Consider the following 288358-nt stretch of genomic DNA (forward strand, 5'->3'; position numbering starts at 1 on the left):
TTTTTTTCTTTAACGGTTTTTATCAACACGTGGCCATCGCACTGAATATGAATGGCGCACACATTATAAATTCTGGATATCATGACAACATACAATTCGAAAAAAAAGGCCACCAATCTTTTTCTTTTCACTATCTTATTTATTCCGATAAATTCTATAACCTAAACACACAAATTCTATAACCTACAACAATAACACACGAGAAATTCCGCGCAGTGGGCATGGCTTTACATTGGTGATTCTCTACCTTATGGTCTCGTAATTATTTAACGCTACAGTGCACTTTCTGGATAGGATGGTGGATCTTTTATTATATCTCACACTTCGGCTCTCACAATCATCATCACGAAAGTTTCCTCCAGACCGAGCAGTACAAAAGGAACACGCATAACCCACTAATCTTTTGAAACTACTTCGCTAGTCTCCCATGTAAACCACACATACCCAAATTATATGACATACACCACACTACATTCATTCATTTCGCACATCTCACCAAACTGGATGTATGGATTTATTTTGTGGGAGTGCACATGTGATCAATTAAATAAATAAACTGTCATTCTTTCCCACACTGGTATCCGGCTTCGCTGTATTAATTGAAATTGAGTTATTTTTACAAAACATATGTTGTACTGACAAGAATAACGAAGAATGTTGTACCTATTTTCAATGTCGGGCGGTACTGTACCATTTCAAGATGATATGTGAAAAAAAGGGCGAGTTGCGTTTCGCAGGAGCGATGATTTCTGCAGCCGTGCTGATGCATGGACAGCAACTTCTCTGTCTCAAGGAAATTCATTATATTCGAACTGAGAATATGTTCGAGAATCCTGCAACAAACCGATGTTAAGGATATTGGTCTGTAATTTTGAGGATCCGTCCTTCTACCCGTCTTATATACTGGCGTCACCTTTGCTTTTTTCCAGTCGCTCGGGACTTTACGTTGGGCAAGAGATTCTCGATAAATGCAAGCTAAGTAAGGAGCCAATGCAGTAGAGTACTCTCTGTAAAACCGAATTGGAATCCCATCAGGACCTGGCGATTTATTTATTTTCACTATGTCCTCCATACGAGAATCTGTACGAGAGTCAAACGGCGGTATGTTTGTACGATCCCCCTGTGCGAAAGATTCCTCAAATGCTAAATTTAAAATTTCAGCTTTCGTTTTGCTGTCTTCCGTTGCCAGGCCAGACTGATCAGTGAGTGACTGGATGGAAGCCTTCGACCCGCTTACCGATTTTACGTAAGACCAGAATTTCCTTGGGTTTTCAGCAAGATCTTCACTACAAACACACTTAATTTTTTTGTTTTCGTTTCTAATAGAAAATTGGCACATTAAATATCCGGGAAGTGACGGGTTTGTCAGTTAATCTAATATAAATTCAGGTGTTCGGAAGTATTTCCTGAAGATATTTGTCGTGAATGTTGCCTTTTACGGAAGTGAAACGTAGACGATACGCAGTTCAGACAAGAAGAGAATAGTGGTGTTATAGAAGAATGCAGAAGTTTAGAAGGGTAGATCGAATACCAAAAGATGAAATACTGAATCGAATCGACGAAAAAAGAAATTTATGGCAAAGTTGACTAAACGAAAGGGATCGGTTGAAGAGACACATCACGAGGCATCAAGGAATTATCAGTTTGGTAATGGACAGAAGTGTAGGAGGTAAAAATTGCAGAGGGAGCCCAAGGTTCGACTGCAGTAAGAATATTAAAATCGATGGAGGTTGCTACCTTTATGCCGAGATGAAGAGGTTCGGGCAGGATAGACTAGCAAGGATGGCTACATGAAACAAGTGTTCAGATTGAAAGCCACATCAATAACAACGAATATTTCCGTCAACATAGTGAGCACCTCGTAGTGTCCAGCACGATTACTGATACTCCATTCTGAACAACATTTTCGAGACAATTACCTGTGTGAATGTTTGACAGTGCATCTGAGTAATAAGCTTACAATGTTTCCTTGAAGCAAATAATGACAGGACTAGTCCGCTGAAAATCTGCAAGATGTGCTAGGAAGCTTTTTAATTGCCGTACATATTTCAACGTATTATCTCCATTAAGTAGCACCATTCGCATGTATGCAGCTCTTCTCAACACAAAGGCCCTTTCGCCGGGAAGAGAAAAGTAGGCCACTGTTCTCACACTCTCACAGTTTTCTTCCGTGAACGACGCAGATTCCAACACAGACTATATGCATAGTCTGTTGCACGGAGCGCTAGAACACTCGCTTTCACAGTGAAGTGAAAAACGAAATAAATTTCATGCAAGCAACGAAATGTCTCGGTAAGAGTCTATTAATGCTAAGGATATGCTCAGGACAACATTCTAAGGAAAGTGGTTTTCTTTTTCTTCCCACGAATTTTGTGTCTAATGTGCTAGATTTGTACATGATAATGTGGTTGACAGTAATGAACGTCTATAGTGTTTGAAGTTGTACTATGCCATATGGATTAATATGGGATAAACATTATTGGATTAAGGGGAAATGCTGTTGGCACAGAACCTACTTCTCCCTGGGAGCATCAAGTAGACTAACGAGCTGGCGCACGCATCATCATCATCATCATCATCATCATCATCATCAAGTACCATACACCCTGATCTGCAAGGCAATCTAGTTTGCTTCATACACTGTCGCTCGTGAACTACATGCCACGGTCATCTTCTGTCCTGAGTGTCTAATCGAAGGTTTAAACTTCGCCAGTATCATTAAAGCAAGGTGCAGTGTTGCCCACTCTGAGGAAATTTAGGAGCAACTTACTCCAAGATAAGAATAACGTAGAGAAATTTCAGAAATGAGACCGAACTGTATACAAGAAAGGAACGCAATACTCGATGCATTGCCGTTAGTAACCGTCGGATTTTTCTTTTGCTTTTCAGAGCACGCTAATGTATGTTATCAGTCGATTCCGTAACTGATCTGGGCAAAACTCGCTCACAACAAACTCCCTTCGCCCAAAAATTCTAATAAAGGTACGGGATAATAATATTCGCAGTTCATATTTCAGACTAAAGAAGAGAGCAACTAAGTGACACACGTACTCGTTATTTACGAGCGACATGATTTGCCATGTGATCTGTGCGTTCCAGATAAATTGTACGAGGTGCATTCAAGTTCTAAGGCCTCCGATTTTTTTTCTAATTAACTACTCACCCGAAATCGATGAAACTGGCGTTACTTCTCGACGTAATCGCCCTGCAGACGTACACATTTTTCACAACGCTGACGCCATGATTCCATGGCAGCGGCGAAGGCTTCTTGAGGAGTCTGTTTTGACCACTGGAAAATCGCTGAGGCAATAGCAGCACGGCTGGTGAATGCGCGGCCACGGAGAGTGTCTTTCATTGTTGGAAAAAGCCAAAAGTCACTAGGAACCAGGTCAGGTGAGTAGGGAGCATGAGGAATCACTTCAAAGTTGTTATCACGAAGAAACTGTTGCGTAACGTTAGCTCGATGTGCGGGTGCGTTGTCTTGGTGAAACAGCACACGCGCAGCCCTTCCCGGACGTTTTTGTTGCAGTGCAGGAAGGAATTTGTTCTTCAAAACATTTTAGTAGGATGCACCTGTTACCGTAGTGCCCTTTCGAACGCAATGGGTAAGGATTACGCCGTCGCTGTCCCAGAACATGGACACCATCATTTTATCAGCACTGGCGGTTACCCGAAATTTTTTTGGTGGCGGTGAATCTGTGTGCTTCCATTGAGCTGACTGGCGCTTTGTTTCTGGATTGAAAAATGGCATCCACGTCTCATCCATTGTCACAACCGACGAAAAGAAAGTCCCATTCGTGCTGCCGTTGCGCGTCAACATTGCTTGGCAACATCCCACATGGGCAGCCATGTGGTCGTCCGTCAGCATTCGTGGCACCCACCTGGATGACACTTTTCGCATTTTCAGGTCGTCATGCAGGATTTTGTGCACAGAACCCACAGAAATGCCAACTCTGCAGGCGATCTGTTCAACAGTCATTCGGCGATCCCCCAAAACAATTCTCTCCACTTTCTCGATCATGTCGTCAGACCGGCTTGAGCGAGCCCGAGGTTGTTTCGGTTTGTTGTCACACGATGTTCTGCCTTCATTAAACTGTCGCACCCACGAACGCACTTTCGACACATCCATAACTCCATCACCACATGTCTCCTTCAACTGTCGATGAATTTCAATTGGTTTCACACCACGCAAATTCAGAAAACGAATGATTGCACGCTGTTCAAGTAAGGAAAATGTCGCCATTTTAAGTATTTAAAACAGTTGTCATTCTCGCCGCTGGCGGTAAAATTCCATCTGCCGTACGGTGCTGACATCTCTGGGACGTATTGACAATGAACGCGGCATCATTTTAAAACAATGCGCATGTTTCTATCTCTTTCTAGTCCGGAGAAAAAAAATCGGAGGCCTTAGAACTTGAATGCACCTCGTAGTAAGTGTTATGAAAGCCTTCCCAAAGTTATTGCTGTATTAATAACGTCTGAACTTTGTAAGAGCACGAACTGCCACGTCGAGTTGCATTACGACAGTGTTACAATTCGTTTACTCAAACCCCCCCTCCCCCTCTCCCCCCCCCCCCCCCCCTCCGGCTCCACGCTCCACTTCCGCCCGCCCCCGCAACTACCGATCAAGAGGTCAGAGCACTTACTGTCTGACGTCACGTGTCCAGTAGGTGTTCTCCCCGCCGCTAATAAATCTCCATTGGAACATCCGGGAACAGCCCTCTGGGGAGCTGCTGAAAATTTGAGATGTAGCATCGCGGAGCTATTGCTCTCTTGTCTGTAATCTCCTGTTAACATTAAACTTCCTTACAGACATAAGGGGAGCCTGTAAGTCTTTGTTTACCTACGGTCCCTCTTCCCGAGAACTACAAGAATAGACAGAAGACTAATGAAACGGGGCCAAAGCAGAAAGAGCGCTATCCACAAATCAGTTTCGAAAAGACATAAATAGACATTAAGTTCTTATTCAGCACTCGTTGCGTACACACACACACACACACACACACACACACACAATCGCAGATTTCAGAATTTAGGAATATCTTCAGTGATGTTAAACGGATCAAAGGAACAACGCATCTGCGGCTACATAATGAAGTGCCGTGTTGCATTTATCAAAGTTGCGTCATGCGTTATCACTGAAGCACACTTGCTTTACTGTTTTGATGCGTCAGTATGATGCTACATAAAATGTTATTTTGTGCGCAGGAAGATTACCATTTTAATAAATCTAGCTGCCCTTTAGTTAACTGAATGCGTTTAAGCTCATCTAAGGTATTTCGAAAAGTCTTAAAAACAACGACTTCCGATTTGGAGTATGAAGAATTAGAACTGTGGTAACACCCGTGCTCTCAACGTTCCGCCAGAACAACTCGACAGCTACGGAAATGCATCTACTAGCACTACAAGAAACTAGTTACCAGGAACAGGAAAACTGGGAACTTATAAACACGTTCTCTACTACAGTGGATCGGAAGATGGAAATTTCCAAAAACGGGAGTAACTGATTTCCAATTAATTACTAACAGGGTAGCTGTTATGAGACTAAGACATAGATTCACAGATATATTTTTTGCTTAATTATTTATTTCGCTTTGGTCCTATGACTTCTTGTGCAATTGTACATTGCGTGCCTCTATGACTTTTGCGAGATGCATTGGAGTTGTCTAAACATTCTCTTGTGAAGACTAATATTTCAAATATGTGCAGGTCTGGAAGGTTCAGTATCTTTAATGTCCGGAAAAGAGCGTGACAAGAATCTGGCCTCTTTATGTTGCATATGATTCTGATAGCTCGTCTTTGGGCTTTAAGTACCGATCAACAACAATGTGTATTACACCAGAATATTGTTCCATATCTGATTGCTGACTAGAAATGTGCGTATGATTCCTGAATTCCGTTTCTCTGTTACAGCTTGTGTGTAGCATCCATAGCATATAACAGATGGGTGACAGTTTAGCTGTAAGAACTTTCACATGTTTTCCATTTTAGATCGTTCTGCACATGTATTCCCAGGAATTTCACATCATCAACCAATTTTAAACTTTTGTTATTTATTTTCAGTGAGTAGTCATGTTGTTGCTTAGGGTGGGCTATATAACAAATTCATGGCTACCGTTTCGTTCAGCCCATCTGTATAGCAAAGAAGAGGATTAGCCCTAATGTCCACCCTTGTAGCACACTCTATTTCACTGTAGCATTTTCTGATGAGTATGTTGTTCTTGTTGTTGTTGTTGTTGTTGTTGTTGTTGTACTTATAACGTTTACAGTGATTTCATCTTTTTTAAGAATAATCCATTCATTTGGAATATTTCTAATTCCTCCTCTTTCCAACCTTCGTGATAGCATAGCATGGTCTATAATGTCAAATGCTTTGAACAGATCCAAAAATATTCCAGTAGCCATTTCTCAAACGCTAAATTTAAAATTTAAGCTTTCGTTTTGCTGCCTTCCGTTGCCAGACCAGACTGATCAGTGAGTGACTGGATGGAAGCCTTCGACCCGCTTACCGATTTTACGTAAGACCAGAATTTCCTTGGGTTCTCAGCAAGATCTTCACTACAAACACACTTAATTTTTTGTTTTCGTTTCTAATAGAAAATTGGCACATTGAATATCCGGGAAGTGACGGGTTTGTCAGTTAGTCTAATATAAATTCAGGTGTTCGGAAGTATTTCCTGAAGATATTTGTCTTGAATGTTGCCTTTTCTTCCCACTCCCGGGTTCGATTCCCGGCGGGGTCAGGGATTTTCTCTGCCTCGTGATGGCTGCAGGATAGCAAGCAGAAATTCATAGACTGCTGTCATTGTGGATCTTGCTTGCTTGAAACTATGCTGGTGATTTGACAGCGACTAGTTTTTGTTAATAAACTCTAGTATTCTATTACAAAAGAGCTTCTCTGAGATATTTGAGAAGCCACTGTGCTGAGCTACAGGTCTGTAATTGTTAAAATTGTTTGTGGCTCCCTTTTTGTGTGAGGAGGTTACCTTCGCAACCTTTAGAAGATTTGGAAATGTGGCTACGGAGAAGGAATGATTAAAAATATGTTTCAGTGGTTCTACAATCTAAAGTCCGGTTCGGTCTATGACTCAATCCGGAATATCATTAGAACCACTTGAAAGTTTCTTTAACGATCTGGTTGCCAGTATGAGCTCGTAACAATAGTCACGCTAAATGCTCCAACTGTCGTAGCGGGGGATAAGAAGAAAGACTGTTTCTATGAAATGCTTAAAAATGGTTCAAATGGCTCTGAGCACTACGGGACTTAACAGCTGAGGTCATCAGTCCCTAGAACTTAGAACTACTTAAACCTAACTAACCTAAGGACATCAGACACATCCATGCCTGAGGCAGGATTCGAACCTGCGACCGTAGCGGTCGCGCGGTTCCAGACTGAAGCGCCTCGAACCGCTCGGCCACCATGGCCAGCAAATGCTTAAAGAGATAATTAGTAAGATACCACGATATGATATGAAGCCTACTGCTGGAAAGGCCGCTGCTGAATTTGGAAAGGAGACCATAGCAAGGGAATAGCAGTTAGTTGGGATATCGCCCAGCGATATATCGAAATATCGGAATCAGTTGCGAAATTTTTAATCTATATTTAGCCAGCCTACATAACAGTAACATCGATATTTTCTGGCAACGTAATCGAAAATAATATTATTTTCATCGTTATCTAACTCACAATAGAGAACACTAATCCTACTTTCTTCTTAATATTGAAATATTTCCAACATTAGAACGGTACCTACGGTGTTTTACTTAGAAATTTTTGGAAATATTCTGACTGTTGTCAACTATGTATTTTCGTAATCTCTTCTCACTTGACAGTAAGGGTAGTAGAAATGTCTGAAATGTACTACTCGAAATCTCTTCTGTTTGTGTTGTTCATGGATTGTTGTGTATCTATATCAGTGATTTTGTAGTATGAAGACAAAAAAAAAAGACAGTCGGTCTCAAAAGTTATGCATGGATCAATTTAAATCAAATGATAAAAGTGTGAAGCACAGTTATTGTGGGAAGCTATTCCATGCCTGGATTTTGCATTAATACATTTATCTGTTATTGAAAAATAATGTATAATCACATTCGGCTTTCCTTAATTTTTTATTAATTTATAAAACCCACTTCTTACAGTTTTAAATAACACATGCAGTTATAATCAAATTTTTAAAACCTAATTTTTGACATTGAATTATCAGAATATTGAAGTTTTTCATTCGATTAATCAATGACATGGATATTTACTACAGCAACATTCGTTTATATCGAATATCGATATTTATCGTCCGATGCCCGATTCCTAAATAGTATGGATTGAAAGCCTACATGCTGAAAGTGATGTTAGTGGAGTGAAACTACTTAGCTGTGCAAGCGCAGCCATCCTAAGGTTTATGAGCACATATTTTCCTCGGAAGGATGTTCACAAGGTAACTTCGGTATCACCAGATGGTAGAACAAGAAACCAAATAGACCATGCTGTGGTAGACCAAAGGCATGAAAGCAGTGTAATGAATGAATGAATGAATGAATGAATGAATGTGAAAACCGACAGGGTAGCCGAAACATGCACAGACCATTATTTATTTATGACAGAGGAACGGCAACGAATAGCTACAGAAAAGCCAAGGAAAGGAAAGAGCGTGAGCCAAATTGGAGAATACTGACAAGGCACAGTAGTTTGCCCTTCAGCTTCAAAGTATACAGGGTGTTACAAAAAGGTACAGCCAAACTTTCAGGAAACATTCCTCACACACAAAGAAAGAAAATATGTTATGTGGACATGTGTCCGGAAACGCTTACATTCCATGTTAGAGCTCATTTTATTACCTCTCTTCAAATCACATTTATCATGGAATGGAAACACACAGTAACAGAACGTACCAGCGTGACTTCAAACACTTTGTTACAGGAAATGTTCAAAATGTCCTCCGTTAGCGAGGATAAATGCATCCACCCTCCGTCGCATGGAATCCCTGATGCGCTGATGCAGCCCTGGAGAACGGGGTATTGTATCACAGCCGTCCACAATACGAGCACGAAGAATCTCTACATTTGGTACCGGGGTTGCGTAGACAAGAGCTTTCAAATGCCCCCATAAATGAAAGTCAAGAGGGTTGAGGTCAGGAGAGCGTGGAGGCCATGGAATTGGTCCGCCTTTACCAATCCATCAGCCACCGAATCTGTTGTTGAGAGCCGGCCGAAGTGGCCGTGCGGTTAAAGGCGCTGCAGTCTGGAACGGCAAGACCGCTACGGTCGCAGGTTCGAATCCTGCCTCGGGCATGGATGTTTGTGATGTCCTTAGGTTAGTTAGGTTTAACTAGTTCTAAGTTCTAGGGGACTAATGACCTCAGCAGTTGAGTCCCATAGTGCTCAGAGCCATTTGAACCATTTTTGTTGTTGAGAAGCGCACGAACACTTCGACTGAAATGTGCAGGAGCTCCATCGTGCATGAACCACATGTTGTGTCGTACTTGTAAAGGCACATGTTCTAGCAGCACAGGTAGAATATCCCGTATGAAATCATGATAACATGCTCCATTGAGCGTAGGTGGAAGGACATGGGGCCCAATCAAGACATCACCAACAATGCCTGCCCAAACGTTCACAGAAAATCTGTGTTGATGACGTGATTGCACAATTGCGTGCGGATTATCGTCAGCCCACACCTGTTGATTGTGAAAATTTACAATTTGATCACGTTGGAATGAAGTCTCATCCGTAAAGAGAACATTTACACTGAAATGAGGATTGACACATTGTTGGATGAACCATTCGCAGAAGTGTACCCGTGGAGGCCAATCAGCTGCTGATAGTGCCTGCACACGCTGTACATGGTACGGAAACAACTGGTTCTCCCATAGCACTCTCCATACAGTGACGTGGTCAACGTTACCTTGTACAGCAGCTACTTCTCTGACGCTGACATTAGGGTTACCGTCAACTGCAAAAAGAATTGCCCCGTCCATTGCAGGTGTCCTCGTCGTTCTAAGTCTTCCCCAGTCGCGAGTCGTAGGATGGAATGTTCCGTGCTCTCTCAGAAGCCGATCAATTGCTTCGAACGTCTTCCTGTCGCGACACCTTCGTTCTGGAAATCTGTCTCGGTGCAAACGTACCGCGCCACGGCTATTGCCCCGTGCTAATCCATACGTCAAATGGGCATCTGCCAACTCCGCATTTGTAAACATTGCACTGACTGCAAAACCACGTTCGTGATGAAAACTAACCTGTCGATGCTACGTACTGATGTGCTTGATGCTAGTATTGTAGAGCAATGAGTCGCATGTCAACACAAGCACCGAAGTCAACATTACCTTCCTTCAATTGGGCCAACTGGCGGTGAATCGAGGAAGTACAGTACATACTGACGAAACTAAAATGAGCTCTAACATGGAAATTAAGCGTTTCCGGACACATGTCCACATAACATCTTTTCTTTACTTGTGTGTGAGGAATGTTTCCTGAAAGTTTGGCCGTACCTTTTAGTAACACCCTGTATTCAAGTTCTAACAATGGGAGACAACCTCAGCATCGGAGACTAATGGTAAATGATAAAAACAAATGTGCAAGAAGTAGCCGTAGAAGTATGTGGAAAAAGAAGAAGAAGGAAGAAAAATCCACGGTTCTCAGAATAATGTGAGCAAAATGAGAAAGACAGGAGAGTAACAAAGGAAAAACATCTGCACAACGATTCCAATGAAACCAAAGAAGCATTCAAAAACGCTAATAGAGAAACCAAAAATCTTATCAGAAGGACAAAGGGAGAACATGAGGACAGTCTAATTAAAATAGAAGAAGAAGATAAAACTTCAGGGAATCCAAGAGATTTTTATAGGACAATTAGGTTCTTCAGAAGAGGATGTATAATACAGATGTGTGGAAATTTGGAAGAAATATTTTGAGGAGCTTCTAAATGTTCAAGATGGAAGTACAGATATGGAGGAACAACATAAATATCAGAAAGTAGATCCTTAGTTGCACTGCCAATAATGAAAGAGAAAGTATATTTGTAATTTTTTGCCCCATGATGGGACACAGGTAATGTGTAGTAACTACACAGTTATGTAGGGTCTATAACATGCAATTAATTCCGTATTCCGTACAGAATAAATACACGTCTACATTCACGGCAGGCGTAAAGCACATTGAATCACAGTTCCTCAGAATCCACACCACGCCGCTGTTGCTAGTCATAGAGTTTCCTCTCATAAGCAGCAGCTGTCGCTGGCGCAGTCCCCACACACTAAAAAACAATAAAGCTGCAGGGAGAGATAGAATAACTTAACTAAACAAACAGTGTTTTTCGCCTTGCTTAGTTAATTTGCAAAATTTGACCAAAAACCCACAGCTGATTCAGTTACGATGGTAAAAACAGCTGGTTGCTTAACCCTTCAAGTGGGCATGATTGATAATCCGTCCACGATCTGCTATTTCGCAGTGGGTTCGACGGATGTATCCGTCCACTGCGTTCTGTCTGTGTCTATAGCTCGTCGCTAGCCGGAATGACAAGTTACCGGCCTGCCGTTGACACTGTAGTATTAGTTGAGCTTCGTCCAGTAGATGGCAGCTCCCGTCAGGCAACACAGCGTGTCCTAGGCTAGTTATAACATTGGCCACTCGAGCGCGCGTCGACAGTATGCGTCAGTGAAGCAGCCGCAAAAGCGCGCCTTTTTCGTCTGTGTTTACCGCCGCATTAGCGAGTGATCCCTCGCAATGACGAAAAGAAGTCGTTTATTAGATTCGGAGATTGAGCAGCTGCTATTAGACTGTGACGATAATTTCAGCGACAGTTCTGAAAGTTTTCAAGATACGGATGTTGAGACTAGTAAAAGTGACTTCGATTCAGAAACATCTGACGACGAGACACTACTGCAGCAGACGGTACATGGTGCAGTTGTGCGTGCTAGTTCAGTTCGTAATCAATACTTGTTCAGTGGTAGTAGTGGTACAGTTGTGCCTCTAAAACAATATGATGTGATGACTTTTTTATGTGTTTTGTGGATGATGCTTTGTGCACAATAATAGCTGAACAGACGAACTTACATGCAGAACAGTCCCAAGCTTCTTATCCCATCTTAGCAGACCGCTCCAGGGCGCCACGGAAAAAAACACTTATTGGAATGCTTATACTTCAAGGAATTCTTCACAAACCAGACCACAAGATGTACTTTTCAAAGAGAGAATCAGTTGACAGACCTCTCTTCAGGAAACTGATGAGTGAAAAGCGGTTTCATCTTTTATTGAAATTCCTCCATTTTGCTGACAGTACCTCGTATGACCCACTAGGTACTATCAGCAGAAAACTATTCAAAATTCACCCCATTATGGAGCATCTGCCGCGTAAATTCAGTTCAGTATACGTGCCAGAAAGTAACATCACCGTTGACGAATCGTTGTTGCTCTGGAAAGGACGGCTTGGATGGAGGCAATACAGGCTCTTCTATCAAAGCGTAGCGGATTTGGCATCAAATTGTACGAACTCTGTGAAAGCAGCTCCGTGTGTGTATGGGACTTTTTTGTTTACATTCGAAAGGGCACTAAGTATGGTAGCCACTATCCAGACGAAAAAATAATCTCTCGAATTGTTTTGGAGCTTGCACACGATCTACTCGGGACAGGCCACTGCGTTTATCTTGACAACTGGCACACCAGTCCAGATTTGGTGGACAAACTAACCAGCAATAACACCGAAGTTGTCGGCACAGTGCGGCAAGACAGGAAAGGGTTCCCTGATTTCGTAAAAAAGGAGAAACTGAAGAAAAGGGAATACATAACAGGGTACAGAGGAAAGCAAATGGTAATGAAATGGAAGGACAAAGGAGATGTTGTTATGGTCAGCACCTTCCTTGACGACACTTTTTTAAATGTAAGGTCGAAGAAGGGAATCGTTCAAAAGCCACACGTTGTGATTGACTACAACAACAATATGGTGGGCGTGGATAGGTGCGATTCTCATTTACAAAGCTACCAGATGGCCAGGAGCAGGCTGAAAAAATATTATCAGAAGCTTTTCCGACACTTGTTGGACACTGCATGCTTCAATGCACAGTCCTGTACAAGAAGCACGGTGACGAACGAAGTAGAATGAGCTTCATGATTAGTGTTGGCAAACAGTTGACCATATCTTCACCACAACACGGGACATCAGAAGGACGCCCACCTGGAACACCAGAAGCAACACGCCTTACAGCCAGGTATTTTCCAGACCTTCTGCCGCCCACAACAAAGAAAACATCAACATGGAGGTGTGTGGTGTGCACGAGAAAAGGCCTCCGCTAAGAGACTTCATACTGGTGCGCAGAATGCGAAGTTTCCTTGTGTGCAGCACCTCGTTTTAAAATGTTTCACCCTGAAAGCTACGTGTAATATCGTGAAAATACGGTTTTGTTAACTTCTACAATATATTTTACTTATTTCCACGCAATACGAATTTAAATTCAACAACGAAAACATGAAGGAAAACTTTTATGCGTGATGATAGTATGCAGCACCAGCGCGCTGGCGCATATTACCTGCTGCGGAAGAGGCGCACGTGCGTAAATTACTCACTTAACCGGTTAAGAATGAAGGAGATGCAATTGCGGAACAAATCAAAAACTCGTGACCCACATTTGGAAAGAAGAAAGAATGCCAGATGCGTGGGTGGAAGTGATCATAGTACCAGACCATACAAAGGGCGATACAGTAGAATGCAGGAATTACAGAGGCATCTCATTAAATGGCACACCCTACAAAGCTATCTCCAAGATTCTCCAGAAAAACGTTGGAATTATACCAAAGAGGTAATAGATGAGAAACATGTGGAATTTATGAAGAATCGATCCATTACTGACTAGATATCTGTACAAAAAGAAGCCATATCAAAACATTGGGACTACAACAAAACAATGACAATATCGATGGTTGATTTTAAGTACACCTGAGATAGTACACGCAGAGAAGTTGTGGAAGAAAACGCAGAAGTCTGGAATACCGAAGAACATTACAAATATTGTGAAAGTTACACTGGAAGGGTCGATAGGGAGAGTGAAAATGGATGGAGAATATTCTATGGCTTTTGCATTAAAAACAGGAGTCAGGAAAGGAGACCCTCCTGTTCATCATAACGCAGGAAGCAGTGGATGCAGCAAGCAAAGCAGCAGAGAGAACTCGTGTAAGAATAAAAATGAGTGTACTAGGTTTTGCAAATGGTGTAGCATTAATCGCTGGAAATTTGGATAACCTGAAAATACTTGCAAGAAAGTTATTTAAAAAAACGAAAAAAAAGCTTTGTAAGAGGTAAATGACGAGGAAACAAATTCTTGAGGTTACAATGAAATGACAAGAAAAAATGAGAAATTCTGCTATTGATAACCGAGTGTTTGGAGAAATAGATAAGTTTAAATATCTGGGGCTAGTAGTAAACAACAAAAACGATGAGGAAACAGAAATATAAGCGAGGATCAAAGGGGATCCAGAGAGTCATATTAGCTCAACAAATTACTACTACCCAAATTTTTTGCAAGAGGAATCATAATAAGGGTATGAGGCGGAATCAGAAAGTCTTTGCCCCTATTTTTTTAGCCTAATTATGGTGGCCCAGCCTTATCTGCCAGCAGTTCCGCAGCTCTGCACTGCTGTCAGTCGTTGAAGATGGCAGTTGTACCTCACACGTCCAGGGCATACTACCAATGTAGTGTGATTCAGAGGAAGGGACGAAGGCCCATCGAAATCCACTGGGAAATGCAGCCCATGTATGGGGAAAAGTGACTTGCTTTAAGAAGTGTGAGGTGATAGTGTTGTGAGCTTCCAAGAGCCTATAAAGACATGCATGACAATCAGCGTTCGGGGAAGCCACATTCGTCAATGACTAACGACAACATTTTCCGCATGCTTGCAATAGTGAAAGCTGATTGGCATGTGCATTTCAAGGACATTTCCTGGGATCTTGTCATTTCTTACGTGAGCGTTTATGACATTGCTCATGGGTCCTTAGGGTACTGGAAGGTTTCATTCCAGTGCATGCCTTGGCAGTTATGAAAGTCAAGCGAATGATAGTTCACTGAATTTTCGCCATTGGTATACCGAGGAGGATCGCATTGTTACTGGCGATGAAAATTGGATACCGCATTTCATGCAGAAATCCAAGCAGCAGAGTATTGTGTGGAAACATCCGGGTTTGCCCGTGGCACGAAAATTCCGTTCAGTGCCTCCTGTTGGGAAAGTGATGTTAATGGCCTTCTGAGATTGCCGTGAACCACTTCTGCTGGATTTCATGCCAGTAGGTGGAACTATCAGTGCCGGCAATTGTTGTTCCACGTTCCGTGTGTGCGGGCTACAGTAGAGAAGCAGCTACAAGACATTCTGGATGTGGACAAAGTGTTTATCTTCCACAACAATGCAAGGTCACACGTAGCAATCAGAACCACTGACAAGCTCCAATGATTTCACAGGGAGAATCTGGACCATACATCATACAGCTCAAACTTCGCCCCTACTAATTTCCATGTTCCGGGTTCACTGAGCAAGTTCCTGGCAGAACAGCGATTCACATGCAATGAAACCAAGACAGCAGTCCAATGGTGGTTCTACAATCGGCCAGAGGAATTCTACCACAGGAGCGTATCAAATTTAGTGGCGTAACGTGTCAAATCTCTGAACCAGCGTGAGCACTAGCCCATGTGGAAAAATAGTGTAAAATACGTAGAATAATATGTGTCTTTGTAATTACCTACATTTATCTTACTTTGGCTACTAAAAATGTGGGTCAAGACTTTCTGATTCACCCTCATACACATAACTGCAATCAGAACAGTATTACTATGAGGGCATATATATGGAGAATAGGTAAGTATACAGAGATAAAGGTTTACGAAAATAAAATCCTGTGAAAGACATGTGGACCAGTCTGTGAGGGAAAGACTGGTGAAGGATAAAGAACAGGGAGCTGATGGAGATATATAATGAGCGAGACGTTGGAGAAGACAAGACAAGCAGGCTGGGATGGGCGGCCACAGTTATAGAAGAGAGGAGGGATCAGTACCGAGAGAAATATCAGAGAAGAAGCACATAGGACAAAAACCTTTAGACAGACCAAAAATAAGATGGATAGACCAGGCGACCATGGACCTCCAGATACTTGGAGCAAGGGAAGTAGATGTCACGGGCAGAATTCTGAGGAGACGGCTATCTAATGAGGCCAAAAGCTGACTGTGGCTTGCGGGGCCAGGAGAGTAATTATATACGCATGTGGATCTTTGTAAAAGATTTTTAATTATCTTTGTAAATGCGTAAACTTGTTTTACAGTACGCATTTATTATCCATTATGTCATGACCATACGTAATGCCATATGTAATGTATGCACCTTGTTTATGAGGCTCAGAGCTTCAAATGTCTGAACCTCGCCTCTTGAAAACTTAAAATCTTGACATGAAAAAACTGTTTTTCATTCCGATGTTCACTTGGAAGAGACTTAAATCATTAACCAATAATACCATTAGGTAACTGACAAGCAGGAATGTAGATGATGACTATATGACATGAACAATGGAGAGGCTTTGAATGATATTCAGATACATTGTTACTGTCATTTTATATGACGCCCATACAAGAAATTTCAAATTATTTTAGAGGTTCAGTGGATGAACTGTGTAAAGTTAGAACTGATTGCAGAGAATATAGTTCGTCATGCTGTGAATAAGTCTCCAAGCTCTGGTGTCACTGCGATAAATTTCGCTATAGTGTAGCTGTAGGCGTTCAGATGAAACCGAAGCATCGCCACACTGCTGCCACAAGGGTTTACGCCATGTTGTCATATCCAGTTTGCAGAAAATCTCCGCTTAGGGACTGGTGGTTTAAAAAATATCAGCGAGAAAAGGACCTAAAAGTCGGGACAGCAAAATAAATAAATAAAGGTGTATTTTTTCAGTCATTAGATAAGTACATAGTGACACAGAAAAACGGGAACATTTCGACAATCCAATAGAACTAGAAGTGATGAAGGAAAGAAATTGCATTCATAGTAATACAAACCTTACAACTTTGCCATTTACGAAACATTGATGGCATTTGTCATTTAAAAAAAAAAAACTTCCTTTAGATGGTGTCCTCCTGTACGAATACATTCGTGAAATCTGCTGTTGAGATTCCTCATTGACCACTGCAACATCTCAGCTGGGATACTGTGAACTGCATCCCGAATTCTCTGTTTTATGTCATCCAGGGTTCTTCGTCCGGTCATGTAGACTTTGCTCTTGAGGTAGCCCCACAAGAAAAAAAAAAATCACAAACGGATAAATATGGCGACCTATGGGGCCAGGGAATGTTACCGAAACGTGAGATCACACGTTTGCCAAACAATTCTCGCACATATGTCATTGATTGTTGTGCAGTATGTGAAGTCGCTCCGTCCATTCAAACCAGGCTTCTTGAACGTTTGAAAAGTTGTTCAATGCAGGTGTAACGAAAGTTCGTAACATCTGCACGTAACGATCGGCATTGACAGTTATTGTGTTTCCCTGTTCATTTGCGAAAAAATATGGTCCGATAATCCCATGTGATGAAACACCACATCATACTGTCACTTTACTAGCGTGTAAAGGGCGCTCATGAACGTCATTAGAATTTGTGTTTGTCCAGTAACAGTAGTTCTTTTTATTTACATAACCTGTGAGATGAAAATGTGCCTCATCTGACATCCAAAACTTGTTTAGAAATTCATCGTCATTGTTTATTTTTGTTGTCATTTGTTGACAGAATCCCAATCGTATCCGGTAACTGATGTCCTTCAATTGTTCCACCATCTGTAGTTCGTAGAGATGAAATTTTAAATCAAGATGAAGAATTCTGCGAACTCTCTCCTGCGACATTCCAACCATTGCTGCTTGCTTACGAACTGAACGCCGTGGGCTCCTTAAGACAGACTCGCATACAACATCAATGATCGCTGGAGAATGCACTCTTCTTGGTCGTCTTGTTGGTTTCTTCAGTCTCTTTAAAGTTATTAATCCAACATTTTATCACAGACCTGTATCAAGAAGTCCTAAATTATAAAAATGTCGAAACTCCCTCTACCCACTACCAACCTATCATTGCTTTTATAAAACATTTTTGTGGCTAACGCATGCTGTTGTCCGTTCCACTGATCCATGATTACTGAAATGGCGGACTGTTTACTCGCTATCTGTCACGAACCCGCAGTGCTGCCACCTGCCCATGGCTGCGACTCCTCATTCCAAACATTCCTGTCCGCAGCTCGTGGTCGTGCGGTAGCGTTCTCGCTTCCCGCGCCCGGGTTCGATTCCCGGCGGGATCAGGGATTTTCTCTGCCTCGTGATGACTGGGTGTTGTGTGCTGTCCTTAGGTTAGTTAGGTTTAAGTAGTTCTAAGTTCTAGGGGACTGATGACCATAGATGTTAAGTCCCATAGTGCTCAGAGCCATTTGAACCATTTAGCCAAACATTCCTGTTATTCTGTGTCGCTCTGTATTTCCTCATATTATGAACAAAATTGGTACATTGGTACAGCTGTAGCTGAAAGTACTGTTCTGTGCACCTAAAGCACCCACTTGAGGCTGGTAATAAAAAACTTCTAGCACCCTTTGTCACAAGAAAACAAAGTAATAACTGACGACACAAGTGAGGAGAGGGGGATGGAGGAAGCAGAAGTTGAAATGCTGTTCAGAAAGCACTGGAAGCCATGTGGTTAACTGTTTTCAAAATGTACAGTTCAAGCTTGTACTGAGGTGTCCCCATAGTTCATTGACTGATAGCGATCTCCTGGCGCATCGTATTCTAACTTTTTTTGTACTGCCATCGATGTGTTCAGAATGAAGGACAGTAGAAAGCAAGATTAGGTTTTAACTTCCTGGGCATCACGTCATTAGAGACGGTGCCCAAGATCAAGATTTTTTCAAGAATTGGGAAGAAAATCAGCAGTGCCCTTTCAAAGAGCCATCCCGCCATTTCCCTGAAGTGATTTAGGGAAGCCACAGAAAACCGAAGTCAGGATGGTCAGGCACGAATTTGAACAGTTAGCCTCCCAAAGGCAAGTGCAGTGTGCTAACCACTGTGCAATTTCATTTGGTACATGATCAGAAACTCATTTCAGTACTTCCATGTTTTCGACCACTTTTGAAGTGAGTACGCATTATATTTCGAATTTTCAGCAGTGCCCAAAAGCCAGGACAATTGGCTTATGACTGAGCGAGGTGGCGCAGTGGTTAGCGCACTGGACTCGCATTCGGGGGGGCGACGGTTCAATCTCGCGTCCGGCCACCCTGATTTAGGTATTCCGTGATTTCCCTAAATCCCTCCAGGCAAATGCAGCGATGGTTCCTTTGAAAGGGCACGGCCGATTTCCTTCCCCGTCCTTCCCTAGTCCGATGACCTCGCTGCCTGGTCTCCTTCCCCAAAACAACCCAGCCCAATTGGCTTATGACACCCCCCCCCCCCCCCCCCCTCCTAAAACTCTCGACATCCTGCGAAAATCGGGAATCTGCCATTACTAGGTATACCTGTCAGGCATGTTGGTTTAGTGGTGGAGTGCTTGTCTGGAAACCGAAAGGTTACAGGATTGAATCCCAGTCGAACATGAAAATTTTTCTGTCCGTCTTTAACCTAGCCTTTACCTCTCAATTATGTCAGTATTAGAAAGGAACAATGTGTGTTTTAGATTCCATGTTCAACTGTAGGCAATACTACTGGGGTAGATTAGGAACACACCAGTAGCCAAAGTACCACCCAATTGAAAAACCTGCACCAGGCTGTTGGGCCACAGAAAATTACAAACAACTACAGATTACAAAATTTCTAGTTGGTGAGATAAATGGCAGCTAGCTCTAAATTTGGAAAAATGTAAGTTAATGTGAATGAGTAGAAAAAACAAACCTGTGCCGTAAATTAATGTGGGTGAGTAGGGAAAAAACCACTAATGTTCAGCTACAGCTTTAGTAGTGTCCTGCATGACACAGTCACATTATTTAAGTATTTGAGTGCATCGTTTTAAAGCGATATGAAACGGAACGAGTACATGACGATTTTTGTAGCGGAGATGAATGGTTGACTACGGTTAAATTGGAGAATTTTGAGAAAGTGTGGCTGATCTGTAAGGAAGACAGCATATAGGATGCTAGTGCAAGGTATTCTTGAATACTGCTTGAGTGTTTTGGATCTGTACGAGGTCGGATTAAAGAAAGACATCGAACCAATTCAGATGTGGCCTGCTAGATTTTTTACTGGTAAGTTCAAACAACACACAAGTGTTACGGAGATTCTTCAGGAACTCAAATGAAAATCCCTGGCGGGAAGGCAACATTCTTTTTGAGGAACACTACTGAGGAAATTTAGGGAATGGGCATTTGAAGCGGACTACAGAATGACTCTACTGCCATTAACGTACATTTTGCATAGGGAACATGGAGATAAGTTATGCGAAATTAGAGCTCACCCAGTGACACAACATGCTTGAGTTCAACAACTGCTTCACATTCCAGGTCTTCTATATCCTTCTCTCCAGCACCACATTTTCTGAACTAAGCAGATGGGAGTTATCGTCATAGCACATCCTTAGCTCCCATGAGAGAGAGAGAGAGAGAGAGAGAGAGAGAGAGAGAGAGAGAGAGAGAGAGAGAGAGGAGGGGGGTATGTCTATTTTATACCCTAGCTTGGGAAGTATTTGTTCCAAAAGCTAGCAAGTTTTCTTTCTCTTATGTGTGTGCCCACCAACAACTCAAACACTTTTGCTATTGAATGAGGGGTCTCCTTTACTCCTAAATTATTTACATTCTACCAGAATTTCCTTTACTATATTTAGTTTCACTGTGATTTTCCAATAACTTAAGGCAAACGCCAGCATGGTACGTTTGATAATGATTTCCCTGTTATGTTGTTCACGTATTTGTAATCACCAGCGTTGTACAAGTGCGTTTACATGAGTAGACAAATGTGTGATGAGTGTGTGGCAATTCCGTTCTAAAGTGTTTCCCAAAAATAATGGCAAAACTAAACATATAAAAAAAACAGAAATCTACCACTTCAAGTGCAGCATGTGTCAGAATATCTAAGGATCATTCTAGCAGAATATTTTACATATAGAGAGAACTCAACATGGAAAAAATCATTACTTTTACCAAACTAACCACAAAACTGCTATAAAACACACAGACATGTAAATCATAAGGGTAAGTAACGAGAAAGATCTCACCACTCACAACAAATACACTATATCTGAGACGGAATAACAGATAATTAACACTTCTCAAATAAGCAGATAAAAGCAATCCATAAATGTTTTGCATAAAGTTCATCTATGCTAAAAAAATTAGATACAATAACAGAATGCTACCCTTCTGTCCTTGATAAACACCACTGCAGGATCCATTCCAGTGACCCATATTCAACCAATGGCAGTTCAGGACTGGTATGGTACGTCCCCAATTATATAGAGAACCAGCCATACATGAGTGCAGGCTGTAATTATAATGAAGTCACCACTCCCAAAGCCATTTTAAAGCTATGTCAGTACCACATGGGAGGGTCTCAGTACATCGTGTGATAAAATATGATAACTGTGCTGTGAATTATAGCCCATTCAAATTCCTGCCCACTTGCTGGCTGTCTTGAATTATACGTGATGTTGTGGTCACCCAAAGGGCAGAGCTTGAGCATTGCCTCTGCGGACAGTGCCGCTGTTTAGTATCATAGAATGGATGATCTGACAGCCAGCTGTACCACTTAATTTTGTTGTTGTAGTTGTTGTTGTTGTTGTTGTTGTGGTCTTCAGTCCTGAGACTCGTTTGATGCAGCTCTCCATACTCCTCTATCCTGTGCAAGCTCCTTCATCTCCCAGTACCTACTGCAACCTACATCCCTCTGAATCTGCTTAGAGCATTCATCTCTTGGCCTCCCTCTACGAATTTTACCCGCCACGCTGCCCTCCAATACTAAATTGGTGATCCCTTGATACCTCAGAACATGTCCTACCAACCGATCCCTTCTTCTAGTCAAGTTGTGCCACAAACTCCTCTTCTCCCCAATTCTATTCAATACCTCCTCATTAGTTATGTGATCTACCCATCTAATCTTCAGCATTCTTCTGTAGCACCACATTTCGAAAGCTTCTATTCTCTTCTTGTCCAAACTATTTATCGTCCATGTTTCACTTCCATACATGGCTACACTACATACAAATACTTTCAGAAACGACTTCCTGACACTTAAATCAATACTCGATGGAACAAATTTCTCTTCTTCAGAAACGCTTCCTTTGCCATTGCCAGTCTAATTTTAAAGAAGTTTATATCCATAGACTGAACATGAATTGGCAGTTTATTGAACATTTTGAGTGGATTTACTTTGTGGGAATTTCCTGTTATTGCTAGTGTGTGGTATGTCTAAATTACCCTTACCCCTGGTGTTGCGTTCATATATATCCCCTCGGTATAAGTCGCAGAAAGGAAAAACCATGGATGTAATGGAAGAAATCGAAATTTACATACATCTACAGGATCAATCACACAGAGTTTTAAATGAGCAAAAAGACCTGTAAAATTGAAAATTCCTAGACTACTACTTCTTACAAGTTCTACGACGAAGTATTACAGAACCATAGAAAGTAAAATTATCGCTACACTCATTAATAAATATGACTGTAGTGCGAAACATCAACCAACCATAAAGTAGTTTTTACTCGACTATCACAGTTTTTCAGTACTGTTTCGCTAGAGCAGTGATAGATTCCACAAATGAGATCTTTGTACCAAGTATTCAAAAATGACGTGCTCCTACAGTGAAAGTACAAATATGTACAAGTTATTTTAAAGAAGTTACATATAATCATATTTACACCAATGATGAACAACAATTAAATCTAATAAAGAACAAAAGCATATGCACGTTAATTCGCAAATTTTTGTAAAATAATTATAATCTTCCTAGTGTTGCGTACCTTAATACATCGGATAAATTCTATTACCTGTTCATCATAAAAATGAACCTGATGTTAACATTGCACTATGTATTCTCCCGCGTTTGCTGGAACCTCATTGGATTTCCGTTTCACGTGGGATTGCAGCCAAGCTGTCTCGAGTACTGTCAAGTTTTGTTCAGTGCGTTATGCGCACATCGACTTGGTGATAATACGGGACAATAGCTTTACCGACCGAGCGAGGTGGCGCAGTGGTTAGCACACTGGACTCGCATTCGGGAGGACGACGGTTCAATCCCGCGTCCGGCGGTCCTGATTTAGGTTTTCCGTAATTTCCCTAAATCGCCTCAGGGAAATGCCAGGATTGTTCTTTTGAAAGGGCACGGCCGACTTCCTTCCCCATCCTTCCCTATCCGATGAGACCGATGACCTCGCAGTTTGGTCTCCTTCCCCCAAATCAACCCAACCCAGCTTTACCAGCGCATTTCACTTGGACAGCACTGACCGGTCAGCTGGTACAGCAAGCCTGCAGTGACGTGGCCAGCTGCATTTCACACGTAAAAAGAGACGAGCGGCGGAATAATACAACTTCGAATGACATTTACTTTTTAAGCAGAATGAAGTAATACACTGCCGATCTCCCACAATACGCTCCTTAGACAACTAGATGAAAACCGCAAGACGTTTTCTTCTTAGCTAACGTACTATTGTAACTAAAAACAAGAATGATGAAAACTCCTGACTTAACCACAGGGTAATTTTTCTGAATAAGCCATGTGTAACCTAAGAGAGTATTGAAGGATTTCACCGTACAGTTAAATATTGAAGCCACCGAAAGTATTACTTACAGTCAGTCGTCTGGTAATCTCTTAGCTCCTTCCTTATCCGAATCCGAGAAACAATTTCAGTTCTGGAAGTGTCTCCTGCTACGTTGATAACGAGTCTATCAAAAACACAATCCACAAAGCCAATCGGGCGCAGCATTTTCTCTTCTTCTTTTATGACACGCCGTTCTACATCTCGCCAGCATTCAGCATTGACGTGTGAAAAAGCTGCGTGCGTTAGTTCCAGTGCGTCTGGCAGCTTAATTGTCTTGTGATGTTGCAGTTCTTATTATTATGTCCGTGCTTGCTCCGAAAATAGGACGAGGAATTCTGCCTTACTCAATACACCATTTTCCTGTATTGTTTCACCTGTACATGTTTCAACCCTTTTTTGTGCTTCTTCATTTGGTTATTTTTCGTTTTATAACTTACATGATGCCATTGGAAATTTATTTTGGTTCATTATTCAGAAAAAATGATGATGAGTTTTATAAGTACCAGATGTAGCTATTTCAAATTGAACGAGAAAAAAAAATGATATTAGGGAGATTTGAACTAACGCACTAACAACCCCAGTCCATTACGCTGTCCATTACTGCTGTGTCCGCACACGTTAGTTTCGTTCGCGGCATCCGTAGATACAGTTGTGTCGCGAATTCAATGACTGCACGGCAACAAATGAATGGCGAAAACCGCCAAGTTTGAATCCGCCGCTTGGAGCGCTGAATAATGTTGTTGCCTACTCCTTGGAGTTATAACTTTCGTTTTTATGTTTATTCTGTTCCTTGGTTACTGTTTTTGTTATTTACAAGTTACATATAGCAACTGTGTTTCTTCTTCTGTAATACCAAGCAATAAGCCGTTCAAGTATTTCTCAGTGCGTGTTTGAATATTTATTAAGCAAGGGTAGCTCCACACGACGAAAATATACCCGTCAACGCTATCGACTGCGCTACGGGTTTAATGTGTGCTTGATAATCAACTGCATGACATATAACGATGGGAAAACTTCAGAGCCCATAGTCTCTGTAAATTTATGAAAAACATTTAAAACAGCCTATTTCTCGGCACTTTTTAACCGTGTTCTACGCACATGTTTCACTACGGAACACCAAAGCAAAAAATGGCTCCGAGCACTATGGGACTTAACATCTGTGGTCATCAGTCCCCTAGAACTTAGAACTACTTAAACCTAACTAACCTAAGGACATCACACACATCCATGCCCGAGGCAGGATTCGAACCTGCGACCGTAGCGGTCACGCGGTTCCAGACTGAAGCGCCTAGAACAGCACGACACCAAAGCAGCCTCAGCCATTTTTATATTGCGCATTAAAAGCACGAAAATCAGAGCACACTGCTCCAGAGGCTGTGACTGTACACAATTTTTGAAATAAAGGATACGTAGCTGAACCGTGACTAAGAAAAACGTTGATGGCTGTTAATACATTTGAATATCTTAACGTTTCATTTAACGTAACTTAGTAATAAGATATCTAATACATAAGCAGGACCTACTGCCAAGAGTGTAACAACACCAGTGTACGTGTGCTACGGCTTGTGACCAATCACCGCGTTTGTGTTTGTTTCATCAGGTTTATTCTTATGATGATAATGTCGTGTGACTAGGGCCTCCCGTCGGGTAGACCTTTAGCCGGGTGCAAGTCTTTCGACGCCACTTCGGTGACTTGCGCGTTGCGGGCTTTCAAAATGAAGAATGCATGTGTGGATGTGGCCCTCAACTACGTACCCTCCGACTCAACGTTGAAATATCAAAAGTTTTGGCTGGTTTCGTTGTCTACGGGCTGGGATACGTAGTTGCCGCATTACAGGCCAAATACTGCTGAGTCTACAGTATACGCTAAGAATACACATATGTATCGAATGGTCGAAGGTTTCTATCACTCAGCAATTGCGAATTATGAGAGTAACAAATTTATAAATGAAAGATTGCAATTAAATAAAATCTGCAGGTACTATCTTAACGACTTTAAATGATGAGTACAATAGTAGAAGCACTTTTGACAATGCAGTATATTTCTGCAAAACGCGTATTGGTGTCGATGGTCCAGAAATTGAATAAAATATAAGTTGAATGACAAGGAAACAATAGATTCCTACTTCACGTAATTAGTTATGAACAACAACATAGCTCACGAGATATTAACTTCTACAAGTCGGCACTCCGAAGTATTTCTATGTGCCGCGACCACGGGCAAACCACTCCACACTCCAAGTCTCTCTCGCGACCGTGCGTCGCTCGCGCCGCCGCGTCCAGCGCTCACCCCCGTGTCCAGTGCTGTACTCCCCCGCGCCGCACTGTTCCGAACTGCCACATGTCCTCTCCGGAAACCATGCTCCTCCCCAACCCCCATACCTCTCTCTTAGTAACGAGTGCTGTGATTGGCTACAGCGCTCGTGCCATTTCTTCAAGCCAACGCATCCACACAAATGTAATGAAACACATTCGAAATATTGGATATACATTTAAATAACATGAAATTAAATAAATATTCCTACGGCTGGACGATAAACACGCGCTAACACACATTATTAGATACATAAACAAATTAAATAAGCATATAAAAGGAATAGAACAAAAGGTAGGCCTAATGTCTCTGTGCTTTCTAAAACACAGTAAATATTTAACCAATTTCTTCATGAATAACTATACCGGATATTAGTAAAGACATAGACGAATAAATATATTTACAAGCATGCTGCGACCGTTTTTTCGTGTAACTGTGGTGTACTTATGGCCTGACGCGATTAGTCGTAATCAGCCACTTTGACCTCCAATAACTCATCTACTATACAAGTTACATGCCTGTAATTCGTACCAATTTAGGTTTACACTAATAGCTTTCTAAAGATACGTAGATCGAAGAAATCGGATTAACTGTTTAGATTTTGGAAATTCTTTGCTGTGTGTTACTTATATAATTTACAGTCAGATACTAAACTTTAAACTAATAAAGATATTGAAAATCTGATTACACCATCAGAATCGTCCCGTGCAAATAATGCTAAGGTACGTGTTTCTTTTCGAGGTATCATGATTCACCTGGCTACTGTTAAGTTCTATACAAACTGTGAAATGTCTGCCATTAAGGTTTCACAAAGTCCGCCGTCTTTGGCACTCCCGGCGTGTTTCCTTCATCAACACAGCGTCACAATGGAATTCCCAGTCACGCGGCTGGACCATGCGCTGGGGCTACCCCTCTCGTCCGGCTAACACTCCCCATCATGTGTTTGCTGCCTGGCCCGGCTGGCCGAGCGGCGACGCCCACTTAGAATATTTTCAGGGCGCCACATCTCGCCCATTACCTCACAGCGTGCTGGCTGCAAGTCTTTCGATTTGACACCACTTCGGCGACTTGCGCGTCGTTGGGGTGAACGGATTATAGTCTCAGAGTCCACTCGTCGGCTTTTTGCAACGAGGTCACATCTAGGGCAAAGATGCAATGTATGAAGGAATCTATGAAAGCAATGGATCGTACACATAAGCAAACGAATTTAGCATACGATAACATTACAATCACAGTTCACACAGCTATTTAATTAGTCATGAATTATATCTATACGGATTGAAGATAATGGAAATAACAGAGTACAAGAATTAAAAACAAATTTTCATGTCTGATAAGAAGTACCCTCGTAATTTATGCGAGTAGAAAGGCACAGAGAACCTTTAAATTACATTACAAAAGAGCGCATGTTGAAGTCATACTTTTATAAAATAGCGCTAATTTTACTATTAATCATTGAATCTAATGGGAGAAGACAGGAAAATTGGGATTTTGGGCGGAGAGGAACTAAAATGTAACAGGGAAAATGAAATGAGTGACACCAAATAAGAAACAATAGCATGAAATGTGGAGGACCCGAGACCCTAAATTCTAAAAGGAACGCCAATACACAACTAATGAATACCAACAAAAAGTAATGAATATTGTGATCGATAACTAGAATGAACTAAAAGACTCCGCTATCCAAACAACGAACAGTGTAGAACAGTCGTTCAGCTACAACAAGCTAATTATAAACAAAGAAAAGGCAGTAGCACTGAACTTCTATAATGTAAAAGGAAGACACCACCCAAACATAGAAATAGAACTTAGGGACAGAGTTCTTGAAAGTGTTGACAGTACTAAATTTCTGGGACCCTGGCTCCAGAACAACACAAAATGGGAGGTACATATTGAATATTTGCAAAGAAAACTAAGCAAAACCTGTTACATGATACAGATCTTAAAAACGTGTTGCAGCAAAGCCAGCCTGTTAAATGTATACTACTCCTATGTGCATTCTGTAACTAATACGGCATAATCTTCTGGGGCAATACAACAACAAATATTAAACTTTTCAGGATGCAAAAGAGAATACTAAGAATTATTGAAGGGGTAAACAATACGAAATCGTGCAGACCCATATTCAAAAAACTGTCAGTTCTTCCTCTTCCTTGCATTTTCATCTACGAAACATCAGTTTTCATCAAACAATATATCGATAGACACCCGGATATCTTATTAAAAAATGAAGATATACATGCACACAATACAAGGCAAAAATCTGACATTCATCTGAAACAGGTCAGAACATCATTGTGCCAAAAAGGCACACTACATACTGGGATAAAGATTTTCAATAATCTACCTAAACATATTAAATCAATAGGTAAACTCTGTAGTTTCAAGGCTGAAGTAAAGGCATATTTAATTGTTCATTGCTTTTACAGTCTAACAGAATATATAAAAGCCAAACAACAAAAATAAAGATGCATTATTAATATTCTACTTTGTATGTTGCCTGTAATGTTTGTTGTATATATGAATCTATGCTTAATTACCTCAATATCTGTCCTTAGGATTGCAATACAAACTGTATTTTATCTTGTAAATACCTAACCGTGTCCAATATCCTTGTATATATTCTATACATATAGGATTTGAAGGACTAAATAAATAAATAAACCTGTTGTTGTTGTTATTGTGGTCTTCAGTCCTCAGACTGGTTTGATGCAGCTCTCCATGCTACTCTATCCTGTGCAAGCTTCTTCATCTCCCAGTACCTACTGCAACCTACATCCTTCTGAATCTGCTTAGTGTATTCATCTCTTGGTCTCCCTCTATGACTTTTACCCTCCACGCTGCCCTCCAATACTAAATTGGTGATCCCTTGATGCCTCAGAACATGTCCTACCAACCGATCCCTTCTTCTGGTCAAGTTGTGCCACAAACTTCTCTTCTCCCCAATCCTATTCAATACCTCCTCATTAGTTATGTGATCTACCCATCTAGTCTTCAGCATTCTTCTGTAGCACCACATTTCGAAAGCTTCTATTCTCTTCTTGTCCAAACTATTTATCGTCCATGTTTCACTTCCATACATGGCTACACTCCATACAAATACTTTCAGAAATGACTTCCTGACACTTAAATCTTTCCTCGATGCTAACAAATTTCTCTTCTTCAGAAACGCTTTCCTTGCCATTGCCAGTCTACATTTTGTATCCTCTCTACTTCGACCATCATCAGTTATTTTGCTCCCCAAATAGCAAAACTCCTTTACTACTTTAAGTGTCTCATTTCCTAATCTAATTCCCTCAGCAACACCCGACTTAATTCGACTACATTCCATTATTCTTGTTTTGCTTTTGTTGATGTTCATCTTATATCCTCCTTTCAAGACGCTATCCATTCCATTCAACTGCTCTTCCAAGTCCTTTGCTGTCTCTGACAGAATTACAATGTCATCGGCGAACCCCAAAGTTTTTATTTCTTCTCCATGGATTTTAATACCTACTCCGAATTTTTCTTTTGTTTCCTTTACTGCTTGCTCAATATACAGATTGAATAACATCAGGGAGAGGCTACAACCCTGTCTTACTCCCTTGCCAACAACTGCTTCCCTTTCATGTCCCTCGACTCTTATAACTGCTATCTGGTTTCTGTACAAATTGTAAATAGCCTTTTGCTCCCTGCATTTTACCCCTGCCACCTTCAGAATTTGAAAGAGAGTGTTCCAGTCAACACTGTCAAAAGCTTTCTCTAAGTCTACAAATGCTAGAAACGTAGGTTTGCCTTTTCTTAATCTTTCTTCTAAGATAAGTCGTAAGGTCAGTATTTCCTCACGTGTTCCAGTATTTCTATGGAATCCAAACTGATCTTCCCCGAGGTCCGCTTCTACTAGTTTTTCCATTCGTCTGTAAAGAATTCGTGTTAGTATTTTGCAGCTGTGGCTTATTAAACTGATTGTTCAGTAATTTTTACATGTGTCAACACCTGCTTTCTTTGGGATTGGAATTATTATATTCTTCTTGAAGTCTGAGGGAATTTTGTCTGTTTGATACATCTTGCTCACCAGATGGTAGAGTTTTGTCAGGACTGGCTATCCCAAGGCCATCAGTAGTTCCAATGGAATGTTGTCTAGTCCCAGGGCCTTGTTTCGACGGTCTTTCAGTGCTCTGTCAAACTCTTCACGCAGTATCGTATCTCTCATTTCATCTTCATCTACATCCTCTTCCATTTCCATAATATTGTCCTCAAGTACATCGCCCTTGTATAGACCCTCTATATACTCCTTCCACCTTTTTGCTTTCCCTTCTTTGCTTAGAACTGGGTTTCCATCTGAGCTCTTGATGTTCATACAAGTGGTTCTCTTATCTCCAAAGGTCTCTTTAATTTTCCTGTAGGCAGTATCTATGTTACCCCTAGTGAGATAAGCCTCTACATCCTTACATTTGTCCTCTAGCCATCCCTGCATAGCCATTTTGCACTTCCTGTCGATCTCATTTTTGAGACGTTTGTATTCCTTTTTGCCTGCTTCATTTACTGCATTTTTATATTTTCTCCTTTCATCAATTAAATTCAATATTTCTTCTGTTACCCAAGGATTTCTACTAGCCCTCATCTTTTTACCTACTTGATCCTCTGCTGCCTTCACTACTTCATCCCTCAAAGCTACCCATTCTTCTTCTACTGTATTTCTTTCCCCCATTCCTGTCAATTGTTCCCTTATGCTCTCCCTGAAACTCTGAACAAACTCTCATTCTTTCAGTTTACCCAGGTCCCATCTCCTTAAATTCCCACCTTTACGCAGTTTCTTCATTTTTAATCTACAGGTCATAACCAATAGATTGTGGTCAGAGTCCTCATCTGCCCCAGGAAATGTCTTACAATTTAAAACCTGGTTCCTAAATCTCTGTCTTACCATTATATAATCCATCTGATACCTTTTAGTATCTCCAGGGTCCTTCCATGTATACAACCTTCTTTCATGATTCTTAAACCAAGTGTTAGCTATGATTAAGTTGTGCTCTGTGCAAAATTCTACCAGGCGGCTTCCTCTTTCATTTCTTAGCCCCAATCCATATTCACCTACTATGTTTCCTTCTCTCCCTTTTCCTACTGTCAAGTTCCAGTCACCCATGACTATTACATTTTCGTCACCCTTCACTATCTGAATTATTTCTTTTATTTCATCATACATCTCTTCAATTTCTTTGTCATCTGCAGAGCTAGTTGGCATATAATCTTGTACTACTGTAGTAGGTGTGGGCTTCATATCTATCTTGGCCACAATAATGCGTTCACTATGCTGTTTGTAGTAGCTTACCCGCATTCCTATTTTCCTATTCATTATTAAACCTACTCCTGCATTACCCCTATTTGATTTTGTGTTTATAAGCCTGTAGTCACCTGGCCATAAGTCTTGTTCCTCCTGCCACCGAACTTTACTAATTCCCACTATATCTAACTTTAACCTATCCATTTCTCTTTTTAAATTTTCTAACCTACCTGCCCGATTAAGTGATCTGACATTCCACGCTCCGATCCGTAGAATGCCAGTTTTCTTTCTCCTGATAACGACATCCTCTTGAGTAGGCCCCACCCGGAGATCCGAATGGGGGACTATTTTACCTCCAGAATATTTTACCCAAGAGGACGCCATCATCAATTAATCATACAGCAAAGCTGGATGCCCTCGGGAAAAATTACGGCCATAGTTTCCCCTTGCTTTCAGCCATTCGCAGTGCCAGCACAGCAAGGCCATTTTGGTAGGTAAATTCCAGTTACCGATTCCAACCGCTCCGTGATTCATATGTAAATTAATTTTGCAGGAGCTGTATGCACTGACATGTAATAGCATTTCCACATTTATAATTGCTCTCTAAAACTACTGTGGTGTATAACATAAACTGGAATCGGTAACTAGAACGAGCTTCTATGTACGTCAATTCTAGTTACCGATTCCAATATTGGCGACATTTTTGCAGTACTTCAGGGAGCAATTACAAGTGCAGAAATCCTGTTAGCCTTCAGTTCAGTGGGCACCGCTGCTGCAAAAATTACCTAATTAACGAATCATAGAATTGCTGGAATCAGTAACTAGAATTGAGCTATATAGGAGGTCAGTTCTAGTTACCGATTCCAACTATTCGATGGTTCATAATTTTGAACATTTTTGCAGTAAATCTTTGGACTATGTTTTTGTAGGATTTATAGACTTCTTATTGATCTCAGAACTAATATGAAAAGATAACAAATATTGTAGGTACAGATTCCAAATTTTTCTCTTTTCCATAACAGTGAAGAGAGTAATATCAATCGTAGAAATACTTTAACACTTTAGTGCACACATTTGTTGTTAAAACGGTCTAAATAACGAACCGTGGGATGGCTGGAATCACTTACTAGACTTAACCTATACAGGTCAATTTTACTTATCGATTCCAGTATTTGTTAGACACAACTTTTTTAGAATTTGTTACTTGTGCACTAGTCGTGTCAGATTTAATAATCATTTTTAAAAGTTAAAATTATTTCACAGTATTATGACTTCATCATGCACTATGTGCCAGTGGTCATAGGTGTTGGAGCAGCATCTTTTTTAGGATAGGTAGGACAGAATGAAGTCAAGTTCTGAGAAAAGTAAAGATTGAAACAAACCTTCAGTTTGAAAAAGAAGCCAAACAGCCTAATCCTGGCACATTGGATCAGCGAACACAGCTGTTGGTTAAAAACTTACAGCAATCAGCAGAAATTATATTTTCATCCGATTTCATCTCAGTAAAGGTAAATCGCCAATTATCTTCAGTGCATCAAAATATTCAAGGGCCTAGAACGTTTGTTTCAATCTTTACTTTTCTCAGAATTTGACTTCATTCTGTCCTGCCTATCCTAAAAAAGATGCTACTCCAACACCTATGACCACTGGTACATAGTGCATGATGAAGTCATAATACTGTGAAATAATTTTAACTTTTAATAATGATTATTAAATCTGACAGGACTAGTGCACAAGTAACAAATTCTAAAAAAGTTGCGTCTAACAAATACTGGAATTGATAAGTAAAATTGACCTGTATAGGTTAAGTCTAGTAAGTGATTCCAGCCATCCCACGGTTCGTTATTTAGACCGTTTTAACAACAAGTATATGCACTAAAGTGTTAAAGTATTTCTACGATTGATATTACTCTCTTCACTGCTATGAAAAAGAGAAAAATTTGTAAGCTGTACCTACAATATTTGTTATTTAGCCTCTTACTTCTGTAGACGAAATATGTAGAAAGGAGGAGTTGCCACATTTGTTAAAAACAGTTTTAATTTTAAGAATACTGACATTAATAAATTTTGCTTAGAGCAGCACTTAGAAGCATGTACAACAGAGATAGAATTTCATAATAAGTCCTTTATAATAGTAGCCATATACAGAGGACCTTCAAGAAATTTGAACCTGTTTATAAACAGTCTTGAAGATTTATTACCTCATCTAAAATTAAAAAACAAAGAACTAGTAGTCGCTGGTGATTTTTAATATAGATGTCCTGAAAAACACTGTCAGTGAACAGTTACTGAAATCAGTTACACTGTCTTTCAACTTAATTTCTACTGTAAATTTCCCAACTAGGGTATACAAATGTACTAAGACTGCCATTGATAATATCTTTATAGACAATACTAGGCAACTAAGCCACATTACAAAACCAGTAGTAAATGGGCTATCTGGCCATGACATGCAACATCTAACATTAAATTTTGAAAATTGTCAGGGTGAAACATCTATCAGAACTGAGTACAAAAGGCCAATAAAACAGTCAAAAACTGAGAAATTTTGGAGAATGCTCAAAGAAATTAATTGGATGGATGTTTACAACATCAAGATATAAACGGAAAATACAAAACATCCATTAATAAAGTTAGCACCTTATTTGAAAATTGTTTTCCCCTGAAGGTAACTCAAATTACACAGAAGTCTAATAAGAAACCATGGATCACACAAGGGATAAAGATATCATGTGAGACAAAAAGGAAACTCACTCTGATATGTAGGGACACCTTTGATACTAGCATTATAGTTCATTACAAAAATTACTGCAAAATATTGAAGAAGGTTATCCAGAAATCTAAACAGCTGCATTATGAGAAGAAGATTAATACATCCAGCAACAAAATAAAAACAATATGGGATATAGTTAAGTCAGAGACAGGTAGGACCAGAAATGAGGAGGAACAAATAGCTCTAAAAATAAATGAAACCCTGGTAACAAACACATGTTGTGTTGCAAACCATTTAAATAGGTATTTTGTCTCTGTTACTGATAGCATGGGGTTGTAAGGTTCAGTAAATAATGCAATGGAATATCTGAGACCTGTGCACACAATCAATCTCAGTAAAATGGAATTGACACTTACTTCATCCAAAGAAATAGAATCCATCATAAAGTCCTTGAAATTGAAACATTCTAGTGGTAATGATAACATATCAACAAAGTTAATAAAAGAGTGTTCATGTTAGCTTAGTCATATCCTAAGTTATTTGTATAATCAATCACTTATCACAGGAACATTTCTGGACTGGCTTAATATGCTGAAGTTATACCTCTCCACAAGAAAGGGGACAAGGAAATGCCATCAAATTACCAACTGATCTCACTTTTGCCAGCTTTTTCAAAAATCTTTGAAAAGATTATGTTCAAGCATCTACTTAAGCACCTTAGTGAAAATAACATACTGCCAAAGTCACAGTTTGGGTTTCTTAAGGGTTCTGATATTGAGAAGGCTATTTACACTTACAGTGAAAATGTCCAAAATTCATTTGACAACAAATTAGAGGCAACTGGCATATTCTGTGACCTATCAAAGGCTTTTGACTGTGTGAATCATAGCATTCTTTTAAGTAAATGAAAATATTATGGCATCACTGGTGCTGCTGCAAAGTGGTTTCAGCCATATCTTACTAATAGAAAAGAAAGGGTGTGATTACATAACACTTCAGCAGTAGGCAATCAGACATCATCTGACTGGGAAGAAATTACATGTGGTGTTCCCCAAGGTTCCATACTAGGTCCACTACTTTTTCTTGTGTATATTAATGACCTGTCATCTGTTACATTACCAGATGCCAAGTTTGTCTTATTTGCAAATGATACAAACACTGCAATAAATAGTAAATCAAATATAAAATTAGAAAGGGCAGTTAATCAAATTTTTACTGGCATTAATAAGTGGTTAATAGCCAAGTCACTGTCATTAAACTTTGAAATGACCCACTATATGCAGTTCAGAACTTGCAAGAGATTTCCTTCTAGTGTGTGTATAAAATATGACGACATGAAAATAGGAGAAGTTGAGAGTGTAAATTTTTGGGATTACAATTTGATAATAAATTCAGTTGGGAGCGACATACTAACAAACTGCTAAAGCGCCTAAACAAGCCTGTGTTTGCAATGCGAATGATGTCAGACATACAAGATATAAATATAAAAAAACTGGCATATTTTGCGTATTTTCACTCCATTATGCCACACGGTATAATATTTTGGGGCAACTCCACAAACCTAGAAAAAATTTTTAAAGTACAGAAGCATATAATAAGAGTAACGTGTAGTGTAAATCCTAGAACATCACGTCGAAACCAATTCAAAGATTTGGGCATACTAAGCACAGCTTCTCAGTATATTTATTCCTTAATGAGGTTTGTTGTAAATAATACATATCTTTTTCCAACTAACTGCTTAGTACACAGTATCAATACTAGGAATAAGAACAACATACATAAAGATTTAAAATCCCTTACTCTTGCCCAGAAAGGAGTCCAGTATTCAGCAACACGCAACCATTAAGAGTTTAGTTTCAGATAAGGCACAATTTAAACATAATTTAAAAGAATTTTTGGTGGCCAGTTCCTCCTATTCCATCCACGAATTTCTCAACAAGTGCAGTAGACCATTTTAATGAAAATTTATTATACTTTAATTTTTGACAATACTTGGTTGTAACAGCCGAGTAACTAGTTACTGTGTGAATGATGGATTTATTGAAAGCAGATGTAAGTATTAAACCTGTAAATATTAGAAGTTTAATTTTAATTCATGTACATAATTTCACTGTTTATTGACTGAGGATCATTAAAATTAATGAAACTAAAGTTTTTCTAATTACATTTTCGTAATGTGTTTATCTGACATGTTCCACACCCAGGAGGATCCCCTCGTTTGTGGGTCTGTGGAATGAATAATCTAATCTAATCTATGCTGTAAAGGATTTGAAGGTTCTCCATGCTTTTCTTACTCTAAATTACGATAATAATTTATTTAAGACATGTATACACCTCTTTTTCTATTCTTATTTATCTTTGTTACCTTTAATGCTTGTCGATGTAATTTTTGGCTAATTAATTAAATACGTGAACTGTGATTGTAATTTTATCCTATGTTACATTCGTTTGCTTATGATTATGATCAGTTGCTTGAGTGGAATCTGACAAGAGAATTGCCCAAAACATCGACCTTGTATGTAAGAGCCTTGCAACAAATGCCCAAAAGTAACGTGCTCCTAAAATAGTGTGAAACCTCTCTAATTTATTTTATGAGCAATACATGGAGTCATTGGACCGTCAACAGATATAGCATAATTTACTGCTAAAAATCATATTAAAAATAATAATTCAGAATTTATTGGCAAAGGGGAAATACATGAACACAACACCAGGGCTAAGGGTAATTTAGGGATACCATGCCACAGACTAGCAAGAACAGGAAATTTCCATAAAGTAAACTCACTCAAAATGTTGAATAAACTGGCAACTCATGTTTGGTCTATGGGTATAAACTTTCTTTTTTTAATTAAGTGGTACAGATGGCTGTCATATCATCCATTCTATGACATTTTTAGAATTCTTTGACATGCCTGAGGAGGATATATAAAAGTTGTCTGTAGTTAAAGATATTATTGCGTGCTGTGGTTAATCGTGTGTAATTACAGTGTATACAATACACAATACAATACTATATTATATTAGACTATAGTATAGCTTATTGCATTAACTTTTGGATACCATCCTGGTGTAAGTTGGTACACTGCCATGCTTAAAATATATTCTGTAGTTTACTGACACTAATCTATTTTATTATTATGTATGTACTACTACATCCTGTATGATGAAGCCAATATCATTGTAAAATGATCTATGGTGAATAAAATTCTTGATTATCCACATTGTAAGTTATAATGCGCCTAGTATATTTACAGGTATGACTTGTTCCTAAATCAAAGTATCCAAAGTATAATGCTTCCATTTAGATACTTGAAAATGGCTTAAGGCCGACACTGAACAATCGTACATTAAATAAAGAGAATGGCAGCTGAAGGCATCATGAAATCATTCAAAAAATTCATCGCACCTGCAGACCCTATCACATTGAAAATTATGTACTGTTGTTTTCTGCAAACTTGTAAATTGCTTTGGAATTAAGAATGAACATGAATAGTCACAACCACAGGTTACTGGTTTTGGTCTGTTATAAACTATCTTCAGGCCTACCACCATGATGGTAAACGGTGGTGGTGAAAGAACAAGCGGTATGTCTCCACAAACGCTGGGTTTTCAAAAATTATTTCTGAATTCTTTGTGAAATTATGTCTGCGTGCATGAAAAATTGTACAGTATTATTTTCCTATGTATATGGATTAATTTTGTTACACAATTTAATTGTTATTTCTTAAAATTTGTAATTTCTGATTGTCAATGATTGTTGTAAATCATATAAATACCCCCAGATACTGTACAGAAGAGGGAGGGGCAGTTTGTTAACAACCATCAACAGCACAGTATGTAGAAATTTGTTTACGTATTTTTCGCTGCCGAACATCTTGCGTGCGAATAAAGACAATTTTGTGGAAAATCTGTACCTGTAAGAGCTCAAGAGTATTTGAAGCAAAGTAACATCTCAAGAATTAAAATCTACAAACTATGCAAATTTCATGAACATTTTTGGTAACAACATTTCATCTCTTAAATTAATTAACAGTTCTGCATTTTTCAGTTCAATTAATTTGTTGATGTAGTTGCATCTCAGCTGGTGGAGGTCCATTTTGCAGTTCTTGTGGTTAACATTGTAAGCTTGCAAATATTTGAATTATTAGCAATCCATATATACATCCCTCACCACACCGACTTCTTCGCCATCAGCAATTTCATTTTAGAGACAGCAAGCCTTTTTATTATTATTGTTCTATACAGTTGTGTATCAATTATTTCTAGGTTGTTCCAATTCATTCAGCATGCTCTCTTTCTTGTGAGGCAACATTCTTAGTGTTTATCAAGTTCTTACCCCGAGGGTATTTAGTGCAAAATCTCTCTTCTCTTTGTAAACGAATACTTGGTTTATGATTTTGACAAGTGATGTTTGGAGAATTTGAGCACAAGCAATTTCCTTTCTGCCTCCTTTTGCTGTTGCAGGGATTGTGAACAGATACATACCAGAGATAGTGTGGCTTCAGAAGGATGAATTAGCCTCTGCAGTCACAATCTGCAGACTGTCGTAAATACAGAGCCCGACTTGACCTAACAGTTTTGTCAAGTGCTGGGGTAGCCTGTCCAGTTATTAGGGGAGTGGCAGGATGTAAGTAGTGCAAGTGCTACAGTACATCTAGTATTCACTGTAATTGATCCATTCATTACATTTTTGGAATTGGGGGTGCCCTCTCAGTCACAGTTGAAGGAGTTAAAAGCCAGGGAAGCACATTACTTAAATCTAGTGCATGACTTAATGTTCCTAAGTAAGAAAGGGGTGAATAATGATGTCCTAGGGGAACTACAAGCAACAGCTGTCCAAATAGAATTGATGTTAAATGTCAGCATCTTCAACACAGGATGCAGTTGATGTTTTAACCTACAGATATTGTATCCATACAATAGGGGGAGCTTGGTGGAAGGTGTAGTCAGGGCACTAATATCACATGAAAGTGTGAAATACTTTCATCAACAGTTGTGTCTACAATCGAGCAGTTGAGATATTTGGTAGATATTCATCATGGGCATGATAAAGTTGTAGTAGAGCCCTATGTGGAATATTTTAGTTAGATGGGAGTGGCAGTGGAGGCATTGTGTCTTCCATACATTGAACTGGTGCTGGTGCTAGGCCTGGAGGAGGAAGTCTTGGTGATGCTCGGCAGGCAACAAGCTGTTGGGCACTTCTTACTGCTGTTTCTTGCCCTCTCAGTTTTGTTACTCCTATCACAGTGGTGCTAATTGTATTTGCAACAGCAAAAGAATTGTAATTGCAACAGCAAAAGTGTGTTGCACCCCATGTGTTACAGCTTAAGACGGCAGAGGATTGACTGTTATTATGTGTTGTATTCCATGCCCTGGCTAGGGGCAGCCCTGTATCTATCTTCTAATTGTAAATGTGAGACTGTTTGATAATGTTTATTGTGCTTGCAGTGGTATTTGCTTCTCTCACATTACAATGGGACAGTAAGGGGTTGCGGTGGGGAGGGAGGAGACTGTGCAACGAATCACAGAAAATGCAAATTTACACCCACATTCTGGTCATCTCAAAAGGTATGTTGTGCCACAGTCACCTAGAGAGTGTGGTAAGACAGTATGAACTGTGGACAGCTTCAAAGCAGGTCAAGGTGGTTGGTTGCCTGAGGTGGCAATGGACGTATTGTGGTGACCAGCAAATGCGTCAGATGGGTCTTTGATTGACTAGCAGGTGAGCCATAGAGACACTCACACCTCAGACAGCAGTACTGACATGTGGTGTACTTCATTCAGGTGCCGGACATCCAGAGTTGTCTTGTGGAAAGCAGGGGCTGTTTGTAGTGCTGTGTGTCCCATAGACAGGGGCAATCATGCAGTCTGGTTTTTGGCCATGGAGTAGCTGGAGCAACTCGTCAGTCAGTGGAGAGTCAGGGAGCAGGGAAAGCAGTGAATGTGATTGGACAGCATAGGCAGAACTCCAAGTTGCGTGGTAAGCAGTGTGACAGCCTTAAATGGACACCGAGCCCAAACCAGCAACTGACAAAAACTTGTTATCAACACGCTGATATCAGTTCCTGAGCCAAGCGGTGTTGTTGTTGTTATTCCTGTCTTAATATTGTTTTTGAATGTATTTTCAGAGCTGTAATTGGAGGCGAAGGACGACACTGATGTTACTGATATAGTGATGCTACTGATCAGGAGCCATTGTTGTCGCCATAAATACATATTGCATGATCAATAAAAGAAACTGTGTCTCTTCTGAATTTGGTTTTTGAAGTCTGATCCAGAATCTGATTTTTGAAGTCCAGTCCATTTAAAGAAGTAGTGCTCTTCTACGCTAATGCTGTACCTACATTGTGTGTATTAAACTGGGGACCTAGAAGCGACAGAGAAACTTCGTCCAGGCGTAGCTCTCCTCAGTGGTTCACAACCCCACAATAGGCCACAGTAGTCCACCCAACCACCTAACCACCCATCCACCCCATCACTGCCCCACACCAAACTCAGGGTTATTGTGCAGTTCGGCGCCCAATGGACACCCCACCCCCCCCCCCCACCCCCCCCCCCCACCCCTGCGAGAACATCACATACCGGATGAGTGTCACCCCAATGTTTGAGTGGTAGAGTAATTATGGTGCATACATATGTGGAGACAATTTTTGCGCAGCAATCTCTGACATAACGTAGCTGAGGCGGAATAAGGGGAACCAGCCCGCATTCACCGAGGCAGATGGAAAACTGCCTTAAAAACCATCCACAGGCTGGCTGGCCTACTGGACCTTGACACTAATCTGCCAGGTGTATTCATGCCTGGGACCAGCACGTCTTCCTCTTCGGAAAGCAGCACGTTAGACTGCACGGCTAGCTGGTCGGACTGTACCTACATTACTTTCCATGGTTATGCATCATTTTATTAGTAGCAATTAGTGCTGAAGTCAAGAACATTTGTCCCTATCATTAACATAATTCCTTCTTCTCTCCTTTTTTGCTAATCATATGGAACAAACAACATTTAATCATCTACTAAAGAGGAAGGATGAATTACAATGGCATGACCATGACATGACTTGTGAATGTCTTACACTGTTTCTTTCCATTTGATGTACCATATGTGAACAGGTCAGTAAATTTGAGTATGATTGAAATGAGGGGAACTGTTCCACGAGTGGAATATAAGAGGATCTTCTTGAGAAAACTTTAACAGGAACCATGATAAAGAAATACAGCATACCACAACTTAAGGTACGGACGTCAGAATTCTTTTTTATATTAAAGTGCATACAACTTTTGATATTAAGATGTTCATGCATTACATGTAAGAAATTTCAACTATATGCAAAGTAAATTGTATTATGAAACAATTTTCTGGTCACAGCTTGGCCATTCTTGTAATATGTTTAATGTAATGGCGAGCTCACAGCACACTGCTTTGTACGCATATTTCTTCATTCTGTCCGAGATAAAAGGAGTATATGTTGAGCACTGTTACCAGGCATATACTTTTTCAATTCATAATTTACTCAAAATTCTTTTACATGTTTGTTGCTTAAATTTTGTGTTATGATCAAAATAGGAAAGAAAACAAAAATGGCAACGGAAAAAAATAGTACTACAGAATTTAATGCTGGGCAAAGCAAATTCACTGACACAGAACCTGAAAGTTCAGAACACGATATAGAATCATGCTCTGAAAGTGGCAACATGTTTCAACTGACAATCTTTTCTGTGAAATTGATGCTGACCTACACAACTATTTACATAATGTACCTGTTTAGCATGAAGACGCTTTACAAGAACTGAATGTTCAAATGGACAATATTTCATGTGAAATGAAAGTACAAATAAGTAATCAACCAGCTGATACAATGGCACCATCGTTACAAAATTTTAACACAATGGAGAACAACATAACAGTGCAATTACAAAAACAATCCAATGAATCAGAAAAACAATCCCATGATTTAGAAAAATCGAATACTAATTTTAACAAATTGTTAGTGCACTATAATACTTTAGCAGATGATGTTTCACAGTTAAATAAGGCTTATCATGGTCTCTCAGAAGACTCTGTTCCAAGAACACAAACATCTAAAAGGAACAAGATGCTAAAGTACAAAAGCAATTTAATGATCAGTGTAAACACATTGTTGATGATTTTTCAGAATGGCTTACATGCCTCCAAAGATTTAAAAATAAATGATCGATTAAACAGTGCTACACGGGATTAGCCGAGCGATCTAAGGCGCTGCAGTCATGGACTGTGCAGCTGGTCCCAGCGGAGGTTCGAGTCCACCCTCAGGCATTTTTTTTTTTTTTTTTATTAAACGGTGACAATATTAGGAAAAGGGCAGTGACTACTCACCATATAGCGGAAATTCTGAACAGATAGATACAACAAAGAAAAAAAATGCACACAAACATGAAAATGCAACTCATACACATGTGAGTTGTGTTTGTGTGAGTATGTTGTCTATTTTTTATGAAGGCCTTGTTGACCAAAAGCTCACTTTCTGACAGGCATAAAGAAAAGACTATGTGTGACTCAGTTTCTCCACTATATGGTGAGTAGCAACTATCCTTTTCATATTATTGTTACATTCCATTCTGGATTTTACAGTGTTCAAATTAAACTGTGAATTAGAGCAAGTTGTAAGTGAAATGGTTACAGCCACTGTATCTGAGAAAGACAATTCTGATGAGTGAGTCATGTCCAAACTGGCAAAAATAAACACTTTAAGCAGAGATTTGCCAGAATGGCGTGCAAAAGGAACTGCACACATTACAACAGTGCAACATGAATTGTCTGCAGTTAGGGGCAGTTCAGGGAACCTCATCATTTACTCATGAAGTATGTGATAATCACAGAAGTCGCACTGTATATCACACAATGTACAGTAACAGAATGGATTCTGGTGATTTATTGCCAAACTGTCTACCATACAAAGTCAGAGTAATGCCTACACCATCCTCAGTACCACTAGAAGAAAGTCTAGAAGAATGTCTCTCCACCAGGTATACTTACACTGCATCCTGTTGTGTCCATAAAGGTTTTCAAGGGTGTGCTACACCAGTCCTGCACTGAACAACAGAAGATCCATTTCACCATAGTGTACATACAAGGTAATGGAGCCCTTCAGGCTATGGACAAGGCAGAACTTTGTCAGACCTACGAACAATTTGAAAGAGCATTTTTACCTAAGTACTAGTCATGATGCGAGCAGGAAAGACTTAGAAACAGGTACTCCATCAGTAGCCTTTCATATTAAACAGGACAGTCTCTATACATATATTGAAAAGTATTCAGGCAAAACTCATTATTGGGACAATAAAGACGTGTTAAGAGCCCTGGAGGTGAAGTTGCCTCTAGATATTCTTGAGTAACTAGTGCTTGTACTAGATGACATCAGTACTAGAATCAACAGACCTGATATGAGAGGGCATAAAGGCTACTAATGATAGTAGTAATGGCCACAACAACTCATCAGCAGACAGAATCAGCTGTGCGTACAGACACACAGCTTACCTTGGCATGACATCACTTGCAAACATATGTTTTTCCATGTAACTAGATAAACATGACAGTAGAAAACTCCAACTATTGTAAAATGGCATAGTATTTGTTGTTCGCAAATAAAAATATTTTCTCTGTGTCTTTGTTTGTTTGTAATTACATTTTGAAATACAAAAACAAGTGCAGACTCTACATTAATCATTAAGATATTCTTTGAGTAATTGTTGGCTGGTTGAACAGGTCAGTAAACAACTGAAAGTAATAATATCTCTCAAGCAGAGGACAAAATGTAAATTTTTATGATTTAGTTAATGTTTTGGTATAACAGTACTAATCTCTAATGGCTTGCATTTGTAAAATGAAAACTCATGAGCCTGAATGAGGCAAATTTCTAGTTCTTTAACTGTAATAGATACATAGCTGTAGTTGAGTGATGGATGAATATTTTAGTGTGGAACTTAAGATATGATGCTTCTCTGATTGAGAATTCTGATCAAGTTTCTCGGATTTTTTGCACACACATATGTGATTTTTCTGCTTTGAGCAGATGAGTCACATTCAAGAATAAGTAATGATCTGTTGTCCAAATGTTATGTTGTGCTGAGTCCGTATAGAGGTAAATCTATAAAAAAGGAATCAGCTCAATCTAATCAGTAGTTCACCATAAAGAAAAGATACTTTATAATTGTAAATACTTTTGTAAATAATGACAAGAGAATGTGGAATTAATTACCTTCTTGTAAATATAGTGAAATGGCTCTTGGTTACAAGAAGACTAATATGACCTGCGAGCACTCGTTTGAAGTACATTCATGTAAGACACTAAAGTGAAAACCGATGTTGGGGTTGTTGTGAAATCTGCTCATACATTTAAAAAAAAATAATGCTTGTGACTGAAATAAAGGGGTTAATATCCTAGAAAGTGTGCGAGTGACATCCAGTATCTGGTGAATGCTGTGTAGTGCAAGCAGACAGTTTTGCTGACATCGTTGCTGTAAGGTGGTGAAAGCATCACTTACCTGAGTTCAGACCATGAGCTGCTCATTGCCTGTAGTTTGGTGTGTAGAAAATGATGTCCTCATGTTTCTTATGGGGAATCCTAAACAAGAACGCACACGAGCACAGTAGCCACCACACTGTATTGCCAGCTGACTGTGAGCTCTAGCTGCACACACACACACACACACACACACACACACACACACCTGGCAACAATCCCAGTCTTGCAAGAGTAATTTGATTATTGGTGCAGTCAGCATCATTAAAACATGTTCAAAGGATATGAGCAGAATCGATATGAAAACAGGTTTATTGGGGACACATATTGTGCCTATTATGAACCCTAGTGATCTGTGAGACTGACTGAATGCATGCTGTGATGCGTAGTAAATAAGGAACCAATGACTTCCACTACGAAACAAAACAATTAGACTCTTACAGCAGACAGACTCTAAACACCAGTTTATGTGCTGACCACAAATTGGCCATGTTGATTGCATCTGGTGTCACCCTCATCTCTCGCTGTGCATATGGTGATTGGTTGCATGGTGTCATCAAATCAGCTATCCCAAACTATTCCTGCACCATTCAACAGGCCATTAAAAAACTGAGAAGATAAATCCACAGCCTCTTACAGTATCGGATTCTATGGACATTTAGACATTACATTCTCTGTAATTTTTTTTTTTTTTTTTGTATGAAAACATTTGAGACTCCTGGCTGCTTCCTTACACTTCTCATCTCTTAGTGGCTTATTTGTCTGTATGGATGGCAGATGGTAATACTGTTGTGCCAGTTGGACTAATTGTTATTACCCTTTGTCCTAACCTTGACTTTCAATATATGTTCAGAATAGTAATCAGGGGCAAAGGAGGACATTGGTGCTACTATAATACAGTAATGCTATTGAACAGTAGCTGTGCATAATGCATGACCCAAAAAAAAAAAAAAAAAAAAAAAAAAAAAAAAAAAAAAAAAAAAAAAAAAAAAAAAAAAAAAAAATTCTACACTAATACCACCATTGCAATACCTATATTACTTTCCACGGTCATGCATCACTTTATTAGTAACAGACCAAAAATTATAGATTGTGCTGACGCTGACGCTGAGAAAATTCATATTTGTCATCAATATAATTCCTTCTTTATTCCTTTTTTGCAAATAATATAGAATAAACAACCTTTAATCATTTACTAAGGAGGGAGGAGAAAGATAATTTCCGACCTGGAGTGCACTAAATTGAAGTAGACCCCCTTCAGAATGTTGTCATATCGTTGCTAAGCTTGTATTAGGTGGTTTGATTTCTCCTGTTTAGTCCATGATCTAGTGTTTCTGCAGCTATCGAACCCTTTTCATTGTCCCCATATTCCAGCATCATGTGGTCTGTCTCTGAACTACTTGAAATTAAAATTGTTGCAATGTTAAATTTGGACTGCAGAATTAATGTAAGCTTCTGAGGGATTTTTTGTTCTTCTTGGTTTATTTTATAAATAATGTACCTGAGCATGGGCATAGCAGGATTTTTTAAATTATTACAGTCCTTTACAGTAATATATTAATTAGTTATACTTTGCTCTGATTGATTCTTTGTGCTCATTTTATTGTGAGGAACATTCGTAGATTTATCCATTTCTCACCAAGAAGGCATTTACTGTAAGTTATCCTGTCTCTTTCTAAAGCAATATTTGGTTTATGATTATGTCGAGTGATGCTTGCAAAATTTGAGCACAAATAATTTTGTGTGTCATCGATTCTGAGCACTCTGATTAAAGGTTGTGTCATTAATAAATAATAATAATAATAATAATAATAATAGTGTCTGTAAGTATTTATGCCCCCACACCTCCCAGCTATTTACCACTTCCATCATTTTCTATGCCTCATAACGCTGTACAAAGTGTCTGAAAATCGTGTGTTTAATGCAGAACTTGGGAACCAGTCCAGTATTTACCTCAGTGGTTGTAGAAAACCACCTAAAAACAAGACCAAGGATGGCTTACACAGCAGCCGCCATTGTCCATCTTCCAGGTGTATTTTACTTGGGAATTCCATGCCTCCCATGTCCTAGAAGTGGATGTTTTAACATGCTCAGCTATCTATTACTGAGAAAAACAAATAAACGAAAAATAACAAAACACATGGTGCAGGATACTGAAATCCATTTGAAATTTTGTATTCTGTTTAAGTCCTTTAGGAAATAGCGAAGTGTGCATAGAAAATGGATGCAATTATGAAAGAAAAAGAAAAACTAGATGTCATTACAGCATACTAAAGGAAGGAAGGAAGATTAGGGTTTAACATCCCATCAACAATAATGTCACTGAAAATTGAGCACAAGTTCAGATTGGGTAGGAAATCAGCTATGTGATTTCAAAGGAACCATTCTGGCATTTATCTTAAGGGATTTATGAAATCACAGAAAACTTAAATCAGAATGCCTAGATGGGAATTTGAACTGGCATCCTTCCAAACATGAGGCCAGTGTCCACCATGAAACACACTCACACATAACATATGGAAAGGAACATTAATACTTTTAAATAATCCGTATAAAAATATTTCATACTTCAGCAAAACTATTTTAATGTCTGCAATAATACGATCAAAGAAGTACGTATAATGTTTTCATAAAGTTTATATTAGCACTACTCAGGGGGGTTTGCCAATAAAGTGAAACCAAAACAGAAATTATTATTATAGCAACTGTGAAAGATGACCACCCATGTTGCTGTTGTGGTCTTCAGTCCTGAGACTGGTTTGATGCAGTTCTCCATGCTACTCTATCCTGTGCAAGCTTCTTCATATCCCAGTACCTACTGCAACCTACATCCTTCTGAATCTGCTTAGTGCATTCATCTCTTGGTCTCCCTCTACGATTTTTACCCTCCACGCTGCCCTCCAATGCTAAATTTGTGATCCCTTGATGCCTCAAAACATATCCTACCAACCGGTCCCTTCTTTTTGTCAAGTTGTGCCACAAACTCCTCTTCTCCCCAATTCTATTCAATACCTCCTCATTAGTTATGTGATCTACCCATCTAATCTTCAGCATTCTTCTGTAGCACCACATTTCGAAAGCTTCTATTCTCTTCTTGTCCGAACTATTTATCGTCCATGTTTCACTTCCATACATGGCTACACTCCATACAAATACTTTCAGAAACGACTTCCTGACACTTAAATCTATACTCGATGTTAACAAATTTCTCTTCTTCAGAAATGATTTCCTTGCCATTGCCAGTCTACATTTTATATCCTCTCTACTTCGACCATCATCAGTTATTTTGCTCCCCAAATAGCAAGACTCCTTTACTACTTTAAGTGTCTCATTTCCTAATCTAATTCCCTCAGCATCACCCGACTTAATTCGACTACATTCCATTATCCTCGTTTTCCTTTTGTTGATGATCATCTTATATCCTCCTTTCAAGACACTGTCCATTCCGTTCAACTGCTCTTCCAAGTCCTTTGCTGTCTCTGACAGAATTACAATGTCATCGGCGAACCTCAAAGTTTTTATTTCTTCTCCATGAATTTTAATACCTACTCCGAATTTTTCTTTTGTTTCCTTTACTGCTTGCTCAATATACAGATTGAATAATATCGGGGAGAGGCTGCAACCCTGTCTCACTCCCTTCCCAACCACTGCTTTCCTTTCATACCTCTCGACTCTTATAATTGCCATCTGGTTTCTGTACAAATTGTAAACAGCCTTACGCTCCCTGTATTTTACCCCTGCCACCTTCAGAATTTGAAAGAGAGTATTCCAGTTAACATTGTCAAAAGCTTTCTCTAAGTCTACAAATGCTAGAAACGTAGGTTTGCCTTTTCTTAATCTTTCTTCTAAGATAAGTCGTAAGGTTAGTATTGCCTCACGTGTTCCAACATTTCTAAGGAATCCAAACTGATCTTCCCCGAGGTCCGCTTCTACCAGTTTTTCCATTCGTCTGTAAAGAATTCGCGTTAGTATTTTGCAGCTGTGACTTGACCACCCATATAAACATCTAATTAATCTAACTCTTTGAATATGTTTTGCATCCTGGATGATTTCTGATGTTCAGATGCACATGGTTCAGTTTATCACTGAAATATTGACATATGGTTTGTGTTGACAAAAATCTATATTTGGTGCCATAGTCTGCTGCACATGAAAAATTCTCCTACAGTGTGATTGGTAATATCAGTATCTAATTTACTGTATATGATGTATTAGGTGAGGGTACACATTCTGCATTCATGATGTCATAGGAATCACTTGACATGATCAGTGAGATTGGTTATACATGCACACAATGAAAGAAAAGAGAAAAAGGGGGGGGGGGGGCAGATAATTTTGTTCTGTGCTACATCACAGTATAAAGTAACTGATTTTCTGGTCTCAGCTCTCTGAGACTGCAGACGTGTGTGCAACTTGCATTTATGTGAGTGTGTGTGTGTGCGCACGCGCGTGTATGTGTGTCTACTGCTGACAAAGGCCTTAATGGCCGAAAGCTTTAATTGTGTGAATCTTTTTATTGTGCCTATCGCGACTCAGCATCTCCGATATATGGTGAGTAGCAACTTTCCTTCTCTGGTATTATTGATTTTCTACTTTTATGTGATAATTGCTATCTCAATCTTAACCTTCACTGGCTTTTTCTTCTGTTGTGCATCCTTTTACACCATATTACTTTTGAATTAAGATTTCCAAGAAATGTTACTGTAATGATTCTATATCTACATGTGACACTAGTAATCTGTGTACCATATCTATCTACACTAATAATAAATCTGTAAAACTGTCGTGGCCGTGTGTTTGAACACACTTTTTCAAAACTACTAGGCAAATTTTCATGGGGTTTTTGCTGGTACCTTAAACATAGCTTGGGGCACCATGTAGGCTTTATTTACATCAAAACCAAATCACAGAGAAAAATATATTACAATCGAAAATTTTCTGCATGCTAATATTATAAATGTGAAAGTAACTGCCTGTTAAATTTTGCTGCTGAACTGATTTCCATGAAATTTGATATGAAGATCGCTTAAACCCTGAGATAGAACACAGGCTACTTTAGAAATTGTGAATTACAAGATATATATTGATTTGAAGAAAATTATGTGAATTAGGGAAAATATTTACTCTTTTGAAAAGCTAGTTACTCTCTGACTTTTTATCTTTATCACATTTGTGAAAATGTCTTAATTGTTGATATGTGCTACATTATATAATTTAAAGCAATTAATACAATGCTTATACAGTCTTCAGTGTGTTTGATCAACACTTCCACACTATTTATTGCAAAATATACATGTTGTATAATGTACAGCAACTTCAATAGCATGATGCATATTCCTGCTCATGTTTCTCTGTATGCACTGCTCAGCTGCGACACTTTGCATGATGATGCATCATGTGTTGGGACAGCTTGGAAGGGAGGGGAGAGACAGTGAGGCACACAACATGAGCTATGTTTACCCAAACAGGCAGTTAGGTGAGGGCACATACAGTACCTAACTTACTCTCTATCACTCATCATAACAAAAATAGCCACCGATAACAGGTGTTGTTGTGGTCATCAGTCCAAAGACTGTTTCGATGCATCTCACCATGCTATGCTATCCTGTGCAAGCCTCTTCATTTCCAAGTAACTCCTGCAACATACATCCTTCTCAATCTGCTTACTATAGTCATCTCGTGGTCTCCCTTATGATTTTTATCCCCCCCCCCCCCCCCCAAGTACCAAACTGGTGTTCCCTTGATGCCTGAGAATGTGTACTACCAACTGATCCCTTCTTCTAGTCAGGTTGTACCACAAATTTCTCTTCTCCACAATTCTATTCAGTACTTCCTCATTAGTTACACGATCTACCCATCTAATCTTCAGCATTCTTTTGCAGCACCACATTTCAAATTCTTCTATTCTCTTCTTGTCTAAACCATTTATGGTCCATGTTTCACTTCTATACATGGCGACACTCCATACAAATACTTTCAGAAAAGACTTCCTGACCGTTAAATATATTCTTGATGTTAACAAATTTCTCTTCTTCAGAAACACTTTCCTTCCCATAGCCAGTCTACATTTTATATCTTCTCTACCTTGACCATCATCAGTTATTTTGCTCCCCAAATAGCAAAACTCATATACTACTTTAAGTGCCTCATTTCCTAATCTAATTCATTCAGCGTCACCTGATTTAATTCGACCACATTCAATTATCTTCATTTTGCTTTTGTTGATGATCATCTTACATCCTTCTTTCAAGACACTGTCCATTCCGTTCAACTGCTCTTCCAAGCCCTTTGCTGTCTCTGACAGAATTACAATGCTGTTGGCAAACCTCAACATTTTTATTTCTTCTCCATAGATTTTAATTCCTACTCCAAATTTTTCTTTTGTTTCCTTTACTGCTTGCTCAATATACAGATTGAACAATATCGGGGAGAGGCAACAACCCAGTCTCACTCCCTTCCCAACCACTGCTTCCCTATCATGTCCCTCGACTCTTACAACTGCACTCTGGTTTCTGTACAAATTGTAAATAGCCTTTCGCTCCCTGTATTTTACCCCTGCCACCTTCGTAACTGATAGAGAATATTCCAGTCAACATTGTCAAAAGCTTCCTCTATGTCAACAAATACTAGAAACATAGGTTTTCCTTTCCTTAATCTATCTTCTAAGATAAGTCATGGGGCCAGTATTGCCTCGCATGTTCCAATATTTCAATGGAATCCAAAATGATCTTCCCTGAGGCTGGCTTCTGCCAGTTTTTCCACTCATCTGTAAAGATTCATGTTAGTATTTTGCAGCCATGACTTGAATTGATAGTTCAGTAATTTTCACATCAGTCAACACCTGCTTTCTTTGGGACGGAATTACTACATCCTTCTTAAGTCTGAGGGAATTTCGCCTGTCTCATACATCTTCCTCACCAGATGGAAGAGTTTTGTCATGGCTGGCTGTCCCAAGGCTGTCAGAATTCTAATGGAATGTTGTCTACTCCCAGGGCCTTGTTTAAACTTAGGTCTTTCAGTACCCTGTCAAATTCTTCACGCAGTATCGTATCTCCCATTTCATCTTCACCTAAGTCCTCTTCTATTTCTGTAATATTGCCCTCAAGTACGTCTCCCTTGTACAGACCCTCCATATTCTCCTTCCACCTTTCTGCTATGCCTTCTTTGCTCAGGACTAGTTTTCCATCTGAGCTCTTGATATTCATACAGGTGGTTCTCTATTCTCCAAAGGTCTCTTTAATTTTCCTGTAGGCAGTACCTATCTTACCCCTAGTGATATATGCTTGTACATCCTTACATTTGTCCTCTAGTCATCCCTGCTTAGCCATTTCGCACTTCCTGTCGATCTCATTTTTGAGACCTTTGTATTTCTTTTCGCCTGCTTCATTTGTTGAATTTTTATGTTTTCTTCTTTCATCAATTAAATTCAATATCTCTTCTGTTATCCAAGGGCTTCTACTAGCCCTCGTCTTGTTACCTACTTGATCCTCTGCTGCATTGACTATTTCATCTCTCAAAACTACCCATTCCTCTTCTACTGTATTCCTTTCCCCTGTTCTTGTCAGTTGTTCCATAATATTTCCTCTGAAACTCTCTAGAACCTCTGGTTATTTCAGTTTATCCAAGTCCCATCTCCTTAAATTCCTACTTTTTTTGCAGTTTCTTCAGTTTTAATCCGCAGTTCATAACCAATAAATTGTGGCGAGAGTCCACATCTGCCCCTGGAAATATCTTACAATATAAAACCTGGATTCCAAAAAGTCTGTCATACCAGGATATAATCAATCTGAAAACTTCCCATGTATCCAGGTCTCTTCCACATATACAGCCTTCTTTCATGATTCTTAAACCAAGTGTTAGCTATGATTAAATTATGCTCCGTGCAAAATTCTACCAGGCAGCTTCCTCTTTCATTCCTTACCCCCAGTTTATATTCACCTACCACTTTTCCTTCTCTTACTTTTCCTATTATCGAATTCCAGTCCCCCATGACTATTAAATTTTTGTCTCTCTTAACTTTCTGAATAATTTCGTTTATCTCATCATACATTTCTTCTATCTGCTCCTCATCTGCGGAGCTAGTTGGCATATAAACTTGAACTACTGTGGTGAGTGTGGGCTTCGTGTCTATCTTGGAGGAAACAAGTAGTCTATACTAATAATAAAACTGATGTGCCTGTCTGTCTGAACACACTAACCTTCAAAACTACTCAATGAATTTTCATGGGGGTTTTCACAGGTAACATGAGCACAACTTGGAGCAATGTATAGCCTTCATTTCATCAAATTGGATCACAGAACAGAAAATATTGTAATTTAAAGTGTTAAGAAATTAAAAACATCAACCTCTAAAAGGGTGAAGTAAGGAGAGGAACATCCTTCTTTTTTACAACAGAGAACATAAACCATGTTAAAAATTATTAAATTTGTTGCATGATGCACACATTGTATAATGCACAACTCTTTCCATAGCAGGATGCATAGACATGCACTCCTGGCTGTACACCTCTGCACACACCACCCAGAAGTGCTGCTGTGTTGTGCATTGGGTGGGGAGAGAGGGGGGGAGTATCACAGGCTATGCTTACCCGAACAGGCAGACACATGCAGGCAGCTGACATTATTGCACATACAAATGGCTTACCTACTTGACATCACAAAACTACTGATATATGAGAACAGCTGTGGGTAAAAGGTAGTATGTTACTAGATGTGGTTTCTCATTCACTAAGATTGATGGTACAATATGAGCCTGTTTCCAGAAGAGTGTACATGAAGTGAATCTGATTTACCCACTTGTTTTATTGTTATTGTTAGTTATTATTCCTTCTTCTTCTTCTTCTTCTTCTTCTTCTTCCTCTCCCCCTTACCATTCTTGTTCGCTTCACTCTTGTAGTTACCTCTTATGTATACTGTTATGGTAATACAAATGTTTTTAGAGTCACAGTTACTCTCAAATTTCATGGCCACTTAGAATGTTTATTTTATGTTTTGCACAAAAGAGTCTTCATGCAAGAGAAACATAAAGAAGAAAACTTCTTAAAAACCTTATGCGAAGAAACATATGTGAGAAAGCTGTGTTCACTATCAGTTAAAAATGTTAAAGTGCAGTGCCGACTAACACATGTAACAACGCATGTGGAAATGCAATCTTTCCATATAAAAAATTAAGCATATATTGGAGATGTTGAGTGGCAGACAGGCACAACAAAAAACTGCTAAACAAGTAAGCTATCGGCCAAAAAGCCTCCTCCTGAATTAGACATCATACAAACACACATTCATGCAAACACAACTCATACACACATGAGCACTGTCTCTGGCTGCCGAGACCAGTTGGCAACTTAACGTCTCCTCTATATTGTGGATAGCAATCTATCCTTTTCAAGATATTAGTTACTCCATCTTGGATTTTCTATTTTTTAATATCAAAACTATGTGAGCTACAAAGAAAAGTGGGAGAGAAATTTAGGTGAAAATTAATATGGTACAACAAGAAATACTAAGAAGGTGCTGAAGAAATGTATTGTTGTGATTCTTGTTCTTCATAATCATAAACTCACTCACATCAATTGGCTGAACAGCAAAAATTTGTACATCAAATATATCAACTCTATAAAATATCACTTACACTTGCATAGGCTCAGGCAATGTGAAATAAGCAATGACCTCAAAAGAGTGGTTATATACTATGAAACTTCTGCATCTTTATAAAGAGAAAGGATGTGTTTACACAATGAATGCAAAGGTAGTCCCATAACCGTATAATAATCTCCTTCTATTTTTTCAATTAAACTTCCTCCCAGACCTTGAATCCCATAGCCTCCAGCTTTATCCCTGAAATTAGGAGGAAAAAAATTAAAGAAATAACACAATTCACATACTTATTTAAAACACATATCTATTAGATTGAAATATTGTAAGAAAGTTACTTTCTGAAAAGAGACAAAGGCCATGAAAGAGCATGATTACGTCAGTTACTCTCAAACCTGTTCCTTTTAATTTTCTCTATCTTTAATATCTATCCATAAAAAAATATTTCCCTTATTCTCAATGCTATAATGAACAGTTCACAATCTCATTAAGTTTGTTTAAAGTCATTCACAAAATACCAGGTGGAGGGATGTAGTACAGAACATGGAGGAACAAAATTTTGGTCAGACTCTTTCTTGCCATAGACTCCTGAACAGTCCATTGCTTTTCACCTCAATCTCTCTTTACCTCACTTGCTGCAAAAAGAAAACACTGATATTATAATAATTTCATTTAGCTCAATTACCTGGTCCAAGTATTTCAATTGGACATGACTTTGGTGACTTGTGTGTCCCTAACGTTCCCCAGCTGTCCAACCGAGGAAAGGAGACCTACAGTTTAACACTGAATCCAAACTAAATGTCATTTCTGGTTACTCCTCACATCAATCAGACATGAAGACTGAAAAATCCATGGTTAGACCAAGATTCGATCCCATGGCCTTTGTGTTTCCAGGCTTACCCGTTACCGCTACACCATCAGGATTGATGTACACTGATTATGAAGAACTGTACAGCAATCACCTGCTGCACAAAACTTTTATTTTTCTCCTATTCTTTTTACCTAAGTATCAATATTCTGTATTTACAAAAAAAAATTTATTTTGTCAATAACTGCCATATCAAATATTACATTACACATAAAAAGAAGACAATTTTAAAATAGGATTTTAATTTATGATGAACTCAATGTCCAATAAAAGTAAAGTGCTTTACAGGTAATTTTATACTGTCAAAATTGAATTGTCATATTGAAAATTATGAAGTACTGTGATGATACTGTCTTTCATTCTTCTCTCTCACACTATGCACTCTGCGCTCTCTCTCTCTCTCTCTCTCTCTCTCTCTCTCTCTCTCTCTCTCTCTCTCTCTCTCACACACACACACACACACACACACACAAAGAGAGAGAGAGATGTTGTCCAACAAAACCAAAACTTAGTATTTATGAGTAGTTTTGTGGGCAGATGGTATAGGGGAGTGGGGCAAAGGTATTTTAACAACTGTGAGGGGGAAGATGTATGGGACAAAGAAAAGGTACAATAGTAATAAGAGCTCTCAGTGGTAAAATGCAGGTCAGAAGAATTAACTGACTGCAGCTGTTACATGGGGGCGGGCAGTTGGAAAGGGAAGTACAATGCCACGACATGGAAGAATGGGGTTAAAAAAAGACAGCAGAAGAAAAAGTAAGTGCAAAAGAGAGGGAAGGTGACACATGACAATTGCGACTAGCGGAACTTTAGGCCATGGGGATGAAAGAATGGAGAATGTGCTAAAAGTATAGTTCCTACCTTCGTAGTTCAGTTCAGTTCGAAGGATCAGGAGGGGGGGGGGGGGGCGCTTTGTAGTTACCCATGCATTACTATGCCTCCACCACCACTACTAGCACTAGCATGCAGCTTGCCACACATTTGAGTAGTACACTGTTCGGCTGCTCCCAGCCCCCACCAGAGGTTGGCAACCAAGGTCCAGCATCTCAATTGCCTGCAGCCGATAGCCAGCAGTTTCTGATGGGCAAACATTCTTTATATTGTAATGCACTGGCTCTTTCTGGCAGTCTTGTACATGTCTATAATCTGTGTTATACTACTTATGTTTATGCTATCATGCCATGATGTAATAAACAGTGGATTTCTTATAACTGTGTCTTTTATTGTGTTTTTAATTAGAACAGCAGTGACAATGAGTGCACATTCCATGTGCCCAACTTCAGTTATTGTTTTTTCATGTAACTTCAATCCCCTCTCCGGCAGCAACAACTTACTACAGCCACACTGGAAAAATTCGTGGCTACACTGACTGTTTCAGCTGCACTGTATCAGGTGCACCCACCAGTATGATGACTGAGCTGAAGACTGGGAAGCTTATAAAAATGTCTCCACAAAGCACTTCATTACATTTAGGATGATGGATGTGGATACTTGGAAAGCTTTGTTTCTGCCTCACATGCACTAACTATTGTGTCAATTAGCCCTTTTGCAGGAACTGGGCTCACTTTCTTTTGATGTCATTTGTAGTCTGTTATCTTCTTATCATTGTGAGTGCACACATGTCATTGCTGCTCATGTAGAATTTTACCAGTGCTGAAAGCAGCCAATCAGGGTTTGGTAGCACAGCTGCAGGGTTTGAGCTGTAATAGTCACTTTATTACTATACTTCCAAGGAATCCTATGCAGACGCTGTGATCAGAGATGTGATCATCTGCCTAACACCCGATAAGGAAGTTCATCACTGAGCCCTTCAGTGTGAGCATCCATCCTCAGATTAAGTTTTAAACATTACTCATTCCTTTGCAGTTTCCTGTGGTGCAAAGTACGGGGGGGATGTCACCTTCATCAACAATGAACCACATCAATGCGTAGAAACAGACTCACCAAGCAAAAAGGAAGTTGATGTAATTCAAATCACCAAACCTAGCCGCAACGGGCAACCCCATCAGCAACAACAGCCACAGCACTGTGCTGCAATTCTGTCATACCCGTCTTGCTATGTGCAGCATGAGGAAGCAGCATGCTCCAGGTGGTGGGTGTCATGCTACATGCATTAAAAGAAAGGCCACGTTGCTCCAGTTTTTCATGCTCAGTTTTCCTCAGAAAAAATGGATGTTGACATTCATTATATTTCATCATTGTCTGCTTCATTCTATTCCCTCATTGTCTGCAGGTCAGAGTAACCTCTTTAATAGTGTCTGTGCTGAACATATAATTGTTATTTCGAGTGGGCACTGGAGTGGTTGTTTCGCTCCTCAACTATCAAATATATGCAAGGCTGGGCTTCCCACTTTTGGCTCCCATCAAACATCATTTGGCACATTACAGTAAACAGCATATTCCAGTTCTTTGTCGATTTAGTGCCACCATGACTTACAAATTTGTAATCCATCCTATCACATATTTGGTTGTTAATGATACTGATACTGAAACTTTATTTGGATTACACACTTCTGTTGCTTTTGAATTTTATTTTACTGACAATGAACATCTTGTATTGGACCAAGTTCGCTATCAAGACCTAGATTCATTGTGTAGCGGTTCGCCTACTTTGTTTCTTCATTTGTTGTCCTCCGTGTCAACGTACACTTAAGACCTGTGGTTTGCAAGACTATTGATGGCTTCCCCATTAACAGCACCAGGATTGCATCTGCAGTAGCTGTAGACCCAGAGTTTAAACAAGTGGTGCACATGATACGACACAGGTGGCCTGATCACCCTTCGGGCCAGGTGTCCCACCCAAGCATAATTTCTACACTTTCAGTCATCATCTTTCCCTTGTCGACCGAAGGGGGTACACTCCCCATATTATGATTCCAGCAATGTTGTGTAGGGGCTAGGAAGGTCTCAACCTGTTACATCAAAGTCACTGAGGAGCCTCCCACACTAAACAGTTGGCACATTGTCATGTGTTCTGGTCTGGTACTAATCACGAGGTGGAGTGCCTGGTTGTCAACTTCCACAAATAATCAGATCAACAGACAGCACTGTGCTAGTATCCATGCTACCTCAAGAAAGAATTCATATCAACTCTGTGGGAGCATTTAGACACTTTCTGTTTGTTGGCTGTAGGTGCCTTTTCCAAGTTTCCTTGTGCTTTTCACTGCCCATCTACCACAGAAGATGCAATGGTCAAGGCACCATCAGCCATTTTCTCTATTGAAGTCCTACCTAGTACAGTGGTTTCGTGGACAATGGTCATGAAGTTTTGGCTCAATCCTTTCAGTATTTTTGTTCACGCAATGGCATCTGTCATGTCATGGCACCTCCCTTTCATCTACAAGCCAAAGGCAAGGCAGAATGTCTCATGCAGACTTTCAAACCACAAATACACAAGTACACCACAGAATTTCCAGTGGAAGAGGCCCTTACATTCTTTCTCAGTTCTTACAGAATGACTCCAATCAGGCACAAGAGCCCAGCCAAACTCTTGCTTGGCCGCCAGCCGTGGATGCTGCTCCATCTCCTGCTGCTGAACAGGCATCCTGCAGAGGTACTGACATCACTGTAGTCTGCACCCGAAACACTATTCTGGGCCTGAGGGTTCAGAAGACACCAGCATTGGACTCCAGGCATCATCCACAGCCAATGCAGGAACCATGTGTTGATGGTGTGTATAGACAAGTGCCTTGTGGCATGCCACTACAATCAGGTGGGAGCTGATGCCTCCGGGCAGACTGTCATGCCAGTATCTCTTCCATCAGCATTCCTATTCACTGTGGGCAGCATGCCGGCTTGACCATCCCCACCCCCAGTCTTACCGTGGTCTCAGGCTACTCCACCAGTGGCGCGGCCCCGTATGGACAATGTGGCTCTGCCTCTCAATGCCCTTGCAGAGTCTTCACACAAGGAGAGATGTGAGGGGGATGCTAGAGCTTTATCGGCACACCCGCAAGTACCTCCTACAGCAATGCAGGTGCCTCCTACGCTGATGCAGATGATGCCAGCACTGACATCAACACACACTGCCCTCCTGTCGATGCCACCTACTTTACCTCCAGACACCACAGCTCCCCTGCTCACAACACCTAATGATGAGCCTGCCCTGCCTACAGGGTCACTTACTCTCCTCCAGGTGGAGGGGGGGGGGGGGGGAGGGGTACATGTCTGTGTTCATACTGCTTACACCCCTACTCACTGGTTTGCATGGACCAGGAACTGTTCATGCTCAGGACAACCACTTCATACAATAAGAATGTGTCTAATCACCAGTGCATCGTGGAGGAGAAGACATCTAATGGTCACTCCCCCACCCCCAGGAAGGAGGGGTGTATAACCTGGACATTACTATACCTCTGCCACTGTATCATGGTGCATTTCACACATTTGAGTAGTGTGCTGTTCAGCTGCTTCTGGCTCCCACCAAAGGCTGGTGACCATGATCCAGAAGCATGATCATTGGTAGCCGATAGTGAGCAGTCCTTGGTGGGCAAATGCTCTTTATATTATCTTGTACTGACTCTGGCCGGCAGTCTTGTACATGTTTCTAAACTTTATTATACTACTTACGTTTATGCTGTCATGTAGTGACCTAATAAACAGTGGATTTCTTATAACCATGTCTTTTATTATGCTCAGAGTTAGACCACGGGCAGGAGTTAAGACCTAAGTGATACTTAGTGATAGAGAAAACTGGCCAATCGGTGGCACAAAATGGCCATGCTTTGTTGATGTCAGGAAATAAATATAGCAAGAAATCTGATTTTTGACTAGCTGTCTTGTAAAGACTATGAAAAGGATATCAACATATTTGATAACTCCTATTTCTCATTGCAGATGCAGCACCCACAGATGTCAAGGCTGTAGGGGACGGATTTCTAAATATGGAACAGGTGACAGTTGTCAAAATGGAGGTACTGTTCATGGGTAGAGCTTTTGATAAGGACAAAAATGTTCATGAAGCCACTTTCATCTATTCTATTACCAAAGTGTATAGATGAAGGAAGTATTATATCCTTTTTCTTTTTTGGCACTTACAAGACGACTGTCAAACCATTTTGATATCTAAACTACTGTTTATTTCATGCTATTTCCCACTCACAAATTCAGGAGGAAGTTCAGTTTTATTTTTATGAACAGTTCCAATCAAGTTGAGTTTCTTCTTGCTTTTTTAGATATTTGTATTCCCTGTCACCTGCTTCATTTGCTGAACTTTTATATTTTCTCCTTTCATCAATTACATTCAACAATGTCCAAGGATTTTTACAGTGCTTTGTCTTTTTTAGTTGGAAATTAACAGTGTGAATATCTCCCACTCGAGCAGTGTAAAACTAGTAAACTGCTATTGTATTATGGTTAGTCCCTTCAGTTGTCTTCCTCAGGTGAATTACCACATATTGCAGTGAAACTTTGTAGGGCTCATCTGGCTGTTTTCCAATGTAGATTTCCTTGGCAAGGGCATACCAAGTCTTGGCATCAAAGAGCATTAGATTTTTCAGCTCATACTTCAACGGTTTGCTTGACTTATATTGGTGAAAACTACACTTTCAGAAGAAAATAACTAACCATTCATCCACTGTAGTATATTCGGACACTATATAGTTCTTGTTGCATTTTGTCTCTAACAGTTCAAGTATTTACTTAATAGGTACAAGTTTATGTACTTTCCTTCTCTCTTGACAGTTTTGATGGCAACAAACCACATGTATCTGAACAACCAGTACTCATCGTAGTGTGAAATCTCTCCATTCCTAAACCATCCATATCCCAAAGGTAATTTAGATTCATATTTCCAGAGCAATAAAAAAGGCCTGGTTAAGTAGTAGTAATATTAGTAGTAGTAGTAGTTGTTGTTGTTGTTGTTGTTGTTGTGTTTGATGCAGCTCTCCATGCTACTCTATCCTGTGCAAGCTTCTTCATCTCCAAGTAACTACCGCACCCTATGTCCTTCTGAATCTGCTTAGTGTATTCATCTCTTGATCGCCCTCTACAATTTTTACCCTCCATGCTGCCCTCTAATACTAAATTGGTGATCCCTTGATGCCTCAGAACATGTCCTACCAACCGATCCCTTCTTCTAGTCAGGTTGTGCCACAAATTCCTCTTCTCCACAATTCTATCCACTAACTCCTCATTAGTTACGTGATCTACCCATCTAATCTTCAGCATTCTTCTGTAGCATGGCAATTCGAAAGTTTCTATTCTCTTCTTGTCTAAACTATTTATTGTCTATGTTTCACATCCATACAGGGCTACAGTCCGTACAAATACTTTCAGAAAAAGACTTCCTGACACTTAAATCTACACTTCATGTTAACAAATTTCCTCTTCAGAAATGCTTTTCTTGCCATTGCCAGTCAACATTTTATATCCTCTCTACTTCTATCAACATCAGTTATTTTGCTACCCAAACAGCAAAACTCATCTAGTACTTCAAGTGTTTCATTTCCTAATATAATTCCCTCAGCATCAACTGATTTAATTAGACTACATTCCATTATCCTCATTTTGCTTTTGTTGGCTTTCATCTTATATCCTCCTTTCAAAACACTGTCCATTCCGTTCAACTGTTCTTCCAGACCCTTTGCTGTCTCTGACAGAGTTACAATGTCTTCAGCAAACCTCAAAGTTTTTACTTCTTCTCCATGGATTTTAATTCCTACTCCAAATTTTTCTTTTGTTTCCTTTACTGCTTACTCGGTATACAGATTAAATAACATCAGGGATACGCTACACCCCTGTCTCACTCCTTTCCCAACTACTGCTTCCCTTTCATGTCCCTCGACACTTATAACTGCCATCTGGTTTCTGTACAAATTGTAAATGGCCTTTTGCTCTCCGTATCTGCCACCTTCAGAATTTGAATGAGAGTATTCCAGTCAACATTGTCAAAAGCTTTCTCTAAGTCTATAAATGTTAGAAAGGTAGATTTGCCTTTCCTTAATCTGCCTTCTAAGGTTAAGTCCTGAATAAGTAAAGCAGCAAAAGCCTCAATTTCAGCCACATCTGTCTCTTCGGCTTTTTCTTTCTGGGCAAAATTCCCCAAAATGGATTTTGTTCACATATTAGATCAATTTCACACACCTGGCTAAACCTCTTACACCTGTCAAGTGGATAACAGCATTCTGAAGTTGTGTCTTTACATTTCTTGGCGGAGAGTCCTTTGTAGGTAGTGGGGGCAGGCATGGGAATTACAAGGATAAATAATCACTCAAACTCCCGTCACTTACTATGAATACTTTTATTCTTGCAATGTATACACAATGCATTTAGCATAGAGCTCGTACTACAGATAACTGATCTGGCAAAGGTACAGTTGTTCTTGCTGTGGTAGGCCAGCGATGTTATTGGGGGGTGTATGATGATGATGATGATGATGATGATGATGATGATGATCTTTTACACAGTCCAGTTTTTTTACTCAATCCAATCTTGCCACTGTTATGAATGATGATGATGCAATGATGAGTACAACATAAACACTCAGTCCCCGGGCAGAGAAAATCCCCAACCTGGCCAGGAATCGAACCTGGGACCCGGTGATGAGAGGTAGCAATGCTCGCCACTAGACACTGGGTAGGGGGATGGGGGGGTGGGGGGGGGGGTAGAGCCAGCGGTTCTACATCCCCACACCATCAATTTCATTGATTTTTCTTTTCCCAGTTGAAATTGTTATAGTCAAGAATTATTTCATTCTCATCACCATTCATCTCTATATCAGTTACATGCTCCAACTTTCAAATCATGAGATGACTCTGAAACTGATTTATCATTTTCCATTGTTTGATTTACAATACATTTTTTCTGCTTCACCTTCTTCAAGTAATCTGTATTCATCTTTCATTTTCCTCATATGTGCACACATGTAGATTGAGTTGTTATCATACACCAAGAGAAAGCAAACTAACTTCAGGACTTTCTCACTCGAAAAGCAGAATTGTAGTACTAGACAACAATAAGTTCATGTAACATAACATGAAATGTGACAACAATGAAACAGTTGCAAAATTTTAAAAACTTACAATTGGTGTTATTTTGATTTTTGTTACAATAGGACAGGAATTGAGTGTCCTGAACACCCCAGGGTATGTTTTTGGCAACTCAATAAGAATGAAAACTGAAACTTAGTGTATTCTCATGTTGTTACTTACATAACTGTTAGACAGAAATCAACTGGCAGAACTTTTACAGAATTATGAAAATTTAAACTAATAATACAAGTAGCTTTTAATGTGCGTGGTGTCCACAGCACCTTATGACAGCACTTAACAGTTAAGGAGGAGAAGATGATGAAAATTTATGTTCTGTGTAATTACATGAGCTATTACTTATGTCTATGCTTCACTCATCAAGGTGACTGGTTCCTTAATTTTTGTTTATCGAAAATCATGAAGTATGTACTCACATTGGCTCTCCTGTTTTTACGTAGCCACTGATTATCTCAGGTGTAAGTTGACCAAAGTAAACTTTGGTGCTTTCACAAAATTTCACAACTATATCCTTTTTGACTAGAATTATTCCTGTGTACACAGTGTGTGGTCTTCCACTAAGCCTACAAATAGAAAAATAGTCTATATGACAAGGACTCAAATTAAGTAATTTGTAATGAGAAAACAAAAATCACTAATGAAGATGTTTGTTGTTATTTTTACCTTCACGTTTTTGAAAGTTAAATCCTACTCTTCATTATCCTCTAAATTGTAGGACTTGCTTAGTTTTCAAATTATTATTTCAATTATTCTAATCACAATCTTGTTTCATTTATTCCTAATTTTTCTGGAAGATCGTTCAACATTCTTGTAGTAATGTTTTACTAAATTTCTTCTACCATTCATTTAAGTTCCTTTCATTCAGTAATAATTATTATAGAGATATGTCTTCGGCATCACCTTCACACAGTGTCATATACCAAATATACAAATTATTTGCAGATGTGATTTAAAGGTTGAAACAAAAACTGAACAAAACTTTTCAGGCTCTATCATTATCCATGTTTCATCACTATTAAATATTGTGCTGGAAGAATACGAGAAAATCCTACTTTTAAACTGGCATTTAACATTAAACAACATCTTTATCTTAAGCTCAAGAAATTCTTCAAATATTCACCATTTCCCAGATCAAACATTAAAATATTAAAATGAAAAAAATTTTGTCTGCGGGAATGTTTTACTAGTTGTCAAACGTATTTTACTCTGTCAATCAGAATAAATTTTTGGAGGAACTTAGGTTTATGGATTTCAAGATACGATGCATAATTAGTTCATTTCATATTTAACTGACAGGAAGCAGACAGTCACATTCGACAGCTCTAACAGCTTCCATCATGAATCATCTCTGCCTCTACACAGATAACTATTGGTATTCCTCAAGGATCAGTACAGGACACACACACACACACACACACACACACACACACACACACACACATTGTCCAGCCTGATTGCACTACAACTTTGCAGGGATGAAGGAGAATGTGTTGGGTGATGGGACACAAGTGGGTGAGGGCATAAAGGAGGCAGAGTGTGGAAAGGAGGGCTGGAAAAGTGTGGCTGCTGGCTGGGAACAAGAGGTTTCCAGTAGTTTGGTCCCATAAGCCCTGGGAAGGAGGGAGAGGGGGAGATAGAACAGGGGAAGGGGAGATGGGGTGGAGGTGGCGGGGGGGGGGGGGGGGGGGGGAAGGTGAGGGTGCAATGTGAGTGAATTTAAGGAGAGGGACAGGTGCTAGTGGAGACTGAAACAAGGAAAATTACGGGACTGAACAATGTGTTGCGAGAACAGCTCCCATCTCTGCAATTCAGGGAAGCTGATACTAGAGCAAAATATCCAGGCCATATAGGTTGTGAAATAGCCACCGACTCGAGCATGTTGTGCTCAACAGTGTGTTCTGCTATTGGCTATACTACTTTGCAGGTGTCCAATCAGTTGAATGGAGAATTTGTTGGAGGTCATGGAAATTTCTGGTAACGGCTTATGTGACCAAACTGCTGAGGTCATCGGTCCCTAAGCTTACACACTACTTAACCTAACTTACACTAAGGACAACACGCATACACACCCATGCCGAAGGAGGACTCGAGCCTCTGACGCGGGGAGCCGCGCGGATTGTGACAAGATGCCTCAGACCACACAGCTACCCCGCGCAGCTTTGGAGGCCATGCCCACATAAAATGCTGTACAGGAAGTGCAGCTGAGCTGGTATATGATGTGGTTGCTTGCACAGATGGCCCTCCCTCTAACAGGATAGGATGAGTTGGATGTCATGGGTAGTTTACTGGACAGCTGCTAGGACTTCCCACATGGGTATGACTCATGTGGCAAGACGTTAGGAGGGGGTGTGATGTAAGAACTGATGATAATGTAGCATAGACTGGGTGGATGGCTTCACTCCAGACCCCAGTGTCCAACACCGCGAGACCACAAGCTGCGGACACTATGTGGGTAGTTTTCTTCATTTCTTAATTTATTTATAAAGCTGACCTAGTTCTCTTTGCTTATGATGCAAGTATCCCAACCAAGTCCTGCAGAGTGTCTGCACCAAAATCACTGAATGGTTTTCAGTAGTTAGTCTGTACCTCAGTGCCATATAGAATATATCATGAATAATAATAAAGCATGGAAGAAAGAAAATCATTATCAGTATCAGTCTACAGTGATGAACAAGTTAACAGTTCACTATTGGACAGAGAAACAGACATTGGATTCAATGTCCCACTCAGAAATTATCTCACTATCCAAGTCTTAGCTACACACCCAGTAGAACACTAATTATGATCAAGCCAAGCACTTGTGGCAGAGAAAAGTCGAGGAATGTTTCCATGAGAATAACATACACAGAATCGCCAAAGAAACTGGTATAGGCATGTGTGTTCAAATACAGAGATATGTAAACAGCTGAATATGGCACTGCGGTTGGCAACACCTACATAAGACAAGTGTCTGGTGCAATTGTTAGATCAGTTACTGTTGCTACAATGGAAGGTTATCAAGATTTAAGTGAGTCTGAGCACAGTGTTATAGTCAGTGCAAGAGCAACGGGACACAGCACTTCCAAGGTAGTGATAAAGTGGGGATTTTCCTGTTTGAGTGTACCGTTGAATACCAGGAATCCGGTAAAACATCAAATTATCGACATCACAGTGGCCGGAAAAAGATACTGCAAGAAAGGGACCAACGACAACTGAAGAGAATCATTCACCGTGACAGAAGTGAAACCCTTCCACAAATTGCTGCAGATTTCAATGCTGGGCCATCAACAAGTGGCAGTGTGTGAACCATTCAATGAAACATCATCGATAGGGCTTTTGGAGCTGAAGGTCCCCCTTGATGACCGCACGACACAAAGATTTACACCTCACCTGGGCCCATCACCTGTTGATGACTGCAAACGTGTTGCCTGGTCAGACTAGTCTCGTTTCAAATTGTATCGAGTGGATGGAAGTGTACAAGTATGGAGACAACATCATGAATCCATGGATCCTACATGTCAGCAGGGGACTGTTCAAGCTGGTGTAAGCTCTGTAATGGTGTGGGGCTTGTGCAGCTGGAATGATATGGGACCCTTATTCATCTACATATGACTCTGACAGGTGACGTGCGTAAGCATCCTGTCTGATCGCCAACATCCATTCGTATCCATTGTACATTCCAATTAACTTGGTCAATTCCAGCAGGACAATGCAACATCCCCCCCATGTCCAGACTTGCTGCAGAGTGGCTCCAGGAACCCTTTTCTGAGTTTAAAAACTTCTGCCAGCCACCAAACTCCCCAGACATGAACATTATTGAGCATATCTGGGATGCCTTTCAACGTGCTGTTAAGAAGAGATCTCTACCCCCTCCTACTCTTACGGATTTATGGACAGCCCTGCAGGGTTCATGGTTGTCAGTTCCCTCCAGCACTACTTCAGACATTAGTCGAGTCCATGCCACATCATGTTATGGCGCTTCTGTGTGCTTGTGGGTGCCCTACACGATATTAGGCAGCTGTACCAGTTTCTTTGGCTCTTCAGTGTACTTGCACCATTAGTGAAATTCCTGCGACTTTGACAAAGTAAGTTGTGATACAGTCATCAAATCTGCATGCCACATATGGAACCAACCAGTAGACCACACACAGATGGATTTTTGTAATGTTTGATGTTAATAATATTTTCTTCAGAAAATCAACTTTGGAGTTTTCCAAACGTCTATAATAGCCTAAAGGATGTTGATATTTCAACAGGCAGCATGGCTCTATGCTTGCCTGCCGTGCGAGTGATCCAGGTTTGATTTCTTGCCACACAGCATGTCGAATAAAAGACGTTTCTCTAAGGTATTAAAGACCCTCATAAAAATGGAAAGTCCATTTTCTCACGAATTTTCGAGAGTTGCATCATACTGCTTAGGGAACTTATGAACTTTACGTACCATAAAATAAAAAAAAAATACAAAAATCCGATTGCCATTTGGTCTCCTTGTAAGACAAACTGAAGACGAAGTAATTCCCTATATAGACCGAAGAAATACAGAGAGAGAAGTGCATGTGTTTACTGGGGGTAATAATTCGTGAACAAATCAGTCTACCAGAGGCAACTTGGAGCAGTTAGTCAATGGGTAGTGCTTCTTCCTCTGCTCTCTTTGTGTGACAGCACATGTTCTAAAAAAAACTACACAGTTACATGGAGACAGAATGGCTGGCTCACACTGCTGATAGATACATAAAACTATCGATCTCCCAGAAATAGTAGTTCCTTCCTCAAGGAAGAAAGAGGACAGGTACAGGTAGGTTAGAAAGGAAGGACAAGTCACTCAGACCCCAAATTATTAGTGACCAACGTCTTGTGAGGATGACTACAAGAGTACAATCAGCAACAAAGCAAAAACGTAAGACTAAACTTGTAACCAAAAACTTCAGAAACTAATGCAGGTCATCATATTTGCCTTTTAATATGTCTGCTTGTGTCTGTATATATGTGTGTGTGTGTGTGTGTGTGTGTGTGTGTGTGTGCGCGCGCGCTTGAGCGCGCGCGCGCGCTCAAGCGCGAGGGTATACCCGTCCTTTTTTCCCCCTACGGTAAGTCTTTCCGCTCGCGGGACTGGAATGACTCCTTACCTTCTCCTTTAAAACCCACATCCTTTCGTCTTTCCCTCTCCTTCCCTCTTTCCTGACGAAGCAACCGTTGGTTGCGAAAGCTAGAATTTTGTGTGTATATTTGTGTTTGTTTGTGTGTCTATCGACGTGCCAGCGCTTTCGTTTGATAAGTCACATCATCTTTGTTTTTAGATATATTTTTCCCACGTGGAATGTTTCCCTCTCATCATATTATCTGTTTGATTTCAGTGTGTTGAAAGGAAGCTGAAATTATATATTTCCAAAAAACAAGCAAGGGCGCATCAGACTTCTGCAAATTGCACTATGTCTGAAGAAAATTCATATAATGCAGCATTAGGAAAATATTATAATATAAATAATAAAAATATTTTAACAGTTGTTGGCTTTTTCTAGAACTCTAATGTGATGCTGAAAAGCTTTTCAGTGTCTGTCAAGCTATTAATCTTCTTAAATTTCAATAACACTGAAATAAGAGAGCAATCATACCCATTGTAAGGAGGAAAAGTAAGTGTCTCTAAAGAAACATTAAGATTATGGAAACAGTTTCTAGAAGAACTATGAAAGATTTTAAAATTTTGAACTTTGCTCACATGTGAACCACGATGGAAACTCAGCAGCTTATATTTTCTCAGCCAGATATCAAGACTAATTTTCTATGACACATTTATATAATCTTGGACTACTGTCTCATTAATTAATTTTGTGACTAAATTACGATCATGTCCATAAATTAAGAGATTTTTGAGATCTATGAAGCAACTTGTAGCACCGTGATAGTGAGTGCCAACATTTCGATATGAGACATAGTGATACCGGCCGTCGTCCATGGGTAACATTAAATGTGACTCCAGTGACTTTTGGCAACTGTGTCAGTTCTATAAAGAGTTTTCAGATGAGTTAGCTACCATTTTAACTGTAATAGGGCACAGATCTCTGGAACAAAAAACTGTAACCAGTGATTGGAAAAATGCACACGTCACACTCACCTCGAGAAGGGAAAAATATTTATCCACAAAACCACAATCCAAACTTATTGACAATCATCTGCTATAGAATCCTAGAATATATTCTAAGCTTAAACATAATGACCCGCTCCATGCCAGTCAGCATGGAATCTGAAAACTTGTATCATGCAAATCACAGCTTGCACTTTTTACACATGTCATCCTGAAATCCTTGGGTCAAGGAAACCAGGTAGAGGCAGTATTTCTTGACATTTGAAAAATCTTTTACTCAGCACCAACACAAGAAGTATGCTTATGTGGGATATCAAACAAAACTTGTAACAGGGTTGAGGATTTGTAAGTAGGCAGGACACAGCATGTTATCTTGTTTGGAGAGTCCTGTCAAGTGTGTTGGGATCTTTGCTGTTCATGTTATGTATTATTAACTTGGCAGACAATATTACAGTGCATATGTAAAAATAGATGGTGTCTTTTTCTGTGTCTAAAGTGTTTAATAATGTAGATGTACAGAGAATTCTTACTCATAACATTATGTATAAGAATAAGTGAGTAACGTTCCCTTGCCACTGTCATTGTAACTGCTTAACTTCAGCATTTTGAATTATAGTTTCCAGAGACTGTGTCACATTTTATTTTATTTGTACAAATAACCAGGTTCACCATACAGAGGAGATGTTGAATCACTGACAAGTATAACAAAAAGACTCTGCACATGTGAGCTTTCAGCCAAAAACCCTTCTTCCGAATTAGGTGACACACACACACACACACACACACACACCTCTGGCAACTGAGACTGCACTGCAAGCAACTGCACATGATGGGAGAAGTAATCTGCACTGAAGTGGTGAGGAGGAGGCTGGGATTAGGAGGGGGAGGCACAGTAGGGTAGGGTTGGGGGATGGTAAATAACTGGTTGTGGGAGCATGCAGGGACATGGAAGTAGAGATGGTATAGGGCTGCTATGTGCAGTTGTTTGAGGATGGAATGGGGAGGGGAGGGGGGGACGAGAGTGGAAAAGGAGAGAAATAGAAAAGAGGAAAAAGACTAGTGGGTGCATTGGTGGAATTGAAATCGGTGTAATGTTGGAGTGAGAGCAAGGAAGGGATACATGGGGAAGGACAGGTAGTAACAAAGGTTGAGAACAGGAGGGTTAGAGGAATGTAGGATATACACTCCTGGAAATTGAAATAAGAACACCGTGAATTCATTGTCCCAGGAAGGGGAAACTTTATTGACACATTCCTGGGGTCAGATACATCACATGATCACACTGACAGAACCACAGGCACATAGACACAGGCAACAGAGCATGCACAATGTCGGCACTAGTACAGTGTATATCCACCTTTCGCAGCAATGCAGGCTGCTATTCTCCCATGGAGACGATCGTAAAGATGCTGGATGTAGTCCTGTGGAACGGCTTGCCATGCCATTTCCACCTGGCGCCTCAGTTGGACCAGCGTTCGTGCTGGACGTGCAGACCGCGTGAGACGATGCTTCATCCAGTCCCAAACATGCTCAATGGGGGACAGATCCGGAGATCTTGCTGGCCAGGGTAGTTGACTTACACCTTCTAGATCACGTTGGGTGGCACGGGATACATGCGGACGTTCATTGTCCTGTTGGAACAGCAAGTTCCCTTGCCGGTCTAGGAATGGTAGAACGATGGGTTCGATGACGGTTTAGATGTACCGTGCACTATTCAGTGTCCCCTCGACGACCACCAGTGGTGTACGGCCAGTGTAGGAGATCGCTCCCCACACCATGATGCCGGGTGTTGGCCCTGTGTGCCTCGGTCGTATGCAGTCCTGATTGTGGCGCTCACCTGCACAGCGCCAAACACGCGTACGACCATCATTGGCACCAAGGCAGAAACGACTCTCATCGCTGAAGACGACACGTCTCCATTCGTCCCTCCATTCACGCCTGTCGCAACACCACTGGAGGCGGGCTACACGATGTTGGGGCGTGAGCGGAAGACGGCCTAACGGTGTGCGGGACCGTAGCCCAGCTTCATGGAGACGGTTGCGAATGGCCCTCGCCGATACCCCAGGAGCAACAGTGTCCCTAATTTGCTGGGAAGTGGCGGTGCGGTCCCCTACGGCACTGCGTAGGATCCTACGGTCTTGGCGTGCATCCGTGCATCGCTGCGGTCCGGTCCCAGGTCGACGGGCACGTGCACCTTCCGCCGACCACTGGCGACAACATCGATGTACTGTGGAGACCTCACGCCCCACGTGTTGAGCAGTTCGGCGGTACGTCCACCCGGCCTCCCGCATGCCCACTATACGCCCTCGCTCAAAGTCCGTCAACTGCACATACGGTTCACGTCCACGCTGTCGCGGCATGCTACCAGTGTTAAAGACTGCGATGGAGCCCCGTATGCCACGGAAAACTGGCTGACACTGACGGCGGCGGTGCACAAATGCTGCGCAGCTAGCGCCATTCGACGGCCAACACCGCGATTCCTGGTGTGTCCGCTGTGCCGTGCGTGTGATCATTGCTTGTACAGCCCTCTCGCAGTGTCCAGAGCAAGTATGGTGGGTCTGACACACCGGTGTCAATGTGTTCTTTTTTCCATTTCCAGGAGTGTATTATAAGGAGAGTTCCCACCTATGCACTTTAGAATAGCTGGTGTTGGTAGGAAGGAATTTTGAAGGTAGATCTGGATTTTCCAGATGGTGCAGACTGTGAAGCAGTCACTGAAGTGTAGAATGTTATGTTAGGCAGCATGCTTAGCAACTGGGTGGTCCATCTGTCTCTTTTGTCAGTGGCCACTCACACAGACAAGACAGCTTGCTGGCTGTCATGCTCACATAGAAACATAAAATGCAGCACAGTGGTTGCAATTTAGTTTGTGGATTATGTGACTGTTTTCACAGGTAGCTCTGCTTGATTTGGTAGATGATTCTTGAGCTCAGACTGGAGTAGATGGTGGTGGGAGAGTGTATAGAACAGGTCTTGCACCTAAGTCTATTACAGGAATATGACCCATGAGGCATGGGTTAGGAGCAGGGGTGGAGTAGGGAAAGCTCTCCACCATCCATCATGTGCAGTTGCTTGCAGTGTGGCCTCAGTGGCCAGACACAGTGGTGTGTGTGTGTGTGTGTGTGTGGGGCGGGGAGGGGGGTGGCGGCGGCAGAGGGGGGGGGGGGGGGGAGAGAGAACGAGCTTGTGTGAATGTGGGTGTATGTTGTATACTTTAGAAGAAGGCCTTTTGGCCAAAACCTTACATGTTTAGCAGTCTCTTTTCCTTTTGCCAATCCGCAACTCAACGTCTCCTTTATATGGTGAGTAGCAATCTATGCTTTTCATAATACTGTTATTATTCCATCCTGGATTTTTCATTGTTTGGTTTTTATAATCAGGTTCAGCATTACAGCCATTGTCAGGTCTTACAAGGCAACAAAACGAGTATGCTCAGTTGTTATTGGCTATATGTCCTTGGTATCACTGCCTTATAAGCTAATAGGCTTATTCATTTTTCTGTTTGCTGTAATAGGTTCATGTTCATATTTCCCAAATACTGAAATAGCTTCATTTTTATTCCCTCTTGCAGATCTGATGATGGCTGTAAAGCTGAAGCCAGTTACCTGTTCAAATATAGTAAAATGTGGCCAAACTATGAATTCTACAGTGACTGTACTTTTGCTAGAAATGGAACAAGAGCTCGAAAGCTAGTGTGAATACTGTTTCCTTTTATGTGTGTCTGTGTGTGACAAATCAATCTGCTATACAGTAAGTGGCTGGCCTTTCCCTTATTTTAAGTATAATTCTACAATTAATTGCTTCAAAAAGAAAATTGTCTAGGGTAAAGCACAAAGTTATGAGACAGAATTTCTGGCCAGAACTTACCTATAGGAGATAAAATATTTACTGCTAACAGATACATATTAAAGTACATGACAGTCTCCTACCTTTCTTGGAAAGGAGGGAAGGATATGTTAGAGAACATTAACAGGAAGGATAGGTCACTCAGACACCCGATGTAAGGGACCCCACCCATGGAAAACACAAGAGGAGACAAAAAAAAGGGGGGTTGAGGAGAGCAAAATATTTGTTCCTCTTCTCCCCTCAACACATTTAGTCCCTCTCATCCTTGAATTTGATGACCTGCCCTTCCTTTACACCTTCCCCAATCTATTCCACACGCCTCTCCAAGTGCAGAACTAACAATTCTACAATTTATCTGGATATCAGGGTTGCAGGTCTCCTCAAAATGTCAAAGCTACCTTATTTTCTTTTCCAATCATTTCATATTCAGTTTGTATAGAGACTTTTTTTGCAGGCTTTTGGTTTACATATGATGTGGCTAGCAAAAGTACAGCTCAACTGGTATCTCCCAAATATTTCACTCAACACAGCATTGCTCTGTAAACCTCATAGGGATTTTTCAGTGGATAATACAGTGCTCTCACAGCCAGTTAAAATTGCAATGATTCTCGTATGTCACACCGTTAAATTAAACAAAAAACAGAAGAAGAAGGATGAACTCACTTTTCAAGAGTTTGAAATGCATTTTCTTTGGTTTTTGGTTTACCAAAAATTTTTCCATCTAGTGAAACAACTGTATCTGCACCTATTATTAAATCAGGTGGCCTAGTCTCTGTTTTCAATCGGTCTACTACTTCCATAACTTTATTGTAAGCTGTTTCCAAAACAAAATGTGAAGGGTCAGGAAACTGTGATGGGTCTAAATTTTCCTCATACCTGGAGCCACAAATTTCAAAATTTAAACCCTGAAAAATAGGAAAAGAAAAAAAAAAACATCTAGAAAACTTCATCAGACTTAAGCAGAAATCACAAATGTAAATGTAATAAATAAATTTTTTTAAACTGGTACCTATATGTTCAATCATTATAGAACCAGAGTTGGTTGAAGACTGCACACATTCATGAATGATGATGAAGACAAGTGTGGGTATTACTTACCAAAATGCTGTGCAGGCACTGTGCAGGACAGAATAATGGTGGGACTGATGACTGACTCATCCCATAAGAAGTGTTCAATAAACCCCCACCCATCTCAATGCAGTTAACGCGTTAATGGGCGTGTGGTATTGCACATTAATCGTCATCTCAGCAGGCTTTAATGCAGACAACAGCATCCGTGATGTGAGCCACAAGTTCTTCATGTGTATCCACCTTCATAGGGTACATATTCTGTGTTAAACCAGCCCGGTCTGCAATGGCCAATCCACTACTGAGGTGATGTGTTATTCAGATACTAGGATACTTGTTTGGTACAGTGAATCAGTGATCCATCATGATGCAGATATATTTGCCATCATTGGTCTAATGCTACATCTTCCAAAAGTGCAGGTAGGTCTTCCCTCAGAAAATTTGTGTTTGCTGTGGCTGTCAGGCAATTTGGCAGGAACACAAGCCCTATCACTAGGTCACCAATCATACCACACCAGGTGTTTACTGAGAACCTAACTCGATATCTTGTTTCCCTAGCATCATGCAGATTATCCTTATGTAGCCTCATCTGTAAATAAAGTGTATTGCACAATGTCTCTATGTACAGCTAACCATTCTCAAAATTATTGTCTGCTTACTGAGTCATGTGGATGCAGATGTTACATGGGCAGTGCATGGAATGGGTACAAGCCTTCAGAATATAATGTATGATACACTTCCGTTGTGGAATATTGAGCTGACTGCTAATGTGCTGTGTACTGGTGGTGGTACTCCGGTGTATCACTGAAATAATGTATTACCTTTCCTCAGCTGACTGCATGGCTTCATGTTCTGATGTTATGTGTACAATGGGTAGTGTTCCAGATTCACATAATTTTTGCAAAACCCTGGGAAAAACCCTGGCACAGGGTATTTGTCAATCAGGGAAACATCTCTGATATTCTGCCACAGCTGCATGGGCATTGCCATTACAGTATCCGTACACAAACACCATGTCTGCATAATGGATAAAGGTATGAGTCATATTGGTATTCACAGACACAATGGACTTGCTCAATTACACAACACTCAAGCACGTCACACATACAGCCTCACAACTGCTCACTGATCCAACCTACGACTGCACACTGGTTACGATTGCAGCTGTTGGCCTTGGTGCAACATCACACTGCTGCCATCTGTTGGAGAACCCCATATCTCTTGTAGGATGGACCAGTCATCTGTCCCACCATGATTCTGTCTACCACAGCACCTACACAGCATTTCAGTACATAATATTCACATTTGTCTTCATAATCATTCATGGACGTGTGTAGTCTTCAACCCACTCCAGTTCTGTAACAATCAGAAACTGGACACTTGTTCATACGATGGTTTTGGTTTATTTTCGTATGTAGAATCATCTCACAAATTACATGACTTTTTCCTCCTGAATCTCTCTCTCTCTCTCTCTCTCTCTCTCTCTCTCTCTCTCTCTCTCTCTCTCTCTCTCTCTCTCTCGCTCACACAAGCACACATGCGCACACGCACTTGCAAATTCAAGCAGCCTGCCAGATAAAATTAGTGTCGGTTGTTGTCATAATGCAGATGATAGTGCACGAGACTTCTCAGCCTTTGGCTTGGATTCAACCCTTACTCCCGTCTCATGTCCAATTTTTGTATTGCTCTCTTGTTCGGTTTTCGGAATGCGTTTGGTGACACCACATTTGGTTGGCTGCTTGAATTTGTGTGCACAATGGCCTGATTGTCTAAATTCAATGCTAATTAATTTGGAAACAGTATGACATATCATATTTTTTTTCTTAGCAGTTGTTTATCAGCACAACCTACCCTTCAAAACCCTTACAAGCTTTACAGTGTGTTTCTGACCACCTTGTATACAAGAGAAAAAAGTAAATTTTTCAATTTGAAGAATATGCAGCAGCAACAGTCTTTGAAACCATCAAAATAAGAAATCCTTGATAATAAGAAATCAGTCTGCACATGAGTACAGAAATAATTATCATACACAGCATTAGATAACAAAGATTAAAAACACACGCTACAAGGCTACAAGTTGCATCTAAGAAGAATGTCTTACTGTATGAAGTCGAAAGTCTATCTTTAAAAAAAGAGTGCCATTGTTTTTGATCTATTGTAATTTATGGCTTGCATATTTTTCAGTTGGTATATAAACTCTCTTTCCTACTTGGTTTTCTCTGCTCCTATTCACTAAGCTTGTCACTTTTACATCACAAAGCAATCCCACAAACATTATATCAAAAATTCCACATGAATAATAACAAAGAATAAGAATGTGGGTATGAAGTCTTTCACAATGGAATCCTTGGATAAAAAATTCTTGGTAAACATGCCAAAACAAATTTGGATAACAATCCAAGTTTTTGATGATGATCACCATTATCATGGTCAGGGAATATGTCTCACTGTTGAGAACTGGCGAGGCTCCCACTTTTATGCTCAAAAGGTGGCACCTGATTGGCTTGATTACACTATGGCAGCAGCACAGAAATGGCATTTATTGATGTGGTACCAACTATGTTCACAGATTACATCTGCGCACTATTCAGTGTCGCTTACAGCACCATCACTTGCATCGGGTGGTAAGCTACAAGAAGTCTTCCACTGTGCTCTTTCTTCATTAAGTGCACACTTCCATGCACTGCTAAGTGCTTAACCAGTGTTTCTACTGAAGTTTGTATCACAGAGTCTAATTTCCACTATGTCTCTAATCACACAGTCCCAGTAGTATGAAGTGTGGACCAGAATTCTCTTAGTTCAAACACAATCTTGTGTTTATTTAACAGGCTGCCCCAGCCATCAATGAATTTTTGTACTTCAAGTGATACTGATATTCAACACAGCCAGCAGTGTCAGTCTGTACAGACTGAGCCACGTAACAGCTTCCACACTCCCAAGGAATATTATAAATCCATGGAACTCCCTAGCTGACATAATCTTTCACAAGTCATAACATTTCCTTAATTTTACTGGGTGGGCAACATACTGGTCTGATTCTTTGCCTGTTTAGGGTTCCACCTATCTTACTAGTTTTTGCACCAAGGAACGGAAGCTGCGCTATGTGTTGGTATGACTAACTTTGTTGAATGGTATTGGTTCTAGGTATTCTCAGTAGCATTGACCTGACATCACATCATCAAATGATTCATCTCAGAGTCAAAGTGCTCCTTGACCAAAATACACCTGGGTCAGTGAATTAGGGTGCTCAGCATATATCTCTTCTGTGTTGGAAGATGAAAGCTGTGTCTACTGAGAGACATGTCTGGATGTGTCAGTTTTTGATATACAGAATGTACTGTGTGTATCAAAAACAAATTCTTACAGATCTGTATCTCAGTGATAGTAAGACAGTTTAAATTCCTAAAAGAGGATAGGAATTGGAATGATGTTTTTCCCACACAAAGAATTTTAAGGAAAAGTTGTGACGTGCTAAAGATAATCTCCGTGCGAGAGTGAGGACAAGTTGTGACATGTTAAAGATAATCTCAGTGCGAGAGTGCCAGGGATTCACAATATTCCTTGCAAGTGTGCCAGCAGTTACATGGGTCAGCCTATACAGACTGTTACTGATTGCTTTGATGAACATCAGTGTTATCTGAAGTAAATAATCTATGGACACAGAGGGCACCACCTCCGTATGCTGCATTTCCGTGATGCCACCATCATGTAACCTAGCCAATCATGGTGATGATGACGACGACTACGACGACGATAGAGGTAGCCATCAAAAGCTTGGGATTTAGTCTGCACTTGACAGAGAAAGTTTACAGAAATTTTTATCCAAAGCATGAAAATGGTCCATAACATCAGTGGAAATTGGCAGCAGCATGCAGCTATTTGGTAAGACGTAATCACAGATACAATAGTATCTCCAGGTATACCAGTTCCTTCCCTCTTATTGAAACACTTTTTTGGAGGGGAAGCTGTAATACATGGCAGTTCACTATGTAAACCTACGTAAAACATGTATGGTTGGGGAATTGCATCAATGGAAAAATAATGGAGGTAACCAAAGTGTATACAGCAAGAGGCAAAATTATACTCTCTGTTTATTTGAAAGACACCTCTGCAGCTAAAGAAGCATGAGACAAGATAAAAACCAACTCTATGAAGAGTATGGCCTCTTCCAACTAAGAGGATTACTAAATATGCTGCTAACAACAAGCTGTGAAAATTCTTCATCAGTAAAGAATATGTCTCAAAGATGATTTCTATATCACAAATATTAAATGGCTTAAAATGTGAAGTTAAATAAGAACTGCCTGGGTGTATTCTACTTGCAGAGTTACCAGACAAATATAAACCTATGGCTATTGGCTTACAAAATTCAAACTTTATAACCACAGGAGACTGAAACAGTAACTTGCCTCAAGAAATAAACAATGACATCTGTAATAAACCAGCAACACTGCTCTGTAAGTTAACAGGAAAAAGTGTGATGCCAATGCATTATGAAAAGACCCAGGTGCTTTCATTACAACAAGCATGGACATCTGTCAGAAAGACCAACACTGATGAAAAATATTCAGCCAAAAAAATTAACTAGAATACATTGAAAACAATCACAGCATCAGGTAAACATACATAGATGGAATAGTATATAGACTCTGTCACTTTAGAGCACATGTTCCAATATCTGTGTGATGAAAATAATGTTACACCTGTGATTAGCTCACAAGTAGTAGTAGAATATAATGGCAACCACCTGCAAAAGGAATAGGATCTTTACATTCAGATGTTATCATGGTCAGCACAAAAGATATTCTGTACATACCTCAATGAAGCACAAGTCTACTATCTTTCAGCAAAATATTAGAAAAAGACCATTTGATTTTATCTGGCAGGCAGGACTGTCATTAGACACATCGAAAAATGTGCTTGCTAGTACATCACTAGCAAATGGAATGCATCACCTCAATCAACCACATGATCAGATGTTTGAAGCAAAATCAGCGGTGCAGTCAATCAGCACAGTTTTGTGGTGTAAGACCTATGTAATTGCATTAGGATGCAATGCATGCAATGTGCAAGTCTGACTAGTAGAATTTCATCTGAAGGAGCAGTTAATTTTCCAAGCGCAATTCCCTTCAAATGCAATCAAATAAAGACTTCCTTTTCCATGATCTAGCTCTAGAACCAAGGAAATCTCATACTTGTACATTCACTTTATTTTACAGGTCCATCTTGATCGCACAAACTTTTACAATTCAGTAATATTAGTATTAGAACTATTCGTGTGTGTGTGTGTGTGTGTGTGTGTGTGTGTGTGTGTGTGTGTGTATATATATATATATATATATAAAATGGAAGGAAACATTCCACGTAGGAAAAATTATATATAAAAACAAAGATGAGGTGACTTACCGAACAAAAGCGCTGGCAGGTCGATAGATACACAAACATACACACAAAATTCAAGCTTTCGCAACAAACTGTTGCCTCATCAGGAAAGAGGGAAGGAGAGGGGAAGACGAAAGGAAGTGGGTTCTAAGGGAGAGGGTAAGGAGTCATTCCAATCCCGGGAGCGGAAAGACTTACCTTAGGGGGAAAAAAGGACAGGTATACACTAGCACACACGCACATATCCATCCACACATACAGACACAAGCTTGTGTGTGTATATATATATATATATATATATATATATATATATATATATATATATATATATATACACACACAAGCTTGTGTCTGTATGTGTGGATGGATATATACATATACATACAGGGTGGTCCACTGATCGTGACCGGGCCAAATATCTCACGAATTAAGCGTCAAACAAAAAAACTACAAAAAATGAAACTTGTCTATCTTGAAGGGGGAAACCAGATGGCGCTATGGTTGGCCTGCTAGATGGCGCTGCCATAGATCAAACAGAAATTAACTGCATTTTTTAAATAGGAACCCCGATTTTTATTACATATTCGTGTAGTACGTAAAGAAATATGAATGTTTTAGTTGGACCACTTTTTTCGCTTTGTGATATATGGCGCTGTAATAGTCACAAACATATGGCTCACAATTTTAGATGCACAGTTGGTAACAGGTAGGTTTATTAAATTAAAATACGGAATGTCCGTATGTTTGAACATTTTATTTCGGTTGTTCCAATGTGATACATGTACCTTTGTGAACTTATCATTTCTGAGAATGCATGCTGTTACAGCATGATTACCTGTAAATACCACATTAATGCAATAAATGCTCAAAATGATGTCTGTCTACCTCAATGCATTTGGCAATATGTGTAACAACATTCATCTCAACAGCGAGTAGTTTGCCTTTCGTAATGTTCGCACATGCATTGACAATGTACTGACGCATGTTGTCAGGCATTGTCAGTGGATCACAATAGCAAATATCCTTCAACTTTGCCCACAGAAAGAAATCCGGGGACATCAGATCTGGTGAATGTGCGGGCCATGGTATGGTGCTTCGACGACCAATCCACCTGTCATGAAATATGCTATTCAATACCGCTTCAACCGCATGTGAGCTATGAGCTGGACATCCATCATGTTGGAAGTACATCGCCATTCTGTCATGCAGTGAAACATCTCACAGTGACATCGGTAGAACATTACGTAGGAAAGCAGCATACACTGCACCATTTAGATTGCCATTGATAAAATGGGGGCCAATTATCCTTCCTCCCATAATGCCGCACCTTACATTAACCCGCCAAGGTAACTGATGTTCCACTTGTCGCAGCCACCGTGGATTTTCCGTTGCCCAATAGTGCATATTATGCCGGTTTACATTACCGCTGTTGGTGAATGACGCTTCGTCGCTAAATAGAACGCATGCAATAAATCTGTCATCGTCCCATAATTTCTCTTGTGCCCAGTGGCAGAACTGTACAGGATGTTCATAGTCGTCACCATGCAATTCCTGGTGCATAGAAATATGGTATGGGTGTAATCAATGTTGATGTAGCATTCTCAACACCGACATTTTTGAGATTCCCGATTCTCGCGCAACTTGTCTGCTACTGATGTGCGGATTAGCTGCGGCAGCAGCTAAAGCACCTACTAGGGCGTCATCATTTGTTCCAGGTCATGCTTGACGTTTCATATGTGGCTGAACACTTCCTGTTTCCTTAAATAACGTAACTATCTGGCGAATGGTCCCGAACACTTGGATGATGTCGTCCAAGATACTGAGCAGCATACATAGCACACGCCCGTTGGGCATTTTGATCACAATAGCCATACATCAACACGATATCGACCTTTTCCTCAACTGGTTCACAGTCAATTTTAACACGGGTAATGTATCATGAAGCAAATACCGTCCGCACTGGCGGAATGTTACGTGATACCACATACTTATATGTTTGTGACTATTACAGCACTATCTATCACAAAGCGAAAAAAGTCGTCCAACTAAAACATTCATATTTCTTTACGTAGTACACAAATATGTAATAAAAAATGGGGCTCCCTATTTAAAAAAACACAGTTGATATCCGTTTGACCTATGGCAGCGCCATCTAGCGGGTCAACTGTAGTGCCATCTGTCATTTCTGTGTTAGAAAAGCAGCTGGGAAAAAAAAAGAGAATGCTGATATTGTTGCAAAGTCTGTACAAGGTGTTCAACAAGAAATGGCACTCTAGTACAAAGATCTTCCTGATGGACAAGGGCCTGGACAGTTGGCAATTTTGATGACCCAGAAGGCTATGAAGCTTGGCCTGCACCTGCAAGGAGGAAGGCATACATTCCCAAATAGGAGACGTGCCACTCTGAGAAATTCTCCTTACTGTGCTTAATTATATAGCAAGTCTAAGCACACACTTGCTTAAAAGTGAGGAGGGTGATCTGTGAGGGATGCTGCTCGGGATGTTGCAGGGCCTCATAATGATCCAGAACAGCTTTTGGAACATCTTTGTCCAACCTTGGGGCTGACTGGTGGTGCCACATGCCTGTAGAAAGAGGAATAACATTTCCAGCAGTACAGCTGATTGCATCAGGGACATCTTCTATAACCTCATCAATGCAATCTGACAGAGAAGACATGAAGGTGACAGTGTAAGCATACAACTCCCAGATGGCTCTTCAAAGAGCCCATCATGGTAACGTCTATTGGGTGATGATAAGGAAGTGACAAAATCACCAGGAAGTGGTCACTGTCACAAAGATCATTGTGGAGTGACCAACATGGCATTGTTGTAACAATGTCAGCCACAGGACCAACTGCTCCTAGTTCAGTCATGATCATCTTATTCTGAGAATGGAATTAATAATTCACTCGATTCCTGTGACTCAGGTTTTTCTTTCTACCATTTAAAAGTACCTTCGTCAAAAGTAGCACCCCTTAGTTTTACAATTCTCCAGAAATTTGGTTCAAAAAGCCTCTACCGTTTTGATTCTTCACAGCATCCTACCAAGATGCACTCAATACATTTTCAGCCTACTTTCATCTGATGGCCCATTGAATGCAGGCATAGGCCTTGCTTCCAAATAATTTGAGATACCAAAGATCTGGCATCTTGTTTGTCCAAGTCTGGTAAGGGGTGTTGTGTTTTACTTCCTTAGTTGGAGATCGATTAATTATTTGTAGATCTCAATAGAGAATGCTTCTGCCTAGATCTATTTGACAAATTCACTTCAGAGGGAAAATATCTTGCTCTTTCTACTATTGCACAATTTTAGTGTTCAGCTACTCTATTTTTTCTGTCATATATGCTGCTGTAGTCTAATGTTAGAACTATTCTTCTCTGAAGGAGTTAATAAGATTATTGTCCACATATTCTTTGGCATCATCTGTGAATAGCATGGAAATCCTTTTTGTTGTCTGCCTTTCAGTTAAGTTTTCCTCCTCAGGGGTCTCATGTCTCTTTCGTAGTTGTGTGTGGTGGGCCAGGGCCCACAAGTGCAACACTCACTTCCTTTATTGTGCTGCAATCTCCCATCTCTTACTATCCTTACTTCTCTTTCTTGCTCATATCCCGAATTCGAGTCTCAGTCTGGCACACAGTTTTATCTGCCAGGAAGTTTCATATCAGTGCACACACTGCTGCAGGGTGAAAATTCTGGAAACATCCCCCAGGCTGTGACAAAGCCATGTCTCTGCAATATCTTTTCTTCCAGGAGTGCTAGCTCTACAAGTTTCGCAGGAGAGCTTCTGTTAAGTTTGGAAGGTAGGAGACGAGGTGCTGATGGAAGTAAAGCTGTGAGGACGGGTCATGAGTCGTGCTTGGTAGCTCAGTTGGTAGAGCACTTGCCTGTGAAAGGCAAAGGTTCTGAAAATTTCATTCTTTATACAAATTAATTTTATGCTTGAAAAAACCTGTGTCAATTAAAGGGTTAAAAGATTAGAAAAGGCAGTATATGGATTGACGCAAGGTGGTCACTGCCAGAACTTGACATTAGACAGTATCTTGTTGAATCTAACTTAGACCAGTCAACAGCTGATCCATGCCTTTACTGCAAAATTCAAGCTCCATATATTTTGACAGTTTACATTTATGTAGATGATGTGCTAATTTTCAGTAAAGTACATGACAGAAAGATGTCTTCAGAAACAAACTAAACGATAAATTCAAGCAGGATGATCTAGGTGAAGCCACCAGATTTTTAATAATATTATGAAAATGATTGATTGCTTCTAACCATAAAGATTAAGAGTTGGGTTGCAGACAGGCACAACAAAAAGACTGTTACACACTGAGCTTTAGCCCTAAGCCTTCTTCAGAAAAGAAAAATGCGCATGTGTGCGCACACGCGCACACACACACACACACACACACACACACACACACACACACACACACACACACACAGACTGTGTGACTGCTCACATTGGCCACTATGGCCAGAATGCGTTGGTGTCCTGTTTAGCAGAAGCAGCAAACTGGAATGGGCAGGGAATGGCAAGTGAGTAGAGTACAGATGGGAGGAAAGGAGTCAGTGTTGCTTGACTGAATTGCAGGGACAAGATTGTGACCAGACAAAGCTGTCTGGTGTGGCATTGGGAGGCTGTGGGGGAGAGGTAACCTACTATCCCCACATCCTCCACCCAACAGTTTCCATTCACTCTGTCTTATCAGCTCTTCCCATTTCATGTCTCCCATCCTCACTGTGCTCCTCTCTATACCAATGCCACCAGTCTTTTCCCTTGTCTGCTGACCCCCCACTCGAGATTGTAGTTTCCACACAGCATAACATTTCTGCATTCTAGCCACAGCAGCTGGAGGGAGCAGTCATGTATGTGTGACGTGTGCTTGCTTGTATGAATTTGTGTGTGTGTGTGTGTGTGTGTGTGAGTGTGTGTGTGTGTGTGTGTGTGTGTGTTCTTTTCTATTCTGAAGAAAGTTTTGGCCCAAAGCTCAGTGCGTAACAGTCTTTTCTTTGCACCTGTGCCTGTGTGCAGCTCAACATGTCATTTTTATAGTGGGCGATCTATCCTATTCATGATATTGTTGATATTTCAATCTGGAGTTCACATTGATTTTTCTACTAGATTTTTAGGTATCCAAATAACTGGGAACTATAAAAAAGGTTGTCTATGTATAGGCCAAAAACCGTCTGGAGAAAATTCTCATCAGATTCAATATGAAAGACTGTAATCCAATATTTATGCTACTCAATAATAACCAAGTGCTTACTCATGATAAGAGCATGCCCCTTCCCCCACACCCCCTCAAAAAATATGAGAGAAAGAATCTGTGAGGAACATACCCTGTCATTAACGTATGTTCCACCAGAAATTAGGCCAGAACTAACTTGCTCAAAAGGAAATGTCAGTCACTTTTGTAATAATCCAGGGATACTCCACTGGCAGGTAGTCAAAAGGTTCTCTAGGTGTCCAAAAGGTACCAAGAATATGAAACTACTGTCTTCTAAAGCGGAGGACTGTCACACAATAGGTTCCTGTGCTGCAGGCCGGGTCAGAGATTCTGAAGATAGACAGTCAACAACTGTATATCTACGATATAGCAGTGCCTGTGCCGATACCAGGCAAGTGACTTTCAAGTACAGGAAGATACATAATGGATGTACGAGTTCAGATCATAGACGCATGGTTGATGTCATATGGAAGTTTGGATCTGGCCATCCATGGGAGATCCGAAATGTGAAATAATTTGGGTGAAGGTTACGGTTAAAGCAGGCTCAGACATGGTAACTGGATGTCTCTATAGGCCCCCCGGCTCAGCAGCTGTTGTGGCTGAGCACCTGAAGGATAATTTGGAAAATATTTTGAGTAGATTTCTACACCATGTTATAATTCTGGGGGGAGATTTTAATTTGCCGGATATAGACTGGGAGACTCAAATGTTCATAACGGGTGGCAGGGACAAAGAATCCAGTGAAATTTTTTTAAGTGCTTTATCTGAAAACTACCTTGAGCAGTTAAACAGAGAACCAACTCGTGGCGATAACATATTAGACCTTCTGGTGACAAACAGATCCGAACTATTTGAAACAGTTAATGCAGAACAGGGAATCAGTGATCATAAAGCGGTTATGGCATCGATGATTTCAGCCGTAAATAGAAATATTAGAAAAAGTAGGAAGATTTTTCTGTTTAGCAAAAGTGACAAAAAGCAGATTACAGAGTACCTGACAGCTCAACACAAAAGTTTTGTCTCAAGCACAGACAGTGTTGAGGATCAGTGGACAAAGTTCAAAACCATCGTACAATATGCGTTAGATGAGTATGTGCCAAACAAGGTCGTAAGAGATGGAAAAGAGCCACCGTGGTACAACAACCGAGTTAGAAAACTGCTGCAGAAGCAAAGGGAACTTCACAGCAAACATAAACATAGCCAAAGCCTTGCAGACAAACAAAAATTACGTGAAGTGAAATGTAGTGTGAGGAGGGCTATGCGAGAGGCGTTCAATGAATTCGAAAGTAAAGTTCTATGTACTGACTTGGCAGAAAATCCTAAGAAATTTTGGTCTTATGTCAAAGCGGTAAGTGGATCAAAACAAAATGTCCAGACACTCTGTAACCAAAATGGTACTGAAACAGAGGATGACAGACTAAAGGCCGAAATACTAAATGTCTTTTTCCAAAGCTGTTTCACAGAGGAAGACTGCACTGCAGTTCCTTCTCTAGGTTGTCGCACAGATGACAAAATGGTAGATATCGAAATAGACGACAGAGGGATAGAGAAACAATTAAAATCGCTCGAAAGAGGAAAGGCCGCTGGACCTGATGGGATACCAGTTCGATTTTACACAGAGTACGTGAAGGAACTTGCCCCCCTTCTTGCAGCGGTGTACCGTAGGTCTCTAGAAGAGTGTAGCGTTCCAAAGGATTGGAAAAGGGCACAGGTCATCCCCGTTTTCAAGAAGGGACGTCGAACAGATGTGCAGAACTATAGACCTATATCTCTAACGTCGATCAGTTGTAGAATTTTGGAACACGTATTATGTTCGAGCATAATGACTTTTCTGGAGACCAGAAATCTACTCTGTAGGAATCAGCATGGGTTTCGAAAAAGACGGTCGTATGAAACCCAGCTCGCGCTATTCGTCCACGAGACTCAGAGGGCCATAGACACGGGTTCACAGGTAGATGCCGTGTTTCTTGACTTCCGCAAGGCGTTCGATACAGTTCCCCACAGTCGTTTAATGAACAAAGTATGAGCATATGGACTATCAGACCAATTGTGTGATTGGATTGAAGAGTTCCTAGATAATAAATGACCTTGTGGATGACATCGGAAGTTCACTGAGGCTTTTTGCAGATGATGCTGTGGTGTATCGAGAGGTTGTAACAATGGAAAATTGTACTGAAATGCAGGAGGATCTGCAGCGAATTGACGCATGGTGCACGGAATGGCAATTGAATCTCAATGTAGACAAGTGTGATGTGCTGCGAATACATAGAAAGATAGATCCCTTATCATTTAGCTACAAAATAGCAGGTCAGCAACTGGAAGCAGTTAATTCCATAAATTATCTGGGAGTACGCATTAGGAGTGATTTAAAATGGAATGATCATATAAAGTTGATCGTCGATAAAGCAGCTGCCAGACTGAGATTCATTGGAAGAATCCTAAGGAAATGGAATCTGAAAACCAAGGAAGTAGGTTACAGTACGCTTGTTCGCCCACTGCTTGAATACTGCTCAGCAGTGTGGGATCCGTACCAGATAGGGTTGATAGAAGAGATAGAGGAGATCCAACGGAGAGCAGCGCACTTCGTTACAGGATCATTTAGTAACCGTGAAAGCGTTACGGAGATGATAGATGAACTCCAGTGGAAGATTCTGCAAGAGAGACGCTCAGTAGCTCGGTACGGGATTTTGTTAAAGTTTCGAGAACATACCTTCACCGAAGAGTCAAGCAGTATATTGCTCCCTCCTACGTATATCTCGCGAAGAGACCATGTGGATAAAATCAGAGCGGTTAGAGCCCACACAGAAGCATACCGACAATCCTTCTTTCTACGAACAATACGAGACTGGAATAGAAGGGAGAACCGATAGACGTACTAAGGGTACCCTCCGCCACACACCGTCAGGTGGCTTGCGGAGTATGGATGTAGATGTAGATGTAGATGTACGGATAGCCAAATGGTAAGGCAATTGCTTACCATAAGTTGGAAATCAGGATTTGAGTCCCAGCCCGGCACAAATTTCCTTGTCGTCATTCCATTCTACAACTAATGGTAGTCCTTAATCGCAATTGTGAATTCATTTGAACTGGATGTCTGTTTAAATCCCAAGACGCAATTACATCCTGGCATAGTAAGTAAGCAGCATTCTCAACAACAGAGGATTGACATGCTCAGACCTCAATATGTCAGGAGGGTCTATGATTTCAAAGATTAGGTACCAAAATATGTCTGACCACAAGAAGGATCCTTCAGACTACTGTATGACAATAAGGCAGTAATTGAATTGTCTAAAGCTAGTGACTATAAGAGTTAAATCAAAAATGTAGACGTAAGAAAAAATAGCTAGCCCACACCTCTGTGGAGCGCACATATCCAGCTGAATGCTGGCAGACATGACAAAAACTCAGGCAAAGCCTCCTCATCATCTGTTGTAACAAGATTTAAGACCACAAGCATAGGTTTTTTTCCGTATATTTTCGCATGTATAATTTTATTTGTTAAAATCAAATATTGGAATATCTAGGATGGAATAGGACAATATATAAATAGAATCAAACAATGGAAAATCCAGGATGGACTTCAACAATATTATGAAAAAGAAAGCTGCTACTCACTATATGACAGAGATGATGAGTCACAGATAGGCCAGACTGCGAGCAGCAGTGCACAATAGGAGAAGTGACGAGGTGGTGGCAGTAAGGAGGAGGGTGGGGCAAAGAGGAGGAGGGACAGCAGGGTAGGGATGGGGGATGGTGAAGTACTGCTTGTGCTAGCACACAGGGATGAGGTGGAGAGAGGGTAGGGCAGCTAGGTGTAGTGGGAGGTTACACAGAGGGGAGGGGTAGCAGAAAAGGAGAGAATTAAAAAGACTGTGGGTGCAATGGTGGAATAGAGGGCTGTGTAGAGCAGGAATGGGAACTGGGAAGGGGCTAAATGACTAATGAATGCATTACGAACACATTTAATGTATCACTAATGAAGGCTGAGGCCAGCAGGATTACAGGAACATAGGATGTATGGCATGGAGAGTTCCCACCCTGGCATGGAGAGTTCCCACCCGTGCAATTCAGGAAAGCTGGTGTTGGTGGGAAGGATCCAGATGGCACAGGCTGTGAAGCAAGTAACTGAAATAAAGAACATCATGTTGGGCAGTGTGCTCAACAAATGGTTGGTCCAGCTATTTCTTGGTCACAGTTTGTCGGTGGCCATTCATATACAGACAGCTTTTTGGTTGTCTTGCTCACATAGAATGCAGCACAGTGATTGCAGCTTAGCTTGTAGATTACACGACTGGCTTCAGAGTAGTAGTAGAGGGGTTTTGTGGGCGCACGACAGCAAAGTCTTCAGCGCCCGTTCAGTATCATAGTGAGACACTGGTTTCAGAAGTAGCCCTTCCTTTGATGGGATAGATGATGCTTGTGAATGGACTGCCATAATTGGTGGTGGGAGGAAGTATGGGAGAGGTCTTGCGTCTATGTCTATTTCAGGGATATGAGCCATGAGGCAAGGGGCTGGGAGCAGGGTTGTATAGGTACGGACGAGGATATTGTGCAGGTTCAGTCGGTGGCAGAATACCACTGCTGGAGAGGTTGGGAGGATGGTGGATAGGACAGCCCTCACTTCAGGGCATGACGAGAGGTAGTCGAAACCACTGGTAGAGAATGTGATTGAGTTGCTCCAGTCTGGGGTATGGCTACGGGCACCCACATGGCACCAACCTATTCATGGGCCATCTAGAGGAGTCATTCCTAAACACCCAGCATCCCAAACCCCTTACCTGAAAGATTCACTGATACCTTTGTGATTTGGGCTGAGGATGAGGACACATTATCCACATTCCTCCAGAATCTCAACATCATCTTCCCCATACACTTCAATTGGTCCTACTACCTTTCACGATGTTGATCTCCAACTCAAAGAGGGCTACATCAGTACCCCCATCTATATTAAACCTACCAACCACCAGCAATAACTTCACTTAGAAAGCTCCCACCAATTCCTTACCAAGAAGTTCCTTCCATACAGCCTAGCCACCCATGGCCGTCACATCTGTAGTGATAAGCAGTCCCTCTCAAAATATACCAAGGCTCTCACTGAGGCCTTCACAGATATGTTTTCCCCCTCCCCCCCCCCCCCCCCCAAATCTTGTACAGAAACAGATCCCTCGTGCCTTATCTCTCCAGTCACCTACCACCTCCTAAAGTCCCACCATCCAATGACAGAGGAGCATTCCTCTTGTGACTCAGTACCACCCAGGACTGGAGCAACTGAATCATATTCTCTGCCACGGTTTCGACTATCTGTTGTCATGCCATGAAATGAGAAATGTCCTACCTACTATCCTTCCCAACCCTTCCACAGTGGTGTTCTGTTACTCATTGTTACCCCTTGTCTCAAGGCTCATATGCCTGAAACAGACCTAGATGCAAGACCTGTCCCATATGTCCTCCAACGACCATCTACTCCAGTCCGGTTACAAGCATTACTTATCTCATCAAAGACAGGGCTACCTGCGGAACCAGTCATTTGATCTACAAGCTAGGCTGCAATCACTGTGCTGCATTCTATGTGGGGATAACAATCAACATGCTGTCTGTCCACATCAATGGCCACTGACAAACTGTATCCAAGAAACAGCTGGACTACCCAGTTGCAAAGCATGCTGCTCAACATGACATTCTTCATTTCCATGACTGCTTCACAGCCTGTGGCATCCACACCCTTCCCAACAACACTATCTTTTCTGAATTGCGCAGGTGGGAACTCTCCCTACAGCATATCCTACATTCCCGTAACCCTCTGGCCTCACCCTTCATTTGTCATACATTAAATGTGTTCGTATCATATTCGTTAGCCATCTAGCCCCTTCCCAGTTCCCTTTCCTGCACTACACAGCCCTCTGTTCTACCAATGCACCTGCAGTCTTTCTACTTCTCTCCTTTTCTGCTACCCCTCCCTTCTCTGCCCTCTTTCTATCGTCCCGACTGCAACTAGCTGCCCTACCCTCTCTCCACCTTCTTCATGTATGCTCTCACAAGCTGCACTTTACCATCCCCCACCCCTACCCTGCTATCCCTCCCCCTAACCGCACCACCCTCCTTACTGCCAACACCCGGTTCCTCCTCTCATCATGCTTTGCTGCTCGCAGTCTGGCCTCGGCAGCCGGAGACTGCAGTCATTTGTGTGCGAGTTGCATTTGTGTGAGTGTATGTTGTGTATTTCTAATAAAGGCCTTTGTGGTCAAAAGCTTACTTTCTATCAGTCTTTTTGTTGTGCCTATATGCGGCTCAGCATCTCTGCCCTATGATTTTATTTGTTTATTTAGTTAACCTGATTTTACTGAGCCTGTGATAATTTTAAAGCTATGCCTCACTAACAGGGCGTCTTTTGCATTGCTTTGGTGTAGTTATGGACAAAATATGTTTTTTAGACTGTATTATACCTTGTACTGTAAGTTCATGTTACAGTTTTAGCTTGTTAATGTGCGTTCAATAAACGGACATGTTCCAGTCGGATACCATCTACAAAATTTGCCGGCTAAAAACACCAACTTTAAAAAATCAAGTTACATGTGGACTACATTATCATGCAGCGTGTACCATCATAAAAATCCTTAATTTCACTGATACCAATGCCCTGATAATGTTCCACCCATATTGATCCTGACCACATGTCCAACAAACATGGCCTTTTTTGTCTTATTTCTTCTGTTATTATCCTCATGCTCTGGTACAGTTCTTCCCTAGGTCATCCATCTCTCACTATCTCTTTAATGGCCTAGAATTTTCTTCATTATTTTTCTCTACTTGTTCAGCACCATTCACCATTTCTTCCTAGTGTTATCTTCCTAGGCTCTATGTTCAACCAGTTGCTTCAGTGTCAAAATTATTCTATGCATCATGTTCACTTCCTAAATTTCACTTGATAGTCTCCAACTGTGCTTTCTATCTATTCTTCTAATCTCTTCAGTAGTAGTTTGAACAGCACCTTGCTAGTAGCAAAATTTCTCTGCAATTGCCTGCATCTCTCTTGTTCCTCTTCTTATGTACTGGCAATATGATCACATTCTTCAATCCTTCTCATAACTTCTTTACCCTGCAGATAATTTTGGCAATGCTGTCTACTGCCTTGTCACCTCCCCACTTTATCATTTCGGCTGCTATCCCATTTTTTCCAATTGCCTTATTAGTCTTTAGACTGCTTATCAGCTGTCCAAACTCATACCTCTCATACCTTGCTCCCTCTCTCTCTCTCTCTCTCTCTCTCTCTCTCTCTCTCACACACACACACACACACACACACAATTTGCGTTTGTCTTCAGCAGGTCATAAAAGTGCTCTGTAAGTATGTACAGTTATTTTGTATAAACAGTTCTCTTCTCCAGTCAGATTCTAATTCAATTTCTCAAAAAGTCTCAACTGTTGTTTTTCCTAAAATTGTTATCAAACTCATCCACTCCATGTTTCATCCTCTGTCTTCCGGTCCATTTAATTGTTCTGGCTGCTTCCTTTTCAATTGTTTGGGCTGGTTTCTTCTTTTTTCCTTGAAAAAATTCCCATTTTTTTGGGTCCTTCTTGCCATTCCATTCTCTCTAGGCTTTCCTGCTAGCAATTTGCTAGTTGATGCCCCAATTAGACATATGTTTTTAATGCTGTCACTGAACCTTGCTTTGCAAGTTCTACAATTTTTTGATATCTGATTACAGTAGAAGCCAAAACAGCATAACTAAAGAAATTTATGACGCAATCTAGACAGTTTTATTCACAAAACAAAGATTGTTGACAAGCATAGTTATCCTCTTTTGCAGCAATATTTGAGCTCACACACGAAATATTACAAAATAGATTCTCACAAACTTTCAGCATTCAGTCCACATGCTGCAAGCCATTTCTGTGCCTAGTGGAGCATCTAATGAGTCAACAAATTCACAAAATTATTATTATTAAAAGAAGACTTTCAACGAGTTTCCACTTTAGTTTTGTACTCCATCCACCTCCACATTTCTGACACTTCAGAAATAAGCAGAAAAATGAGCAACTAGCTGTGTTTGCGTAAGTACGCCACACAAAATTATTCAACATACTCTGGAAACTATAACATCATGTCTAATAGTGCAATTCAATTTCAGTGCAAATAGTCTATAAACAGTATCACTCGTTCCTTGAGCAATCTTTTACAGCAATAGGAATGAATTTCTCGAGAGGTCTTGGAGTTGGAATGTTCTGTTGTTACAATATAAAACAAGTAATTCATAAATATTGGTTATAGATTCTGCCATCTATAAAACACCAAATGATTCTCTGTTCTTTATTTTCTCAGACTCATTAAAACATCCATGTGCCACCAACAGTCTTCTTCTTCATCTTCATCATTGCTTTGTCCAGTTTGATTATGGGCTGAACTGTTATATGGGCTGAAACAATGTTAGTGACAGATGTCCTTGATGCCACCCCTTCCCCTCAGGATGGAATTCGTGCGCCCCATCTGTCTGTGTCTAGAGCAAAGCACATGTTTGAGTGCGAGATCATTTTCAAAATGTATGAATGTTTGTGTATCATCAGAGTGGGTGCACAAACTTGGACAAAAAAAAAAAAAAAAATCCCTCAAAATTCCAGGTTTGTGAGGAGCAAGATGGTGCCAAGAAGCTCCTGATAAATTAATAGTTGTTTTTCCTAAAATTGTTATCAGCTAAGATATACTACCTATAAGCAGTAGATCAACTGGAGTTTTTAAACATCAATAATTTATATGGAATAATATTCACGTAACTAACACCACTCTAAAATATTAAGTAACTAGAACTTTGAGATTTATAAAACTCAATAAAACTAAATTTCAAACCAAGGCTAAAAACACAGAATTCCCTGAATCCCAGTCATGTTATGTTAACGTGCTCACCTATCTAGACAGGTTGGCACCAACAGTAGGTCTCACTTATTTCTAAACATGAATCTTTTATGACTTAGGTTTAACAAGGTGGAATATATTGATGAAACACATATGTGATTAAACTTAGCTGGATAAATGAAGAAAAGGGAAACAGTTGGTGTCCTGCTGTATAAGTCCACAACCCATATTTATTCCACAAATTGTGGGAGAAAAATAATGTAACAAAAGCTCCAAAAATTCAGTAAGATGATTAAACAATTTATATTATACAAAATTGTTTTCAGTGACCATGGCATCCTGTAAGTCAAGAAAAGAAGAAGAATACTGTCAACTGTAAAAAGAACACAAAATAGAAACATCCATTAAAGTCAAGGAATTGAAAGTGCATTAAATCTAAATTTATGTTTCATTGTGCCCCTGTAAGCAAGGATATAAATGGGAAAGAAAATTTCTTTTGATTGCTTTATAAAAAGACAGTCTTACAAGCGGAACAATCACACAGTTTGGGAAAACAGATTATTGATTTTACTTACTATACTGCTTAGTATCTCTTGACGTCTTGGTGACGTACTTGCCAACACAATCCTTTGACTGTTGAGGACATGTTTAATAGGTTCTAGCATTTTTATCTGCTAACCTACAGAAAAGAAAGAATCCTTTATTAATTTCTTACTTATAATTGGAAATAAAATTCAAAGCATAGTCACCAGAGATGTAATTAAATTTGTGATAGGTGTAACAGTAGTACAACCGCACATATGTTGGTTCTGTACCTTTATGCTTCTCTGACATTTCTTTGCTTGTTTTCCAATTGGACCTGCTTCTTCCATTTTCGGGATCCACACATGATGTACACTCATCCATCCTAAATTTAGCTATTATTATTTACTGTAGCTAGTCACCATCCATATTACTACATTATGATTTACATTAAGAATGGAGGGAAAGCCATTGACTGTGAAACATGGATAGTATGTTCCTTTGTTTTAGCATGTCACTGTTTGTATTTAGAGGTGAAGATATGGAAACAGCTCAAGCATTTGCATAAGAAATGTGAGAAGCCACCTAAAATCACATTAAAGCTGGATGGTATACAGATTCAGTCTGCCTCACCTTCTTGTTTATGAAGCTAAAGCACTATTTGTTAATCTATGCAAGTAGTCATTTTTTTATATTTCAAATTATTTATTTTCACACTGCCCACAATATGTAACTCACATGATGGGAGAAGCTGTTGGAGCTACTGTATGTGTATGATTTATAATTATTCTGTGCAACTTTCTCAAAATGCAAATTTTTATCACTGTATACTTTTGTTCTGTTGATATAAAACATCATCAATGGTGTCATTTTATGTCTGAATTTTGTTTACACCAGGAAGAGTCAATTGCTTGCACATTTTGAGCTATTCCTTCATTTGGCATTGATGTTTTTGCACAATTTCACACTGCTTTGCAACACTATATATTTTCTGGCATGAAATGCAACACAATGCAGCAACACTAGATTTGCTTGGATACTCCTGGCTAACATGAATAAACATGCTAAAGCTGGATGGTTACAGTACAGCAACCCACTACAGTAGAAAATGTTTGTTGATAGATGGAGTTAAATGTCAGAGAAAATATAGTGTACAGATTGGCAATTTTAAGCAAATACTGCATACAGTAACACAATGAAGCTTGTGTCTTTGTCATAAATGCAAATGCAGTAATCAATATGCTCACAAATATATAGCGCTGCTGTAGGGAAACAACATTTTCTTGAAGAAATAGAACATCTTCTAAATTACTAGCTGAAAATAGCAAATAGAATGATCTCACACAGTTCATCTCATTGCTATTGTAAACAGGAGTCACGGATTAGTAAAGTCTTTTCTTGACAACATTTTCACTGACAGGACCAGAAGCCAAAAAAATAATAATAAAGCAAATTTTAAACAGTCTTTCTGGTCAATATGCCCAATTGCTTTATTATCAGAGGTGTTATTCCACATATCAAAATTTATTTCTGTATTACAACTTCCAGATGAAAATCTTATAAGTTTCATAAGTGCTTTACAGTATATGGACTGGGGTTCAATCTATAAAGTTGAAAACATAGATGATGAGTTTAATCAAATTTTAAGACATAAACAGTTCAAAACCTTGTATAACAGAAAGTGAGGCCTGTTTGCTTCACTCAGAAAATGCAGTCTGCCTGAAAGACACACACAGTAAAAGTTCCTTCTCCTCCAATGTGCTAAGCCTTTTGGGGTTACAGTATCATCAAAAAGTTCTCCTGCCATCTTTCCACTGATCGATCCTGCGCTCTCCAGCAATTGGAGTGGTAGTGTGGAATGAATTTTGGGATCCTCTTTTGAGCTCATTTGTTTTAGATATTTCCTCCAGCTGTTTTGTTAATTTTTATATAGTATGTGACGGGCTCTATTTTAAGTCTCTTCAACACATCTTCATTCTCTGAGCGAGCTCATTTGGTGAACCAGCTGCACATCTCAAGAATATTATTTATCTTTTCACATGTATTGTCCATACTTCCATAGCACAACACAGAACTTGCTAAGATCTTATAAAGGTCTATTCTCATGTGCTTCTGGAACTGGAATGGTTTCATTACATTATCAATGAGAACAATTCTTTTTGTACATCTTGTGGCTTTTGCAGCTAGCCTGTTTCTTCCAGAAAGCATAGTTTATAGTCTAAATATATTAATGTGTTCACTCTTTCCACAATTTTATTTTCCAAACAAATCTTACTTTGTACTGAGTATTTTCCACTGAAGGTCATAGTCTTTGCATTTTTTGTATTGATGTCCAGGGTTTTTTTTTTTTGCATACAGGCTGCAGGGTCATTCTCTGAAGATGCTGCAATAACTACACCACCTGCAAAAAGTAAGGCATCTGACGTTGTCTTAATGTTGATCTGAATGAAGCTATGTGGCATTTGACTTCATTATAGGGTGGTGAAAGGCCATGTCCCTAACTTGTATTATGCCTCAGGTTTGTCCCTTTCTTAGCACAGATTCAATTTGTTCTGTACATTTTGTGCATATTTTTGATAAGTTTCTGGGGTACATGATCATCTGCAAGAATTTGTAATTTGTTATCAACATCATTTTTTTAGTCAGCAAAAGCAATGTGTGTGCTTCTCGATTCAATTCTCTCTTTTTCTTTTAGTAATTACAGGGAAAAATAAAGATAACAGCATGATCTTCCTTTTGGAAAGCCATTTTGTACCTCATGGAGATGGGTTCATAGTGTGTGTGGAATTTATTTTTGATGATGGTGGCAAAAAATTTTATATATGAAGTTCAACGAGCTTATTCCTTGGTAGTTTTCACAATGTTTCCAGCTTTCTATTTTGAGGATAGGGATGAAAATTGACTTCGCTCAGCTCCCATGTATATCTCCCCCTGACAAGAACATATTTAAGATTGGGTTGTTTGGGGGAGGAGACCAGACAGCGAGGTCATCGGTCAACATATTTTAAAAGTTTACGAATATTTCTATAAATGACTCCTAGCATATGTAAACAGCTTGACCAAGTCTTCTCCTGGGGCTTTATTATTTTTTATTTTGTTTAATACTTCTTTACGTTCACACTGTGAGATATCATTCCAAAGATGTTTGGGCTCACGTGTGGCTCCTCTTCGTTAAAATGTCTGGGCTCAAACTCGTCTATGGGTTGAACTGCACATGTCGCATTACATGCCCTAAATTGGACTCTTGTGACCCTTTGGTTAAATTGTCTGGCTGATAGCAAATTTGGGAAATACAAAGTTAACATAGCATGTAATAACAGTAATAATAATATCGGGGACTAAATTAACGACCCATAAATGATGTAGGCCAGACAGTTGCAATTTGATTAGAATAATGCTTATTCAGAAAGCAAACTAATAGCGAAAGTGGATGTATTTAGAATTACTGTTACACTTGAGCACATATCCACTTGACACAGTTTGATCATTCACAACCTCATTGCAGAATACAAGTTATCTAAGCGAAAAGTTACAATTCACACCAGGCGCGTGGTTGCTCACCACTCAGAGACTAAGTCCCACGATACCACACAATGCGAAATTTTCTAAGTCATTCCTCTTCCTAGCTGCCTAAAGACTGACCACCCGCTTTCGTGTTTGCATCAGAACTGTACCCTTTGGTCTCTCCAGACAAACTATCCATTTTCCTATCTCCATCCGAACTGTCCCCTTTGGTGGCTTGACCAGAACTGTTTGCTTTTGCATCTGCACCAGCACTCCTTCCGCCTGTCCCTGTCTGTGTTTCCCACGCGCCAAATATCCTCGCTCAACTGACTAGGGCAGTTCCCTTTCCTGAAACTGTCCATCTGATTGGCTACAGCTTATTCTACATTATTTCACATTTTAACATAGTTAAATAATCAAAGCCAGACCACTTTCATGTTCTAAATAAAGTAACAATAATATCCATTACATAGTAAACGTTAAATTCTTTTACATAAAACCAATACAATTTCCTTCTCGTCGGTAGCTTTGCACCAATGTGCTTTCTAATAAATAAATAAAGAACAAAAGAAACTATTATGCACTAAACTTTACAACAAATATTCTACTACCTAATGATTCAATAAGGTGTCATGCTGTCATCGTTACATGTGTTTTGTGTGGACGAAATGATGATCTGATGCTTAAATAAAAATACTGATAATTTAAATTTACTATATCTTTTAAACAAATAATGTTACAGAGTTGATATTTACAACATTTGTCATTTTAATGATGTGCTTCTATACAAAATATTGGTCACTGAGATCAACCAAACAGTTTAGATTTTAGCATTCAGGTCTTTGTTACACAACTTGTTAATTTCAGTTTAACAGTAAATCCTAAACTATTATAGATATGATCAATATTCAACTTTTATTAGGATCACCATGAAACTTTATGGAGGATGGTAGATTAAAATTACTATGGCTCGATTCCCTGCATCACTACAGAATTAAATATTTTTCATAAATGTTTCCCTTTATGGCTGATCTTAGGTCCACCATATTTAACACTGCTATGTCTCCTTGGCCACAAAAGCCTTCTACTGAGTTCCCTATGACGTAGGTTCTCATCTGTCTCACTCGCACACCATAGTGCTTACGCCTCAATAGACAATACACACCTGTGAGTTTCCCCATCTCGTGGTGAATCTGCGCTCTTTGTGGCTTGCGGTCCTGAACAACAGGGTTCGTTTCACAATTCTTGTAGGCGGACTCTTTCGACCATATATTTAAATAGGAGTGCAATGCTCATTATCTCACAACACTTGGAGTTGGTTTCTCTTGAACTGTTTCCTGAGAGCTGGATTTGTATGAGGTTCTGATGTTTGAGACCATAGATTCTGAAATTACTGCAGTCATTTGTTTGAGACCATAGATTCTGAAAGTACTGCCATCATTCAAGTAAAGTGATGAGATTCACTTTCATGTGCTTTTTTATGTTTACTACAACTAATACTGAAATATTGTAAAAGTCATTCTGAAAAAGGCACATAGTTTGTCTGCTCAGTCTGAAGTTGATGCTTCCAACAATAAAATAAATAAAACATGAGTACGACAAAAAGACAAACAGGAAAATTTCAGAGGATACCAAAAGTCAGTTAAGTTGAACATAATGGGATTATTTTTAATTAAAGCTAAGAAGACGCAAAAATTTTCAATGATTGTTTCCTGTCAGCTGCACCCTAAAATGTAAGTGCTTTTTTGATGAAAATGGGTCTCTCGAATTTTATTCAAACGTCTTGGTCACTGTAAATGAAACTGAGAAGGTAATTAACAGAAACAAAAAATAAAAACCTCCACTGGTATTGATAAAATATCAATCAAAATACTTAAATTCTGCTGTTATCCTATAAATGGGATACTTTGCCATATCTTTAATGAATCACTGCAACAAGAAACTGTCCCAGATAGACTTAAGTATGCCATCATTAAACCTCTTTATATGCGAGGACATCAGAACGTAAGTTGCTGACTATTTAGGCTGGCCAAGAAACTTATTGGATGCTGTGTTATACTTTAACATGACACACATACATGGCACTATTTTCTAACGAAATCACCAAGTCTCTGTAATGATGACAGAAATTTTTGGTCACCGAATGATTGGAGAACTGCTGTGTGGACATCCTCACCACTGGTAAATCTCTTTCTCCTGCATATATTATTTTAGCTCACTGTAAAGACAAAACCTGCATAATGCAAGATATGAACTCTGTGGTGGATGCTTCCAAACCTCCCTCTGAAAACTTTGAAGCAAAGTCTGTGCTGTGCATGCCCTGTGGTGTGTTGCATTCTCATGCAGAATAACAAACCTTTTGCTTAATTTTCCATCCCTTTTGTTCCTTATGGCCTTGCTCAGAAACATCAGTGTTGCACAGTACAAAACAGCAACAATGGTCATGCCCTTTGCTATAAACTCTGTGTACACAACTTCTTCACAGTTGAAGAAAACATTTCCCCCTACCTTCCCTGCTTATGATGCAACTTCACATTTCTTCTCAGAGGCAAGGAGGTGTGTCTTAAATCCAAAGAGACCCCCTTTGGTGCTGGTGAGAAATGATGGACTGATGTTTCACTGTCCATAATTATGCAGCTCAGGAAATCATTTCCACCCACAGAGTAATGCACAAGAAAGTCCATAGATGCCACAAATCTTGTGACTTTGTGTGCAGATGATGGTGGTCATGGATTTTAGCACAAGTAAAATTTCCAATACTCCAGATGATCTCAGATGTTGGAATGAGCAATGGTTCAAATGGCTCTGAGCACTATGGGACTCAACTGCTGAGGTCATTAGTCCCCTAGAACTTAGAACTAGTTAAACCTAACTAACCTAAGGACACCACAAACATCCATGCCCGAGGCAGGATTCGAACCTGCGACCGTAGCGGTCTTGCGGTTCCAGACTGCAGCGCCTTTAACCGCACGGCCACTTCGGCCGGCTGAATGAGCAATGCCTATTGCCTTGAGCAATGAGCAATTTACACAATATGACATTCTGCAAATACTGTGGATCAGTTCCTAGATTGCCTCAACATTTTTGTCTGTCCTCAATGTGAATAGCCTTCCTCCCCAATCAGTATCACCCATGTCTGTATGGCCTTGGACAAATTGTTGGCATCATTTTACTGTGGCTGGACACAACACTATGTTGGGTCCATATACGACCACAATTTCATGGTGAATCTGGTGCAATTTAAATTTTTAGCCCACAAGAACCATACTTTGGAGATGGCACGTCATTTCATGCACTTGTTATCCATATCACAGCAGAACTGTGTGTGTGCACGAAACCTAGAACATATACTCTCTTCCAACAATGTGCCAATCTTGTTGTACTATAGTCTTAGCATTGGAAGAAACATTTAACTTGCTTTCTTAAGCTCCAATGTAAAACGGGTAATATTGTGGAAGTAATTATTCAGGTTCCCTTCTTAGATGCTTCAAAAACTTCTGGGAAGGTTGTTTGTATAGGGTTAGTTAGCCACCTCAAACAACTGAAACTTACTGGACAATAAAGAATTTGGTTTCCAGCACAGTATATCAAGTGAACAGGTTTTATTATCTTTTATCGACCGAATATTAGAATCTGCTAATAGAAAAAGTTCACAATCCCACCAAAAGCACAGTCATTAGAGTCAGAGCACAAGCCATATTATGAAAGGGGTGTTCAATGCTCTTCCTCCTCAAATCTTCTATAAATGAAATGACAAAATTTAAACATTTTTTCAAGCAGTTTCTAATGGAAAAACCATATATATTTCAGATTAATATCTAAACCAATAGGAAAAATGTTTATCAACTGTTGTTAAATCTGCAGCTCTCTGCCATCTGCAGTGAGACCATGCCCAAGAATTTTGTTTCCTGATTTGAGAGACAGAGGGCGGCAAACAAAAAAGGTGGAAGATGAGAATGGGGAGGAGGTGAGGTGGGGTGGGATTTGTTGTTGGGTGGAAGGTATGGGGACAGTATGTTACCGTAGGTTGAGGCCAGGGTAAGTACAAGAGCAGAAATGTGTTTTAAGGATAACTCCCACCTGCACAGTTCAGAAAAGCTGGTGGTGAAGGGGAGAATCCAGCTGGCTTGGGTAGTGAAGCAGCCACTGAAATCTGGCATGCTATGTTCAGCTGCATGTTGTGCCACAGGGTGGTCTACTTTGCTCTTGGCACAGTTTGGTGGTGGCCATTCATCCTGGCGAGCAGCTAGTTGGTAGTCATACCAATACAAAAAGCTGTGCTATGATTGCAGCAGAGCTGGTAAATGACATGGCTGCTTGCACGGGTGGACCGGCCCCTGATGGGGTAGGATAAATCTGTAACAGGACTCGAATAGAAAGAGCTGGGTGGGTGGATTGGGCAGGTCTTGCACCTGGGTCTCCCACAGGGGTAAGCCCTTGTGGCCAGGGGTTTGGAATTGGGAGTGTCATAGGGATGGACTAGAATGTTGAGGAGGTTAGGTAGCTGACAAACATCACTTTAGTGGAGGTGGGAGAACATCAGGTACAATGTCACTCATTTCAGGGCATGATGATGGGTAATCAAAGCTCTGGCAAAGGTTGTGGTTCAGTTGTTCCAGTTTGGGGTGGAATTTGGTGATGAAGGGGCACACCTTTGTGGCTGATTTTTGGTAGTAGTGGGAGGTTTGGGGATGAGAGGGGAAACTGCATGGCAAACCTGTTTGTAGACTAGGTCTGGAGGAAAGTGCCTGTCTCTGAAGACCTTCGTGAAACCTTCACCATATTGGGCAAGGGAGTACTTGTCTCTACAGATATGCCATCCCTGGGAGGCCAGGGTGTATAGGAGGGACTTTTTGGTGTGAAAGGGATGACGATTAAATGCAGGCACTGTTAGTGTTTGGTGGGTTGAATGTGGACAGAGGTACAAATGAAGGCATTATGGAAGGTGGCACACTGGGTTGAAAAGGACCAGTTGAAGCAGATGGGTCAGAAAGTGCATAGGTTGTGAAGGAATGAAGGTAGGGTGCCTTGGCCCTGAGTCCAGATCAGAAGATATCGTCAATGAACCCGAACAAGACTAGGGCTTTAGCATTTTGGAAGGCTAGGAAGGTCTCCTCTAGATGGCCCATAAGCTGGTTGGCATAGGAGGATGCCATGCAGGTGCCCATGGCTGTGCCACAGATTTGTCTGTATGCCTTCTATTCAAAGGAGAAGTAGTTCTAAGGATGAAGTTAGTAACTCGTGTGAGGAATGAGGTACTGGGTTTGGAGACTGAAGGACGTTGGGAGAGGTAGTGTTCAATAGTCATAAGCCCATGGGCTTCAGGGATGTTGGTGTATAGGGAGGTGGCATCAGCAGTAATGATTAGGGATCCAGAAGGTCATGGCATGGGGACAATGGAGCATTGATGCTGGAAGTGGGTGGTATCTCTGACATGGGAGGCTAGATTATGGGCAATTAGTTGAAGTTGTTAGTCAATGAGGGATGAAATTCTTTCTGTGAGGGCACAATAACCAGTCACAATGGGGCATCCAAGGTTGTTGGGTTTATGGATTTTGGGGGAGCATTTAGAAGAGGTGTGCTTGAGGTGACACAGGGATAAGAAGGGAAATGGATGCAGGGGAGGGGTTCTGGGAAGGGCCTAAGGCTTTAAGCAGGAATTGGATATTGCTGGACTACTGGGATGGGATCACACTGGCAGAGATTATGACTGGAGGAGACAGATAATTGGCAGTGGCCCTCAGCCAGGTAGTCATGTGATTCATTATGACAGTGGTGGAACCTTTGTCTGTAGGCTAGAGGACTAGGCCAGCATTTGTTTCAAGGTTGTGTATGGTTGTCCTTTCTTATGCTGAAAGGTTAGTATGCTGAGGAAGGGACTTGGGGAAGAATGGTGAAGCTAAGTTGGAGATAAGGAATTCCCGGAAGTTAACCAGAAGGTGGTTAGGAGTGGATCACACTTGGATGCTGGTATGAACTAGGAAAGGCAGGGTTTAATTTTGGAATTAGATTGGTTTTGGTTGGAGGAACTGGCCGCAAAGAAGTGTTTCCATTGCAGGGATCCAGAGAAGGAGAGTAGAAGTTTGACAGATCCAACATGGTTAAATTTGGATGTAGGGCCATAGGTGAGGCCTTTGGATAGGACTGAAACTTCTGTGGTGTTGAGGGTTTGGTGGATAGGTTAACACCAGTGTTACGAGAGTGTTCCAGCTCTTGAGTTGGTGGCGTGCTGGTAAGGGGTTTAAGGAGATGTGGCAAGTTGAAAAGGTCAGTTAGAGTTCAGGTGCAATGAGGATTGGGCAAGCAAAGTATACAAACAAATCCGTGGCACAGCCATAGGCACCCACATGGCACCCTCCTATGAGACATGTTTATGAGCAATCTAAAGGAGACCTTCCTAGCCTTCCAAAATCCAAAACCCCTACTCTGGTTCAGGTTCATTGATAAAATCTTAATGTTCTTGTCTCAGGGCCATGACAACCTGTCTTCATTCCTTCACAACATCAATACCTTCTCTCCCATCCACTTCACCTGATCCTTCTCAACCCAACAGGTCACTTTCCTAAACGTTGACCACCACCTCTCTGATGGCTCCATCTACATCTACATCCTCATTACACACACCACCCACCAACAGTACCTGTATTCCACAGCTGTCACCCCTTTCACACCAGAGAGAACACGAACTTGGTTGCCCAGTATGCTGAGGGTCTCACAAAGGCTTTCACAGACAGGTACCAACTCACACCTAGTCTACAAACTGATCTCCCACATGCCATTTCTCCTCATGTCCTTGATCCTCCCACGACCCCAAAGAACAAGCCACAAAGGAGTGTACCCTTCATCATCCAATACCACCTTGCACTGTAAAAACTAAACCACATCCTTTTACAGGAATCTGATAACCTATCATCACCCTTTGAAATGAGATCTTTACTACCACTCATAAAGTCATGTTCCATCGCCCATCCAACCTCCTCAACATTCTAGTCCATCCCTTTGACACTCCCAAACCCAACCCCTTGCCATAAGAATCACATCCCTCTGGAAGACCCAGGTGCAAGACCTGCCCATTCCATCCATCCAGCACTTCCTGTTCCAGTCTTGTCACAGATTTATCCTACCCCTTCAGGGCCAGTCCACCTGTGAAAACAGCCATGGCATTTACCAGCTCTGCTGCAATAATCACACAACTTTTTATATTGATTTGACCACTAACTAGCTGTCCACCAGGTTGAACAGCCACTGCCAAACTGTAGCCAAGAGCAAAGCAGACCACCCTGTGGCACAACATGCAGCTGAACATAACATGCTTGATTTCAATGGCCGCTTCACTACCCAAGCCATCTGGATCCTCCTGTCCACCATCAGCTTTTCTGAACTGTGAAGTTGGGAGTTATCCTTACAACACATTGTCTGCTCCTGTAATTACCCCAGCTTCAACCTAAGGTAACATACTGCCCCCACACAACAGTGTTTCTGTGTGTCATTGTGACAATTTCCACCTGCTCTGTCTTATCACCTGCCCCCCATTCTTGACTTCCACCCTCATTGTTTGTCGCCCCCTGCCAATGCACCCGCCCATGTTTTCCCACTTTTTCACTATTTTCCCCACCTCCCTGACCCACAATCTTCTGACTCTATGCCGGTTGTCATTCTAGTCCCTGCACGCTAACCAGAGAGTGTTCCTCTCTTCCCCCACCCATATACAGCTATCCTCTTTGCCTTCCCCGCACCCCTCCAGTTGCTGCTTCCATCCCACGTGACAGATGGATTCTTGTCCACGCTGCTGGACTTGGCAATCATATGTTCATGAATGGTGCTTGCTTGTGTGAATTAATGTTGTCTGTTTCTCTTTTTCTGACGAAAGCTGTGGCCGAAAGCTTTGTGTAAGTGTCTTAACTGTACCTATCTGCAACTTAATGTGTCATCTTTGTGATAAACAGCAATCTATCTTTTCTTACAGCGTTAACTAAATATACAAGATTTGAAATAAATACAACTGTTCTTGTTTTGAAGTTGGCTGGTTTGTAGGGCTGAAGGGACCAGACTTCAAAGGTCATCGGTCCCTTTTTCCACAACCATGAAACATCCACAATGAATAAAAACAAGCAACGAAGAGGACAAGGGATGACACAGAACAAGAAAGACACAGACAAAGACCAGAAAAGGGGAATTAAAAAGCACACAGAGTTTTAAAGTGGTTAGCCGATCGTGGAAACAAGAAAAGGAAAAGCCACCCACCAAGAGACACACACAAAGAACCCCAATCAAAAACTGTAGTCCAAAGGCCAGACTCAACACACAAAAGAGACAAATCCTCAGATTGAGTGATAAAAGCCCCCTGCTCAAATAAAACTCAAAACTAAGTCTGCCATTGCAGCATGATCCATGAAAAGTGCACGAAGCGTATCAGGCAATGCAAACGTCTGCCTGAGTGCGGCTAAGAGCAGACAGTCCAACAAGATGTGGACCACTGTCAACGCTGATCCTCAGTGACATAGAAGTGGGTTCTAGCAGCGCAATAAATGGCTGTGCGTCAACCAGGTGTGGCCAATGCGTAGCCAACAGAGAACAACTGAGTTCTTGCGAAAGGCTCGCATGGAGGAGCGCCACACACCTGTAGTCTCCTTGATGACCCGAAGTTTACTGGGTGAAGGCAGGGTGCGCTGTTCATCACCCCAGGTACGAAGTAATTTCTGCCGCAAGACTGACTGGAGATCATGTTCCGGAAGGCCAATCTCCAGGACCAGTTCACTGATAGCCTCTTTGGCCAGCCTGTCAAAACGTTCATTACCCGGAATGCTGACATGACCCGGCGTACACAAAAGACAAAAGCCACGGAGCGGCCGCAACGGGCAAGAGTATGGATGGACTCCAGGATAGCCATCACCAAATGAGGGTGAGGAAAACACTGATCGATAGCTCATAAACCACTCAGGGAGTCACTACAGATGATGAAGGACTCACCCGAGCAGGAGCAGATATACTGTAGGGCACGAGAGATGGATAACAGCTCTGCAGTGAAAACACCGCAGCCATCCAGCAATGAGCATTGTTCAGACTGATCCCCAAGAGTAAAAGTAAGAGGGCCTCAGGAGGGACTGAGTCTTTTGGGTCTTGCACCAAATCCAGCTGAAGGCATGGGCAGGGCACACATCGTGGGGGTATACATATATGAGCCCGGAAAAGAGGCGGGAGAGGAAGAAACTCGAGACCAGAGAGAAGAGGCCAGATGAGAACCGCAATCGTACACCCTGACCAGGAAGACGGACAATCGAACTGGGGAACAGGAGACAGTAATTTGGATGCCCTGGCAAGCTACAAACATGTGCAGCATAAGCGGCCAGCAGTCAGCACCAGATCCGCAATGGAGGGACACCAGCCTCCACAAGTAGGCTGTTTACAGGGCTCGTGCGGAAAGTTGCGAGTCGGATCCCGCAGTGAAGTGCGGGGTCAAGTAACCGCAACCCGGAAAGCGATGCCGAACCGTAAGCCAGGCTCCCATAATCGAGACGGGACTGAATCAATGCCTGATACAGTCATAGAAGGGTAGACCAATTGGCACCCCAGCTGGTGTGACACAAGCAACAAAGAGCATTAAGATGCCACTAAAATGTTTGTTTAAGTTGCTGAATATGAGGGAGCCAAGTCAACCAGGTATCAAACAGGAATCCCAAAAACTGGTGTGTTTCAACCACTGTACGAGGTTCACCGTCAAGATAAAGCCATGGCTGAGGGTAAACAGTGCGACATCGGCAGAAATGCTTGATGAAAGTCTTGGCAGCCGAAAACTGGAAGCCGTGTGTTACAGCCCAGACTGTGCCTTGTGGATAGTGCCCTGCAGCTGCCATTCAGCAACTGCAATTCCAGTGGAGCTGTAGTACAGGCAAAAGTCATCAGCATACAAAGAAGCTGATATGGACGTTCCCACAGCTGCAGCTAGCCCACTGATAGCAATTAAAAAGAAGCAGACACTCAAGACAGAGCCTTGCGGGACCCATTCTCATGGACTCAGGAGGAACCAACTTTCATGCCAAAGGAACTAAGCGACAGAAAATTTTGAATAAAAATCAGGAGCGGCCCCATAAGACCCCATCCATGAATCATGGTGAGGATGTGGTGTCGCCATGTTGTATCAAATGCCTTCCGCATGTCAAAAAAGATGGCAACCAGATGCTGATGGCGGGCAAATGCCATACAGATGGCAGACTCCAGGCTGACCAGATTATCGGTGGCACAGCGGCCCTTACAGAACCCACCCTGAGATGGAGCCAGAAGGCTCAGAGACTCAAGTAGCCAACTCAACCTCTGGCTCACCAAGCATTTGAGCAACTTGCACAGAATGTTCGTGAGGCTAATCGGGCAGCAGCTGTCCACCTCCAATGGGATCTTGCCAGGCTTCAACACCAGCATGACAATGCTTTCCCACCATTCTGATGGGAACTCACCCTCAACCCAGATACAGTTGAAAATGTCTAGGAGGTGTCACTGGCAGTCCACCAAGAGGTGTTTGAGCATCCGATAGTGGATTCGATCCGGCCCGGGAGCCGTATAAGGGCAAGCGGCTAGGGCACTTTGGAATTCCCATTCAGTGAATGGAACATTGTACAATTCGAGGGGGTGTGATGTCTCCTGGCAAGACATTTACAAAATTATTATAATATTAATAAAAAAAATAATAAAAATAAACATTGATCTGTATTATTATTATTATTATTATTATTATTTTATTATTATTATTATTATTATTATTATTATTATTATTATTATTATTATTATTATTATTATTTCATTACTGTATGAATGGTTGTAGATTATGTATAGAAGGAAATAACAAATTTTCATTTTTTATGTTTGTGCAATATTTATGTATCTATTTTTCACAAATAACGTCTGTGGTCGGCGAATGTAAGTATCAAAACAGATAATGGAAAATAATTACAATTGTATGCTTAGGTAGGCTTCATTTGTCCTTTGGTCGAGAAAGACGACATTGGAGGTTGATATTTGTAAAAGGTGTGTACTTTCAATTTATGTTGATTTTTTGAATATAGAAATTGTTAAAATTATTACCTGTAATAATTTATTGCTAGCTTGCCCAAGATTTCATTCCACATTCTTAGCCATTTTCAGCATATTAGGAATTTTTCATGATGCAGAGCCGTGCGGCGATCGTGGGAACCTCTGCCACGGCAAATTCAAATTAAATGAATGAAAGCAGTTTTCCCACAATATAGCAGACAGGTAACGGTACATTAAAATTATCTCTTTCAGCTTCCTGGAGACTTCAGAAGGAAATTGTGGATTTGGTTATGTCATTTTCAGGTGGACATGGGCAGCTGCTATTATGTTATCAGTTACGTAAATAATTCATGAGTGATAAAATTTAACTTGTGTGTGATCAAAGACTGCTGTGCAAATCCTGTTCTGGCTGATAACATAAAAATCAATTTTTCTTTTTTTTTGTTTCATGCCCACTGCAGCTTTTCAAAATACTGTAACTTCCTTACAGGTAATAGGAGTAATTTTCAGTGCATTCAAGAGATGAAAGTAGTGAAGGGTATTTTTTTTCCATAATTAGTTACAGTAATGATACCATGTTCCATATCTAACAAGCCAGATCAGTGTTATATAAAAATAGTTTGCAAATTAAAGATCATACGTCCACAGCAGGAAATCTTACAGTGTTGTGCATATCCCCACATAATAGGTCAAAGTGCATAAAGTTAAAATATTTTCAACTGCAGAAACTAATAGTGAAAATCGTATTTTATCTGTCATGCTTGCAACAATAAGAAATATAAAATTAATTAAAATACTATGCCATATAAACTGCACATAAAGTAAAAACGGGGTGCGATGGGGATTACGCGACAGTGGCGTGTATGGAATGAATGGCTACGACGTTCCAACCGCTCTTTCAGGGAGCGGAAGGCCAGCGGGTAATTCGGAGAAGTGGAACTCTGAGCATAATGCTCTGCTAAGATTTCTGCAATTGTGTCTGATTCAGTGCAGACTGCTCCATTCAGGGAAAGCCCAGGTATGCTGACGGGGGTCTGATATCCAAACCTGCGATGGAGAGGTACAGATGCCAATGGTGGAGACGTATCTTTCCCTGCACTCCCGCTTCCGTCAGCAAATAAGGCGGCAGGTCTGGCACGGAGCAGCTTAAAGGCAATGAAATGTTCCAGTGATGGGTGTCGCTTATGATGTTGGAGGGCCCGCCTGCAATCTTTAATCACTTCAGCGATCTCAGGGAACCACCAAGGCACAGTCCTCCACCGAGGGCATCTGGAAGAACTGGGAATTGCAGATTCCACTGCACAAACGATGCCGGTGGTTATCGTGTGAATCAATGGCATTGTGAGAAAGAGGCTCAATAGTAGCAAGGGAGGCGAACGAGTCCCATTCAGCCTTATTCAAGGCCCATCCGGGAGAGGGGGGGGGGGGGGGGGCGCAAAAGAACGATGCTGTGGCAATGACAGAAAGATCAGAAAGTGGTCACTACCGCACAAGTCGTCATGCACACTCCATGGCTGAGTACGTGCCATGCGCCACACTGAAAGGTGTGGAGGCACCATTATTTAAGACAGTGCCTTGGCCTGTTGCCACCAATCCACCCCACAAAGGGTTATGGGCATAAAAGTCCCCCAGTAACAGAATAGGTGGTGGCAGTTGGGCTGTCAGTGCAGCCAATACATGCTGTGGGACATCACCATCTGGTGGAAGATAGTGACTGCAGACAGTAACAGCCAGAGGCATCCACCCCGTAACAGTGACAGCCTCTAAAGCTGTGTGAAGAGGTACACACTCGCTGTAAAGAGAGTTAAGGACATAGACGCAGACTCAACCAGGCACACTTGCATAAGCTGCCTGATTCTTATAATAACCCCGATAGCCATGGAGGGCACATGTTCACATAACCAGAAACCAAGTTTCCTGGAGAGCAATGCAGAAGAAAGGGTGAAGGCTGATAAGTTGTCGGAGCTCAGCAAGGTGGTGGAAAAAACCACTGCAATTCCACTGGAGAATGACATTGTCCACAGCTGAAAAAGGCGTGAAGGGGTGGAGGAGGCAGATTACACCACTGGGTCATCTACTGCCACCCAAGGAGAGTCAGAATCGAGAGCCACTGCGTCTGAGGTAGGGGCCAGATTGAGGTCGTTGGGGGACACCAAAATCTGCAAATCGTCCTCAGACACAGAGCTGGTAGTAACAGATGGCACAGAGGCAACCTGAACCTCTTCCTTCTTACCCAGCTTCTTCTTCTTCTTCTTCTTCTTCCCCTCCTCCCACTGCTGCTTAGGAGCAACCTGGCAGGGAGTCGCAGAAGAACGGTCAGGGACAGACGAAGATTGGGAAGCTCTTCGATCTGCCGCTCGTGACTCCTTGAACCACTGACTGATGTCAGCTGTTGCGCAGGAGGATGCCTCAGAAGGTAGACTTCCAAGGGACCCTTTCTGTGCGAGAGAAGCCGGAGGAGGCTGGTGTACCGCCAGATGGGTGGGGGGTGGTGGGGGGGGGGGGGGGGCTTCCGACATCCTTGTCAATTTGGGGGGTTGGTCTCCCAAAGGAGGAACCTTGGGAGCACCAGATGAAGCAGTGTCCCCCATCATGAACATGGGGGCAGCCCTGAGGGCCCACATGCTGGGACAGCTGTCGCCAACGGGAGCAGTGAAGTTTCAGTCGCAGCACATGATGTAGCCATCAGAACAGGATGAAGTCTTTCGTATTTCCTCTTTGCATCTAGATAGGTAAGCCTGTCCAGGGTTTTTATTTCCATTATTCGCCGCTCCTTATGGAGAACAGGGCAGTCAGACGAGCAGGGGGGAGTGGTGCTGCCCACAATTGACACAAGTGGGAGGAGGCACACATGGAGCCCCTGTGTGCAGACGATGACTGTAATCCCCGCAGGTGATGCTGGAGTTGCAGCGAGATGACACGTGGCCAAACCTCCAGCACTTGATGCACCACATAGGAGGAGGAACGTATGGTTTCATGTCACAACGGTAAACCATCACCTTGACATTTTCATGTAACGAGTCACCCTCAAAAGCCAAGATCAAGGCACCGGTAGCAACCCTATTGTCTTGGGGACCCCTATGCACACGCCAGACGAAGTGGACACCCTGTTGCTCTCAGTTGGCGCATAGCTCGTTATCCAACTGCAAAAGAAGGTCATGATGGAAAATAATACCCTGGACCATGTTAAGGCTTTTAACCGGTGTAATCGAGACAGGGATGTAACCCAGCTTGTCACAGGCAAGCAATGCCCCTGACTGGGCTGGGGAGATCGTTTGGATTAAAATCGACCCGCTGCGCATTTTGGACAATGCTGCCACTTCCTCAAACCTATCTTCAAGATGATCGACAAAAAACTGGGACTTCATTGCCTGAAAGGTCACTTCGTCCGTCCTGCTGCAAACTAGGTAATGAGGCGAATACAGCTCATGACACCTGGTTGCCCTACGGTCCTCCCAAGGTGTGGCCAGGGAGGGGAACGATTGAGAATCATAGGTCGCAGCATCAAAACCATTCCTTAGATGCTTTGAGATAGCTGGGGCCAAGTGATCACCAGCTTGATTCTATTCAACCCATTTCATTGTGGGTCATCCGCCTTGATGCCATCCAACAAGGGGCTCTCCCCCTGGGCAGCACCCAGCCTTAGCAAGGGCCACCTGGCAGGATGGCCACTGCCGGGATTCCTGGTGCCCCAGGAAGGATGTGCACCTACTCCTTGGCATACGCCAGGAGGTCTCAGCACTGGCATCAGCAGTGCGATTGCTGTGTTGTCAGGGGGCTACCACCAAGAGGGTACATGACAACTCCACTACGATGGACTAGCTACCGCACCGGATTTTGGGTGCTGAAATGGTCCAGAATTGTCGTGGGTGCGAAGGATGGGACAGCGCAGGAGACGAGAAGTAGGCGACCCATAAGACGTTGGGTGCAAAGCCCGCTACATGACAATAAGTAGCATGCAAGATCTTGGTGAATGATGAACAAACAAAAAACACCAAATAGGGCGTCCTTCCACACATGGCACGCACTATCAACAGAAATTTGGAAAAGGTGGAGGTCAAACACAAGAGGGGACCATCACAGAAAAGCCGAATTGTTGGAGATTCCTTTTAGTCACCTAAACGACAGACAGGAATACCGCAGGCCAATTCTAACCCCCGAACCTCCAGGAGGGTTGTTTTGAAGTAGCTTGCAATAATTGTATCCTCAGATCACAGTTTGCATATATAAAGTAATACACAAGCTTCTGTGGGTTTAAAAAATGTAACATATTACTTAAACTTAAGCAGATGGATACCAAAAATGTCTGGAAAAGGTTTACCAACACTGTACAGTATCAAAATACTTGTGGATCAGGTTTTGCTACTGGTATGTGACTTCATCATCATTAAAGCCTACAGCCCTCTTCCTTTGTAAGTTGCACTTCAATGCAATGATTATTTCATCATAATCCCAAAGACACTATGAACATACATTGAAGAAAAGACACTTTTAAATGTTAAATGGCAAAGCTGCTACTTATTTACTGGCTGACTAGTTTTGAGCTTTGCCCATTTTCACAAGCCACATATTTGTATTTAGGAGATGTTTGTTGTAGGCAGTTCTATTTACATCATCACATGTAAATGAATGTCAGATCTTCATTACCCAGTATGATGTTATCCACGTGACAATGATATTTTATTTTATATACAATGCAGAATTTTTTTCTCAATGAATACACTGTGTGTCATGCTAGCGTATTTATTGTACACATTGTCATAATTTTGACAGATCCTGATACAAAGAATCTGTCAAAATTATGACAACGCCTATGATAAAAAGCCAGTGTGACACACAGTGTAATCCAAAAAGAAAAATATTCCATTTTATATCAAATAGAATATCACTATCATGTGGATTATATCATACTGTATAATGAAGATCTGAGACACATTTAACTTTGATGACATAAACAGAGAACTGTACACACAAAACATATTCTAAAGGCAAATACATGGCTTGTGAAAATGGGAAGAGCCTGAAACTAACCAGCCAGTAAATAAATATCAGCATTGGTGTTCAACATTTAAAAATGTCCTTTTTTCAATATCTGAGAGCTGCACATTGCGACAAACTGAAAATATTAATAAACATATGATTCGCTGAGCTTTAGATGCACAGTAGAACTAGGTTCATTTTTGTGGGGCATAGTTTTCATTTAAGCTTATGACTTGGGATTCATTTCCACATACTTAGTATTTGTTAGTTCGATTTCTATAAATATGTTAGTAGTATTTGATGTTTAGCATATGTTTTGCAGCTGTAGCTCACAAAATAAGATTTCCCTATCCATTTGTTTTCTTGATGCAACAGAATACTGTATTTATCTGGATGTTGGAAGAATTACAGCAATATTCAAATGGATGATCAAAAACTGAGTAAATGTCAGTCTCAATCTAACAATGAAAAATTCAGGATGTAGTAATGACAATATTATGAGAAGCATAGATTTGCTACTCACCATATAGTGGAGATGTTGAGTTGCAATCAGACACAACACAAAACATAAAGACTGTTAAACAAGTAAGACTTCTTGGCCAAAAGACCTCCTTCTGAAACAGTCAGAGAAAAAAAAAAAAAAAAAAAACACACACACACACACACACACACACACAGTAGTCGTGTACATGAGGAACAAGACATCTGTGATGTACTGTTTCACTCTGAGGATTCCCTCAATCATTGCCAGCCATGACCTGAAATCTTATGCAATGACTCCACACACCAGGACACAATAGTCCGCCCTCGGTGGCTGAGTGGTCAGTGCGACAGAATGTTATACCTAATGGCCCGGATTCGATTCCCGACTGGGTCGGAGATTTTCTCTGCTGAGGGACTGGGTCTTGTGTTGTCCTTATCATCATCATTTCATCTCCATCAACACGCAAGTCGCTGAAGTGGTGTCAACTCGAAAGACTTGCACCAGGCGAACGGTCTACCCGCCGGTAGGTCCTAGCCACATGGCATTTCCATACCATAACACAATGAGTAACACCATTGTGCCTCTCCAAGACATGGAAGGATAGGACATTTCTCCAGGTCAACATATTTTCTGATGATGGTCATCCAAGGTAGTACAGAACCATGGTTCATTGCTGAACACAATGTGACACCATTCATCAGCAGTCCATACTTCACAGTCAGGATGTCATTCCACATACAGCCATTTTTGTTGTTTTGTTAACAGCAGCCTCTGCATGGGACAGTAATTGCCTTGTCTGGCTACTGATAGTTTCCAACCAATGGTACAGGACGACACAGAATGTTGCAAGCAGTCCATCACTTGTTTCCAGATGGTAGGCACAGATGTGAAGGGGCAGTGGTCAGATGGGATCACTAGAACTTTGGCGATGAGCAGAACTGCCCTACTGTTCCCATGCAGTCCATCAAGTCACTGTCACATCCAAATGCCCAAAAATTTGGATATTGCATGATTCAACCAGCCAGCCAAATGGAAACAACAATAAGGCACCTTTCAAACACAGTCATGTGGTGAAAACACTCACCCACAAGAGTACATGGCATCTCTCTATCCCTCACACCGATAACTCAACATGGTTGGTTGGCTGGTTGGTTTGGGGTATAAAGGGACCAACCTACAGGGTCATCTGTCCCTTTTTCCTCACGCAAACAAGTCTCAAGGTAAAACAATTAGAAACAATGGAGTCGGTGGAAGTAAAAGGGTGTAAAACTAATTGGGAGGCACACTGAAAAAGGAAAAGAAAGAAGTAAACCAGAGGGTGAAACATAAACTAAAACGGTCACTCAACATGCAATGCTGTTATGACCCTTAAATACCCTACCAAGCCTTCTAACAACACTGAGCCAAACAATACTAACACACTCTGGTGGTTGTTCTGTCACAAAAAATTGCAGTTAAAATCATTTACATAATCACCCACAATATGTGTGTGTATGATGGTACATTGATATCTGACCATGTCTTCTGGGTGTTTCACGTTTTTTTCTTTTCTTCCTCTCCTCTGGGAGTGGATGTTCAGAGTGGAGCACATTTACCTTTCTATTATGCTAACATAATGTCGATGAAAATCTTTTGCCAATGAAGTCTAATTTGTCACTGCTGCAGATGTCACATGAACTTTCATAGCCTTTTTAATCCCTAACAATGGAAACTCCAGGTTTAAATACATATAATTTAAGGAAAAGACAGATTGCTGCTTACCATAAAGGTGACATATTAAGTTACAGACAGGCATGATTAAATGACACTTACACATTAGTTTTCTGCCACAGTCTTCATCAGAAAAAGAATGAGACACACAGATGCATTCATCCACACAAGCAAGCACACCTCATGCACATATGACCACCATCTCTGGCAGCTCAGTCCAGATGCAGCTGTCACATGAATGGATGTAGTGATCTGAAGGGGCAGGGAAGGGGAAGCGATAGCAGTTTACAGGTGGGAGAGAGAAGAGTGCTGTCTGGCGGAGTGTGCAGGAACTAGACTGCCAAAAGGCGTAGCATTGGGAGGATGAGAAGCAGGGAGGTGTGGAGGGTGCGGTGGGGAGATCAAAAAAGACATGAGTGGTGAAATAAGGGTGGGTGCATTGGCAGAAGATAACACACACACAGAGGGTGGAAGAAAAGAACAGGGGAGGAGGTGATAAGACAGAGGGGGTGAAAACAGTTGGGTGGAGGGTGTGAGGAGAATATGTTACCATAGGTTGAGCAGAGAATTTTGGGAGCAGAGAATGTGTTGTAAGTCTAACTCCTATCTTTGCAGTTCATAAAATCTGATGGTGCATGGGAGGTTCCAGACGGCTTGGATAGTGAAGCAGCCACTGAGATACAGAATGTTACATTCAGCTGCATGTTGAGCCACAGGGTGATCTACTTTGCTCTTAGCCAAAGTTAGGCAGTAGCCATTCATCTTGGTGGGCAGCTGGTTGGTAGTCATACCAGTGTACAAAGCTGTGCAAAGATTGCACCATAGCTAGTATACGACATGGCTACAGGTAGCCCAGCCTCTGATGAGATGGGACAAGCCTGTGACAGGATTTGAAGAGGAAGTTCTGGGAGGATGGATTGGTCAGGTATTGCACCTGGGTCTCCCAAGGGATATGATCCTTGTGGCAAGGGTTTGGGATTCTCAGTGGCAAAGGGATGGACTAGGATGTTGTGGAGGTTGGGTAGGCAATGGAAAAACACTTTAGGAGGGGTGGGAAGGATCTTGGGTAGAATGTTCCTCAATTCAGAGCATGATGATAGATAATCAACACCCTGGTAAAGGATGTGGTTCAGTTGTTCCAGTCCAGGATGGTATTGGGTGACAATGGGGTGCACTCCTTTGTGGCTGGTTTTTGGGGGTCGCAGGAGGACTGGGGGTGTGAGGGGAAATGGCACGGGAGATCTGTCAGTAGACTAGGTCTGGGACGTTGTGCCCAGACTGTATGGGAGGGACTTTTTGGTGTGGACGGGATGACAGCTGTCAAAATGCAGCTACTGTTGATAGCTGGTGGGTTTAATGTGGACAGAGGTATGGGTGGAGCCATCAGAGAGGAAGACGTCAACATCTAGGAAAGTGGCACACTGGATTAAGAACAAGGTGAAATTGATGGGAGAGAAGGTGTTGAGCTTGTGATGGAATGAGGACAAGATGTCTTAGTCTTAAGGCCAGATCATGAAGATATATCAATTAACCCAAACACCTGAAGCAGACTGGGGGTTTAGCATTTTGGAAGGCTAGAAAGGTCTCCTCTAAATGGCCCACAAACAGATTGGCATAGGAGGGTGCCATGTGGGTGCCCATGACTGTTGCCTGAGACTGTAGTCGCGCACGTGTGTGTGTGTGTGTGTGTGTGTGTGTGTGTGTGTGTGTGTGTTATGATTCAGTAGCAGTAATACTATGGGCATGGGGGATTTTGGGATACAGGGAGGCAACATCAGCAGTAATGAGCAGGGATATTGTTGGTAAAAGGGCGGGGACAGTGGTTGGTTGGTTGGTTTTGGGGTTTGATGGGGGCTAAACATCGAGGTCATCAGTCCCCAGTTCCAAACAGACATACTTGTAAAAGGCCGATACAGTAAAAGCGTAACCTCTGCACCCAGAGGGAGGGAACATCAAGGGGTACAGAGCTAAAATGAACACCGCAGTAACACAAAACAGAGGACACTTAAAAGGAGCAGAGCAAATAGGTGACTAGAGTAAAACAGACTACAGTGGTTGATGGACCAGATAAAAGGTCAACCTCTCAACTACAAATGAAGACCCTCCAGCTGGAAAGCATTGATAGAGGTACCAACACAACTTGTTACCATAAGAGAGACGATTTTGGCATCCACGTCACAAATAAGAGTCGCTGGAGTGGGTGTAGCCTGAGAAATCGTGCGAGATCACCCACACTAGATCGAGTGATAAAACCCAGCTGCACGGATAAAACATAAAACTGAGTCAGCTATAGAGGCATCGTCACCTAGAATTAAAGGAAGTGCAGCTGGTAAATTAAAGGACTGCCGCAATGGGGCTAAAAGGGGGCAGTCCATCAGAAGATGGACCACTGTCAGCCCTGCATCACAGCGACACTTGGGTGGGTTCTCACGATGAAGGAGATAGCTGTGGGTCAACTGCATATGTCCAATTCGGAGATGGCAGAGAACAACTGAGTCCCTACATGTGCCCCTCAAGGATGAGTTCCATACGGCCGTGGACGACTTGACCATGTGGAGCTTATTTGGCGTGTTCAAGACAGACCATTCAGAGCTCCAGACATCATGGACCTTGTGATGAAGGGCTGACCAGAGGTCTCTTTCCAAGAGACCAAGCTCCAAGGGTGGCGAAGTGGTGGCCTGCTTGGCCAACCGATCAACACGTTCATTTCCTAGAATGCCGATGTGGCCCGGGGTCCATACAAACGTCGCTGAACGACCACACTCGGCGAGAGCAAAAACAGTATCTTGAATACCGTGCACCAAAGGGTCCCGAGAAAAACACTGGTTGAGTGCTTGCAACCCACTCAGGGAGTCACTGCATATGACAAATGACTCCCCAGGGCAGGAGGAAAGGTGAGCGAGTGCTCGATAAAGAGCAACCAGCTCTGCAGTGAAAACACTGCTCCCACAAGGCAGGGAATGCTGCTCAACATAGTCACCGTGGATGAAAGCAAACCCAGTGCGTCCATCAACCACAGAACAATCGGTGTAGGCTACATCTGCATCGCGAAACAAGGCGAGAAGAGCCAGGAATTGTTGACGAAGACTAGCAGGTGGAACGGAGGACTTGAGTCGCAGGACAAATCCAAGCAAAGCTGCAAGTGAGGGAGGGACCAAGGAGGGGTAGAAGAAGAGGGCCGGAAGGATGGAGGAAGGGGAAAGGACTCAAGTGACGAGAGAGGGGAACGAACGCAGACCGCGATCGGGAGACCCGACCTAGGCCGCCGTTGTGGGGAGTGCAGAAGATGGAAAAAGGAGCCTGCGGTTTGGGTGGTCAGGCGAGGCATGGACGCAGGCGATGTATGAAACAAGCAACTGTTGTCGGCGGAATCGTAGGGGAGGGATTCCAGCTTCCACAAGAAGGCTAGTCACCGGACTAGTGCGGAAGGCACCTGTCGCCAGTCTGACGTCACAATGGAGAATCGGGTCAAGGATCTGCAACGTTGAAGGTGGTGCTGAGTCGTACACCACGCTCCCGTGGTCAAGATGGGACTCGACTAAGGCCTTACAAAGCTGAAGGAGAGTTGTTCATGCAGCCCCCCAAACGGTATGGCTGAGGCAGCGAAGGATGTTGAGGTGCCGCCAGCATTGTTGTTTAAGCTCGCGAAGATGAGGTGTCCAAGTGAGCTGAGTATCAAACAGCATGCCAAGGAAGCAATCCGTCTCCGCAATACGAAGGAGTTCATCGGCAAGGTAGAGCTCCGGATGGAGATGGACCGTGCGACGACGACAGAAACGCATCACTCGGGTCTTGGAGGCTTAGAACTGAAAACCACGGTTGGATGCCCAAAAATGTGCCTTACGGATAGCTCCCTGCAGCCACTGTTCAGCGACACTGATGCTTGGGGAACTGTAATAAAGACAAAAAAGTCATCGGCATGTAGAGAGGAACAGACCGATGAGCCCACCGCAGCCGCAAGACCATTAACCGCCACCAAAAAGAGGGGAACGCTGAGAACCGAGCCCTGCGGGACACCATTCTCCTGAATATGAGCAGAGCTAAAATATGTGCCTACTCAAACCCGAAAGGAGCGAATGGAGAGGAAATTCCGTAGAAAAATCAGAAGTGGACCCCGTATGCCCCATTCGTGCAGCATAGCAAGGATGTGATGGGGCCAAGTGGTATCGTACGCCTTCCGAAGATCAAAGAAAACAACAACTAGATGTTCTCGCCGAGTAAAAGCTGTGGGAATAGCAGACTCTAGCGAGACTAAATTGTCGATCGCTGAGCGGCCCTGACGGAAGGCCCCCTGTTGCTGGGCCAGGAGGCCCCAAGCTTTGAGGAACCACGTGAGCTGCCGACTCACCATCCGTTCCAGGAGTTTGCACATAACGTTGGTAAGGCCGATGGGGCGCTAGCTATCAACCACCAGCGGATCTGCACCAGGTTTCAGTACTGGGATGGTAATGCTATCCTGCCAATGAGTTGGGAAAATGCCCTCCATCCAGATGCGGTTAAACAGGGTGAGTAATTCACCCTGACAGTGCGCTGAGAGATGGCGAAGAAACTGGTTGTGAATTCGGTCTGGACCTGGAGAGGTATCAGGGCAAGCTGTAAGGGCACTTTGGAACTCCCATTCACTAAACAGGTCATTGTATCGTTCCCAACGATGCGTGCGAAACGACAACTTCGTACGCTCAGCCTGCTCTTTAATGGCGCAGAATTCTGCACTGTAGCCTGCTGTCGCGGAAATGTGAGCGAAGTACTCTGCCAGATGTTCGGCAATGGCGATTGGGTCAGTACAAAGTGTACCCTGAAGAGAAAGGCAAGGGACAGATGCATGGGGGCAAATGCCAAAAATGCGCCGAACCCACGACCACACCTGAGATGGGGAGTTGCGAGAACCTATGGTGGCAACATATTGTTCCCAGCAGTCCTGATTACTCCGCCGGATTAACTGCCGAGCCCGGGCCCGCAGCCGTTTAAAGGCAACCAGATTCTCTAGGGAAGGAGGGGACAATAGTGAATCAGTGAAGAAAGTGATTGGTATCTTTGATGTGGGAGACTAGATTATGTATCACTGTTGTTAACCCTCCCAACTAAACCCCAGCCCCACAGAATATTCACTCCTATCCAAAGGCATCACCTTTAGCTCTAAACCCAAATTTAAGCACGCTGGACTTGTCAAAGACCTACTCTCTTTCTCCCATCCCTGCAATGGGAACACTTCTTTGCCATCAATCCCTACAAACAAAGCCAACATAATTCCAACATTGAAGCATGCCTCTCCCACTTCATACCACCATCTAACCAGCATCCTCCCCCCTCTCACCTAACCACCTTCTGGTCCTTACCTCCAACTTCGCCTCACCATCCTTCCCCAGGCCCCCTTCCTCATATCAACCTTTCAGCAAAAGAAAGAACAATCATATACAACCTTGAAACAAATGTTGACCTGATCATCCAGCCTGCAGACAAAGGTTCCACCACTGTCAATGAATTGCAATGACTACCTGACTGAGAGCCGCTGCCAAGTATCTGGCTCCTCCACTTATAAACTCTGCCAGAGTGATCCCATCCCAGAATCCAACAATCTCCAACTCCTGCTTAAAGCCTTAGGCCCTTCCCAGAACCCCTCCCCTGAATCAATTTCCCTTCTTATCCCTGTGACACCTAAAACACACATCTTCTAAATGCTCTCCAAAAGCCATAAACCCAGTAACTCTGGGCGCCCCATTGTGACTGGTTATCGTGCCCCCATTAAAAGAATTTCATCCCTTATTGACTAACAACTCCAACTAATTGCCCATAATATAGCCTCCCATTTCAAAGATACCAACCACTTCTGTCATCAATTCTCCATCATCCCCATTCCATGACCTTCTGCATCCCTACTCATCACTGCTGACACCATCTCCCTATACACCAAACCTATGGTCTTACTGTCATTGAACATTATTGCCTCCCCCAGTGTCCTTCAGTTTCGAAAGACACTACCTCGTTTCTCATACAACTTACTAATGTTATCCTAACTCATAACTACTTCCTCTTTGAATGGAAGACATACAAACAAATCTGTAGTGCAGCCATAGGCACCTGTATGGCTGCTTCCTGTGCCAATCACCCCCTCAACCAAGTGTGCCACCTTCCTGGGCATTGACCTCCTCCTCTCTGATGGCTGTATCTGCACCTCGGCCCACAATGAACCCACACCACAACAGTATCTGCATTTCAAAAGGTGTCATTCCATACACACCAAAAAAATCCTTCCCATACATCATGGTTACCTGGGGAGAGTGCATCTGCTGTGACAAAAACTCCATTTACCCATTATGGTGAGGGTCTCGCCAAGAACTTCACAGGCAGGCACTATCCCCAGACCTAGTTACAAACTAATCTCCCACGCCATTTCTCCTCACATACCCGATCCTCTCACCACCCCAAAGAACTAGACACAAAGGAGTACTCCTTCATCACACACTACCACCCTGGACTGGTACAACTGAACCACACCCTTTGCCAGGGCTTTTATTACCTGTCATCATGCCCTGAAATGAGGGACATACTACTCAAGATCCTTCCTATCCCTCCTAAAGTGATGTTCCTTCGCTCACCCAATCTCCAGCACATCCTAGCCCATTTCTATGCCACTCCCAACTGCATCCCTTTACCACAGTGATCATATCCCTGGGAAAGACCCTGGTGCAAGACCTGCCCAATCCACCCATCCAGCAGTTTCTACTCCAGTCCAGACACAGGCTTATCCTACCCCAGCAGAGGCTGGGCCACCTGTGAAAGAAACCGTGTCATATTCCACCTCTGCTGCAATCCTTGGGCAGTCTTTTATATTGGTATGACTACAAAGCAGCTGTAAACCAGGATTATGGCCACCATCAAAGTGTGGCCAAGAACAAAGTGGACCACCCTATGGCACAACATGAAGCTGAATAGAGCATGCTCAGTTTCAGTGGCTGCTTCACTACCCAAGTCATCTGGATCCTCCCATCCACCACCAGATTTTCTGAACTGCATAGATGGGAGTTATCCTTACAACACATTCTCTGCTCCTGAAATTACGCTGGCCTCAGCCTACGTACATACTGTCCCCACACCCTCTAGTTAACAGTTCCCATCCCCTCCGTCCTATCACCTCCTCTCTGTACTCTTCTCCCATCCTCTTTGTGTGCCACCCTTTGCAAATGCACCCACCCATCTTTCTTCACTCCTCTCCTTTTTTGCCCTGTTTCCACCCCCCAACCCCCTTGGCCTCCCCTGTATCCCCACTCTACAGCCTTCCAACACTACACCTGTTGGCAGTTATTCTTTGAACACTCCGCCAGACTGCTCTTCTCTCTCCCTATCTGTACACTGCTACCCCTTACCCTTCCCACCCCTTTCAGGTTGTTGCATCCGTTTCACATGACAGCTGCATTCCGGTCCGAGCTGCGACAGATGGTGGTCATTGCGCATGAGGTGTGCTTGCTTGTGTGAATGAATGTGTGTGGGTGTTTCTCCTTCTTTTCTGTTTAAGGCTGTGGCCAGAAGCTAATGTCTCTCTTTTAATTGTGCCTGTTTGCAACTTAATGTGTCATCTTTATGATAACTAGCAATCTATATCTCCCTTTTTAATTTCTGTCGTACAGTATCTGCACCCTCTGATAACCTTATGTGAGGTATTGGAATTTACCTGCAAGGCATTCAGTCTAGCATACGTTTTTAAATGCACAACAAGGAAGCTTATCACACCACTTCTATGGCTGTGAGGGCATACCCCAAATTAATGTACACTGTCTGGATACTTTTGGTCAGATAGCATAAGTAAGTATGCAGTCAAATCGGTGCAGTATTTATGCTTGAAGTTCTGCAGAAAGATCCAGATTCAACAGACTTTACTTACTCAAAAACTCATTGTATTCCAAAGGACACATTAATAATAGCTGTGCTATACAGTCACGTTTCATGGATCAAGTTCCTTGCAGGATAGTAAGCAAAATATAAGGGAAATATATCTGAGCGTTCCCATCAAGTAAATACTCCTACTCACTGATCATTCCTGACTTATAAGTTTGTCAATAGAAAGTCTTTAAAATGATATCTCACACTCACTATTCATCTGCCCACAGTCCCAGCTATTATTGCCAATTTTCTAGAACAAACGAAAGACCGGGGGGAGGAGGAAGACCAGGATTTAATGTACTATCAGTGACATGGATCAAACCCAGGTAGAATAAGGATAGTGGAGGATATCAGCCAAATCCTTTCCAAAAGAACTGTCTTGACATTCTATTTGCTCAATTTACAGATATAAACTTCATTGCTCCAGAATGCAAGTCCAGTGTGTTAACCATCCACGCCATCTACTTGGTAGAGTGCACAACAGATTCTGAGGGACCATCCATGGCAGACATGAGGACATAGCATCTATGGACATGAGGGCATAGCATCTACATTATGTAACTGGTGTTCATGTAGGGACAGACCTTTCTCAGATAATTAGTCACAACAAAGGAGGGGCGGGGGGTGGAGGAATCTGGAAAGAAAGACAATTTCTTTCTTTCAACAAATTTTTGACCATTTAATTCATCTTTTGTAGTTCTATTTTCTCAAACAAATTTAATCTGGAGAACTCAGATTTTCTTTTCCCTCAATCTCAACACAATAGACAGATGGGCATGAAAATTGCTATACCATTAAAGAACTATCATTTATCAAACAGGTCCTTACATACCTCAACAATGAATATAAGTGGATTTCTCTCCTGTTAACAGTACTTTATAACTATGAGATTAGGGACCGTGCTTGATTTCCAGTACCCACCTAAACTATCATCACTCAGTCACTCCCTGTTCTTGTCTTCTTCCTTTTCTGCAAGCAGAAAATTGATTAATATCATTCTTGGTCTTGGCCTGTACTTCTGCCCTGTCCTTCCCTTCCCTCTTATTTAATCCTTGAGAAATCTCATTTCCTCCTACAATTTTCTCTCTTTGGCCTTGTGAAACAATCTCTGATTCTTCTACCTTTTGTTTCTCTCTGTGTGTGTGTGGGTGCATCTAGTGCTACCTTGTAAATTTCTATTCCTTGACAATTGAGAAAGCACAATAATATATCCATATTTGTTACTGTGGTGTCATGATATCTTCACAATGAGTTACTGGTAGAAGACAAGCCTGTGGGCTGAGAATATAGGAGTTAACTGAAGATAAACAAATTAACTGTGGTATCTTCAGGAATATGAATGTGACACTCACTACACCAATAGCAGTATTATCCACTATAAAATCTCTGAAACAAAAAGACTGGAGATTATGGCAAAGTATGAACAACATCATTTTAAAAAGTATCCTGACTTTAAGTTAAATGTGGAACCAGTCACTTATAAGTTGAACATTTCCTGAATGGTTGAAACATGCTGTGGTTAAGCCTCTGTGAACAAGAAAGAAGATAAAGAAATACCACCAAATTTCCATCCAATTTCACTTTTGCAGGTCTCAAAAATTTTAGAAATGGTAATATAAAATCAGTTTTTAAACAATTTGAATATAAACAGTATATATTGTCAAAGTCATAGTTCAGACTACAAAGGGTTCCCAATTAAGAAAGCTATTTACACATACAGCAAAAATGTACTTAATTCATTAGACAGTAAATTAGAGGCTACTGTCATGTTCTGTGTTCTGCTAAAGGCATCTGACTGTTTAAGTCACAATATCCTTTTAAGTACATGAGAATATGACTGGGTAACAGGAAATGCCATAAAACGTTCAGATTGTACCTCTCAAACTGGACGCAAACGTTATCAACAGGAAATAGTCAAATATTGAAGTATCAGTTATCCAACAAGGGAACTAATTACATGGATTGTCTCACAAGATTCCATCTTAGGGCTCTTACTTTTTCATGTTTATATCAGTGAACTTTCATCAGCAACAGTACCACATGTCAATTTTGTTTTGTTCGCAAATGATATAAACGATGTAATAAATAGCACAATAAGTACAGTTTTAGAAATATCAGTTAATAAAATTTTCATGGACATTACCAAATGCTTCCTAGCCAATTCTTTGTCACTAAACTTTGAAAAACACACTACATGCAGTTCAGAACTTGTAAGAGGTCCACCAACCCCCCCCCCCCCCCCCCCCCCAAAAAAAAAAAAAAAGGTAACCAGCAGATATAGCCTGTCAAACTGAAGACCAAGTAGGCAAGTCCTGACACTCTCTACACAACTACGTCACAAGAAGCAACTAAAGCTTCTGGCTCTATGGCAGTACCTTTTAAATGAGTGGCAATGCAGTCTTCAGGCATGCCTACAAGTGTTTATTTTCCACTAAATGTCTTAACAATACACGGAATAAGGAATTAGAAACTAATGTAACTAATGAAAGAAACACATATCTAGAGAATGTATGAAAATCAACACTTGCTACAATGCAATGCAATGTTAGACAGCAAACTGATTCTTGTACTCTGATTAAAATTTATTTGTGATTGACATGTTACAGTGATTTTTTTTTTTTTTGGGGGTGGGGGGGGGTGGGGGGGGTGGGGTGGGGGGGCGGCGGCATGTTGTCAGTGCAGTCAGCCATGCTTCACAGGGCACATGTCAGTATGAACAACACCTGCTGCTTGGATTTTGGGTGCATCCTCAGCTCCTTTCAGCACAGATAGCTGATTTGGTGAAGCATCGCATGCAGGTTGCAGGCTAAGCCATCTATTTGTAGCATTGTACCCAAGTTGATCACAATCCTCTGGTTTGGTGCAGAGTGGAAGGTCTAAACCAGAGTCTCAGATGACTCTGTGATGGTATCGGATGCAAATTTCCCAATTAGCCACAATGTCTCAGAGAATGTTCATTGTTGCAGTTCAGAGTTAGGAAAGGTTAATACAATTTTAGTAAACTGTGGGAAAATCCAAGGAAAGGTCCCAGAATTAGTAACACTGACTGAAGGTTATAATGTACAGATAACAGATAACATTATGAACAAAAATTTGGTTAAGACCAGACACTAATGACAACAAAATCCTGAGTTCAGATTGGAATATTTATCAGAAGGATAGGTTAGTTGCTAATGGTGGTGCTCATTGCAGTAAGGAATTCGATAAAATTTGGCAGTTACCATGATTCCAAATGTGGATTAATCAGGGTGATGTTAAATATCAAAGATCAGTCAATAATGGTAAAATCGGATGCTTTTATAGATCGCCTGGGTCAGGAGCTCTAGCAGTAGAGTGCTTCAGACAGAATTCAGAGAATATTGTTAATAATTTTCCTGAACTTTTCCTTGTAATAGGGGGCAAGTTGAAGTCATTCAACTTGCCAGATATAGATCGGGAGTGTCATGCTACCAAAATAGGTGCCAGAGACAGTGATTCGTGTGACATTATTCTTGATGTCTTGGCCGAAAATTACTTTGAGCAGATAGAGAACCATCTCGTGAGGATAACATCTTAGACCTCCTGGCAACAAACAGACCTGAACTCATTGAATCAATTAACATGGAGGAAGGTATCAGTGATCAAAAGGCTGTGATAATATCTATGAAAATGGGCCTGAAAAAGAATGTTAAGAAAGGTAGGAAGATATTTTTGCTTAGTGAGAGTGATACGATACAAATTTCAGAGTATCTGAGCAGTTAGCATCAAATATTCGGTGATGAGGACAAAGATGTGGAAAACAAATGGAAAAAATTCAAAGGAATCGTGCAATAGGTCCTAGACAAGTATGTTCCAAGTAAGGTATTAAGGGATGGGTAGGGCCCACCACAGTTTAATAACAGTGTTAGAAAACTGCTACATAAACAAAGAGAACCTCATCTCAGATTCAATAGAAGTAAAAAAACTAGCTGACAAACAAATGCTGAATGAGGCAAAAATGAGCATAAGGAGAGCAATGAGAAAACATTCAATGACTTTCAAAGTAAAACTTTGTCACCCAATCTGAGTAAAAACCCTAACAGGTTTCGGTCATGTGTAAAATCAGAAAGTGGGTCAAAAAGACCTATTCACTCACTCAGTGACCATTCTGACACCAAAACAGTAGATAACAGAGAGAAGGCCACAATACTGAATTCGGTCTTCCAAAATTGTTTCACCGTTGAAGTTCGTACCGAGGTCCCTGCTTTTAATCGTCGTGGAAATGTCGAAATCGCAGATATTGAGATAACTGATTGCAGACTAGAAAAAAAAACTATAATCTGTTAGTAGTGGAAAGGTGTCAAGACCAGATGAGATAACTACGAAGAGCCTATAAAGATTATGCAAAAGAACTTGCTTCCTTCTAGGAGTAATTTATCATAGATCACTTGAGCAATGAAGGGTACCTAGCAACTGGAAGGAGGATCAGAGCTACAGCATTGGATGTGACCTGGTGAAAATAGCCTCAGCAATGACCCATACCAATGTTGGGCTGGTGCCTGCTTTCGTGCGGCATGATCAGCCCCAGTTGAACCACTGTGTCAGGAGGGTAAATATGGAGTTGGATCAGTAGCGTAGGGCAGCCACTCTGTCACACATTGGATTGGTTCCTGTCGAGGCTATTGATAGGGGGGATTTCACAAGGCATGGCCTACATCTCAATAGGAAAGGGAAGGGAAGGGTAAACTGGCAGGGTTGTTAGTGAAATCCATAAGGGGGGGGGGGGGGGGGCTGGTACTCATGGATGTACCTCTTTTTTAGACTAATATCAGTGTCCAATGAGAAGTTCAGGCAGGCAGTTGCTAAAGAGGTCCAAACCTCACAAAATTCTCACAACAGGAAAGTAAATAATAATGTTACCATTTTTAACCAAAATATTCCGGGATTGAAGAATAAAGTAGACGAGCTCCTGGTTTGTTTAGATGACATTGAATCTAATTATGTTATAGATATACTATGCCTGTCTGAGCATCACATTGTGTCTGATATGGAAAAGATAAATATCGCTGGTTATAAACTAGCTGCACATATGAGTAGAGAGAATAAGGTGGGAGGAGGAGTTGCCATATATGTCAAAAGTTATCACTGTGTAGAAAGCTTAGATACAAAAAAGTTTTGTCTAGAGCAACATATAGAAGCACATGCCTGTCAACTTAAACTGAAGGAGGGCTCTTTTATAATTGTAACAGTATATAGGTCCCCTTCAGGGTATTTTTCCAGATAGACTGAAGTATGCCATTGTTATACCACTGCACAAAAAAGGGGATACATCTGATGTCATCAACTACCACCCAATCTCTCTTCTGGCTGCCTTATCCAAAATTCTTGAAAAAGTAATGTATTGTAGAGTAGCTTCACACCCTTGTAAAAATAAAGTTTTAACAAAATGTCAGTTTGGTTTCCAGAAGGGTTTTTCTACGGAAAATGCTATATATACTTTCACTAATGAAATATTAAATGCTCTGAGTAGCCGGAAGCCACCCGTTGGGATTTTTTGTGATCTATCAAAGACTTTTGATTGTGTAAATCATGGAATACTTCTAGATAAGCTCGAGTACTGTGGTATGAATGGGACAGTGCTCAAATGGTTTAAATCATACCTAACTGGAAAAGTGCAGAAAGTTGAAATAAACAGTTCATATAATATGCAAAAAACTGGTGATTTCTCAAACTGGGGAACAATCAAGAATGGGGTGCCGCAAGGTTCGGTCTTGGGTCCTCTGCTGTTCTTAATATATATTAATGACTTGCCATTCTATTTTCACGAAGATGCAAAGCTGGTACTTTTTGCCGATGATACACGTATAGCTATCACACCTGACAGACAAGAATTAACTGGTGAAATTGTAAACGATGTTTTTCAGAAAATCATTAAGTGGTTCTCTGCAAATGGGCTCTCATTAAACTTAGACAAAACACAGTATATACAGTTCCACACAGTAAATGGAATGACCCCATTAATAAATATAGACTTCGATCAGGAATTGGTAGCTAAGGTAGAATATTCAAAATTTCTAGGTGTATGCATTGATGAGGGGTTGAACCGGAAAAAACACACTGAGGATCTGCTGAAACATTTGAGTTCAGCTACTTATGCTATTAGGGTCATTGCAAATTTTGGGGATACACATCTGAGTAAATTAGCTTACCATGCCTATTTTCATTCTTTGCTTTCGTATGGCATCATATTCTGGGGTAACTCATCATCGAGTAAAAGAGTGTTTATTGCACAAAAGTGTGTAATCAAAATAATTGCTGGAGCTCACCCAAGATCATCCTGCAGACACTTATTTAATGAGCTAGAAATCTGCACTGTAGCCTCACAATATAAATATTCACTTATGAAATTTGTTATTAACAATCCAAAAGAATTCAAAAGTAATAGCAGTGTACATGGCTACAACACTAGAAGAAAGGATGATCTTCACTACTCAAGGTTAAATCTAACTTTGGCTCAGAAGGGGGTAAATTATGCTGCCACAAAAGTCTTTGGTCACTTACCTAATAGTATCAAAAGTCTGACAGATAGCCATATAGCATTTAAAAGGAAATTAAAAGAATTTCTTAATGGCAACTCCTTCTACTCATTAGATGAATTTTGGATATAGTAAGTGGGTAATTTCCCAACCTCCACAAAAAAAATTAATAATAATAATTTATTGAGTGTCATGTAATATTTTGTCTCATGTAATATCTTGTATAGACACCTTTTATTAACCTGACACGTTCCACATCATTACGAAGTGTCGTATTCATGATCTATGGAACAAGTACTATTCTAATCTAATCTAAATCCAATGCACACAATTGTACTCCTAGATCATTGGCATCAAATCTGTTGTAGAATTATGCAACATGTTTTGTGCTCAAGAACTATGACGTTCTCGAAGGAAAAAAAAAAAAAAAAAAAAAAAAAAAAAAAAAAAAAAAAAAAAAAAAAAAAAAAAAAAAAATCGCCTCTATAAAAATCAACATGGATTCCACAAACAGAGATCCTATGAAACTCCGCTCACTCTGTTCCTCCACGAGATCCACAGTGCCACAGACGATGGCACTCAGGTTGATGGTTGATGCCTTGTTCCTCGAACGTATTTTACACCGCCTCACACTGCCATTTGGTGACAAAAATATGAGCTTATTGAGCATTGAAGCAGATTTGCAACTGGATTCAAGACTTCCTTGCAGACAGAACTCAATACGTCATTCTTTATGAAATAAAATCAGCTGATGTAAAGGTAACTTCCAGAATAACCCAAGGGAGTGTGACAGGACCGTAACTGTTTACTAGAAAGCATCAGATGCTCTTTAAGGCTGTTTGCAGATGATGCAGTTGTCTGTCACTAAGTACCAACACCAGAAGATTGTAACGATTTGCAGAATGACCTCCAGAGAATTGATGAATGGTACAGGCTCTGGCAGTTGACCATGAATGTAAATAAATATAACATATTGCGCATACACAGGAAAAGAAATTCACTGCTATACGGCAACACTACTAATGACAAACCACTAGGAACCCTATCTGCCTTAAAATATCTGTCATTAACTATCCAGAGTGACCTTAAGTGGAATGACCATATAAAACAAATAGTGGGAAAAGTAGATGCCAGACTCAATCGGAAAAATCTTAAGGAAATGCAACTCATCCATGAAAGGAGAGGCTTATAAGGTGTTTGTCTGACCGATTCTTGAGTACTATTCATCTTTCTGGGGTCCCTACCAGATAGGACGCATAGGGGAGGGAGGGGGGGGGGGGAGAGAGGGGGAGAGAGAGAGAGAGAGAGAGAGAGAGAGAGAGAGAGAGAGAGAGAGAGAGAGAGAGAGATCCAACAAAGAGCAGCACGTTTTGTCACAAGATCGTTTAGTCGGCTTGAGAGCATTACGGAGATGCCCCATAAACTCCACTGACAGATGTTAGAAGAGAGGCGTTGCGCACCATGGAGAGAATTACTACCGGAATTTCGAGAGAGCATTTCCTGGGAAGAGTCAGATAACATATTACTTCCCCCCAACATATGTCTCATGTAATGACCATGAGGCAAAAATTCGAGAAATTAGAGCCAATACAGAGGCTTACCGACAATCATTCTTCCCACGCGCTGTTCATAAGTGTAACAGGGTTCGAGGAGTCAGTTAGTGATACAAAAAGTACCCTCCACCACGGACTGTTAGGTGGCTTGCAGAGTATGATGTAGATGCATGGCACTGCATGCCCTACAAAAAAGGCAACATTGCGGGCATGTGGCACTCAAGCAACAAGTATGATTGGCTGGTGGCTGGCCCCTACCACTAGACTTGCTGAAACGTCCACCGCAAAGTAATTTTAATTAGAGTTTAGTCGTCCTGCACGGCAGATAGGGCATTCTTCTGTGAAAAGCGACTTCCCCCCATCACAAGCATTGCTCACTCTTGTGAGGTTCCTCCTGTTTTGGAAGTTATTTTATTTTCTAAATTTTATATTTATCTGAACTCAGCAGATAGCAGAATTAATTCACTGCCTTAAACAGTTCTGCAGTGATGGCAGTGAGTATGAAGTTGGTTCTCGAGAAGGTAGTGGTGACAAGCAGACCATATGGTGTGGCAGTGAATCTTAGGATTGGAGACAAGTATGCAAGCCTTAAGAGGGAATTTCGATTGGCAGTCAATATATAGGTGAATCACAAATGTTCTGGCATGAAACTCAGAATTTTAGTCATTAAAATCCACTTTTGAGATAGCAAATACTAGGAGCAGCTTACGAGTCACCAGGGATTTAAGGGGGGATGTTCCCAAAACAGGTAAAAAATGTCAGTTTTCATTTATTAGAAGAACTCGCGGACAGTAAGTTCCCAAAGTCTGAATGACAAAATCGCATCCAAAGTGGCTGAAAAATAATTAAATGTGTGACATGACCTTCCTGCCACACCCACTCTTTGAAGCAACACTTCAATACTAGCTCGGTGAACAACATTTCCATGGACTACTTTCAAGCAAACTTGTATGGGATACATTTAGAAGGCAGTGATATACATGCTTTGGTTTTACAAATCATCTGTGACTCTTGTCAGTAATATGAAGGGCAAAAAGTTAGAAGATGGAAAGGCCATTGGTGGACACAACAGATTTGTGTAGAAGATGATAGACACTATCCAAGTGTATCATGGCAAGGCTATCAGACAGGATCTACCCAGTGACATGAAAAGCACAGTACGGGCTACATATTCCCACATGGTGTCAACTGATGAACATACCATTCACCATTTGTCCCACATTAGCTGGTGTAAAATCTACAGGCATAGAGGGACAACAACCTCTACACTCACAACGAGAGGCTTCCAAATTGTATACTGGATGTTGTCAAGCCCACTTACAGGTTTCTGGCCAATCCTTAACGTCTAAAAACTGTGTTCATGGAAAAATGCAGAATCTAAATGAGATTCTCAATTCACTCTTAAGAGAATGATACACATTTTCATCTGCTACAGTTGTCGTAATTGTAACTTATCATCCAGTTCTTGTACTTAATCAAGGGAAGAGAGGGAGGATAAAATCATTAGAGATAATAGGATTTAAAACAGGAAATTTCACTAAACACATCTTGACAAAAATAGATTTACAGCATCTCTTTGCAGCTGAAAAATCAGTTGATGACCTGGTAAAGGAAAGAAGACAAGAAACCAGAAGAGAAGCCTTGAAAGGAATAAGGTCTATGGGTAGAAATCAGGGACCTGCAGAAGAGATGACATATGAAAAAATGTGATTTTGTACTTTAAATTGCATTTCCTGAAAATTATGTTTTTTGAAATTTATGTACCTTTTTCTCAGAATCTATGAAGGGTAGAGTTATGAAATTTTGTACATGTTCTTCTGTAAACCCAGTAAATGTTGTCTTAAGAGTAAATTTTGAAATTCTGAGTATCAAGAGTAAATTTTGAAATTCTGAGTATAAGTTGACATATGGAACAAAGTGCTTGGAATTTTGCATGAATTTTATACTATACTTACAGAATTATAATTAAAAAATTATTAAAATTCTCTTATTCAATATATTCAAAAAACCTCATGAGAAAACTTTACTGTATGCAAACAGATTAAACAGAGAAAATTTTGTAGAACCTGTACAACAGTTTCTGAGAAAAAGGTACACATATTTTGAAAATATAATTTTTAAATTCCATAAAATATTAAATATATACAATCCAAGGAACTTAACACTGAATGTGTCAATTCATGTAAAGCATAGTACAACATTTCATTGCCATATCTTCAAAATTGTGGGTTTGGTGCATCATTTAAATAGTGTGTGTTTTTCATGAACATCCCCCCCCCCCCCCCCCCCCCCTCAGTACCATAATGTCACTATGCAGTAAACCAGTTAATACAGCAGACAAATGATGCATGAAGAACTCCAAATTTTGCAATGTAAGCATGAGATTTTGGCCCTGCTTTAATCTCACCAGTCAGTGATAGGACTCAAAACCTTTTCTAATGCAGTAGTCGATTTCAACTTCATCTCAAAATTTATCAAGTTTTTGAGACTATTAAACTGATATTGTTTTACACTAATAAACTAACTGTAATAGCATCTCAAGACTTATTTCAAGTAAATTAGCTATCCGCAGGTCCACTTATAATGACAGGTGGCTTGCTTGCATCTTCTGAAGAAACCAGTGCACTGCAAGAACTGTTTCAAGGGACAACATCTATGATATACTCACACAAACAGGTTGCTGGAAATCCTACACACAGATTCATTAGCTTAACCAACACAGTCTCTACTTGGGAAACACATGATCAGTTATAGTGTACACCACCTACACCATTTTCTATGGACCATGAGAAACCTTTACATTGTTTCACTACATCAAAAGGATTTTGCGCTCTTCAGTTTACCGACAGACTATGGAAGAGGTTGACACCGTTAAATTCTTGGGATTACAACTTGATAACAAATAAACTGACTAAACCACAGGTTGTACAGAGTTTCAGGGAGAGCATAAGGGAACAATTGACAAGAATGGGGGAAAGAAATACAGTAGAAGAAGAATGGGTAGCTTTGAGGGATGAAGAAGTGAAGGCAGGAGAGGATCAGGTAGGTAAAAAGACGAGGGCGAGTAGAAATCCTTGGGTAACAGAAGAAATATTGAATTTAATTGACGAAAGGAGAAAATATAAAAATCCAGTAAATGAAGCAGGCAAAAAGGAATACAAACGTCTCGAAAATGAGATCGACAGGAAGTGCAAAATGGCTAAGCAGGCATGGCTAGAGGACAAATGTAAGGATGTAGAGGCTTATCTCACTAGGGGTAAGATAGATACTGCCTACAGGAAAATTAAAGAGACCTTTGGAGAAAAGAGAACCACTTGTACGAATGTCAAGAGCTCAGATGGAAACCCAGTTCTAAGCAACGAAGGGAAACAGAAAGGTGGAAGGAGTATATAGAGGGTCTATACAAGGGCGATGTACTTTAGGGCAATATTATGGAAATTGAAGAGGAGGTAGATGAAGATGAAATGGGAGATACGATACTGTGTGAAGAGTTCAACAGAGCACTGAAAGACCTGAGTCGAAACAAGGCCCCGGGAGTAGACAACATTCCATTAGAACTACTGACGGCCTTGGGAGAGCCTGTCCTGACAAAACTATAACATCTGGTGTGCAAGATGTATGAGACAGGTGAAATACCCTCAGACTTCAAGAAGAATATAATAATTCCAATCCCAAAGAAACCAGGTGTTGACAGATGTGAAAATTACCAAACAATCAGTTTAATAAGTCACGGCTGCAAAATAATAACGCAAATTCTTTACAGACAAATGGAAAAACTGGTAGAAGCCGACCTCGGGGAAGATCAGTTTGGATTCCACAGAAATATGGGAACACGTGAGGCAATATTGACCATACGACTTATTTTAGAAGCTAGATTTAGAAAAGGCAAACCTATGTTTCTAGCATTTGTAGACTTAGAGAAAGCTTTTGACGATGTTGACTGGAATACTCTCTTTCAAATTCTGAAGGTGGCAGGTGTAAAATACAGGGAGCAAAAGGCTATTTACAATTTGTACAGAAACCAGATGGCAGTTATAAGAGTCGAGGGACACAAAAGGGAAGCAGTGGTTGGGAAGGGAGTGAGACAGGGTTGTAGCCTCTCCCCGATGTTGTTCAATCTGTATATTGAGCAAGCAGTTAAGGAAACAAAAGAAAAATTCGGAGTAGGTATTAAAGTCCATGTAGAAAAAATAAAAACGTTGAGGTTCGCCGATGACATTGTAATTCTGTCAGAGACAGCAAAGGACTTGGAAGAGCAGTTGAACGGAGTGGACAGTGTCTTGAGAGGATATAAGATGAACATCAACAAAAGCAAAACGAGGATAATGGAATGTAGTCAAATTAAGTCGGGTGATGCTGAGGGAATTATATTGGGAAACGAGACACTTAAAGCAGTAAAGGAGTTTTGCTATTTGGGGAGCAAAATAACTGATGATGGTCAAAGTAGAGATGATATAAAATGTAGACTGGCAATGGCAAGGAAAGCGTTTCTGAAGAAGAGAAATTTGTTAACTTCAAGTATAGATTTAAGTGCCAGGAAGGCGTTTCTGAAAGTATTTGTATGGAGTGTAGCCATGTATGGAAGTGAAACATGGACGATAAGTAGTTTGGACAAGAAGAGAATAGAATGTGGTGCTACAGAAGAATGCTGAAGATTAGATGGGTAGATCACATAACTAATGATGAGGTACTGAATAGAATTGGGGAGAAGAGGAGTTTGTGGCACAACTTGACTAGAAGAAGGGATCAGTTGGTAGGACATGTTCTGAGGCATCAAGGGATCGCCAATTTAGTATTGGAGGGCAGGGTGGAGGGTAAAAATTGTAGAGGGTGACCAAGAGATGAATACACTAAGCAGATTCAGAAGGATGTAGGTTGCAGTAGGTACTGGGAGATGAAGAAACTTGCACAGGATACAGTAGCATGGAGAGCGTCTCAGGACTGAAGAACACAACAACAACAACAACAACAACAACAACAACAAATTTAACTGGAAGGAGAATCCACAGAATTGCTGAAGTGCCTACACAAATCTTCATTTGCAATATGTATATTGTTGGAGATAGGTGAAATAAAAATAGAAAAACTAGTACTCTTCCCTTACTTTCATTCCATATAGGTCATATGTGATGATTATGTTTTCGGTAACTGACCTAGCCAAGCTAAAGTTTCCGGAGTCCAAAAACATGTAATAGAAATTATTTGTGGGGTGAACTCAAAATGTTCTCCAGAGGACTGCTCAAGGAACGGGGGATACTAACTGCAGCTTCCCAATATGTTTATTCTTTAATGAAATGTTTCATAAATAACATCTCTTTTTCGATCTAACAGCTCTGTTCATGGAATCAGTACTAAAAGTAAGAATGTGCTTCATAAAGATTTAAAGCACTTACTTTGATCCACAAAGATGTCCATTATTCAGGAACATACATCTTCAATAACTTGCCAGCAGCCATAAAAACTTTAACTACTAAACATAGTTCAGTTAAAGAAGAGGTCAAAGGATTTATTAATGGCCAATTTGCAATGCTTTTGATGAATTTCTTTATAGAACCAACTGGTTTATAAGTATTAACAACATGAAATAATATGTAACATAAAATCTGACTTCGACACTTCTTCAGTGCAGTAATGTCATCAATGTAAATCAGTGTTATAAACTGATGTTCTCTTTGATATTGTGTGGCTATGATAGCCTAAGAAATATTAAATGGACTTCAGTGAATTGTACACTTACGTGTTTTGCGACAAGTTTGTTGTTACCTTTTAAATGGAGGAGAAGTAGAGTCATAAGCAGATTTACCAAAGTCTTTATAAGCAAGTTCAAACATACGGTAGGTACGATAGGCAATTACATCTCTATCATTGAAACTTTCAAGTCCAGGTACACTAGAAACTCCACTACCACCTCTCACTATAGCAACAGTGAACCATCCATTTCCATCAGAGAATGTGTCGTTTATATCCAAGCTAAAATTAAGAGAACATCCAAGAAATACAGACGGTCCATCGACAAGGGCGTGGGCTGCAACACTCTCCACTGGGAAGCAATTCTTCTTGTCTCCTGATGATGTAGTAAGTTCCATGTTTTCTATATTTTTGTAAACTGTTGTGCGACGACGACGTCGATATCTCCTGTAGGGCATGTTGGCGGCGTTCAATGCAGTTGCCTGTGCAGCAGCAAGACACAGAGTGAGTGTAGCGCGAGAACGCGGTCGTTTATATACTGTGCGTGGACTTAGCGTTTTCACAGTGGCCAGCGAGAGCGTTATCCCGGACGCGCATACCGGGTGTTTCAGCACAAAACTGCTACGAACATAAGTGCCCAATCAGTGGCTTAGGGAAGAGTAAAAAACGGAATGTTAAATCAGCAGCAATGAGAGTGAAACTCAAGAAGGAGAGAAACTAAAAATAGAAGGAAACCTTGAAAATTACTATTAAAGGGGAGCGGTTTTTCCCTAAAAAGGAGCTTCAAATGACCAACGTCATCTCACTGACACTGATAAAAATCAAGGACACCATCGGCTGCTAAAAGGGAATACAGATCAGGTGACAGCTGTAAACAGGCACATAGCAGATTAAAATATGGGCACTGAAGTAAAAGGTGTCTCACTGTCCACAGTTGAGAGCAGTGGGGACATGGCGGGGGAGGATTGCCACTTAAAAGATGTCGATGGCTAAAAAGACAGTGCCTTATCTGAAGTCTAGTTAAAATTACCTCCTCTTGACGATGAGGCCGGGAGGAAGAGGTCCAAGCACAGGGAAGAGATTTTACGTCAGATCTGTTGATAGACATTAGTTTATCTCTTTTTCTTTATAAACACATATTGTGTATTGTGCTTTATGACATGTTCTACATCCTTAACACTCTCCTACTAACTCACTATGGAACAATATCTAAACTAATCTAAACAAGGAAAACACCTATCTAGGAAGGAAGATAGTCAAGAAAAAAGATTATTTTTCTTATTGCAACTCAGGCTTCCTACGCAGTCACTCTAACACTGCCAGTGGAGGAGTATTATAATGTAGTGTAAAATCTGCTCTCCCTCAGGAAATGCAACACTTTGGTAGTGGCTGTCTCATCATCCACAAGAATCTGAGGCAGTGAGATACGCAAGCTGAGAGCACGCTGCAGACTGGCCAGCAGGGCATGCTCAACAAGAACTGTGCTATTGTCAGTAGACTACTGCAGATGCAGTGAGGAGGATCCGCCCAATGCAGAAGGAACTCGTGGGTGAGTCTCGTGTGGCCAAAGCATAGTCAACACAACATAAGGGCATTTTTCTGAGAGGCCTGGAAAGCTATATGGCACATCTCAGTGGACCCTCTAATCACACTCAAATTGTTTTTGTCACAGTAGCCTGCTTTTCCAATTTCCAGAGTCTCAAAATATTGTGTTGAAGTTGTAACCATAGGTTGGTGCCTGGTATTACAATGTCAAGTTGACCTCCTGTAGTTGCACTTTTAGTTATATGGATGGTGAATTCATTTCCTGGAATGCCTAGGTGGGTGTCCAGATGAAGGTCACCGTTTTCCAGAACTGTGTTGGTCAACCAGTAGGTCCTGGATGTTAGCCACCAAAAGACTTTTGGAATAACACAGGGATACATCTTTCAAGCAACTCAGGGAATTGCTACAGATCAGAAAGCTTGTTATGGCCTGGAATCACTACAGATCAGAAAGTTTGTTGTGGCCAGGGATTTGGTGTACCATGAAGCCTGAGATATGGCAATCAACTCTGCAGTGTATACACTGCAAGCACTCAGCAGACAGTGCTTCTCATGTCCCCTTGCATGTGCAAAAGCGAAATCAACCCTGTCGTCAACTTTCGATGCATTCATGTAGATGCATACCGAACTAGAATAATCATGGAGGATTGTACGAAACTTGTATCAGAGAAGGGTAGGATCAACATCCTTCTTTGGGCGACAAAAGAGGTAAAGAGGTCCATCTATATCACAGGACATGATACAGACCATGGGGGGTGTCAAGAGGCTGTTCGAGGTCCTTCATTAGATTATCTAGTCAGGTGAGATCCCAGCTGGTCTACCCAGTTTTGGGTAATGCGCAAACAGTCTGAACTGTTGTTGGTGAAACAGAGTTGACTGATGTGGGTGAGTGTGCATCAGACAGATTGTGACTGAGTAATTTGCCAAAAGCTGCTGTTGCCTAACCTGCAGTGTTGGACACAGGCTTCAGCCAGGAGGCTGTCAACAGGGCATGTATGGAAGGCCCCATTGCCAATCCCATGCCAGTGTGGTGAACAGGGTCCAGCAAGCTCAATACAGATGGTGCTGCTGACCCATAGGCAACACATCCGTAGCCCAGGCTGGATAAAATCAGCGCATTTTAAATCTCAGAATAACTAAGTAGTCCACGCCCCACATGGAGTTACTAAGAAACGGGAGAGCATTTTGCTTCTTCATACAAGTTGCCTTGAGCCAGCAGACATGTGGCAGCCAAGTTAGCTTGTTGTCAAATAAAATATCAAAGAAATGAAAAGTTTCAACAACTTCAAGTAACTGGTCACCAAGATAAATTTCTGAGTGTGGGTGCACACTCCAGAGTCGACAATAAAGCACAACTGGTGACTTTGCAGGAGAAAATTTATAACTGTGATTCAAGGCCCAGTCACGTACTCTCCAGATAGCCCCTTTACGTTGGCACTCAGCCATGTGCAGTGATTCAGAGGGGTAGTAGAGGCAAACATCATCTCCATACAGCGATGGAGGGACTGTGGGGTCCACTGCATTTACAACACCATTGATGGCGATAGCGAACAGTGTTATGTTCAGAATCGATCCTTGAAGACTCCAGTTTCCTGTACATATTGGTTGCTGAGATTGGAACCTATCCAGACCAGAAAAAGTCAGAGAGCTAGGCAATTCTGGATAACAATGGGTAAAATGCCCTGGAAACCCCACCTTGCAGTGTAGACAGGACATGATGTCGCGAGGTGGTATTGTATGCCTTTTGTAGGTCAAAAAACACAGCAATCAGATGTTGGCATTGTGCAGAAGCATTACACACTGCAGATTCCAGACAACTCAGATGGTCTGAGGTGGAACAGAAAGCCTAAAAGCCTCTTTGGAATTATGATATATGGCCTCCAGCTTCAAGGCACCAACAAAGACAGCAGTCGACCATTTGTTTGAATAGTTTATACAGCCCATTCATTAGAGGGATCAATCAGTAGTTAGTTAAAATATGTGGGTCCTTTTCCAGTTTCAGAACAGGAATAATTACACCTTCCACCCACTGACAGGGAAATTCTCCTTCCTGTGAAATATGATTAAAAAGCCTGAGGATATATTTCATGCTGTCAAAACAAAGATGTTTGAGCATTTGGTTGTGGATCTTGTCAAATACAGGACCTGTATCTCAACACACTGCCAAAGTGCTGCAAAGTTCCCATTCCTTAAAAGGTACACTGTATGACAGAGAGCTGCGTGCATGGAAGGACAGCAGATGGTGCTCAATAAAGTGCTTCCAGGTCAGGAAATGAGGACAGTAAATATTGCAAGTGGACACATCAGTGAAATGTGCTGCTAAACATTCAGCAAGTTCCACGGGATCAGAGCAGATGTTACCACTGACAAGGAAGCCAGGAACCGCCATAAAAGGTGGATGGCCGCAAATGCGGCAGAGTTTAGTCCATACTTAGGACAATGGGGTGTGGGAGCGCATAGATCATACATATTGCTCCTAACATTCCTGTTACCTCTTCTTTATTAAAAACTGTGCTTTCACCCCGTGCCTCTTGAATGTCATTAAATTATCCATAGGGGGACAGTGCTTGTACTGTTGAAATACCCTGTGACATTCCCTGACAGCTGTGACTATATCTTGAGACCACCATGGCACCAGCAGTCATCAGATGAGCTGGAAGAGAAGGGTATAGTTGCTGCTGCAGCATGAATAATAGCATCAATAGTATCCTGTACCACTTTGTCAATATCTGTCGTGCACCTGGATGCAAAAGTGGCTCTAGATGAGAAAGCCTGCCTATCAGCTTTATGAAGCGACCAACGTGGCGCATGTTCCAGATATCTGTGAGGGGAGAGAACGATCGTCATGGATGCACCACTGACTCAGGGATAATGTACTCGGGCTGCAAACTGTGAGATCAATAGCTGAGTATGTTCTGTGGGCCACAATGAAATGTATTCCAGCTCCAGTGTTGAGTAGGCAAACATCCAATTGTGAAAAGAGGCCTTCTGTTATTCAGCCTCTGTGAGAGAGTGTGTAGCTGCCCCACAGAAGATTATGGGCAATAAGAGAAAGGGGGGAAGTAGCTCCACTAATTCTAACAGCTCATGATATTGGAAAGGTCCATCTGGGAGTAGATAAAATTACATATTGTCATCTGAACTGGCAGGTAGACACTAACAGCCACGGCATCTAGCACAATGGGAAGGTGCACTTGCTCACCAGATGTATTAGAGTATATGAGGATACAGAGCCCACCAGATGCTCTCTTGACATTAATGTGATTGGTACACTATAGTTTGTAGTTTTTCAGAGCAGGGAAGTGTGTTTCCTGAAGTGCTATACCAATTACAGAGCAAGTAGCCATTAAATGCCGGAGTTTAGTCAAATGGAAATAGCAGACATTACAGTTCCACTGAAGATGGACATGATTATTTTGCTACCAGGTCGTAGTCCACCTAACAGTGTGATCTGTCATCAGTGTGCTTAAGCTCGACCTCTGCACAGATAGGGTGATATTTGTGACAGCGACCATTTTCCTATCGTTTTCTCCCTCTCGTCCAACTGTAGGGCAGGGCTTGGAATACGACCAGGGCCAGGAGGTGTCATGTGAGAGACCTTGTCATCGCATGAGGTATGGACTGTGACACAACAGTCGCAAAATTTGAGATCATATCAGTCGGATAAAGTCTTTCAAACTTTTTCTTTGCATCTTTATAAGGCAGGAGGTAAGCGTTTTATACTCTCGTGTTCTCTTCTCCATCTTAAACACTGAGCATTGCGGTGAACAAGAAGGGTGCAGTTCCAGACACCTGACACATTGATGGGATTGGTTACAAGGACTGCCCTCATGGGACACCTGTGCACGTGTCCTATACATAGCATCATTAGAACAGTGGGAGGACATGTGTCATCATAGGAGAAAAATAAAGCCTGATATCACACTTATATACTATGACCTTAACCTTCTCATGAAAAATGTCTTCGAAGACTAGGCTAAAAGCTCCAGTGTTCATTCTATTATCCTTGGGTCCCCTATGGATGTGGCGAACAAAACGGACTCCACACTGTACCAGATGAGTATGCAGCTCTTCACCAGTTTTTAGTGTTAGGTCCCGATGGAATATGATACCTTGAATTCTACTGAGCTTGGTATGATGAAAAATAGTGACTGGTATATCTCCTACCTTGACACAGGCCTGAAGTGCTCAGGATTGGTTGGCATGCGATGTTTTCATCAGCAAAGATCCATTTCTCATCTTCTCTGGTGCAACAACCTCCCCAAACTGATCTTAAATATTTTCAATGAAAAACAGAGGATTTGTTTAGCAAAAGATTCATCATCAGTTTGAGAACAAACCAAGATTTCAGTAAACTGTCCACTTCCATTTCTCCTTATCTGGCTCTTGTCTTGAGGCATGGTCAAAAGCAGAAATTCCATAGGATTGTAAACTTCTGCATTAAAATCACTGTTCCTGGACTGTTGAGATAGCTGTGTTGGCACAGCCACCAATAAGTTTGATCCCTTTCATTGCAGATCATATGCCCCTACTACACTCACTCCAACCAGAGGCTCTCCCCATGGGCATCACTCCGTCAAGGCAAAGGCCACCTGGAACAGTAGCCGTTGCCCAGAGTACTGATACCCTGAAGTGGATAGGTACATATTCCTTAGCTGATGCAGGGAGATTACAGCTCAGGCATCGACAGTGCGATCCCCTCGTTTTCAAAGGGCTACCAGCAAGAGAGTACATGACAACCCAACCACGACAGACTGGCTACCTTGCTCAATTTCAGTTGCAAAGCTACTTGATCGGTAGGTACAAAAGATAACAGTGCTCAGTGAAGAGCTAATGCACCACAGTAAGGTATCCTCCCCCAAATGGCCTGTGCTTCTGCAAAAATTTGTAAAGTGGAGGTCAAACCCAAAATGGGGACCAGAATTTAAAAAGCCAAAAAAGGTTTGGGGAAAAAGCATTTAGAAGGCCAAAAAGAGTGAAAACCTTCACAAATCCAAAGAACAGTCAAAATACGAAGGTAAAAATGTGACCAAATAAACAGGATCTTATTAGCCAGCTCTTATGACAGACAAGGAATGGCCATGGATATATTCTAGCCCCCCAACACTGCAGTGGGCGCAGGGGGGGGGGGGGGGGGGGGGGCGGGGGGGGGGGACCATATTGTGCACTTTCTTGGTATTTTCAAGTGTAATTGCAGTATTGTGTTATCCTTCAGGTGAATCACCTTCAAGAGTCAAGAGAAGTACGATATATTTCAGTTTAGTACCTATTTCTTAACTGTCTCCTAAATCAAATTCAGTTAATGAAAATGAAAATAACAGCAGATGGTCAAAGTGTGCAACTTATGAGAGATGCTTTCAAAGAAGATTGTTGTATAAACACGACAATTTTTTGAGACAATTGTCAGTACTCAGGATTTTGGTAAATGATTGAAACAAAAGAGAAATTTCTGCACAATGGCCATACATTAGCTGACTGCTGAACAGAAGCAGAAATAGGGCATTTGAGGCTTGCTGAAACAAGGTTCTATATTAAAGGTGAATAATTCTATCAAACTGTCACTGATGATGCAACATGAATTAGAAATATTGAGTCAGAGTTGGAATTACAATCCAGTGAGTGGCATGAACCAGCTTCCTCACAACAACAAAAAACTCTAAAAGGTTTAATCAGAGTGTAAAAACTTATTACCCTTGCTTATGATCCTCAAGATTTCAGTATGACGGACAATAATTTATTATTACAGTTTCAGGTAAAAACTGTGCAAAATAATTGCACAAAACCTGAATTCATTTTCCTAAGACTGGGCCATTTATACTCCATGGCAATGCTTGCCCGTAGTGTTACCTTACACTCCTTGAAGTCCAGTCAAAAGTCTAACAAACTTTGATTTATTTTCAAATTTGGAAAAAACTAGGTATGTACACTGTTTACCCTTCCTGGAAGGGATGCAATTATCCATGCCATTCAACATATGAGAAGAGACGGTGTCTTAAACAAAATAGTAAAGCTTCCCAGACACTGGACTTTATCACTGAGTTCCAAGGATACTATTGTGAAGGACAGTAAAGAACTGAAGAGGGCATCAGGCACAGTGCTGAGAGTGCTCCTCATATTAATGTCTCTAAATATAATAAGACATGGCATAGAAATAGGAAATGTGCAGCAGACTTTACCTGTGGGTAGAAAGGAGAGAAAAAAATACAAATGTCAGGAAGAAGAGTACTGCTGCTAGGTAGTAGTTATGTCTGTTGTGGAGGACCCCAATCACAAGAAAAGTTAGGGGAGAAGTCTCAGGTCACACGCATTTTCAAGCTGAGAGCTCAGTCAAATCAGCTTTGGGGAAAGATTTCATGAACGATGATCACTTGATGAAGGTGGGTGAGGCAGGGAACAGTTTGGATATGGACAGTGTGTACAACATAGAAGAGTAAGATAGCATGTGTCAGTGGTAGCACTCCTGTGAGCACAATTTAGCTGTTCCGACAGCATGATCAGTCTTGTCTTGGCAGTGCTGTATGGCAATTCAATGTGGTGGAGACGCTACTGCTGACTGCTGATTGGGCACACATTGCACTGTTGCTGATGGGGTGTAACAGAAGATGGAGCTACACTATGCATGGTCTGCTCCTCATCAGGACTGGGAAAGGGAGATTGGTAGAGGTAATTAGTGAGGGTACAGCAGGTGGGTGAGGGGACGTACATGGTCAAATACCTGTTGCAGCACGTAGGATGACTTGGCCTTTTTTTATATATATACATCGCGACACCAGGCTACCCTCCCCAGTAACTACAGGCATCTCAGCCAGTTTAGAGATTCCTTCAACATGTACACAAAAGATAGGATGTACCACACAAGAGCGCACAAACGCCACAGAAATTTGCTGAGAATGAGCAGTCTATTAGAAATAAAGTGCACCAACTTGAAACTGAATTACAGTACAGCAATAGTGCTAGCATCATATGAATGTGCAAGATGCTACTTTAGAATTACCTTAAAGGATGGGGGATGATGTATTTATGTCAGAGGTGGAACACAATTTAAAGTTAGAGATCTGATCACAGTTAACCCTTGGATGAACAACAGCAGTCTTTGGACCCTGCAAACCTCCTTTAATTAAAACATTATTTGGCCCAAGTCCGCTTAACTATACTTCTTTACTAATTTTGTAGTACTATACATCAAATGCATGGCAGGCATCTTTTAGACACCTTAGCAAACAAGCCATCTTTCAAAAAGTTTGCTTATATTTGGTCTGAATGGTAATTATGTTGCCAAGATTACTAATAACAGTTTGGCACATCTATACTCCACACTGAAAAATCAGAAGTACTGCAAAAGCTACAGCTGCGTATTCCTTAGGAATGTATGTGTATTTCTTTATGCCATAATTGTTTCAGTTGAGCATAAATTTAATTACATAAACAGAAAATCAGGCAAGATACTTTTCTCGTTTACTACTTACAGCATGGATTATACATTATCTGTCAGAAACAAAATATACTATTTTCATTTTATCTTAAGTTTTGTAAATGGCATGGTCCTTTGAAAAACGTATGTGTTGTAAATAACTCATAAAAGAGTAGAGAACAAAAAAATATAACTTACAAACCAAAAGTATTGGAGACCTGACAGATGTTTGCATTAAAGCTCCCTCTTAGTGTGCTGAAATATAGTTGACATCCGCACACTTATGGTCTTCCTTTAACTTACAAAATTTAAGGCTAAAACATGAAATTTAAGTTAATTTTTCCGCCAAATTTTTTTTCTAATTTGGAAAGTCACAGAACACTGCCTTTTCTGTCACATTACCAGATACTACTGATGTAATTATAAACAGTATCTTCTCTGCTCCAGCTATTTGTATTATATAACTATTTATTACTAAAAATGTAAAAAATTGCATTTTTACAAGTTTTTATCAATTATTTACTCGAAAACCCCATCAGAAAACTTTTGAGAATTACACAAATTATTGTTTGGATAATGTGTTGGTAGCCAGTGCAAACACAGTGGGCAATATTTTTGTGTGTAAAGTGTTGAAAATTTTTCAACATTTTGGTATTTTGCATCACTGAATTTCTAGTGTAAAATATGCATGTTGGCAACACTGTTTCCAATGCTCTTCTGTTTATAACAAACGAGGGAGAAGTTGCACATAAATAATTCTGCATCAAGTTTTGTGTTAGAACTTTTTGTTCAATACAATGTCCGTGGGGAAATACAGTAGTGAAAGAGTGAGATGTGTGGACTATGAGAAAAAAACACAAGAAGTGGTGTTTAAGGAAAGTGAAAAAAACACTTCACAGTTGTTGGAAATCAGTCAGAGGTACTGCAGAAATATATTGGTCCTCAAGTAATGTATTAGCATCACATCCATTGTGCAGGAATTGCTACACTCACTACAAGAAGAAATTTAGTGACAACCCATATGAACGATCACCATCACCCGAATGTGAAACTGAAGAAGATAGTGGTGATGTTTATATTCCTGGGTGTGAAACTATTAATGCACTGAATGTTAGCATTTCTGCTGTAGCCCCTACTATATCCCCCCCCCCCCCCCCCCCCAAACATCCAGGAAAGGTAAGAAACACAAGAAGAAAACTGTATGAAAAAAAGTGGGAGAAATTGAAACAAGTTTTAGGCAAGCAACATCTTCAAAATTTTGTAAAGTGTATAATGTAGATGCACTAGGTGCAGAACCTGAAGATAGTAATATGTGCACAAAATATAAGTGTGGTTTCAAAACCTAAATACTGATGTCTCAGCAGCCACCTGTACTGAGAAGGTACATTTAGTGTCACTGACACCAGGAAGCTACTCTAAGCAGCAGATACAGAAATACACACCCACTTTCAAAAGCTTATAAAATAAAGAATGAGAAAGCCACTAGCACATGTCCAGATTCTTACTGTGGGCATCGACTGCAAGATGATACGCTTACAGTTGCTCTGGAATATTACCTAAGTGATGACAAAGATTGCAGAAGGCAAAGTCCTAACCAGGATGATGTTATCTCTTTAGTGAAAATAGTGAAAAAGGTAAAAAGATATACACTATGTGATCAAAAGTATCCAGACACCCTCAAAACATATGTTTTTCACATTAGGTGCATTGAGCTACCACCTATTGCCAGGTACTCCATATCAGCGACCTCACTAGTCATTAGACATCGTGAGAGAGCAGGATGGGGGACTCCGCGGAACTCACGGACTTCGAATGGGATCAGGTGATTGGGTGTCACTTGTGTCATACATCTGTACACGAGATTTCCACACTCCTAAACATCTATGGATCCACTGTTTCTGACTTGATAATGAAGTGGAAACGTTAAGGGACACGTACAATGTAAAAGCGTACAGGCCGACCTCATCTGTTGACTGACAGAAACCGCCGGCAATTGAAGAGGGTCCTAATGTATAATAGCCAGACATCTATCCAGACCATCATACACGAATTGCAAACTACATCAGGATACACTGCAAGTATTATAACAACTAGGCAGGAGGTGAGAATACTTGTATTTCATGGTCGAATAGCTGTTCATAAGCCACACAACATGCCGGTAAATGCCAAACTATGCCTCACTTGGTGTAAGGAGCATAAATATTGGACGATTGAACAGTGGAAAAATGTTGTGTGGAGGGACTATTGAACAGTGGAAAAACATTGTGTAGAGTGATGAATCACGGTACACAATGTGGCGATCTGATGGCAGGGCGTGGGTACAGTGAATACCCGATGAATGTCATCTGCCAGCGTGTGTAGTGGCAACAGTAAAATTCGGAGGCGGAGGTGTTATCCTGTGGTTGAGTTTTTCATGGAGGTGGCTGGCATTCCTTGTTGTTTTGCATGGTACTATCATAGCACAAGCCTACTATGATGTTTTAAGCAGGCGATTCCATCTTTCAACACGATCGAGCACCTGTTCATAATGCACGACCTGTGGTAGAGTGGTTACATGACAATACCATCCCTATAATGGACTGGCCTGCACAGAGTCCTTAACTGTATCCTATAGAACACCTTTGGGATGTTTTGGAACGCCGACTTTGTGCCAGGTCTCACCAACCGACATCGATACCTTTCCCCAGTGCAGCACTCCATGAAGAATGAGCTGGCATTCCCCAAGCACCTGATTGAACGTATGCCTGCAAGAGTGGAAGCTGTCATCAAGGCTATAAGTGGGGGGACAACACCATACTGAATTCCAACATTACCGATGGAGGGCACCACGAACTTCTAAGTCATTTTCAGCCAGGTGTCTGGATACTTTTGGTAACACAGTGTATGATAAGATTAATAGGAAAAGCATATCTTGTAATGAAAAATCAGAAACCAAATTTAAAAATTGGTCTCACAAAATTCTACTCCTTACGACTAAAATGGGTACATTACCAGCCAGTGAAGGAAGTATCCGCATGTATTTACTGCACTAATTTGAAACTTGTATTTTTTCATCATAAGCAGTGACACAGGAAAGAAGTACACAGATATGGACCTGATGCTTTTGTGTATACGTCAAGAGCCGCAAGGTAAATGTTGATTGCAGGAGTGTGCACTGTGTCCTGGTGCTGAAGTGATGATTGACGAAGCATTACACTTTCAGGACTCTGCCAATGATACAACTATGCATTGTAGGAGGGAGGAGGGTTGGTAAAGAAGATAGTACAGCCAGAGAACTTTGTTACAGAGGTTAGGTTTTTCTTCATGAAGGGAATAGCTCACCATCATATCAAGAGGATTCACAGACTGGCCATAGCAGAAGTAAAATCAGCCACATCCCAGAATACTGACACATTAGTTCTTCATTTTGACTTTGCTGAGAACTGGTCTGTTGCTATGCAGAACAAAATTCAAAGTTACCACTGGCACATATCACAGGTATCAATATTCACATGTGTTACTTCCTAGGAACATCACACTGTTTTGCTATTGTCAGTGATGATCTCGTTCATGACAGTACACATGCAGGCTACGCTGTCAGAATGATAATTGATGAAACAGCATCTAGAGGCATTTATTAAACATGTGTGTGTGACTGAGGGTGCAACATCTCATTTTAAGAACCATTTTTAGCTATATGAGCTTTGCCAACACTGCAGTGCAGGGATTAAAACAAAAAATGGTTATTTACAGCAATAGTCCATGGAAAAAGTGCATATGACAGGGCAGAAGGCCTCTGTAAATATCTTGCAACAAAATTTAATCTCCAGCATGAAGCTGATGATGCTATAAGAGATGCTAATGGATTTGTACACACCATATCGACATTAGTAACAAACATGAAACTTAATTCTAAATGAAAGTACTCCTTACGGGAATTCCATTTAAAAAAAAAAAAAAAAAAAAAAAAAGGGGGGGGGGGGGGGGAGAGTGGTCTGCTGTGAAGCCTGTGGTAGAAATTCAATCAAGTAACTACTGGTTTGCATCCCAGAGTGCCACACACATCGCAAGAGTGGTGCAGCCTGTTACTGTGTGTGAAATGCAGAGACCATAGATAATAAGTCTCTCTCATGACCTGCAAGACATAATCATCTCCTTTATGACACCTCATGGTCCTGTTAATAATTTCAAATGGCCATCATCAAAAGATCAGTGTGCAGCTCCCATTTCCCAAGTACTGCTGTTGTTGGATCATCTTCGTCCGTCTACAATTTCAGCTCGGCTATACAAGTTCAATGAGAAGCAGTTGGGGGAAAAATGAACTCTTTTCAACAGTGCAGAGTTGATTGTTACATTGTAGGCAATTTTAATTCATGGAAAGTCATGAAATAGGAAAATCATGACAGAAACTATAATAATTTGTGAATATCATAAAAAAATGGGTATAAGTATTCTATGTCTCATTTTTGTTATAAAATGCTTTCTAATAAAATTATGAATTGTTTTCCCACTCACTTATAATGTTGTAAAGTATTTTGTTTCAGAAATACCAGTTTTGAATGACATTTACTTAAAATCAACGATCTATTTCAACATTTAAGCATCCATGAGATTCTGACCTTGCAAGTAGAGCTAGATCTACCTAAAAAATTTCTCACATATTGTACAGACAAGTATTGCCTAGTCTGATAGCATTCACTAAGTACAACGACCAACTAATGTACCGTGACATTTTTAAAACATTTAGGATGAAGGTTTTGGAGAAAACAATTTCCAAACAATCCAAAAAGTTTCAGTTTATTTCATCTTTATATATGAATACTTTGACAGTTTAAACATGATGACTGTTTTTTCAAAGAATATTCCACTACCCATTTTCTGTGCTATTTCCTGTAGTGAGATTAACTTGCCGTTTGGCTTCCTGAATACTGCCAGGTCATCAACAAATCCAAAACAATTTTAACATAAGTTTAAATGTAAGTATGACATAATTTAAACATAAGTTTAAATTGCCTAGGATTCGCTGATGACCTTACTGTCTTGTCCAGTAGTATTCAGGAAACCAAACAACAAGTTATCTCGCTACAGGAAATAGTACAGAAAATTGGTCTTGGAATATCCTTTGAAAAAACAGTCATTCATGTTAACTGACCCATCACTCATAAACAAAATTGCCACTGCAAACCAAGAAATCAAAATTGTAGATAAATTTAAATATCTGAGAGAAATCATAACATATAACCTCAATGAAAAGCCAACATGGCATAACAGAATATCAAATTGACTATAACAAAATATATCACCAAGAACACCTAAAACAAAAAAGCCTGTCAATAGCAACAAAATTAAAACATTACAAAACAGTCACTCAACCAGAAATAACTTACACTAGTGAAACCATCTTCAAAACAACTGACACTGCACAAATAGACAAAATACTCAAAATAGAGAGAAGAATTATCAGAACGTGCATCAACAAATTGTACCAGAAAGATGGAGACTGGAGAGCGGCTACAAATGAAACAGTCTACAAGCAAATAGAACTGGTAATGAGTGCAATCAGGAAGAAAAGCATTTTATTTTTTTTAGACATCTCATCAGAACACCAGAGAACAGGATCATCAGGAGAATAGTAGAAAAATTGTGGAATAGTAAGTGCAACATTAAGCGGATTACAGAAATTAAGGAAGATATGGATGAGCTACAGGTTACATTGGAAGACCTACGAAACAAAACTCTCAAAATCAGGAAACTCATAGACAAACAAATCAGACTGCAAAAGAGAATCAACAAACAGACAATAGGAAGGGTGATTTCGGATGAAGAAAGAAGGATGAGATCCAAGAGAATGAAGAAGTACTGGGCTGACAGGAAATTGAAAAATTCTTTGTATAAAGTTGGCTATAATGGTCCAATGAAGGCCATAAAATGTAAATAATAATAATAATAATAATAACATTATACCAATTGTACTATCAACTACAGGAGTCATACCACACAATATCCACCAGTACATCAGCGCAATACAGCTACATCCATACAGAAATCTGTAACTATTGATACATGTTCAATTACCCGAAAGTTCCTAAATGCAATGTAACATATACCGTACCGTTAAAAGGAAGTTACGCTTGATCAAGGTCCGCGTCACTTTCCATTTTTAACCAGATGTAACGTCTGAGACAGGAAAGGGAAATAATAATAATAATAATATTCTTCCACATTATCATGTATCAAGACAGTTACTTCCTGTGACTATTCATATTTTCAAAACATAATCTAGAAATCCGCAAAAAAGTTACAAATTTCACAGTTTATTTTTCCAAAAAAATAAAAATGAAAAGCTCAGAACTGTGAAGGTATTAATAATGTCTCATAGTATTGGGAATAAAGTATTGATTGAAAATAAATTCAGATCTCTACAACTTTTGGTTTCTTTATTACAATTTTCCAATTTTCCTTTTGTTACTACATGTTCACGAATACTCTCATTTAGAGAGATGTGTTGCGTTTTAGCAAATGATCAGAAAATCAAAATATTGTCGGCTTTGAGAGGTATCATGTACAACTTCAACATATACTTTTTCAGCAAACTTTGAAATAGTGATGTGACACATTCACTCTTGATCTGTATGGCTTGAGACGAAATCACCTAGATCATCAACTGAAGTAACCAAAGTGATCAGAATTCTGAATCAATAGTTCCTCAATGGCTTGAAGATGAAGATCTTTTTGAGTGGTAAGATGGCAGCAATTCAGATACTGACAGCCTCCAGGATATTGAATCTGTGTCTTCTAGCATTCCAAGTGATTACAAACAACAGAAGTACTGATTTCCGTATTTTTCATGATGGAGCTCAGCAGAATAAAACACCGCCACCACACAGCAGTATTTGAGTCCACAATATCATGACAATTCAACTTGAACCAGTAACTGGTAATGTACCTGTCACTAAGAATGAAGGGACTATTTTATCTCACAAACAATGCTAGAAGAGACCATTCACTATACTAATTTAGAATGTAGACACATTCCATGTATCAAGGAAACAATTGGCAGGATATTGCACCTGAGGAAATGAATGCATTTTTTTGGACTCTGCTCAGAGAACACAAATCACTGTTGCTTCTACTACAGTAAGGACACTATCAAAGTCATTGGGAATAACCTCAACAAACATTAAATCATAATTTCTTCCCCAAGGATTCCATTATTTGAAGAAATATTGGAGCAAAAGATTACAGCAATGTAAACTTAGAGATAAACAACAAGGTAATTCTACCAGAAATGACAACGTTTAAGACCAGAGAAGTTTTATCCTTATCAAATTGTTCTGAAGACAATTTGACAACCGTAGTTTATGTGCAAAATAGATTTTAATAACCATCTGCAAGTTATATACAAAATTATGTCAGCATTCTTCCTCCAAAGAGTTCATGCACACTGTGCTGGCTGTAGTTGCAAACAAATATTCAGTTTAAAAACACTATTAAAATACAAAATGCTCAGGTATAGCCCAATCAAATGCTCCTTTGTGGAATTGAAGAAGGTGTACGAGTCCATCGCTCCCTTTTTATCGGCCTCAAAGAACCCTAAAACACACACAGACACACACAAACACACACACACACACAACCTCTGATTCAGCAGAGTGACATTTTGACGCCTTTCATCTTTAACCTGGTTTTGGACAAAGTCGTCCAGGAGTGGGAGAAAGAACTTAAAAACCGAAACTACCGCGAACCAAACAACCAGCAGGAAAAAAATAAGATCCAAATTTCCTGCCTAACTTTCACAGGTGATCTGGCAATATTAGCAGACAATGAGACAACAGCAACTAAACAGGTACAGGCTCTGAAAGCATGTACTAAATAGCTGGCTTACAAATATACTTACAAAAAAAAAATAAAAAATAAAAAATAAAACATGTAAATCTGCTAAAAACTGATCAAAAAATATGGACAAATCAGAAGAGTTCCATACCTCCAGTATGTAGGTGAAATCCTTGAACCTATAGGGGCAGGGAAAATGACAGAGAAAATTCAGTGCCAAAACTTTAGGAGAGCATAGGGTAAAAATCTGCAACACAAAAATCATGCACTATAAGAAAGTTGCACCTGAAGTCTCATATGCTAGCAAATCACTTACACTTCACAGAAAAGATAACCTAAAGAGATCCTAAAAGAAGAATGCAAATTCCTGTGATACTGATGCTATTCTTCAGCAATTGAGAGAAGAAAACGAATTACTGTGTGAAGAAATTAGACGACTCAAAGAATGCTGTGAGCAGAGCGACCAGGAACTATGTAAAAGGTTGGTTAATAGTGAATCATTAGAAATAGACTATAGGCCTAATATCGACGCCAACTTGCCACCGCTTAGAAACAGGCCTGATACTAGTCAGGTAGAACAGTGGAATATTGTGCCTTTAAAAAGCAGCACAAAATCTGTTAATAACCAGAAAAACCCAACACGTGATCTAACCCTTTCAAATAAGTATGGTATTTTGGAAGCTATCGATGGGGCAGAGAGCATAACCCGAGTCTGCATCCAAACCAATTCAAAGTCTAACCTACAATTGAAGCCAACAACAAAGACTACTAAACAAGTCCCCAGAAAGTTTGTACCTAGGCCTAGAAGATCCGTAAACATTCAAATTCACGCTGATAGCCAAGGTAGGAATGTGTATGCTGGAATAAGGGAGAAAGCAACTTCAATGTTGCTGTGGAAAGTGTCAAGTCAAACCTCGACGTTACTGTACTGCTGGCGGGAACAAACGATGTGGCGAGAAATGAAAGGCAAGTCTTATCTCTTCACTGGAAGACAGGCTGCAAGATCTTCAGAGTGCCAAACTTATGTGTGTTTTTTCTGTTCCAACACGGTATGATCTACCTGTATGGTCAGCCATCAATCAAGAGGTGAAGAAAGCTAACCAGGAAATGTTTAAGATGTGTAAACGCTTTAGGAATGTCACTTTATTTTACCTCAACAACATTGGTAGGAGGTTTCATACATCTCATGGTTTTCACCTAAATAGGTTAGGTAAAAGATTTGCCTCAGATGTTATTGTAGACATAATAGAAAAATTTTGTCTGAATCAAGGTAAGTACCATAATGCAATAGCCTTAGAATACAATGTTAACCACCCTGTACACTCTGCTAATACTTTTTTAGTCTAACCAAGCACATTGATTTAGCAGTGAATAGTAATATCAGTGCTGATTCTAATTCCTCACAAAATAACCACAGTCTCAGAATTTGCTGCCTCAATGTGCAAGGGCTGAGTAGTAAATCCCTAATATTGAATGAATTTTCCTAAGAAAATCAGTTTGATGTGATTTGTGTTAATGAGCACTGGTGTAAATATGGTGAAATTTGATTTATTCAATTTGATGACTTTAAACTGATTAGTAACTTCTGCAGGCAGGGATAAGTGTATACACGGTGGTACTGCAGTCTACGTTAAAAACTTTTTGCTGGGTTATAGTAGCAAGCTAGATGTTAGTTCTCTGTGTAAGGAATTTGATTTTGAGGTATCAGGAATATGTATAAATGACATAAAGTTAGTACTTTTCTCTCTGTACAGATCCCCAGATGATGATCCCTCTTTGTTTGTTGAAAAATTGGAGGAATTATTAGAGTTTTTTAATGGTAACAAGAGGAAAAACTATGAGATACTAATTGGGGTGTGGGGGGGGGGGGGGGGGCTAAATGCTGACTTTGATGTCACGGAAGATAAACCCAGTGTACGAGAATTTAAAAATTTACTTAGGCAATTTAACTTTGTGTACCACAATACCAAATCAACCAGAGGCTTGGCCTGTCTTGATAACATCCTAACAAACTACTTAAGATCAACTTTTTCATGTGGTGTAGTCAACTTTCCCTTTTCTGATCATGATGGTGTATTTGTCACTTTTGAAAATCCTTTTGTAACCCACAATACATCTCATAAGTCCAAATTAGTTGTAACAAGACCTATAGATGACACAAAATTGTTTAATTTTAGATCCCAGCTTAGTTTCTTCAATTGGTTTGGTATGTTAACTAAAATAAAACATTTGTCAGCTGATTGTGTTTTTGAGAAATTGTTTTCAATATTCAATACTTTGTTTGAAATGACTATTCCGCAAAGAAAATGTAAAATTAAAGTGACCGCCAGTGAATCTAAAATCAAAAAGAGAAATAAAGAGTGGCTTACTCCTGAATTAGCCAATTTAAAGAATAAAGTTATGTTGTTTTTCGATCTAAATAAAAAGATTAATATTCAGCAATCCAAATGTTTCTTTGCAGAAGCTAAGAAAAAATATAGGGCAGCTATTATTGAAGCAAAAAAACAACAAAACACTAAGTATCAAGGCATCAAAAAATAAATGTAAAAAATCTTGGAATATAATAAACTCAGTCGCCAAAAATAACAAACCAAAAGAGGTAGCTGTCTCAGCAAATGATTTTAACAATTTCTGTACACAGTCATTTACGGATATTCAGAAAAATATCATTAAACCCACGGAAACTGCTGCTCAAATGATGGAAAATTGTAATTTGGGGTTTAGGAATGACAGACATAATTTTGTGTTCTCTGAAGAGACACAGCAGGAGGTTTTAAATATTGTAATGTAAATTAGTTTAAGTCTTCAAGCAGTGCTGATATATACGGCATATCCTATAAGATATTGAAAAATGTTATTGAATGCATTGTTGGCCCTCTAAGTTATGTTATAAATTAGTGTCTGACACGGGGAATTTTCCCCAATATACTGAAGTTATGTAGAGTTGTTCCTGTGTATAAGAATGGAGATGGGAAATGTCCATCTAGTTACCGCCCCATATCCCTCACACCTGTTTTTTCTAAAGTATTAGAAACTGTTATGTATAACCAAATGTGTAACTTTCTAGATAATAATTCTATTATTTCCAATGAGCAATTTGGTTTTAGGAAAAATGGATCGACCACTCATGCTATTGATTTGCTCGTTAAAAAGTTTCTCCAGGTATTTGAAGATAAGGAGTTTGCTCTGGTCATCTTTTGTGATCTGAGTAAAGCATTTGATTGTGTGAACCACAAGTTACTTCTGCATAAATTAGACATTTTAGGTTTTCAAAACAGTGGCTTGGGTATTCTTTGGTCTTTTTTGGAGCACCGTAAACAGATTGATTGTATTAATGAAGATAGATCCAATGTAGCCGATGTCCTGTGTGGTGTGCCTCAGGGCTCGGTGCTTGGCCCATTTCTTTTTCTGATTATGATTAATGATTTACCATCTAACGTAAGTTCCCATTCAATCTTATATGCTGATGACACAACCTTTATCAACAATGACTCACATTGAATTGTTAAAACATATAACAGAAAATACCATCAGTGAAGCATCAAAATGGTTCAGAGCAAACGGTTTTTTATTAAATGAAAATAAAACACAGTTCATGTTTTTCAGCTTAAGAGATACCTTATTTCTGAATGTTTCAAATAATGTTAAATTTCTTGGTATATATTTAGATAGTAAACTTAATTGGAATTACCATATTAACTATATATCTGCTATGCTTTCTAGAGTAATCTATTTGTTGAGAAAGTTAAAAGGTTGTGTACCAGATCAGTATGTTAGATCAGCATATTTTGCCTTCTTTCAGAGTATTATTTCTTATGGTTTACTATTATGGGGAAACTGTAACCATGTACCTGATGTTCTTCTACTGCAAATAAAAGTTGTAAGAATTATCACTGATTCTGGTAGACTAGATTCCTGCAAGCCACTGTTAGTGAAACTTAAAGTTATGACTGTTGTTAATCTCTATATATATACTGTTGTTCTACATACCATGAACAATTTACCAAACCAGCAATTAAGACAAAATATACATTCACATAATACGAGAAACAGGAAACACATTGACGTACCTTTTCAACGTTTAACAAGTCTTTGAAAAGCTATCATGTAATAGGTTCCAAATGTTGCAATATATTTTCTCTTTGTAAATTCGATTGTCCTATTGAAAAGATCAAGCCAAAACTGTATGAGTGGCTGGTTGAGCATTCTTTTTATTCCCTTGATGAATTTCTTGATTGCAGTCAAAAACAAATAATATTATAAACTTTGGCTGCTCCCGATATACTATATTAATTATTTCATTAGCAGCTCTAGTTACCTATTTGTTAGTAGCTAGTAATAATATTAATTATTTCATTAGCAGTTCTAGTTACCTATTTGTTAGTAGCTAGTAATAAGCATTATTCTGTTTTTCTCTGCACAGTTGCAAAGGGCAGTTATTATAATCTGATGTAATATTTTTTTGTATATAATATGTTTTCCTGTCTTGGTATTCTGACCTTTTCCTGTATTTTGTACTGGTACAATCTGATTGATTTGGTTGTACTACCTCACTTTATATATTTTATCTCCTGTCTATAGACTATTTATAAAAGTATTGTACTATTGTACTTATAACTCCTGCATATAACTTTGTTTATACTTTGTAATTTGACATTGTCTATTGCTTCTGTAAGCTTAACGACAATAAAATCTTACTACCACTACTACTACTACTACTACTACTACTAAAACAAGATCCAAATTTCCTGCCAAACTTTCACAGATGATCTGGCAATACTAGCAGACAATGAGACAACAGCAACTAAACAGGTACAGGCTCTGAAAGCATGTACTAAAAGAGCTGGCTTACAAATCTATTTACAAAAAAAAACATGTAAATCTGCTAAAAACTGATCAAAAAATATGGACAAATCAGAAGAGTTCCATACCTCCAGTATGTAGGTGAAATCCTTGAACCTATAGGGGCAGGGAAAATGACAGAGAAAATTCAGTGCCAAAACTTTAGGAGAGCATAGGGTAAAAATCTGCAACACAAAAATCAGGCACTATAAGAAAGTTGCACCTGAAGTCTCATAAGCTAGCAAATCACTTACACTTCACAGAAAAGATAACCTAAAAGAAGAATGCAAATTTCTGTGATACTTGGCCCCAAATGGACAGACGGTGGGTACACACTACAACCTAAAAAGAAACTATCAAATCTCATGGTAAACATCAGAAAAAGAAGATTAATATTTTAGGGGCATATCCACAGATTCCCAACAACAAGGCTCAGTCACAAAATTGCTGCATAAATAGAAAAACTCCAAACTGTACTGTGGATCCGGCAGGTCAATAAGAATTTAGAAAAGTCCATCAAACATTTTCAACAGAAGCCTATACAGACAAAAAAAAAAACAGCAAATAGGAAGTAAGACCTGGAAAAGAGAGAGAGGTGGGGAGGGGAGGGGGGGGGGGGAGGGAGGGAGGGAGGGAGGGGGAGAGCTGCTAGGAAACTCCAAAAACAGACACCTAATAGCTTTGTGTGATCCAACAGATTCCAGACACACACAATAATAATAATAATAATAATAATAACAATAATAATAAATCAGGAGTTGATACTCTTAACCATAAGGCACATACAGATGCAATACACAGTCAAGAAGGTAGCCTTCTCACTGGTGAACAAATGCGATGGACGGAGAGGCCACATTTTCGAAGGAACTTCTCAACTATGAGGAAAATGGATCTGATTAAAGGAGAATTTTCCTCAAGGAATTAGGACAACAAGTAAAACGTCCTCATATGGAGAAGTCAACAACCCACAGCTCGAAAAGAATGTTCTACAAGTCATGAAAAGTTGTGGAGTTACTCATCAACAGCCGAAGATAACCATACTGGAAGACCATATACTTGTAGACTAGACAGAAAAATGATAAAACATGCAACAAATCTAAATATTTGTAAAAATATAGTGTAATCATTAGTAAAGTGGATATTATGAAAAGGATAAGTTGCTACTTACCAATAGAGGAATGTTGAGCCACAGAATGGCACAATAAAAAAAAAGAGTGACTTCAGCCAAAAGTTCTCTCTCTCTTTGGCCCCCCACTCTCTCATAGGCGTGCACGTGTACACACACAGCCACTGCCTCTGGCTGCTGAGGCCAGCAGACTGTGGACCATAACTGTGCCTTATGCGAGACACAATATGGCATGGATGACGGAGGTAAGGGGAGGCTGGGATGGGGAGGAGGGTAATAGCATTGTAAAGATGGCGAAAGGTGTAGTGCTGCTTGCTGGAGCGTGCAGGGACCTGGTGGGAACAGGGGAGGGCTGCTAAGTGTTTGCCGCAATGTTTGAGGGCAGAGGGGGGGGGGGGGGGGGGCGGGGCAGAAAACCAGAGAACAGAGAAGTAGAGATGAGGAAAATGACTAGTGGGTGCATTGGTGGAATAGAAGGCTATGTAGAGCTGGACCAGGTGCAGGGAAGGGGATAGGTTTGTGAAGGACAGGAGCTAGTGAAGCTTGAGCCTAGAGGGCCTTTGGGAACATAGGGTACATTTCTGGGAGAGTTCCCACCTGAGCAATTCAGAAAAGTTGGTGTTGGTAGGCAGTATCCAGACGGTGCAGCAGTCACTGAACTGAAGCACATTGTGTTGGTCAGCATGATCAGCAACTAGGTGGTCCAGCTGTGTATGGGCCACAGTTTGTCAGTGGTCATTTATGTGGACAGACAGTTTGCTAGTTGTTAGGCCAATGTAGAAAGCAGCACAGAGGTTGCAACTTTGATTGTAGAGCGCATGACTGCTTTCGCAGGTAGCCCTGCCTCTGATGGGATAGGAGATCCCTGTGACTGTATTGGAGTAGATGGTGGTGGGAGGATTTGTGGGACAGGTCTTGGATCTATGTCTATTGCAGGCAAAGGGTTGGAAGCAGGGGTAGAGTAACGATAGACAAAGGATATTGTATAGGTCTGTGGGCAGCACAATATACAGCGGGAGGGGTGGGAAGGACAGTAGGTGGGAAATTCCTCATTTCAGAACAAAATGAGAGGTGATTGAAACCCTGACACAGAATGTGATTCAGTTGATCCTGTCTGGGATGGCATTGAGTCATGATGTGGCTGGATAGTGAATATGCAGGAGTTGGTAGGTGACTGGACAAAGAAGCCACGGGAGATTTGTCACAAGGTCGGGAGGGTAATTTCAGTCTGTGATGTCTTTACAGACTATAAATATTTAGAGGGCGCTATAGAGCAACAAAGCTTAAAATACTGTTACTTCTTTCCAAAAATTTGTTTTAAGTTGTTCATAATATAACACAATCTCATAATTAACTGGCTGAATAAATTTTCATTTAACTGACTGTCAAGCAACAAAAAATGCACTACTGAACACAGATATTAGCTTTTACTTTGCATATTACGGAACACAATTTGTTGAATAGCAAACGGAGAGAAACCCATCATCAGATTTTGACCTATTAAGGAAGCCCAATTGTTTACTGTTGGTCGATTAAACAGACGTTCCAATGGTGCATTTGCTATTGTATTGCAGCTAGCACAAATATTAAATCCTTGAATTTAAAGAATTTCACTTGAAGCAACAAGTTCACTATTAGCCACATTAATTACAATCTAGATATCTTTTGATTTCACAGAAATGCTCAATGTCTTAAATAGGTCTCTACAAAAATTATGGTTTCTCGTTTGCACTGTGTTCTTTTTGCTTGCTTATACTAAATGTGTGTTCAACACTGGAACTGTGTTGTTCCAGATGTTAACTCCACACAACAACATGGAGTGAAAGTATATAAACTCAGCTAGTACCCTGATCTTAATGTTACATCATAAGAGTTTCAAAAAGTGTAAAAAATTCTTACAGAACTTATCTACACATTAATCTGTATGTTGGCATTTTAGTGTGTTATCGAGCTGGGCCCCAAGGAATTTTACACAAAAGTTTCACTTAAGTGTATGAACATCGATGTGTTTCTTGCTGGTAAACAAGTCTAGTGTTAATTGTACATAACTGCATGTTATATCTTTGTGACATGGAGACAGACTGCTTCCAACAAGTTTCAACCTGGTTCATCTATAATTTGGGGTGTGTATTGTATGGTTGAATTTGAACCTTCATTTAGTATCTTCGCATCATCACAAACAATAAAATCTTTGAATGTTCCTTTAAAGACTTAAGAGAATTGTTTTTTTCCCATTTCAAGAACAGACACAGACCCAATGCCAAATCTTGTACAACTCTACATTTTAAATCTCCCGTTCCATGCTCAATTTATCCCCGGGGTGCAGTTTGTCAATGTGATCATCTTCATGTTAGGATGGAAAAATAGTGGTAAAAAGCCAAGTGCTGCAAATGGTATCTAAGGCAGAAGAAGCTGCATATTTATCAGTCACCAAAACTGAAGTATTTATGCAATCATCCCAAAATAAGACCTCTACATTTGAGATGGATAATTACCAGACTAAAATAAAACCAGGTAAAAAATGTGGTATGTGGAAAAAAAATATTCAGAACCATCAGGCAAGCATTATAAAGCATGTGGTACAGGAAAATGAAATAACTTGAAATGTGTCACATGAACATGTGCTTGCCTTTCAAGCTTACTACTGCAGTCTTACCTATTGCAAATGCCTTGTTGTGTGTCTGTTAGCCCAATTTATATTTCTGTAACCAAGTTCACAAGAATACTTTGTTTCTGTAAAAAGTTACACATAGGAAACCCTTACATTTTTCAGTATGGTGCAGACACAAACATTACATTTCACTAGTGGTCTTTTATTACTTATCACAATCTTTATTTGGATTTAACATTCACTGGCCTCCTCAACTTACAACCAAATCGGCAACTTCCAACCTAACCTAGACCTCTGATTGTGCTACAGAGCAATCTGTCACCACAACCAAGATTTCGGTGGTGGTGGTGGTGGTGGTGGTGGTGGTGGGGGGGGGGGGGGGGGGGGGGGGGGGGGTCCTGTACCACAGACAACCCAGTTTTCTCCATGCCGTTTGTATTATACACTGAACTAAAAAGTTAGCTGGATCACATAATGAGGCACTTCACTTATTAAAAGTCTGCATTTTCTTCACGTGTTATAACCAAAATGCTGGTGATAAAGAAAACTACGTATTTGCACAATTCTACATTTTGTCTTTGTTCAAGAAAATAAAATGCAATTTTACACACTGGACGCTAAAATTATGTTTGTATCCTTTAGTAAAATTAATATTATGACGAAACATGTTATACCTCATGGATTTGACTATTTTACTAATATTAGCAAGATCATGTACGGGAAATCAACCAACACAACTATAATGGAAATGGGCAAAGAATAAACGAATTGATAAAGTGGCTATTATACGTGTATTTAAGATAAAATGTCTTCTAGGACATTACAGGATTTTCTCAACAGAAATAGTGGTAGAATAGTAGCAGACAAAGTTTGCTGTAACTATTCAACAGCTTTCATTCAATTATTAACGTTACTGTTGCGTTATTTTCAACATCGCTACAAGTCACCGTAGATATTCACAATACGTGATGTGCCACATGAGCTATTATTACGCATTACTGGCATGTATGTCTCATGTCAATGTTCAACGGCTAGCACGTACTAAAACGCGTAACAGACAACGACCTAGGCTTGATAGGCTAAGTCTTAAGTATCAAACACTTGTTAATCACTTTCGATACTACCTAGGAATTTATCAAGTTACACATACGCTATGAAAAAAACCAATGAAGGTGCTAACCATTGACTTACTTTCCAATTATAGGAACAAGAACTTTCAGAATCCTGTTATCACAGCCACTTTGGACCATGCGCTCTGACATACACCTTATTTGCCATAGTTCATCATCAATCGCTTAACAAATTTTATGACGGATTACATTAGGGCAGAAACGCAAACATGTAACTTTATTCTCATTTATATAGTTTTACGAATTGCAGTGGACTTGATTCATAGAATGTATTTTCTCGCGAATAGCATCCTCTTTCCTGCAGTATCGACTTCGGACGTGTATAGGCCAAAGTTCTTACCTCCAAGTTGCTCGTCGCTGTTCTGCTCAGATAGGTATATCGACAATCATTTATTTCGAGATGGTTACATAGCCAAGTTTTCTGCTAGATACAAGAGTGCGTAGTATGGTTCAACATGAGATAGTGTGAGAGATACTTTTCTTAAAGGACCATAGGTTCTTTGTCAGTTGTACTGAAAATATGGAGCAAATAATAGATCTGACATTGCATATTTACAAACAAATAGACTTCCACATATACATTTTGTCCCAGAGTTAAATTAGTAATGGTACCCAACTCCCAGTTCTGAGTCAGAGGATTTACTTGGTTGTAAGTCAAACGCTGGATAGGGCTCCGTCTGCCCCACTACCAGCTCGCCTGGTATTGGTTGAAAAGTTCCAAACTCTTTTTCTACTTGAACAGCCTGCACTACCTAAAGGAAGAAAAATATTCAAATAAATTCCCTTATAAAACACCTGTCTGACCCAGAAAATGTGAATATAGGCGTCCCACAGGGAAGTGTATTAGGCCCAATATTGTTTCTTATATACATCAACGACTTCCCACAAAGTATCAGACATGGCGAAAAAATACTTTTTGCTGATGATAGCAACATAGTAATAACAGGTGAAAATCCAACACAACTGTCAGAAAGAGCAAACGAGGCTCTCAATGATGTCCACAAATGGTCATTAAAAAATAAAGTAACCCTAAATGTAAAGAAAACTAACTATATTAACTTCCAATTGAACAAAAAACACAATGCCACTAGAATAAAAGTTAATAATAATGAATTAGAATGTGTAACAAGTACCAAATTCTTAGGGATGAATGTAGACAGCCAACTGAAATGGACAAACCATGTCAACATTTTGGCAAAGAAATTATCCACAGCATGCTATGCTCTTAGAATCCTTGCACCGGTATGCAATAATACCTGTCTTAAAATAACATATTACGGATATCTACACTCAGTCCTCAGCTATGGGATCATGTTTTGGGGAACAAGTGCCAGTAACATACAAACTGTGTTCAAAGTACAAAAAAGAGCCATAAGGATAAAAACAAATAGCAACAACAGGGCCCACTGTCTAGAATTATTTAGAAAGCTAGGAATTATAACTGTTTCTTATGAGTATATCTTTCAGAACATAATGTTCATTAAGAAAAATCTTAACATGTACAACACAAACAGCCTAATACATGACCATGAAACAAGAGCTTGTCACCACATCCATCTAGATAGAAAGAACAAGGCAAAGACACAAAAAAGTATATTTTACAATGGGATAAAACTGTACAACAAATTACCACAAGAAATTAAAGAAATAAATGAGCCCCTCACTTTCAGACAAAAGCTTAAAACCTTTTTAGTAAGTAAAAGTTTTTATACTGTAAAAGAATATTTAACATAGATGTAGATTATTAGCAACATATGACATTATCACCAAAATATTATGTAATTATAAATATGTGTATGACTAGTTACAAAAACTACACAAAATATGAGAAACCTGTTTAATTGTAAATGTAAATGTGTGCTCATGTGTTGTAATCTGACGACATCCATACAATATTTATTGTTCCATGGATGAATAAATAAATAAATAAATAAATAAATAAAAATAAATTAACGGCAGTGGACAAGTAACACAGACATACATGGTGATTCAGCTGCCCCTGCATATCTGTTTTATGCAACCCGCAAAGCCTTCAAAACCACGTTCGAGATTTTCATATTCTCTTGCTCTCTAAGTGCCAACTATTAGGCCTATAGAAAAAATGAACATGACCTTTCTGTTGGAAATGTAAGGTACTTAAAATTTGTAACAAGATACGTTCTCGCTGGAGGCCTCGGTTTTCGAGTTATTCAAGAAAAACGCGTTTTGAAGGTCACTTTTGTACGTTTTCCTTGAACAACACGGAAACTACACTCTCTAGAGAAAGCTAATAGTTTGCTCTTAGCGAGCGAGAGTGTATGGAAATATTCCAAATGATATTTGAAGGCATTGTGGGTTGCAGAAAAGCCATAGATAGGGGCAGCTCAATCACCCAGTATAAAATTTTCTTAAATTAGGCCCACACTTTTTAATCTAACATCCCTATTAACTACAGCGAAAAGTGTTAGTTCTTGACAGATGCTATCTAATTCGAAGTTTGTAAAATATTTCCTATTACTGACTTTCGATCTTTAGTTTCAACCTCAACTTCAGTTTGGAATAATTAGTCTCTGATAATAATTCTGATTTCTTTAAATTATGTAAGAAAGTTTCTCTATTGTTGGAGCCAATCACACGTAGTTCAAACAGATTCTGAATCAGTAATAAGATGATATTTGATTAAATAGATACATTTATGCATCATTTGTTCAATGTACAGAAAAGCGCTACACAAATCGTGATAACTAGCAGCAGTAGAGCTCATTGTGCTGAGTTACATAAAATGCTACAAATTCTGTCTGTCCCTTGTCAGTATATTTTTCTGAATTAAATGTATACTAGGAAAAATATTAATCTGTTTGACAAACAGTTGAATACATGACCATGGGGCCTTGTTCAATATTAGCGATTTCAGCTGTTTCTCAATACCACTGACACTAATGCCCTACCACAGTCTAACATAACAGTCGCGACACTCAGTGCTGTAAAAGTTGTTGCCGTTTGACAGATGGAGCGACAGTAGCGCTCCAAGCGGCGGGTAAGGTGAACGTCAGACGCGTCATAAGCATAATGTTTGTTTGCATCCATTTCCTACGTAATTTCCGAATTATTCGACTTAGTTTCTTTCCTCCAAGAGTTTGTGTAGTATCAGAAGGCACATATGTTTCTAAAAACGATTCTAAAATAAGCGCAAGTATGGACAAAAATCATGAATAGAGTGGCAAGCTACAATATAATTGTGAAGAAACACTTGTGACATTGGACTGAATTGAAGGTTACTACGTTGATATCAAAAGAAATTAAACACACAGATTCACATGTAAGAAACACAGGCATGTACCTCTACATACAAAAGCGATCGACAGCTCGTTTATCCTTCGGTAGGCCGACTGTGTTTGTCATTGTCGCCTGTTGCCACAAGTACGTCCTTCGTCTTTATATTATTCTAAGTGGGACAAGCAAATGATAAATAGTGGGAGAAATATGCTGAAAACATTATAATGAGCTGATTACATTACATTTCACGCAAAACCAAATATTTGAATAATTTTCAAACAATCTGTCTGCAGGCGCTTTTCTTGTCCCATAATAGTTTCGCTCGAAGTCTAGCGATCTGCACATTCTGACACTCCACACGCTTTTGTAAGACACGAACAGCTGCACTTAATCTAACCACTTCATCGTCAAAGCAGGTCTGTGTTGATGATTCTCACGAATCTGGCACTAATACATGGAGAGATGAACTGGCTGCCTCTGTGTCATGGGACTGTTTTACAGCTTTAGATTGACTGTCGAAACTTTGTGGCAGTTTCCTCCTCATCGTCAGTTGAGGTGGCTTATTTGGAATGTCAAACAGTGTGGGTACTGCATTCAACACGAGTTTGTTATTGTCTGCGTTCATGAATTGGTTTTGTTCGAAATGTAGCGAACAAAACCTAGTATTATTATACAGGTAAACCGGGTGTTTCTTCATAAGGTCTTCTGGTCTGCTATTAACTACCCATTTTTTGCTCCTAAAACGAAGTATTCATCATTTATACACACACATTTGCAAGTGAATCCTGACGATACAGTTTAGTAACATGATGGTATATACCTCTCAGGATCCTTAGGAAACCTAAAAAAAGACAGCTGTGGTGTCTTCTTCCTATTGCTGCTGCAATTTATTGCGCTACAAACGCTCCCGATGGTAAAAACCATTGTATAAATCAAAATAAACAATCACTATTTGCTTTCACGATCACGCCGAACTCACAGTTCAACCTACCGGCCGCTTGGGGCGCTGCCGGCGCTGAAGGCAACAATATCGAGGCGAAGTGTCGCGACTGTTATGTTAGACTGTGGCCCTACTGTGGTCATCTTAACACTGGTGTGAATCGAACTGAGGCAGTAATCTGTGATCTTACTCAATAAAAGAACATTTGAAAACAGAGCTGAGCATTTATACTTTTGCTTTGATTTCCTCAGTTTCGGTTCATGTGCCTTCTATATGTTCTAGAGCTCACTAACTTCATTACAACTATCAGCCTGTTTGTGAGAGGTCTATCTGTAACATTCTGCTGTGATTGTTGTCGAAAGCTACAAATATTGACCTTTTGACAACCAAACACGTTTCATTTATCATATCTATAAGTAGAGCCTTATGTTCAATTTTACACTTGATGTGCCTCAGTCTCTTCAGTAACCTCTTGCAGTAATCTCTCTGTGTAACATGGAGAGTCCATTCCATCATGAACCATCTTACTATACACACCGAGGCTTTCAGAAATATGTTCAGAAATTTTGCGTGATGATAGGCTGGATATAGGCAATCGTTGGTAAGTATACAAACATGGGAGCTCTGACTCAATAGTTTATGTGCTAGACAACGCCAAAACACAGTCACTATGCCTGGAAGAAACATCGCTCTAACTTGTAATTACTCCATTAAATACTCAAAGTGTGCGCCGCTGACTTACTGGCACAACTCAAGCCATTGACTCAGGGAATGGTGGATACCGGATGGTGATTCAATGGCTTGATGCCTGATGTCTCTTGCAGCAACAGCAATTCGAACTAGGAGTTCTTCCACAGATTTTACAGGAATCTGATACACAAGAGCCTTCACGTGGCTCCAAAGATAAAGAACAAGTCATGTGCTATCTGAGGATCTTGCAGATGAGTGAACAGTTCCATTACATCTAATCTTGCGTCCAGGGTACTGTCTGTCCAAGAATCTTCTCATTCAACTTGTGAAATGTGGAGGTGCCTCATCAAGCTGGAAGAACTTCCGTCTTCTTGTTTGAAGCAGGACATCTTCAAGATACTGGGAAGTATGTGTTCGAGAAGTATGTGGTAAACACGACCAGTTACACAGTTTGGAAGAACGTAAGGCCTCACAACTTGGTTGTGAATAATTCCAGACCAAACATTAACTGAAAATTGTGGACAGCCGAATCTCGGGGATTTTCACGAGGGAGATGTGACCTGTGAATTCCTTCACAGGTGAAAGTCTACAGAAAAGTGTTTGAAAAGTCGGGAGTTAGCATTCTTTGCTGCAGAAACCATATGGCAAGTCGTTCTGAATTGGAAAATCAATGGAAATAATCTCTTGTGCCTTACACAGCTTGTAGGGATGACGATGAGCTCATGCCGAATTCTCCGGACACTGCTAGAACTAGCATTTAGAGCACAAGCAATGGAGTGCATGCTATCTGAAGGATTGTTGTAGAACATCTGTAGTACTTGTTCCTCAGAACCAGGATTATGAACACTCTGTGGTCGACCTCGAGCATAGAAATCGCCCTCTAATGTGCGCTTTTCATGGAAACGACGCTCCACAGCAGCAGACGTTCTCTGATTTTGTATTCATCTGTTTGGATAACGTTCTGCATACAAATGCTGTGCTCCTTCCATAGTTCCTGCTGCACCAAAGGCCAAGTGTATGTTTGTAAGTTCATTCCACTTGGAACGTTCCATGTCCTGCCTGATACCACAGGGTAAACAATCCTTCTACATTTCCAAGTGCATACCATTGTTCCATAATACACTACCTTAAATTTGGTACAACATTTGATTACGAATTACGTTGAGGTGGAAGCGATGTACACAGCTCACTTCAGGTACACAGCACAGAATGAGGAAAAAGGGTACTGGTACAGAGTTTCCTCATTAGGGCGTGAGTATCAATGAAAACAAATGACACAAGATATTCAAACTTACAGACACTTACCACCAGTTACCGCTCTACCAGGTGCGTCAATGACTTTTTGAGGTGGCCTACCATAAATATGAGCCAACGGCCCTGTTTGTATACTTAAAATAACTGCCTATATCCAGCCTATCATCCCAAAAAAATTCTGTGCTGATTTCTGAAACATCTAGTTAATCTTATCCCGTGATTGGTCAACTGTTGTTTTAAATTTTAGCCACAGATCCTCTACGTGCTCCTGGCCAGAGCTAACTATTTAGTGTTCCTTCTTGAGTTACGAGACTGTTGCCTCTTTATCTAGTATATTGAACATGTAAATCTTTTTATTTGTCTTTCTTTCATTTTGTACTTTGAAACACGTATGTAACGTAGCAGCGATGGTGAGGCACGTTAAAATCTTTGACCAGAGAGCCTTTTATCGTGGTTAGTCTGCGCTTGACCGCGCGAGTGTTGCGAGCAGTACGCTAGTAGTAGTCGTGCAGTACAGTTGCGAGCAGTCTGTCAGTGGGCAGTCTGTGAGCAGTCCAGTATGTCGGTAATAGCAGTCGAGTGCAGTTGTGTGTGTGAGGAGTCGGCGAGCGTCCACATGGCATTCTGGTCAAGATGCTGAATGAGGTATATTGTTAATTAAGGTAATCATCAGATAATGTAAAGTTTATTTATTGTAATTAATTTTCAACAAGTGCCCCAATAATAATTTTGATTTCAAAGCAATTTTTACAAAAAAAAAATTATTTAATTGAACTAACGATTTGCTTCCACTTCCCTTAAAGAAAAGTTTCAGTTAAATTAAAAAAAAAAAAAAATATTATTTGCAATGCAGTTCCTCCAAGCCGTGCCAACAATAAGAGCAGAAATTTGACTAGCAGTTTCAATGAGGTAAGAATTTAATTCTGATTTTTGCACAGGGCCAAAGACCGATATTTTGGTTTAATTGAATTTTCATTGTCACTGAAGTTTCATTAGCACTGAATTGTTTTTCATTATTTTCGTGAGAGCTTACACCTTGAGTCAGATTGCGATTCTTATTTTTATTGTCATTAAATTTAATTGCTAGGGAGGTTAGCATTCTTACATAATATTGTCATTTTAAATAATATTGTCATTTATAAAATTTTTGTGGGGAGGTTACAACTTTACTAATTATAATTGCTGCAACTGTCTCATGCTCACTGATGCCAGCTTTAATTCGCACATCATCAGAGAAGTGAGGCCTGTTAGATGCCATTTGATGCAAAATGTTTAATTCAGAATTTTCCGTTCCCAGTAGTTTTCAGGGAAGCGTTAATATCGTTTTGCTAGATGTCTTGGCATGACCACCACTTTCAAAACTGTAAACGTCCCAATCGATTGTTCGATGAGTAATGTTTCCTACAATGATGACAGTGTGATTAGGGGACATAGTTATGTACTAGTGAGCTGAGGTTTACCCTACAGTTTTCGATTATATCCGTGCTGAGCAGGGTGGCCGATAAAAGAACCTAATCAAAAGATTTTGTACACCCATGATACTGAGTCTAATTCAAACAATCCCACATGCAACTTTAATTACTATCTTCATGGATTTTAGTCTCTATTCTAGGTGTGGTGAATACATCACTATCAACACCCATTAGCATAGCCTTTCAATGTTTACTTAGAATTACCCCAAAAATTTCACTGATGCCCATTCTGGACTTTAGTTAGCTTTCTGTACCTGTTATTATGTGAGCTTCACTACTTTTCAGTAGTACTTGGAACTTTGGCACTTTCTCACTAGGTGTCTAATAGTCTCATACGTAAAGGGGATTTCTTACAATATTGCAATTACATTTTGGGCCGTCATACAGATATCATTATTTAGACTGTTCAGAGAGACACACATGCAGCTATCTAGGTAGTGATGTGTAGTGAACTCCTGAGTCATTTATAGGAAACCTGCAGTTATCACCCTATTGCACAAATCTAGGAAGTCGGAGCCTAGCCTGATGAAGTTTCTAATTCAAGCCTCCCAGACGATTTAACATCAGAGAACCACAATGAGTTTTATAGACAGTATTGCAGATTGTGAGTTTTACTGAAATTCTAGGAAAGGTGTTAGTCTTTTCTAATAGTCACTGAAATGATCCAAGTATAATCTTAGAATCTGGACAAGAGGCATTATTTGTTTTAATGTGCACCATCCTATTTATGTATTTTGTCCTGTGTCCATTGGTGGTACAATATGCAAGACAATATTGGACTTAATTCTAATTCTTACAGAGAACGATGTATTTTTACGTTCTATAATTAATATAAGTTATGGATCTATACATTTACTGTAGTTCAAGCATTTACTTACTGAATAGAGCTGTGATACTGTAGCTGATTTCTTATAGATCTTTCAACAGCATTAATATTTAGAATACTTTTTGCATTATTTGACAAGTTATTGAATAGTTTTATTCCCACGTAGCTTGTACCTTACTGATACAAACTTATATTGATTGGAAGTAAATGCAAGTTAATTTTTAATTTAGTGTTGTGATTATATTAATCACAATTTTTTCCAATACTATTATCATTTTCAATTACATTTTTTAAATAGACAGTAGAGTGTCAAGAACAAACATGCATGGTAGTGGTAGTACTTTCAGTGTTTTAAGTATTGGTTTACATGACTGTCTAATTCTACTCCCTGTCATAATCCTAATGGCTCCTTTTTGGATTCGGGGAGGTCCCCGGAACAGCTGGTGTATTTCCCCACAATATGAGTCCATATTTTAAATGAGCATTAAATTTACTCCATACGCAAACATCAGTGCCTGCACATGTATGCATCTCCTTAGAGTCAGTATGGCTGCAGGAACAGCCTCTTCAACATTATGAAGGAGGTGTCAGGTATGCGCACCGACTGCACAATGTGAAGCCTCTTATCTAAAATATATAATCTGTGTATGTTAAGACAGTCATTGTTGTCATTCAAATTGCAACACCTCAAAGACAGCGTGCAACAATAGCCAAGTTAGCATAAAGTGTACTAGACATCTGGGTACACAAATGATTAGCATTTCAGTGAAATGCACAAAGTAGGTAGAACTAGCGCCCTACACAACCGTTATATATCTATATGTAGTAGTTATTCTTTTGGACATGTCCGAAAGAACAGACACCATTTTGATCCAGCAGCCACTATGAATTAAGACACAAAGGAGCCATAGACATTGGCTGCGAGTGGGCATTGATTGAAATCAATGGGGAAAGTTGGAACTTTGTGTCAGTCTGGAATCTGAACCCGAGTCTCCTGCTGTACTAGGCAGATGCTCTGGCCACTGAGCCATCTGGACACACTGCACAGACTATCCCAGCACCCCTCCTGTCAGATCCAAATTCTCAACTTACCCGCACACTACTAACATACTGTCCCTTGCCCATTATCCTCATTACTCACAGCATATCGCCGATTCCAGTAGGAGTTCGAGTCTGGTGTGGATGGCCAATGATCTCTTCATTGTGGATGCACACCAGGCTCGAACTCACGATAATGAAGATAATGGGCAAAGGGCACTACATTAGTGGTGTGTAGATAAATTGAGAATTTGGTTCTGGGGGGGGGGGGGGGAGGTGGAGTGCTAGGATAGTCTGTGTCACTGTGTCCGGATGGCTCAGTGGTCAGAGCATCTGTCTCGTGAAGCAGAAGACCGACGTTCGAATCCCGGTCTGGTAGAAATTGTCAAATTTCAACACTGATATAAATCAATGTACACTTACAACCAACGTCTGTAATTCCTTTACACAGTGGATTTCTCATTTAGAAACAGCATCTGAATGTAGCTTGTTTGTGAGAAGATCATGCCACACCTCATGTAATAAGGAGAAACTTCTACCAGCTACCTTTCACTGCGTTTGATTGATCTGTGATACTGCTCTTTGTGGTTCCCACGATTGTCGTGTGAATATGGAATTGATGAGTTATGAATAGCACACCTAAAACCCGTGCAGACGTTGGAGCACCTCAGACTGGCAGTATGGCGACAAATGTTGCTGCTTTCCTGAATGTGACAGCAGAGAGAGCCACGCAAACAGTTGTGCATCTAATGGCAACATTGGACACGTGGGAGGAATCTCATCGCCCTTTCATATGAGTCCGAATTCTTCATACATCACAATTGACATATCCACTTGTGGAGGCTTGAATGAACGTTGCCATGTTATATTCATCACTGTCAAGTGGGCTCAACACCTGCTGTATTGTTATGGAGTACCGCTGAGTACACACCACAATTACATCTGGTTCATGTAGTAAATAATCTGGACGACAGGTGTTACATTTCTGACATGTTAAGGTCGGTGGCTGAACCCTATCTTCGTGATCTCTGTACATTAATTTTCAACAAGGTAACGCAAGTCTTCTATGTCACCTGTGCTGTCCTGACTTGGAGGATATTCGATTAGTACCCTGACCAGCGTGCTCACCATATCTTTCACCCATAAAATTATCTGGTCGTGGGTTGCCCAGAGACTGCCAAGCCGCCACTCACCAGCCACAGTGGTGGATGCAGTGTGATACAGACTTGCAGCTTGGAATGACATACCCATATCTGTCATCCACATTTAGCTCACATCGATGCCCAACCAGGTTAGAGCTTTAGTGCTGCCATTGTTGGCAGCCCTGTATACTAAATTTTGCACCCAGCATTCCCCTAAGTCACCTAAAAATTTAATCAAATATTTTACCATCTATAGCGCATATGTACAATTAATAAAATTTCTTGTTTGCTATTTTCCTCTGTATTGCAATTTGAATGACTAGCAGTATAATTTATAGTTTACAAATTATTAGCAACGTGTTATTTGAACTACCCTATTTACATCAGAATGCAGTCAGCTTATGTTTTATTTTTGTCCATCTCAGAAGCACATGTCTGCTTCTTTCGAAAACCTCGCCACTCTGCAGTCGAAGTTCGATTTTTGCCTCTGTTCAACAGCCACACCTATCCCATTTTTACATTTATGGTGGACATTTTAATTATAGTTACTGCTGTTCAACAGGCACATCTATCTCATTTTTAGAGTTTCAATGGACATTTTAATTATATTTACTGCTTTGACTTGAGATGGTTAGCTCGTAATTTATGCAACATGTTGTAAAGTAACCAATGTAACATCCTGTACTTCTGAAGAAGATACTCATAGTAGATTCAAAACATAGGTCAAGTTTAAATAAACAAACTTTGGGCAATTGGTTAGCTGTTTATTTTATCATCTGAAGCCATTCTACGGCCGTTTTCCTCTTGAAAATTTTACAGAAATGATAGGACGCTTTTAGGTAATGGCACTCCTGACTTTGCATACTAGCTTTTCTGATGTGTTGTGTGATAAGTGCTTGGTTTTATGACATGTATGATGATATAAAATTGTTCAGATTAATTCTGTTATTATCGTTTGGGCACAGCTTCCTGAAGTTCTGACTTTTATTCTCTGTAAATGCAATGGATAGTATTAATGTCACGATTTCATTCGTGTTATATATGAGGAATTCTTATTGGCCAAAAGTGATGTTTTGTGACGTTCCTCTTTGCAAGTAGGTCCACAGTTTCCTTATGTATTTGCCAGCAGGACATTTTATCTGTAACAGGAAGACATCTGTATTGTTTCAATAGCTTCAGATACTAGTTGAATATAATGATTCGTTCCCATAATCCATTCTTGATTTTCTAATTTTTGTGAGACGTTACTTGAATCTTCTTCTCTCCTAGATACACAGGATGGCCAGAAATAGTCTGAAAAGTTTGTAAAGGTCTTGCAGCATAGGTTGTGCTGAGAAATAATTGTTGAAAAATTCAATACGACGGGCCGTTTCTGAGTTACTTAGCACTGAAGTTAGCCAATCAGGCCGTTTCACATGCAGATTCAAGCGGCCCGCCAGAAACGGTGTCGCTAAACATGTTCTTAGTTTGGTATTTTAACACCGAAAACGAGATCGATATAAAAATTCGACATGTGTCTGTAATAAGAATCGAAGCCAAGCTAAAGGCTCAACAGTCTCATACGCTGTCGTCTATGCTGTGAGAACAACTGGCACTAGTTGTATCTGATTAACCGCTTGAATTTTCTTGCGAAACTGCCTGAATGGCTAACTTCGATTATAATTAACTCGGAAACGGCCCAACGCATCGAATTTTTTAACCATTTTTCTCAGTACAACCTAGCCTGCAATACCCTCACAAAATTTTCAAGCTGTTTTTGACCACCTGTATAGCGGTATTTCATTTATCTTGAAGACTTCCATAGAAGAGATATGATAAGCGTAGGCTATAGAATCTTCCGTATCCAAGCCATCGTTGTATGCACAGTCATATTGGTGCCACCAATCATCAATGTTTTTCCTTGCCTCTTGGTAGGCAGATCCTTTTTTTATGTCTTTTGTCATAAAAATGACGATATCGACATGCAACTAAATGCTATCCTCGAGAATCATTGGAGTCATGAGCCGCCATTTCACACAACTTCTTACTGGCAAATATGACCAACAGTATGTACATACATAGGTTGCCACACTCTCAAGAGTTGCTCACTGTTTCACTTATTATTATATCATTGGACTCTATCGAAAGTCGTAGTAAGTACATGTCTGGTAAGAATTGTCGTCCTTATCTCTAACTATATTTTTTTCAGCTTCAGCTAGCAGTGCTAAGAACTGGATGTTGATTTCATTCACGAAGAGCTATTCAAATGGCCCTGCATTGAGCAATACGTAATTTATTTCACACTTAATTTGGAGCATTTACCTGTTTTACACAAGCATAATAAAAAACTGGAAAGATCATTTTACTGTATAAAATCCGAAAATGTGACCGGTGTGTTCATAATTCAATATACTGGTGTGTTAGAAAGAAATATATTCTTGCATTTTCCGTCTAGTCTTTCTTTCTACGTGGCTCCCACATGTAAGTCTACTATATTAACTAGAGGTCTAAAAAAGTATGAATATAATTAATAGGTAATTGTACGCCCTAAGTAGCAGTTTCTACTAGACCTGGCTTCTTTTCTTCATTGTAAAAAATAACTGTTACTGACTTTTTATGGGTGCACAGTGAGTCCATAAACCATATTACACAATGAGATTGTATAAGTGGCATCATTCTACTATGTCTTTGTGATCCAGAATCATGTTTTCGTGTATAAAGATGTATGTCGTCCGCATGTTCACAAAGCTATAATACTTGTGCTGCATTTGTTTTCTGTATTGGTAACATAAGAAGCACTCAGTGTTGGACTTAGTATTCCTCATACATTGCATTATTCTGTTTACGAATGTACACAGTGTGACAACACAGTTATCCATTTATATATTGTAACCTCTCAACAGAAAAATTATATAATAACCTCCCAACAGTAAAAAATATAATTCTATAATTCACATTCAGCGTAACCTCTCACAGATAAATTCTGTAACCTTGGAACAATAAAATGTGACTAATCTCACAATAAAATTGTGGCTCACTTATAACCTTTCAATATTTGACTGTGAATTTAAACTGATAAATTTTGGACATCAGCAGTGCTGCGTCATGGCCCTGAAAGATCATACTGAATAAATTGAAAATTCTTACCTCAATCAAGTCGCCAGATAACGCATATATATCTGCTCTTATAATAAATTTTTCTGGCACAGCCCAGTGCAATGCTGGGCAATAGATTTGTCATGTATAAAAGGAAACAACTGATTTTTCTTTACAATAATCGGGATGACCATGGATTGGGGAAATTAGTAAATTCTCTAAATTGAAATGAATGATTGTCAAAAGTTATTTTTATGAGAAAGATTATTATTAAGAGATTTTTTTAAAACATTTACATGGGACTTGTTATAACAATACTACATATGCACGAGCTGCTTTTACCTTATATTACAACGCTCAGGCTCTGCCTTCGCTCCCCACGACTGGCCCAGCCAACACGATACACCAGACTGCTCGCTACTACTACTTACTCCTACTGCTACACAGTTCCTACTGCTGACAACGCTGCTCTCTGGTCTGAGATTCTCTTATAGCTTACATATCACAAGCAGCATGTGAGCAATCATTGAAATTACATCTGCTCAAGTGCACTAGCAACAAATTCCTTAATCATGGACCTCTTACATAACCCTCCACTGGGGGGCGGGGCAAAAATTTGGCAGCAATGGTGAGTCAATTGGACTTGCCATGAGCAACAAATTTTTCTGTAATCTATTTAGTTTACTAAGTCTACAGTCACAGAGTATATACATATATATAACATTATTGATAAATAATATAAGTACAGAACAGATTAAGAAATGAAATAGAGTGCACACGCACTGAGTACAGAATATATTAAGAAATGACAAAGTGTATATGCAATGAGTACAAAATATATTAACAAATGTCATAAAGTGTACACACACTGTAAAATGTTTTAGTATTTTGTACAAGAACTGAATACATTAAGAAGTGAAATAAAGTGCATAAGCACTGTAAAAGTCTTTAGCATTTTTTACAAGAAGGAAACAAAGCCAAACATATAATTGCAGCATCCAAGAAGAAATCGTGGGAAGACTTTGGAAACAGGTTGGAGACTATGGGTCAAGCTGCTGGAAAACCATTCTGGAGTGTAATTAGCAGTCTTCGAAAGGGAGGTAAGAAGGAAATGACAAGTATTTTGGACAGGTCAGGAAAACTGCTGGTGAATCCTGTGGATGCCTTGGGCAGATGGAGGGAATATTTTGAAGAATTGCTCAATGTAGGTGAAAATGCGATCAGTAATGTTTCAGATTTCGAGGTAGAATGGGATAGGAATGATGATGGAAATAGGATCACATTTGAGGAAGTGGAAAAAATGGTCAATAGATTGCAGTGCAGTGGGGTGGATGAAATTAAGTCGGAACTCATCAAATACAGTGGAATGTCAGGTCTTAAATGGCTACACAGGATAATTGAAATGGCCTGGGAGTCGGGACAGGTTCCATCAGACTGGACAAAAGCAGTAATCACACCAGTCTTTAAACATGGAAACAGAAAAGATTGTAACAACTACAGAGGTATCTGTTTAATCAGTGTTGTGGGTAAAATCTTCTCAGGTATTGTTGAAAGGAAAGTGCGAGTATTAGTTGAGGACCAATTGGATGAAAATCAGTGTGGGTTTAGGCCTCTTAGAGGTTGTCAGGACCAGATCTTTAGCTTACGGCAAATAATGGAGAAGTGTTATGAGTGGAACAGGGAATTGTATCTATGCTTTATAGATCTAGAAAAGGCATATGACTGGGTTCCTAGGAGGAAGTTATTGTCTGTTCTACAAGATTATGGAATAGGAGGCAAACTTTTGCAAGCACTTAAAGGTCTTTACATGGATAGTCAGGCAGCAGTTAGAGTTGACGGTAAATTGAGTTCATGGTTCAGAGTAGTTTCAGGGGTAAGACAAGGCTGCAACCTGTCTCCCCTCTTGTTCATATTATTTATGGATCATATGTTGAAAACAATAGACTGGCTGGGTGAGATTAAGATATGTGAACACAAAATAAGCAGTCTTGCATATGCGGATGACTTAGTTGTGATGGCAGATTCGATTGAAAGTTTGCAAAGTAATATTTCAGAGCTAGATCAGAAATGTAAGGACTATGGTATGAAGATTAGCATCTCCAAAACGGAAGTAATGTCAGTGAGAAATAAATATAAACGGATTGAGTGCCAGATAGGAGAAACAAAGTTAGAACAGGTGGACGGTTTCAAGTACTTAGGATGCATATTCTCACAGGATGGCAACACAGTGAAAGAACTGGAAGCGAGGTGTAGCAAAGCTAATGCAGTGAGCTTTCATCGCGAACATTTTTAGGTTAGGCTTTACCGTGACTGTTACTGACATTAAATGAAACAACAAGTTTACTGTTACCAGTCACCGTTTTATTTTTTCCACGACGCATTTCGAAGGTTTAAACCTCCATCATCGGGTGGATTTACATTAGTTAGTATTACATATGTGTGTATGTTGTGTTACGAAATTTGGAGGAACTTGTGGCACTGCCTAGTGGAGAAACAAGACACTATTTCAGAATATGGTTTTGGATAACTTTTGACAAAAAATTAAACTGATATTTAATGGTAAACTTTAATAAGTAAACTAGAGTACCTCCAGTGGTCACAGGTTCCTTTTTCTGTCATAACACTTCACATGTATACTGCCACATTTGTAAACAAATATGGCGTCTGGAATCAGCTGGGTGCAAGGTTCGTACAGCAGAAGAGAAGACATAATCGCAAAGTGCAAAGAATATACATTGTAACAACATTATTACAGAATAATCGTTTAAACCGTTTGGAGGTGTTTGTTTTGAAGTGTCAAATATAGTGTGTGTACTTCAGGTGGTATATAAATCCAATTTTGAAAGGTTAAAACAGCTAAACATTCGTACTCGTTTATGCAATCAGGTGAAATGTTAAAATGGCTTAAACTTCATACTTGCTAATAACAATTAGGTAAAATGTTATAGGCTTCAATTACAATGATCATATTGGCTACAGCAGTAAAATCATACATGGATGACACTCTTTGAAGAAAGAGAGAGAGAGAGAGAGAGAGAGAGAGAGAGAGAGAGAGAGAGGAAGGAGTGATTATATGAGAGCAAACACAACATACACACATATGTAATACTAACTAATGTAAATCCACCCGATGATGGAGGTTTAAACCTTCGAAACGCGTCGTGGAAAAAATAAAACTGTGACTGGTAACAGTAAACTTGTTGTTTCATTTAATAATGCAGTGAGCGCTCAGCTACGGTCTACTCTCTTCTGCAAGAAGGAAGTCAGTACCAAGACTAAGTTATCTGTGCACCGTTCAATCTTTTGACCAACTTTGTTGTATGGGAGCGAAAGCTGGGTGGATTCAGGTTACCTTATCAACAAGGTTGAGGTTACGGATATGAAAGTAGCTACGATGATTGCAGGTACTAGTAGATGGGAACAATGGCAGGAGGGTGTCCACAATGAGGAAATCAAAGAAAAACTGGGAATGAACTCTATAGATATAGCAGTCAGGGCGAACAGGCTTAGATGGTGGGGTCATGTTACACGCATGGGAGAAGCAAGGTTACCCAAGAGACTCATGGATTCAGCAGTAGAGGGTAGGAGGAGTCGGGGCAGACCGAGGAGAAGGTACCTGGATTCGGTTAAGAATGATTTTGAAGTAATAGGTTTAACGTCAGAAGAGGCACCAATGTTAGCACTGAATAGGGGATCATGGAGGAACTGTATAAGGGGGGCTATGCTCCAGACTGAACGCTGAAAGGCATAATCAGTCTTAAATGATGATGATGATGAGTAAATACATTAAGAAATGAAATAAAGTGCACAAACACTGTAAAACTCTTTAGCATTTTTACATGAATTAGACATATGAAGGGGTGAAATTAAGTGCACACGCACTGTATATGTCTTTATTAATTTACAAGAATTTAAATGCACTGTATAAGTCTTTAGCATTTTACAAGAACTAGGAAAGGAATGGGAAAGATAGCATCATGGTTATAGCACAGTGGGTTGCATGTAGCTTCACTGAAAGTCCATATCTTTCTACAGAAGCCCAGCACCAAGTGATACAATCTGAAGTTCTCTTCCTGAAGTATTTATCAGTGTAGCCAAGACACTGAAATGTTGCATTAATATTGTATGTTATCATTTTGGTAGTACATTAGGTACACCAAACAGTAGGACCATAATAACATCTCCATCGTTCAAGGTGGTGGACAGCTTGGTATGTCAACACCACATTCTTGTAGAATCCATACTCTCACATCAACGTAGAACTAGTGCAAAAACCAAATATAGTTCTCCATCATCATGAGGATGGACAGGGCATACGGATATTGCAGTAATTGCTGGTAATTAAGTCAGAAGGTGAAGGATACATTAAATCTTATGCTAGTCACCATTCAGAATTACACTAGTGTATCAACTGATCTGAATAATTATTGGCATTCATTGGCTATTTACACAGCATTTAAGTAGTATGTATAGAGTATTACAGAACATTATTCATAAGTCATCTCAATACAGTAATTATGGGCATGGCATTTATACAGAAGTCCTCTTATTACAGTAATCATTGGCATCATAAGTCATCTCATTACAGTGATTATTGGCTCTCATTGGCCAGTTACAAAGCACTTTTTATGCATTATTCATATGTCATCATTCAAAACAAGAGTTAATTATTGGCATAGCATTTATGCATAAGTCCTCTTATTACAGTAATCATTGGCATCATAAGTCATCTCATTACAGTAATTATTGGCTCTCATTGGCCAGTTACAAAGCACTTTTTATGCATTATTCATATGTCATCATTCAAAACAAGAGTTAATTATTGGCATAGCATTTATGCATAAGTCATCATATTACAGTAATCATTGGCATCATAAGTCATCTCATTACAGTAATTATTGGCATAGCATTTATACATAAGTCATCTTGTTACAGTAATCAGTGGCATAGTATTTATAGAGTATAACAAAATATTATTTACAGAAATTATTGGCATAGCATTTATGGATAAGTTATCTCATTACAGTAATTATTACAGAACATTATTCATAAGTCATCTAATTACTGTAATTAATGGCATAGCATATTCTTAACTTATCTCATTACAGTAATTATTGGCATCATGTCATCTCATTACAGTTTACAGTAATCATTGGCATTTCATTTATGAATAAGTCATCTCCTTACAGTAATCATTGGCACAGCATTTATAGAGTATAACAAAACATCATTCATAATTCATCTCATTACAGTAATTATTGGCATCATGTCATCTCATTACAGCAATCACTGGTATAGCGGTTATGCATTATTACAAAACATCATTCAGTATTACTCAGAAGTCATCATTCAAAACAAGAGTTATTGCATGTAGCATCAAATTGTTAGTGTTTATATATGATATCATGCAAATGACATAAGACATATTTAAAAATGTAACACATTGTAACTATTACTCAATGTCTGTAGTCCAATAATACGTAGATGTAATGGATTCAATACATCAGAGAAATTTGCATTATATTTAGGATCAGAAATATATCTTAATATTTTTTTGTGCTAGCAATACATTGTGTTGGGATCGATAGTCAATTACTGGGGCATGAAAATATTTGCTTTTGACTTATTGCTGGAAATTAATAACATCATTCATCATGAGTCAGCTGTAGCAAGGTTATGAAATAAGTAGAGTATATGTGATCACATTCATCACTGATAGACACAACTGGGTAAAAAAATGCAAGTACTAGAACAGATTTAATAATTAACTGCTTATAGCATATTAATATTATGAAAAGCTTCTGCTGGAAAAAATACAAAATGGTTTATTGACCTGAAAGAAAAAATGTATATTATACTGAACAGTAGTAAACTTATATTTAACAGGTAATGAAATGTGTACTTAATATGTATGTACTCTAGCTGTCTTTCCCAAAACATTCAGTCATTATACTATGTGACATAAGGCATACTGTCAAAAGGAACTGCAACAAACACTTAAATAACTACATACCATTTCTTAACTAACAGAAAATATATAAACTTCATCATTATCATCATCTGCAAAGAAAAACTTCATTATTCATATTACCATATTCTTCATACAACTATTCATTATCATTTGTTATCATCTGCAAAAAATAGACACTTCATTATTCATTATTCGTATTACCATTTACTTCATACAACTATTCATAGTATAGAGTTTCTTACTTCTAGCATATTTCATGACTAAAATTAACATGTGTAGTTCTGTCTGACAGCTTGCATAAATCGCCTCGTATTCTGAAAGAAAAATAATTAGTTAAGACTGCTATTATACAGTGTGTACAGTATATTCTTGTTAATGCTTGTTAATTCTGATCCATTTACTCTTCATGACAAGGTATTGCATTTTCTTTTCTTCCATTCCGAAGGTGAAATTTCCATTTCATAGTAAACCACTGTGGTTTGTTTAATTTATTTCTTTTACACGGTATTTCTTTCTGAAAACGATGAATATGGATTAATATCTTGCATTTAAATCATATACTCATTAACAAAAACTTGTTTCTAGTGACATAACTAAGCATACAGCTTAGCATGACAGAAAACGTATTAGGTCAATGCACAGTCAATTTTCAAGTGCAAAAATGTACGCACAGTATCATAATGTGGTAAAAAAATGTAGAATGGTCAAGATATTGAGATATCATAAGGCAAAAATGTTAAAGTCAACTGGTGTTTGTTACATCTTAAAGATTTCATAGTGCATACAGAGAAAAATTCTACTTTCGATAGGAAAACAATCATACATACACAAAAAAATGGAAAATGTGCGTGGTCTGATATATAACGACAAGAAAAGCGACCTGCTAACCTTACCTTGCCAGGCACTTGCCAAGAAGAAATATGACCATCGTCAGTAAGTGGTTATATAAATATCTGGAAATGGCATTACAGTGTGATAAATCATAAAGTATGTTCATTCAATAAATGGTTTAATATTGGAAATGTGGTGATTGCCCTTGCTTTTTCTGGTTCTCAAAGTTTCGACATGTACTACGTTGGGGTGAGGAATGCTGCGAATTCTGTATGGACCTGCGTATAGAAGCTCAAATTTACTGCATCTACTTTTTCCTCTGTTGGATAAATAATGTGTGCGTAGTAATATATTCTGTCCAATGTGAATGTCACGGCGTGTACAAATCTGTTTTGCTGACTTCTCCGGCGCTCTGCAGCACGTTTGATGTTGTTGAGCCAATGTCAATTATTTCATGGTGGCGTAGTCGACGAGATGTGGGAAAGGATACTAATTCTTTAATTTTGTTAGGTGGTTCAACATTTTTCAGTATGACAGTCCAAGATAACATAGTAGATTCATTTGGTAAGGAGTTAATTACATCCTGGAATGACAGTATGTGTGTATCCCAATCAATATGTTTTTTATGGCAGTATATTCTCCATAGTTTACCAATTTCTTTCATCAGTCGTTATGAAGGGTTCGATGAAGCTTGATGCCTGGATATATAGATCGGAGAAATGTTTCTAGCTCGTAACATAGTGTCCATATTACAGATCGAAGTTGTGGTCCATTGTCAGAAATTACTTTCAATACATTACCTACATGAAATAAAAAAATGTTTTACAAATGCATTCGAAATAGATTTAGCAGTAGCTTTGCGTAACGGAGTGAAGGAAACAAATTTCGAAGTGAGTTCAACAGCGACAAAGTTGTAACAAAAACCTCTGTTAGATCTGGGAATCGAACCAAAAATGTCTACAGCGGCCATGCGTCTCAATTAAACGGGAACAATGGGATGTAACGGAGGAATATGTGAAGTCGTGTCTGATTTAGCTTTCTGGCAGATTTTACATGACGCTAAAACTCGTCTTGTTGGCAAAAAAAAGTTCTGTCTCAGTATAAGAAAACATTTTCTGGCTCCATAATGTGCGTAACTTAAATGAGTACACCAAATTAATTAGTTAACAAGTTCGTCAGGAATGCATACTAACCAGTTGTTGCTGTCAGGGTGAGAGCGGCGAAACAGAATGTTATTACGTACAGTGTAATGCTTTCTAATGTTAACGTTATTCCTATCTTGCCAAAGGTGTTTAATTTCTTTCCATACGTTGTCTTTGCTTTGCTCTTGTGCTATGTCTCGTAATGATGATGAAATGAAATTTTCGAATGCAACTTGTTGAATATACATGACGCTAAAATTTGCTTGGCGGAAGTTGGTTGCGATGTCTTGCTGATTGCTGCTGAGAGAACGGGATAGTGCGTCTGCTACAATATTTTGTGTACCGGGAATCTGAACAATTGTAAAATTAAATTCCTGTAAATAAAGTTTCCATCTGCTTAATCTGTCATGTGTAAATTTAGCGGAAAGTAAAAACTGTATAGCTCTATGATCGGTGTAAACGGTAGTATGTCTTCCATAAAGAAAATGCCTAGATATGGTAAATGCCCATACAACACATAATGTTTCAAGTTCTGTAACAGAATAATTGCGTTCAGCAGGTGACAGAATGCGACTTGCAAAGGCGATGTTTTTAATTACTGTATTACCGTCTTCTTCAAATTCCTGAAAAATGTGTACGCCTAAAGCTGTGTTAGAACTGTCGGTGGCAATGGAAAAATTTCTGGTAGGATCTGGGCGTGATAAAAGTGGTGCGTTCAACGAGGCATGTTTCAGATTAACAAACTCAGACTGTGCTTGGCTATCCCGGGACCAAATAGCGTTTTTACCTGTCAGTTGGCATAATCTAGGGGTGTCTAAAGCAGAGTAATGAATAAATTTACGGAAAAAGTTAATTAATCCCAGAAAGCTGCGTAGTTGTTTCTTTGTTGTTGGAACAGTAATGTCACGTAAAACTTGTTTTTTACCGGGTCAGGAGCAATGCCTTCTGCTGAAATTACATGTCCAAGAAATTTTATACAAGTTTTGCCAAAGTATGATTTGCTAAGATTAACTGTGAGTCCTTGTGCACGAAAAGTTTGCAACTGTTGTTCCAGAATCAAATTGTGTTCAGACCAGTTAGCTTCTGCAATAAGGATGTCGTCTACATATGTTGTGATTCTGTCTTTAAGTTCTGTCGGAAGTATACTATTCAAACCGCGAATAAATGCTGCTGAAGAAATCGTTAAACCGAACAGTAAATTGCAAAATTGATAACAGTCACCAAAACAGTGAAATGCTGTGTACTTTCTGCAGTTCGGATGGAGCTGAATTTGCCAAAATCCCGATTTCAAATCTAATGTGGAATAAACAGCAGTACCATGAAATTTCTGTAGAAATTCTTCTAGTGTCTGTGGGCGATCTGTTTCATTAATAATAATGTCGTTGACATGACGCGAATCAAGCACGAGTCGAAGTGAATCATCCTTTTTCTTAACACTATGGAGCGGGTTTATGTACGGACTAACTGCCGGTTCAATAATACCTTGGTCAAGCATCGCTTGCAATTCTTTCTTAACTTGTTCTCTGTGAATATAAGGAATAGGATAATGTTTGGCTTTAAATGTGTCGTGCTGTTTAACTTGAAATTCATACACAAAACCGGATATAGTACCAGGGATATTGTAAAAAACTGGAGCTTGCTGTAAAAGAATTTTGCGTAGTTCTGTACGTTCGTCGTCTGTATTTGCACTGCTCTGTTTAACTTTATCAAAAATCATTTGCATAACGTCATAGTCGGCTTCGTCTGGTGGATTATGGTAGTGAACATACGTATGTGTGAACAATGTGGAATGACAGTCTTATGTTACGTGATGCAGAAATGACCTCTGTTCGATTAATTGCTTGTTCTTCTGCAGATAAAGCGTGCTGAAATTCTAATGCCAGTTGTACATTCTCATCCTTTAACATTAAATAGGAATTTTGGAAGTCAATAATTGCGTCATGTTGTACCAAAAAATTCTTACCTAAAATAAAGTCTGTGTGTCAAAAGTATTGTTTACGTTGCTGGAAGATGCAACCTGTACTGTATCTAGTCAAATTCTTTCTGACGTACTGTTAGTTGCGGGAGGACGCTGTGGCATTTCAACTGTTTGTACTGTTCTGTTATTTCGTCCTGACGTATTTGGTTCGGGATGATACCGACTGTCTGGTTCATGCATAATAATCTGTTGTTGTGGTTGACTCTGCTGCTGATAAGACCTACTGTTATTAAATGTACGCTGAAAACTGTGCTCATTAGTTTTACGTCTGTCATGATGGTCATTCCTATACGGAGCGTTGCGCTAAGAGTTGAAATGATGTGTTTTCCGTACATACTGATTTCCTTGTTACTGTGCGTTACTATTTGGTGGGGCCGACGCTATACGTGTAGGCGGCGGAACATTAAAGCTTGGTTGACCTTGCACATTACATTATCGGTTAGGTATGCTAACCGGCTGGTTTTTTTGTTGTTGTGGGGAAAAACCTCTATTGTTACTAAAATGTGTTTCCTGTTGCTGATAATTTTGACGATACTGATAATCAAAATTTTGTCTGTTATTAAAGTTCTGGTGGTTGTCATTCCTGGAGCGTCTATCACCTTTGCTAGTAAAATAGCGTGGCTTCTCGTAATTACTGTATGCTTCTTGGCCTTGGTTATGATGTGAAAAATTTTTGTTTATGAAAGAATAGTCTGATTGCTGAACTTCCAAAAGCTGTAGCAGATCTCTAAATGCCGAAATATTTTCTTTCTGCTGTCCTGTTAAAAGTGATACTCTTAACGATCGTGGTAATTTAGAAATACGTAACTGGATAAGTGCAGATTCATTGTATGGCTCGCATAAGTATTGGTTTTGTTGTACCATGTGTTTTTGCATTTTGCGTGCGTTTTTGTTCAATTTCTTAACGTCTGCTTTAATGGCATCAGGATCTTGTATTAATTCCAACTTTTCAAGTCTGCTGTTCATTGTCTGAAAATCTAATGTGTGTGTGTCTGTTTTTGTTCTAAGATCGGAGATTTCATCATGCATTTCGGTGTTCAACTGTTTGATTTTTATCTTCCTGTCTCTGTGCAGTAATTGTGTTCATGACTTGTTTCTTTACTTTATTTTGTTCCTGTGTAAATTTACGGTAACGCGTTTTACTGTTTTGTAGGTGGTGATTAAAACGTTCGTCAATTTGGCTGTTCTGCTGGTCAAACTTCTTGTCTACTTTCGCATCCACTGTGCGTGAAAGTTCTGCTGACATTAATTTACACTCATTGCGTAACTGTGTTGCGTTTTCTGAACATTGTTTAGCAACTGCACTAGTTTCATCTCTTAGTAATTTCGTTGTGGCTGCATGTGTATTACTTAATTCTTGTGCAACAGATCTAATTTCTTCACTACTATTCCTAGCACAAGCCTTAATTTCCTCACGTAATTATTCTTTAGTATCATGACATTGCATGGCAACGGCTGTAATCTGTTCACTAAGGTGTTTGTAATGTCAAACTGGACAGCGTTCATTGTAACGGAACGTGCCGCGTCATCAATTGTTACATTTAGTCTGGACATAATTGAATTTGTTTGCTCGTCATTAGGATCAAAATCATTACTAGTGGTCGGAATGCACTGATTATCTGTAATTAGAGGATTATCACTATTACACTGAGTGTCGCTAATATTATCAGTCAAGTTATTCGAGTCGGCTTTTTCGCTCATTGCACATCGCGATGTACTGTTAGCAGTTTATCGCGGTATTTTCACAAATCAAAGTTAAGCACAAAATCAAACAAAGACAAAGCAAAACTGGAACACATACAATAACAACAAAGAGCAATAAATTGCCGCTGATCTGTGAAAGAAGGAGTGACACATTAGTAAATTCGTTGCGCCAAATGCAAACTACAATTAACATGGGTAAATAAGAGCAGATATATAACTGACTACTTCTCAGAAATTCACAAAAATACGATCCTGGCCAGTTGTCGACAAGTGCAACCTCCCAACAGAAAAATTCCGAAACCTCCCTACAGAAAAAATATAATTATTTATATCATTCACATTCACAGTAACACAGTTGAAATACCTCCCAACAGTAAAAAATAATTATATCATTCACTTTTAGTGTAACCTTCCCACAGATAATAAACATGTATAATAACCTCCCAATAGTAAAAAATATAATTCTATAATTCACATTCTGCGTAACCTCCCACAGATAAATTCCGTAACCTTGGAACAATAAAATGTGACTAACCTCACAATAAAATTGCGACTCACTTATAACTTTTCAATATTTGACTGTGAATTTAAACTGGTAAATTTTGGACATCAGCAGTGCTGCGTCATGGTCCTGAAAGATCATACTGAATAATTTGAAAATTCTTACCTCAATCATGTCGCCGGATAACGCATATATATCTGCTCTTATAATAAATTTTTCTGGCACAGCCCAGTGCAATGCTGGGCGATAGATTTGTCATGTATAAAAGGAAACAACTGATTTTCCTTTACAATAATCGGGTTGACCATGCATTGGGGAAATTAGTAAATTCTTTAAATTGAAATGAATGATTGTCAAAAGTTACTTTTTATGAGAAAGATTATTATTAAGAGATTTTTTAAAAACATTTACATGGGACTTGATATAACAATACTACATATGCGCGAGCTGCTTTTACCTTATACTACAACGCTCAGGCTCTGCCATCGCTCCCCACGACCGGCCCAGCCAACTCGATACACCAGACTGCTCGCTAGCAACAACTTACTCCTACTGCTGCACAGTTCCTACTGCATACAACACTGCTCTCTGGTCTGAGATTCCCTTATAGCTTACATATCGCAAGCAGCGCGTGAGCAATCCATCGAAATTACATCTGTTCGAGTGCGCTAGCAACAAATTACTTACTCATGGACCTCTTACAATATTGTATAAATAATTTTAGAATATTAGATCTTTCTGGATCAACATTGATATGGTGACTTGTCATAAGCCCCTGATGTGTCTTGGAATACGGCAGTTAGATATCTATTTAGTAAATATGCTCTTTCTATATCTGTAGTCAGTATTGTGATATCAAGAATGAATATAGATTTACAGATGCCAAACTGTGTTTGCAGTGATTGTCGATTGAGTTTTAGCCACCATTCTAGGCGTTGTTTTAACGGTCGTTCCGGAGTTTTAGTCATGGTGGACAAAAATGTAATTGACCTACATTGTGTTGCCTAGACAGGTTCCCGCTTCTAGAATTGGCACAATGATTTGCGTCGTCCTATCTTGTGGAATGGCTCCTTTCATCAGGATAGCGCTGGAAAGCTCATCGAGACATCATGTGCATATTGACTGGGACAGCACAACGAATTTGATCGTAAACCAATACTGCATCAGATGACAGCTTCAAAACGTTTTTCCGTTCCTCGATCGTAAACGGTTTAATTAGAGTGCTATTAGATTCCTCTGTGTTATAACATAATGTGAAGATAATTATTTTATTCTTCCAGTACTGCAGGGGTGGATATAATATCAGCATTTGGACAATAATGTTCTTTGGCGTCCTAAGAGGCAATGTCTTCATCTACATCCACACCTTGCAAACCACTGAGATGAGCATGGCAGAGCGTACTTACCATTGTATAATTTGTTAGGGCTTCTTCTCGTTCCAGTCACTATGGACCTTGGGATGAATGATTGATTAGACACGTCTGTATACGCTGTTATTCATCTTATCTTGTCCTTGCAAGCCTATGAGAGTGATACGTAAGGGATTGTAATATAATCGTAGGTTTCTCACTTAAAGTTGGTGGCTTCTAGCTCTCCAGTCTTCCAAACTTACAGTCAAGCAATATCATTTCCAGTGCTCCTTTTGAGAAATCTTCTGGTGATTGCATACAAGTTGTTGTAAGCTAAGGGAATTTTCCAAGTAGGGAAATGTCTGTATTTTCTTTGCAACCAGTCCAGAGCACTCATAGTCCCTCAAAGACACCCGATTCCATCTGGTAGTTGTTTGTAATTTTTTCTGTGGGACAGTTGATTTAATAAGATGATTAAAAAAGATATAGCTTTCTGTCATTGATCAGAAGTTAGGTATCAGAATGTGTGATATGGGATCAGTTATCTTACTGCATATTTTACAGGCTGCATTTTTAATATTCCAGTTGTTGGCTGGTTTGATATTAGTGGCTGAATACTGAGAAAGGCTTTGTAAGGTATCAGGCAAATCCAACACCTTCCATGAAAACCCTGACATGATAAGCAAATACAGTAGTATGTCACATAGCTCCGAATAAATCGTGACATTAAATTAACCAAAGTAATACGATCAACGAGTGGGCAAATGGAATACCACAGACTAACACAAGAATGCCTAAATGCATGTCATACCTTCCCACCATGAGACAGACGCAGTTCCGAGGGGAGAAACGAGAACAGAACCCGAGAGCAGAACCGTGTTAAGCTGGAAAGCCCTACGATAAGGGACGGACACCCACGTCGCCCCACCCCCAGCCCATCGTAAAAGCTACAGCCCTCCAGAAGAACAGTATAGATCTTACGATAACGCAAAAAGGCCTACCCCAGCCGCAAGTTTTAGCGTGAGACTTTTTCGCGTCTCTGTTACGTCAGGACCACCCCCCGGCCCATGTTAAAAGATAGAGCCCTCCAGAAGAACAGTATAGATCTTACGATAACACTAAAAGGACCACACCAGCTGCAAGTTTTAGCGTGAGACTTTTTCGCGTCTCTGTTACATTGCAAACTTTAAAAACATTGATCCACCACGAAAAGTATAACGTTTCTCATTGGATAGACAGAATTTTTGTAGGTGGAGCTTAAGGTTAACATTGAGACCCTGAATGGTCAGATGAAAACACAGCCAGATAGTTTTTTTTTTAACCAACTTCGGTAAATTATAGTAAGGAGAAGTTAAGGGAGAGTTGCTTCCGAGACGGCGAGGTGAGCGGAGCTGTGCTGCCCGTCGCCCCCAGACGAACACCGACAAGGTAATGAACGCACGCGATGCCGCATAACAGCGTATAAAGCTTCACTCATAACTGCAGAAGTCTCATCTGTTACACCCCCTTTTTGCGTAATACTTGTGTAGATCGTCAATTAAAGCTCATGGTGTTCACATTGGCCACTTGAAGATAAAATCTGAAACGCGATGATTTTTCTGTTATATAGTTACTGAGAAGCCACATCAGCCACTGTAATTTACGACAAGTTAGATAAGTAATTAAAGATAATTGAGGGTCACTGTAGACCATTTTGATAGTTTTCTCTTTTGTGAAACTTAATTTAAACCTAGATTATAGATGTGATATGGCATAGGTCATCCTTCGATCCATTGTAGAACTTGGAAACCCATTCAGGGAATATTCGTTCACATTTTTGTTGAACGCAGTTGGTTTTTACCATCCTGTATTAAAACATTTCCTTTTATCAATAGTGCAATTCATAAACAATGTTTTGTGAGTAGAATAAAATTTCCAATGGTAAACTTAACTGCTTTTTCGACGTTATTATACCAGCTAACTAAAAATAGGAAAGCCTTGAACCCCTTCCACTAAATTTAGTTAGTATTAAGATTCTTTTACAAGGAGTGCAGTGGAGCTGACGCTGAAATCATTAAGTATTTGGTTATATCATCGCTAGTCTCACTGAACTCTTCTGAACTCTACATGCCATGTGTGGTCTGGCGTCTCCTTACCAGCAACAGGTCCCAGGTTGAAACTAGTCAATTCCCTAAAAAACACGCTCAGAGCGTCGTTGCGCGAAAGTGGTAGGGAGACACGATATGGAACAAACAGACACCACGCAGAATGTTAGAGCTTGTGATGTTGACTGCTAAGTGATCAGTCCCCATTAGATAAGGGATTACTTTCCACTTAAAGTCCATGGAAATATTTGCTGAACGTTGCGTCAAATATACAGATGAAGCTACATTTCCTGGTGCTGGACATATAGTTGGTGATCTATCGTTTAAAATAATGAAGTTGAATTCATCTATCTAGAGGTTGAAAATAGCGCTACAGTTGTAAGGTTCTTTTATTTAGAACACGACCGGTTTCGGTATCATAAATGCTCATCTTCAGGTGTCGTACCTGTCATCTGACACCTGAAGATGGGCGTATGAGAACCCGAAACCAGCTGTGTTCTTAATATAAGAACCTTACAACTGTAGTAGTATTTTCAACCTCTAGTATAATGCTCAGTTGCGGATGTTCCTCCGACAGGATTGTTTGTATTATATCTAATATGCACTCTCCCACAATCTGTCATGTGCTTAAAATCTCTGCAAAAATAAAGTATTTTCAGTTGTCGGGTAAATGTATCTCAGCGTAAGTGTATCTCATTCTGGTGGAGGAATAACGGTTTTCGTTTCCAGTAGATGGATGTGAGTAATATGTCCTGGTATGGAGATGTTATTGTGACTGCTTTTTTGGGGTTAATCTCTCTTCTGACTGGTTTGATGAGGCCCGCCACTATTTCATCTTTTATGTTAATCACTTCATCTCAAAGTAGCACTCAGATCAAACGTCCTTAATTATTTGTTGGACATATTCCAGTCTCGATCTCCCCTTACAGTGTTTACCTCGCATCTCCCTCTATTACCATGGGAGCTATTCTCTGGCCTCTTAACATATGTCCTATCATCCTGTCCCTTCGTCTTGTCTGTGTTTTCCCCATATTTATGTCCTCACCCATTCTGTGGAGAAGCCCCCTCATTGAAACTTCCTGGCAGATTAAAACTGTGTGCCCGACCGAGACTCGAACTCGGAACCTTTGCCATTCGCGGGCAAGTGCTCTACCATCTGAGCTACCGAAGCACGACTCACGCCCGGTACTCACAGCTTTACTTCTGCCAGTATCTCGTCTCCTACCTTCCAAACTTTACAGAAGCTCTCCTGCGAACCTAGCAGAACTAGCACTCCTGAAAGAAAGGATATTGCGGAGACATGGCTTAGCCACAGCCTGGGGGATGTTTCCATTAGCCACAGCCTGGGGGATGTTTCCATCTCATTCTAGCCCCCTCATTTCTTATCTGATCAGTCCATCTGACTGCTACCGTCTGAAAATTTAGAATATCTTTGTGGAGAATTTCTACCGGTATAAAGTGAACTACACTTTGAATTTTTCTATCATCCTTGTATGTCGATATACACGCTATTCTCGAAAATTAACAGAAGTTTTGGGTTTATACCAGGTTTCTGAGTTTCTTTGCTTGCTTTAGGTTAATGGTCTGCCATTTTATTTGAATCTGGAGGCAGAATCAGTTCCGTCTGTAGATGATACAGGCATTGTTGTGAAACAGAGGAAAGAAGTATCAGCACAGAAAATAATAAATCATGCTTTTGTGAAAGTTACTGACTAGTACTGTACAAACATGTTATCTTTGAACTCTGAATAAACACAGCTCAGCCAGTCTTGTGCTGTCAAAAGTATCCCACCCCCTTTAACCCAGTATGCCAACAAGAAAAAAATCAACAAGGAAGAAAGTTCTAAGTTCTTAAGTGTGCGTATTGACGAAAACAAAAACTGGAAAAACTGTGTTGTAGTAGACCTGCTAAAATAGTCGAACCACTGATCTAGCGAGTCTGCTATATGGTTGAACCACTGGTTTAGCAGATCTACTAAGCGATTTTTCCGGTGACCTGGAGGTAATCATCCCTTGAGGGGTAAAATGTAATTTTTTGAGGGAAAAACAAAAACGTCCAATTATGTTTTGGTTACGAAACTAAATTATTTTTAAAAGATCACTACCATTATCACTATTTTGTAAGAGCGTGATACTGATTACAAAAGTCACCAATAAAAAACTTTTCGAAACACTGAATACTAGCATTAATGCGTGACACAATGTTGTGGAGGTTACTGCTTGCGAAACGAATGTATGAACAACATCTAACCAACCGCGAACAATTGTGGCCCAGCGACATGGCACGTTGTAATTCATAAGAATCCCGCCGTTGCCCGGGAACATGAAGTCTATGAATGGCTCAAAGACCTTGTAAAAAATAACTAGACTCACTGATGGCGCTGCAGTCGCGGGATAATTTGAACCTTCCGCTGGACGCCATTATCGTGGTTGTAGTCTGATGTGTTGTCTAGTATTGTTGTTTATGAAGACCCTGATTCAACGTTGTATATTTGTTGGGGCGTACGTACAGTATTTGTTACTCGTAATCCTACTGTCTGTACGTTCCAATCAAAAGAAGTACAATGGTGAAGAGTTGTGCAGCGATTAATTGTACAATTAAATTCGAGAAAGGAACGAATATTACATTTCACAGGTATGTGAATATATTAAGTTGTTTTGTATGTCAGTGCACTTGCTTAATAAATGTTTTTGTAACACGGTATTAGCATAATGGCTGTGCATCTATTTGCAGCCGGCCGCGGTGGTCGTGCGGTTCTAGCCCTGCAGTCCGGAACCGCGGGACTGCTACGGTCGCAGGTTCGAATCCTGCCTTGGGCATCGATGTGTGTGATGTCCTTAGATTAGGTAGGTTTAAGTAGTTCTAAGTTCTAGGGGACTGATGACCTAAGATGTTAAGTCCCGTAGTGCTCAGACCCATTTGAACCATCTATTTGCAGGTTTCCTTTCTCAAAACCACAGCTGTTACAAAAATGGTTACACGCTGCCAGGAGGCAAGATTTCCGACCGACAGAATACCAGTTTATATGTTCTGATCATTTTGAAGAAAGTTCGCTGATCGATAGTGTTTTCATGGTCTAGATTAGGTTGAAACTTGATAATATGGTCGTGAGTTGCCAAAGCACTATGCCATATATAACGCACTTGTATTGAATAGGATTGGGGAGAAGAGACGTTTGTGGCACAACTTGACCAGAAGAAGGGATCGGTTGGTAGGTCATGTTCTGAGGCATCAAGGGATCACCAATTTAGTATTGGAGGGCAGCGTGGAGGGTAAAAATCGTAGAGGGAGACCAAGAGATGAATACACTAAGCAGATTCAGAAGGATGTAGGTTGCAGCAGGTACTGGGAGATGAAAAAGCTTGCACAGGATAGAGTAGCATGGAGAGCTGCATCAAACCAGTCTCAGGACTGAAGACCACAACAACAACAACTCGTCATAAAATCTTAAGCAAGGTAGAGTCAGAAAATATCTATTAATATAGTGGGCAAATCTTCGAGTATTTTGACGCATTTTGCGTACATCTATCGTAAATGAACTACGAAAAATGCTAGGGGTCCAGTACATAACTTTTAGCTACGGCAGATTCCATGTAGTACGTAAGATAAATTCATAAACAGTGACTAGTTGCTCTTTGTTCATAAATTAAAAAGTATATTGTAGTAACGTATTTAAATGAGGCATTATGTTTGCGACCTAACTCGAGGGAAGGCATTTTATAACCAAAAGCGATGGATAAACATTCGAACTCCGCGCGGCAGTTTATCACTCTAATGGCCGCCGGCCAGCTATTCAATTTGTCCGCCCTTCACAGTCGACCACTCGTGCGGTTGTGGGGGCCTGGAATGGCTTCAGATGGTCTCCGAGTAGCCGGAAATAACCACTTCCAGTCAATAATCGATTCAGTTGGACCAGAGGACCCAGTCCAGCCCATGTAAACACATCCCACATTATGGAACCACTACCAGCCCGCACAGTGCCTTGATGTTAACTTGGGTCCATGACTTCGTGTGGTCTGCGCCACACTTGAACCTTACTATCGGCTCTTACCGGTTGAAATCGGGAATCATCTGACCAGGCCATGGTTTCCGATCATCTAAGGTCCACTCGATGTGGTCACGAGCCCAGGACAGGCGCTGCAGGCGAGCTGTGCTGATAGCAAAAGGCACTCGCGTCGGTCATAGCCCATTAACGCCAAATTTCGCCGCACTGCCCTAACGGGTACATTCGTCATACTTCATGCATTCATTTCTGCGGTTATTTCACGCCGATTTGCTTGCCTGTTAGTAGTGACAGCTCTACGCAGACGCCGTTACTCTCGGTGGTTAAGTGAAGGCCTTCGGCCACTGCGTTGTCCATTATTAGAGATAATGGCTACCTGATTGCACTTTGGGATAATGATGTCAGAAAGGTTTGAAACCACTGTGCTAAAACGTTTAGATTCGGCTACTTTTGGCACCTGAATGATTGCTAGCTTCTGGGAAATAGAAATCAATAAGTTAACAAATTTGCATACTTTCATTCGTTAATGTCTTATGGGATAATGTTCTGTGGTAACTCCCCACCTAGGCAAAAAGTATACATTGCGCAAAAAAAGTAGGAATTAGAATCGTATATGGGGTTCACACACGTATATCTTGCAGGCGTGCTTTTAGGCAGATGGAGCTATTAACAACAGAGCCATAGCACATTCATTCACTTATGAAAGTTTGTACGAACAATCTATCTGAGAGTAACAGAGGTATTCAGAAGTACAACACTAGAAGGAAAAATAACTAGCATTACCCTTTAAAGAATATAACTTTGACACAAAAAAGGGGTGAAATATATAGTATAAAATTCTTGGAAGTCTACCCATGCAAATAAAATATTTAACTAGCAGAAGCATTAAAAAAAAAATAGCTCTGAGCACTATGGGACTTAACATCTGAGGTCATCAGTCCCCTAGAACTTAGAACTACTTAAACCTATCTAACCTAAGGACATCACACACATCCATGCCCGAGGCAGGATTCGAACCTGCGACCGTAGCGGTCGAGCGGTTCTAGACTGTGGCGCCTAGAACCGCTCGGCCAATCCGGTCAGCAGCATTTTCAATGTACATTAAAGATGTTTCTCTCTAACAACTACTAACCACAGGGAAATTTCTGATTAGAAATAATCATTTTTACAGAAAAACCTGTAAATGACTAATACATAGCCATATAAACATTTTTTTATCCGTTATACAGGATATTCCAAGAGGAACGTCCATAAACAGGGATATGACAGGAAGCTCATTCGACGCAAAAAAGTCCAGTAAACAAGGGCTCTAAAATGCATTCCTTAAAAACTATGAGCACTTCATCGTCGATGGTGTGGAACAAGTCTCTTCTACTGCAAGTCCTTACTTCCCATGTTCTGAGATGTGGTAGTAAGGACCAAAAGAAAGAAAAATGTGTAGTAAACATGGGCTCCAAAGGGCATAACTTAAGAGCTATGATCACTTGTTCATTCCTGCTACTGTGAAACACATCTCTTCTCTATGAAACAAGTTCTCATAGCTCTTAATGCCTCTTCACCATCATCAACAACAATAATTTCGCTTACATTCCAAATTCTGTCCCCATTGTCACAAACAATTTCACCGTTGTCCACGTTTTAATAGTGTTAAAATTTCTGCTTGGCTGTTGACTCCCTATTACCGATAGTGCGATTAAAATTTGCATTTTCAGGCTTAAAACATACTTATAAAATCTTGTTAACTTTAACGTGACGTACGTTGCTCGTCCAAAAATACGTTTCCTGTTTTGTGCACCACTTAGCTTCTTCAGTCGCTCATTGCGTTGGATATACTACTTTTCAAGAAAGCGTAATAGCTAACATACGTGATGATGGCAACTTCCAGCCGAAGCAATGTAAGCTTGTATTTAGCTACACAAGTAGATGCGAAACATCGTGAATTTAACGGATCATAATATTAAGTATTATCGTTATTTGTCGAAGCAGCGTAGAAATTAGCAATTAAATTACGGCGACGTTAGATGGAAAATCCAACCAGAAACACTAAGCTTTTTAGGATTCCATACCACAATCGGTAAAAAGGGAACCCTTATAAGATCACTTTGTTATTCGTTTGTATCCCCACCCGTTAAGACTTCTCTTTCTCAGGAACGTATAGGCGTATCAAGTTCAAATGTATGCCAAATATTACAATCTACAGTCCCTTGGTGGTATCAAAAAACTAAGCTTCTATGTCAATGCACTCAAAAGATGCGACCATTTATGTCATACTCGCAAACTCACTTATCAAAATCTGTATTTCCCGTTGGCCAACAATCATGAAATTTGGCAAGAAGGAAGTTTTCGCAGTACAAGTAAAGGAAAAAAAAATCCAAAAATGGTTAGCCTATTATAACTATGTAAAATAATTTTTTTTTGTTTGCCATTTGTTGTCCGTCAGTTTTAAGACCTCTTTCTCTCAGGAATGTGTGGACGTATGAAGTCGAAATTTATGTCAAACATCAAAGTCTACGGCCTCTTTGCGGTAGTAAAAATTGAAGCTTCCAAGTCAATGCAGTCAAAAAAAGAAAAACAGCCGTTTATGTCACATATTTTGATACCCGCAAACTCACTCAAAGTCTGTAGATGAACTGCCGGCCGCGGTGACCAAGCGGTTAGCCGGCACGGTAGCTTAGCGTGTTCGGTCAGAGGGTTAGCCGCCCTCTGTAATAAAAAACTGAGTTAATGGATCAACGACGAACTGAAACGGGTGTCTTGCGACATCCGCCCCCAGCAGATACAACGAGCGAAAACGAACAAAATGAGCCGGCACGGTAGCTCAGCATGTTCGATCAGACGGCTGCGTGCTCTCTGTAATAAAAAAAACTGAGTCAAGAAATCAACGATCAACTTGAACGGATGTCTTGTGACGTCCGCCCAGACCAAACACAACGAACTATATCGAACAAAAAAAAAAGCGGTTCTAGGCCCTTCAGTCCGGAATTATGCGACTGATACGGTCGCAGGTTCGAATCCTGCCTCGGGCAGGATGTGATGTCCTTAGGTTGGTTAGGTTTAAGTAGTTCTAAGTTTTAGGGGACTGATGACCTCAGATGTTAAGTCCCATAGTGCTCAGAGCCATTTTTTTTAATAGATGAACTGTGTACGTACATAATAGGTTTATACGCAACACACAGAGCGCTTGTCCGATTTTTCGCCCTGTTCCATCTAAAAAGAGACAAACCTGCAAATTATTTAAATGTCTAAAGAAGTCATAGCGTACAGGTGACAGTGCAATATCAAAGTAAAGTACTAACATATTCATTAGTCATAACGAAGTCATTTTCACTACGTGTAAAATAAACACTGCACTTCACTGGTAACATGTCAATAGATTTTTTTTCTTTGACACAATTCATAATGTTCGAACACAGCATATGTTACGAAGTCCTACCGCAAATCGTTGTCAGTGGTGTGGGTCTACAATACAGCGGGTTACTTCTATTTATATTCTTGTGTGTGCAAATTTCCTGTCTTAAGGTGCTGATCTTTCCTCAGGAAAGTGCTGATCGCAGCCTCTATCCCTTTCAGACCTGAACTTTTATAGCGGAAGTAAAATTTTTCTTTATACTCTAACGCTCTCAGGTGATTTTTTAATGATTCTAGGTGCATGATTTATACATATATATTTACCCGTTTTTATACGTACTTTGTACACCTGACTTCACCGTTGTAACAAATAAAATGAGAATTCAATAGTTACCATACAAAATAACAATTATATTATTCAGTTATACAATGGAGTATAACTAACCAGCAACTTCCATGAATTCTGGCGGTCGCAACCTGCTGCGCATTCCTACATTCACTTCTTGGTATTTTTGCAATGATGCCCAACATGTGGGAGAACTTGGGCATGATGAAAAGATTGAACATTCACAGATGTGTACATCAGGCTTCGAGAGAGGATAAACATTTCTGTTTCAGCTAATACACACTAAAAAAGAATGAACACAATTTTAGCCAGTGGGTCTGGACGGGATACGGCGCCTTAGATGCCGGGCTGTACGAAACTCCGGAGCACACGAAAGCTCGGCGGCCTCTCTCATACGCTTGTGGAAATAGTGTCCAAGATCTAAGAACAATTTGTAACGCTTTCGGACAGCAAAGGAAAGAAATGCTACCTTCGTGTCACCGAACCCCCCCGTCCTTTCCCCTTGTCTCTGACACTTTCGGTTGGTTTCGTTTGGTCCGACTGTCAACGAGCACCTCGCGTCTCGTTAAAAATATACAAAGAATACTTTAACGTGTTCCTGTAATAGTTGGCTGTCAACACGGGGCGAAGAGCGGCTGTCGCGCGAGGCGCAGATAAGTCGTTTGTCAGCGTCGCTGTGACAGAGACAGCCGACAGCGGGGGACGCGCGCTGTTATGATGGAGTGCCGCGACAAGGCAGAGACAAGAGAGGAGCGCTGCCTGTGTTTCTCGCCGTGTCCGCCGCTAGCGCTCGCGTCAGCGCCTCTTTTAGATCTAGCCGGGCTCCTTCGCGTATAAAGATATCTCTGTGCCCTGACGGCCCCCCCCCCCCCCCCCCCTGCGATATCACCCGATGCCGTGGCGCCATGCTCTCTGATTAACTTACGGCGGCCGCTTACTGGGCACCCGAGACAACAGCGGTTGTACGGCCAGCACGGCCCTCGGCTTACCCGAGTCCTAAAAAGGTTCTCATTGTCTCCCACAGATGAGAAAAACTCCTTGTCTGCCCCCCACAGACGTAATATCCCAGAAGATTACGTACGACAATTTACGGCAGGCGGGTAGTGGCGCTAAGGTCACCTTTGTTTCGGCGTTAACAGTGCTTGAAAGCGCCCGTTGATCTCACTAACTGTGTTTACATCCCAGAGCCTCGGGTTTCTCGGGTAAACATGCGGAGTCTATTACCGCAGTGGGGCAATTTTCTGCATGGCGCCAACTGGCTCCACAGTTGCGTGGAACAACTGTAATTCCATTTACGAGTATTCAATATTGAATTAAATGACGTTGGCATGGCCTAATAATGATGATCTAGGTGCTCTTGCGATATTTAGTGCTACGAATTCATACTGAATAAAATGTTATGACCTGGGCTAAATTTACAGACAGCAGCACCGTATACCAGATATTTTGCGCCATGGAGGTATCATAAGGGCAGATGATGCTACCGTCTAATGCTGAGCCGCGCGGGATTAGCCGAGCGGTCTAGACGCTGCAGTCATGGACTGTGCGGCTGGTCCCGGCGGAGATTCGAGTCCTCCCTCGGGCATGGGTGTGTGTGTGTTTGTCCTTAGAATAATTTAGGTTAAGTAGTGTGTAAGCTTAGGGACTGATGACCTTAGCAGTTAAGTCCCGTAAGACTTCACACACATTTGAACATTTTTCTAACGCTGAGCGTTGCTTTGAATCCGGTGCTGCCATGTTAGATGCCCCATTAGCAGATTACTGTTTACGATTGCTTCTTGTTCTTCATTTCTTTCGTGCGCACGCAACAGATGTTTTAAATAGAAAATGTTGCAGCGGTTTCGTAAATAACTCAGCATTAGGGAAGGATTTTTACACCTTCTTCTGGTCTTAAATGCATATTTGATCCAGTAATACGATAAGAAGAAATACAAGATGAGTACAGATACGGACTGAGACTAAATCGAAGAAAGATGAAAGTAATGAAAAGCAGCAGAAATGAGAACAGCGAGAAATTAACTTCAGAACTGGGGATCACGAAGCAGACGAAGTTAAGGAATTCTGCTACCTAGGGACCAAAACAACCCATGACTGACAGAGTAAGGACATAAAAAGCAGACTAGCACTAGCAAAAATGGCATTCGTGACCAAGAAAAGTCGGCGAGTATCAAACATAGGTCTTAATCTGAGGAAGAAATTTCTGAGAATATACCTTTGGATCACAGCATTGTGTGGTAGTGAGACACGGATCATGGGAAAACAGGAATAGCAGAAAATCGGAGCCTGTGAGATGTGGTGCTACAGAAGAATGTTAAAAATTAGATGGACTGATAAGGTAAGGAATGAGGATGTTCTTCGCAGAATGGGCGAGGAAAGCAACATAGAGTTTCGTTGGTTTGGGGGAGCTGACCAAACAGCAAGGTCATCGGTCTCATCAGGTTAGGGCAGGATCAGGAAGGAAGTCGCCCGTGTCCTTTCAACGGAACCATCCCGGCATTTGAGTGAAACGATTTAGGGAAATCACGGATGAGCCAATGCGAGTCCAGAGTACTAACCACTGCGCCACCTCGCTCGGTGAAACACAGGGAAACTATTTACAAGAAGAAGGGACAAGACGATAGCGCATATGATGAGACACCAGCGAATAACTTCCATGGTACTAGAGGGAACTGCAGAGGGTAAAAACTGAAAAGGAAATCGAAGATTGGAATATATCCAGCAAAAAAATGAGGACGTAGGTTACAATTGCTATTCTGAGATGAAAAGGTTGACACAGGCATTATACCAGTCAGACTCGGGAAAAAATGACACATTTCTCCTCGTCAATGTAACTTTATTTTTGTTATACACGCACGTCTCTAATAGCCAAGAAGTGAAGAATGTGATACGAAAAGGGTGCTTCCGTAATCCAGCATTTGCCTTAATACAGACTGGCGAAACTGATATTCGGTCTATATCCTTTTCCAGAAAATGATGAGAACATAATTTCCTATATATGGTCTGTTTCCAATATTTCCTTCTCACAGAGTTCACCCAGAGAGCTTTTCTAGTTGGACTCATAGGAAATCTAAAGTCAAATGAGCGAAATAAAACCGCTACATTAAAAGTGAACATCGCCACCAAAATTCATGTTTATAAAAGAACACAGCCTTCGAACAAGTCCACTTAAGAATGAAATGTGATTCATTTACATTTTAGGATGTAATCAGATCTATTAGTACATACGTAAATGATGCAAGCTGTCATTTCTGATAAAAACACTTCCACCAGAAGCTAATGTTTGGGGCAGCTAGTATGGCGGACGTATGCTTCAAGTTTGCGACGCCATTACAACTACTCTCATTGCTTTTTGCTACTACATCCCACCACACTCATTTGTGTTCGACTTTCGACGTTATTAGCTTTCTTACATTTTTATTGTCCTACGGAATTACGATTCTACACAAAAACTTATCAGTCTTGGACTTACTTAAAAGAAACACATTATCGTGGATTCAGAACTTATGTTCGCCAACTTATTTGAAAAAATAATAATAGCTAGCACTCGCAGTGAAGATAATTGACAACTAAAGTGTTTCAGCTTGTACAGTTGCAGTGCTGTTGCGATCAGCAATATTAGTAGAGGGTTATTCTAAGTGATTGGTCCCATTTTCAAAACTTCGTATTTATTCAAGTACAAATCCAAAATGAACAAGCTTTATACCAATGAAAAGAGAAAGTTTCAAAGCTTTTTCATAATGTTTGACTTCAAGTTAATAAATTTAATAATTTGTAATATTTGTGATTAATTAGTTATTAATTATTTAATAATTAGAAATGTGATAAATGTTATAAATGTTCAATGTGGCCACCATTGGCTGCACGGCAAACATCGAAGCCATAGCCAAACTCGTCCCACACATGCGAAAGCGTATCTACTGTTACTGGGTGCACGGCAGCAGTGATCCGGTTCCACGGATCGTTCAGAGTGGTTGGCAGAGGCGGGATGTAAGCAGCTTCCTTCACATAACCCCATAAGAAATAGTCGCAGGATGCGAGATAAGGAGATATCGGTGGCCAGAAGTGCAGAGCCAGGCCCTCAAGTCCTCTGCGACTGATCCAGCGCTGAGGAAAGGAGTCATTCAAAAAGCCACAGCGCCAAAGGTGCGGAGCTCCATCCTGTTGGAAAATGAAGTGCTAGGAATCTTCCATAACTTAAGGGAACAGCCATTGTTCCAACATGCCAAGGCACGTGATTCCCGTTACAGTTCTTTCTAAGGTGAAACATCGCTTCATCGCTAAAAATTACATGCTGTAGAAACGCGTCATCCTCCATCTTTGCTAGCACATAACCACAAAATGTGAGACGCTTCTCTTTCTTATTTGGGTTGAGAGCCTGCACAAGTTGTAATCGGTAGGGCCTGTACAGCAAACGCCGTCTCAGAACTTTTTTTACCTCTTTTCATTGGCATAAAGCTTGTTCATTCCTTTATCACCCAACCAATTTTCCCATATTTTGATGAATTTAATGCGCGGCACAAAGATCGAATTAGGCTCGTTGCCTAATCTATAATTTATTTCAGAAGTGCAACAAAGCGAGCTGTTTATATTTTAATAAGTAATAAAGACAATTTAGATGTGAAAATATTTAATATAAAGACTTTATTGTGCTTGCGAAGAGTGGTGCCAGGTGTGGAAAATGATAGTGACACCTGATGTAAACACTGGAGTTTTTGTGTTGCTGATCCCTTTTTGAAAACATTTTTTGCCATGAAAAGAATATTGTGGCACTTGGAATGCCTCATAAAACCGTTTAGATGTGTAAAGTAATTAATTTGAGGGTCTGTTGCGCCCGATTTATAGAGTAAAGTATGAATATTTACAAGTACAGCCATCTGTTGGTGACAACAATCAGCAGTATCAAAAAGCAGCAGTTGATTTTATTTTGAATTTTGAAGGACAGCAATTGAAGTAAAACTCAACTTTGGTAACTATGTATTTCTAATTCATTAATTACATTGCGCAAGTGAATGTTGTTTTTAACTCGTTATGGGGAGTAGGCTACGATTTATACTCGTTCCAAGCATTGGAAGATGTATAGATGAATACTGAAATAGCTGAAACTCTTATTTCAGAACATAGGGTGTTGTTCAGAAATGGTTCAAATGGCTCCGAGCACTATGGGACTTAACTTCTAAGGTCATCAGTCCCCTAGAACTTAGAACTACTTAAACGTAACTAACCTAAGGACATCACACACATCCATGCCCGAGGCAGGATTCGAACCTGCGACCGTAGCGGACGCGCGGTTCCAGACTGTAGCGCCTAGATCCGCTTGGCCGCCTCGGCCGCCTAAGGTGTTGCTAATGGCAATCGTTATATGCTTGTGGTCACTACTGAAGTTCATCACAGAACACAGACGTTTTCAAACAACAGTTTTCACCATCTACCTTGCATGACAGATAGCACCTAGAACACCAAATTGTGCGTCAATAGAGATCTCAGTTAATCCTGAAAATTCGATATAAATCTCTCTTTGTGTCGCTGTTCTCTCGAGGTACCTGGAACAGAATTGAAGTATCAAGACTCAGCGACTTGATCCGTGCATTCCTTGACCTGAACTCTACTTAACAATTTCTTAATATCGATTTCAGACAAAGAACATTGCAATTTTTTGAAGTTTGGTGTAGCTGGACTTGTGTTTCCACAGCTCACCTTTCCGTCAAAAAATGCTTCTGAGGTTGATTTCATATATCTAACTTTTGCAAGGCATTCGTAATACAAGAGATCTTTTTACAAAACGTTTTCAGTCGAAACACGTGCTTAGTATCTGAATTTAATGCTCCTGCATCAGAAATTAACACATTAACATAGCTCTGAGAACTCCATTCAGTGAGAATTTTGTAATCAACATTTGCCTACCCTTTTCCACAGAAGTTCAACGCCCGACATACGCATAAAATTACCTGTTTTGAATGAGTAGTTTTTGACGTGCAAGTAATAGTGTTTATTTTGGTAATTCAGTCTTGCCAATGCTTTCCTGCCTACCCTCTGACACTTTATAATCACCACAGAACAATTAAGATGCGGAAAATAATTAATCTGAGGCTTCTTTGTATGGCGCAGCAATCGAATTTTGCACGTACCAAAGTGCTGCTTTACGTAATTTAAATAAATACATTTGAATATGGTGCAAAAAACTCAGAGCATTCAGATGCTTTTGAACTCTATGTAAAGTAAGAGGGGCGTTCTGTAAGTAATGCAACATACTTTTTCCTGAAAGCAGGTTGGTTTTATTCAGGATTTAAAAACACGTTATTATTCCCACTCTTTTGGCTATAAAACACTATTTTTGAACATAATCTCCACTCAATGCGGCGGCCTGACGCCACCTTACTTGGAGAGTCTGTATGCTCGCATGGAACCACTCTACTGGTCTACGTCAGAGCAAGCTTCTTGCTGCATCAATAACCTCCTCATTATCCACGTACTACTTCCCGCGGAGTGCATCCTTCATTGGGCCAAACAGATGGAAGCCGGGAAGTGCGAGATCCTGACTGTAAGGAAGATGAAGAAGAACCAGTCCAATGAAGTTTTCTGGGCTCCTCTCGTAAGCGCAGACTTGTGTGAGGCTTTGCACTGTCTTGGAGAAGCTCGTTTGCATTTTTGTGGCGACGAACACGCTGCAGTCGTTCCTTTAATTTCCTGAGGGTAGCACAATACGCTTCAGAGTTGATAGTTGCACCATGAGAGAGGACATCAAACAGAAGAACCCCTTCCGACTCCGCCCCAATAGCTGAACGGCCAGCGCGTTGGATTGCCACGCACGGGGGCCCGGCTTCGGTTCCCGACTGCGGAGGGAGATTTTCTTCCCTCGGGGACTGGGTGTTGTGCTGTCCTCATCATTATTTCATCCCCCTTGTCGAAGCGCAAGTCGCCCAATGTGCCGTCGCACTCAATAAGATCTGCACATGGCGGCCGAACTTCCCGCCTGGGAACCCCCGGCCACTGACGCCATACGCTCATTTACATTTTACCCCTTCCGAGTCCAGGAGACCGTCCCAATGCCTTTACCTTCGGAGGAGAGATGGTGCGGCGCCACTCCATAGACTGCCGTTTTGTTTCTTGTTCTACTCTGTAGGAATCAACATGGGTTCCAGAAACAGCGATCGTGTGAGACCCAACTCGCTTTATTTGCTCATGAGACCCAGAAAATATTAGATACAGGCTCCCAGGTAGATGCTATTTTCCTTGACTTCCGGACGGCGTTCGATACAGTTCCGCACTGTCGCCTGATAAACAAGGTAAGAGCCTACGGAATATCAGACCAGCTGTGTGGCTGGATTGAAGAGTTTTTGGCGAACAGAACACACCATGTTGTTCTCCGTGGAGAGACGTCTACAGACGTTAAAGTAACCTCTGGCGTGCCACAGGGCAGTGTTACGGGACCATTGCTTTTCACAATATATACAAATGACCTAGTAGATAGTGTCGGAAGTTCCATGCGGCTTTTCGCGGATGATGCTGTAGTATACAGAGAAGTTGCAGCATTAGAAAATTGTAGCGAAATGCAGGAAGATCTGCAGCGGATAGGCACTTGGTGCAGGGAGTGACAACTGACCCTTAAGACAGACAAATCTAACGTATTGCGAATACATAGGAAGAAGGATCCTTCATTGTACGATTATATGATAGCGGAACAAACACATTGGTGGCAGTTACTTCTGTAAAATATGTGGCAGTATGCGTGCGGAACGATTTGAAGTGGAATGATCATATAAAATTAATTGTTGGTAAGGCGGGTACCAGGTTGAGATTCATTGGAAGAGTCCTTAGAAAATGTAGTCCATCAACAAAGGAGGTGGCTTACAAAACACTCGTTCGACCTATACTTGAGTATTGCTCATCAGTGTGGGATCCGTAGCAGGTCGGGTTGACGGAGGAGATAGGGAAGATCCAAAGAAGAGCGGCGCGTTTCGTCACAGGGTTATTTGGTAAGCGTGATAGCGTTACGGAGATGTTTAGCAAACTCAAGTGGCAACTCTGCAAGAGAGGCGCTCTGCATCGCGGTGTAGCTTGCTGTCCAGGTTTCGAGAGGGTGCGTTTCTGGGTGAGGTGTCGAATATATTGCTTCCCCCTACTTATACCTCCCGAGGAGATCACGAATGTAAAATTAGACAGATTCGAGGGCGCACGGAGGCTTTCCGGCAGTCGTTCTTCCCGTGAACCATACGCGACTGGAACAGGAAAGGGAGGTAATGACAGTGGCACGTAAAGTGCCCTCCGCCACACACCGTTGGGTGACTTGCGGAGTATAAATGTAGATGTAGATGAACCCATGTTTAATCGCCTGAGACGATGTTCGACAAAAAATTATCATGATCAACCTCGTAACGCGCAACCAGTTCCGCACTGATGATCTTTCGTCACTCTTTACTGTTTTCTGTTAGGCCGCGAGAAACCCAGCGGGCACACGCCTCTGAGTATCCCAAGTGGTCAACAATTGTGTCAGCACTACAAACAGAGACGTCCAGCTGAACAGTGATGTATTTGATTGTGATCCGTCGATCGCCTCGAATGAGAGTGTCCACACGTTCAAGCATTGTAGGAGTGACAAGTGTATGCAGTTAGCAGTGGTCTAGTTTTCTGCCAAAAGAAACTCAATGACAGTCGTCTGCTTGGATCTCCCCTCCGGTACAGACGCCATTTTGGAGGCCACATATAACGCCGCCACCTATCGGAACTTCAAACAACTATAGGGCTGAAATGGGGATATTTCACGATGCCTCACAATAAATTCCGCATTTTTTTCGAACGAAATTGCTAGAGAAAAAAATGTGTCGCATTATTTATCGAACGGCCCTCGTACTTTTAAATATTGCAATTGGCACCTTTTGCAACGTAATTTGTTGGATAAATACTTTTGAAGATAGTGAAAAAATTTAGGGCGTTTGGATACTTGTGAGCATGGTCAAAAATACTGCATGCTACACCTTTTATGTAATTTTTTGGATAAATACTTCTGAATATAGCGCGAAAAAATTGAGAACATTTTGGATACTTCTGAGCGCTATGTGAAGTATTTTGCGTGTGTATGTGTGTGTGTGTGTGTGTGTGTGTGTGTGTGTGTCCGTGTGTGTGCTTACAAAATATCTTCGGTAAATAACACCGTGGGATATTCCTAAAGATATTTATGAACATAAAGAGCTCTGGCAAAAAATATGTACCGCAATGTGACTGGTTGTAAAAAGTTTCCCACCAGTGGCATCTTGCACTGTGACTGGCTGAAAAATACAGGGTGATTCAAAAAGAATACCACAACTTTAAAAATGTGTATTTAATGAAAGAAACATAATATAACCTTCTGTTATACATCATTACAAAGAGTATTTAAAAAGGTTTTTTTTCACTCAAAAACAAGTTCAGAGATGTTCAATATGGCCCCCTCCAGACACTCGAGCAATATCAACCCGATACTCCAACTCGTTCCACACTCTCTGTAGCATATCAGGCGTAACAGTTTGGATAGCTGCTGTTATTTCTCGTTTGAAATCATCAATGGTGGCTGGGAGAGGTGGCCGAAACACCATATCCTTAACATACCCCCATAAGAAAAAATCGCAGGGGGTAAGATCAGGGCTTCTTGGAGGCCAGTGATGAAGTGCTCTGTCACGGGCTGCCTGGCGGCCGATCCATCGCCTCGGGTAGTTGACGTTCAGGTAGTTACGGACAGATAAGTGCCAATGTGGTGGCGCTCCATCCTGCTGAAATTGTGGAATTTGCAGCTCTCTGCTAGCTCTGCGAGTCGATTTTCCTGGGCTGCGAACAAATGCTTGCTGGATGCGTGCTACATTTTCATCACTCGTTCTCGGCCGTCCAGAACTTTTCCCTTTGCACAAACACCCATTCTCTGTAAACTGTTTATACCAACGTTTAATACACCACCTATCAGGAGGTTTAACACCATACTTCGTTCGAAATGCACGCTGAACAACTGTCGTCGATTCACTTCTGCCGTACTCAATAACACAAAAAGCTTTCTGTTGAGCGGTCGCCATCTTAGCATCAACTGACGCTGACGCCTAGTCAACAGCGCCTCAAGCGAACAAATGTACAACTAAATGAAACTTTATAGCTCCCTTAATTCGCCGACAGATAGTGCTTAGCTCTGCCTTTTGTCGTTGCAGAGTTTTAAATTCCTAAAGTTGTGGTATTCTTTTTGAATCACCCTGTATTTCCCATCATCTTCGCTTTTTTAAATTTCCTGTCATCTGCCACCTTTAATTTTTAAGTTTACCACCATTTATCACATTGCATTGTTTTAAATTTCCTGCCATCTTGGTGATATCACCCATTCAAGGTCACTGATAACATCATTGTCCCTGTGACGTAGACAGCACGCACTAATCCTTGGGCTTTCCTAGCTCATGCGGCATCAGTTGTATCACATACCTCAATACCTCATTTTAAGTACAAAGTGAACTGTGGTCCTAATAGCTATACTACTTAGGTATTCATATATGCTATAAACAATGAATTATGATGTGATTGTTACGTAAATACGCAGTGAGCAATGCCGAAAAGCACAGAATTTCAGAAGACAGAAAACGCATGTCAAACTGGAACACTTTGCAGACAGCAGTATAAGGCCGTCCTTAGGAACCTGTGAGCATGTCGCTGGAAAAGGCGCAACACGGCTAACACACAGGACCAAGGACTTCATGTCCTTTCGTAGGCAAGACAAACAGCATTTTTCTTCTAGACCTGGTAACCGTTGGCTGTGAAACATCACGTAATTCTTGGAGAGCCACTGAACTGAAGCTGAGAGTATGTCCAGTGATATCTCAAAAATGCCGTCGTAGAAGTGACCCCCTACACGCACTCTTATGAGGTCCTCTGAGAATTGTTTACCGTGGCAGATCCAAAACAGTAGACGGGAAATATTACTGCCATGCATCTGAGCAAGTATGGAGCAAACCAGCGTCCAGAGTAGCACAGAAAATTGCCCTGGGCCATCGCCTTGTTCTCCGAGATGTCGTAGAAATTGCGACTGTTTTCATCCAGTGCATCAGCTCCACCCATTTTTTGTTTGTCTGCTGTGACAGCATATAATTTCTCGTTTACCTTCTACACGATGTTAGGTAAAATGCCATGGTTAGATCACAAATATCATCTTCTTTCTTTTTGGTACATGAGAACCATTAGTTTTCTTACTGGACAAACTACAGTTTGAAGACTCTACCGATGTGCACCTGTTCACTGTGAAGTAAGACGAAAGCCCTTTTCTGTTTTTCTTCAGTGCTCCAATTTACAGGGTATTTGTTTTAACTTGAGAAAACTAAATATCTCGAAAACGACGCAGTGTAAGAAAAAAATGTTCTAGGTAAAAATTTAATATTGGTAACGGGGACATCTGTTTGTGCTACAACTGGCCACTACCTACGTTGATTAGTTGATTTGGGGGAGGGGACCAGACAGCGAGGTCATCGGTCCCTTCGGATTAGGGGAGGATGGCGAAGGAAGTCGGCCGTGCCCTTTCACAGGAACCATGCCGGCTTTTGCCTGAAGCGCTTTAGGGAAACCACGGGAAACCTATATCAGGATTGCCGGGTGCGGGTTTGAACCGTCGTCCTACCGAATGCGAGAGTCCAATTCGCTAACCACTGCGCTACCTCGCTCGGTTGGCCACTGCCCATTCCTAACCACACCTCCTACGTGGGGGGGACTTCGTATTTTCAAAATGGTTCAAATGGCTGTGAGCACTATGTGACTTAACTTCTGAGGTCATCAGTCCCCTAGAACTTAGAACTACTTAAACCTAACTAACCTTAGGACATCACACACATCCATGCCCGAGGCAGGATTCGAACCTGCGACCGTAGCGGTCGCGCAGTTCCACACTGTAGCGCCTAGAACCGCTCGGCTTGTATTTTCAAATGGGACCCCCCATTTGTATTGCATATTCGGATTCTACGCAAAAAAAAAAACAACGTACGGTATGCTCAACTATGGTTACCCATTCGTGGTGGATGGCGCTGTAGTTGCCTGTTTTTGCAAATAAGACCGATGCATAAATATTTATTTTTACCTCCTAAATGAAGCACCATGGGACTTAACATCTGAGGTCATCAGTCCCCTAGACTTAGAACTACTTAAACATAACTAACCTAAGGACATCACACACATCCATGCCCGAGGCAGCATTCGAACCTGCGACCGTAGCAGCAGCTCGGTTCCAGACTGAAGCGTTTATAATCAAATACGTCGGTTCTTAATTGCAAAGACAGGCACCCTTAATATTTGTTGATTGCAGTGCCAACTACCACGAATGAAAAATAATGATTTGAGTAAACCATGTATGCTTTTTAGTGTAGAATCCGTGTATGCAATAAAATGGGTGGTTCGCATTTGAAGATACGAAGTTGGCTCTGCCCATGCAGGAGGCGTGGTTAGGAGATGGACAGTTGTAGCGCAAACAGATGTCCTCTTTACTAATATTAAGTTTACACCTACAACATTTTTTTCCTGTGACGCGTCGCTTTCGGGACATTTAGTTGTCTCATGTTAAAATAAACACCCTTTATGTTAGACGAAGTTTTGAGAATTCATCCACAGGTTCCACGCTACAGTACCTGCTGTGAGCACTAACGGTTTTGTCACTGCCTTTAATAGGCTTAGTCATTCTCAGTACCACTGAGGTGGATTGAAGAAGTTGTCGAGGAGCAGATTGGCATGTTTTCTGTTGAAGACTTCCAGAGAAGATGTCAGAATTTAGGTTGTAACTCAACTTATCATCAACGACGATCAGTATTTTGATTCCGTATTGCATTGATCTGGAAGGTACCTACATCCTGGACTAGCAATTGCCACGAAAAAACTTCATGCATTTCTTCAGCTCCCTGACAGAATATTTCAGATGATAATTATTCACGGCTTATCTTTGATTTTCAATAGAAGTGACCAGTCACAGCGTTTCCTTCAGTTATGTTTCTCCGGAATAACTGTTTTTGTTAGAGTCATCTGAAAATGAACTTCTTTTATCGTTTGTTCTCCAGACGAATTTACCGATCATTAGAAAATTAACTTACTTTGCATACTCACATCCGTTGATGTCAAATACACTGAAGCACCAAAGAAACTGGTATAGGAATACGTATTCGAATACAGAGATACGTAAACAGGCACAATACGGAGCTGCGGCAGGCAACGCCTGTATAAGACAACAAGTGTCCGGTGCATTTGTTAGATAGATTATTGCTGCTACAATGGCAGGTTACCAAGATTTAAGTGAGTTTAAACGTGGTGTTATAGTCGGCGCACGAGCAATGGGACACAGCGTTTACGAGGTAGCGATGAAGTGGCGATTTTCCCGTACGACCATGACACGATAGTACCGTGAATATCAGGAATCCGGTAGAACATCAAATCTCCGACATCGCTGCTGCCGGAAAAATATCCTGCAAGAACGGGATCAACGACGACTGAAAAGAATCGTTCACCGTGACAGAAGTGCAACCTTCCGCAAATTGCTGCAGATTTCAATGCTGGCCGATCAACAAGTGTCAGCGTGCGAACCATTCAACGAAACATCAGCGATATGGGCTTTCTGGGACGAATGCTCACGCGTGTACCCTTGCTGACTGCACGACACAAAGCTTTAACACCTCGCATGGACTGATCAACACCAACATTGGACTGATAATGACTGGAAACATGTTGCCTGGTCGGACGAATCTCGTTTCAAATTGTATCGAGCGGATGGACGTGTATGGAGACGGGTATGGAGACAACCTCATGAATCCATGGATCCTGCATGTCAGCTGGGGACTGTTCATGCTGGTGGAGGCTCTGTAAAGGTGTGGGACGTGTGAAGCTGGAGTCTAGATACGACTCTGACAAGTGACACTTACATAAGCATCCTGTCTGATCACCTGCATCCATTCATGTCCATTGTGCATTCCGACGGACTTGGGCAATTCCAACAGGACAATGCGACACCCAACACACCCAGAATTGCTACAGAGTGGCTCCAGAAACACTCTTCTGCGTTTAAACACTTCCGCTGGTCATCGAACTCCCTAGACATAAACATTATTGAGAATATCTGGGATGCCTTGCAACGTGCTGTACAGAAGGGATCTGCACCCCCTCGTGCTCTTACTGATTTATGGATAGCCCTGCAGGGTTCATGGCATCGGTTCCCTCCAGCACTACTTCAGACTACACTTGTTGTAGCTGGGATTCACAGTCATGAAAATCTTTTGAAGGACATCATCTATACGCTAGTGACTGTTATAAGTTTTTATAACCACTATTGCAACTTCGGCCTCAGGCTATTATCAAGTGCTTAAAGCGGTAATATCAGCACTTGATAATGGCCTAAGACGGAAATTGCAATAGTGTGTAATAAAAATTTATAACAGTCACTGGCGTAAATATGATGTCCTTCAAGAATAATTCAGACTAGTTGAGTCCATGCCGTGTTACAGCACTTCTGCATGCTCGCGGGGGTCCTACACGATATTAAGCAGGTGTACCAGTTTCTTTGGCTCTTCAGTGTAGTAAAAGTGTCTGGAAGCAAAGTATTAATTTCACAGATACGTATTCATTGAAGTCGTACTGTTATTGTTGGAACTGGGAAGGGAGTAACACAGCTCTCTCTGAAATCACTGGGCCTGCTGTTCGGGAAAACCACCACCGTTAAGGCCTTCCACATGAAAGAGAGCGTCCAAACAGTCAATGGTCGGAGCCTCACCCCGTGGCAAGAATATCGATTACTCGGGCGTCTCCACACCCAAACAAGTCGGACACTTTAGGAACAGAGTAAAATACCTCGTAGCGGCTAGACACGGAGAGAGCGAGTTGGAGCGCTGTGCGTCCCGGAAAAGCACCGGCCAGAGCCGCCCGGGGGGAAGTGTAAATTTTGCAGGCAATGTAGTAAAAGCAAATAGGAGAAGAGGGGGCTCGAGTTGCGGCTGACAGGTGACACCTGCGACAGCATTGTCACATCAAGGGAGCCGCCGCCGCGGACGAGGGCCAACTGCGGCTCTGGAGCCGCTTCTGTCGCCTCGCCTTACTCCTACCGACAGGGAAACCGCGCCTCCTCGTCATCGCCGATTTCGTCCAAATTTATGGTCTGTGCAGGATCTGGCCGGGAGTGAAAGACGTGAGAGCTACAGATGGCCAAGTGTTTAGAAAAAATTGCATTTTTCACGCGAGATGGGAGAGGCATCAGCCTTTTATGTCTGCGTAGTTTTCACACAGCGGTTGGCGCAGCAGGGACAGAACGAACGGGTAATCCAAGAGTCGTGAGATCGAATCCCTATGTGGTAAATAAAAAATATGTTCAATTTTTACATTACTTTCACCGCAAATAACTCGCAGAAATCTTCTGTATTTCGTAGCTATTAATATTTTCATAAATCGCATAAAAAGGAAAGACAAAGGAAAGTTTGGTGGATGAGCATGTGACAAAATATAGAAATGCCGTCATTACTTCGTCAGCATCTGGGGAACTAACAAGACAAACAAGAATAACTCGAAAAATAAGCTTCACACGAAAAAATGTGTAGAAACTAAAGTTGATTATTTTCGAGGGAGACATCTACTGGTGCTAAAATTAGCCCGCCACCCCACCCCCTGGATGTGGGGCCGGAGGTAACTTTAAAATTTCAAATGGGAACCCCCATTTTTTGCTGCAGAATCAGATTCTACATTAAAAAAACTACGTACATTTTGTCTTAAACATTTGTTTTGATTCTTGGTAGTTGGCGCTGTAATTCAAGAAAATCCATGTTCTCATTTTCGCGTGAAAAATGGTTACGGATACATAAAAAATACTTATTTACTTCGTAAATTTTGATTCGGTTACTTAGTTACTTAGTCAGATGATTTGTTTGATAATTAAAAGTTGTGTGGCCTCATGACCACGAATCAAATAAAACTTATCCGAATCTGCGGAAAAAACTAATATGTGAGTCAACATTTGCAAAACACTAATTCCTCTCTCTCAAATCCCATCCTATGGCGAGAGAGGGAGAGTTTTAGTTTGGCCAATCAAAATTTACGAAGTAAATAAGTATGTTTTATGTATCCGTAACCATCTTCCACACAAAAATGAGAACATGGATTTTCTTGAATTACAGTGCCAACTACCAAGAATCAAAACAAATGTTTAAGACAAAATGTAGGTAGTTTTTTTAATGTAGAATCTGATTCTGCAATAAAAAATGGGGGTCCTCATTTGAAGTTTTAAAGTTGCCTCCTGCCCCACCCCCACGGGGTGGAGCAGGGGGCAAGACGATATTATTCTACATGAAGGAGTACTGTGATCATGCAATATTAAAGTGATCCCCCCCCCCTCCCCTCCCCCGTAATGAACGCGCTAGTGCAGCCCTACGATGTCAATTTTTATCGTCAGATAAGGACTTTGATCAAAAACTTTCAAAACTGCTCTTATTTCGTCGAGCGATCCAAAGGATTGACATCTCTAGAAGATTGTACATCACAAGTTGTCTTCGCCAATATTTGGCGAAATGATGCGTTACATGTGGCTTGCTACCACACTGTGCGATGAGAGATAACCTTTATGGATGCAAATCAAGTTTGTTTTCTTATAGAAACGCCAAAGCCACCAAGTAAATTTCAAAATGCGGCGTTTCTAACGTGCCAAGAAGGTTAGTACCACCCCTGTTTTTACCATGAACATAACTCAACAGTAAAAGTATCTAATATTATCTACCGAAGTTCTTGTGTACGTCTTACAATTCCTTCCTTGAAATTTATTTGCAATCTCAAATTTTCGTTGACATTTCTTTTCATGCCTTTTATAAAAACTGTTAATGAATGCAATATACTAAGCATTATTTCGATTTATTTACAGTGTAAGTAAAGTAAAAAGTGAAAATAAAAAGCCTCCACCTAGGCACTCGAACCCACGACCGTCGGTTTGCCGGTCTGTGCTCTTTCCGTTGCGCCAAATCCTGCCTGGAAACTAGACTAACAAAAATCGCACGTGCCTCGCATATCTAGCGCCGAAATAATAATTTTTTCTAAACGTTTGGCCATCTGGGGCTCCCACTTCTGCCACTTTCGTTTCTGGCCATGCCCTGGATATACCACAAATATGGACAATTTTGATGATGACTAGCAGGCCCAGTCCCAGTTTGAGATTATCACACGCAGAGATGTGCGCAACTGTCTACGGATAGCTAGCAGTGAAGAAACCTCGCAAAGCAATTCGGTTCATCGACAAGAAAGCTTTGATATAACCTATCAATAAAGTAAGAATTTTAACAAAATTGTGATACTTATTACTTGCAGAGGAATGGAAGGATTGGTAAAGTCCTGAGACTGGCTTGTTGCAGCTCTCCATGCTACTCTATCCTGTGCAAGCTTCTTCATCTCCCAGTACCTACTGCAATCTACATCCTTCTGAATCTGCTTAGTGTATTCATCTCTTGGTCTCCCTCTACGATTTTTACCCTCCACGCTTCCCTCCAATACTAAATTGGTGATACCTTGATGCCTCAGAACATGTCCTACCAACCGATCCCTTCTTCTAGTCAAGTTGTGCCACACACTCCTCTTCTCCCCAATTCTATTCAATACCTCCTCATTAGTTACGTGATCTACTCATCTAATCTTCAGCATTCTTCTGTAGCACCCATTTCAAAAGCTTCTATTCTCTTCTTGTCCAAACTATTTATCGTCCATGTTTCACTTCTATACATGGCTACACTCCACACAAATTCTTTCAGAAACGACTTCCTCACACTTAAATCTATACTCGATGTTATCAAATTTCTCTTCTTCAGAAACGCTTTCCTTACCTTTGCTGGTCTACATTTTATATCCTCTCTACTTCGACCATCATCAGTTATTTTGCTCCCCAAATAGCAAAACTCCTTTACTACTTTAAGTGTCTCATTTCCTAATCTAATTCCATCAGCATCACCCGACTTAATTCGACTACATTCCATTATCCTCGTTTTGCATTTGTTGATGTTCATCTTATATCCTCCTTTCAAGACACTGTCAATTGCGTTCAACTGCTCTTCCAAGTCCTTTGCTATCTCTGACAGAATTACAATGTCATCGGCGACCCTCAAAGTTTTTATTTCTTCTCCATGGATTATAATACCTAATCCGAATTTTTCTTTTGTTTCCTTCACTGCTTGCTCAATATACAGATTGAATAACATCGGGGAGAGGCTACAACCCTGTCTCACTCCCTTCCCAACCACTGATTCCCTTTCATGTTTCTCTACTCTTATAACTGCCAGATAGACTGAAGACAGGAAAACATACGTCTACACAATTTGCAGATTTAAGGACAGATTTTTGACAATGTTGACTGAAATACAGTTTTTGAAATACCGAAGGCAGTGAGGATGAAATACAGGGAGCAATTGGCTATCTGCAACTTCTACAGAAACCAGACTGCAGTTATAAGAGTGAAAAGACACGAAAGGGAAGTAGGAATTGAGAAGAGAGTGACATAGGCATGTAGTCTGCCTCCCAGGTTATTAAATCTGTATATTGACGAGGTACAGTAGGAAACCATAGGAAGTCAAGGATATACTTCGAAAAGGGGTTAAATTCCACACGGAACAAATAAAAGGTTTGAAGCTGCCCAATACCACTGTAATTCTGTCAGAGACGATAAATGGCTTAGACGATTAGTTACACGGGATGGTTATGTCTTGAAGAGAGTTTATGTTCCACAGCAAAAGTTAAGCGAGGGGGATATGTATTGAGATGGCAAAAGTCCGCTCAACGTGGCATGAACTCAACAAGTCTTTGTAAGTCCCCCGCAGAAATATTGAGCCATGCTATCTCTTTAGCTGTCCATAACTGCGAAAGAGTTGCCGGTGAGGGATTTTGTGACAAACAGACCTCTCGGTTATGTCCCATAAACGTTCGGTGGGATTGGCGTCGGGCGATATGGGTGGCCAAATCAGTCGCTCGAACTGTCCAGAACGTTCTTCAAACCAATAGCGAACATTTGTGGTCCGGTGATATGGCGCACTGTCAGCCGTAAAAATTACATCGTTGTTTGGGAACATGGAGTCTATGAATGGCTGTTAATAGTCTCCAAGTAGCCGAACATAGCCATTTCCAGTCACGATCGGTTCAGATGGGCCAGAGGACACAGACCATTCCATGTGAACACAGCCCACACCATTATGAAGCCACCACCAACCAGCTCAGTACCTTGTTGTCAACTTGGATCCATGGCTTTGTGGGGTCCGCGCCACACTCGAAGTCTACCATCAGCTATTACCAAGTGAAGTTGAAATTCGGTGCTGTTAGCACAGGCTCTCGCGTTGGTTGTCTACTGCCATACTCCATCTACGCCAAATTTCACCGCACTACCCTAACGGATCTGTTCGTAGTACGTCCCACATTCATTTTTGTGGTTGTTTCACGCCCATTTTGCTTGTCTGTTAGCAGTGACAATTCTACGCAAACTCCACTACTTTTGGTCGTTAAGTGATGGCCTTCGGCTATTGCATTCTCCCTGGTGAGAGTTAATGGGTGAAATTTGGTATTCTCGGCACACTGTGGAACTCGGAATACTGAATTCCCTAACGATTTGCGAAATGGAATGCTCACTCTGTGTAGTTCCAACTACCATCCCATGTTCAGGGTCTATTAATTCCCGTCGTGCGGCCGTAATCACACCGGAAACCTTTTCACACGAATCACCCGAGCACAAATGACAGATCCTCCAATATACTGCCACTAGGGGTAAGATAGATACTGTCTACAGGAAAATTAAAGAGAACCTTGGAGAACAGAGAACCACTTGTATGAATATCAAGAGCTCAGATGAAAACCCGGGTCTAAGCAAAGAAGGAAAAGCAGAAAGGTGGAAGGAGTATATAGAGGGTCTATACAAGGGCGACGTACTTGAGGAAAATATTGTGGAAATGGAAGAGAATGTAGATGAAGACGAAATGGGAGATACAATACTGCGTGAAGAGTTTGACAGAGCACTGAAACACCTGAGTCGAAACAAGGCCCCGGGAGTAGACAACATTCCATTAGAACTACTGACAGCCTTGGGGAGCCAGTCCTGACAATACTCTACCATCTGGTGCGCAAGATGTATGCGACAGGCGAAATACCCTCAAACTTCAAGAAGAATGTAATAATTCCAATCCCAAAGAAAGCAGGTGTTGACAGATGTGAAAATTACCGAACTATCAGTTTAATAAGTAACAGCTGCAAAATACTAACGCGAATTCGTTACAGACGAATGGAAAAACTAGTAGAAGCCGACATCGGGGAAGATCAGTTTGGATTCCGTAGAAATATTGGAACACGTGAGGCAATACTGACCTTACGACTTATCTTAGAAGAAAGATTAAGGAAAGGCAAACCTACGTCTCTAGCATTTGTAGACTTAGAGAAAGCTTTTGACAGTGTTTACTGGAATACTCTCTTTCAAATTCTAAAGGTGACAGTGGTAAAATACAGGAAGCGAAAGGCTATTTACAATTCGTACAGAAACCAGATGGCAGTTATAAGAGTCGAGGGACACGAAAGGGAAGCAGTGGTTGGGAAGGGAGTGAGACAGGGTTGTAGCCTCTCCCCGATGTTGTTCAATCTGTATATTGAGCAAGCAGTAAAGGAAACAAAAGAAAAATTTGGAGTAGGTATTAAAATCCATGGAGAAGAAATAAAAACTTTGAGGTTCGCGGATGACATTGTAATTCTGTCAGAGACAGCAAAGGACTTGGAAGAGCAGTTGAATGGAATGGACAGTGTCTTGAAAGGCGGATATAAGATGAACATCAACAAAAGCAAAACGAAGATATTGGAATGTAGTCAAATTAAGTTGGGTGATGCTGAGGGAATTAGATTAGGAAATGAGACACGTAGTAAAGGAGTTTTGCTATTTGGGGAGCAAAATAACTGATGATGGTCGAAGTAGAGAGGATATAAAATTTAGACTGGCAATGGCAAGGAAAGCGTTTCTGAAGAAAAGAAATTTGTTAACATCGAGTATAGATTTAAGTGCCAGGAAGTCGTTTCTGAAGGTATTTGTATGTAGTGTAGCAATGTATGGAAGTGAAACATGGACGATAAATAGTTTGGGCAAGAAGAGAATAGAAGCTTTCGAAATGTGGTGCTACGGAAGAATGCTGAAGATCACGTAACTAATGAGGAGGTATTGAATAACAACTTGACAAGAAGAAGGGACCGGTTGGTAGGACATGTTCTGAGGCATCAAGGGATCACAAATTTAGCATTGGAGGGCAGTGTGGAGGGTAAAACTCATAGAGGGAGACCAAGAGATGAATACACTAAGCAGATTCAGAAGGACGTAGGTCGCAGTAAGTACTGGGAGATGAAGAAGTTTGCATAGGATAGAGTAGCATGGAGAGCTGCATCAAACCAGTCTCTGGACTGAAGACCACAACAACAACAATATACTGCCATTTTATACCTTGTGTACGCGATACTACCGCCATCTCTATATGTGCATATCGCTATCCCATGACTTTTGTCACCTCGGTGTACTTGTAACGATTCATGTTGAATGTTACTTAAGTTTCTTTTGCCTGGTCCATTGATGAATGAATGTGAACTTTTCATATTTAACAAGATTTATTCACATTATTTGACATCCGAACTGCACACTCGTCATGTAAACAAGGCACAGACTTCACAGATCTCTTTGACTTCCAGACTCCCTAGCGGACTCAACAACAACTGACTGAAATGCACTGAACTGAACTGTCACAGCATCGCAGAATCGCTTTATACATAATTTTAACGATAACTTCCAAATTAGTCCATTATTAAATTTGTATAATTTTAATGTTACCATTAAAATTTACAAAACGTAAAGAAACTGATGTTACAGCCGAATAAGGTATAAAATACAATATTTAAATAACAATCTTCTGTAGTAATATCTTTAGTTTTCCATAAGAAAATCATTATGAACTTTCATTACAATAATGTCTCTCGTATTTTTTTTGTTACGTAAGGTATTACAGTTTGGATTTGGTTCCTAACATGTAATGGTAGTACAGAGCTCGTGCTTTATCACGATTAAATACACAGAACGTACAAATAAGGCATCAATTTCTGCAACTGCAAAACTGTGAGATGTAAACATTTGGAGAGTAATTAGAAATGTAATTACAAGGATGTTAATTACATAGGAAAACATAAATATAAATAACAAATGAAAATATATCACCCGGTAATAACTTTTAAGCTGATTTTCATGATAATGAGGTTTTTTGTGTTAACTCGTTACTCGATTGTAATTATCGTAATTAGATGCGCCGGCCACCTACGCCAACACTTCTACAGCATTTTATTATCTGTTGCTTTTTATTTATTCCTTCAATTTGTTGATTAATCATTGAGCTTAGCATTTGTACGTAATTTTGTTAATGACAACAATCTCTCGATAACGATGACAATACACGTTTTTCCAGAACCTTCTATTTGCTTTCACAATGAATATCAAGTATTGTTAGCAAATTGGACAGAGTGATATACATATAGACACACATACAAGTACCTAGAAAGCACTAAATTGTCCGATAATTATACGGATGCGTATAAAAAAAGGTGGTATCAGACATTTCATACGAATTTTGGGGAAGGCTGTATCATTATATACTTCAATATCGGTTTATTACTTTCTGATTGTTTATTAATTTATTCCATAAAAACGAAATACCAGTCGGTTTCAAATGGTTCAAATGGCTATGAACACTATGGAACTTAACATCTTAGGTCATCAGTCTCCTAGAACGTAGAACTACTTAAACCTAACGACATCACACACATCCATGCCCGAGGCAGGATTCGAACCTGCGACCGTAGCAGTAGCGCGGTTCCAGACTGAAGCGCCTAGAACCGCTCGACCACAGCGCCAGTCGCTTTCCAACGACCATATATTTATTTGCTGTATAGAAAAGTAATTGTATTTCCGAACCAACAGCTCAGTTTGTATACGGTGAACATTTATGAAGCTGTTTGGGTTCTCTGTATACTATCATCAAACACCGAGTTACTTCTTTGATCGTGTGAGCTGCCGTTCCTTAGTATTAGGTGGATTGTTGGCCACTCTCCAATGCCAAGAATTATACGGACACTTCTCTATGTTCTAGCAGTTAAACACGGTTTGCTAATATGAATTCTGTCTTCAAAGATGGGAAAGCGACTGGGTCTTTTCGGGATGGTACGTCCTACTTGCTAATGAATATCAACTTCTCGTATAGTTCGCCCAGTGACCTTCCTTACACTATCGAGAATCTGGACTCTACTTAACAGCGGATTAAAAAAAGAAAAGAAAAGAAAAGAAAAGGAAACTTCTGGGAACAATGAACAAGTTGCATAAACCAGTTGCGCAACATATCACAGCTGGAGGTTCGGCCAAATTTGGTCCCTTGGCGAATTATCAAGTTCGTTCTGGTGTTTCCATTATTTACGTAACCTGTAGTGAGACACACCAGGTACGCTCGTCCTTCAAATGTCGTAAGGCTTATTAACTGTTTTACAGGTAAAGAGGTTCAAATGGCTCTGAGCACTATGGGACTCAACTGCTGAGGTCATTAGTCCCCTAGAACTTAGAACTAGGTAAACCTAACTAACCTAAGGACATCACAGACATCCATGCCCGAGGCAGGATTCGAACCTGCGACCGTAGCGGTCTTGCGGTTCCAGAATGCAGCGCCTTTAACCGCACGGCCACTTCGGCCGGCCAGGTAAAGAGGACATGGAGAAAAATACACTCACCAATTTGTCAGTTTTTTCACATTAAACTTTCTTAACGTCCATCTACCAACATAGTTTCTCTGCCGGCCGGTGTGGCCGAGCGGTTCTAGGCACTTCAGTCTGGAACCGTGCGACCACTACGGTCGCAGGTTCGAATCCTGCCTCGGGCATGGCTGTGTGTGATGTCTTTAGGTTAGTTAGGTTTAAGTAGTTCTAAGTTCTGGGGGACTGATGACCTCAGATGTTAAGTCCCATTGTGACCAGAGCCATTTGAACCATTAGTTTCTCTTCGAATCGCGAAATTCGCTACTGGCCATTAAAATTGCTACACCACGAAGATGACGTGGTACAGACGCGAAATTTAACCGACAGGAAGAAGATGTTGTGATATGCAAATGATTAGCTTTTCAGACCATTCACACAAGATCGGCGCCGGTGGCGACACCAACAACGTGTTGACATGAGGAAAGTTTCCAACCGATTTCTCATACACAAACAGCAGTCGACCGGCATTGCCTGGTGAAACGTTGTTGTGATGCCTCGTGTAAGGAGGAGAAATGCGTACCATCACCTTTCCGACTTTGATAAAGGTCGGATTGTAGCCCATCGCGATTGCGGTTTATCGTATCGCGACACTACTGCTCGCGTCGGTCGAGATCCAATGACTGTTAGCAGAATATGGAATCGGTGGGTTCAGGAGGGTAATACGGAACGCCTTGCTGGATCCCAACGGCCTCGTATCACTAGCAGTCGAGATGACAGGCATCTTATCCGTATGGCTGTAACGGATCGTCCAGCCACGTCTCGATCCCTGAGTCAACAGATGGGGACGTTTTCAAGAGAACAACCATCTGCACGAACAGTTCGACGACGTTTACAGCAGCATGGACTATCAGCTCGGAGACCGTGGCTGCGGTTACCCTTGACGCTGCATCACAGCCAGGAGCGCCTGCGATGGTGTACTCAACGACGAACCTGGGTGCACGAATGGCAAAACGTCATTTTTTTCGGATGAATCCAGGTTCTGTTAGCAGCATCATGATGGTTGCACCCGTGTTTGGCGACAACGCCGTGAACGCACATTGGAAGCGTGTATTCGTCATCGCCATAGTGGCGTATCACCCGGCGTGATAGTATGGGGAGCCATTGGTTACACGTCTCGGTCACCTCTTGTTCGCATTGATGGCACTTTGAACAGTGGACGTTACATTTCAGATGTGTTACGTCCCATGGCTCTACCCTTCATTCGATCGCTGCAAAACCCTACATTTCAGCAGGATAATGCACGACCGCATGTTGCAGGTCCTGTACGGGCCTTTCTGGATACAGAAAATGTTCGACTGCTGCCCTGGCCAGCAGATTCTCCAGATCTCTCACCAATTGAAAACGTCTAGTCAATGGTGGCCGAGCAACTGGATCGTCACAATACGCCAGTCACTACTCTTGATGAACTGTGGTATAGTGTTGAAGCTGCATGGGCAGCTGTACCTTTACACGCCAGCAAAGCTTTGTTTGACTCAATGCCCAGGCGTATCAAGGCCGTTATTACGGCCAGAGGTGGTTGTTCTGGGTACTGATTTCTCGGGATCTATGAACCCGAATTGCGTGAAAATGTAATTAGATGTCACCTCTAGTATAATATATGTGTCCAATGAATACCCGTTTATCATCTGCATTTCTTCTTGGTGTATCAATTTTAATGGCCAGTAGTGTAATTATGACATTTCATGACAAATGTTTTGCTTAGACTATTTACTATAAAATAGTTAATGTCCATTACACGTCTTACTTCAAACTTAAGTACAGCGCAGCATTTTGTTATGTTCCCAGAAGGTACACTACTCTGATCAAAAAGATCCAGACATCTATTAGTGGACATTAATATGGAGTGAGACCATCCTTCGTCTTTGTGACGGCTTGAACTCCGCTGGGGACACTTTCAATGTTGTGCCAGAATGTACTTGCAAGAACTGCAGTCGATTCTTTCTCAAGAGCCGAAAACAGAGAAAGTACTGACGTTTGACCGTGTGGTCTGGGGCGAAGTCGACGCTCTCGCTCATTCCATAGCTGTTCCATTGGGTTCGGGTCGGCACTCTGAGCAGGCCACTCCATTTCGGGAATGTTACTGTCCAGAAACTATTACTTCACACATGCTGCTTAATGACGCGGTTCAGTGCGATTCTGATGCAAACAGTCACCATCTCAACTGTTCTTCTATTGGAAGAGGCACACATTGCTGTCAAATGTGTTCACGTCCTTACGCATTTTTCTTTAGCTCAATAAGAGGAACACAACCCAACCGCGAAAAACACCCCGATGCAGTAACAACGCCTCCTCTGTACTTGACTGTTGGCAGGTAACGTTCTCCAAGTAGTCACCAAACCCAAACGCTTCTGTCGCATTGGCCCCCTTTTTATCGATGGCAATCTAAATGGTGCAATGTATGGTAATTTCCTACGTAATGTTCTACCGATGTTACTACAAGATGTTTCACTGCATGGAGGAATGGCGACGTACTTCCAACATGATGGGTGTCCGGCACATAGCTCGCGTGCGGTTGAAGCGGTATTGAATAGCATATTTCATGACAGGTGGATTGGTCGTCGAAGCACCATACCATGGCCCGCACGTTCACCGGATCCGACGTCCCCGGATTTCTTTCTGTGGGGAAAGTTGAAGGGTATTTACTACCGTGATCCACCGGCAACGCCTGACAACATGCGTCAGCGCATTGTCAATGCATGCGCGAACGTTACGGAAGGCGAACTACACTCCTGGAAATGGAAAAAAGAACACATTGACACCGGTGTGTCAGACCCACCATACTTGCTCCCGACACTGCGAGAGGGCTGTACAAGCAATGATCACACGCACGGCACAGCGGACACACCAGGAACCGCGGTGTTGGCCGTCGAATGGCGCTAGCTGCGCAGCATTTGTGCACCGCCGCCGTCAGTGTTAGCCAGTTTGCCGTGGCATACGGAGCTCCATCGCAGTCTTTAACACTGGTAGCATGCCGCGACAGCGTGGACGTGAACCGTATGTGCAGTTGACGGACTTTGAGCGAGGGCGTATAGTGGGCATGCGGGAGGCCGGGTGGACGTACCGCCGAATTGCTCAACACGTGGGGCGTGAGGTCTCCACAGCACATCGATGTTGTCGCCAGTGGTCGGCGGAAGGTGCACGTGCCCGTCGACCTGGGACCGGACCGCAGCGACGCACGGATGCACGCCAAGACCGTAGGATCCTACGCAGTGCCGTAGGGGACCGCACCGCCACTTCCCAGCAAATTAGGGACACTGTTGCTCCTGGGGTATCGGCGAGGACCATTCGCAACCGTCTCCATGAAGCTGGGCTACGGTCCCGCACACCGTTAGGCCGTCTTCCGCTCACGCCCGAACATCGTGCAGCCCGCCTCCAGTGGTGTCGCGACAGGCGTGAATGGAGGGACGAATGGAGACGTGTCGTCTTCAGCGATGAGAGTCGCTTCTGCCTTGGTGCCAATGATGGTCGTATGCGTGTTTGGCGCCGTGCAGGTGAGCGCCACAATCAGGACTGCATACGACCGAGGCACACAGGGCCAACACCCGGCATCATGGTGTGGGGAGCGATCTCCTACACTGGCCGTACACCACTGGTGATCGTCGAGGGGACACTGAATAGTGCACGGTACATCCAAACCGTCATCGAACCCATCGTTCTACCATTCCTAGACCGGCAAGGGAACTTGCTGTTCCAACAGGACAATGCACGTCCGCATGTATCCCGTGCCACCCAACGTGCTCTACAAGGTGTAAGTCAACTACCCTGGCCAGCAAGATCTCCGGATCTGTCCCCCATTGAGCATGTTTGGGACTGGATGAAGCGTCGTCTCACGCGGTCTGCACGTCCAGCACGAACGCTGGTCCAACTGAGGCGCCAGGTGGAAATGGCATGGCAAGCCGTTCCACAGGACTACATCCAGCATCTCTACGATCGTCTCCATGGGAGAATAGCAGCCTGCATTGCTGCGAAAGGTGGATATACACTGTACTAGTGCCGACAATGTGCATGCTCTGTTGCCTGTGTCTATGTGCCTGTGGTTCTGTCAGTGTGATCATGTGATGTATCTGACCCCAGGAATGCGTCAATAAAGTTTCCCCTTCCTGGGACAATGAATTCACGGTGTTCTTATTTCAGTTTCCAGGAGTGTAGTCGCTGTTGAGAGGAATGTCGTTACACGTATTGCCAAATGCATTGAGGTTGACGGACATCATTTTGAGCATTTATTGCATTAATGTGGTATTTACAGGTAATCACGCTATCACAGCATGCGGTCTCAGAAACGATAAGTTCACAAAGGTACATGTATCACATTGGAATAACCGAAATAAAACGTTCAAACCTACCTGTTACCGACTGTTCGTCTCAAATTGTGAGCCATATGTTTGTTACTATTACAGCGCCATGTATCACAAAGCGAAAAAAGTGGTCCAACTACAACATTCATATTTCTTTACGTTCTACACGAATATGTAATAAAAAAAACGGAGTTCATATCCGTTTGACCTATGGCAGCGCCATCTAGCGGGTCAACTATAGCGCCATCTGTTTTCCCCTTCAAGCTAGAACAGATTCGTTCTCTGTAGTTCTTTCGTTTGACGCTCATTTCGTGAGATATTTGGCCCGGTCACGATCAGTGGACCACCCTGTATACGTGTTTATGAGAAGCTGCTAGACTGTTGTACCCCAAACATTCTAGCTCCCTACACACAGCCTCTGTAACTAACTGAACTGCTGGTAACACAGTAGAATTTACAAGTGATTGCTTCCGCTAATCTCGTGCGATTTTTCATAACCACCATCCGCTATGCTCTACGGCTCCCGTCCCTCAATGTGTAAGGTCTACCTAGTCGTGGTTTAGCAGTGGTTGTTCCTTGGATTTCCACTTCATAGTCACACCACTAACAGTGATTTGGGCGGGTCTGGAAGCATTAATGCCCCTAGTGGCTCTGTTAATAAGTGACATCTACCTCAAAGTCCCTAAGCTTTCTGTTAAGGCTTCTGTACAGACAATAGAAATTTCCTGCCTCTTTTTATACTGGTGGGTCTGCCTCTCGTGGTATCTGGTGGTCAATTCCACACTACATCGGGATGTCCGGATACTTTTGATCAGACGATGTACTTCTGACTGTCCCTGCGCAAGGCGATCGGCGACGTGACTGAGTGTGCTCCAGATCGTATCTTCTATTGTTAAGTACGTCGGTTAGACACTTTTGAATCACGAAGCCAGTACATTTCTGCCACTCTGTGAGAGCTAGTGACGAAGACTGCTGGCGAATATTCGACGTGTGTTACATGTCATATATTATGTGCATGTTTCAGTAGCTTTTTTAAAGTTAAACTGAAAATTATGGGCACTGCGTTAAAAAAAGCGAGATTATCGAAAAACAGCTTGTAACCTTATAGTCAAGGAAGGCAGTATTCAGTTACGATTGTGGACGGGGCCGCAATCAGTTGCTATTGGTTCCCTTTTGCAATTACACACATTTATTTTGAAACGGTAATCCCAGACTGAGCAATAAATAAGATATCACACGTTATAAATGAAGGAATAAAGAACTGTGTAATTAATAGTGCTTTCAGTGCGTTGCAATTTACCAAATGAGCATAAAATACAAACACAGCAAATAATGTTTTTAAAAAAAGCCAATGTGATCCCAATTGGAATTTTAAGGCAAGTAACCACAGTCACGGCTGAAGGCCTTTAACGCCAAGAAAGGCAATTATAAAAAAAATTTAACAAACATACTGTAAAGCAGCAATGCAATAGCAGAGGTTAATTTAAAAAAAAAACAGGCAACTGATCACCAAACGGGTGAGACAAAATGATGATAAACTTGATAGCACAACCATTTAAACCTGCTGTAACGATAAGAATGGCAATTATATAAGAAATTTAAAACAAGTGTACAGTACAACAGCAAAATACAATAGCAAAGGTTAACTTCAAACGACAAGCAACTGATCACCAAACAGGTGAGACAAAATGATGGTAAGCTTGGTAGCACAATCATTTAAACCTGCTGCATCGCCAAGAATGGCAATTATATAAAAAAATTTAGAAACATACAATAAAACAGCAAATACAATAATAAAACATAAGGGCCAGTCACAGACTGTGGACCAGGTATCGGCCTCTGAGTACGTCCAGCAAAAAATACTTTTGCGAGCGATGAGATAGGCAGCCAAGAGTTGCATTCACTTCACAAGATGGTAACTCAGACTAGTGGCAGTCTAACGAATGACTAAGGCTGAGGCTCCCTGACGTCCAATAAACCAAACACAAATATGTAACCGAGCGAGGTGGCGCAGTGGTTAGCACACTGGACTCGCAATCGGGAGGACGACGGTTCAATCCCGTCTCCCGCCATCCTGATTTAGGTTTTCCGTGATTTCCCTAAATCGTTTCAGGCAAATGCCGGGATGGTTGCTTTGAAAGGGCACGGCCGATTTCCTTCCCAATCCTTCCCTAACCCGTCTCTAATGACCTCGTTGTCGACGGGACGTTAAACACTAACCACCACCACAAATATGTAAAAATACGCCAAAGCCAGAACCGGCAGTCTGGACTCTGCCCACAGAATACTGTGCTTAGAGCGCCCGGAACGAGAAAGGAATCACTACCACCAGAGCAGAAGAATCGCCAATCAACCTACAATCAAGAAAGCTGTCGAAACTACACGCCTCACCGGACATTGAAGGCAAGGCGAGGAAACGTACACTGCCGTTACATACACTAACCCCATGGGCAGCTAACTGGGGCGTTAGCAGCCATGAGGCAGGAAAAATACCGCTGGTTGAACTTAACAAGTAGTAACAAACTGAACGCAATAAATGGAAATTAGAAGTCCGGGAAAGCTAATCAGATCCGCCTTGCCCCAGCACTCCACTCGCTACTCTTCGCCTCGGCAACACTACGAGCAGCAACACGAACCCAAGTCACTGGAGAATCGCAAGGTCTCACAATGGTGGAGGTTTCTCTACTTGAATCCAAAAGCACTCAACTTAGCCGGCCGTTGTGGCCGTAAGGTTCTAGGCGCTTCAGTTTGGAACCGCGTGACCGCTACGGTCGCAGGTTCGAATCCTGCCTCGGGCATGGATGTGTGTGATGTCCTTAGGTTAGTTAGGTTTAAGTAGTTCTAAGTTCTAGGGGACTGATGACCACAGATGTTAAGTCCCATAGTGCTCAGAGCCATTTGAACCACTCGACTTATAGCTTGCAGGATCCGGTTAACGTCGAGGTCGTGCACCCTCGTGACCACAGGCCTTCGACCTGGCAATCCACGCACGCCGCCGGCGGTCCCAGCCTGTTCTCGCACTGCGCGGACCTCGCTCCTCGTGAGTCCTCAACTGAACTGCACACTGACACCGGAAGAACGACGACGTCGCCCCAAAGATAGGGCCACAGTTACTACATACCGATAACCGCTGCTGCTGCCATTAGTGGACAGGCAACGCTTGGGAAACCAAGTGGCGCCAGTCAACACGAAAAGAAGACAAAGAACCGCAACCATGTCAACTAAACGATACGGTCCGGCCTCCAACAGAGGGCGGGAACCTACAACAGCACCAAAGCTCACGGCTCACAGCTAATCAGTACATCTTGTTCCAATTTTAATATATAAACATAACCTAAAGGCGATGTCACTCACAAGATACTTCTAATCAACTTGCGCGCCTATGGAGTATCGCTTCAGTTGTGCAACTGGATTCGATATTTCCTGTTAGAAAGGTCACAGTACGTAGTAATCCACGTAAAATCATCAAGTGAAACGGAAGTGATAACCGGCACTCCCCAAAAATGCGTCATAGGCCCTCTGCTGTTCCTAATCTATGAACACAATCTGAGCAGTCCTTTTAGATTGTAAGCAGATGATGATGTCATTTTCCGTGTAGTAAAATCATCAGAAGATCAAAACCAATTGCAAAATACAAAAAAACACCGTATCTCTATGGTGCGAAAAGTGGTAGCTGTCTCTGATTATGGCAGTGTGTGGGGTCATCCACAAGAATACGAAAAGAAGTCCCTTAAATTTCTGTTACACGATAAAGCATACAAATTTAAAGACCGTCAATTCAGATAAATGCCTAGGAATTACAATTACGAACAACTTAAATTGGAACGATCTCAAAGATAATGCTGGAGGGGGGAGGGGGGGGAAGGCAAACCAAAGTCTGCGTTTCGTTGACAGAACACTTATAAGATGCAACAGGTTTTCTAGAGAGACTGCCTACACTATGCTTGTTCGTTCTCTGCTACAGTATTGCTGTCTGGTATGACATCCTTACCAGACAGGATTGTCGGAGGACACAGAAAATGTTCAAAGGAGGGCAGTTTATTTTGTATTATAGTGAAATAGGGGAAACAGTGCCATCGATATCATAAGTTAAGGGGAAATCATTAAAACAATGGCGTTTTGCCTTGTGGGAAGATCTTTTCACGAAAATTCGATCGCCAACTTTCTTCTCTGAATGTGAAAATATTTTCTTAACACCAACCTACAAAGTGACAAATGATCACCGTAATAAAATAAGAGGAATCACAGATGGCATAGAAAGATTTAAGCGTTCGTTTTTCACACGCGCTGTTAGAGTGTGGAACGATAGAGAAATACCCTGAAGGTGGTTCGAACAACTCTCTGACAGGCTCTTAAGTGTGAACTGCAGAGTAGTGATGTAGAAATGTAGATGTAGATACTGTGTTTAATTGCGTACCGGGATTACAGACATGTACGTACAAACAAACAAAAAATTAATTACGAAACACGGTTTTCCCAAGGCGACATTTAAACTTTATGACTACCACTCAACTGCTACTTACTATCATGTGTGCTTGCTCTACTAATCGCGTACACTTGGCATGATGGTAGACGAGTGATTCTCCCTTAGAAGGAAAACTACATTCTCGCGAACTATTTTGTCGAACTTAAAGTATTCTTAGTTCTTAAAAAATCCATCAAATCTGAATGACCATTGTGGATGGTGCACGGCTTTACCGGTCGCAGTGTGGTGCGTTGAGGGTCATCACTGCCGGCCGCTGTGGCCGAGCGGTTCTAGGCGCTCAGTCCGGAACCGCGCTGCTGCTACGGTCACAGGTTCGAATTCTGCCTCGGGAATGGATGTGTGTGATGTCCTTAGGTTAGTTAGGTTTAAGTAGTTCTAAGTCTCGGGGACTGATGACCTCAGAAGTTAAGTCCCATAGTGTTCAGAGCCATTTGAACCAGGGTCATCACTGCCAACAGCGTAATTTCCCCATTATTATTATTATTCACGTATTGGCCCAACAGGACCACGCGAGGTACAATCCATTAATGTCACTTTTGATGGTTGGCCTTTCTTTGTGTCCAAATTTGTTTCATTCTTTCAGAATGAAGTCTCTTTCTTCCATCAGACCACGGTGTTCCAGTCCGTTTTCTAATTTCCCTCTGACCAACTTGCCAAGCAAATATCTTTGGCCCGAATGCTTTCGTTTTCTAATTTCCCTCTGACCTACTTGCCAAGCAAATATCTTTGGCCTGAATGCTTTTCTATTCTGTAACATCTCCCTGAGTTATACCGGCTACGTTAAGATCCTCCTTAATCGCAGTGATTTATTCAATTGGCTCACTTTTGGCCTTACTTTTGTTTCCGTAGAATTCTACTATTTGTTTTGTCAACCTAGTGGGTATCATTCTTTTAATGTGCCCATGATTTTTAAGTCTTCGTTTTGTCATGTCACCATGTATGTCTGTGTATTCTTCTATTTCCTTATTACTTCTCAGTCTATAAGTTTCTCCATCAGTAATTTTGGGGCCTAATATTTACCTAATAATCTTTCTTTCTTTCTTTTGAATTTCTTCAACACACCTATTTCTATTTAAAATTAAAGTTTCTGCTCCACAAAGACATTCAGGCTTGATTACAGTGTTGTAATGCCTAAGTTTACTGAATTTAGAAAGTTATTTTTTACTATAAATATTTTGTGTTAATCTCGATACAGTTGCCATTTTTTTACAGCGATCTTCGTTTGCAGCTTTTTCAAAAGTATTTAAACTGAGAAACCCTTTTTATTTTTCTATATTTTGTGTTCAAAAACTTTCATGCATGTTTGTTGCATGTCATATATTCCGTTTTTTTAATGATAGTTGTTGTCCTACTTTTTCCGCAACTTCTTTTAGAATTTCAATTTGTTTTTGAGCTGTGGTAATATCCGCAATTAAAATTGCCAAATCACCTGCAAAGGCGAGGCAATCTACTCTAATATTACTTCTGCCTAACGTGATTTATTGATCTATATTTCTACTCAACTTTCGCTCTCGCCATACTGTAATAACCTTTCCCAAAACACAGTTACAGAAATAGGGAGAGTTCATCTCCCTGTCTAACACCAGTCTTTAAATTAAATGTTTCAGAAATTTCTCCCATGAATTTAACTTAAAAGTTAGTGTCAGTTAACATTTCCTTAATCAGTGTTACAGTTTTATTATCTAGTCCTTGCTCCTTTAAAATTTGAAAGAGAGATTCACGATCAACTGAGTCGTAGGCCTTTTTAAAATCCATAAATGTACATACAATATTATTACTAGAAATCCTTTTGTGCTCAAGGATTAGTTTAAATTAAGAATATGTTCTAGACGGGATCTGTTTGGTCTAAAGCCTGCTTGATATTCACCATGTTTAGGTTCTGACTGTTCCTGGACTCGATCAAGTAAACAATGCGAGAGAATTTTGTAAGTGACTGGGAGAAGTAAGATTCCTTGGTAATTATTAACATCAGTTATTTCCCTTTTTTAGGCAATGGATGAATTAGGGCAATTTTCCAGTCCTCGGGTATTTTCTCAGCTTGCCAGGTATGTCCTATTAGTTGAGTGATCTCATTTATAGTGTTAGGGTCAGCTGATATTAGTAGTTATGCAATTATACCGTCTCTCCGGGTGCTTTATTGTTTTTAAGTCTCTTAATTTGTTTAATTGTTTCGTTTTCGTCAGGTTCCTTGAAGTTAGGGCTGGTGATATTAGTTTGCTGTGGGTGGTATTTATTCGCTGGCTCTGGACAGTTTAATAGTTTTTCAAAATAATTAGCAAGTACGTTATAATTTTTCTGGTTGTTAAAGAGTCAAACAGCCAGTTTAATTTTTGAAGCAAAGACTTTGAGGTTCGTAACCAGTTTGTTTGATTTTGTCTGTTTTATAAAAGTTTCTTGTGTTATTCTTCAGGAAGTCTCTTTTTCGATTTCTAAACGTTAGGCATTTTCGCAGTTTCTTTTAGTCTGTCGGATTAATTTAGATATTTCTTTTCTTACGGTTAGAGACGTGTTGTTCGTATTTTCGGTTTTGTCACTATTCCAATTTTTGAATGTCTCATGTCTAGACTTAACTGCTATTTCACAATCCGCTTTCCACCAACTGTGTTTTTGTTTCTTTCGAAGCAGAATTAACTTTAGTGCTGGTGTGACGAACCTTTCTTTTAGGCTTTGCCAACTGTTGGATTGTTCTTTGTCAAGTTCGCTTGTTAGAGTTGGGGTTATTTAAGCGTTGTCAAACTTTGGGATAAAAATTTCCGTATTAATATAGTTGTGGGTACCAAACAGAGACTGCTCGAACACCTACATCTACATCTACATGATTACTCTGCAATTCACATTTAAGTGCTTGGCAGAGGGTTCATCGAACCACAATCATACTATCTCTCTACCATTCCACTCCCGAGCAGCGCGCGGGAAAAACGAACACCTAAACCTTTCTGTTCGAGCTCTGATTTCTCTTATTTTATTTTGATGATCTTTCCTACCTATGTAGGTTGGGCTCTACATAATATTTTCGCATTCGGAAGAGAAAGTTGGTGACTGAAATTTCGTAAATAGATCTCGCCGCGACGAAAAACGTCTTCGCTTTAATGACTTCCATCGCGTATCATATCTGCCACACTCTCTCCCCTATTACGTGATAATACAAAACGAGCTGCCCTTTTTTGCACCCTTTCGATGTCCTCCGTGAATCTCACCGGGTAAGGATCCCACACCGCGTACCAATATTCTAACAGAGGACGAACGAGTGTAGTGTAAGCTGTCTCTTTAGTGGACTTGTTGCATCTTCTAAGTGTCCTGCCAATGAAACGCAACATTTGGCTCGCCTTCCCCACAATATTGTCTATGTGGTCTTTCCAACTGAAGTTGTTCGCAGTTTTAACACCCAGGTATTTAGTTGAATTGACAGCCTTGAGAATTGTACTATTTATCGAGTAAACGAATTCCAACGGATTTCTTTTGGAACTCATGTGGATCACCTCACACTTTTCGTTGTTTAGCGTCAACTGCCACCTGCCACACCATACAGCAATCTTTTCTAAATCGCTTTGCAACTGATACTGGTCTTCGGATGACCTTACTAGACGGTAAATTATAGCATCATCTGCGAACAACCTAAGAGAACTGCTCAGATTGTCACCCAGATCATTTATATAGATCAGGAACAGCAGAGGTCCCAGGACGCTTCCCTGGGAAACACCTGATATCACTTCAGTTTTACTCGATGATTTGCCGTCTATTACTACGAACTGTGACCTTCCTGACAGGAAACCACGAATCCAGTCGCACAACTGAGACGATACCCCATAGGCCCGCATCTTGATTAGAAATCGCTTGTGAGGAACGGTGTCAAAAGCTTTCCGGAAATCTAGAAATACGGAATAAAATTGAGACCCCCTGTTGATAGCGGCCATTACTTCGTGCGAATAAAGAGCTAGCTGCGTTGCACAAGAACGATGTTTTCTGAAACCATGCTGATTACGTATCAATAGATCGTTCCCTTCGAGGTGATTCATAATGTTTGAATACAGTATATGCTCCAAAACCCTACTGCATACCGACGTCAATGATATAGGTAAATATATCCCACGAGCGTTAGCTACAGGCTTCCTGGCCATCGACACCCGTCGCGGGCTCGGGCACCAGCAGAGGATGGGGGTCACGGAACGCCGCAACGGCGGGATACGAGATACGCGCGCGAGATGACCGCGAAGATTGGAAGCATCTCGCTACCGCCCTGCGGCGGGCGGATAGGATTGTAGGGTGGAGTGGCTGCCGGACAGCCAATCAGCGCCGCCTGCCCACACGCCCTGCGCCCCCGAGCACAATCCGGGTAGTCTTACTCGGGAGGCTGGCGCGCCGCATCGCCGACTCGCATTTCCGACTGGACTGCGCAGCTCCGATGACCAGGGCGCTATAGGCTGACATGACGGCCGTAATGCTGCAGTAAGAAACAAAGAAGTAATACTGAAGCACTTCGTTAATTTACAGGAGTGGAGTACCGGCAGTTTGATGCTCCGAGTCCGACAAGATATGCCTCATTACACTGACAGCCAACTCCAAGAATGATAGCAAAAAATGAAATTTTACTTAAAGTCCGAAGCTCGCACGGGGTCCCAGGTTCGATTCCCGGCGCGGTCAGGGATTTTTCCTGCCTCGAGATGACTGGATTTTGTTGTGTCGTCTTCATCATCACCTTTTCATCCCCATTACGCTCGGAAGGCAATGGCAAACCACCTCCGCTAGGACCTCCCCTACACTCCTCGGAGTATGGGACCACACACATCGTGCGTGCAACATAGTAGGGAAAAATTTGGTTAAATTTGTAGGTGTTTTGGGGTTTTACTGGGTGCGAAATTTAATACAAAGAGCTACCGCCTCTGTCAGCAACAAAGGTTCTAAACCGGTTGAGTCCTGGGTCGAACTAAGACTGCAGATATAATTTCATCACAACATGATCACACTGGTTGCCATCCTAAATTGTCATGCAATAAGAGGGTCATACCCAAAACATTGCAGAAAACCGCCAGTCTCACGCAACTAGCGCTTGAGAGAACAGATGCATTGTTCATTCGGCCTCGAGGATTGTACAGTCTAGTGTGAAAAAAAAAGTTAAATATATTTCAATTTTTTTTAATTTTGATATGATAATTATGAATATATTGTGTTTCATACTAGAATGTCGTGTTCCCAGTTTGGCACAGCTTCGCCACAGGAAACACGAAAGCGGTCGAAGACGTCCGTATTCTGGTCGGCTCCTGATCGTTGTCAGAAGGAGGGTAGTTTTTGATTACGCAAAGGCTTCTATTATTTGGAAAAGAACAACCCGGATTTCTTTACGTAATGAGTATGAATTTTATAATTACTTAAGGGACCTTTAACAATGAACAATAAAAAAATTGCATTTGCAAATGAAATCATTAATAAATGGGGCAGGTATGAGTTGTATAGAAGACAAGGAGCGGCCTTCTGTCAACGACCAGGATGCCGCAGTATCCTTTGCTATAGTAAAGACTGTTTGACATTTATAAAAATAATACGACATGGAGATAAAAAATAAAGGAAAAGAATAGAAAAAGAAATTTGGTAAACACTAAATATATTCAAATAATTCCCACAAGCAATTAGGACTTATTTAAAAACAGTATAACTTACATAAGTAATTTTCTAACTGTATGGTGCGATCGGATTTCAGCCTGTCCTGTGCTAACTTCTTGGGGCATGTTTTTGTCACAAATTACAGGCATTACTTCTCTCCTTCCTTCGAGACAATTCTTGCACAGTTCAACACCTACATAACAATAACTTGCCGATTTACAGTTTCGAACATACATTACTTGAATTTTATTAATCAATAACTGTTGTCTGCACGCTGGCAAGACCGCTCACTTTTTTGGCTTAAAGACGACCTTCTTTACGCTTTCACATTACAAGCAGAAGTACGATAAAATCTGAAGCTCTACAACAGTTTTTACTGTCATCTTTTATTTAGATCGAAGCGGAACCCTCAGTCCAGCTTCTGTTAAAATGTTTCTTTGACTGCGCAATCGATGTATTAGCGTCCGCGCTAGATGCGCATCTTTACAGTTACGTAAATTATATAAAACAAATGTCTTTCAAAGAATAGGTCTCATAAGATGATCATTTAATGTACAAATAGATGAATGCCTTTCCAAGGGTACTCACAGCTTTCATACGACGGAAATCCCAATAATATTACAACAGCTACGTCCCACGCCTTGAGTCAGGGAATCGGCTTATCTGCAGCAATCCAAGTAAGCACATGCCAGCGTTAATCAGTCGTGAGAAGTAGTGGAATGCCAGTCTTTCAACAGTCCATGACCAGATGTTTTCAAAGGGTGAGAGGTCTGGAGGACTTGCTGGACAGGTCAACAATCGAACCCCTACCCCCTCATAGAAGAAGGTAAGGGGGCAACATGCGGTCACGGGTTATCTTGTTGAAAGTTAACACGACGGAAGCTTCGATGACAGGGCACAGCCACTGACCTTAAAACGTCAGAAATCAAACGCCTGATGTCCATATTCTGACCACGCGAACCAGAGGCATTCCATAACATCACGCCAAGTGTGGGACTTTATGCTAATGACAAATGAAACCTGTCAAAGTTCGTTCTCCTTGGAAACTTTACACAGGGATACTTCCATCCTGATGCTGCCCGTAAAACCGTGAGACGTCTGAAAAGAACGTGGCAACACCGTTGCGTCCAGTGTTGTTGGGAGCACTACTGCCGGTGCGCATATCTCTGTTGCCGCGTCGAGGGCAGCCGCCATAATGGCCGCCGAGCTGACAGTCCGTAGCGCTCCGGGCGTCGCTACATTGTCCATGTGCTTACTTTGCTTGCTGCAAATAGCCCATTCCCTGACTCAAGGTACGGGACGCAGCTGTATCATCCTCTGTAGCCGAGTGAACAATGCATCTGTTCTCTCAAGCGCTAGTTGCGTGGGACTGACGGTATCCTGCAATGTTTTGGGTATGACCCTCTTATTGCTTGACAAGTTTTGATGACAACCAGTGTGATCATCAATATCGTGAAACGAGAAACCGCAATCTCGTAGGCCTCAGTCCCGCCACTGACGAATTACGATACATGCTCATAGAAGACAGCCGGCCTTTGTGGCCGTGCGGTTCTAGGCGCTTCAGTGTGGAACCGCGTGACTGCTACGGTCGCAGGTTCGAATCCTGCCTCGGGCAAGAATGTGTGTGATGTCCTTAGGTTAGTTAGGTTGAATTAGTTCTAAGTTCTAGGCGACTGATGACCTCAGAAGTTAAGGCGCATAATGCTCAGAGCCATTTGAACTATCATAGAAGACACAACTCAATCTTCTCACAAACAAGTAACATGCAGATGGTGTTACCCCTACTCACTTTGTGTGGTTATGGTGGAATTCTAATAACTTGCATATCGCAGCATGTAGAACACTTCACGTCAATTTGAAATTTATTGCATGCTGCCTTCATAGCGTTGCAATTTCAGTGGCCATCAGTGTCGCTCTTTAGGTTGTTACTTATACTTTTTTAGTGTTGTCCATTTAGCCAAGTTCTCTAAACCACCAATGGATAGAAGAATGTCTTTGAAGAGTTAAAGACACGAGAGCTGTACTGACAGACTGAAGTTTGGTGTTATGCCGCATGTAGCGCTAGGGGAGCTATCAGTAACGAGGTTCCCTGATAAAGACAAAGATCTCGGTTGGAGTCCCAGCTAATCTGCAGCAGCGGAGTGAGTGCTGATGTGAAACTTTCAAAACAGATTAATACTGTGTGCCGGACCAAGACTCCAAGTCGGAGTCACGTGCTCTACTAACTGAACTACCCATACACGACTCACGATCACTCCTCACAGCTTTACTACCTTCCAAATAGCGCAAACTTTGCCGCAGAGGGAAGAATTCGTTCTGAAAACTATCCACCAAACTGTGCCTAAGCCCTGTCTCCCGAATATCCTTCCTTGGAAGAGTGCTAGTCCACCAAGTTTCGCAGGAGGACTTTTGTGAATTTTGGTAGGTAGGAGACGAAGTACTGGCGGAGGTACAGCTGTGACGAGGGATGTGAATCGTGCTTGGGTAGCGAAAGGCGTAGGTTCCGAGTTTGAGGCTCGGTGCGGCACACAGTTTTAATCTACCAAGAAAGTTTCATCAACATATTTGTTCTCCACCATCATCAACATATCTGCTCTCCACCATGCCGGATGCGGTTGTATAGTACTTTACCCAGCTACACTTCTTGTTTACGATTTTGAGTCGAGTTGACGTCTCGAGTTTAGAGGTTACTGAAGATATACGTTATCCAGCCATCACAAGTTTCCTGTTGGTCTCTTTCGAGATGCATTTCGATCAAAGTATGGTCGAAGTATCGTGTAGGGTTCCATTCTCTTCGTACGCTATCATTGTAGTACTTTTACTTAACTGATTTTTGGAAGGCTGGTATCTTCTTCTATATTTTATCCCGTTTTGCCTTTTGTGTGCGAGAGCGGAGAACTTCATTCCTGGCGCCTGGAGACGCCTCTAATCCATACCACAAAATAGGTACAAAATGTGCTACCAGGCGAGGTGGGACGGTCGTAAGGCATTGGTCTCGTATTCCGGTGGGCGTCGGTACCAGTTCTCATCTGGCCTCCTGGTTCAGAATTTCCTTGGTTTCCCTAAATCGCTTAAAGTAAATGCCGGTATGGTTCCCTTGAAATGGACACTGCCGTTTTTCTTCCTTTTCCTTCTCAAAACTGACCTTTTTTTTTTCTTTTTCTAACGACCTTGTTGTCGATGAGATGTTAAGCTTTCCTTCCTATAAAACAGACTGTTATTAACAACCCGTGGAAATATTTCATCACAAAGAAACACGGTATAATTTGGTAGATTTTTTTGTCTGCTGTTAACCAATCTCTTGGTGTGTGGGACTACCTCAACAGATAACGCTACCTGTTTTCGGAAGTCGGGCACAAACTCTGTCTATTTGTTTTCAGTTCTTAGATGGGACGCTGGATGATTTGAACTCATTACTGAATCTACTGTCTTGGTTTTGCTGATTTTGAGAGTCTTTGACATAAATTGGTGTTGATAGGTATCTAGCTTAGCTTGGGCTTCAGTTTGTGCCTCACAGCGAACCCAAAAATAAACTAATTATCTGTGTCAGTTACTTTTATTTTATTCCAAGATGCGTTTATAGGGGTTACACCCTTGTCTTCAGGTGGACCCTTGGATTACATAACAAGCTTCCGAAACGCGTCGTGGGAGAAAATATAAGTGACTGACATAGATAACTGGTTTAATTGATGTTCTATATCATAAACAGTCGCATTTTGCAAACCACAGTCCAACAAGGACGATATAATGTCACGCCATGCCATTAGATTTCACCATGCCATTAGAATTTCAGCCATTGGTGGAGAACGCTTTCTATGATGAACTTATTGCTTAATTGACCTTAGGCCTACTATTCGTTGACGATTCTCGTAAGTTACAATACTGAATTACTGTCTGATGAGTATGATTCTTTACAGCTTTGTATCTGTTTTTGTTCTGGCTCTTGCAAGTATAAGACCTCATGAACTTCTAAAATAATTTCGGGTCGTCTCATTCTCAACAATTTTGTTGTTCGATAAAATATAAAGTCAGTTTCAGTTTAAGTTCCATTAGAGCCTTGGCAAATCAGTTTTCTACTTACATTTCTGAAAATATACGTTAAGGACAAATACGATTTCCTTTCCATTAGGTCTACTTTAGCTAAATGTTGTCACTGTGTTTAACAGTACCTGAAACGCTAGTAGATTGAAACGAATAGACAGAAAATTACTGTTTTATTCGTAATACCAATTGCTTATAATTGTAGTCGTTGATTGCTTTCAGAAAAAAAACATAATTTTATTGACTTCATAATTGTGGTTGCTAAAGGTAACTTCAGATTTCTACGTCAGAAAACATTTTTATCTGTCGTGCATACGTGCTGTTTTTCCCTACCCGTTCCACTCACGTTATAAAAATACAAATAAACTTACTTTCATTTCTCCGGAGTAAATTTACTGACATGTTAACGTACCTACGTCCAAATTCTCTATTCCCCCGATTTACAAAACGTATAGCTAACGACAAAGGATCGTTTCAGCACTTCTGGTATACTACTTTTAGGTAAGTGGACTCTGGCTACTGCTGAAACCTGCACGAAGAAGTTACTGCCTACTGGTCATTGGAGGAAACTTATAGACTGTGCTTATTTAAGTATTCATATCTGTTATATATGAAACAGAAAGGGTCACTGACTGCCGAATGATGGGAGAGTAAACAATTCTTTTAACTGGTTCCGTAAAGTTAATGTAGTATACCAACTGTAGTGTTCAGTAAACCAAAACTGTCCACAAATCGGGAGAAGCGCCGTTATCCATTGGTAATGCGAAATGGAAACTAATGAAGTTTTCAGGCAACATATAGAAATATACTCCTCGATATCGGCATCATTTAGTCGCGGTGCAAGAAGTTAAACTATGCAGGATCAGTAACTGGCACGCGGGGAGGGGACTTTGGTAAGACAAGTAATCCGTAACCGACTCAGTGGGGTTCTGACAGGCCGATCCTCATCCAGGGTACGAAGTTATTCTTGGTTGTGCGCACATGTCGTGAGAGCAAGAACTTGTTACACCAACTGTCCTTTTTGAAGCTCCAGCACTGATACTTAACGTTATTCGATTTTCGGTTCCGCTCTAGTGTGTTCACTGGTATATATTTCCTTAGTGTGTAGCTCTCCAACAACGCTAGGATTGCTCTATGCATTTTTACTTGTGATATTTCTGCTGCATCTTGGTTAACGAATCCAGTCGCGTGCAACTGAACAGCCGATCAGCAAATTCAAAAGAAAGGGTGGAAGGAGTGAGTCAATATTTTGTGCAATGTCTCACGAAACAGTTATATAAGAAATAACTCTGTTTACAGATCTCAAAGGTCTGTATTTAATTGTTTATACAAGGGTTTAACATCTGTCGTATACCAAGGTGATACTGTTCAGGATTTGTTGCGTAATGGTACCACGCTTTAATATGACTTTGTTGTAGGAATAATTCACAACAATGACGCCAACCTGAATAGTCTTTCTTTTTATGAGAAGGTGACACTTTGTCTCCCTGGCGTAGTGAAGCAATATAACATGTGTCTTGTGAGGTGATAGAAATGAACCAGAGGCAACTCAATGGTGAATACTTGGTGCGCGCTTTTGCGTGAGTACATCGTCGACCCCCCAGTTTACGTTTTCATGTCGAAACAGCTGACTGTTCCCCTGAAGACTGAATATGATTATTTTCCAACACGACAATACACCGGCTCCCAGTTGAGTACCTGAGTACTTTTCCCTGCCTGTGAGTTGCCTGTTACGTCATGTCAGCTTGACAATATGCACAACTTGCTACAGTTTCTCAAGAACAATGTAAAACATACTGAAACTCTGAAACAAAGGAAGTCCACGAAAACTGCAGCGATGCAGTTATGTTAGCTTACTACGCCTATTTTCACTCATTGCTTTCATATGGCATCATATTTTGGGGTAATTCATCACTGAGGAATAAAGTATTTATTGCACAAAAGCGTGTAATCAGAATAATAGCTGGAGTCCACCCAAGATCATCCTGCAGACATTTATTTAAGGATCTAGGGATATTCACAGTAGCTTCTCAGTATATATACTCTCTTATGAAATTTGTTATTAACAACCAAACCCAATTCAAAAGTAATAGCAGTGTGCATAACTACAATACTAGGAAAAAGGATGATCTTCACTATTCAAGATTAAATCTAACTTTGGCACAGAAAGGGGTGAATTATATTGGCACTTAAGTCTTTGGTCACTTACCAAATAGTATCAAAAGTCTGACAGATAACCAACAAGTATTTAAGAAGAAATTAAAAGAATTTCTGAATGACAACTCCTTCTACTCCATAGAGGAATTTTTAGATATAAATTAAGAAAAAAAAAGAAAAAAATTTAAAAAATAAAAAAATAAAAATAAAAAATAAAGAAAAACAAAAAAAACGAAAAAAAATAAAGTTGTTATATTAACTTAAGTATGTTGTTAAATTAACCTAATTATGTCATGTATTAGAAAATTTGACTCGTTCCACATCATTACGAAATATCGTATTCATGATCCATGGAACTAGTATTAATCTAATCTAATCTAATCTACTGCAGTTGACGGCTGACCTTAAAATGCGCTATGCGTTACCCAGGCTGGTCATGTGGAAGGAAGAAAGGTGTTTAACATCCTATCGACTTCGAACTCATTAGGAATGGACTACAAGCCCTTATTGGAAAAGGAAATTGGCTGTGTCCTTTCTAAGGAACCACCCCGACAGTCGCCTTATGCCATTTAGGGAAATCCTAGAAAACCTAATGTGGATGCCCCGAATATGAGCCCAGTATCTGACCAATGACCCACCGCTATCGCTCACAAGGAAACTTATGGAGCTGACTGGTGTTTCCTTACGTTGTTAATTGTAAAACATTCAAACACTAGCTAAATCCCTTTGTCATATTTGCAGAAAGATAAAGTTTGCTATCAAGGAAAGTTTTTTCGTACACCTTGTAGTTCTTGTCTAGCTCCAAGTTGGTAGCAAGCACTGTAACGCTTAAAAGCACTACTACTGACATACAAACACGATTAGATCACAGTAGTACTGGTTTCGATGCGAGCTTTATCTAAAGATAAAAATATAACTTTCCTCTGTAAACTGTGACTAAGGAACTGACAAGCTATTTATCTTTTTTTACCAGATTACAGCTTACCTAGGTATTAACTGACAAAGTTCTATATTTAATTTTTAGTAATATTTACAGATCCCACAATTAAAGTCTAGTTAGTTAACAATCTGCATGTCCTTTATTTGTGTGATGACTGATAGTGTATTTGTCTAAATGAAGCAAGTCCGTTGCCACATCTCCGATCAAAGAGAAGGGCAGATGCCTTGAGTATGGCTTTGTTTCCTGGGTCACCAGCACCTCCATCGCCAGCCTCTGCAGCAACCACAAAACCAGCTTTGGTCCTCCTCTTCGGGCTTTTCGAGGACCTCCTCCAAGAAACGTTGGAAAACTTTTGTCACGGAAAATTCACCTACAAAGAAAGAAAATAATTGTTACTGTTCGTGTCTGTCCGTGACAGAATGTCCACGACGACCAACGAACACTTATCGCGAAATAACACCATCAGCGATATATCTAAAAAAAATTATGTGTTCTACATAATTCAGTTTACACATTTACGGCCCGAAATGTTATAGTGAATAATTCCAAATAAAGTTAACAGTAACAAAAAAAATGGTTGTAACCAGAACTTTTGAAAATGCAGCTGGTAGATATCGACCAACAATAAAACAATTCCTATAATGAAGTTGGCCTTGCTACAAGGTTTATGACTACATTTCTACGATAAAAAACCACAAAGTTTTTTTAATTGATATTGTCCATCAGTAAATGTGTTCATAAAAGCTTACCTGTGAAGGGACGAAAAATGCCTGTCATTAATTTGCAGTTTTTCTAACACAAGATAATTTGTTGATAGCGGACAAAGACTACACAACATCTAAAAGAACTTTCGCACAGCGATTTTAAAATAAGGAGCTCAGATTTCCAGACTGGTACTGCAGAATATTACATCTACCTATTTATTTATATCCTACAAACCACGTTCAGATGTTTAACAGAAGGTACTCCGTGCACCACTCCCACTTCTTCCCTTTATTACCCCAGTCGTGAATGGTCAGGTGCAAGAACGGTTGTTGGGAAGCCTCCATAGGAGTTTGTATCTTTCTCCTTTGATCTTCATGGTCTTTTAGGGAAATATGCCCATCAAGAAAAGTTAAGTATATTTCCTAATTACCCACAAATAGTCACTATAGGCTTTCCTTCTGTGTTTATGTAGAAATGTGGTTGTGTACATAATGCGAATTTGTTCGTCGTTGCCATTCTGCCTCAACATGGGCCGTCAGTCACGGTCTGTAAACACACGCAGTACACCAGAGATGATTTCTGGTGAATGCACAGTTATCCGTGAGCCTCGCAGCTCAGCACAATGACTCAGAACAGGCTCTCCATGACAGACCGTATCAAAATCATCATATTGATAGGACAAAACATGAGACAAGTTGACATTGCGAATATTGTTCACGTTAATCAGATGGTTCAAAAGGCTCTAAGCACTGTGGGACTTAACATCTGAGGTCATCAGTCCCCTAGACTTAGAACTACTTAAACGTAACTAACCTAAGGACATCACACACATCCATGGCCGAAGCAGGATTCGAACCTGCGACCGTAGCAGCAGCGTGGTTCCGGACTGAAGCGCCTAGAACCGCTCGGCCACTGCGGCCGTCTCACGTTAATCGAAGTGTTGTCTCTAGACTGTGGAAAAAGTTCCAGGAAACGCATTCAATAGCGGATCGACATCGCGGAAGCTGCCTTCGCAAAACTACAGCAGCTTAGGATCGATATGTAACGATATTTGCACGGACACCGTACAAAAATAGCAACTATTCTGCGCCACGAGATTCGAGAAGTCACAGGGGTTACCGTAAGTACCCAAACTGGACGCAACAGAATTTATGATCGGGGTTTGTATATCCGGAGACCTCTCAAGACTCCACCACTCCGTCCATATCACAGGGGTGCTCGTGTAAGTTGGGCTAAAGCACATGAACATTGGACACGAGACCAATGCACCAAAACGCTGTTCACAGACGAAGTGTGAACAGGCATTCACCCTGACGAGAACTGCATTCGCATATGGAGTTGAACAGGGGAACGCAATCATCCCTCAGTGACTGTGTAACGTCGCCAACAATCCGGTGGCTGAATCGTATTCTGGGCATGTTTCATGTACGGCCGCCGTACACAACTCGTTCCCATTGAAGGCAACATGAATGCCGCAGTGCATGAAAACAATATTCTCCGACCCACAGCCAGTGGTTTTTGGAGCGACTGTAGGAGAATGTTCACTCTACAGGATAATAACACCCGACCTCATCCCGCTCGCATTATGTGTCGATCTGACGGGACATGGGATCTAAAGAATGGATTAGCCAACATTCTCAGCGGCTACGAATTGCATAGCGCATGCATGGAACGTGCTGAAAAGAGCTATTTCTAGTCGTCAACACTCTCCATTAACGTTTGAAGCTCTTAGGAATGCTGCCATTGAGGAGTGAGACAATTTGTCTCAAGGGATCTGCAATGAGTTGGTACTGAGCATGCCCCGTCGTATTCAAGAGTCCCTGAGGGTTCATGATGGAACAATGCACTGAGCACACTATTTTATGTTTTTTGATGTTGTGGGATATTGTTAACTTTTTGTTGGTTTTTTTTCAAATGATGTTCCTTTTTCCACATCTACAGATACATCTAAGTGATTACTCTGCTATTCACAATAAAGTGCCTGGCAGAGGGTTCAATGAACCACCTTTATGCTATCTCTCCACCGTTCCACTCTCAAACGGCACGCGGGAAAAACGAGCACTTAAATTTTTCTGCGCGAGCCCTGATTTATCTTACTTTATCGTGATGATCATTTCTATGTAGGTGGGTGCCAACAGAATGTTTTCGCAATCGGAGAAGAAAACTGGTATTTGAAATTTCATGAGAAGATCCTGTCGCAATGAAAAACGCCTTTGTTTTAATGTTTGCCACTCCAATTCACGTATCATGTCTGTGACACTATCTCCCCTATTTCGCGATAATACAAAACGAGCTGCCCTTCTTTGTACTTATTCGATGTCATCCGCCAGTCCCACCTGATGCGGATCCCACACCGCACAGTGACACTCCAGAATAGGGCGGACAAACGTGGTGTAAGCAGTCTCTTTAGTTGACCTGGTGCACCTTCTAAGTGTTCTGCCAATGAATCGCAGTCTTTGGTTGGCTCTACCCACAAAATTATCTATGTGATCATTCCAATTTAGGTTATTTGTAATTGTAATCCCTAAGTATTTAGTTGAATTTACAGCCTTCAGATTTGTGTGACTTATCGAGTAATCGAAATTTAGCTGATTTCTTTTAGTACTCATGTGAATAACTTCACACTTTTCCTTATTTAGGATCAATTGCCACTTTTCGCACCATACAGATATCTTATCTAAATCATTTTGCAAGTCGTTTCGATCATCTGATGTCTTTACAAGACGGTAAATGACAGCATCATCTGCAAACAATCTAAGACGGCCACTCAGATTGTCTCCTTTCTCGTTAATATAGATCAGGAACAATAGAGGGCCTATAACACTTCCTTGTGGAACGTCGGATATTACTTCTGTTTTACTCGATGACTTTCCGTCTATTACTACGAACTGTGACCTTTCTGACAGGAAATCACGAATCCAGTCGCACAACTGAGGCGATACTCCGTAGGCACGCAGTTTGGTTGGAAGACGTTGGTGAGGAACGGTGTCGAAAGCCTTCTGGAAATCTAAAAATATGGAATCAATTTGACATCCCCTGTCGATAGCACTTATTACTTCATAAGTATAAAGAGCTAGTTGCGTTTCACAAGAACAATATTTTCTGAAATCGTGCTTATGTGTCAATAAATCGTTTTCTTCGAGGTACTTCATAATGTTCGAATACAGTATATGTTTCTAAAACCCTAATGCAGATCGACGTTAGTGATATAGGCCTGTAATTCAGCGGATTACTCCTACGTCTCTTTTTGGGTATTGATATGACTTGAGCAATTTTCCAGTCTTTAGGTACGGAATTTTCTGTGAGCGAATGGTTGTATATAATTGCTAAATATGGAGCTATTTTATCAGCATACTCTGAGAGGAACGTGACTGGAATACAATCTGGACCGGAGGCCTTGCCTTTATTAAGTGATTTAAGCTGCTTCGTTACTCCGAGGATATCTACTTCTATTTCATAATCTGTTCAAAGAGAACATGTAGTTTTCCTTTGAATAATATTCTGTGTTACCCAAAAATACAGTATAAGACATCTATCTCGTTTCAAGATACAAGGACAAATTACATGCTTAACTTGTTTTGATGTGTGTATTTGTAGGAGGAACCAACATGTCGTTTCACTATTCTAGGAAAGTAGGCTATCGGAATTTTAACCATATCGTGATGCACTTCTCTTACAGCGTCGGGCACTGGGGTTGGATGAGCATCTACGTGATGCTCTCGATTACTAAACAAACGCGGGGCGAAACAAACTGGCCTTTTCCGGATTTTTTTATGTTTATTAATCCTAGTTGGTAAGGATCCTTCATTGAGGAGCAATACAGAGATACCGGTCAACCGAAGTTTTTGTGAGCGACCTTCTTCGTCAGTGGACTGCAGTTTCCGAAGATTCTTCCAACATATTTCAGTATGGTACCTGCCTTTACTACAATTAGTTTTTTGTAGTTGTTGCACCTTAAATCGCCCCATACGCACACTTCCAGACATTTCATAGATATGACTCTTTCCACAGATTGTTTGGCAATCCTGTAATCAGAAAATACTGTTCATCCCGACACTATATGCGCCATAGGTTACATTTGTTTATGTTGAGGGTCACCTGCCAATCCCTTCACTTCTGTATCGATTAGAACAGTGGTTCCCAGCCTTCCCAAGGCCATTACCCCTGAGTGCAATCAGGTATTAGATAGTAGATCCCACCCTCCACAAACATCAACGTCTTGATCAACTAACTAAGCTTTAAAATGAAAAAGAATTTTCTTTAAACACTTTCATTTTTGAAGTGACGAAAGACAAGTGATCTTTAGTTTTTGTAGATGTTCCATTAAACTGCGAACGAATCAGTCAGTGAGGCAATTGGTACGGCTTATTTCTAACAACCTTTTTTCATAGAAGGATGAAGCAATTCTCAGTGGATTGCGAGTGTTACCTAAAACTATATCTCAGAAAGAAAACATAGCTATCCACGTTGAGGGTAGACACTTGTTACAAAACATGCTTCTTCTGCACCAATCCTCCCATAGCTGCACTCGCTTCACCCACATCCGCCACCTTGTAACGTCTACGCTCGGGAGTACATTAACCCTTTAAAGCCTGTACTATGATAAGTTGACGGGCTTCACCTTATAAGAAAGGATTTTAGTAAATATGTTGACCGCGTGTACCTGAATGGAGGCAAAATCAGACTTACGCCCACTCAGTAACAACAATGATACGTCAAGCAAGTCTAAAGTGCAACTACACGTTAGGACGGGCAAGAAACATACACAGCAGATGCTACCAATTGTTAATAATACAGTCGCCAGCCTAATTAGGCATTAAGTGAGTTTTTTCCTTGTACAAGTGGATGTACGTACAAGCATAACAACACGTAGTAATACTGCATTATATGGTAAATTTTAGAACCAGAAAAATCTACTGAACTAATATTTTCCCTTTCTGTATTAATTTGGACAAGCTATAAATACACAACATCACACTACAATGATTACTACAAACTGCGTCTTGTCTATTGATCTGACTGAAATCGGGCATAGGTTACCCTAGAAATAGCACTTTTGAAACACACATACAAGGTCAGTTTTAATAAGGGTAAAACACCAATAAATTTAGGTTTTATATTGACTTTAACTTTGCAGGTCAAATCAGTTCAGTACACTCCAGAATTTAAATGAATAGAAAAAAAAAGAGTGCAGGGGGGAGGGGACCCTGAAACTGTTATGATCACTGTGTTGAAACTATTGACTATTGGAAACATTAAGCACTCAAGATTTACAAAATATGAGTTACTACTCTTTTTTGTCTTATTACTTCCTCATTTAACTACCATTATTTTTGTTTCAAATTAATTGAGCTTCATTACTAAACCAGTTCCAAAATTATCTTCCAACTTTGTTAGACCTTAGTTCTTTGCTTATATTTTCATTAACAATAAAGCTCCTTAAACATCTTTCTAGCATAGATAGTTCTGCAGGTAATTCTTTTTAACATAAACTTTAAATCTTCATTTCGGGACACTCGGGTTGCACAACATATGGAAAGGACCCTGTCTAGGTTAGTGATAAGCATAATTAATTGCTAGGACAATTCTGGTAAAAGTTAAGTTATTATTGATCAGTCAGGATCAAAATTAACACTGGTCCACACGAATACAATTCTAAAGATTCAACCTGTTCGTGTCGATGCGGCGGTTGGCGGGCAGCGAGATGGCGAGGCGCACAGCACACATACAATCACAGCTATGGCTCTTGCTGTATCGGCACTTTGATTCTTCTTAGCGTCGCAATCCTTTTCAATTCAGTGCCTATAGAATATAGCCATGCTGTATAGTCGTCGGAAACGGCACATCCGAGGCTCGATGAAACCACTTTTTCCAGGATAGCCTCCTCTGTCCGGAACATGTTCCTCAGACCGATGCCCAACTCTGACTGTATTGCTGAGCCCGTTATGCCGTGCCGCACCCGTGTGCATTTTCCCGCGCTCGCCTGCCATCCACCTTTTACCACTCCCCTACAGATAGGGTATTCACCAAAGGTTTTACATTCCACATGTCCTAATACATTGCCTACGTATGGACCAGGCACACAATTACAATTTTAAACATGTTACAATAGATTCAACGTGTGTTACACTTCAATTCTGTTATAGCTTTTCTTGAAATTTGACATAAATATTAATATTCACATCGAAAGTTGCTTACATTTTCTTTAACATAATGACACGAAAATCAGAAGAAAAATTATTATATGTACAGTTGTTGTTGTTACACATGCCCCTGTTTCCAGTAAATTTTACTAAGTATAAATTTAATGGGAACACTAAATTTACATTTATACTGTGGTTCTGAATCTTTATGTGAATGTCCCAAAAAAATTTTATACCACATACTTTCTTTTACTTATATTATATAGATCTACACTTTCTTAACATATCAAGAACATTTACTTGTTATTTACTTAAGTGCCTTTTGCACAGTCCAACCTCCCATCACAACGTTATTAAAATAGCAAATTACTCATTTTTACTAACTTTTTCAAAGAAATAATTTCAAGTTCTGGAACATAAACATTTAACTACAAAAGCAAATGCAAATATCTGTATACACTATAAGACAATTTATTGCTGCTTGCATTGAATGGCAGTCCATTTCCTTACTTACTAAAAAAAAAAACACACACACAATAATATTCATAAAATTTACTACACATGTTTGCTGCCTATTATTCAGATTTGGGCAGTCCTTTTCATCTCATTTTACCACATCACCTGTATCACACTTACAAATCTCCATTGATTATTTATCTGCCCTCATTGGTGTTTGGCAGTCCTTTATATTATGACTCATATACTGTCCACTTTGGTTTTTGGCATTTACCCTTTCCTTTTCAGTCCTTTTCTCCATACATTCTTACATTTATAGTGCATTTGGTAATCTGAAACTCACATAACTACATTAGCACACTGTCACTGGTATACATACATTTACAAAGATTTGTTACATTTGGAATAAAATAGTTTTAGCATAGGATACAGCACATTTACTGCAAATTATTTTCTGAGTGTACTTATGTCACTCACTCCTAGGAACATACAGTTTCAGGTCCACAACATTTCTTACACCTAAAGGTTTTTTTGTATTTTGGGTAGATCAGGTAGTAAGCATTATCGTGTGGAATGTTCTGTATTATATACGGCCCATTATAAATATATTTAAATTTGGAAATTTCATGGTTCAGTTCACTAGACTTTTCGTGGGTTTTTAAAAGAACATAATCCCCAATTTTAAATTTTGATACTTTCAGATTTTTATCGTGTCTTTCAGATCTAGCTTCAGCTTTTTGCTTCGCCCTTTTTCTTACTAATTCTTTCCTTTGACTCAACCCCAAACTTGTACAAGGTGGAAACTCTAGTTTTTCCTCAATTAAACTTTTACTTCTGCTGTCTAACAAAATTTCTTCCGGTGGGAATCCAGTAGTTTCATGATGTAATGTGTTCATGACAGTCTCAAAGTCCGATATAAACTTGCCCCAGGCCCTATGGTTATGACTGCAGTACGTTCTACATAATCTTCCGATTTCTCGCATGTACCTTTCAACCGGGTTGCTAGCAGGATGATAGGCTGCGATATATTTAACCTCTACTCCATTTTGCTCCATCCCTTCTTTCCAAATTTTGGATATGAACTGGGGACCATTGTCAGATAGTACTGCCTTGGGTTTGCCAATGGTTCTGAAGTATTCAACCATCCTACTAAATACAGCTTTTGCTGTTGCTTTTTTCAAGGGGTATAATTTCACAAATTTTGAGAATACTTCCAAAATTACTATAATATATGCACAATTTCCCGAAGTCTTTGGGAGGGGACCATATAAATCTACCGATAATAAGTCTAGGGTGTCTTCAGGTAATGTACTTTGCATTGGACCCCTACTAGTTTTGTTCGGTACTTTGGCCATTTGACAGACATCACACGACTTAACCCGTTCCTTTACCTTCTTACTGATACTACCAGCAATCACTACTACATTATTCAATTTATCCAAACATTTCTTCAGCCCACTATGCCCCAATGCTAAATGAAAATAATCTATGACATCAGTATCAAACTCGTGTGGCCAACATACTCTCCATTCCTCAGTGACTAAATCTTTCCTCCTATATAAAATGCCTTTAAAAATTTTGTTGTTGTTGTTGTGGTCTTCAGTCCTGAGACTGGTTTGATGCAGCTCTCCATGCTACTCTATCCTGTGCAAGCTTTTTCATCTCCCAGTACCTACTGCAACCTACATCCTTCTGAATCTGCTTAGTGTATTCATCTCTTGGTCTCCCTCTACGATTTTTACCCTCCACGCTGCCCTCCAATACTAAATTGGTGATTTTGTAATATTTCTTAATTTGAGGATACTGCACACCGTCAAAATTTACCTTCACAGATTTCCATGTCGGATCCTCATTCTGATGGTATCTCATATTTTTAAATATTTGCTCAATTTTCCTTTTTCCTGAAACCTCTTTCATATACCTTATCTGAAAAGTACCCTCTTCACCATTTTCATTGGGCACTTTACTCATACCATTAGGCAATCGAGATAAAGCATCTGCCACATAATTCTCAGTACCCTTAACATAGCAAATATTGTAATCAAATTGCCGCAAGTACAAAGCCCAACGAGTTACCCTACCATTAAGTAAACGACAATCTTTAAGAAAAGTTAAAGCTTTGTGGTCAGTATGTATGATGAGCTTATGGCCCCACAGATAATTTCTGAACATCTTTAACTCCCATATAATGGCTAAAGCTTCCTTTTCCGATATAGTGTAGTTTCTCTCGTATTTTGTTAGAGTCCTACTTGCAAATGCGATAGTCCTGTGTTCGATTTCTTTGCCCTCACAGATTTCTTGGAAAACTTCTATACCAATTCCATAAGCACTGCTGTCAGTACTCATATGGAAAGGTTTTGACAGTATGGGGTGATGCAAAATATTATCATTCAAAAGTACCCTTTTTAAATTTTCAAAATCTCTCATGCACCCTTTGGTCCACACAAAAGCACTATTTTTCTTAAGTAGATTATTCAAATGAGGACTATTAAAAACTTGCCCCTTGACGAATTTTCTATAGAACCCACATAAACCTAAAAAGGCTTTCAACTGTTTTCTATTTCTAGGAGCTGGACACCCTGCTATTGCACTTAACTTTTCTGGGTCCTTGCCAATACCGGTCGTAGTAATAATGTGCCCCAGAAACTTTATTTCCGACTTCACAAATTCACATTTCTTCCACTTAAGCGTCAAGCTACCTGCATGTAGAGCAATAAAAACTTTCTGCAGTAATTCACAATGCTCTTGCCATTCTTCTGTAGCAACCAGTAAATCATCTACATAAATGGTTAGCCGGGAACTCTATTCTCTCCCTAATACAAAGTCCAGTGCCCTAATAAATACTGCCACAGAAGTGCTAAGCCCAAATGGCACTACTTTATACTGATAGCATTTCCCGGCGATTAGAAAAGCGGTATATTTACGGGATTCTTTACTTAATGGGATTTGCCAGTATCCGGCGGTCATATCCAGACTGGTTAAATACTTCACGTTATAAAAAATTTCGGAGCATTTCGTCCAGATTTTCAGGTCTGTCTATTTCCTTCTTTACAATTTTGTTCAAAGTTCTGAGGTCGATAACTACTCTCACTCCCCCATCCCTTTTGTTCACGATGATAAGGGGACTTTTATATTCGCTGCTACTCCGTTCGATAACACCCCATTCTATCATTTTATCTATTTCCACTTGAACAGCCTGCCTCTTTGATATGGATATCGAAAATGGTCTTACAAAGAAAGGTTTATGCTCTATTGTCTCAATCTGGTATTCAAAGTTCTTAACTAGGCCAGGTTTGTCCGAAAATACGGTGCTATTACTTTTTAAAATACCAAGCAATTCTGTTTTCTGTTCAGGAGATATCTCCTTCAAATTTTCCACAATTTCTTTAAAATTATGCCCCTGCTTGTCACTCTCATCTATTAACCTCTGGACATGGTACACCTCATACTTGTTTGTCAAACCATCATTCCCTTGGTCGATCTCCAACAATAAAGAATCAATTTCTGAACTGAACAGCTTCCCATTTTCCTCAAATTTTAATTCCAAATTCCTAGATGCATTATTAATTTTAATCACTTCCTGGCTACAATCAATAATCACCTTTTCTTTATCTAACCAATCTATTCCCAGAATCATTTCAGTACTCAAGTCTGGCACAACCAAAAAATCGTGTTCAAACTTTTGTCCTTTTATACTAAATTCAACCAAAACCTGGTTCTTTACCGGCTTGCTAGTCTTGCCAGTAGCACCAACAACTTTTACGCCAGTCACTGACATAATTACTAGTCCAGGCTTATCACAAATGTGTTCGAAAAACGACTGGGAGATTGCACTTATCTGAGATCCAGTATCAAGTAGTACTTGCAATCTCACATTATAAATTTCAACTGGTATTACAGTTTGTTTCACCGTCGAATCCTTTTCATTGTTGTGATCTTCCCTAAGCAAATCCGGGTCGACTATAACATCGTCCCAAGATATGCTTTTAACATTCACCCCACCTATATCTGGTGGTTTCTTTGGTTCCGGGAGTTCAAAGTCATTAATTACTTGAACTCTTTGTAAAATAGATCCTGAGTCGTCAGGTGGCTCTTTCTTTCTTTGTTCGGTCTCAACATCTGGATTTTGTTTTGAAACTTCGTCATCATTAGGTACTATATCACAATTAGCTGCATCCCCATTATTTTCACCAGTACCGAAATATTCGCCATCTGAACTATCGTCAGAATCCGACCAATCTGGTTCGCTTTCAGGTTCTAACATAAAAGCTTTTCTGAGACAGGCACTAAGTTCTTCCTCTGCGTTTTCGTCAGGTTTAGATTTTAACTCAGTATCCTCTTTCGGCGAAACGTCCCCATTATCAGCTTTACTCACATCTACTGTTAATTCATTTTTCGTGTAATCCCCGTGGACTTCAATTACTTTCAGGTAATTACCTGCTCCTTCCTCACGGTGCTTTTCGGTAGCAGCTCGTACTGTTGGCGGATCGTTAACAGAAGTTACTTCCTCATCAATGCTTAGTATTTCATCCTCCAATTCCTTCCTATCTTTAATCATCGTCCTATCGGCAGCACGCGTACTCAGCGCGGCGCTGTTTACTCTCTCCTCTTCAACTTCGGGCCACGTCACCTTATCGACGTCCCTATTATCTCCTTTTTCACTAATCAACTTCCTTGCCTCATACTCCTTCTTGAAATCCTCCCACTCACGTTGCTTTAGGCCCTTGTACAGATCGTCGATCTGCACACACCAATCAGTTACTTCTGCTAGATCATTCTCGCCATTTACTTTTTTGCTAACACTGCTAACCGCGCCTCTCTGTCTCTCCACCGTTTCATCTACTATTTCCTTCGCCACGGAATTACCACTCGTAATATATTCATCAGCTCTTACGGTTATGTTCGTACCTAATGCTGCCGTATTGCTAGCGGCTTCTCTCTGAACAGCTGTTCTGCTAGGCTGGGCCGTTGCCCTCTGATGCTCCACTCGCCTGTTAACAAGTAGCGCTCTGCGCGGCGGAGATGACTCATTCTGGCTCGCACCTGACGCTTGTTTCGCAACAACACGTTGCGTCGTTCCACGCCTGTCTCTAACCTGTCTCATAACATTACTATTAGTTTGGTAACTTTTCTTAAATCGGGGCCGGTATATATTGTCCGCTTCTGTTTGGCCCGCAACGTTCGCGGAAATTAGTTTCCCACAGCGTTATTATTTTGCGCGGTGTATCCTCTACCGCAACCTGGATAACTTCCTCTTCCTCTGCCTCTACCTCTACCTCTCTGTATCATATTGATGCGAAACCCTTCGCCGTCATTTCTCTCGTCATTATTACGGGTATTTCTGTTACCAAAATTTTGATAATTGACACGACTTTCGCGCCAATGGTCTTCGTCTTCGACCCTTTCGAGAAATGCTTGGAAGCTGCGATGATTGCTTCCCACGTATCTCTTTGAGTCTTCTGGAAGCTTTTTATATAGTTCCCAGATGATTTCTGAATCGGATCTTCTTCCTCTTAAATGCGTCAACTTCCTGTACCAATATTCGCAGAAATCTTTCAAAGAATTCCTGCCCCTGTTATCATGAAGCTTGGCCATGATAAACTCGCGCCATAAATGATCCTGTTTTTGTTCGGACCAATATTCTTCCATAAACATTTGCTTGAATTCTTCGAACGTCATTTGTTCGGTATTCAAATTAATTCCCCAGCGCTTAGCGTCACCTGCTAAGGCGCTAATTACTAGGTTTATCTTTTCCTGATCAGACAAGTGTTCAGGAAATATCCTCTAGCAATTTCTGATGAAATCTAACGGATGCCATCCGTTATGTTTTTTGGCGGGATTGAAGCGTTCCTCACCTTCTAATAGCTTCGTAATTGGTGTGCCATTACAGACAACACCAGGTCTATCTTTAATTTTACTCTCAAGATCGAAAATTTTGCCTTAAATTTTCGAAGCATTTTGTTCACATTTTTGTACACATCCGGTAACTTTCTCACCTAACTCTCTTTCAGTGTCTGAAACTGCCCTTTTCAACTGTGAGATTCCGTGTTGACATTCGTTTACGATTTCAGTTTTAAGACCGAAAACTTTTTCGTCTACTTTTGTTTCAACCAGAGGCTCTACTTTCTCTTGGATGTTGAGAATTTCAACATCAAACCTACTGTTAATGTTGTCAATTTCCCCCTGCATAGTATCCATATTTTTGTTAATGGTGTCAATTTCAAATTTCATAGTATTTACCACAGAACTTAAATTACCCACTTTTTGTTCTACCTGTTCTATTTGTTTACTAATTTTAATTCCTTGCTCTTCGACCTGTGCTTTAAGCTGATCATTCTGTGTTTTGAGCTGATGGCTCTGTGTTTTAAGCTGCTCGTCAACGTGTGTTTTAAGCTGATCATTCTGCCCTGAAATTTGTTTGGTTAATTGTTCAAATAAATCGTTCATGCTTAAAATTTTCACACTGTTTTGTTCTACGGAATCTGTGTGTTCCGACCCTACTTCAGAAGTTTCTTTCGGTTCTTTCTTTATTTGTGGTGAATCAAACATCTCAGTGGATTCATTCACATACCCACTATCATCTACAAAGCCACCCTGTACTTCCTGTTTTATCCCTTGCTGTGTTCGAGACGATCTCGGCATTTCAATCTGTTCGTTAACGTGTTCATGATATTGTATGTACGCCAATTGTCTTCCGCTAACGCCATCTGTTATCTGGCCGCGTAAACTCCTGCTACTGCCAGCCGCATTTTCAATTACGCTCGGCACATCTACTGTTTCTACTTTCTTGTCCATACTGAACGCAAATTACACCACACTATCGTACTTGACGTTCACTGCTATTTACTTTACTAACTATTACTGCAATTCGAGCCACTGAACATCCACTGTTCGGTATTCACTTTAATTTGTGATCGACAACAACTGGATGTCCTGTCACCGGGAAGCCACTTGTAACGTCTTCACTCGGGCGTACATTAACTCTTTAAATCCTGTACTATGATAAGTTGACGGGCTTCACCTTATAAGAAAGGATTTTAGTAAATATGTTGACCGCGTGTACCTGAATGGAGGCAAAATCAGACTTACGCCCACTCAGTAACAACAATGATACGTCAAGCAAGTCTAAAGTGCAACTACACGTTAGGACGGGCAAGAAACATACACAGCAGATGCTACCAATTGTTAATAATACGGTCGCCAGCCTAATTAGGCATTAAGTGAGTTTTTTCCTTGTACAAGTGGATGTACGTACAAGCATAACAACACGTAGTAATACTGCATTATATGGTAAATTTTAGAACCAGAAAAATCTACTGAACTAATATTTTCCCTTTCTGTATTAATTTGGACAAGCTATAAATACACATCATCACACTACAATGATTACTACAAACTGCGTCTTGTCTATTGATCTGACTGAAATCGGGCATAGGTTACCCTAGAAATAGCACTTTTGAAACACACATACAAGGTCAATTTTAATAAGGGTAAAACACCAATAAATTCAGGTTTTATATTGACTTTAACTTTGCAGGTCAAATCAGTTCAGTACACTCCAGAATTTAAATGAATAGAAAAGAAAAGAGTGCAGGGGGGAGGGGACCCTGAAACTGTTATGATCACTGTGTTGAAACTATTGACTATTGGAAACATTAAGCACTCAAGATTTACAAAATATGAGTTACTACTCTTTTTTGTCTTATTACTTCCTCATTTAACTACCATTATTTTTGTTTCAAATTAATTGAGCTTCATTACTAAACCAGTTCCAAAATTATCTTCCAACTTTGTTAGACCTTAGTTCTTTGCTTATATTTTCATTAACAATAAAGCTCCTTAAACATCTTTCTAGCATAGATAGTTCTGCAGGTAATTCTTTTTAACATAAACTTTAAATCTTCATTTCGGGACACTCGGGTTGCACAACATATGGAAAGGACCCTGTCTAGGTTAGTGATAAGGATAATTAATTGCTAGGACAATTCTGGTAAAAGTTAAGTTATTATTGAACAGTCAGGATCAAAATTAACACTGGTCCACACGAATACAATTCTAAAGATTCAACCTGTTCGTGTCGATGCGGCGGTTGGCGGGCAGCGAGATGGCGAGGCGCACAGCACACATACAATCACAGCTATGGCTCTTGCTGTATCGTCACTTTGCTTCTTCTCAGCGTCGCAATCCTTTTCAATTCAGTGCCTATAGAATATAGCCATGCTGTATAGTCGTCGGAAACGGCACATCCGAGGCTCGATGAAACCACTTTTTCCAGGATAGCCTCCTCTGTCCGGAACGTGTTCCTCAGACCGATGCCCAACTCCGACTGTATTGCTGAGCCCGTTTGGCCGTGCCGCGCCCGTGTGCATTTTCCCGCGCTCGCCTGCCATCCACCTTTTACCACTCCCCTACAGATAGGGTATTCACCAAAGGTTTTACATTCCACATGTCCTAATACATTGCCTACGTATGGACCAGGCGCACAATTACAATTTTAAACATGTTACAATAGATTCAACATGTGTTACACTTCAATTCTGTTATAGCTTTTCTTGAAATTTGACATAAATATTAATATTCACATCGAAAGTTGCTTACATTTTCTTTAACATAATGACACGAAAAGAAAAAGAAATGAATCGAAAATCAGAAGAAAAATTATTATATGTACAGTTGTTGTTGTTACAACCTCTACTGAAAATCAACTAAATTATATGTAGGCTTACTATTTGTAAATCACTCGACTGCTGGACTCCTTACTGGTTGCCAATGCTCTCTTTCTGGCTGCTGCCAATAATAACAGTAATAATAATGATACAGTGTAGGTCCTACAGCAGTTAGTAGCCACTATATAATTACTGCTGTGTTGTCAATTAGTTCGTTTATTGTAGCAAAGCGAATATTGAAGCAATTTCCGGTTTACCTACAACTTGGAGGAGGCCTTTTCATGAGATTTTTAGGGACTAGGTGTTTGTGTTGTCCTCATCATTTCATCATCATCATCATTCGTGACAGTGGCTAGACTGGACTGTGTAAAAACTGGACTGTGAAAAACTTAGACTTTGTACGGGCGTGATGACCACGCAATTGAGCGCCCCAAAAACCAAACATCATAGAACATGAGACTTTAAGCGCACGTGTTTCATATTGCTCAATCTGACTGTCATGGATCAATCGTACTATAACCCCGACAAAATTATGTCAAGAGTTAAAGCAAATTTTTGGAAAAAATCCAATTATTGCTAACTTGCATAATTAGTGCTGCAGTCCTAAGAAATAGTGGTAACAGTAATGTAATGATCTTCAAAACGTAATTTAGTTTCGTGACAGAAACACAACTGAGCGCTTTTGCTTTTACCCCTCAGCAAATTACACTGTACCTTTAAGGGGGCAATTATCCCTGTGTTGGGGATCACTGCATTAGGATAACTACCCACTCCACATACTTTCTTGCGGTAACTAAAATGATTTCACTCTGAGTTCAGGAAGAATCAGAGCTTCCTTGTACACAAACTACAGGACGAAAAAAAACATAGAATGAAAAACTAACCATAAAGCGAAACAAAAATCTTAACATCTCTTACGTTTTTCAGAATACGTTTTCTATTCTGCTGTTACTGTTTCTTGTAATGATATCACAGGACACTATACTGTATATCCATAACAGTGAGAAAGGTAAGTCTGCAGGCTTCCGTGGCCGTTGTCACTGAAGTTAAGATCTTCTGAGTTATTAGGCCACGTCATGTTTCTTCTGAAATGGTCAACGTTTCGATCCCTCTGCTGGGATCTTCCTCAGGATCTTCTGGTGTCCACTACAGTGTTCTAACAGTAGCATGACGCGGCCTAATAATCCAGAAGATTTTAACTTCAGTGAGAAAGGTGTTTCAAGATATTTTCTCACAATTTTTTCTCAGCGTGTCACATATTTTCTACATCTTCCAACATAATGACGTCTTTAGTATAAGATCTAAACAAATAATACAGAAAGACAGCGATTTAATTGTATGTTAGACAAGAAATGTCCGGTACATTGTTTCAGTCAATGCACAAACATTCACATTAAGCACACTGGGATTCAGCACATTTACAGAACAAACGTACAGTAATAACTAAAATAGTTGAAAATGCAAACTAATGCAGAAATAAAAATGGTTCAAATGGCTCTGAGCACTATGCGACTTAACTTCTGAGGTATCAGTCTCCTAGAACTTAGAACTAATTAAACCTAATTAACCTAAGGACACCACACACATCCATGCCCAAGGCAGGATTCGAACCTGCGACCGTATCAGTCACGCGGTTCTACACTGAAGCGCCTTTAACCACACGGCCAATGCAGAAATATGTTTTAACTGAAAAAATTTGTTTACTCTGCAAGCACTGATAGAAATAGAAGCTGGGTTCCATAATGATTGTTCAGTATGGCTGTGTAAATACCCCTGAATGTACGAGGGTATTTCGGAAAGTAAAGAAACACCGCACGCCAGAGGAACAGAAGAGTTTTGGCAAGCAAGTTGGCAACACTGGTGTTAACATTGAACCGTTAGCTTTCTCCTCGCGGTTGTTCGGCAGTTGAACGTTGCTTCTGGTTGGAGTAGGTCGTGTTTAAAATGGCTAGCGCCGATTCAGAATCCCGCAAAATGCGAAGTGCGCTTCGTCATACGTTTTCTTCATGCAATAGGTCAGCGACCAGCAGATTTTCACAAAGAAATTGTTTATGTTTATGGGAACATTATGAATCGACAAAATGTAACGAAATGGTGTCGTCATTTCTCTGAAGGTAGGACCGATGTTCATGACGAACAAAGAACAGGTCGGCCATCTGTGATCTCTGATGCCCTTCTTCGGAGAACGGAGGAAGCAATTCGTGGGAATAGACGTCTCACATTGAAAGAATTGCTTCAGATCATACTGGACGTGTCAATGACAACTCTTTATGAAGTTGTGGCTGTCAAGTTAGGGTACAGGAAATTGTGTGTGCACTGGGTTCCAAAACTGTTAACGGAAGAACACAAAAAGAAAAGGATGGGCTTTGCACTCCACTTCCTCACACGCTATGCTGAAGCAGGTGTTGAGTTCTTTGATCACATTGTGACAGGTGACGGGACGCAGGTTTATCACCATACACCTGAATCCAAGCAACAGCCAATGCAATGGCCAAAAGCCAAGAAATGCTAAGCGTCGATTTCAGCGAAGAAAATCATGGCTTCTGTTTTTTGGGACAGACAAGGCATTCTTCTGTTGGAATGTATGCCTCCTGGAACGACAATTAATGCTGCTGCATTTTGCCAGACTTTGAAACGTCTTCGAAGGGCAATTCAAAACAAACGCAGGGGAATGCTGACAAGTGGAGTCCGCTTGCTTCATGACAACGCTCGGCCTCACACAGCGCTCGTAACCAAAGCACTACTCAAACAATTCAAATGGGATGTATTGGACCGTCCGCCATACAGCCCGGACCTTGCGCCCACCGACTTCCATGTCTTCCGTTACCTGAAGTAACATCTTGGTGGAAAATCATTCCACAACGATGAAGAGATCAAAGATGAAGTTGAAATGTGGTTCTGACAACAGGCGGCAACCTTCTATGACTGTGTGATACAAAAGCTTGTGCACCAACTTAGCAAATGTTTGGATAACGGGGTTGATTATGTAGAAAAATAATAAATAACCCAGTTAATAAAGTGTAACTGACGTTTTCTAAATAAGTGTTTTATTTAAAGACTGTGAGCCATTGTATCTTTACTTTTCGAAATGGCCTCGTACTAAATCGTTGCGGAACAAATTCGTTCCATGATTGCTCAGCTGCTACTCAACATACAGAGATTATTCAGAGCTGAAAATGTTAGTGTGTGCTGGGGTTGGGCGTTGTGTTACTGAAGATAAAAGGTCGCTTACGGGGCGATATAAACCGACAAATGGATGCACATTATCGGACACCTTGTTCCTGTATCGTTCATCTTGAGAGACTTTGTAACCTCCCCCTCTCTTATCGACCTTAATGACAGTGAAAAATTAAACCGCGTGTACCTAATGGAAATTTGGGAAAAGCAATCGTCACCGAAGTTAATCTGTCGGTAAAGAGGGAGGAAAGGGTTACATCTAAATGAAAGGAAAAATGCAAATGAAATTGGTGGAATTTAATTTTGAGAAAAGGGTAAAATTTAAAAAAAGAAAGTAAATGTGCGGTCGTCACGTTAACAATTAATTGGCGTTAATTAGATATTTGAGATTTGGGGAATTTTATGGTCGCCAGTCCTATGGACAACTACAATAATAACTGAAAAAGAAAGGATATTGCACATATAATTAACACTAAAAGCGTGTTGTGTGAAAACTGAAAGTTTGTCAGAAGTAATAAATTTCGCTACACTCTGACTTAATTTAGCAAAAGAATTAATAAAACCAGAAAATTGAAAGTTAATTTAGTGACTGAAATTAATAGTGAGATTTGTTTCTGAAGCACTACGAAATTCAGTAAAGTAAGGTTAGTCTTGGGCTACCTCAACAATCATTTTAAAAGCTACTTGAATCTACGCAATTTAGAAATAAGAGATTTAACTTTGAACTTGAATTAAATGATTCTGGACAATTAACAATAGTAACATTTAGTACGTACCAAGCTGAGCTGCAGTCACAGGTAAGCTAAAATATGCTAACAAAACTCGCACTCTTAATTTGTGCTGGTGTAATCTAAATATTGTGGCCAGCTATGAATACCTTAACTGAACTTTGAAATTAAAGCAGTGAAATGGAATGATATTACTTTAATGCTGGCGTCTGAATTTCAACGACACTCGGGTTCATTTCGGGAAAGGAAGGGACCCTGCTTGGTAATGCAATTGGGACAATGAGCAACAAAGGGTCATGCTAAGTTGCTGTAATTTTGTGATGCAACAGTTTTAAAAGCTGAGGTCTGCCATACAGTTCTAAAACTTTACGTGCTTCCAGTCTTCCTTGTTGGTTGATTAAAGGTTTGAAGTCGTCGATCGAGGAGGTGACGACAGTCACTCATTGTCGGCCGTCGCTGTTGCAGAAGCTGGATGTTGGCGCGCCTTCTTCTCGACACGGTCTCCAGCCGAAACGGGCTCTTGATGTGTGCCAGCTAACGCTTCCCGTCCGCGACACCGTGTGAGAAACTATCATAGCAAGTCGAGCGCAATTACATCCTGCCAAACTCCGAAAGCGCGGCAACTCGCGGGAGCGTCACACAACACACCTGCTCCACCACACTACTCCAGCTAGACTCTCTCTGCCCGCGCTCCACGCGGCAGAGTTAACACTACCAAAGATCCTAAACACTTTGGTTCTCCACACGACCTATCGATGTAATCGTTCGATAGCATAGTTTTCTGTAGGCCAGACCCAGCGTAAAAATACAAATAATATTTACAAAACAAACCAATTGTACATCGACATAAATGCACACATATATATATACAAATAGTAAAACAATTACAATATATAAAGAGACAGAAATGTCATATATTCAGGTGACAAAATAAGGAAAAAATTTATAGTACCATAGATGGAAATAGGAGGACATGCATTTCCGGCGTTACAACTTGACATATCATGAGCTCCATTTCACCCTATGTAAATATGCCCTAAGTGGAAATACCTCCACCAGCTACCTGAGCGGTGCCGTAATGGCAAACAGAATGCATCATCGCATGTTGTTTCGGACATTCACTGATCAGTCAAAACATATGTCCACCTGCTTAATAGTGAGTTGATCCAACTGTGAAACACATTACAGCAGCGATTATGGGTGGCTTTTATTCGACAAGTCTTTGGTAGGTGCCAGAGGTTTGTGCCACCAGATCTCTAAGCACATGCCATGCAATTCCTGTTAATTATGGTCTGGTGGCTTCTGGGCGCAGTTGTGGGATCTGATAGCGTTCCAGATGTGGTGCACCGAGTTCGGATCAGGCACATTTGCTAACGATATCACCGTCAGTTTGCTATCACACCCCTGTAATACGATTCAGGCCTTGTGACATGGACAGTTATTGCTGGAAGATACCATCGCCGTCGAGGAAGACATCAGACAAGAGTGGATGCAGGTGGTCCACAAAGATTATTACGTAGCCCACAGATTCAGTTGAATTTCACGGGAATGGGCCACCGCAGTAAAATAAGTGCCCCCTTCGGCCTGCGTCAGTGGCGCGGTTCAGCCTTTCGCCTGGTTGACGGCAAATCGGGAAACGACTGTCGAACTAGTGTAACAGGAAACATGAGTCATCCGAGCTGGCGACGCGTTTCCAGAGTTCAGTCAAGGTGGTCTCGTGTCCACTGCAATCGTAACTGACGATGACATTGGTTCCACACAGAACACGTAGGGGTCGTATGCTGTGGAGACCTATTTGCAACAATGTGATGTGAATAATGTGCTCCGGAACATTTCGACCTGCGTCAGCATTGTACTCTGTCATCACAGCTGCCACAGATCACCGCCTATCCTGGTTTATAGGGCGGGCAAGCCTCCGCCCTCCACATTCTGTGATGAAGCCTGGACGCCCAACACCTTGTCGTCTTCTCGTTGATTCCCAGTCCTCCAAGAACTTTCCATAGATGGCCACGACATAAACAAGTGGACAGCCGCTCACCTCCGCCGTTTCCGCTATGCTGGTTCCCAAGCGCGCGGCCGTAACAAACTGCCCTTTGTTAAAAATCGCTTAATTCAACGAATACCCTTATTTGCCTCCCGTATCGTCGCTGAATGAAGCGCTGCTGTCACTGTGACATCTGAACGTTACGTCAACATGTTAGAGACGTTTCTTTTTCCAAGACGCCATACACTTCCAAATCTTGACAATCAGCACAATTCGTTTCAACAGGATCAAGCCACGTCTCACACTGCCAGAGAGTTTATGCTAGAATTGAAACGTTTGTTAATTCCCAGGAATATTTGTGATTTTTTTTAAAGTGACGTGTAATGCAATTTCCATTTCACTATAACATGTTTCGAACCAGAGCCCTGCAACGCGCCACATTTACCCGCACGAACCCACCTGCGGCCGACCGCTCCGTTGTGCTGAAAAATAGCTCGCAATGTAACACAGTAACGCATAATACAATAATGAACATAGTACAGGCAACATTTTATTGGTTTATACTCTTCATCCTTTCTTTTTTGCTGGCCAGAGTGGCCGTAAGGTTCTAGGCGCTACAGTCTGGAACCGAGCGACCGCTACGGTCGCAGGTTCTAATCCTGCCTCGGGCATGGATGTGTGTGATGTCCTTAGGTTAGTTAGGTTTAATTAGTTCTAAGTTTTAGGCGACTGATGACCTCAGAAGTTAAGTCGCATAGTGCTCAGAGCTATTTGAACCATTTGAACCTTTCTTTTTTCCGTTTCTTTGAAAAGCGTCTTTTCTTGCTGAGCTCTTTTATGAAACTTGATCTCAAATTTTGTAGTTGAGTTTTATTACTCTTTGCTCCATAGTTTCATATCGTCTAGAAATGTTTCAACAATCACTTCGAACACCATACTTTTTATGTTCTTCTTCCTGTAACGTTCCTGGGTGATTTTCCACGAAATAGGTCTGTCGCGATACGATTCCGAAGTTTTCGATGTGGTCAGTGGTCTACTGCTTCACCATACAGAAAGCAAATAGATCTTGCTGTCACGTGCAGGAAAACTCGTCGACCCTGTTATGACGCTTGAATAACTCCAAAGCTTCTCCTAACAGTCAGATCATAATAGTAGTGACAATCTTCCGGCGTCAGCAAAATTCATTGTCGTGGAAAGTGTGTAACAATGTGCACAAGAGATCTGCGGTCCTTTATCAAAGTGGTAGGAGATTGCTTGCTAGATCTTGCACAGATACTGCCAGAAATATAAGAACAGTACCCCACTGCAAGTGCAAGAGTTGTGCTTCCTCACCCACCAGCAATTTCTCGCCATGGAAAAGAAATAGCAGACGAATACCGTGTGGCTGTGGTCCCTAGAGTGTTGCAGGAGATGGGGGATGGTGTGTGCGCATGTGAAACTGACAAGTGGACAGTCGCGTACGCTAACTAAAAGTCATTATTTTACTCTAATTACGCCGTTCAGTATCGTCAGGGTTGCAGTGTGAAAATCGGATCCTACTTGTTGCAGAGTTCCTGTTTGTTGGAGAAAAGTGCTACAAATGAATGGGACGAAGCCGTAACTAACATAAGCAAGTTAGAGATATTTACCAGACATCTCTTGAAAGTTACTGTCGTTACCAATCACGGGGCACATATGAAAAAGTCCCTACAAAACTGTGGACGGCTTCCATTCAACAACCGCTTCTTCAGCACTGTTCAATGTTACACCCTTGATCAAAAATGATCGCAGAAATATTGCCGTAATGTTCAACCATCGTTGGAATCAACGAAACATGGCGTAACGTATTTAAAGAGGAGTGGCCATGTGAAAGACTCATGGCTGTAGTTTACCATAAAGCAGCACGTTGAGACTCGCTGGAATACTCTGTGTGTCAAGCTAAAATCGTGTTTATGCACCGGGAAAAAATTGTTGAAGTTTTACGTGAATTCAGAAAAAATACACTTGTCCGAGAACTGGAATTACCGCCGGCCGTGGTGGCCAAGCGGTTCTAGGCGCTACAGTCTGGAACCGAGCGACCGCTATGGTCGCAGGTTGGAATCAGCAGTTAAGTCCCATAGTGCTCAGAGCCATTTGCACCATTTTTTTAATAGTTGTTTATAGAAGCCAACTAGTTACAACATGTTTTCAAACATATGAATGCGAAATAACAGGAACTTTGAGTTTTCTTTGGATCCTATTATACGTTACCTTCTCTAATTTTGAGCTCACGCCATGCGTGTCTGTACAGTAGGCCTACGTTTGCCTACCACGTTTCACCACATTTCGGTAGTGTTGAAGCATGCTTTACTGTTTAATCCGTTCAGATACACCACTGTGCAGATTTCTCCCAGTCGAATACCGCATTGTACGTTTTCCAACCAGTTACACTACGCACTCCCGCGTCCGGCCATCCTGATTTAGGTTTTCCGCGATTTCCATAAATCGCTCCAGGCAAATGGCGGGATGGTTCCTTTGAAAGGGCACGGCCGACTTCCTTCCCCATCCTTCCGTAATCCGATGAGACCGATGACATCGCTGTCTCGTCCCCTTCCCCAAACAACCCAGCCCCCTACACTAAGCACTCGTAGCGAGGTGGCGCAGTGGCTAGCGCACCAGACTCGCATTCGGGAAGGCCAGCGGTTTCTATATGCGTCCGGCCATCATGACTTAGGTTTTCTGTGATTTCCCTACATCTCTTTAGGCAAATGGCGGGATGGTTCCTTTCATAGGGTACGTTCGATATCTTTCCCCATCCTTCCTCAATACGAACTTTCGTTCCGTATTGATGACCTCGTTGTCGTTAAGATCGTTAAACTCTAATCTTCCTTCCTCTTACACTAAGCACATAGATTACGCTTTCTCAACTCGTGTGTCGCTACATTTTATTGCATGCCATACAGCTATGGAACATGCAGGAAAATTTTGTTCGATGCAGAAGTCTAAATTTTAGAAGTTTACAATACGAGGCTTTTGTACTTTTTAACCAGAATTGTATACTTTGTAATTAATTTTACGGAGTCCATAAGAGTCAACTGTCATGTGCAGTTTAAATGGCTTGAGTAATATTATGTTGGTCAGATTATGATTCAAAACTCAAGGGTGTAGTATCGCTTGGTACTTAAATTAGTGAAACAAAATTTTAGTAGATGTTACCTACTTTTATTATAAGGCAGTAAAATAAAGCGTTTAAAAATATGGGCACTTGTTGCCGTAATTCATCGGTGATACGGGCCGGGTTAGTGCGTGGTCGGAGGAAGGCAAGGCCATACTACCTCTGACAGTGCTATGCTTCATTCAAAGTAAACTCCGGGTTGACGGCAGATTTATCTTAATAATAAACACGCCAGACAAAAACTTAATCACGCCAAACCCGTGGAACACCGCCTGTAGCGGCATCACTAGTCTTTGTCGATGCTGCTGCACGTGCGGCGGCTCCACGACCGACGCCGTCTTATCAGAAACGTGACTTATATCTGCCCAATAAAACAATACCAACCGCCATTATTTAGGTTCTATTTTTAGTCTACCAGTTTCGACGATGCATTACGTCATCTTCAGACCTACTTCAATCGAGTAACCTTCGTGTTACAAAATACAGCAACACTTTTAACTGGTCTCGTTAACGATTATTACGGGCATGCGTGCTCCTTGGACGATTGGATATTGACCTGCCGTAGTCCCATACTCCAGACAGAAGATGGAGTTACATTCATTGTGTATAGCTGCTAGTTATCGCTAACCGCAACATCCGGCTGAGCAATCCTGATAAGGACGTTTTCGTCCTCGCGACGCTAGTAAAAATAGTGTGTCGCTAACTCGAGCACACAGTGGGCAAGACAAAGTACCTAGAACGGCGCACATAGTATATTAGCACATCGAAGATATATATTATAGTAACTGGCAGCAAATTGACTTCCATGTATATATAATCAGAGATGGGAGAAAAGACCCTCCCCCCCCCCCCCCAATGGCTTGGTTACCCCCCCCCCCCCTCTTTGTTTGTTGGTGATTCAGTGCCTGGATGATTTGGGATGGGTCATTTACCATGACCCAATAGGTTTCTTTTTTGCTGTGTGTATAATTTGTTATTTAGTTTATTAATTTTTTCAAAGAAAATATGACGGAAATAAGGAAAAGAGAGGTAATTTATTTCAGTTTCTATAATAATGCGTAACATCACCAACGACCTTAATGTTAGGACAATTAAATGCACCTTTAACCCATACAGACACAGACTCTGATTCATTTACTTTATGACGACGCCTTGTCCTAAGAACCAACGGCATTGTAGACATATAATAAGATGAACCTCTATCTCTGTTATACACCGCGGATATCTGAAATGTGCGATAAGCAATAACATCTCGACTGTTTCTCTGCTCGTTTCTTTTTACGCATGAATTGCAACTGCTCACATCATTGCAGGTTAGCTGGACCAGCTGCCTGGCCAGTGCTGTCCAAATTAAACGTGCCGGTAAAGCTGTTGTCCCGCAGTCTATGACAGTGTAACATAGCATAAAGCGTATCTTTAATATCGTACTTGACTGTACTGGATTTAGCTTGGCTTCCGCCTCATGTGAAATGAAATGGAACGAGATTCAAGCAAACGTAGGAGAATACATGATGTAATGTTTCAAATGGTTCAAATGGCTCTGAGCACTATGGGACTCAACATCTTAGGTCATAAGTCCCCTAGAACTTAGAACTACCTAAACCTAACTAACCTAAGGACATCACACACACCCATGCCCGAGGCAGGATTCGAACCTGCGACCGTAGCAGTCCCGCGGTTCCGGACTGCAGCGCCAGAACCGCACGGCCACCGTGGCCGGCATGTAATGTTTACCTGAGATTTATTCTTATGAGGAACACACTGTAGAAGCTTGTTGTGAAGTAACGTCAAAATGACGCCTCCCAGATGCGACCATAAAGCAGTCGACAGTTATCGATAGTAGCCAATGAATAAAGAACTCTGGAGACACCATGTTAGATTTCGTCGTACTTCATTGTTTTCGTAATATACATAACTTGCGCGTCACGACAGTATGCTGTTTCAAGCCAACAGCACGTTCTAGATCTACCACAAACATCTCTCTCTTGCTACGATTTGTTATAACTAAATATCAGTTAACGACAAATCGCCTCTATAAGCAAGCAGCAGATCTTAACATGAAAGACATTGTTGCTAATTTTGTATGTGTTCGCCGGGATCTAGTGGTTGCCGGTACAGTCAGCGTGTTCGGTTCATGGAGTGCCCACCCTCTGTAGCAAAAAAAATAAGTGCCATTTTCATTGACTGAATCTGAGAGATGTCATGCAACATCCACACAAAAGTGCTTCAGAGACACGACTATGAAACAGATAGAAAGAACGAAACAGAAAGTGGTTAGAGACGTCCAGTTACGGAGTTATCATCTCCACGTTTCTAATAAATTCTGGTTCTCATTTGTAACAAATTCAAGGAGCTCTTATCAATGTAATAGAAGCATATTCTGGAATGTTCGATGTTATTTGTATGTAAGAGCGGTCCCTCTCAGACGTGGTTTCTTTGATTTTCTATCGTCTGATTAAAAAACGAAATATTACATTTCAGCAAGTGAAACGATGCTTGCCTATCACAAAAATTTGGCAGCTTATTTCCGAATATGTCGCGATTGTGTGGTTAAGCAGTAAGTTAAGAGCACAGCTTAAAATGCTGTGAGTGAAAGGAACAGCAATGACAGTTATATTCCTGCGTTTCACAAATATGTAGCTGTTTTTTCCAAGGTATCAACAAAATTCACTTGAACATGAGGAAAGTAAGTCTATGTCCCCTCTGCAGTTCTTTTATGAAGCTCGTTTTAAAAAGAAAGTGGAATTTTACTAGCTAGTTTTAGAATGTTTCGTGATAACGTCGGCTCGTAAGGAAAACAGAAATGATGTTTTGAATATCATAATGGAATACTTATGAACTGATTATTATCGTTTTCGGGAGATAACGGTATCAGTTACGACGCCTATCAGTAATGTTGAAAGGTCGACCTGTTGTCTGGAGATAACTCATGTAGCTGCAGGAGAGCGCACAGGAAGTGCAAGCGAAACTTGTCGGACAACAAACGTTCTCGCTCGTATCTTCGAAATAGTTTACACGTGCACCGCTGCTGCCACTTGGAAGCCGACGCCAAAAGCAACAAATCTCTGGTGACGACATCCGCTTCAGTCCCTTTAAATGCGTACTCCTCTTCATTTTCGTCAACATCGTTAAGTCCAACACAAACTCGCGAGTTGTCATCACCGACTGTCCGAAAATTTCCTCTTCTCCGCATGCAAGGTGTCACAGGCTGTCAGCAGCAGAATTTAAATTTTGTAGAAACGGACTTTTACAACGAATACGTCTTTGTTTAAAATAGACGTAATAGTAATTTTTGTTCGAAACCTGTGGGACGTCTAGTGCCAGTGATGTAGTTTCAAGACATTCAGTATGAACTGGCAATTTGTTCCTAGATGTTGTTACTTTGGTCTTCAGTCCGGCAATTGGTTTTATGCACCTCTCCATGATAACGCTCTCCAGTGCAAGTTATTTCATCTCTGCATAGCTACTGCAACCTACATCCATTTCAGATTAGATTAGATTAGTTTTTCGTTCCATAGATCCGTACTGAGGAGATCCTCGTGGATGTGGAACATGTCACTTTTTTTTAAAGTTGAAATAACAATACTAATAGTATGGATATATATAATACATCATTTGTTTCTATTAAAAAATTCGTCAATGGAGTAGAAGGAGTTGGCCACTAGTAAGTCTTTCAGGCTCCTTTTAAACTGATTTTTATTTGTAACTAAATTTTTTATGTTTACTGGCAGATTATTGAAGATGAGTGTTCCTGAGTAGTGGACCCCTTTTTGAACTAAAGTAAGTGCTTTTAAGTCCTTGTGCAGATCATTTTTGTTCCTGGTATCGTATGCATGAACTGAGCTGTTTTTTAGAAAAAGAGATATATTATTTAGGACAAATTTCATTAAGGAGTAAATACACTGAGAGGCGGTAGTCTGTATACCCAGTTCTTTGAAGAGGTTTCTACACGACGTCAACGAATTTACACTACAAATAATACGTATTACACGCTTTTGGACTCTGAAAACTTTTGTTTGACTTGAAGAGTTACCCCAAAATATTATACCATATGACATTATGGAATGAAAGTAGGCAAAGTGTGCAAGCTTTTTCATTTTTATGTCGCCTATGTCTGTTAACACTCGAATTGCAAATATAGATTTGTTAAGGCGTTTCTGCAGTTCTGTGGTGTGTTCTTCCCAACTGAATTTGTTATCAAGTTGTAATCCCAGGAATTTAAGACTGTCGACCTCTTCTATCTGCTCTTCTTCATACTTTATGCATATGCTGGATGGAAACCTCTTACAGGTTCTGAATTGCATATAGTGAGTCTTTTCGAAGTTTAAGACTCACTATATGCAATTCAACCTGCGTACGTCCGATCGATGTCCATTTCACATCGCGATGCAACGTTACGCCCGGACATTTAAACTACGTGACTGTGTCAAGCAGGAAACTACTGATGTTTTATCCGAACATTACGGTTTTGTTTTTCCTCCTCATCCCCATTAACTTATACTTTTCTACATTTAGAGCTAGCTCCCGTTCCTCACATCAGCTATAGCTTTTGTCTGTCACCTTGTATCCCCCTACAGCCACTCAACTTGACACTTTCCCGTACCCAAGCAGCATCAGCAAGCAGATTGCTGGCCGCGCTGTCCTACAGATCATTTATGTATCCAGAAAACAACAGCGGTCTGATCACACTTCCTGGGGCACTCCTGTCAATACCTTCTCTGTGATGAACACTCGCCGCCGAGAACAACGTACTGGCTCCTATTACTTACGAAAGCTTGGAGTCACTCACATATCTGGGAACCTATTCCATACGCTCGTACCTTCGTCAACAGTCTGCAGTGGCGCACAGTGTCAAACGACTTTCAGAAGTAAAGAAATAATGAATCTGCCGGTTGCCCTTCATTCATAGTTTGCAGATTATCATGTGAGAAAAGGGCAAGCTGAGTTTTGCAAGAGCGATGCTTTCTAAAGCCGTGCTGATTGGTGGATATAAGCTTCTCGGCCTCAAGGAAATTTATTATATTCGAACTCAGAATACATTCTAGAATTGTGCAGCAAACCAACGTTAAGGATATTTTTCGGGTCCGTTACTTTGCCCTTCTTTTGTACAAGAGTCACTTGAACTTTTCTCCAGTCGTTTGGGATTTTGTGCTGGGCGAGTGATTCGCTATAAATGCAAGCTAAGTAAGGCGCCAGTGCCATACTAGTAGAGTATTCTTTGCGAAACCGAAGTGGAATTCCATCCTTACCTGGTCACTAGTTCGCATTTCACTAATTCAGTTCTTTCTCTGCACCTGGGATGCCTATTACTACGTCGTCCAAATGGGACTGTGTCCGATGGTCGAACAACGGTATGTTTGTACTCTTGCCGGATGTCCAGCCAGATGCAGTCGTTTTCGTAACACGATATTTTGGCAGTGGTGTACCTTGCCGTTGTCTTCAGGTGATACCTGTAGAATGAGCGTCTTTCCTTTTTTTTTTTTTTTTTTTTAGCACTTTTCATTCCCTCCCCTTAAGGGGGAGGACTTGCTATTCTACTGCTTGCAGTGCAGTCTTTGGCCAAAGGTGGATTTTATATATTTATTTCGTTATTTATTGCAAATTTCAGTATGCTTGCTTGAAAAGCGCTCTTACAAAATTTTGGGCATATTTGAGTTGATCATTATCAAATATTTGTCTTCCACGTTCTTGACAGCATCTTCTTTTCTTCGTTGGTTATCATCGTCTTCTTCTTTGGCCGTCTTCATGGCGGCGATCAGTTTTTCAAGCAGCCTATCCTGTAGCTGTTCTAACTGCCTGTCAACGGCAGTGTTGATGAGTTTGTAGACTTCGTCTGTCGGCTAGTTGGTCTGTGCCCTTGTGCCTTCAGTGTGGTCTTCTGTGCCTTCTGTCGCCGTGGTGGCTGTTGTCTCCTGCCACCTCCCGTTGCCGTTTTCCGGAGGAGGTTCCGCAGTTTGAATGCGGTCTTTCCTTCCGCGTCTCCTCTTCTTTTTTGCCCTGCTCAGCACCTACTAAATCCACCGGTACTGTCTTGGTCAGCTGCGTCTTCGCGCCAACGCTGCCTTTGGCTGTGTACGCTTTGCACCCCCCCCCCCCCCCTCCCCCCAACCAAGCACGCCATGCGTTGGCCGCCTCAGCGGGCACAAGTCAGTGTATCTTCTTTGGTGCGTCGGCAGTTACGGCTGTCATAGTTTCCTGTGCAAGTGACGCACGTCGCCGGATTGTGACAATGTTTTGCCACGTGACCTTATGCGGTATCAAGCGAGTTGTGGGGCCCTGGAAATATTGTATGTTCGAGGTTGGGGCAGCTACACAGGACGCTCTTCAAAGCCGGGGCCCGGCAGCAAACAGATGGTGCCGAACGTCAGCCAAACGAGAGGGATAGCCCCAGCGCATGGTCCAGCCGCGTGGCTGGGAATTCCGCTGTGTCGAGGACTGTGCTTTGTGTCGATGAAGGAGATGTCTATGCCGGGAGTGCCAAAGATGGCGGACTATGTGAAACCTTCATGGCAGACATTTCACAGTTCGTATAGAAATTAACAGTAGCCAGATGAATCATGATACTTCAAAAAGAAACATGTACACTACCGTTATTTGCAAGACGATTCTGATGCTCTAATTAGATTTTCAATATCTTTATTAGTTTAAAGTTTAGTATCTGACTGTAAATTATACAAGTAACACGCAGCAACGAATTTCAAAAATATAAACGCTTACATCCGATTTTGTCGATCGCTGTGTCTTTAGAAAGCTATTAGTGTAAACCTAAATTGGGGTGAATTGCAGGCATGTAGCTTGAATAGTACATGAGTTATTGGAGGTCAAAGCCGGCCGCGGTGGTCTAGCGGTTCTGGCGCTGCAGTCCGGAACCGCGGGACTTCTACGGTCGCAGGTTCGAATCCTGCCTCGGGCATGGGTGTGTGTGATGTCCTTAGGTTAGTTAGGTTTAATTAGTTCTAAGTTCTAGGGGACTTATGACCTAAGATGTTGAGTCCCATAGTGCTCAGAGCCATTTGAACCATTTGAACCATTGGAGGTCAAAGTGGCCGATTACTATCGATCGCGTCAGGCCATAAGTACTCCACAGTGACACGAAAAAACGGTAGCAGTATGCTTGTAAATATATTTATTCATCTATGTCTTTGGTTATATCCGATGTATACTAGTCATGAAGAAATTGGTTAAATATTTACTGTGTTTTAAAAAGCACAGAGAAATTAGGCTACTGGCCTACCTTATGTTCTATTCCTTTACATGTTTATTTAATTTGTTTATGTATCTAATAATGTGTGTTAGAGCGTGTTTATGGTCCAGCCGAAGGAATATTTTTTTAATTTAAAGTTATTTAAATGTAACTCCACTTTTTCGAATACGTTTCATTATGTTTGTGGGTGTACCTTGGCATGGAGACATGGAGGGAGCGCTCTAGCCAATCACAGCGCTCGTTACTAAGAGAGGTGTATGGAGGTTGTGGAGGAGCATCGTTTCCGGAGAGGACACGGGGGAGTTCGGAACAGGACGGCACAGGACACGGGAGGTGTTGGAAGGCGTGAAGGACGCACAATCGGCGGAAAGACTTGGGCAGTGGAGCAGTTGGCGCGTGGTCGCGGAGGATAGAAATATTTCGGAGTGCCGACCCGTGTTCTTGTGTGATTTCCGTGGCTTCTGCAGTGAAGACGTAGTGTGCATTTAGAAGTGGATATCTCGCGAGGTATGTTGTTGTTCATAACTAATTACGAGCTGTAGGAATCTATTGTTTCCTGTGTTCAGGACAGCCACGCATACAGATTTGTATCTCCACGCTGCCAGCTGCCATCTTCCTACACAGCGTGAGGTGTGCTACGTACATTGGTAAACACGGCCCGCACAATATCGGCCGGAGAAAGTCTACCAAGGTAGTTTAACCACATCAAGCACGTTTTTCACGAAGAATGGATACGACGAAAGATAAATCCTACTTGTTTTCAGGCAGAAAGTACGAGGGCAGTTCAATAAGTAATGCAACACTTTTTTTTCTGAAAGAGGGGTTGTTTTATTCAGCATTGAAATACACCAGGTTATTCCCCAATCTTTTAGCTACACAACACTATTTTTCAACGTAATCTCCATTCAATGCTACGGCCTTACGCCACCTTGAAATGAGGGCCTGTATGCCTGCACGGTACCATTCCACTGGTCGATGTCGGAGCCAACGTCGTACTGCATCAATAACTTGTTCATCATCCGCGTAGTGCCTCCCACGGATTGCGTCCTTCATTGGGCCAAACATATGGAAATCCGACGGTGCGAGATCGGGGCTGTAGGGTGCATGCGGAAGAGCAGTCCACTGAAGTTTTGTGAGCTCCTCTCGGGTGCGAAGACTTGTGTGAGGTCTGGCGTTGTCATGAAGAAGGAGAAGTTCGTTCAGATTTTTGTGCCTACGAACACGCTGAAGTCGTTTCTTCAATTTCTGAAGAGTAGCACAATACACTTCAGAGTTGATCGTTTGACCATGGGGAAGGACATCGAACAGAATAACCCCTTCAGCGTCCCAGAAGACTGTAACCATGACTTTACCGGCTGAGGGTATGGCTTTAAACTTTTTCTTGGTAGGGGAGTGGGTGTGGCGCCACTCCATTGATTGCCGTTTTGTTTCAGGTTCGAAGTGATGAACCCATGTTTCATCCCCTGTAACAATCTTTGACAAGAAATTGTCACCCTCAGCCACATGACGAGCAAGCAATTCCGCACAGATGGTTCTCCTTTGCTCTTTATGGTGTTCGGTTAGACAACGAGGGACCCAGCGGGAACAAACCTTTGAATATCCCAACTGGTGAACAATTGTGACAGCACTATCAACAGAGATGTCAAGTTGAGCACTGAGTTGTTTGATGGTGATCGAACGAGTGTGTTCGCACGCTCCGCCATTGCAGGAGTCACAGCTGTGCACGGCCGGTCCGCACGCGGGATATCAGACAGTCTTGCTTGACCTTGCGGCGATGATGACACACGCTTTGCCCAACGACTCACCGTGCTTTTGTCCACTGCCAGATCACCGTAGACATTCTGCAAGCGCCTATGAATATCTGAGATGCCCTGGTTTTCCGCCAAAAGAAACTCGATCACTGCCCGTTGTTTGCAACGCACTTCCGTTACAGACGCCATTTTAACAGCTCCGTACAGCGCTACCACCTGTCGGAAGTCAATGAAACTATACGAGACGAAGCGGGAATGTTTGAAAATATTCCACAAGAAATTTCCGGTTTATTCAACCAAAATTGGCCGAGAAAAAAAATGTGTTGCATTACTTATTGAACTGCCCTCGTACATTAGTAAACACGGCCCACACAATATCGGCCGGAGAAAGTCTACCAAGGTAGTTTAACCACATCAAGCACGTTTTTCAGGAAGAACGGATACGACGAGAGATGAATCCTACTTGTTTTCAGGCAGAAAGTACAAGCTCAGAAGTGACAAAACGACGAGGAGTAGAAGACAACGGCGTATCGACCGTACGTGGCAAAGTATCTAACAAAATAGGCAGAATCCTGGCTCGGCGTAACATCAAATGCGTTTTCCGTCCACCACCAAAAACGCGTGCCCTATTAGGCACTGTGAAAGATAACTCGGGGCTGCATAGACCAGGTGTTTATGTATTCCATGTAAATGCGATAAGGCATATATCGGGGAGACTGTACGACAATCGAAGAAAAATGCAAGGAACACACAGGACACATTGAATTTTAGCAACCAACAAAGTCCGCCGATGGGCTTATCAACAAGGACACTGAGGTCGCTCTCAGCAAAGCTTGGTACCCAGCACTCAGCCAACTTAAATCACAGCGTCGGCCAAGGGGACTTCTGCAACTGACGCTGGTCACAGGAGTACTAAGGGACCGGCATCCGTCGGCTCAGTGCCCCCCCCCCCCAAAAAAAAAGTCACCACATCAATCACGGCGAGCGAGTACAAAGGAGACGGGATGTCGCGAAGACGGTCATTCTACTGGTATCACCTGAAGATGGCGGCAAGGTACACTGTCAAATATCGTTTTACGAAAACGACCGCACGCAGTTGGATACCAGACAATAGGAACTAGACAAACAGTTTACGAGCAGGGAAAGCATAAGATCACACAAACGGCAATATAGGTGTACGATTCTCCTGTGTGAACTATTTCTCAAACGCGAAATTCAAAACTTCAGCTGTGTTTTTGCTGTCTTCTACAGCCACACCTGAGTGGTCAATGAGTGACTGTATGGAAGCCGTAGACCAGCTTAGCGATTTTACAAAGGACCAGTAATCGAAGTTACCTTGACAGCCGTGAAATATGTGAACAGTGTTGTTCACCACCTGCATCCCTTCATACCTGATATCTCACTTGCCAGTGTTAAGATTTTCCAGCAGGATAAGCGTCAGTTTCAAAAGACCAGAATCGTTCTTCAGTGATCTGAGAAGCGTGGTAGTGAACTCACATCGATGTCTTGCCACCAAATTGGCCTGATATTAATCCGATTGGATACGCCTAGGTCGCTATCGGGCACCAACTCCATACCTACAAACCACGGGAGGGGACAGGTAAGGCCTGAATTGCACATACAGGGTGCATTCCATAAGTAATGCAAACAAATTCATAAAAAATCATTTACTGAATATATTCGTACAAATAATCAAAAATTTTCAAAATAGCACCCTCTTGTGTCGATACACTTCCGGAGGCGGTGTTTCAATGCCTGGAAGGCATCCTGGGATGCCTTTTCTGGAATGTCGGTTAGAGCTGATGTAACACACACCTTGATGCTTTCAACTGTGCCCCAATGTTTTCCTTTCATGACTCCTTTTAACCAAGGAAACAAAAAAAAGTCAGAGGGAACTACGTCAGGACTGTAGGGAGGCTGGGGAACCAGTGGGGTCCTGCTCCTGGCCAGGAAGCCGTTGAAATGAAGGCACTGTGACTCGGCACATTGTTGTGGTGAATTTTCCACGTGTCCTTGATGTCGCTTCAGCAGCGCGAGACCCTCCTTTTGAGTCTCTTGACCACTTACAAGTAGAAAGCTGAGGTCACTGTAGTCCCAATAGGTACTAATTCGTGGTGGACAATGCCTCTGACATCAAAGAAGACAATGAGCATGGATTTGATCCTGGAATTGCTCATGCATGCCTTCCTAGGATGGGGCTATGATGGGGTGTTCCACTCTGAACTCTGCCTTTTTGTCTCAGGGTCGTACTCAAAAATCCACGACTCATCACCAGTGATAACTGAGTTTAAAAAATGAGTATCATTTTCACACATTTCCAACACTTCTTTGCACCGAAGCACTCGCATGTGCTTGTGTTCGTCAGTCAACATTTTTGGGGTGAGTTTAGCACACACCTTTCTCATGTTCAAATCTTCGGTCACAATGCGGAAAACGGTTGTTTTTGACATGTTTACTGTTTGTGCTATCAATTGAAGGCTCAGCCATCTGTCTGAGTTCAAACGATCGCGCACACGCGTCACATTTTCGTCGACTCGTGCGGTTGATGGCCGTCCACTGCGAGGTTCGTCGGTGATCTCCTCTCGGCCCTCCATGAACGACTTGTGCCATCGGAAAACTTGTGATTTGGGCAAGCAATCAGTCCCAAAGACATGCTGAAGTAATGGAAACGTTTCGGTGGGGGGACTTCCCAAGTTAAACGCAAAATTTGATAGCGTACCGTTTCTCTACAGAATGATCCATTGTGCCGTGTTACATGAACTCAAAACGGGGTTGACGGAAACGCACGTCCTGACTCTCAGGCAGCTCGCAGCCGAATGAGACAAAGAGCGTTTTGAAGCTAACACCCCCCTCCACTTAGCCCAGCCGGTTACAACACGCTGTGGTGTACCGTTGCGTCAGAAAAAAATTGGTCGCATTATTTATGGAACGCACTCTGTAGAGCATAGATATCTGGTGACGCAACTCCAAAAGCCGGTATGCCAAACTGCACGGGAGCACGATTTGCGGCTGCATGCGGGCCCAAGTTGGACCTGTGTCGGCTTTCCTCGGTACTTCTCGGAAGTACCAGGTACTGCGCGACATTTCGCCTTATCATACTGGTGCATTATTGTTCAGTCGGCATGACTTTCTATCAGTTCAGCAGAATCGTGGTATCAGTGCTGTTTTGCCCTTTAATATTTCTTCCTTGTATAAATGAAGTTCTCAGGTCCAGTGGCTGTTCGAACAAAAGTCGGCAATCTAGCGACCTTCCGTCGCAAGCCTGTAAAACGAAAGCTAATGACGGGATAACACGACAAGGATTCTCAGTATCTATTATGCAATACGCAGACGCATAATCGACGGGTACCACAAATTTGTTGTGGAACGACATTTCAACGCCACGCAGAAAGAATTTAAAGATTTAATTGGCAATATAAGAGCAAAGAATTACAACAGTCGACAGACGAGATTCATTGTTCTCTACATCAAGAAGCACTTTCTGATAAATTTACAGGCATGGAGCACGTGATGAAACTGGTGATACAAACAGTAAATTTTCTGAAGTCCCACGCTTCAGTCCACTGTCAATTGCAGCAATTTTCGATATAACTGAACGAGTATGGAAACATATTACTGCATAATACGTTGCTAAAGTCAAGGGGCACTCCTGGAACGATTTTTCGATTTAAAACTCGCTGTTGTCGGATTTATGAAGCAAAAAGGAGAACAGGAGCGATAATTAGAACATCGAGAATGGATTGGAGCCCTCGTATTTTAAGTGGACTTGACTGCACTCTACCCATAGTAAGACACTGTCAGGTGAGAAACAACCTATCTCTGATCTGACTGGGTTTCATTCAAAGAGAAAATCGCATTGTAAAAGGGACAAATTCTAGCAAGAAACACCGTCCACTTCCCAAATATCAATGGCATGAAAAACAGCGTGAGGTCTGAAGAATTTATTGTGGCATTGAAAGTATTACAAGGATAGTTTTCTAAACGTTTTTAGGACACAGCCAGTCTTACATTTATTTTCGAGCTGTTTTCAAGACCGTTTGACGTTTCAGTTGAAAGCGCCCCTGTGCATGCGCAGATGGAACTGATTGATTTTCAATATAACTCCCATTTAAAAGACAAATTCTTTGACATTAAAACTGTCCAGAAGATCTATATTGTTTTCATCAGGAAGAGTTTCTACATCTCCATAATGATGTTGCAAAGACGATAAAATATTTCGATCAACATACGTTTGTGAAAAGAGTTTTTCGGTTATGAAACAAAATAAGTCACCAAAATATCCATGGGTGTGCTGCCGGTCTATGGTGTCCAACGGTGTCGTTGCCCGTTGGACACTATAGACCGGCAGCACACCCGTGGACATTTTGATTATCAAATACGCCGGGAGAAACTCAAGAATCGCAAAATAAGTCACGATTACGTGGTAACCTGAGTGTGCAAATCTGTGAAATTGCCTGCGTGTGTCCGTATGCGGACTGTATGTATCAGATAAAAATTATGTTATATCTTCAGTTCGCCAAAAATAATTAAGTAACACTGAAACTTTGTTTTGTTTGTGGTCTGTATTGTTGACAAATGAGAAATGTAAAACCAAGTGTTGTGCAGTCGCGACTGCATTGCCATGTAAATGTGGCGTGTTTGCAGGTTTCATGCGCTTCCCCTCCTATGCTGTGGCGGTGGGGGAAGTGTGCAGCCAGGCTCAATGCTACGGCACTCATGCCAGAGGACAGCTCTAACGCCAAATTCTTGGTTGTTCCTGTTCACGATGGTAGCACACACCTCACTGCACAAAGCTGCTATCGTGCACTAGTGCAGCCTATTAGAACTGTCCAGGAGGCCCACGTTGACTTCATCAGGAAGAGATTCCACATCTTCATTCGAATGGTGTTAGGAGTGCAAGTGCAAACTTTTATTACCAGAACTTTCTTGGAAATGTGAGTAGACTTAACGGTGTATTAGGATTCCGTGCCAGTGTCTTGTGTTAAATGCTAAACAAATTTATTAGTGAGCGGTAGCGTATGGAAATGCAGACGGCCATAGGGACTTGTCGTTCTGCAGGAGCCCCCCTGCCCTTTACGCAGTTCTTTGTTTATTTCTTTCATATTTGTCCACACAAGATACATATAACAGATGTCTAGTGTAGGTGCAGACACAGCATTTACGCTAGACAAGTACTCATTACAGTCACGGACATCATACAGATACGTATCAAAGCTTCAATCAGTGGCTAAGAGGACGTGACCGTACTTTCATTACAGCTCGTAGAGGATAGCAACACGGAACACATGCTTTGTCGCCAGCGACCGTTAACGATTAATATTTATATGTAAAAGAGGACGAATTAACATTAAATTTTTATAAACTACCTGCAAAGGTAATTATGCTATTTATTAGTGATTTCTTGGCGATAAAATAATTTATGCAAGTAGTATATATAGCCTATCCCCCTTATTTCGCGATCACCGATGGAATAAAATTCTTAGCCTAGATTTCAATCTACAGGTGATCTTCCCTCTCTATCCGGTTCTTTAGTGGATGCATTCTCGTGCTCTCTTTTTTTCCATCTGGCTCCAATCATGCCTAGGACGCTAGTATAACTTTCATGTTGTTGTATGCTTCACTGTCCGTCGATCAGATAATCCTACTTTTAAAGTACACTCTAAGTGAAGAACAACGACGCATCACGCAGGTATTATCCCAATGGGACGGAAATCGGTAGATGTGAGTACATGTAAAAACAAATGATTACGGTTTCAGAAAAAATGGATGATTTCTTGAAGAGAAAGAGCTTCACAAACTGAGCTAGTCGATAATGCCGTTAGAGCATCAAAATGCCGAGATGTTTGGAGGGCCCTGCCGATAATGCTCCAAATATCCTCAGTTGTGAAAAGATCCGGCGACCCTGATGGCCAAGTATGGTTTGAAAAACACGAGCCGCGCGGGGTAGCCGCGTGGTCTTGGGCGCCTTGTCACGGTTCGCGCGACTCACCCCGTCGGAGTTCGTGTCCTCCCTCGGGCATGGGTGTGTGTGCTATCCTTAGCGTAAGTTAGTTGAAGTTAGATTAACTAATGTGTAAGTCTAGGCATCGACGACCTCAGTAGCTTGGTCCCATCATAAAAGCTTGTTGTTGTTGTTGTGGTCTTCAGTCCTGAGACTGGTTTGATGCAGCTCTCCATGCTACTCTATCCTGTGCAAGCTTCTTCATCTCCCAGTACTTACTGCAACCTACATCCTTCTGAATCTGCTTAGTGTATTCATCTCTTGGTCTCCCTCTACGATTTTTACCCTCCACGCTGCCCGCCAATGCTAAATTTGTGATCCCTTGATGCCTCAAAACATGTCCTACCAACCGACCCCTTCTTCTAGTCAAGTTGTGCCACAAACATGTCTTCTCCCCAATCCTATTCAATACCTCCTCATTAGTTACGTGATCTAACCATCTTATCTTCAGCATTCTTCTGTAGCACCACATTTCGAAAGCTTCTATTCTCTTCTTGTCCAAACTATTTATCGTCCATGTTTCACTTCCATACATGGCTTCGCTCCATACACATACTTTCAGAAACGACTTCCTGACACTTAAATCTATACTCGATGTTAACAAATTTCTCTTCTTCAGAAACGATTTCCTTGCCATTGCCAGTCTACATTTTGTATCCTCTCTACTTCGACCATCATCAGTTATTTTACTCCCTAAATAGCAAACCTCCTTTACTACTTTAAGTGTCTCATTCCCTAATCTAATCCCCTCAGCATCACCCGATTTAATTTGACTACATTCCATTATCCTCGTTTTGCTTTTGTTGATGTTCATCTTATATCCTCCTTTCAAGACACTGTCCATTCCGTTCAACTGCTCTTCCAAGTCCTTTGCTGTCTCTGACAGAATTACAATGTCATCGGCGAACCTCAAAGTTTTTACTACTTCTCCATGAATTTTAATACCTACTCCGAATTTTTCTTTTGTTTCCTTTACTACTTGCTCAAAGCTTACCACAAATTAAAAAAAAAAAAGAATCACGAATACAAGCAGTAGAAACTCTAGCCTTGTGTTGTCGGGGGTTACCTTGCTGAAATGTAAGCTCCGAATGGCTTTCCAAGAAGGGCAACGAAACGGGGCATAGAATATCGTCGACATACTGCTGAGCTGTAAGTGTGCCGCGAATAATAACCAGAGTGGTCCTGCTATGAAAATGAATGGTACCCCAGACCATTATTACTTTTGGTTGTTGGGCCCTAAGGCGGGCGACAGTCAGATTGTCATCCCACCGCTGTTGGAGGCGTCTTCAGACACGTTTTCAGCCCGGAATCTGGAGTAGAACTGTCTTCACTAATGAATCCCGCTTCGAACTGAGCCCCGGTGACTAGGGAAGACGTGTCTTCTTCCCCTTCTTATCATCTCTTGCTCATACCACTTGTTTAATGATGTGCTTTCGTTATCACACTTTTTACTAAGCGTTTTACGATACCTTATATTTCACATTTGTTTCTGATACTGTTTTTGCTAATAATCATTCCGTCGACTTTTAGTGTAAGGTCCCTACGCCTCTATAACAATGCAGTGCATTGTTAAGATTGAAATCATATGATACGATACTCTTTATCGAGTTATTTTATCTGGTACCTAGACTTATTTGTCAATGTATTTAAGTATGCTTATGTCGTTTATTAGTTGTACATATGTATTCAAGAAAACTGTGATATTTTGACAGATATTCTTTAGATTAGATTAGATTAATTATTCATTCCACAGACCCATAAAAGAGGGACTCTACCTGGGTGTGGAACATGTAAGATAAACACATTACAAAAATGTAATTAGAAAAATTTGAGTTTCATTAATTTTAGTGATCCTCAGTCAATAAACAGTAAATTTATGTACAAGGATTAAATTTAAACTTCTAATATTTACAGGTTTAATGCTTACATCTGCTTTCATTAAATCGATCATTCAGACATTTGCTAGTTTCTTGGGTATTACAACTAAGTATTGTCAAGAACTAAAGTAAGTTATTCATTTCAGTGATCCTCAGTTAACAACAGTCAGATTATCTACAAGATTTAAAATTAAACTTCCACTATTTACTTAAGACATACATCTGCTTTCCATACATTCATCATTCACACAGTAGGTAGTTACTTGGCTGTTACAACCAAGTATTGTCAAAAATTAAAGTACAATAAATTTTCATTAAAATGGTCTACTGCACTTGTTGAGAAACTCATGGATGGAATAGAAGGAGTTGGCCACCAAAAAGTCTTTTAAATTATGTTTAAATTGTGCCTTGTTCGAAACTAAACTCTTAATGGTTGCTGGTAACTTATTGAAAATATGCGTTGCTGTATACTGGACTCCTTTCTGGACAACAGTAAGTGATTTTAAATCTTAATGTATATTGTTCTTATTCCTAGTATTGATACTGTGTACTAAGCAGTTAGTTGGAAAAAGAGATCTATT

The 288358-nt window shown here is 40.9% G+C and overlaps 1 protein-coding gene and 1 non-coding gene across 4 annotated transcripts; one reads left to right on the top strand and one right to left on the bottom strand.

Moving 5' to 3' along the window:
• Positions 1-54034: 54034 nt before the first annotated feature.
• On the bottom strand, positions 54035-164012 carry LOC124615811 (dTTP/UTP pyrophosphatase). 3 transcript variants are annotated; one of them, XM_047143951.1, is made up of 5 exons: positions 163771-164012; positions 93971-94074; positions 73533-73774; positions 63379-63525; positions 54035-54349 (listed from the first exon to the last, which is right to left on the bottom strand). In XM_047143951.1, the coding sequence occupies exons 2-5, from the start codon at positions 94058-94060 to the stop codon at positions 54202-54204; spliced, it is 627 nt and encodes a 208-aa protein (XP_046999907.1). In that variant the 5' UTR covers positions 94061-94074; positions 163771-164012; the 3' UTR covers positions 54035-54201. The 3 variants fall into 3 exon arrangements, with proteins under 3 accessions (XP_046999907.1, XP_046999908.1, XP_046999909.1); XM_047143952.1 differs by having other exon boundaries at positions 163760-164012; XM_047143953.1 differs by lacking the exon at positions 163771-164012 and adding an exon at positions 154152-154176.
• Positions 164013-230729: 66717 nt separating this feature from the next.
• Trnaa-cgc lies at positions 230730-230802 on the top strand. Its single transcript has one exon. It is a non-coding gene; the product is annotated as a tRNA-Ala (tRNA).
• Positions 230803-288358: the final 57556 nt, after the last annotated feature.

This window comes from Schistocerca americana, chromosome 5 (genome assembly GCF_021461395.2).
Source record: "Schistocerca americana isolate TAMUIC-IGC-003095 chromosome 5, iqSchAmer2.1, whole genome shotgun sequence".
Taxonomy (NCBI): Eukaryota; Metazoa; Arthropoda; class Insecta; order Orthoptera; family Acrididae; genus Schistocerca; species Schistocerca americana.

What these genes read in the sequence shown, in the direction of transcription:
- LOC124615811 (XM_047143951.1), bottom strand. Translation starts at nt 94,060, where the DNA reads ATGCTAGAACCTATTAAACATGTCCTCAACAGTCAAAGGATTGTGTTG. An exon ending in AAGAGATACTAAGCAGTATA is followed by an intron (nt 73,775 to 93,970) that starts GTAAGTAAAATC and finishes CCTATTTTTCAG; the next exon opens with GGTTTAAATTTTGAAATTTG. An exon ending in GTAAAAACAGGAGAGCCAAT is followed by an intron (nt 54,350 to 63,378) that starts GTGAGTACATAC and finishes TCCTAATTTCAG; the next exon opens with GGATAAAGCTGGAGGCTATG.